This window comes from Harpia harpyja, chromosome 14 (genome assembly GCF_026419915.1).
Source record: "Harpia harpyja isolate bHarHar1 chromosome 14, bHarHar1 primary haplotype, whole genome shotgun sequence".
Lineage (NCBI taxonomy): Eukaryota > Metazoa > Chordata > Aves > Accipitriformes > Accipitridae > Harpia > Harpia harpyja.
Genome location: NC_068953.1, coordinates 11,939,329 through 12,175,949, shown reverse-complemented (window position 1 = coordinate 12,175,949; position 236,621 = coordinate 11,939,329). Strand labels below are relative to the sequence as shown.

General features: G+C 48.7%; 2 protein-coding genes across 4 annotated transcripts; one reads left to right on the top strand and one right to left on the bottom strand.

Moving 5' to 3' along the window:
• Positions 1–6,157: 6,157 nt before the first annotated feature.
• On the top strand, positions 6,158–114,524 carry NTN1 (netrin 1). 2 transcript variants are annotated; one of them, XM_052808747.1, is made up of 6 exons: positions 6,158–7,525; positions 60,893–61,081; positions 77,863–78,012; positions 81,218–81,271; positions 100,984–101,058; positions 110,537–114,524. In XM_052808747.1, the coding sequence occupies exons 1-6, from the start codon at positions 6,502–6,504 to the stop codon at positions 110,863–110,865; spliced, it is 1,821 nt and encodes a 606-aa protein (XP_052664707.1). In that variant the 5' UTR covers positions 6,158–6,501; the 3' UTR covers positions 110,866–114,524. The 2 variants fall into 2 exon arrangements, with proteins under 2 accessions (XP_052664707.1, XP_052664708.1); XM_052808748.1 differs by lacking the exon at positions 77,863–78,012.
• Positions 114,525–117,979: 3,455 nt separating this feature from the next.
• Positions 117,980–232,200, bottom strand: STX8 (syntaxin 8). 2 transcript variants are annotated; one of them, XM_052807207.1, is made up of 8 exons: positions 232,134–232,200; positions 231,506–231,605; positions 228,116–228,210; positions 226,295–226,405; positions 216,440–216,564; positions 214,867–214,959; positions 165,221–165,322; positions 117,980–119,044 (listed from the first exon to the last, which is right to left on the bottom strand). In XM_052807207.1, the coding sequence occupies exons 1-8, from the start codon at positions 232,148–232,150 to the stop codon at positions 118,977–118,979; spliced, it is 711 nt and encodes a 236-aa protein (XP_052663167.1). In that variant the 5' UTR covers positions 232,151–232,200; the 3' UTR covers positions 117,980–118,976. The 2 variants fall into 2 exon arrangements, with proteins under 2 accessions (XP_052663167.1, XP_052663169.1); XM_052807209.1 differs by lacking the exon at positions 117,980–119,044 and adding an exon at positions 185,177–185,303.
• Between the last annotated feature and the right edge of the window lie 4,421 nt (positions 232,201–236,621).

Below are 236,621 nucleotides of genomic sequence, written 5' to 3'. Positions count from 1 at the left end.
GACAAAACATTTTACTGAGTCAATCGGATGTCCTCATCCCTTTCTCCCCCCACAACTCCCCAGTGAAGTTTGTACAAGAATCTGCCTCCCCCAACCCAAAACCTGTTTTCTTCACCCCACAGCACCCTTATCTCAGCCTAGCAGCAGAGTCCTCCAGATCCATTAAATCAGGGTTACACCATCGATGCCCAGAAACATGCAGGGTTTATCTGCTCCATCAGGACAAGTGGTCCCCCCAAGCCTCCATCACCTGGTCGCAGTGAGGTTTCTTCAGCTGTGCCAGAGCGTTCCCAGTGGAACGAGCTCCCAATTCACTCCTGCTATTTTTTCCCCATTTAGCTCAGAACATTGTTGTAAGGTCACTGTGTTCCTCTTGTCTCACTCCCTGTAATATATTGCTCAGGAAGGTAATTTTACCCTGGAAATATTTTGAAAATGTAGGGTAGCCTTCTTTGGGATGCATGAGCAACTGAAGTCTGGAGGGTCTGGGCATGTTTATGGGCTATGCCATGTAACATCCACTCTTTCACCCTGATGATACCTCAGTGGTATGTCCAATGTATGGAATAAGGCAACATTTTCCAGGCTAAGCTGCATTATTTTGCATTAGCTGCATTATTTGTTCTGCTACATCTGCACCCATCCAAATTAAACCATTGTTTGTGCAGAGAAGCACACAAATAAATCACAGGGTTTAACAATTTTACCATCAAGGAGTGCCACTGTTTTCTTGGGTATATTTGGTACCCACGCTGCTGTAGCGCTCTGCAGTGGCTGAATCCACCTGCACGTCCCCAGGAGTGCCTGAGCCATTTGGGTACCAGTTTGGTACAGCTGGGAGCTCTCCTGCCTGTCAGGCTGGTCTCCTCAAAATAAATCAAATATTACACACAGACCTTTCTAGTCTGCCTGCCCTAAAGAAAACATTTTGCAAGAAAAAATATAGTATTCCGGAGGCTTATCTCACTTGGTGGCAATTCTGGGTGTATAATTGAAAACCGACTTGATCATTAGAGGTTCACAGAGATGCTGAATAGCCCAGTGTTCAGTGGTCTCTGCCAGCCACGGCCAATTTACATTAAAGGCTTGATTCCTTCTACAGCCCACTTCTCAGCCCCCTGGGAAATCTGTTCGTTGCTTATTCCTCGTTTGCAAGGACTGTCTAGTGTAAGGAAAAGTCTTGCCTAGCTCCGCTCTCACTGCTGCCAGCAGTTCTGTCTGTGGTTTCGGCAGGCTGAACCGGGATGTCACTGGCCATGTGCATTTGCTGCAGAAGATTCAGCATCAGCCACATGCCCACATCTCCCCCAACCAAAAATTGATAGGCAGGCTCTACCCACCACTCCCTAAACAATTTTTGCATAAAATTTGTGCATTTTTTTGCATAAACGAGACGAGCCAGAGGTGTGCTTTCCCAAGAACTGAAGAGGAAACTGGATTACAGGCCGGGGATCTACAAAGCGATAGGGGGTTATGCGCAAATTACACTTGCGTGGGAGCAAAGTGTAAATATTAGAGCAACAAAAATAACAGTAACTGCCTGCCGAGAGCCAAAGAGCTTTAGGGTGGGGGATTAAATGTCATGTGCAAATGTTGTGATCTGCGCTGGCAGAGAGACTTCAGTCCGGGAAGAGCCAGCGGTGCCTTCTTGCCTGATTCCCTTGGGACATCTTGGGGGACCGGCCAGTCTTTCTCCCCTTTCTCCGCAGTGGTTTTTTCACCCCCTAAGGCAGGCAATGCGAGCCGTGCCAGGTATGCCTGTGCTCGGGGAAGTCATGGACCAGCATCCCTGCACACACCCACTCCCTCGCCCTCCTCCTTCCCCCTCTCATCGCAAACACCACCGGCCCGCAAGGAGCGACCGGTCGATCCCTTTTTGCATCCCCGAGGCGGCCCTTTGGAGCTCAGGGAATCATGAAATCCCCCGGGCTCCCTCCGCGGCGGCCCAGCTGATGGCAAAGGGCCGCGGCAGGCGTGGGGAGAGCCCGGCCGGGGTGAGCCGGGCTGCTCCCTCCTCCGCCCCGGCGGCCGGCGGGCGGGGAGCGGCGAGCCCCGCCGGGAGCGCCCGGAGGGCTCCGGCCGGACCCCTGAGCGTCCGAGCGGGGACGAGCGGCTCAGGCTCCGGCTCCGGCTCAGCCCTGCCCGGAGACCCCCGTGGCCCGCCGGCCCCGGCGCTCCTCGCCCGACCGGAGGGTAAGAGATGCGGCAGCCGGCGGGGCCATGCCGGAGCCGGCGAGGGAGAAGCCGGAGAGAGACCCCGCGGGGTGTCCTCGCCCGTTCCGCCCGGCCGGGGCCGTTCCAGCCGTCGCTGCTCCCCGTACCTGAGGAGTGAAGCTGGGGACGGGGGGGGCACCCCGGGCCGCCCCCGGTGCCCGGGTTTAAAAGATCGCGGAGATATTTTCACACCTCAGACCGCCGCCCCCCCCCGGCTCCCCTCCAGCCCCCATCGCCTTGATTTAGCCCTTGGTAATTAATTTGGCATTTCAGAATAGCTACTGGGCTGGATAATGGCCTCATTCATCTCCCCAGCCTAATCTGAACAGAATCTGGAAGAAAAGCTTTCAGAAAGACAGAAACTGCCATTCGGCAACTGCTCAAAAGAACTGTCACTCCAGGGGAATAAATCGCTCCTGATTATTTCAACCCGGGTCTTCTCTGCTTTTCCAGCCGCTCCCGGTCCCCGCCGAGGGGACGGCCCCCAGATATTTGAGGAGGGGAAGATCTGGTTGGGTTTTCCCCCTCCCTTCTCCAAAACCCAAGGCCGGGCGATGGCAGGGGGAGGTGGGCCAGGGGCAGCGCATTGTTCCCGGGGAGGTGGACGAGCTCCGGCATCCGAAGCGATTTGACTTTTAAAACAGGCTCTGAGCTCCGGGGCCGCCTTTCCCGGCTGCCCCTGGTGGGGCTGAAGTAACCCCCATCTCCCTCCTGCTTCATCGGGGCTTCTCCCAGCCGAACTCGGGGGGAAAGGAGCCCTCCGCTTTGCCCTGGACCGGACCGGCCGTGCCCCGCGGCCGCTCAGCCCGTGTGCCGGGTCTTTCGGACTGTCCCGGTCCCGGTGCAGGTACCGGAGATACCGGCGATGCTCCGGTCCCGGTGTAAGTACCGGCCATACTCCGGTCCCGGCGCTGGTACCGGCGATGCTCTGGTCCCGGCGATGATAGTCCGCTCCCAGTGCAGGTACCGGCGATGCTCCGGCCCCGGTGGGAGCGAGAGCGCAGCGGGGTCGCACCGGGGCTGGAGCCGGCGAGCGTCCGTCCCCCCCAGCCAGGGCAGGGCCGGGGCTAGCTGGTGCTTAATGATAGGAAAATCAAGTCCCAAGTGGGGGGCGAGCCGGGGTGGGGGGCACGGCCTGGTGCCCCGAGCATCCCCCCTACTCCGTCCTCCCGGGACGGCCCCAGCCCCCCTGGCCCGGAGGGGGCTGGCAGACTCGGGACCGGGCCTCGGGGAGCTGCGCCTCGGTCCCCGCGGAGCTGCTTACATGCATTTAATAGCTCGAGGACGAGGTAATTAGAGGAAAGCCTCAGTAAATCACGTTAATGACCGCAAGAGCCATTACATTCGGGGGTTGTGAAACACCGAATAAACCCAGCGCGAAGGGCAGGAGGGAGGCGAGAGCCGCAACCTGCGTCCCGGCCGCCGGGCAGCACCGTCCCCCCGTGCTCAGCAGCGCCGGATGGTTGTTAAATTAACACCCTGCTAATGGGATTAAGCAGCACCTCAGGTTTGCGGGGGAGTTTAGCGTGGGTCAGGTTTTCTTAGACACCCCCCCCCCATATTTGCTGCGAGAAGGTAAAGACCAGTGTGGGCTGGAGGAGCCGGGGCGGGGGGCTTTAAATACCCTCCCGGATTTTAACGAAACGCCAAAATTCCAGCCCTGCCCCTGCGCCCGGGGCCGGCGAGAGGGTCGCGCGGGGTCGGGGGCAGCCGGAGCCAAACCCGCAGCTTCCCCCGGGGGAAACGCCGGTCCTCGCAGCGGCACCTGCTGCTTTCCGAGCCGGCCCCCGCCTGTCCCTCCCCCCCGGGCACAGGAGCCCCGCACACGGCGGCGCTGGGCGGCCCGGACACGGGTGGACGGAACCCCCGCGGGGAAGGGCCGGTCTCGGACACGCGTAGCCGGAGGAGAAGCACCGGGCGGGCAGAGCGGGGCCTCAGACATGACGAGCGGGGATGGTGGTAGCAGGCGCCCGGGGGGGTTTCACGGGTCCGGATTTGGGGCGCCTGGCTGGGCAAAGCGGACCTCGGGTCCCCGGGGGCCCGCCAGCTGCACCGGCCACGGTGGTACCTCCGGCGGGTGTCACCTGCGCAGGCTCGGGAGGGCATAGCCGGGCCGAGCCGGAGAGAGCCCGTATGGGGTGGCTGTGTTCCCGGGGGGCTCCCGCAGCAGCTCCCCCGGCCTGTCCCCCACGGCCCGGGACAGTTTGGTCTGAATTCTCCCCTCGCTCCTTAGAGCTCCTCCACAGCTGGACGGTATCACCGGGACCACCCCCCACCCCGCCATCCTGCAAATCGGGCTGCAATCCAAGAGCGGGGCGGAGCGGGGCGGGGAGGGGGGGGGAATCTCTCCGGGGCTGGGATACGCTGGGACTGTGCGTGTGCGTGTGCGTGTGCGTGTCCCGGGTGTGCCGGGCTGCGTCCCTGGGCGGCTCGGGTGGGACCAGCAGGACTAGGACCCCCCTCCGGTCCCGGGCCGACCGCATCCCCGTACACACACACCCCTCTTCCTCCGGCGAAGGAGCAGCAAGGGCCTCGGGAGCAGGACGGAGGGGCTGTTTCCCGGGGAAGAGTTAACAAATCCCGGCAGCGGCGGGGCTGGGGGGGCGGAGGGGGGGGGGTCCGGGGGGAGCGATGGGGGCAGGGAGGCTGCGGAGCCCCGCTGCCCTGCAGGGAAGGCGGTTGCATTGCCAAAGACGCCCCGCTGGGCTAGCAGGCCCGGGAGCAGATTAATCAGGCACTAATTCAATTTACAACAACCACTTTTATTCAGCTCGGTGGCAAGGAATTCAAAGCGGGGAGAGGGGCGGGCGGAGGGGAGGGGGCGGAGGCCGGCCTGGGGCTCGTCGCTGCCCGGGTAGCCCCCGTCCCCTCGAGCCGCCCCGTCGGGGCTGGCCGGGGAGGGGACCGTGCCGCCGTGCCAGGGCCCGGCCTCTTGAGTGACACGGCGTGGGCAGCGCTCCGAGAGAGGGCACCTCCGTTGGAAAAATAAAAGTGCCCTTTTAATCAAGGAGGGAGGGAAGGGGGGGCGGGCAGGGCGGCCGGGATCCGCGGGAGGGAAACCTCGGGACACTCTCTCCGGGATCTCGGTACCGTCCCCCGGGGCCAGCACGTCGGGGCAGCGGGCTGCCCCCGGCCGGGATCACCGGGGGAAGAGCCCAGCCGGAGCTGGTCTCCGGTGGGAGACAAGTGCCGCCCTTTAACCCCTTCCTCGCTCTAAGGGGAGAGCCGACAAGCTGCACAGCGAGGGGGAGCGGCGAAAGACGCCGCGCAGCCCCCGTCCCCGTGGCCGTGCAGGGGAAACCGCCCCTTCACCAACATCAGCGCCCTAAAACAACGTGCCGGGGGGCGCCAGGCCCCTTAGTTCCTGTGTCCTGCCCAAGGACTCGAGATTTCCCCCCGTTTAAACTTCCCCGGCATCGGGTTTTCTTTCCCGGGGGCGAAGACTCCGGGCCGAGACCCGCCGGGAGCCCCCTCGGAGCGGGCCGGTGCCCAGGCGGGCTCCGGGCCCCGGGCTCCTGCACTGGACTGTGGCTTGGCCCCAGCCCCCCCCCTCCCAGTCCAGCTGCGGGGGTCAGGTCCTGTCTGGCCTGGTAGGGAAGGGGAGGCCAGCAGCCACCAGCTGGGAGAGGGCCCGATCCTGTCCCTCTCGGCGTCCCCACAGGTAGGCGGGGGGGCTCCGCCCGGCCGCTCCCCCCCTCTCCCCGCCCCATGCCCACGGAGCATCCCCAGCTGCTGGGGCGCGGGCAGCCCCGGCCTTCCAGCCCCGCCGGGGACACAGAGGGACGGGGGGGGGGGGGGTGGAACAGAAGGAGGGCCCATCCCCGGCTCCTCGGGGAGGCTCGGGAGCCCCGCGGCGGCGCCGGCGCCCATCGCCGCGGTGTCGGGCCGGGCTCCGTCCCTCTCCCATCCCCCCCCCCCCCCCTCCCCGAGGCCTGTGCGTGTCTCTGGCTGAGCCGCCAGTGGATGTCGTTGTTCTGTTCCTTGAGCGCGATGTCACTCCTTTAGCATGACCTCAAACGCGGCGGGGGCTGGGACCGCCAGTCATTCTCCGTGCGAGAGCCGGGGCGGGAGGCAGGCGGGACCCAGCCCCGCCGCCAGCCGCACTTTTGTGGTGCCGCCGCCGCCGCGGTCTCCCCTTTCTCGGCGGGGCTGGCCGCGGGGCGGGCGATGCTCCGGGCTCCCTGAGCCGCTGCACCGCGTCCGTCGGCCAAGTCGCCCCGCGGAGCTGCGCGCTAGAGCGGCGGCTCCCCTCCCTCGTCGCCCCGCGCCGCGCGGAGGTTGCGCAGGATGCCGCGGAGGGGCGCGGAGGCGCCGCTGGCCCTGCTGCTGGCGGCGGCGTGGCTGGCGCAGCCCCTGCGTGGCGGCTACCACGGCGTGAGCATGTTCGCCGTGCAGACGGCTCAGCCCGACCCCTGCTACGACGAGCACGGGCTGCCCCGCCGCTGCATCCCCGACTTCGTCAACTCGGCCTTCGGGAAGGAGGTGAAGGTGTCGAGCACCTGCGGGAAGCCGCCGTCGCGGTACTGCGTGGTGACGGAGAAGGGCGAGGAGCAGGTCCGCTCCTGCCACCTCTGCAACGCCTCCGACCCCAAGCGCGCCCACCCGCCCTCCTTCCTCACCGACCTCAACAACCCGCACAACCTGACCTGCTGGCAGTCCGACAGCTACGTCCAGTACCCCCACAACGTCACCCTCACCCTCTCCCTGGGCAAGAAATTCGAGGTGACCTACGTCAGCCTGCAGTTCTGCTCGCCGCGCCCCGAGTCCATGGCCATCCACAAGTCCATGGACTACGGCAAGACCTGGGTGCCCTTCCAGTTCTACTCCACGCAGTGCCGCAAGATGTACAACAAGCCCAGCCGCGCCGCCATCACCAAGCAGAACGAGCAGGAGGCGGTCTGCACCGACTCGCACACCGACGTGCGGCCCCTCTCCGGCGGCCTCATCGCCTTCAGCACCCTGGACGGCCGCCCCACCGCCCACGACTTCGACAACTCGCCCGTCCTGCAGGACTGGGTGACGGCCACCGACATCAGGGTGACCTTCAGCCGCCTCCACACCTTCGGCGACGAGAGCGAGGATGACTCCGAGCTGGCCCGCGATTCCTACTTCTACGCCGTCTCCGACTTGCAGGTCGGCGGGCGATGCAAGTGCAACGGCCACGCGTCGCGCTGCGTCCGGGACCGCGACGACAGCTTGGTGTGCGACTGCAAGCACAACACGGCCGGCCCCGAGTGCGACCGCTGCAAGCCCTTCCACTACGACCGGCCCTGGCAGAGAGCGACGGCCCGGGAGGCCAACGAGTGCGTGGGTGAGTCCCACGCCGCGGGCACGGACACTCCGGCAGACGCGGGGGGGATAGGACGGGGAAAGGGCGCTGAGGTCCCCGGAAGGGCAGGGAAAGGGAGGGGAGAGCGGAGGAGCCGGCAGGGGACGGGGAGCGAGAGGCAGGGGGACATCCAGGACCCGGCAAGGGACCTTCAGGGACGGGGAGGGAAAGGTAGGGGGACATCCAGGATCCGTCAGGGAACGGGGAGGGAAAGTAAGGGGGACATCCAGGACCCGGCAAGGAACCTGCAGGGACGGGGAGTGAGAGGCAGGGGCACATCCAGGACCCGGCAAGGGAACGGGGAGCGAAAGGCAGGGGGACATCCAGGACCCGGCAAGGGACCTTCAGGGACAGGGAGTGAGAGGCAGGGGGACATCCAGGACCCGGCAAGGGACCTTCAGGGATGGGGAGGGAGAGGCAGGGGCACATCCAGGGACACGGCGAGCGAGAGGCAGGGGGACATCCAGGACCTTGCAAGGGAACGGGGACCGAAAGTCAGAGGGACATCCAGGGACACGGCGAGCAGCGCGGGGACGTCCAGGGACACGGGGAGCGGGACAGGGACACGCAGGGAGATGGAGAGCAGGGCACTGAGGCACCCGGGAGCGTACGGCAAAGGAGGGGACACCGAGGCACCCAGAAGCGCGGAGCAGGGGAAGGCAATCGGAAGCGCAGGGGATGGGACACTGTGGCGCCCGGCAGCGCAAGGCGGGGGACACTGAGGCACCCGGGAGCGTATGGCAAAGGAGGGGACACCCAGGCACCCAGAAGCGCGGAGCAGGGGAAGGCAATCAGAAGCGCAGGGGATGGGACACCGAGGCGCCCGGCAGCGCAAGGGGGGGGACACTGAGGCACCCGGGAGCGCACTGGTGACAACATCGAGGGACGCCGAGGTGCAGAGCGGGGGGCACGGGGAACTGGGGATCACCGGGCGGGGGACGGCGAGGCACAGGAATTTGGGACAGGGGATACAGAGACCCCCGGAGGCGTGGGGCGGGGGACACTGGAGGCACCCGGGAGACCAAGGCAGGGGACAGCGGCAGACTGGGAAGGGAGGGGCAGGGGACACTAAGGAGCTCAGGAGAGGGGAGAAGGGACACTCAGGAGACCGGGAAAACACCGTTCGCGTTCGGAGAAGCGCTGAGGAGCCCCGTCTGGCTGGGAAGGGTCTCCCGTCCCGGGCTGCTCCCAGCCGGGGGTCCCGCAGTCCAGGGAGCGGGGTCTGGTCCGGGCGTCCCGGAGCTCGCCGGCAGCCCTGCTCCCTTCCCCGGGACACCGGCTCCGAGCCCCACCGCAAAGCCTCCAGCTCGCCCGAGAGGCTCCGCGCCCGGACGGGACGGGGACGGGCTCCGGTCCTCCCCGGAGAGAAAAGGCGGCCGGGCGCTGGGGAGGGCAGGTCGGCAGAGCCTGCGGCTTCCGTCGCTGCGTCCTCAGGGGGTGCGGGTGGCCCCGGGGGACGATGGCGGGGCGGCAGGGACTCGGAACGAGCCCCAAGGCCGAATGAGAACCGGGGAGCAGCCGGTTCGCTCCGTCTCGGGTCGAGAAACCCGCGCCGTCCTGGCTGTAAGCGAGCCCCAGCCTCCGGGCTGTCCCCGAGGGGAGACGGGGCGTCCCTCGCCTCTGCCCGGGGGGGGGCAAGGGCGAAGGGTTTAGGGTGCTCTTCCCCTTGAGTCCCCGCACATCCCGCAGACGGCTGCCCCCGATCTCCCAACCCCCTGCGCTCCGGCGGGATCCCCGTGCGCTGCCGCTCCCCTCCTCGCCGCCGTTTAGGGGGCCGGTGCCAGCCCCCGGGATCAGCCGTGTGCCGGTGGCTAGGGGTGACCCAGCCCCGGGGTCTGGGGTGCGCCCCGGGCTGGGCTCGGGTCTCCGCGCCGGGACCCCCGGCCCCCGGAGCGCGTCCCCGGCACCCGCCGCCCGCCCGCCGCCGCCGCCTTGTTTACACGGAAAACACGGCCCCGTCTTCCAAAATATTTGCAGCTCCGACGATAGGAAAAAAAACCTCGGCGAGCGGCCGGGGTTGGGCTTTTTTTTTTTTTTTTTTCCCCCTTCTCCTCCTTTTTTTTTTTTTCTTCCCAAATCACAATCAGATGTCTCCCTTGCAGCGAGCGCAATTTCTTCCCCTCCGCCTTCAACACCGAGGCACGGCCAAGCCTGGGTTATCTGGCGGGGAGAGCGGGGCCCGGTCCTGCAGCCCGGTGACACCGGGACACACGCAGTGGCGGCGCCGGGGGAAGGTGCGGGGGGCCCGGCAGCGGGCGGCGGTGCCTCTGCCCCGGTCCGGAGCCTCCGCTCCCCGCCGGGCTGCGGCTCAGGTCGGGGCGGAGCGGGGGCGGCCCCGGGGCGGTGGCAGCGCGGGGGGAAGCGGCGGGGAGATGCCGTTTCCCGGAGGAGAAGGCGGAGGGTGCCGCTCGGATGTGCCAACAGCACCGGGCCGGGCTTTATCTCCGGGTTTGCTTTGCTTCTGTGCCGGCAGCGCTCGGGGATGGGACTCTACGTCTTGATTATTTCCCACCGCCGCCCCAGCGCTGCCTCTTCCTCAGCAGCAGGTCCAGGGGGGCAGGAGGGGCTCAGCTCCCCCCAGGCCTCCGTCCCGTCCCACAGACAGGGACCGGTTCCCCGCCTGCAGAGAGTTACCGCTGTCAGCAATGACATAAAATGTGGTGCGATCTCAGGGTGCTGTTGGACCCTTGGTCTAGTCTGCAGGGTCCTGAAGTGCTCCTGAAAATGCTCAGTTACTATGCTGGCCCCGTGCACTTACCATCCTTCTCCCTTCCAATTTGCTTCCAATAAAAAGGATACAAGTTCCCAGTTTCCAGTAAAATGTGTGACTTTTGTGCCAGGCTTTGCATTTCAGACCATGCACAGTCCTAGCCACGGCAGACTTCTGCAAACGAAAATCAGTCAGTTTTTTCCTTTTCCGCCAGCTTTGCTGGGAAGTGAATGTTTTGCAAGGATGAAGCTACCGTAAAATAATTTTCCCCGGCCCGTTTCTGCTGCACATTCCCTGGGGCCATACCTATCAGTCTGCAAAACCAACCATGGCCAAACAACTGCATTGCCCTGCCAAGCCCACACTGCCTGGAATAATCCCCCTAGATAAAGATCACAATAACCCTATTCAGCTCCCACCCACTTGCTCCTGACCATCGGCCCACCCTGGTTTCTCTCCTAAATCCTGAGAGAAAGTCAGGCTTTGCGGTCACCCGAGGGCTACGGACCCAGCCTTCGCTGGGCAGAGGCAGGGGATGAGCGGTGAGTTGGTGGTGATGTTGCCGGCTGCATGCTGGAGGGATCTTCAACCGCTTGAGAGGGAAACCAGAGGAGGCCAGACCCTCCTGAGCAGCAGTGGTGAGGGGGTAGGTGAATTAGCCAAATTAACTGAATTTACCCCAGGCAGTGGTGTAAGAACTGATTACATTTTTTTCACTGAATTTGCTCTTTTTTCTGGAAAATTGTTTTTTTCAACCAGGGAGAAAAATGATAGAATGTGTCTGCTTTGCTTAAAAATTTGGGTGTTTTCTTTGGTAAGCCCATTCCCCCTGCCAAAACCGAATCTTTGTTCCTATTCATGCTTATTTGGGGCTGAAAAAGAAACGCGCTGGAGTTTCTGACAAAAAGTCAAAATTTCCCACGGGAACGTTTTTCGCCAGCCAGATCTAATTTTTCTTTATCACTTCTTGTTGCCTGCAAGAGCCCAGGCACCGCACACGGAGAGGACAGGGCCTGGCCCAAGGAGATGTTCTCCAGGGACCTGCTCCTGCAGAAGGATCCCGGCCAGCAGAGCTTTTCACAGATTCAGGTTCCCATCAACTTTACCTGGCAAATAACTCATCCACGTAGAGCTTGGCCTTATAGTCCGGCTTTGGCCGGGCGCCTGGGAGCTAACATGCTCCAGGGAAGACACAGCTTGGAGACAAGCTTGGAGGTCTGTTCTCCATCCTCCCTCTCTCCAGCACCGTTGGGCTGGCTCCATTTGCTCAGCATTGGGCCAGCCCAAGCCCCATGTCTCCAACCCAGTTTGTCCTGATGAAGCTTCCAGCTCCCCTGTGAGAGGAGACTGCAGCTGGAAAAGGCCTGAGCTAAATGTTGTCAGAGCTCAACTGCTGGTGAGCTTGTGTGGACACATGAAAATGCAGGCAGGGGCTTCGACCTGATTTAGTGACATCAATAAAATGCAGTCGACACCATTCCACAATTTCTCATGAACCACGGTGTTATTTTGAGTGCTGGCAATGAACACGCACAAGCACTGCTTTTGAATACTCCCTTTAGTTTGCATAAAATACCTTTGCATTTGCCTTGGCCAGAGAAAGCGCTACTAGACAAACCCAGGCTGCAGCCCACTGACAGGCACTTTGAGAACAACCTCCAGACTCCGTTCCCAGTGCCGGCTCTGGTGCTTTGCAGCCCTCTCCCCGCGGGGCCGGGAGATGCACCCGGCACCTGCACGTGTGTCTGACGTCAATGGTGTTCGCAGGTGCTGGGCGCCTCTCGGCTTTTGGCCCTATGTGATGCCTAGAGAGTGTTTAACAATAACAAGGGCGATTGCAGTGGGAGAAAGGAAACATATTGTGTTTTCAGATACAGGATTTGGCACAAGCCGCACGCGAAGCCTGGTGTTAGACAGGCTCTGCTCCGCCGTGTGCACTGCAGTAGGGTTCCCAGGCTGGGATGTGTCTCATGTCAGAGCAATTTGCGAGCAAATCTCTCCTCCAGCTAAAAGGAAACTTCATCTCAGACACAGAGGGGACCAGGAACTACCAGAGAGAACAGCCTGCCAAACACTCCCAATGAAAAACTTCCTTCCAGACAAACCTGGGGCTTTAGCATCTCAGTGGCAGTCCAGGGAGGTCTTTGCAAGGCAGTGCTTACTAAAACAGCTGGTGGGCTCCCCTCCATCCTCATCACAACCAGGGAAATCACATTCCTCCACAACAGCGAGCTCTTCTTGCTCTGGTCCTGCAGAGGGATGTAAGGACTGTAGGATTTCCTCACAGGGAGTTCCTGATGTCCCTTATTAAATTTAGGTGATCCCATTTCTTTAGCCTGCATTTATCATCTCCACTTAAAAAAACCCTCCACGGTTCTCATCCCATCTGTAACCGTTTTCCTCAGGGTTGGCACAGCAGGGTGTTGGGTAGTCCTATGAGATGCTTCCTTCTCATTCCCCTTGGCCTCCAAATGGGACAAGGAGTCAAGGTGGTGGTTACTGATGGCTTTGGGCCTGCCGGAGCATGCCTGCAGCCGTTGCTTGGCTGGTCGAGCAGCCCCCAATGCCTGTCTGCAGGGTCAAGGCACCCCGGGACCGCGCAGTGGAGCAGGGAGACAGGGCAAGTCCTGGGGCCAGTGATGGGTGACAGTGGTTCATGGTGGCTGAGACCACCCATCAAGCCAGGAAGGACTGGGCTGGTAGGAGATGTCCTTTCTGCTGTCTTCTCCTCTCTCGTGGTGTTTCAGGGCTTTGCAAATGGTCCGTCTCAGAGGGGGACATAGAAAGAGAGGGGTCTGTCTGTGGCAGAGTGGGAAGTGGAGTGGGAGGTAGGGCCAGCAGAGCTGGCAGAGACCTGGTTGGGCAGGGGCACATGCATTGATTGCACCCTCTTCCCCTTCGGTTCCTGGCACCATGGTGGGATGGGAGTCAGACAGAGGACTTAAGTGGCTTTGTAAATCCCTCTGTGAGGAGAAGGGGGGGTCTGAGTGTCCCTGGCATTCACCCTGCTTACCTCTTCCAGAGGGATGGGGAAGGTTGCAAGCATCCCTTCATCACCTTGTAAAGCAGCGCTATCTCTGTCCGACCAAAGAGGCTCTGAGCACGATTTCCAAGGTGCCCATGCGGGATCCCCAGGGTGCCCATGCAGGATCCTCAGGGTGTAGCACCTTCCGCCCATCTGAGGCAGATGCTGCTGCCTGGGGCTGGGCAGCACAACACAACTATGTCCCCAGCTTAAGCCAGCCAGGCAAGGCTGAGAGGTGGATTTTGGAGCTGCTGTGTGCCGATATCAGCTGCTGCTGAAGATATTAGGATTAATAGTCATCATTTCTGATATCCAGGCTTGTCTTGTCCCCCTGTGCCTCAGTTTCCCCATTTATAGAGAGTAAAGTGGGGCTGTACAAAATGCTTTGGACTTGGCATAAGAAAGGCATGAAGCAGTATCACAGCACCCTTGTGTCTACGGAAACACTGCAACTGGGGTGGCTTCACCAGTGACATGGCACCAGCCAGCAACTGGAACAGACCCTGTGCAGGCTGGACCTCTCGTGGCACCCTGTGCCATCCATGGAGCTGCAGGTCCTTTGCAGCCCAGCCCTGGTTCAGCTACCAGCGGGTTGTTCTGCATGGGGAATTGCACAAGCTGTGGGTAACACTGTATTGCTGAGCAGATGGGTGCTGTAGCCATAGAAATATGGGCCCATAAGCTGCTGAGACTCCCATTGTAGCTTCCCAAGTGGGCCTTGCATGGGCAGAGCTTTCTCACAGGCTTTTATTCTCAGGAAGCTTAAAGTTAAACTGATTTCCAACAGAAAGGTTTTTACACCAACAAACAAACAAACAAAAAAGCGCAGTTAAGGCTAAAACAAAACCAGGCTTGGCACTCTGGGTTGGACACTTGCCTTCCCTTGAGCTTGTCCACGGCTAATCTCTGCCCTCATCTTTCTGGGCCAAAGCATGTCATCCTTATTCAGCCTACGCTGTCCTCACTTCGGCAAACTCCCCGTGACCGCCCGGGGGGACGTGCTGCCTCTCCCAGGATGGAGCAAGAAGCCCGTGAGAGTTCTTGAATCTCCACTGCCTGCAAGGATCCTGCTTGTACAAACACTCCAGGGGCTCTGGTTTTCATACCTGGCTGGTGAGGTGGGTCAGCTGGGATGCGTGAGCCCATCTTTGTGTTCTTAATGTATGTCCCCATCATCCTTGGGGATGGGGGACAGACTTTCTGACCATGGAGGGTTGCTGCTTTCTTTGGCCCTAAGTCTCTTCTGCCTCCCTTTTGGGATACCCTGCTTTTTGGTAGAGTATTTTTGGAGGATCTTGCACTTTTTACGGGCTGTTGTGTGCTGGGGTTGGGCTGTGCAAGCAGAGTTTTCCTGGGGATCTTTTGGAGGATTTTGGGGTGCTGTGATCTGTTTCTTCCCCAGCCAGTTTTGCCTTGGGGGACATGCAGGGTGAAGGAGATCTTGGATCAGAATGACTGGAACCAGCTGGTTACCCTCATAGCATTGCAGAGGTTGCACATAATTTTGCCCCGTGTTGCTGTCAAACAGCAGAAATAATCCCAAAACAGCCCCAGGACCCACCAAACACCACATCCAACCTTTCCTAGAAAGCACTGACACACAGGTCCTCACCACAGCAGGGTTGAGCCCTCAACATGTGGGGGGGATTCACAGCTCCCAGACTCGACCCCACCCGTATCATTTATTTGTGGTATGTTCACGGTTGCACCAAACAGGTCCCCCTGATTTTTCAGGCAGCAGCAGGGGAGGTAGAGGTTTTGCTGCCAGGATCAGCTCGCACAGACAGCTTCGACCCGGGGAAAGGGTTCGGCAGTGGCAGATCCCAGCAGTCACATCTGCTTCATCCCCAGGGTGTCTCCGGAGCGGTGGCTGCCGTTTGGCCTTTGCCACTGCAATCAGTGGGGGACATTTCCTTTGCATGACCCGAGCTCCCCTCCCCGAGCATCCCTGCCAGATCCCTGCTGCTTCCCGCAAGGCAGCGTGGCAGAGCCGGGGAGCCTGGCACGGCCGCGGGGCTCAGCCTGGCTCTGTAGTCTGGTGTTACGGGGGAGAGGGCTCTGTGCCTAAGCGGGAACCAAGGCACAGCTCATAAAAAAACAGGCCAGATCCTCAACTGGTGCAAACCCAGCTCTGTGTGGTGGCAGTGTCTCACCTCCGCTAACCATGCTCCAAAAAATCCCCTGACGGCTGGGATGGGGCTGCCTGGCTGAAGTGACGGGCAGGCTTTTAAAAAGATATCTGTATAATAGCCTTCATTTATAGGGGGATTAGGATGCCCTGGGGACTGATAAGGAGCCAGGGAGGCTTTTCCTGCTCTGAGCCGGTGCAGCCGTGGAGGCTGTTGCGGGGAGCAGAGCAGGGGGCTCGGCTGCTCTCGCTCCGTCCCAGGCGGGAGCAGCCCGTGTTTGCAGCAGAGATCAGTGGCACGAAGGGGCTCAGCCACATGCCGGCTGTGAGCTTGCATTACGCTCAGCAGAAGGCAGGGGATTAACTGGTGGGGAGGAAAAAATCTTGGGGTTTTTCTGGTAGATACTAAAGAAAGAGGTGCTGACCTGGGAGAGCACAGGCACCCATGTTGGCAGTGGGCTGGGGATGGAGGAGACACGCAGCTCAGCTGGGAGCTTGATTTATGGATTTATTTTGAACAGCACTGGCTTTAGGGGAGACCAGAGTTTAAAAACTGCTGGAGTGGTATGGCCAGAGAGACTGCTTCGTCCTGGGGCTCAGCGGGGATGGTGCTGGGTGCCCTGAGGTCTCAGCTGGCACTGGAGGGACTGCTGCATCGACAGCACCAACCAGGCACAAAATTGCTGCTGCTCACAATATGCATCTCCTGTACAAAGTGACTGCTGCAATGCTGGGGAGTGCAGCAAGCAAAGAAAACAATAGATAGGGAAAAAGCCCAGTTCCATGTCCCACACACAGCTGTGAGAGCAGGGAGGGTGCAGGCAGGAGTTTTCCTTTCAAACCTTTTCAAAGTGTCTTGTGAATGATGGGAGGGTTGAACATTGTATCTGCATCTCCCTCCTTGACAGAGGGTTGGAGGCTGGGGAAGGAAAAAAACCTCTATTTCACTCTCTCCTGGAAGCGCAGCGCCTTTCTAAATTATTTCACGGAAGGTTATGGGCTGGAAGGGACCTCTGGCTTTCCCCACCAGCTGTTGTAACCCAGATTATGGGATCACCTGGAGAGGGATCCCCTCTTGCGCTGAGCCCGGCGCAGGGACAGGGTGCCCCGGGGTGCTGCATGGGGAGCAGCAGCCCCCAGCCCCACTCCTGTGATGTGCCCCTGGGGATGGTAGAGCTGGTAACAGTAAAGGATGAGCCCAGGAGACCTTTGCCATCTTCTGCCAAAAATGAGCAGCGAGAAGGAGATAGTGTGGGCAGGCGAGTGGGAATGCCAGCGCGGGTGGGGGCGAGCAGCCTTGGGACTCCTGGCTTGAGGGTCAAAGCTGCTGCATCTCCCCTGTTGAGGGAGAGGAGAGTGGAAAGCCAGGAGCCTACACCTAGCACCGCCAAATTCACCTAGAAAAGGGCAAAAATGATGTGAGGGGCAGGAGCAGCTGGGGCACTGATGCAGGCTGTGAGCAGCTGGGCTCTGTGGGTTTGTTTTACAGCAAATTTATTCTTTTTGACCTGTTGCGGGGAGCTGCTGGGATGGGAAACACTTTCTGATGGCGGAGAAGTAGACACAGATTTGACAATGGTGTATGATGGAGCGGGAAGAGTGCTCCCCAATTTCTCAGGGTGCTAGGGAGTGGAGGGATTTCTTTCCCCACACTGTCCCAGGTAGGAATTAGAGAAGAAACGCAGGAGGAGAGCTGCTGGCTCCGCAGTCCCCACTCCGAGTGCCCACTCTCCAGGCTGCGTGCTATATCTGTGCTGGGTCTGTGAGCTCCCAGCTTGTGCGAGGCGAAGCCCAGCCGTTCTGTCCCCGATCACCGTCTTTATACATGACTCTGTACTTCAAGTTCACAGATTTGGGTGAAAAGATGGATGAGGAGTCCATGTCACCTTCTCCATGGTATTTCAGAGCCATCCATCACCCAGATCCCTACCAGGCTGCACTCTGCAGCACCACATGGATCACCGTGATCTGTACTTCATTTTGACCGAGTGTGACTATTTTCATGGCAGCTCCATGGGGCGAATTAATGTCCCTTAATGTCAGCCATCTGGGTATTCAGGATCCAGTCTTAGGCAGTCAGACCATAGTGGATGGAGAGAGCAAGGACAGAGCATCTGATCAGAAAAAGGGGGTTTTTTACACCCACTGGGGAGTGCCCAGTGCATGGCAGCCCAGTGCAGCACCTTGGTTTGCTCTCACAGCCCCAGAAGTACTTTCCTTCAGGGTCTAGGGAAGGGCTGAGCCACATGTGCAGCGAGGTGGGAAGGGGTGAGGAAGACCACGTGGGCAGGTGAGACGTGAATCTCCCTGTTCTCAGCCTCTTCTTCTTCATACTAGACCTTCCCTAGACCCCTCTCCCCATCCAGGGAGGCCCCAGCTCTTCCTGGACCACTGGCCACTGCAGCATGTATTATTGCATAACCAGAAGGAGCCTGTCCCAGAAGCAAATCCTGTCCTGGGGGATGTGCTAGAAGTATCAGGACGCTGTAAATGGAACAGGGAAGGAGGAAGGTAAATGATGGGTAGAACTATGGATGGGACAAAAAGGTCTGGTTTTAAAATCAGCTGTCACGGTGCATGAGATGAGCAGAGCAGCCCATAGAGCATCCTCGGGATGGCCAAAGCCGGCTGGTCCCTCCTGGTGCTGGCAAGAGGCCGTTGTTTTCCAGCCTCATCTGATAAGCAGCGCAGAACCAGGCAGGCAGCTGTCGTGCATTTTGCCTTCCTCCAGCATTGCAGGCTGTCCCAAGGCAGGCTGTTTACTCGATCGTCTGCCCGCCCTTTTGCAATAGGGAGTCAGTTCTGGTTAATGTTGAAGATTGTAACGTGATTACCGAAAGTCTCATGAAATTAAATCACTTTGCTTCAAAGCGGCTGGGGAGGGGGAGCGTCTCTCTGGCAGCAGGGATGGCCGAGCGGATATTGAAAGCAGACTGGTAGCCAGTATTGCATCGCACACAATTGAGCTCTGACAGTGTGAAGGCAAATACAAACAGCAGCTTGTGTTTGCACACAAAGGCTCTGTGCACCAGTATCCCCGGCCCTGTACTTTACACCCTCGGCTCTTGGGCAAAAAGTCCTGGGAGGGTGGGAGGGAGGGAAACTCCACTGAATATTTAGAAATTAATTGAACTGTGCAAACATGCCATTGGGAAGCTCTCAGTGTAACACTTTGGATCAGCTACCCGCCGGGGCTGGAACACAACTGCTGGACTTGAAAGGGCGACTTTCACGCTGAAGCAAAACTGGACAAAAGAAGATAAATGAAATGGGCTCCCGGCGGGGTTTGGTTTGTTTGTTTTTGTAACTCGGCTAATATTCCCGCATTGTTCAGCCCAGTGGCCCAGTGTCTGTCCTTCACACGCTGCTCGTAAATCGGGGCTAAGCAGGCAGCGCAGGCAGCAGGCAGTGCGGGGCAGGGAGGGGATGAGCTCCTCCGGCCTGGGGCCCTGGGGACCGTGAGGTTGTCCTCCGCGGCCGTCGTGGTGCAGGGACTTGGATGCTCTGCGCCTACGCGGTTGCGATCACACCGCGCCGTGCTGGGAAGGTCTGACCCAGAGCGGTGATGCACAGCCCTGTTAATTCCCAGGTGAACCTGGATTTAGCCCGTGGCATTTTTGGGCACAGTGCATCGTCTAGCTTAGCAGAGGGAGGATCAAGGGGGTCTGTGGACCAACACAGCTTTGTTATCCATTCATTCTGCAGCTAAGCGTGGCACGTCCTAATGATTTTCATGGAGCTGGCAGCAAATCTGCTGAGATTTGCCCAAGTGGGAACCTCCCAGACAAACTGCAGGTACTTGCGGTGATGTGTTGACCGTCTCCATCCTGCGGTCCAGTAGCAGAGCGAGGAGCAGTGCTCGTCCTTGCTGCACCCTGTGCGTGCCCGGGGACGTGTCTCTGTTGAGCTCAGAGCCTGCCCGGGGCTGGGGCGATGCTGCTTGCGTGGGACGGACCATGCGTGCAGGATCAGGGCATTGCAGGGTCCTGAAACCAGACCTGGTGGACACAGCCAGGTTAACACAGGCATTCATATGATTTTAAGGCAAAAAGATCCCCAAACACAAGCCTCTTGAAAATTCACTTGCCCCCAGGATTTTAGGCAAAGCAGCAGGTCTAGTACTGCAATATTTCTCTAGTTAGCACTGAGTGAGCAAAAGCTTAATAATCAGCTGCATAACTGTTCTGATCAAATCAAACAGCAAAAATAGCGATGCCTTTAAAACATTAAATAATGTTTAATATGCTCTGTAGCATTTGCTTTTCACAAGCCTCTGCGAAACCACCAAATGTTCACAAAAATTTGGCAAACTGATTTCTCCAGATATCCTGCCCCCCAAACGAGCTATTTGTTAGTTTCCACTTCACAAAGTTTCACCCAATCAAAAAAAAAAAAAATCCCGACAAAACCCCAGACAGCACATCACGTGCTTGGGGCGACCAAAGAAATCCCCTGATTTGGGTGACCAATGAACTTCCCCAGTAATGAAAAGCGAACAATTTGTCGGCAGCCCATGCACTTGAAAACGAATGATCCAAATTATTCAGCAAGTCTCCCTGGATAGTGAATCCATTGAAAGGGGATCGAGATGAAGTCATAAATTATTCATTACCCAAAAGAGAATTAAATGCATATAATCATAACAATAATAATAACAACAACAATCGCAACACTAATAATAGCAACAAGAATTCAGCCAGCTCTGCTGACAGAACCAGGGAGGCATGAAAGCTCACAGACTTTATTTTCCCTTTATTCTAGCACCCCTTTAGAGCAGCTGTGTTAAATAAGGGAATGTAAAGTGGGTTGACATTTGGAATAAATGTATTTATTGCCAATAATTTGGCTCGCTTGCCTCAACTAGGGGTGATGTAGTTTGTACTCTGGTCCTTGGCAGCAAGAAGGTCCATGGACTCGCACGCATCACTGTTAATTGCTTAATATAATGAATTTCTCAGGGTCCTGGACTACTTTTAAGGAGTCTGTGGAAGTGGCTGCAGCGAAGGCATGTACTGTACCACTGTCCCTGGAAAATTTATAGGTGTCCATGTACTGAAAGAGGAGTGGAAAGTGCTGGCCTAACACATATCCCTGGGATTCGACTCTTCCTGGCTTGAATGGGACCTTGATTGCAGAGTCACCCGGGACCCATTGAGGCAGTAAGAGAGCTAAGGAGAGGCCACAACACTTGTCACACAGCCCGCGAGTTTCCTGTTGTCGCTGGCACGCACGGTTTTGGCTGGGAAAACTCTGCCGCAGATACGCTGTGTGCCTGAATTTGGTGCATTTGAGCTCTCCATCATTTTGGTGCCCTTTGGACCCGAGGTTTCATTTGGGCATCTTTTATTTGGGACGCTCTTCCACCAACACCCCTGGAGGGATTTTCTGCAAGGGGAGCGCGCTGCTGGGCGGTGGTCAAGCGATATTGAAGATTCAAATACATTTACATGCTTGCACCGTGTTGTAAAGCGCCCGACTACAACTTTGGCATGCAAATGAATTCCCGTTTGCAGCAAAGGGGCTCAGCCGTGGCACTCAGCCATCTCCCAACGGTTTCCCACAGGTTGCCCCGTGTTTGCAAGGGGGGGTTGGAAGGGCTGTAGGGTCCCTTCGCTGCTGTTGGGCTTCCTCAGAGCTTTCTCCACCTGCTGCTCTCAGCAAGGAGAGGGGAGGTGTCCTGCTGCTTCATGCGTGCAGGAAAAAAATGGCATTTTTAAGGCTAGGAAGCGGCAGATTGGGCTAGGAAGGAGCAAAGCTCTTACCCCGTATGGCTCCATCAGCTTCAGGTGCTGTGGAGGGTGCTCAGCACCCACATGGTTTGGGTTGAATGAGTTAATGCTGGAGCAAATTGGGGCAGGTTCGGCACGACAGAGTCAGCCCATGGCGGGTATTTTGGAGACCGGTGTGACGAAATACATAGTCATAGAGCCTGATTTTTGTTTGTTTGCTGAAATAATCTGCAAGTCAGGCTCAGCCCTGCTTAGGTGGGGGAAGGTGTGAGAGGATGGGGGAGATGGGGGGGAGGCAGAGGAGGGTCCAGGGCTGGCGGGGGGCTGGCAGGGGCACGGCGGGGTGCCTGTCTGCTGAGCCTGGTGCCAGTGATTGTCGGGGTTTCGTGGCGTGGTGGTGCCTCCCCCGTGGCCACGGCAGGAGAGCCAAGCTCGTAGATCCTCTGCTGACGGGCAGCTGTAACGCAAGTAGGAGAAGAAAGAGTTCCTGCTGGCATTTTTGTTGGAAGTCGACTGTGTATTAAGTGGAGCACGGTTTTCATTACCAGCTCCTTTTTGGTACAATAAATCACGAACTAGAAAACACACTTTTGGCCTAGATTCTGCCCTCAGTTATGAGTGGCAGTAACCAGAGGCAAAATCCAGCTTCGGCTTCAGCATTGCAGCCCATATGTTCACCTTTTGGAATTAATTTCTTCGGGTAATTTCTGTGTAATTATACAGCATTGAAGGCTGATTATATGCTTCCTCTCATGGGCAATTAATATTGCTGATCTAGTGCCAAGGGTGCACTTTGCACTGTACAAACCCATGAAGGAAGACAAGCTCAGCCTCCAGTGCCTGCTGCAAGGTGACAATCTGGACCCTGTTACCTTCAGCGAGGGGACTCTGGACCCCCCCCCCCCAGAGTCCTTGGAGGAGATGGGGCCACCAGCTAGCAATTTAGCACAGACCAAGCACTTGCTGTTCATCCGTAGAAAGAACATGGAGTGTTTGTGCGAGCTCCAGCTGCTGTTGAAATATTTGGGAGGTCATTTCTGCCGAGCAGCCTGGAAGAACCTGTAATTGAAACAGATGCTATCCGATAGCGGCAGCCCTGTGGGTGAGCAGAGCAGCTCATCTCCCCAGAGGAATAATCTAATTTATATCTCATAAGACAGTTTTATTTTTCTGAATTACCAATGCCTTTTCCTGCCAGAGAGCTGGCAGATCTGTGCAAACTCCCCAGGGGCTTTGGCCGCAGCCCTTGCTCCTGCTTGAGACAGGGGGAGTGGAGAGTCGTAAAAGAAACTTCTCGCATCGGGTTATGGTGCCTATAAAATTAGTCCCGTTAGAAGTTGGCTGCCCATTTAAACAAGCAATTTAAATGGATAACAAAGGCATCCCCTTGCCCCCCACAGCAGCTTCTGTAAAAAAACCTGAGTTTAACTAGATGGAAAGGAGAACAGCAATGGGTTTGCTTGAGTCAGGCTTCTGCGTGGCTCGGATGCTGCTGCTGCAGTATTTGGATTTGTTTGCTGCTTTCTGCATGCAAACAGCTTCAGTTCCAATGAGATGGAGAGAAAAAGCGAGTGGGAGGAGGAGAAATCATTTTTAGTTTCACCACTGGTTTCCGTGGGCTTTGGATGAAGCCCTGCTCTCCCTCTGTGCAATTTGTTCTCCCCGCCTGCGTTTGGGCAGAAGGTCAGGCTTGGCTGCATGTGGGCTTTGCTCGCACTGACGAATTCGCTCCTGTTCTGCCAGATGCAACAACATAACCCCGAACGGGAGAGTCTGAAACCAAACAGGGAAGGTGCTGCCTCCAGGAGTTTGGCTGCCCTGACTGCCGGGGCGTGGGGTTGTCCTTGCAACCCCACCTTGCAGCAGGAGGGCTCCCTGAAAAGCAGCCCACAGCATTTTGCAGGGCGGTGGGGCATGGGCCACGCAGCCACCAGCTCCCCTGCGGCTCCAGCTGCTTTCTCAGGGTCCTTGAATGGGACAAGCAGGAATTTTGCCTCCCTTGCCAATGCCTGGGGCCAGCTCTGTGTCCCAGGCTGCAGGGAGACAAAGACAGTGGTGCCCTTTCTGCTCGTGCCCCGGTACACTCCCCCAGCTCTGAGATTCACTGTCAGGGGAAAATTAGTAGAAAAAATGTGAAAAAAGAGCTGCACCTCCCATGAATCCAGCAAAGAGCAGCTCAGAGAATCAGATTTGCTCGGTCAGGGTAGCACAGCCTCGTCGTATGCCCAGTTCCACCTCTGTGGGAAGTCCTTTGTATGTCACTCCATCACATCTGTGCTTGGGAACTTAAAATAAATCCTCATGCTCTGTCCCAGCTTGAGACCTAAGGCAGCAAAATGCTACCCGAGCCACAAGTCATTGTTAGGTTTCAGAGTGAACGCTCCCTCACAAAGGTGAGAGCAGCTTGTCCCTACTAGCTTGTGCCACCCATTAGCTGTGACAACATTGTCTGTTCTTAGACAGCTTTCACCCCCCTCCCCAAGCCTCAGCTCCCAGGTTCACGGGCTCACATTTTCCCTTACTCCTTCCTCTCACAGCAGCAGAGAGAACCCGGGAAAAGTAGACGCTGAAACCCACATACAGCAAACAGAAAAAATGCCCAAACCATCTCGTAGGAGAGAAAACCAGCTGGTTTTGCCCCACACCAGGACCATGCAGCCGGGTGCTAAGGCTGTGCATAGATCTGAGTGCTTTTGGGGGCAACGAAGGGACAGTCCGAGGTCTGTCCCTGCCCCAGGGCAGACACTGGGGAAGCAGCCGCAGCCGCTGAGCGTCTCTCCAGGCTCCCAGCCTCTGAGACAGCCTCCTGAGAGTTTAATTTTTGGGAAGCTTTAACATCCCCAGCTTACCAACCGCTGAAAGAAAGGTCAGCTAATCCTTCACAACGTCTGAATGAATTCAGGCCCAGAAGTGAGATTACTAAACAGGGGAGCGGGAGGCCGGGCAAGCTGCATGGATACAGGGACCCTTCCCATAGTCAGGCCTGGCTTTCTAAAGAAATGGACCTTTTATTTCAGTTCTCATCCCGCGGGAGGAGGGGAGGGGAGTGGGCAGACATGGCCGAAGCACCCAACTCCCCTCCCCCAGCAGCAGCCCTGCAATTGCAAGTGCCGGCAGGGCTTGGACGAGGGGAGCCCCGAAAGAGAGCTGACCAAGGGTCTCTGTCTGCGGGATGGACAGCCGGGGCAGCCGGGGTGTCCTGTGGACACTGAGCAGCACCCATACCCCAAGCATCCTCACTGGATACCCTGCTCTGGGTCTCAGCTCAAGTGTTCGGGAAGAAACCCCCCAAAAACAGGATCCCCATGTGCCTCCTGGCTACTTCAGTGGCTTTTGACCCATGTCTCTGAAGGCACCAAGGTCCCAGCACTCCCTTTGCCCAGGTACCAGGCACCGAAACGCTCCCGTGCGCACGGTGATGCTGACCAAACCCATGAATTTAAGGCAAAATGACCATTTCTGTGTCCTCACCACATGCCACCATGCTTCAGGTGCCCTTTGTGGGATGTGCAAAGAGGCCACCCAGGGGACTGAGCTGTGTCCGAGCTTGGCTCAGCAGGGTGAGGTGGGTGCCCAGCCGCCCCTGGGTGCAGCACCCCTTCCCAGGGAGGGGACCAGGCACCATGCCCATAGGCAGCCGGTCTCCGGGCCAGGCTGGGGGCTGCGGGACAGCACAGGCAGCCCCTTTCTGGGCTGCACCCACACTCCTTTGTGAAGCCCGGGGCGATGACATGACAGGACCACTAAGGACTTGCTTTTCTTCTGCAAATCAACTGTCCTTCTCAATGCTGGAAGAGAGGAGCCCATTGAATGCAGGGAAGAAGCAGACCCCCAGGGTGTGGATGCACTGCGGATGAGCCATGGTAACCTGGCTACAAGTGTGACAGCGCAGACACCCAGACCCCGAGCCTCCCTGCCAGGCTCCTGAGTCTCCCCAGATTGGGTATTCAGGCCACAGGGTTTTCTCTATTGACCTCGAAACACTGTTCTGCATGGGAGAATTTTCTTTCTTCCTCTCTTGGTAACTGCAGAATCAAGTCTTTGCAGTTGGAAACTTTTGCTACCACAACGGCAAGCTGGTAATTCAGCTGGGACCCGCTTGCCCAGTGGTGGGCCTTCATTCTCAAGGTCCAGGGGCCAGCGAGGAGAAAATGGAGAGGATGCTTTTTTTTGGGCACTTCTGTGATGACTCCAGCAAGGTGGGATGCTCCATCACCATGAGCAGAGCACCAAGTACCATCACATCATGCAGAGCTGCCAGGTCCTGCTGGGGCAGGCAGTCCTCTGTCTTCCGTGCAAAGCACTGGGTGCCCTTCCCCAACTCGCTGGGGGTGTCTGATGGAAAAAGCCCATCCAGCCAATGGAGCTCCAAGTGAACAGCCCTGAGGTCAGACCTTCTCCATAGCTTGGTTTTTCTTGCAGGAGTCCTGTAAAAGGCTGTAGCAGTGGCTGAAATGCTGTCTGGTTGTGCGATCCCATCAGCGCTGGGTGAAGTGTGTGGGTGCTGCAGGTTTGCAGGACCCATGGAAAACTCAGCACTTCCCAGCTACTCCAGGAAAAAGAGCACTGGGAGACTGATGGCTCAGCCCTGCTCAGCACTCTCTGGGACTGCACGGTGCTCCCTCACTCCTAGTAGATCCCTCCTGCAGGAAATAAACTCCTCCTGGTGCTGGGGAAGAAGGGTCTGTGTGATGTTTTAATAACAGCTATGGGCACTGCCATACAGATCTGTTCTAGATGCATCATCTGTGATGCTGTGAAATGCAATGTTTAATTACACGGTGACTTGGATTCTGAGACTCCTGGACAGCAAATGCCCAAATTACAGCTAGGAAATACTTAAACTCAGGCCCCAAAGGTGGCATTCACTGGCAGGATCATGGCAGCGGCGTGAAGGTGCCCTGCAGGGCTCTGGGGTGTGCTGGAGCTGCCTGGCAGGAGCAGCTTTCCCTCAGGTGTGATACCTGTCACAGGCAATAAAGACAGCCTGGTGCCACCAGAAACATCTTTGAGAACAACCTGCTGGGATTAGCACATACAGGCAGAAGGCAGGGGCTCACACAGACGCAGAAAGGTGTGGGGCAATCATGAGCGCTAGGGTTAAAACTAGCCCCATGTGTCTTTTGGGGAGAGGTTTGTCACTCAATTTGTGAGGAAGCTTCCAACTGCAGCCCTGATTAAAAAACAAATTCATGCTAGGGTATCTGAGCATGATATCTGGTGTGACATTGCACTGCACATACGGTACCTGCCCCGGGGAAACTGAGGCACAGGTGGGTGAACTGACAATTAGAAATGCAGTGGCAACCAGAGGAGCTCCCTGGTCCTAATTCTCTCTTTCTTTCCCCTATCCTGTGCTGGTGTTACTCCAATTCTTGATTTACTGGAAGGCAAGAGAGAGGAGACTCATCCTCACTGTGCCGGGGAGCATTAATGTGAAGTTTGAGGTACACAGCATTTTGGGGGGTTTATATTTAGCTCAGCCTGATCTCAGACTGGACTGATTTCAGGTGTATCTGAAAATTTCCATCTGCCTCTTGCTGTGCCTAAGCAGCTATAAATGTTAACCACAGGCGTCTATGGGAGATGCACAGCAAGTCCCTTATCCCGAGAGGAGGGCAAAAGGTGGCGAGAGGATTGCCAGGGGAAGAGTAGAAGAGGATAGCTTGGTCTTCAGCATGATCAGAGGGTCCAGCCCCTGCCCATGCCCAGGGTGAGCGTCCCCTCCTGTCCAAGCCCAGTTCCCGCTGTGAGCTCCCCGTCAATCCCCTATGCAGCTACCGCGTCCTCTGCAGACGTTGCCCCCAGCTATTCAACCGCTCTCCGGATCATTAAACATATTGAGCAACACCAGTCCTGTGACTGGTTAATTAGTAAAGAGTTGACTAATTAGTTAATCATGTTTACTGAGTGCTTTGAAAGTGCTCAATGTTATTATTTTTAATTATGACTGCACCCCAGGCACTGTTCACCTCCCCACATGCCAAGCCTTGCAGGGTTCAAACTCTTTGTCTCTGCTACCCGAGGCTGGTTTTAAGATGGGAATTTGCCTCTTATCCTCTGGTTACCAGGTTTCCTTAACAGCCTCTTGTGTGGGATTTTAGAAAAGCCCCTCACAAAGTCTTCATATACCCTGGCACACTTAACTCGCTCTTTCAAAGCTGTCTTATCCATTAAGGAGCCAGGATTGGCTCTTGCAAAGCCATACACAGTAGTGCCTTTGTGCACACCTCATCCTGCATCCCTCTCCTGACCTTAATAAAAGATCAATCAATATCCAGACTCGCTCTCCCATCCCAGCCTGGGAGCGTCCCATCCTATGTGAGAGAAGCCAAAGTTTCCCACCAAAGGGAAAGCAAGAGTATTTCTGCATCTGACTTCAGGCTGGTCAGGAGAGGACAATTTTGGTGGAGGGCAGGAAGAGAAACTGTCCTTCAAAGATTTCATCTACTGAGAGGAATGCATATGGGGTTTGTTAGTCAGGGGAGAGTCTTGGCATCTCTGAAGAATCAACAAGTCTAATCATCTTGGGACTTTCTTCATTCATAAAAATGTCATCAGCTCATTAAGCAATGTCATAAAGAGCCCCAGTCACCTCTTATCACTGTGCAATCTGAAGAGGAGTCTTCTGGCACCAGCTGCAGAAATAAGGCCCACCTCCACATAGCACTGAGGCAGAAGAAAATCTGGTGCTCGAGCAGACAATAAGCTATAAAAGTCACACAGGAGCAGAGTTTGGGAACATTTCCATCCCCATGAGTTGATCAGGAGGGCACATGGCCAGCCAAAGCAATTGTATGGACACTACTACAGGACGTGGCTGCTTAGTACTGCCGTCTTCACCCAGGAACCTGCAGTCCTCAGGTTGTAGTTGGGAGCACTTAGCTTATGCTCTTCTAGAAAGCTCTTAGCGGTGTATTGTCAGGGCTTACTATCTCCAGGTAACACTCACCTGACTGCTGCCATCCTTGACCTGTGCTTATGATGATGCTGTTGCAGAATCATGGATATGTTGGTTGGAAGTGGGAGATACTTCCCCTTGTACTCTGAATTTCCTTCTTGGAAATCCTCCCTCCCTTCATGGCTACCAATGAAGGCCAGAGCAGTCAGGTGGCTAAAATGGGCATCATTTAAAATGCCAGCAATAAGTGGGGATGAATCCCAGCCTCAGGCTCTGTAACTGGCTCTTAGACTGGCCATACTGGTGAGAAGAAAGGACCTGTTGATGCAGGATCCTGTTTCCAACCTGAGCAACACCAGACTCTCTGGGAGGTGTTCGAGTATGGGGCAACCATGTGGCAATAGCTGGCTGGTGTATTCTCTGTAATTTAGGGGGTTCTGAACCAAAGATGGCATCCCTGTAATTAGTTTTAGTAGCATATTAATAGTAATAGCAGTTCTATGGCTTTTGCTTCTACGGATCACACATCTGGGACATTTTCAAGTTCTTTATATGAATTAACTGGTGTTGGATAGGGGCTTATGAGTGGTTGGGACCATTTGGAGTCCAAAAACTTGATCCTCAGTTGTGCTGCATTTTGTCTACCCTTTCATAAAGGTCAGAAGGCTATAAGGTCCCCTACACTCCATTTAGGCTATGGGCCCAGCATGTTATCTCCCTTAAGAATGAGTTATCTCCCTTAAGGGCTGTGCAGCAGAGACTGGATTAGTGGTTGTATAGGGTGCATGCAGGAAGGGTAGAAGCACTGGCGCTCAGTTTAGTGTCTTGCCACAATATCAGCTTTCCACCTTGTCTGATCTTCTCCCCACTATCCTCCTCTCACAACCTGTTTCTCTGCTCCATGAAGCTCTTCTTGGAGCCAGTGAGCACCAGGAAACCTTCCCCATCCTCCCTACTGCTTCAGTGCTGGGATAGGGAAAACTCATTTTCTCTGGAGCCCTCCTGGGGCAAGGCAGGATCTCCAGTCCTGCTCTTTGGCCTGGCCAGTTGATGGGGTGGCTGGAGTGCGACAGAGAGCCATCTGCCCCGGGTTTCAGAGCAGTCCCTCTGGCCCATCCCAGCTGTTGCTTCAACATTTCCATCCATGAGGAGAGCCTGCTAAATCTCTTTCTCTTCAAAAAGAGAGAGAAGCCAAGGAAGTCTGGAAGGGAAGGGAGACAAACACATCTGCACCTGGGAAATGTCATGTTTGGTTTTTCAACTCAAAATGGGCAGTGACAGCAGCTCCGTGGGGGCGTAAGTAGGGGGAGCAGTGCAGATTTATAGCTGTGGGTCACGCTTGAGCTGAGCCAAATATTCTGCCTAGCATCAGTTTTATGAACAAGATGAAGTGCAGAACCTCAAGTGCAGGCACTCTATTAGAGGAGAAACACTGGGAGAGCAGGAACAGGGAGTGCACTGCAAGAGGCCATCCTGCCCCTCACCCTGCTCTGGTCTGGATCTCTCCTTTCAAGGCTGGATTTGGGCAGGTTGGGGATTGCAATGACCAAGTGTGACCAGGCCTCGGCAGGTCCTGGGTTTGGTGCCACAATTCCGTAGAAGTCATGCGCCATAAGCCATGAGCAAAGCAGCTGGAGGCTGAAGCAAACGGCAGTCAAAACCAGCCCTCTTTCAAAACAAAATAAAATTCACAGCAATTCCCAACCCTGCAGGAGGGAGTAATGCTAGACAGAGAACTGAAACCTCCTAGAAAACTCCAAGTTCAACACCCTGTTGGGCATTGAAATTACCAGTCCAAGGAGATGCTGTAGAGATTGTCACAGCACTGCAGAACATAAGGACCCAGACGATGCCAGGGTTTCCCTTTCTGGCCAGATACCCAGACTGAATCTCTTGTAAATTCAGAACCTCATATAAAAGATTAAGCAAAATTACCAGAGGCTCCCAGTTCTCACTGAGATAAATGTGGTGCAGACCTTTTTCATAGATGTGGGTGAGATTGTCACTTCATCACGGTCTCATACTGAAAGCTGTGTTTCAGCTGGGCTTTGACAAATAATTGATGAATGATGCAATGGTGCATTGTGACTGTAATGCCCCCAAATTGTCTTCTTTGGCAATGCCTTTTGATGTACCTCTTCAAAGAAGTGCGGCAAATCCTGCCCTTTCCCATATGAAGTGGTGACCAGGAAAGTCTTTGCAAATATGTAGAGAGTGCCTCTAGTGTTGCGGCTGCTGCTTCTTCATCCAAAGTCTTTAAACTGAGGCAGGTGATGTTTTTTAACTGGTACTTTTGTGGTGGCTCCATTAGACCTTGTGGGGTTGATGTAGAAATTGTGGTGGGGGACTCTGCCTTTTGATTTAGTCCTAGAGTCCACTTTGGTGTTTAACAGTCTGTGAATCTATGCAAAAGGCCCCAGTAGTTAGAAAGGACAAGACTTAGCAGGGTTAGGCCAGTGTGGCACTTGCTCCAATTCTATGTTTTGGTAGCTGGTTCAGAAGTTTCTGCCAGAAGAGCAGTATCTTGGTGCTGCTGCCAGAAGAGCAGTATCTTGGTGCTGCCACCAGATACAACACTAGAGCTCAATTATTCACTCTAAAATAGCTAGAGAAGAATCAAATATCTTGGTTTAGAAATGGAAACAGGAATAATTCTGTATGCTGAATACCTGTGCAAAGCACAGGATATGTGGAGTTTCCACAGAAAGCTGAAAGCACCCCCTAAATTATCAGCAGTCATAGCAAGGACACTCACTCAAGGACCCCAGCATGGTGTGGTCAAGAAGCTGCCAACGGTATTTGTCAGCTCCCAGTGACTTTTGGGGGTCTTTGTTTCCTCCGGCCCCCACTTGGGTATCTGTTTTTCTGCTCTGCTAGCTGTGTTTGTTCTTGGTTTGTATTTGGTGAGGTTGGTTTGGTTGGCATAATTGGTCTGTGAGAAATGGTGACTGTTTCTACTGGAGTTGGAGGAAAGCACTGGTGGCAAGGGCAGGAGGAGACAATCTCATCGGCATCGTTGTGTGTCAGTCCATAACAGGGTGACATGGCTGTGGTGTTTCCTACCCCTGCCTGGACAGGTGAGCCCCATGGCTACATCCCTCCAAGGGAAGCAAACTCCAGCCCAGCTGAAAGCACCTCTCAGTGCAGCGTCTGTCAGTGCATCTGTCAGCTCCGTCCATGCCGCAGATGCTGGGCAGAGGCCAGGAGCGCCTCTTGTTCATTAGCTCCCTCCCTCCCTCCCTTTGTTTTGAGGCTCTCCTGTTCCCAGCACTGCTCCTTTCACAGGGTGTTTCCTCAGCCCTTCTCTTTACTGCTCTATATCTCTTTGTGTGGCCTTGCCCCAGCAGGAACCCACAGCTCCCTATAGAGATATATATATTCTTACAGATAGAGGCTTACCCCTGTATGTTGGCATTCCCAACGTCTCCCTATAGCAGTTCTTCACCTGGCCAGCCTTGGATCCAAGAGCTGCCTGGGGCTCTGCATCCTGAACACCTCAGCATGCACGAGGGGGCCAAGCTGGGCATTGAAGCTGCCTCAGAGTGAATTTTTCTATAGGTGCCACATAAGCCTGTGCCCTGGACAGGACTGAAGCTTCCCTGCAAACAGTGGCTCATCTCTGAAAGGACAAAGATGGGTTCCCTTCTGTGTGGTCTCATCACGGGGGTTACCCACACCTTCCCACATGCAGAAGTGGCATCTCACCGTGTAAAGTTGGGGGAGGATCAGTTTAGCTGTTTGCCATTAAGCGCTCGATACCCATGCAATATGCTGGGCAAATGAAGGGCACAGCACATCGGTTGTTAATGAGTTAAAAATCCTACCAGCTTTGAAGCAAAACAATATGAAAATGCCGTTATTTATTTATGGGCTTCTAAGGGCTTGTTCTGTGCTGGATAAAGCTGATGGGAGAGCTGGAGTTCTCTGGAGTTAATTGAATCATCCCCATTGATCACAGTGAGAGCAGGGCAGAGACCTGAAGGGAAAATGCCAGCACTGGGTTACCTGCGCTGCTCCCACCATGCCAAGGATAAAGAGAGCGACGTGTCCAAGCAGCGCCTGCTGTACAAACTGCAAAGGCCACAGCTCTCCAGGTGGCCCACGGAGGTTTCCAAGCCAGCTGAGACTCGACAGAGTGGTTTTATTTTCCGAGGAAGCCTCAGTCAGAGCTCAGTTCCCTCCAGCTTTAGTTTTAGCTTTTACTCTCCGTACCGCCATGGCACCTTGTCAGCACCGCTAACCTTCTGGCTTGGCAAGGCCGGCAAGGACCTTCATTCAGAGCCTGCCAAGGTGCTCTGGGGCCAGCCAAGGAGGGCGGTGATGTTTCTCCAGCCCAGCCAGGGTGGGTGGTGGTGCTCCTCCTGCCCAGCCAGGAAGGACAGTGATGCTCCTCCAGCCAAGCCGAGGAGGGTGGCAATACTCCTCCAGCCTGACCAAAGTGGGTTGTGATGCTCTTCCAGCATGGCCAATGTGGGTAGTGATGCTTCTCCAGCCCAAGCCAACACAGGTGGTGATACTCCTCCAGCCAGCCAAGGCAGGTGATGATGCTCCTCCAGCCTGGCCGACGCAGGTGGTGAAGCTCCTCTGGCCGCTATGGTGGAGGCTCAGGAGCAGCCGCTTGTCCTGCCCCTGCAGCAGGATTTGAACCTGGCTGTGATTCACAGGGGTTTCACAGCCCCTGAACCCACTTGGCAAAGCCTGACCTGTGCAGCAAATGGGGCAGGGAGAGTCTGTGTGGCTGGGGAGCTGGGGAGTTCATTTCACTTAGAGTGGGACACAGGGATGGGTGGATGCTGATGGGGCAGCATGCTCTGTGGTAATGTGTGGGACTTCACGCAGGAGGGGATGAATAAAGTCAGTAGGATCTTGATCCAAGTCAAACAGAAGGAGATCATTCCTCCAGCACTGTGGACAAGCTATGGAGCTCCTCACCGTTGGATGCAGTGGATGATGGGGTGTTGTATCCTCAAGGCAAGACTGTGGGGAAAAGGGTGGGTTTAGATGCTCTGTTGACGTCTAAGGCTAGCTTGACTCCCTCATTGTATTTGTGCTGTTAGGAGAAAATTGAGCATTGTCTGCACACCTTGGGATTGGGGAAGGGGCTGGCCAGCTCAGCCTTATTCCTCGGGAGCAAAGCCCAAAGAGGACCGTTAAGCAGAGGAAAGCCATGTCAAAGGGGGGATATAATGGCAGATTACAGGGAGTTCCTGGGGTGGCATTGAGCTGCCCAGCCCTGGTCAGCTCAGGCATTAGCATGCATTGTGCTGCCCATTTCCCCCAGCCTCTGCCTCACAGGAAAACCTGAGCTGCCCCTTCCCCATAACCTCAGCGTTTGTGCCGGCATGGAGTCATTGACAGGTTGCCCTTTTATTCACACGATCAGCTCCCCAGGAATCTTTCCATAGGCATTTTGATGCCACAGCATGTCAATGGTGGCCCGGAAAGGGATGGACCCTGCCCTGGGGTGCCCGAGGTCTGGGGGAGCTGAAGGTCTATTCAGCAGAAGAATACCCTGAGCCAGCAGGTGGGACACGGGAATCCTTAATCCCAAATCATCTTTCTTGCTGGCATCCTTTTTTTGTTTTGAATTATTATTATTATGGCCAGCAGTGAGGCGTGGGCTTGCCGCCTGGGAGAGCGATATTATTCGCCTCCTTTTGTGCTTGGTACCATGTTTGAATTGAGAAACAAAGCCGAGCAGCTTGTGCCTCCTGTTGGAAGCCTTCCTATCCCGCTGGGGATCCAGGACCTTTTCATCTCAGCCCATACACTCCATAGGCTTCCGCTTCTTCCCGTCTTTAAGTCTTTAGTAAATATCATAAAAGAGAAAATAAAGGCAATCCCCAGGGCTCAGGAGTCTTACCTTCCCTACGTTAAAAAGAGGAAAAAAAGAGAAAGCAGAGATTTAGCCTTATTTTATCATTTTTCATGCAGAGCTTGCAGAGAGTAAATAGTATTTAGCCCCATTTTGCAGACTGGAGGCACTTTGGAACAGGGTCTATTTTACTCTCTGTATATGTACCCAGATTTGGGGGGGGATCCAGACCCTGAGCCAGGCTCCTGTGCCTGTGGCAGCGGTCGTCAGATGCAGCTGTGAGAAGGAAAGCAAAGCACTGCCAGGTGAATACCAGCTTGGGTGCCCCTGACCCAGCAATACTGAGGCCGCAGGCAGGGTGGGCAGGGAAAGGGGGTGCTCAGCCCCCCTGGAAACCTGCTGGAGACAATTCAGCTTCAAATCGGGCACCCTAAAACTAATCCACCCAGTAGCGGAATTACGGCAGGCAAAGCAGGGGAGGTTGTGTCCTGGTGCTGGTGGGAAGGAAGTTACATTGCTGCTAATAAGGGAGCTGTTTAAAAACATTAAACTTCTTTTAATTTACTGTTTCAAATTGGATGTGAATCTTTGGAGGAAACTCTTCCTTTTCCACGAAGCTTTTGATTATCTGATGGAAGGCAATTCAAAACTGGACAGAAATATTTCCCTTTTTTGTTTTAAATCCAAACTTTTGGCTTGGCTTGGCTTTCAAAACCCCAAATGAAACCATTTCAATCTGAAATAACCCCAAAAATGTTTCTACTACATTTAGATGTTTTTCATTTGAAAAACAAAAATGCATCCTCCAAGAGTCTACAACAAAAGGGTCACCCCTGTGATTTCTGTCAGAAGCACATATACTGTGTAACCAGTTCTAGGTTTGACACCCAGGCAGGTTGGCAAAAACCATAACTCAACTTCCCAGCTCTGGTTGTATGCTCTGACAACAACTGCAGTTGCACAATTTCTTGTTATTTCCTATGCAGAGGGACTTCATGGCAGTAAATTTCTTGGCACAGATTTGGGGGATGGCACTTCTTTGTATGAATAATGATGTTCACATGTGGTTGTTGTTCATTCTTTACTCTTTAAAACTTCCTTTTCCTTCAAAGACATTTCCAGGCCAGGTTTTCAATTACGTTTGTCTCGGATGGAGGAAGAGTCTGTCTGCAGAGCAGTTATTGCCCCTGATTCTGCTGTGCCTGGAGGGTAATAGAAGTGCTGGGTGGCTCCAGGGTGTCTCAAGGGACCTTTTGAGGGTCCCTCACCCACAATGCCATGTCCCCTCTGCAGAGCTGCCACCTAAGAGATATTCATCTCCTCTCCAGCGATGTCAGCAAGGTGGGGACTGGTCCCCAGCTCCAGGACAGGCTTCTGCAGGAGATGTGGGGGAGGTTAGGGATGGAGTACCAGGCACAGACTGCACCAAGAGCTTCTCCTGCCAGCATTGGAGCAGGCGGAGAGACATGGCAGCTGGCGGACGTCACGGTCCCACACCTCACCCATATCCAGGCCTTGAAGCAGGCACACAGGGCACAACACAGAAGCCAAAATTTGTCCATCCAAATAGGTGTATAATTAGGAGCTCACAGAAAAATAGCCCATTCCCAAGAAAACCCTGAGGAGGAGAAGGGCTTAAACTCCCCATGAGTCTCATTTTCAGTACCTCATTCAGCTGGCATAAGCCCAGGTCTCCACTGCTGCAAATACAACTGGAAAAGAAATGAGTTTGCTGCCCTGATTGCTTAGAAAAGTTGCAAGAAAACACATCTTGGTCTATAAGAGCATGGGAGGAAATCAATGCTCGCTCTCTCCTGTTATCTGGCTCTTGCTACGGCGAGTGACAGACACGGTCAGCAGCACTATCCTGCAGGAGATCTACAATGTGCGGTGTTGCTAATAACAAAAGAAGCTGTGGTTGCTTTAACTTTAAAAGTTTGCCTGGTATAGTTGGGCTGATTTAAAGCTTTTCACTCAGGGTGTGTGGGCGAGGGTTCGTGTGTGCGTGTTTACCAGTCCAGCGAGGAATGTAGTTTGAATGGCTTCTCTGAAGGTTTGGATACAGCTCACTAGAGCTCTGCAGGTTCCCCGAGGACGCTAATAATTGGTACATTTGGTTTGCTTTTCCTCATTATTTCTAAGTTTTCCAGCTCTAACGCCAAAGGAGCCTGTATTCTATGTAATTATTACTCAAAACTTTGAAAACATTGAGTAGGAAAAATAGGCCATTAAACAACTAAGAAGCAAAGTAACAAGTGTGAATTATGGCTCTGCCTTGTGGTTTGACTGTGATGGGTTTGTTCCACCCATGGAGAGATCTTGGAGAAGGGTAGGTTGAGTGGGTTGTTTTGCTTAATCTCTCTGCTGTCAGAGTTGCAGTCCCCAGAGAACGCAAGATCTATAGAGAAATGTGCCTACCCTTTGAAACGCAGTGCACATGCCCAGCTCCCAGCAAAGGACTTTTGTTCTGCTCTGATTTATACAGTTCTCTGGGGCAAAGAGAAGTGGCTGTCATGGTTGCAAGGATTACTCGCTACTGGAGGGAAGGGTGGACTATGCAAGAATAATTTGTTCTCTTGATTGGGCGTGGAAATCCCGCTCCCCCTTCCCTAGTCTCCATCCCCCTGCCTCCTGTCCCTCACCCACAAGGGGATGCTGAGTCCCAAGACCCTGCACGCTGCAGCGTTGCCCCGAGGCTGGCCAGAGCTGGCTCTGCTCCCTGTGCCAGAGGGTCGGGAAATGCCTGACACAGGGTGATTCCCCTTCCCCTTGTGCTGCCGGCCACAGCAAATGTTACCCAGGGGACACTCCTGCCTTTGCCCAGGGCTGAAAGTGGGATATCGAGTCCAAGCATCTCACCCGGAACGGTGGAGAACGGCTACTGCAGACAGCAGCTCACTGCACCCTCTTAGACCTGCCCGAGGGTGAGGTGCACCACCCCAGAGGTGCCTGCTTCTCCCCCATGACTCTGAAAGGGAATTCAGAGTCCCTAGCTCAGACATAACCCACACAGCTACCAAAACACAGCCTGTAAGGCATGTGGGCTTTCACTGCATCCCCAGTTTGCTTATCCACTTAGTGCACTTTGTCTGTAAGCTCTCCATGATGAGCATCATCTTCTCAATATACACACAGTGCTTAGCCCAGTGTGGCCCAGCTTGGGCTGAGGTTTCTAAGTGCTACTTCAATGCAAGGAAAGCCTGTGGGCCTGCTCCTGGTGTAGGGATATTCCAGGGGGCTCCTGGAGCAGCTGAGCCGCTGTGGCTATGGTGGTGGGCCCGTGCCCACCCCACAAAGCAGAGATGCCTCACAGGGCTCAGTTTATCCATCCGAGGGTCATTTGCCAACAACGGCAACTCACTAGTTCCAGCAAAGGACGTGACTTTACTTATCTGCTCCTGGGATTTTTCTGCTTGTTTGTTTTGTTTTCATCCTCCGAGGAGGAGGAGGGTGGTGCCTCCACACGCACAGGGCCAGCCACCTCTGAACCCCAGCACCAGAAGCCCTTTTCACGCTCTATAAATTTTATTGGAAAATCTGTTTCGCTTTGGGGGGGTGTGTGTTTGTATTTTTTTTCTCCCCCAGTAACGCACCATGAAAAGGCTCATTAAAAAGTGAGCTCCTTGTTCTGATTAATCCTTCCAAGCAGGCAGAGGTGACACATGCTAATGACATTTCCAGCCGGGCTTGTCCCCTGAGACGCCTGCTGCTATTGCAGGCCGAGTACTGCCGAAGGAGACAGTGTGTTGGACGTCGGAAAGGTTGCTTTTGGCTGCAGACTTCATTTGTAGTGGAGAAATGCCTGCAGGAGCCAGGCAATTGCTGTCTCTCCGGCAGGCCTAGGAGACTTTGTTCTCCAGATGCATCTTGCAGACTGTCCTCCTGCGGACATAGGCTGTTCCCAGCCTCCGGAAGGGCTTGGGAAGATGAGGAATGGACATCCTTGGCGTCTGCACAGATCCCCACGGCACGTACTGAGCTGCTGACTGAGGACTTCTCCAAGCCACTGGAGTGCCTGTCTACACCAGGTTGTTTTGTTAACCTCAGACTGCTGCTTGGCCCCTGCCAAAGCTCTGATGTTCTTGGAAAATGACGGGCTGATGAGATGCCTTTCCAAATCAACAGCTGACTTTTAACTAACCAGCTGGCCATTGGCTTAGCAGGCACCAAACCCCAGAAAGCAGGAGCGAGGTGGATCTTCTTGGATCTCACGTCATTTGCCTGGGTTTGGCGATGGAGAGGTCTACCTTTACCCCAACCCCTTCTCCACTGCTTTTCTTACCAGCTGAACCTGACTTCTTGTGAAGGTCCTGGGATACAGGTTCAGTTTTAATGTTGTTGGGACACAAAGCTGAAATCTTATTCTCCCCTTCCTGTTGGAAACCAAAATCCCTGTCCAGCTGGAGAAAGGAAGAACCAGGGATGTTCCCAGGCTGGGTCAGGGATGTGCCTGGGACCACCCCAGGTGTGCTGGATGGAGGGCAGACCCCGCTCAGGAGATGCCGAACAGCCTGAGGTGTGCTGACATTTCTCTGCTTGGACCCAGCTACACAGTGACACAAGGCAGAAAGCTGTCAGAAGAAAGCCCTCACATCCTGCCAGCTTCCCCTGCCCTTAGCAAACATCCAGTCCTTAATGTGCTGCGTGTTTCACATAAGCCTTGACATGTACCAGCAAGATGTACCCGGCGCTGACTCTGAACTGCTTTGCTTTTCTCAGAGGGTCTTGGCCATTGTGGCCAAGAAACATAAGGGCTCTGTAATGCTTTGTTGGGCCAGGAATAAAGTGAATTTGTTGAAAGAAGGTTACCATGTTATATAAGTAAGAAAAGGGGAGTTGTATTTAAACTGGCACAGGGCAGTTGTTTTCACTTAAACAGAGCTATGCACAGAACATAGCTCATGGCTTCTTCTTCGGTGAGGTCTTGTTCATTTTGGCCCAAGCAGCTCTGGGTCAGGGAGTCAAAGCTGCAGTCCATCCATGGGGGAGGCAGGGGAAGGGGAGAGATGCAAAGGGCAGGACAGAGCAGTCCATGTTGCTGAAGTCGGGAACTCATCTGGTGTGAGTAGGCATGGCCCCTTGCTGGCTCCCAAGCTGCCAATGCAGGGTCCAGCCAGGGCCAATGCAGGGCAGTCCCAGCCAACACTGAGTCCAGTGGCTGCCCTGATCTTCTCCCTCCCAATCCTAGTCAGTCCCAGCTCGGTAGCTCAAAGGACATCTTGCAGGCAAGCCAAGCTGGAGCATTCCCAGCACTGCCCTGGTATGAGTTTGAGCCGAATTCAGGCCCCAGCACGGAGAGGATGCTCTGGAGCCAGTTTTACAACATCAGGGCTTTCACCAATTGAAGGGGTTAGAAATGAGTAGGAGCTGGACATGGAGGTGTCGGAGCATCCCTGGCTTGGCTGCTTAGCACGGTGAGGCCTCCTAAGCATGGCTGGGTGAGCAGGCATGAGGGCTGCTGCCGCCGCAGGCAGGGGGCCACACTGCCCAGGGTCATGGGCAGCAAGAAGGATCACCCCTAACACAGCAAGAAGGATCACCCCTAACACAGAGACATGCTAGAAGGGTACATATAGCTCTTTTTTGGCTGCCACGCTGAGGAGTTTCTATACAAGCAGGGCAGCTGAATGCAGTAGGAGTTGGATTTGGTGGGTGTGTGGCCACTTCCATACTCAGCATCTCCTTTCTTCAAGGCAGCTGGCGTGCAGCTCTCGGGGCTGGGGCTTAGCTCTGCCTGTTCTGCCTCTGCATCCTCTGCTCACGCTGGGAGCAGTGCAGCCTCTCAGCCTCGGGGCAGCAGTCTTGTCTGCTGAGAGGCCTTCGGTCATGTCAGGGGTCTTGGGAAGGTGCGAAGCAGCGGATCCACAAACCAGAAGGACCAGTGAAGGATTATTGAGAGTTTGCTGTCTAAAATCTTTGTAGGAAACCTGAACTGAAGAAACAAGGCATAAATGTGATGCTTGGCATAGAGAATATATTGCATTCACTGCTGAGCGAACTATTTCAAAAGGCTCTCCCTTTACCTTGAAATTGCAGAGACGTGCTGTCTCGGCAGGTCAGTCGAGCTCAGAGCCATGGACCGACATCTTTCAGAGGAAGCCTACAAGGTGGCTCCCATTTATAGCCACGGAGATGCACTACTGTCCTAAAGGGAGATTTTATAGTTAAATGGGGAATGTAACTAAGGCTGGAGAAAAAAATCGGATTGAACTTTGCCAAAAAAAAGTGGTGAAAGGCACCAGTTGTGAGAGGGGATGGGACAGGAGACTTTTTTCCTTGATGTAGTTGAAAAAGGGTGGCAAGAGGACCAGCAGCTTTGCAGACAAACCCCCCAGGACCATGGGGGGGTCTGGTGGACCTTTCCTACCTCTTCCTTTGGGGTCCCGGCACAGCGAGCTGTGAGATCCTTGTCTGCTTTATCTTGGGTGGCTGAACCAGCCTGTGTTAAAAGGAGATGAACATAATACAATAGAGTTCAACTTTGTTTCTGTGCCATGCAGTTCATTCAGAGGGATTACAGACGCTTTTCAGCCTGTTACCACCTGGAGAGGCAAATACAAGGGAGCGCTGGTTCGAATAGGCTACCCACCGAGCAGCCTTAGTTATGCCAGAGCCAAAGTTGCAGAAGGTTAAAAATGATCCGGGCAGGATCTGGGCTGAACAATCACCCAGAGCAGGGGGACGTGTTGGGCGCACGGGGACACCGGCCAGCACTGCCCAGGTTTGTTAGCAAGGGGTTTGGAGTCGTCAGCTGCAGACAGTCAAGGGGGCAACTCACTGCAGCAAGGCCCTGAGTGGGATGCAGGCATGAAACCAAGCCTAAGACCCCTCTAAAGGAAACCATCTCTTGAATTTTTTAAGGAAAAGAGAATTGCACAAAAAGTAAGGTTGATGGAGCTGAGTTAAAGACCTGTATGGTCAGGGGAATAAAACCCTCCGCCCCTGTTTCCTGATGTGGGTATTATTATGGCTGAAGGGATAAATGCTGGAGGGCATCAGGGTAGGGCCAGGTGTTACGGACTGTGTCTCTTCTCCATGCTGATGTGTCCCCAGCTGCAGTGTCTTCATGTCCTACAAGGCAGGATGGAGTTACGCCGAGAACCTCGGGGTGGGGGGGCAGGCAGTGCTCCTCCATTCTCTGTGTTGCTGGAGCCGATGGAGAGCATCCCAGAGGGCCGTCACAGGGTGGAAACTTGAAGCCCCCTCTCTCATAGACCAGCTGAACATCCCAGACCCATGGCCATCCTTCTCACCTCCAGCCATTCTGAAAGTAATGTTTTTTCCATCCAGGTGGAGCTTCAGTTTGAATAATGCTTATTTGGGGATGTTTTGCCTGAAAGAGTAGGCTTTCTAGTTTATTAAAAATATGAGCTGAGTGGCAGCAAATTCAAAGATTGTTTTCGAGGGTTTATTGTTGATGAAGCCTCACTAGAAGTGTGCATCTTATGTCCTTAGGGTGATACGCTTGTAATGTCCTTGCAGCTCTGCTGCTGAAGGCAAATGAGATGGGAAGCAGGGCAAGCAACACCACCTCTCCCCTGGGGCTGATGCTCCTTAGTCCTCAATCCTTCCACAGGGCTCCCAAAGAAAATGACCCATTTGGGGCAACATCTATTGCTCAAGTCTGGCATTGTGCGGGTGATGATGAAGGGCAGCCACCTGCCTGCAGCAGAAGGAGGCTCGTGCTCCCCTCCTTAGCCAGGACTGCACAGGCTGCGGTTTCACAGTCCCGGTGCCATTTCTCCTGCCCACGTGCTGCCGGCCACAGCCACACAGTCAATAGATCCAGGACTGGAACCAGTGATAAATGACCCCCCAAAAAAGAAACTAAAATCTTGTTTCTCAGATGGGGTGCTGTCCATGCAGCTGTCCAAACAGAGGGGAAAGTACCTGCCTGTGTCCATGCTGCTGCTGACGAAATACTTTTCAGTGACAGCCTCCAACACCAAGGGACTCAGATCCCTCCCCATCACCCAGGCATCAGGGGCATGGGCAGGACTTCTGCCCGGTCTCCAGTGTGCCATGAGGGTGCTCTATCCCCGGGACACTCGGGGTACTCCAGCCCCTCTGCCTACAGTGCTAGCACCATGCTGCACCCACAGATGTCTGGTCTGTCTGCAGGAGCAGCTCCTGGGATGAGCTGTGTGGCTGGAGAGGTCTGCTGCATGCCATCAGTTTTAATCCAGGGAAAATTGTGCCCCAGAGACCAGCAGTTTGGGAGCCTGCCCAAGCAGCAGCCAGCAGTGAGTAGCTGTGCTGCAGCACTCCCAGCCACCCACTGCTGGTCCCTGGGCAGAAACATCCCCATCCCATTCTTGAGGAAGGGCTCTGAAGTTTCATTTGAAACATCATTTGAAAAAACTCAGGTTTTATGTCTCCCCTTCGCTGGCAATCACAGCTCAAAGGACCTCACGCGTGCTGCCAGCTCCAGTGCTGCTCACCCTGTGTGCCGGCCGGAGGGAGGCGGGGAAGCATCCCGGGAAGGGCTGGACATGCGGCGAGGCTGAGCTGGACCCGGAGCCCAGCCGATGGCACCAGTTCAGCTCTCACCCACAGACATCTCAGTGCAAGGCTGCAGTAGATACTCCGATTTCAGATTACAAGTGTCAGTTTAGTTTAGCTTGTCAACAAAAGCAATAAATAAATCCCTCGCACTTGCACTCCCCAAAATGGTGCAGCTGGAATGAATCTGCTTTGCTGCTTTCAAAGGGAGAAGATGGGTTTTCTCCCTTGGGGGGAATGTGCTTGGCCATAGGTGAAGAAGACTTGAGCTCCTGGGGAGTTACATCAGAGAGAGCATCAGGCTGACTGTCCAAGCCTGATTTTAAAAGAAGCAATGTTTGTCCTGGTGAAGATAAGTTTGTTTCTCTGCTTGTGATTGGAGGTTCCCAGGTCTTTCAGGTGAAAACACATCTGTTTCCCAAGTGGAGTCAGCAACCATCCCACTGTTAACTGCCAGGACCTCAGTCCAACACCCCTTATGGCAGCCAGAAAATGCTAAGGGCCAAATTCAAGCCCGTAAGAACTTAAAGGAGCTTCAGCCCCTAATACAGGGCTGAAAGCCACGTCTCCTTTGCATCTCAGCCTCTCCTTGCTGTACCCCCCTTGCTAGGCTGGCATTTGCTCCTGGTCGCTCCTGCTCCTCTGGGTCTGACAGCAAGGTGATACTTTGGTGGGTGCCACGGGTTCATTTTCCTTGTCTCATCCCCGGAGTCCCTGTTTTTGTGGGTTTTGAAGGCATTGTTTCCTAATGTAGGAACATCCCTTTAGGCCCTGAGCGTTCCCTGACATCAGCACGAGCACGGCACAGCCCATCGGTTTACAAACATCTGGGTTCCTAGGAAATGCCGCGTATTCCTGCCGGTACTCTGCTGTCTGTTAATGCTTATAAAATTATGTTTATTTCCTGCCGTGGGGATCAGGCTTCAGCTCAGGGTTATTTCCAGGGCTGTGGTGAGCTTTGTGCCAGAGATACAAACCGTGGCAAACAAGCACTTAAAAGCCTCGTGTTCAGCAATGGGCAAACCACAGACACTTCAGAGGTTTGGCTTGGGAAACCGATCACCCGAAGGAAGGCAAGAGAAACCGATGTGCGCAGGAGCGCCCTGAGCTGCTCTGGGGCTGGGTGCAGGGTGGGGATGGTTGTCCCGCTTGGCTCTGAGGCTGTGGCCAGTGGGACAGTGACACCCATCACCCTTGGGGACGTGGCTGGTCTTCCCCATGGAGGTGGCTGGTGGTCCATATAGCAGCTGGCCCAGAAACCCAGCCAAAAAACCTCCGCAGGAGGGATTTTGCACATCAGCCCTTGCTGCAGTCAGGCTTTTTGGAGCTAATATGTGCCTGGTTCTCCCCATGACCTCCAGGTTTGCTTTGGGGTGAGCAAAGGCAGAGGCAGTGGTTTGCTTCAGGCAGCTCTGGCTCATCTGCCTGGAGTGGGAAGGGTGGGTTTTGGGTGGTCATCTCCGGTCTGGAGGGATCTCCCATCCCAGGGCATAGATGTGCAGCCCCGCACGCCTGGGGAGGGGAGCCGAGAGTGGGCGAGTGCCTGTGGCTCAGGCCAAGCTGGGAACAGCAAAAGCTTTTCTGTCCGGAGGTGGGCTTGAGCTCAAGCTTGTTTCCTTTTTCTTGCCAAAGCATCTGCTGTCCTGCACACTTCCCTTCCCCCCTTCCCTCCAGGATTTCAGGCCATAGAAATGTTTTATCTGATCCCCCACCCCAAAACTCCCTTTGGTTTGATTGTCTGTGGCTTGATTTCCCTCCTCGGGTTGCCTTGAGGTGACCTTGGCTTTGCAGTACACTTTCACAGCGGAAAACCAAAATGCTGCATTTCAAAAATGCCCAGATGGGTATTTCCAATGACCTAACAGGAAAATCAACATTTCTTTACAGCTCAATCACCATGACTTTGTGAGCAGCTCCAGCTGGTCCCAAGCTGCTTTAATCAATTGATAATTTGTTTGGCTGGAAAACACCCTCTGGCCAGGTTGGGATCCCGCAGTCTTGGGCCTGTGGGTCTGGGTCCTGTGACAATCGCTGTGGTCCAGCTGCACAGGACTGCAAATTTGAAAATTGGGCTATAACAGCTGTGAACGTCCAATGCCCGGTGAGGAGCCTGTTAACCAGGAGAACTCGCGAGGCTGATGGGGCTGAGCAAGTCTGGCTGCTTCAGGGGCATAGCAGATTTTTTACCTAGCCAAGGGCAGGAGCAGATGTGCCACCACAGGAGGTGGCTGTGAGATGCATCATCTCACCCATCCCCAGCCAGCCGATGCTGTGATGGCCCCATCACCATTACACGGTGTTTTCTGTTGAAGTCAGGGATGGAAATGGAAGACAACCCCAAAATGCCCACTTCCCGGGTCAGGCCTGGGTTTAGGTGCTGGTCTGCATGTGCACTAGTACTTATAAACCTCTGTCACCGTGTAGCCTTGGGCTGCAGGTGGCATAGCTTGCTGCATGGTGGGGGACACATCCACTCTTGGGGGTGGCACTGGAGGGCTTCAGGCTCCCCTTCCCTTTGTCACCTCACCGTAAACACTACTTGACCTGCATGGTTCATCAGCAAGACATCTGGGAGGTCTCTCCTCCTGCTCATGCCATGTACAGCTGGCTGAGGCCACAAGGAGCCCATCGCCCACACCAGAAATGCTCCTCAGCCCAAACTGCTCACAGGGGCTTCGGGACAAAGGACAAGCAGGGATGTCCTCAGGGATGGAGACTTTGGGGAAAGAAGGAGCAGCTGAAGTAGAAACACCAGATAAATCACTGGCACAGCAGCACCACGGCCCCAGCGCTTGGGGTCTGCTCCTGAGGCACTCAGCATCCTCAGCCCCTAGGGAAGCCAAGGCAGATCCCATCTGCCAGGATCAGGCCCTTCACTAACTATGTATTGTTATGGAAAGCCTCTTGCCGGGCCCAGTGAAGTCATTCTGACTCGTTTTGTGGCCATGCTGGAATGCACTAACCAGGAGTTGTTTTGAGGTCAGAAAGGAATAAGTCTTTTGCAGACAATTGATGTTGTTATAAAAACATCCACGAGAGAGAGGAGGGGGGAGGGAGGTCCTCTTTCCTGTTTGGGAAATAGTTTCTCACTGCATCCATCAAGCAAAAGAATTCTGTATGAAAAATTAATTTAAAAAAAAGTTTCTGGGGCACACGCGCCTGAAAATGAACCACAGCAGGATCAGAGGTTTGGCTCAGAGCAACATTCAAGACTCAAAAGCAGAGGCCAGATTAAAATACAGGACTCCTCGCTCCCAGCCAGTTGCTGTAACTGGAGGAAATGCAGTTTCCTTAAAAGAAATGCAATCTCCTCTCTGCAACACTTGGGCAAAATTCATGAACCTCAGCTGAAGCCTGGAGCAGGTCTCCCACTGAGACAGACTCACTCTGAGTCTAGCACAGCAGCTGGGACTGCAGGAAAGTGGGGATCGCTTCAAAAAGGGAAGAAAAAAAAAAACCAAGATGAAGGGATTAGGTCTGTCACCCTGCCCTCCACATCATTAATCTTCCAGCGCAGAGCAAGCAGCTTTTCCAACCCTGTCCCACAGCAGTACGATGTTACCCCAGGTGTGAACCAAGAAGCAGCCACATCACACGGCACCATCACACTGCGGCCACCCTCTCGCCATGAGATCTAAGCCTGGCTTTCCACACCATTAGCATGATGTGGTCCCTGGCACAGGGTTCTGGACCAGATTTCCCCGAGTTTCTGGACACAATGTGGGGTGATACATGCAGAGACCCTTCCCACAGGGCACTTGTGATAGAGAAAAGGCAGGAGTGAGGGCAGTCTGGACATGAGCTGAGAAGCGTCTCTGACAGGTTAGGTTTATGATATAGGCATAATTTCAGGGTATTTTTGGATGGGAATATGTTAATGGCTGGCTTCAGGATTTATGGGGACATAACTCAATTCCTGCCTGTGGCCAGCCTGCCCCATGTCCACATAAGCACCTGATCATGCTCCTTCCTTGCTGTCCATGACCACAAGGCAGAATCCAGGACAGAATGAATCCTTCTCTTGAGGTGGTGGGATGGGCAATTTCATGGCCAAAATGGCCCATCCCTTGGCTCAAATGGTACAAGCCTGTCTCAGAGCATCCTCTTTGCCATTGCCAGGGTCACCACTCTGCCCCGTGGTTTCCCCGGGATGTCTACACATCTGCAGCTCTCATTTGAAACGATCCAGATCTGCAGACTGTGCCAGGGGCAGTCTGAGCTGTGGAGCTAATTGCCCATGATAAGCTAATTAAAGGGTTCTGATAAAATCTTCCTGGCAGTTGCAGGAGCATGTGGTGACCCCAGTCTCCCCGAGGCCAGGGGAGAAGGCGGCTGCTGGGACACCTGGAGCTCCATTATACCCCCTGCACTGACCCCCCTCCTCCTCCCCTGCCCTCAAGAGGTTGTCAACACCTTTGCTTGGGCCTGGGCTGTCTCGTCGTCATTGCTCAGTCCCTTCCCTGCCCTGGAGTGGTTTTTGGCAATGACCCTGGGGTTATGGATGTGAGCACTGGATGCTGGCAGGGGCTTCATAGTGACAGCCCAGTGGAGAGCAGGGAGCTTGGAAAATGCGGGTGATGTGATCTTAGGAAAGGGGGGATCCCAGCATCCTCCTCCTACTGCCAGGGAACCCACCCCGGGCACATCCATTCCTCAAGTCTTGGCTAAAATGAAAAGCAAAGAGTTTCCACAGCTGAAAACAGCCTTTTCTGCCCCCAAACATGTGCAGCTTTATGTGTTCTGGTGTTCATGTCAAGCTCTTCTCCAAAGACCTGCCCAGTTGCCATGAATGCTGTCACATCTGGGGATTAACCATTCTATTCAAACAGTTCTGGTCTGTCCTGGCCCCCCTGCCTGGGTGAAAGGAGCAGCGAGGGCCAGGCTCACCAAGGCAGTGTCCCAGGGCCATGGCACGCATGGGAGGTTCACACCAGCAGAAAAGCTGGGAAATCCCTGTGTTTGCCTAGCTTTGATCTGGATTAAATCCCTCAGACAGAAACAGAGGAACAGCCCCAGCAAGGCTGGGACTCTGTGTTTTGACTTTATGCCATCAAAGTTTGCCCTAAGCGATCCTTAAAAGCGTGCAGGTAGCCGCAGGCTCTGGGCTGGGCAGTGAAGTGCTCCTGCACTTCCAGGTGCATCGTCCTTGCCCGAGGGGGGCTGTAGGGCCAGATTTTGTGGCTTTGCTTCAGGATTGAGTAGATGTCTGCCTGCTTCGTCCTTGGTGATGCTGGGTCAGTAGGATCACTCGCAGCCCCACACCACCTCAGGGCTGGGCTGAGCTGGGCAGAGCTGGGAGCTGAGCATCCTTCATGGGGCATCCTCTGATGCTGGCAGAGTGTGTCCATACCCACCCATTCCCCTTGTTCTGCACTGCCAAGCGTTTTTGGCATCCATGCCCTCAGGTCTATGCTTAAGCACTGGCTTAAGGTAGAGGAGTCTTGGCTTGAAGTCCCTGCCCTACTTTGCCCAATAGGTCCCATGACCCCTTCTACAAGGACCCTAACACCTCTACGATCCCACACTATAACCTTTCCGTGCCTTGGTTTCACCATTTATAAAAGTAGATAATAGTTGCTTGTGAGGATGAGCACACGCAGACCATGAGGCTCTTCGAGATGTTAGGCATCTAAGGAGCACCAGGGCTGCTGAATGACCAGGTAATAGCCCATCACTTACAGCAGCCCAGACCTGTCCCTGGGGTGAGCTTTCAGCCAGCACAGCCTGTCACTAGTCAGCTGCGAAGCAGGCGAAAGGAAAAATAACGTATCCCATGGCAATCAGAGGGAAAGTGAGAAGGTGAAATACCATGTTCCAGATGGACCTGTGTGTGGGACACCCGAGCTGACAGCTGTTCCCTTGCAGAGGGTGGGATATGACCTTTTAATGTTCACAGGTGCTGGGTCTTGATGTTAAACATTGCAGGGCAGTGCAGGACGGTCCCGTTCATGTGTGGGACCTCAGTGCTGCCTTCTGCAGAGGCCTCCGCAGCGGGCAGAGGATGCTGTGTTCATCTGTTTTGGCTGCCCACCCTCCCTGACCTACTCAAGCCCAGGCAGCAATCAACATTTTTGCCCAGAGCCTGTTACAGAAAACCATTAACAGTAGCACTGCTCCCCTGATAAGGTGGGATAAGCCTGTCAGCTTTTGATAAACCCACTGTCTCCAGAAAAACAAAATACACCAGTGCCTTGCAGGGGAGTCCCAGGACTGCCCAGCCTGGCTGCCCATCCCACAGTGGTGGGGGTAGCAGGGCAGACAAGCTTGTCCCAACACCTCTGCAAAATACTTTCATGTCCTTGCCTATGATAACACTGATTGGGAGGTCAGGCACATAAGCTGGAGTTTTCCTTCTTTCTCAGATCCCCCGATAACGTCCCAGTGATAAGATAGCTCTGTTTACCCGGGCTCAGCCATGTCTACAAAGGAGAGCTTTGTCCACAGCCCCAAAGGTGTGAATATCGCTGAGCAAACACAGGCATCCTCGGCTCTTCACACCTGCATGGCATTTCGAAAGCCAGCCCAGAGCCGGTACAGGGTCCAGGTTAATGTGGGATGGGTGGTGGATGCTTGTCTCATCAACTGCTGGAATTCATGTTCAGGACTGTGTGGTTGCAGCATTAGCTCAGGTTTTGGCCAAATTTGGGGGTGTTTGTAGAGCAGAAACAAGGGCAGAGCAGAGGGAACAAACACATGTGCCAGTGATCACTTTCCTCCAGCCACACATGGGGGGATGGATGGCCCCTGTTTTCATAGTCACTGTAGGACTGATTGAACAGGGATTAATTTGCAGCAATCTACTGCATTTTATTAGCATAACAGGGAGGCATTGTGTTGGTGCCTAGCCCTAGGCTCCTGGAATGATGTTTCCCATGTACACACCTGCCTCAGCAGAGGACTTTGCAGATTTCCAGGGGTTCAGGCCCTTTTCAGGGTTGTTTGCTGGTGAACTGAACCAGCCCAAAGTGATTAGGGAACTTCATTGCCAGAAAAACAGAGAGACACCTACCATGCAGGGAAGATCAAGAGTTATTTTGGACCAGTGGTGCTTGATCTCTGCTTCTGAAGACAGTGGTTCTTCACTGCACAACAGCTGATGCAAGAAACCAGTCCTACAAAGCACTCATCTCTTTTGAAATGTATTAATAAATATAACAGGGTTGGAAAATATTTTCAAAAAATGGGTGACTCTCAATCTCAGCTCCAGCAGCTTAGAGTGGCTCAAGGCTTTGGTCTCTTGTCTGGACCTGTGTGTCCTTTTTAACATAGTCAGGGCTTTGCGGTTGTGGATGGCACAGGCAGAGATGAGTTTTTCTGCCCCTCCTGGTCTGACCTCTGTGCTGGGAAGGAGCACTGTGCTGGGGACCATCTCCTCACCAGGGACAGTGCTGTCGAGCAAAAGTGGCTGAGTCCAGGCTGTGTTGCACAGAGCGGGGACAGCCCGCGTAGCCAGCCTTTCTGCAGCAGCACAGATGCTCAGCCTTGCTCTGCTGCATGGAAGCAAATGTGCTGAGCTGCCAACTGTTCCCCTGCGCCGGCTCGGCCTCGGAGAGAAACCAAAACCCTTCCCAAGAGCCATCATCTGTCAAGCTTGTGTTACTGTCTGGCACGTCAAGTGGCCAAGCTGAGGTCTGTAGTTCACGGGGAAGGGGAGGAGGCCACGGCGAGTGCTCCTGAAGCCACCTCGTGCTTCATCTTCCAGCGCGAGGCAAGGGCTGGAGCAGCATCTGCAGGCACAGGCAGGACCATCTCCCAAACAGGCCCACAATGTGGGACAAAACAGAGGGGACCATCCCCTTGGAAAGTCCCTCTCCCTGGGGCTTTTGTCCATGCTGTAAGACAGCAGCTCCACGAGTCACTCATGGGAGCTGCCTGCAGGGTAGCATCCTTTCCAGGCTCCAAGAAGGATGCTGTCTTCTGGGCAGGGGTCCCCTTTTCCTTGCTGGTACAGGAGTACAGGGGTCTCTAGGGGTGTAAATACACAGATGCAGCCACTGGCACTGCCTGGGATGACGAGGCAATGTGATCCTGGCAGAGAGGAGGGAAGGCAGCATCAAACTTATGGCTGGGGAAGGACAAAAGGGTCATTCAAGGGAGAAAGTGGTTCCAACTCAGCTTCCAGAGGGAAATCCTGCAAAAGCCGGTCTTCAGAGAGGTGTTTCTGGTACAGCAGCACAGGGACCCGGACTCCATGTCACCTCAGAGGGGATGGCGCTGGGTTTGCGGGCAGATGACCAGCCACAGATTACGCACGGCTTCGTGACAGGCTGTCGGCAGCCCGTAGCTCCCAGCCGCAGGGTCCCTTCAGTAGCGGGTCTGGCTGGGGCTGGTTTAACAATTCCCCTGGCCTTGCTCCAGACAAGATTGGGAAATGATCTAGGGTTAAAAAAACACAACATGTTCCTGAACACGCTTTGTTTGTTTTTAAACTACAGCCCAGCACAGCCCAACCTCACAGGCGGTTGAATTAGCACAACTGGAGAGGCTGTGACTGGGCACATGAGTGGCATCATTTTAAGCTGGGTCTGCCCTGAAGGAATCAGAGCCCAAGCTAGTTTAAAACTGCTTTGCATTGCTTTCACCCCTTGGCTGTCCAGGAACCATGGCCAAGTTTCCTGGCTCCTTGGGGCAGTGATGGAAGCAGAGCTAAGGCTGTTTGTATCCCTGGTCCTTTTAGGCTGAGCAGTTTTAACACAGATTTTTAAATCTTCTGACTCTTGGCTGGGTTGGTTGCATTATCAGGCCTTTTGCATTTTGAGCAACCTTTGCTCTGAATGTGCAAATTCTTTCAATATCTGTTTCTGCTGTGAAATTAACCTTCAAGTGGCTGATATATTCCTGCATCAGAAATGTAGGAAAACATACAGGGAAATGTCTCGGGCTGGGGCAGTGATGGCCCATGCACTGGGTGTGCTGGCTCCTGCCCCTTGGTCTGGGCTGGAGCATCACTTTGAGGTTTGCAGTGCTCAGATCCCTGTCACCACGTGCCCTCCTTTTGAGCTGCAGGGCTCTGATTTTACAGAAACGCAAAAGTATTGAGACCAAGCACTTGGGGACTGGGATGTCAATTCTGGCACCTTGAAAAACATCCACTCAACCTGCAGCAGTTCATAACTGCCCATTGAGGTCAGCAGACTGGACAGGTAGGAGGTAAGCACCACGGCGTGGGGTAGAGAGAGGAGAAAGGTCTTCTTCCAAAGTACCACAACCCCCACAGCAGTTGGAGGAAAGCTGCTGCTGAGGTCTGTACCAGATAAGAGCGAAACCACAAGGCCAGAGCCTAAGTGGATAAATTGTTCCCAAGTGGATTTCCTTTGGAGTCTAAATAAACATCAACACTTAACGAGCACCTTGGAGCTCAGCTGGGGTGGGCAGAGAGGGGGCTGGTGGCTGTGTGCTTTCTCTGATAACCCGTAGGTTGTTGGGTGAGCTCTCCCATTAGCTCCTGCCTTTGGATGGCATCTGGATGAATTGCAGGATGCAAACAATTCATTTTGAAGTATTTACAACCTCAGGAGGCTGGGTTTGGATGGTGCAATTAAACAAAGCAAGCTGATGACAGCCTGGTATCATCTCCCAGATTGAAATAAAGAGTTCATTTCTTGATTTTTCCTTTCTCAAAAAAATAAATTAAGCTTTTTCCAGGCTGAAGCTTATCTGCAAACTTCCTGCACAATAACTCATTTGCAGAGAAAATTTCCTACTCAAACCCCACAGCTACTGAAGAAACGGGAGCTCTTGCTAGATCACCTAGAATGTGCCTGCGAGTGCCATCACTTCACTGGCTGCGCTGGGACCTGAATGTGGGTGCAACATCTCAGTGCAGGACAGGAGAGCCTGGCACACTCTCTGCCCATGTCCTTCCCAGCCACTGATCAGCCCCCAGGTGAGGTCCACCTGGAGCTCTCATCCTACCCCTCAAAGATGATTCCTCCAGTCCTTGTTGAGGCAGGCTCAAGATGTAGACTACAAGGCTGGAGCCCTAATCTCCAGACAGCTTTCAGAGGTGCTGGATGGAAGAAGACTCCACTCAAGTCTCTGTTGAAGAGCAGCAGATGTTCCCTCCCAGCACATTCACTGGAGGAAGCAAGGGGAATTTGCAGCCCATTTCCAGGCTCTTTGAGTACAACCGTGTGTGCTTCACCAGGGATAGGCTTGCTTTGTGATTTGCATCCTGTATTGAGTAAGACTGCTTTTGTCTTTGGACAAAATGCCTTGGGTGAGAGGCTACCACAAATCTCAACATTTCAGTGCAACACAACAGGCCCACAGGTTTCTCATCCATCCTCATTGCCTGTTGATAGACAGTCAGCTGCCTGGTGGCTTTGAAGGAGCAATTGCAGGTCACTGTAGATGTCCCTGAGGGTTCAAGGCAGGAATACACAAATCAGTGAGACCTCGCTGGCTGTGAGCAGCTGTCTGCCACGTGTGCCTGCTAGCAATGGGAGATCTCCACTGCTCAGAGATTGTTAAAATCCAGCTCATAACCTGAACATCTCGGAGCTGTAAATCTCCCAGGAATAAGTCTTGCTCTTGCTCCCCTGATGCTTCCTGTGGAGCCAGAAATACCATGTGGACAGCCAGGAAATACCTGGTGAGATTTTGGTGCTCCAGTCTAGTCTGGAACTAATAAATGTGGAAGCAGTTATGAAAATATCTCCCTCCCTGAAATTAATAAAAACATGTATCAGACCACAGTCAGACAGGTTCACGTCACAGGTTAAGTCGCGAGTAGTGTCTGTCGCTGTTGGAACCGGCTCCCATGGCATGGGCAGCTGGAGGGGCGGACAGACAGCTACCATGCCTGGTTTGCAGCAGCTGCCAGATGCTCTCCAAAGGGATCTTGTGCTATTGGGAAGAGCTTTGGTCTCACAGCACTGGCAAAAAGTTGATAATTGTGAGCATTGACAAAGTAACCCTCAGTAGCTGATCTGATGGGACTTGTTCTTTCCTCTTTTGGGTTTGATCTATGAGCACCTCTGGACTTTCTCCTTGTATCTGTTCTGAAAACCACATGCCAGAGACCACATACTGGTTGTTGGCTTTGCCAAGCTGTCTGCTGCCCAGTTTTTACAGCCAGTATTTGATCTGGCTACAGGTGCTGATGGACAACTGGTTTACCATGGATGTGCCTGGTTTACCCCTACTGTCTGCTGGGGTGAGGGCAATCCCCAAAACACATTCATGGGTTAAATCCCGTAAGCTCTGCTGTTTAGCATTTGCTTCTCGTACCCACGCCCTAGCATCTGCTGAAGGTTCACCCTTCCTGCTGACGGGCCTGCCGATGACCATCGCTGTTGGGGAGGTCTGATGTACGGAGGTGAATCTTGTACTGATGGTAGGAGGGAGCACTGTGGATTGGCACTGCCATGCTCAGCACCTGAGAGTCTACCAAGCATCTACTGCCCCATCTCTACAGGGTTGGTTTTCAGCTTGGTTTGGCCAGTGAAAATAAGATCTTCAGGGACTTTAGCTGCAAAACTCCATCAACTTCGGCCAAACATGTCCCTCATTTTTCAGTGACTTAGAAACTCAGCCAAGCTTGAGCAGTTCTCCTTAGAGACAGCAAAAGACACATCCCTACCAGGGAGCAATGTTTTTCTTTTTAAGTCTTGGCTTCAAATATAAGGGCAATAGATTTTTCTTTAAGGAAAGAAATCCCCAAATTTGTTAGCATTGGCACAACACTGTATTTTTCACTAGCCTTGTTTCTCATTAACAGCTGAATCATTTTAGCAGGAACTTTTCCAGAAATATTCAGCCTGAGTCAGACACCCGGTCTCAAATGTTTCGGCCCAATCAGTGAGTTTGGCATTTCTTTACGTAAAAGAAAATGAGGGTCTTATCATTGGATATCTCAGGCAGGCATAAACGTCGTTGTTACCAACTTGGACTTCAGTATTGTAGAGCGTTGTTATACTTAGCAGAACCAACATTGACAGGGGGACATCTCCAGGGCCTCCTGGTCCCTGGGGCACATAGGGGTTTGGGAACTGGGCAAAGTGGGAATTGAAGAGCACTTGAGGTGTCCAGCATCCCCAGGGAGGTCCTGGGTCACTCTGATGCCACCTTGTCTAGAGCTTTTCTGCAGAATTGCCATTCCTCAGGTTTTTCATGCATGGAAAAGTCTTCTGTTCCCCAACCCCTTTTTGTGCCACCAGGAAGATTTTCTCAGCGTGTTTCTCCCCAGAACCCTCTCTCTTGCTTCACCTACATTTGCAGTTTGGCCTTTCCTTGCTTTCAGGGGTGTTTCTCATGGGTGGAAAGTGGCGAGAGGCATTTGGCCTCATGGGGAGCAGGCTGGAGTGCAAGGGGCTGCCCAGAAAGCCTTCAGCCCCAACAGTGGGGGGGTCTCTGGGATGCATCAGCAAGGATGGAGCTTTCCTTCCCCCACCACCAGTGCACACTTGCTTTTTCTGCAAGCCAGGTTTGTGGCTCCGGTTTCGTGGGCGATGCCAACCACAGTTGCATATTTTGTGGTGAGTCCACACACTTTCCTCCATCTTTTTGCTCTGACTGTCAGGAAAACCTGGGGTCTGGCGCAGACCCTGAGTCTCCCTCTTGCAGCCACAACACCCCAATGGATTTCCCCTCTGGTGGATTAGCTCAAGCAAACCAAACCAATTTCCGATCCTCCTCCTTACTCAGACTTAACAGAGCACGCAAATGAATTTTCCCGAGCAAACATTTTTGTTTAGTGTCGGCCAACTGGGTCTGTGGTGGGTGGCACCAAGCCACACGGGAGGGCGCGGGGCCGCCTGCCCTGCAAGCAGAGCTGGATCCAGCTGCTCAGTCCCGACAGCTCCAAGCTCCCGGGGCCACGCGCGGTGGCTGTACTGTGCAGGACTTCACTGCCGCCACGGCTGGTGTTCATCCATGCTTTGCCATTTTGCTGCAGCAAGCATGGACAGAAACCCCCTCCCCAGCTGGGGCAGTGTCTGTGCCCCTCAGGGGACAGCCTGCAGGGCCATACCACCCGGGATCACTCACCAGGCACAGCCCCGGCAGCCCAATGCACTGCAGCCTGTGCTGGACCAGAGGGGTCTGGCGGCATGCAGCAGTGCAGGAACTTGTCCAGCAGCTCCAGGTTCATGCCCAGCTGCTCCAAAACCTCAAACCAGCCAGCAGCAGGCTTGAAGGGACGCGGTGCTGTAGGGGACCAGGGACACCCTCCTACTGAATCCACAGGGCCTTTCTCTTTACCTCCCAGTCCAGCAAGCAGACGGGTCTCCGCTGACTCTGGCTGCTGCTCCATCTCTGTTGTCCCCTCTCTGTGATTTAAGGGTGGCTGTTTCCTTGACCAATATGGCCCTCAAAAATAATATCCCTGAAGATATCTCCAGGGGTCCCCTGGGAGCGAAGGCCCTCCCCAGATGGGCACGGGCAGGGTGCCTCTCTCAGCAGCTGGGACGATGCACGCGAGGCTTGCTCCTGCAAAAGAGAAATAATGGCTCAGGCTGAGTTAGCAATTTTCTGGCAAAAAAACTTATCTGGGGAAAGGACAATTTTAAGGAGAATGAGACTATTCATAAATTCAACTCAAATTTAGAGATTACTTTCAGCCCCTGGCTTCTTCTATCCTCCCCTTTCCCTTCCCCCCTCCCCCGAATTATTGTTTGCAAAAATTAAAACAAAATGTTTTGGGGTTTTTGTTTGTTTAAAAAGCAATTTGCATTTTGAAAATTGCCAAAATATAAGTTTTGGAAGGGTGGGGTCTTTTGAAAGGGCAGCATTGTCATTGCTGAATGAAAACCACGGAGAGGAATGCATCCTGGGAGACACAGGGCGCTGGGACGCGGAGCCTGGGGGACACGGCGGCGGCACAAAAGACCACGACCACAGCTCCCACCGCATAGCTCCAGCCTGTGCCTCCCATTCACGTATCTCCTTTCATTCTCCCAAATGAAAAATCTTGCCCACCTTGACCTTCTTCGACAGATTCATTTGACCAAGTCACTGTTTTTAATGCAGAGATGCTTCTGCTGTAGTTTCTGCACCCGGCTCCAAACCACAGCTTTCCTCTTTTCCGCTCTGACCTTCTCCAGGTTTCTGAACATCTGCATTTAAGTGATAGCTGGTTATTCATATCAGAGCCTGGCGGCCCAGGTAGAAAGTGTTTGATGAAGCTCTGTACATCTGTGTGCAATAAAGTCAGCTAACAAAAGGCTTGTGAGGTCCTTGGCAAAATAAGAGAAAGAAGAAAGCAGGAGACAGCAGCACTGAGCTTAGTCCAGCCACTGGAGCCAAAATCTTTCCTTGGAGAGGTCTCAGCACCTGGCACATGTTTTGCTCATAACTGGGTCTGTGCTGGGTCTGCAGCCTGTGCAGGGGTGTCTTCTCCACTGGGTGAAAAGCAAAGCATGGGGACCGTAGGTGGTGCCAATATTGGGAGGTGATTTTTATTACAACTGGCGATGGTGTTCATAGAAAGAAAAGATGGGTTGCTAAAGAGCCACTTACTGTGGCAGGGAAATTCAAACCAAGAAGCGCTAGCTGGAAATTAAAGCCAGCCCAACTCATGTTAGGAACAAGGCAAAATGCTTTAGCACAGCAGGGGATTAACCATTGGGCCGAGGGAGAGGGTGGGCGGGAGCCGTGTTTCCTGAACGCCTCTGTCCAGGGAAAATGTGGCCAGGCGAGCCGCACGCCCTGCCTGCGGCACCCGGGGACCGCACACAGATTCAGAGCTGGGATCCAAAAGCATCATGACCTGCTGCTGGGTCCCTGTCGGTCCTAATGGCCGGCTCCCAGTGATAGCGGTGTGCCCAGGCATTGCCCTCGCTCAGCATCCCCAGGTCCCTACCACCGGTCTTCTCCGAGGCTGTAGCACCAGCGTCATGGATCCCATCACGACGTGTCCCAGCCTCGTCCCCAGCAAGGACTTTCTGATGCCTAGATGGGTCATTTATTGCATTAATTCTTCCGTCCCTATGCACTATTGTCAGGAAAAAACAGGATGGCTATGTTCCTTCAGTTGGACCAAGCCTCTCCCATTGGGCACCTGCAAACACATCAGGCTGCAGACAGAGCTGCCAGCTAGCCCAGCAGTGCATAGCACTGGCCATTCAGGACCCATGCACTCAGGATGAGCACAGAAGACAGTAATTTCAATTAAAACCACTCTCTTTGGGTCAGTTTGGTCCCTTCTGTCTGCACAAGCAGGTGGATCAGGAGGGGGTGGATGATGGAAAAGCACCTATGTGCATGGGGTTAGGAGGCAATCAGTGCCCAGCGGATGTCCTTGGTGCCCTGGGAGTGCAGGTGGAAGGAGGGGACAGAGCCAAGGCTGAGCCGATGGAGCCAAAAAAAGGTGAGAAGTCACGGTGGAGGGGTGGCCGTTGCTCCCTGGCTGTTACAGTGCTTCCAGGGAGCTCGCAGGGAGGCCAAGTGCAGGGACGCTGGGCATGGAGAGGGGCTCAACTAGCACACACCTTCTCCCAGCTCATTCACTCCCTCCTGGGAGGGTTTATACCCTGGGGCATACACAATCTTTAGGTCCTTTGCTCTGTATGAGGACAGGGATGGCTGTTTTGGGGAGCTCCTTGCAGTTTCTTGTGAGGTTCAGCTTCTTCCCTTCTCCAGACACTGGATTTTCCCATCCCTGGAAGATCAATGTAAAATTGATCCCAGGAGCAGGGCTGCGAGCAGCTCTGCACACTCCACTTATTCCTCCACATTCCCGTGCAGCTCTGCCCTGGTGGGACCAGCTGAAATATTTGCAAAGATCTTGAGAAAAATCCCAGGAGTTCTGGTTTTCTGGCTTTGCAAAAACATTTCTGCTTATCAAGCAACCCAAATAAATGCAAAAATTTTTACTCACTCTTCAGGTGGGCTCAGCTTTGAATTTTAAAAAGGGATTTGCCAATGCAGTCTTGCAAAATACTCGAGTACCAAGTCCAGCTCTCCTAAAATAAAAGTTTTAGGAGGAGATGAGCTTTCATGCTCTTCGGAAAACACACATTTCTGCCAGATTCAAGGAAGAACTAGGTATTCTGTGAGGCCATGCCACCCCCTGGAGAAATGTCTCCTCATGTTGGTCAACAGGGACTAAATCCTGTGGTTTGTAGCACCAAAGGCAGAGCTGCTAGTGCATCTCAAGGCTTTGAACAATGGAGATGTGCCTGCAACATCACAGGCTACACTAGGGATGACAGACTCTCAGACTGAGGGACTTAAATCTTTTTTTTTCTCTGCTTGAGCTGAGTCCTGAGGCCATGACATTGATACAGGTGTTGCTTTGGTAGTTAGCTATAGCCAAGAGGTCATCCTTCAGCTTGCAGCCCTGGTGTGCCTTTCAGCTGGTCCATGCCTGGGGCAAGGCTCTGCCCTGCGCGGAGGAACCAGCCCTCAGCCCTGTGCCTCCTGCATGCCCGGCAAAAAAGTTTAATCTCAGCATCTCAGTCGCCTCTCTGTAAAACAAGGATTGGGACTTTAAAAATGCCACCTCCTTCCCGAAAGCTTAGCTCATGCATTCTGCAGGGCAAGAATCACCTCTAATCCCGTATTTGTACAAGCGCTGACTGCGGCGGAGCCATCGTGGTGGCAGGGGCTGCTCGGCACGCCATGAGAAAAGGAGAATACCATAGCTGAGCAGCTGCTGGGGCGCTCCTAGCAAAGTACAAAGTGCTCCTCCTGAGATTAAGATGGAAGGGGAAAAACCTACAAGGGGGATGCAGAAAGTGCCTGGTGTGAGCTCCCGTGCTTCTTTTAGATGCAAACAGGCTGTTTAAGTGTACTTGCAGCATCAGCAAATGTGTCTGTGGGACCGGCCGGATCTAAAAAACAGCAATTCCCTCTGCATGCAGGAGCTGCCTCTCCAGTCTCCTTGATGGTCGTCTCCTGTTTTGGGAGATGACAAATGCACCCGCAGGCTGGTGGGCTCATCTAAGGAGAGGCAAACCGCAGTTCAAAGTCGTGGCCCCACTCGGTGTCAGAAATCTCACTCTCTCACGGCTGGCAAACCACTCTTGGGCCGCTTTTCTCACCACTAGCACGTTGGTGGCTGCTTCTCCTACTCTGCCAGCGTTTGGTGGGGACGTGAGGTTGGGCCTCACCACGCCAGCCAGAGGAATTCAGATGATTGCAAAGCATGGAGAAAGCAGTCTCCATCCCACTGGTCGGACGTGTCCAGAGGATTTTGCTCTCCGCTTTGCTTTCACGTTGTGAGTTAGCTGGGGATTGTTCCTGATAAATAATCTGGAACTGCACTGTAATTTTCTGGGCTGAAATTTGATAATTAAGCAAATATAGCATGTCTTTGTCTTGGGCAAGCACCATAAGGTAAACAGGAAGGAATGAGGGATTAAGATGTCTCTGCTCTAAAGGAAGGTGACAAGCCCAGAGCCGTGACACCTTCGTGCCGAGCCGAGAGGCCCAGCTGTGGGTTGGCATTGCACAGATGCATTGTTCAGGGGTGAAGAGCAAATAAAAGCAAAGGGAAAAGAAAACAAGCTATAAAATTCTCAGCAAAGCACAGAGCCCCAGCAACTGCCTCTTGATGTTCCCATGACAGCTCTGGGGAGAGGCAGGCGAGGGGTCGAGCTTTGAAGTCCTTAAGTTGTCCTTTGCAAAGGCCCCCTGTTAAAATAGTCCCTGTGTTGACATTAGGCTGCATATGGTGGAGAAATTGGACATCTCCCGGCAGGTTCAGTCACAGCACATGCAATCAAAGCAGAGGGGGACTTTTTGGTATTTGACTAACTGGGCGCCAGGCCGGCCCTGTCCCAGCAGCGGGATGAGGGATGCGGAGGCAGAGGTGAGGTTTTACCGGCATGTTCAGGGCTGCAGGTGCAGAACAGAGACTTGTGCTACGGGTTCCAAGCACGGGAAGGAAAGCCAGGGAAGAAGGTAGCTAGGAAGGTCTTGATATTTGGAGCTCAAACACACATGTGTCGGGACTGGTGAGAGTGGGAATACTGGGAAGGTCGGGCAGGTGATGTTGGAAATGCCCTTTCCCCTGGGGGCAGACAGAGAGGGCTCCCAGGGTGTTGGGAAGCAGGGGGTTTCACAGCAGTTTGGGGGGGCTTTGTACCGAGCAGCAGCACAATATGAAGCACCACAGTGCGAGAGCAGATGGGAAAGGAGACGAGCAGTGCCTGCATGGGGCAAAGCAGTTGCGACAAAGCTGGGGGAGGAGCTGGGGGGTTGTGTGTTGCCGTTTCCTAACCACGGGTGAGCTGCCTGCCCTCGCAGACCTGCCTGCACCCAGCTTTTAATTCACATTAAGAGTGGGGAGACACAAAAGGCCTATTTGTTGCAAGTCACAATGGTGAAACGGGGTCTTAGTGACCTCAACTTCCCCTCCAAAAAGCTGGACTCACCGCATAGCACTGGTCAAGGACGAACGTGGGTTAGCAGTTGGTTTCCCATAGCCGGAGGTGCCACCAGAGCATCCCAGCCTGTGACACCCCCGCTGCGGCAGGGCTCCCTGGGCAGCACCTCGAGGGTGCCCAACCCCATGCACACAGGTTCCCCCCCCGGGTTGGCACCTCCGTGAGCAGGCACAGATGCTGATGGTCTCCGCTCTTTCCCTCTCGCAGCTTGCAACTGCAACCTCCATGCCCGGCGGTGCCGCTTCAACATGGAGCTCTACAAGCTGTCGGGGCGCAAGAGCGGTGGCGTCTGCCTGAACTGCCGGCACAACACTGCTGGGCGGCACTGCCACTACTGCAAGGAGGGCTTCTACCGGGACCTCAGCAAGCCCATCTCCCACCGCAAGGCCTGCAAAGGTACCGGCTCAGGGGTGGGGTGGCCGGGACCGTACGGCTCTTTCTCCTCCGACTCCTTCCTGCTGCTCCTGCTTCCACAGTTCTTGATCTTGCCATACCCCTCCTGCTCCTCCCTCTCCCAAACCAAGCCCTTGAAATAACTTTTCTTGCCCCCACATTCCCTGCCATCACTTCTCCCTGGTCTCCCCAGCCTCCTGGTGAGGACGAGGCCACCGAAATACAAAAAGTCCTCACTGCTGAGGATGACTTTAAATTATTTCAGGTTTTATCACTTAGAAATCATGCTTCACCTGCTCCGATAACCACAGCTAATTTGGTCATCACACATGTAAGGGCAGAGTTGCACAAAACGGGGTTAGATGTAGCGTCTGTAAATCAGCCTCCTCCAAATGCCCGTCTCCTGCTCCCACCCTCAGCGCTGCCAGGGGCACAGGCAGCATTTAACCCACGCACAGAACATTTCACTCCTCGGGACAAGGTGAGAACAGTAAAATGGGAAACAATTTTATTTTGAGCTCAGCAAGCGGAGTTTTTTGAGGTTTCCTCTTCTGCGGTGAACGTGAAGGCAAGCGGGGCTTCAGCTGGGGTGGGAGCAGCAATAAGAGCAAATCCTGCAAATGAACTTTTTTAACTCTCAGCTCTCTGCTGGAAGAGATATAAATCCTGAACCTGAGACACAGCTAAAGGAATCAAGCAAACATTCAAAAGCCAGATTAGAAGATGCTGGGGTTTCCCGCAGAAAGTTTCAGCTCTTTTCTCTCTAAAGACTCATTTCAACAAGAAACGGAAAGCTTTTTGGCCCAAGCTGTGTATTTTTGGCTGGAAAGCTCTGGGTCTTCAGCATTTTCAATTTTTTTAATGAAAACGCTTCTTCATGTGTTTTTTTTTTTTTCCACTGAAAACAGACACTCTTTGCCAAAGCAAAAAAAGAAATTGCTTCTTTAGACAGCCCTACTCCCCCTTTTTTCACCTTGTAAAAACTATTTCAACGAGACATTTTCGACCTGCCCTGTGCTGAGGCTGCTAACAAGCTACAGCTTCAGCCAATGCACAGGCTGGTGGGATGTGAACCCAACTTGTGGCTCTGGGAGGGGAGAGGAGCTGCCGTTTTGGGGTCTGAGGAGCCAGAAGGCAGGGGTGCAGGGGGACTGAGTCACTTCCACACCAGCCTCAACACCCAGCACCGCAGCCGGACCCCTGCTCCAGCAGCGAGCTGCCTGCCGCGCGCGGCCGCGCCTTGCCCCCCGGTCCCGAGCGGATATGTGTCGTAATAAAGTTCATATTTCTGCTTTCACGGCCGGGTCGCAGCTGAAGTAACAGCACGTTAGGTTGAGGCAAACAAAGGGAAATTGTGAAGGCGTAGGCTCTCCTCGAGCGGGGCCAGGCAGCGATGCAGGCGGGCATCCACCACCCCCGGGCAGCGGCATGCTTGCAGAGGGGTTTGCTGATGTCCAGAGCCTGATTCTCATTTACCTTCCTGCTCCTCAGAAAGGGTTTTGGGGTGCTGGGGTGGTGGGGTGATTTCTCACCCCTCCCCAAGCACGGTTAACTCCTTCCCAGGGCTCTGGTTTATCCCGGCTGCCTCCCCAGCATGGGGGCTCCTGGGGATATGGTGGGATTTGGGGGAGAGGAGAGCTCTTTCCCAGCCACGGGGTCACTGTGCATCCATAGGCATTCCAGTCCTCTGGGATCAGCACAGGGAGCACAGAGCAGGGAGGGGATGCTCGGCCAGAGGGTAGGGCGGATGCCGTCCCCTGTCCATCCCCAACTTTTCCATCCTGGGAAAAGGCAGTCCCTGCCCTGTGTTGGCAGCAATGTCCATGCTTAAGCCTCTCTGTCTCATTGACTCTGGCATTTCCCAGGACCTTCCTCGCTCCTGCTTTTCCCAGCTCTCCTTCCTGGCCAGGCAGCCTGCTCCCCCTCTCCTGCCCATTTACCCTTGCTGTCCCCTGGCCCCTCACTCTTGCTAACCTCTCTGTGGCAGATGATAGCACAGTGGTCTTTTACCCAAAAAGCACAGCTGGGTGGTGGGTGGTACCTGCGGGTGGGAAACCTCAGAGCCATGCTGTGCCTCAGTTTCCCCAAGCGAGCACCCAGGAGGATGTGTACTGGCCTTCACGAGGCACTCCACAATGTTTTAAGGCTGAATTTCCCAGTCACCGGGTCATTCGTTCTATTAAATGCTCTTTGCAATTGTCCTTTTCTCATCCCCCTGCCTTGTCAAACCGCTCCTGCTCTTGAAATTTGAGATCACCAAATTTAAATACTTCTCCAACCCCCCACAGTTTGTAACAAAAATGCGGCTATTGGAGCTAGCAGATACAAAGGTATGTAATAAATATGCTGGTGCATGAACAGCTCCCTGACTCGCAGGCTATTAGCACAATTTCACAGTGGTTGGAATGGTTTATTGTTGGCGTAATCCATCGTCCTATACAAAAGCAGGCGAAATGAAGTTTCCTACAGCAAAGGCATTCCTTTGTAAACTCGTTTTCCTGAGCCCTGTTTATGACATGGGATATTTTATGTTCCCTCTGTTTTTCTTCCCTGATTCAGGGACTTTTCTGAAATAATTGTTGAAAACAGGCATTTTTAAAAACCAAACCCTACCATCTAACAACTTCAGCCATTTTCCCATTGATAACAATATTAATTTATCATCTCACCAAGCCATCTGCCGAGAGGCAAAGCTCTCCCAGAGTCTCATCTCAACCGAATGTGTTTAGAATTAAGGAATTAACCATCCTGTAGCATCTGCCATCTCACTCACAACTGCCTGACGTCTCATCCCACCCAGTATATTGTGTTTTCTCTATAAGACTTGATTCTTTCAACCATCGCATTGCTCCGTTCATGTCCTACACGTAACACGTTTAAACAAATGCATATAATAGAGCACCAGTGCCTTGTGAGCAGATCAAGAGCTGCCAAGGAAGCATGCAGCACACTTAACCCCCCTGGCAAGACTGCATGAGCTCGGGCGAACTCACAGCAAATGTTCCATGAAAGAGCTGCTGAAGAGATTTTTGTATTAATTCAACTTCATTAATTCAGCCTAACAGACACATCCAGCTAAACTGCCTTTCCTCTCACTTGTGTTTCTCATCTCTCACTCCATCCTATGCACTAGGTTATGTGCCTCAATTCATAACGCATCTAACGCCAGAAATTTATAGATGCATGAGTTACATTATTTGAAATGGTTGGGTTTGGTATTTATGCAAAAAATATCACACTGCAGAAATGTTTGAACAATGTCTACTTTTTTTAACTTGGAGAAAAAGAAAATGCCACAAACTTTTGCACATGTTGCAGGGCATGGTGTGAGGCTCAGGCAGCAAAAGGTGAGCAGAAAGTGGAGCTGGGCAGTGCCCTCCTGCCCAGGCGGAGGGCTGGTTGGTTTTCTAATAGCCAAACCTATAATAATTTTTAATTAAAAGATTTTTTTAATGATTTGAATTTGTCTTAGCAGCACAGGTGAAGGCATAAGGAGTTGGGCTTTAAGGATTACTTTTACCCTGATGGTTAAAAGTGATGCAGCCATGCCATGTTCCTCGCCTATGCATTTGCTTCCAGTTGTTTTCTTGCAAAAAATGATAGAAAGAAAAAATTGTCAGTGATCAGAGATGCCCTGTCACAGAGCCACGCAACAGGCAGAGCATGGCATGAAGTCTGCAAACCGCATGCAAAGGAATTGATGACAGATGGAGCAGGGATATTGCATGAAGTGGCAACGTTGGGTGCATGCCAGAGCCTGCCAGGCTGGAGCTGGGAGCTGAAGGAGGACTGGGACTGCTGTGGGTGGGTGGTCAGGCAAAGCCGGGGACACCAGTTACTCAAGCAAGGGCTCAGGCTCCCCTGGCGTTTTGAGGTCAGACCGCACAACTGATCTCTGCGTGGCCCCGGACAGGGACTCTCAGGCTGGAGCAGTCCAGTGGTAGTGCCGGTCCTCTGCCGTGGGGGATGGATGGGCTCACCCCAGCGGGTGCCGGAGTAGAATGCCCTTTGCTTTGGCAGATACATCAAAACCCTGGTCCTGCACACACCCGTTAGGTGTGGGGGCTGTCCCGAGAAACAACGAAGCCCCAGATATAAGAAATTTCACATGATCATCTTTTAAAACTCAGAACAAAGGCGAGTTGTTCCTCTTTTCTCACCAATATTTGTGAGAGCATGAAGAGCTCCCAAAATGCTGAAGCCCTGCTTCCCATTCCTTCTGCTTTCCCTCTGCTCCAAATGATGTTGCAAGTGAAATTCCACATCTGGGTCCTGCAAACCTCCGTCTGCTCCACTCTGTCATGGGCCACTGTAAATCAGGGCCCTGGTGTTAGTTCTTTTGATTAAATTCACTCCTGATATTTGCCAGATTATTGGCACTAATGTAATTCTATTGGAACAGAGACTCTGCAGGATTTTATAGCCTGGCTGTAAAACAGCTCTGCACTTCGGGGAAAGGATTTACACACTTTTTGATGAAAAGATGACAAATGATACGCATTATGAATGCACTTGTGCTGAGGCTGCCAGTGTAAACCCCTTGTGGAGGGGCAGGATTTGGCACCTGGAGAGGTCACATTCATTAGGACTCAATGTTTTGGTAAAAAATGGGATCGCCGGCCTCCCCCGCGCCGTTGCAGCCCCACGCCCGTGCTGAGCCTGGCAGACTTTTCCATCTGCGTTGGAGGATTATTTAATGGCTTGTGAAAAAAAAAAAAAAGGCACTCCCAGCCTACCTGCCCATCCTGCTTCATACCTGCAAAGGCTCAAGACTTTGATGTTTGTTTTTTGGAGACAGTTTCGGTTCAAGCAGAGAGAGGGTGCTTGCCATCCCCATGGGCTCAGCCTCTGGTCCTTGATTTCACGGATGCTGTTGCAGGTTTTCTTCCCACCCAGATGCAGGCATTTAGGAGGGGGGACACTAATGCAGGGGATCCCTTTTGGCTCCTTGTGCTGCCTGGAGAGGAAGGCAGAGCCCCTGGTGACAGGGACAGTGGGACGAGTCCCCCCCCTTCCCCCGTCTCTCTCCACTGACTATAGAGGGAGCTGCGTGACCAGCTTAGAGCAGAGAGCTCATTTCCACAAGGCTGAAGCCAGTGAAGATGTAACCTCTTCTTGCTGCATGGAGCCCCGCTGAGAAGTTCGGGTGCAGGAGGCGGTCGGGGTAAAACCCACATTAGATGGCAGAGTCTGAGGACGGGCTCGCTGCCACCAGCGTCCTAGTGTCCCACCGTTGGTGTCCCACGGGCCACGTCCCAATATAGGACAGGAAGATCAGCCTGTCCATGGTGCACCTCTGCAGGTTTCAGTTGTGGTCAGCATCCTTTCAGCCTTGGAGATGTCCCCTGCCACCACAGTCCCCAATCCACAGCTAGGTGGGGGGTAGGCAAGCTCACAGCTAACACATCCCAAAGACACGGGGGTGGCCTGGCTGAAACCCCTCAACCAGGGCTCTCTGGGACAGCAGGGCCACCAGTGGTGGCTCCTGGCAGAGCTCCTGCCCCCAGCCTTTCCTTGTCTGCAGCGAGTACCAGCTCCCACAGGCTCCCTCCTGTCACTGCAGGGCATCAGTGCAGGAGATCTACCCTTGGTGTCCACCTTAGGAGGAGGTGAAGTGCTTCCTAAGAGAGATGCTCCTCTCCCCACAGCAATCTCATTTTGATGCCCATCTCTAGTCCAGCTCATTTGTGGTTTCACAAGGCAAAGTCCAAGGCAATACTTTCTATGAATTCCCCCCAGGGAGTTGTCCTTAATTATCAAACTTCCTTCCCTTCCTTTTCTCCTTTTCTTCCTCTTTGAAGACCAGCTGGAGCTACCGTTTAGATGAAAGATGAGCCAACTCATAGTGCTGGCAGGGCTTGGATCAAGTTCTTGTATCAAGGCTTGGTCACCTCTGAGAAATCACATCACTGGAGAAAGTCCAAACTTTCAAGGCATTGATCTGCCAAGCACAGACTTTATTTTCTCCATAGGGCATGCTTTTCCACTGCTGCAAGAACAATTTTCTAGCTGTATTTCTATACTGCATTTGTTAGTGGCTATGCCTTAGTCACCCCTTTCCCCAAGGCCCCATAATTCTTTATATCGATATTATTCCAAGTGCTGAGCACTGATTTACGGTTTCTACATCTAAAACTTGTCATCAGCAACCCCCAGGCACACACAAACCAGTCAGAGAAAGTTTATAGAAATGCAGCTTTAAGCCGTTCCATGCACAGGGGTCGCTGCATGGAAGTGTCCTGGGGCAGCGCAGGAGGCTTGAGAGCCACTGCCACCAAGTGCCACCACCTCCATGGCACATCCAGGACCCAGGGTAGAGCTGCACCATTTACCCGCTTGACCTGGAAGGGTTCCAAAGCAAAGAAGGGACATGATTATTACAGAAACTCTTAAACTGTTTTGAGTTTGTAGTGTGAAAACATGGAAAAGGAGTGATTTTTTTTTTTTTTTTAATGAAGACTTGAGCTCAACGCAAGACATCTACCTGGCCATGCCAGCTTTTAAACATCCACAATTTTAATGACATATGAGCAGCTACGTCAAATTAAGCAGCCGCTTCTTTGCGAGCCAGAGCAGGAAAAGTTTGCTGCGTCGCAGCAGTGGAATATTCCTGCGGCAAACCCAGCAACTGAGACACTTTCTAATTGTTTCAAGCCAGATGGGGCTCCATGTGCCAACCTTCATCCTGCTCTGCCTTTCACGCGTGCGTTCCAGTTCCAAGGACTTTCTAATTAAGTCTGATCTATGTGAGCCATCGACAAGGAACAACCCAAATGTCAGAGCCATGCACAGCCCTTTCCCCCAACCCAGGGCAGCTCCAGCATCTCCACACAGTGCATGGGGATGATGCCACGCACTGGGGCACAAGTTTAGGGACCACAGATATCACGTTCCAGTTTCATGTTTGTAGCCACTGGTGATCTGAAGCAGTCATACTTTTTGCTCCTCTATGTATCTGCCCCTGGAAGTGCTCCAGTATTGGGGTTGGTTCTCCATTTTGGTGCAAATTAACTGGAACGAGGGTAAAATCCTCCTGTCTGGTCTTCCCAGAAACTCATCGCAGACTCCCTCCTCTCTCTAGCTTATGATCAGGGCCACCTCCCACAATACAGCAGCATTTAAACAGATATTTGCTTTCAGTGGTATATATTTTAGGCAGTCTGGGATTGAAACCTGGATGCTCAGAGACACCACAGAGCACTGGTAGGGCACCCCACCCTGGGGGCTGGCAGAGCACAAAGGGGCATCACCATGGGCAAGGAGGTTCTGCCATCCACATCCCAGATGAAGTGCACTTGCTGGGGGTCTCTGGTCTGCTACAGTCTCCAGAAGTTAGCTTAGAAGTCATTAACACCCCCCCCCAAAAAAAAAAATTTAAAAAGAGGGGAAAAAGAAGAAAGATAGAGAGCTTTGTCTGTGCCTGGTGATAAGATCACAGCAAATCACCTCCATGCCAAAAATTTCCTTAAGCTGCAGCTGTCTTCAAGCTCTGGGGAAGTCAATAATTTTACATATTGCTCCCACCCAGGCTCATTTTGCTGCCCCTGCACACCCAGACTCTTGGGGCTGCTGGGCTGGGCAGATGCTGTGTACCCCAGCCCCGCGGCAGTGATGAGGGAGGTGGGCTCCTTCTTAGCCTGGGCCCCCCATTCTCCTCCAAAAAACCACATCAGCACTCCCAGAGCCCTTTTTGGCAAAGCTCCCCTCTCTTCTAGGACCGTCTTTTGGACTTTGCTGAATCAGTAGAGACTAACTTGCATTTAAAGGCAAATTCGAAACAGACCCAGTTTAGGGAAGAAGAGGTGAGGAAGGGGCTTTTGACATATCTTCAAATGGGCTGGGAAGACATCTGGACATAAACAAGACAGCACCTTGCCGGGCAGAGGCCTGACCTGCAGTACAAACCCCAGAGCACGGCTCTGATGTGTCCACTTGGCATCCTCAGGCCAGCCAGGAGCACCCGCTCCCGCGGGAGATGCACCCAGGGCCCTGGGGGTGCCCCAAGTGTCACGCTCCCACAGACACTCTCCCACAAAAGCACCCACCAGTTGCTTCTTCCACCCAAATGAGTAGAACCAGGACCCAAAGCACCACCTCCCAGAAGGACAACACCAGGTGAGCCAGTTTAGAGATGTGTCTCCACTGCAACAGGACACCTTCATCACTTTTAGCACAGGAGGGAGGAACAGCCCCATGAATGGATGAGCTGAAAAAGCATGCAGAAAGGGTAAAAGCCACGACAGAAACTGCCAGCACTGTGTGGGGCTCGCAGAGGTCAGGGTGAGATGTTCTGTTGACTCCAGGGAGCCAAAGACATGGGATGGAGGAGGCTCAGCCAAAGACCCTCTGAAGAACATTGAGCTCTACATTGCAGTGTGGAAACCTGCCCCCCCAGTGCCTTCAGAGGGGAGATCTAGCTCACAGCTGAGTCCCAAATCCATGGATGATCCAGCGTATTAGGAAAATTTAGATTGTTGATTCCCTGACAGGAGCTCTGCATTTCTGAAAAATCATGTCCTTGCAATGGTTAAATTTGGGGCTGACCACCTTCAAAACTGTGTTTGGGGTTTGATTTTTCAGCAGAAACACATCCATAAGCAATCCTGAAGGGCAGGTTTGGACTGTGGTTTTTCAGAAGTGGCAGGGTGCAACACAATAGAGGGGAATTTGCACCCTATTAAAAAAAAAAACCAGACTAAACCCCAGTTCTCCATCACAAGTCTCAGACTAAGAACAAAAGTTACTAAATTCCTTTGCATAGTCAGACCTTTGCATATCTCCAAGACAGAGGAAAGAAAAGGAATAACTTGCCTTCCCTATAAATATTTTCAAACTGTTGAGATAATTTCCTGCTTCAGATCAGTTCTCAAGAGTGAAAAGTCCTCCAGGCTCTCAGGCCCTGAACATTAAAACAAAGGTCAGTCCTGCTCATCCACATGCCCTGTTCTGATTTTAAGCATATTAAAATGAAAAGGCTTTTTTCTGATAGAAAAAGAGATATTTTTCAGTTAAACATACACTTCTCAGAGCATCACAGATCAGTGGCCTGGATTTGTGCCCCAGGAGCTCTCATTGCAATTTTTCACAGGCACTTGGGGTGTTAGGGGGGCTCTCCCCACTGTGGATGCTTTAGTGTCTGATAAGGGCTGTGCACACCGAAGGGATCCCCCTCTGCTGAACTTTTTCTAGAGTTTCTCTCTCATCTACCCAACTGCCTCATTTAATGAGGTTTGTGGCAACCTCATTATCTCTGAGACTTTTGCTCTGCTGCCAGATTTGATTGAAATATTATTAGTGGGAGAATACACTTGTAGGAACCTAATTTCCTCAGGAACCAGGCTAAAAACACATCAGGAGAAGAAAATGTTTGCCTTTTTTTTTTTTCCCCTCAATAAAAGTATTTTCCAACCCACATTTTCTCATGCAATATCTCCCATGAGAGCAGGTTGAGCCTTACTTTGCTTTAGAGGCATGAGGACACCACATGCCCAGGGACTGTGCCCAACTAAGCTGCTCTCTGCGTGGCCAGTGCAGCCCCCAGGGGTCTTTGACAAGACTTGACATTTTTCAATGGAAAAATAAAAGGGATGACATCCTCCATGACAAAACCCAAGTCCTGCCAGCAAAGCAGGGAGAAGGAAGCCCCAATGCTTCATCCCTGGGCATCTCAGCATCCCCACCACTCTCTCTGGCAGCTTCTCCGTCTCCACTGCAATCACCCAAAAGGTGGAGCTCCAAGACGACAGGGGAATTTTTAACAATTTTCCAACAAGAGGATTTTCGAGCATTTTGGAAAGTGCTGCCATAATTGTCTTATTGTCTGTATCACTAATGCCTGCCCATAGTGCGCCTGCCCAAAAAGTGGATTTATTACCGTGGTTCAAAGCCCCCTCCGGATTAGCGGCGACTCTTGCTCAGTGGAGGCATTGTGGGCCCCGTCTGTTACTTGTTATGGAGAAGACAAAGACAAGGTCTAATCTGTGAAATTTGGCCCAAACCATAGGGCGCCAAAGCCCTTGGCTTCCCCGAGTGCCAGTTCAGGAGGAAGAAATGGGAGAGCCCTGAGAAGCAGCGCAGGAGGAGGGACACTGTGAAACGCCAAGAGATTATTTGGCTTTGCCTGATAAAAGAGGGAATTCATTTTCTGCTGGCAAGAAACCTTTAAATCTCCAAGAGAATGTGCTGAGGGACATTGTGCATGAACATGATCCTTTGGAGAACTAAATCCAGTTCACAATATCGCAGACAAGCTGACGATCTCATTGCAAAGCAGTTAACAGTTAATATTTAAAGCCATTATTAGTATTCAGAGTTAACACAGAGACATTTCAACCTCTGCTTCTGGTTAGCAAACTAGCTGGGGCCAGACTGGGTGGGTACACACTAAATACCACAGTTTCTTTTCCTCGTGACATAAATCTGTGGGATTTGCAGAACGTGCCACCCATGGTGGAGATGCTCTGCCATTAAATATGGTTTCACCCATCCCCGCAGGATCCCGTCCCCAGAGCCAGCATAAACCTTTCCACATCACTCAGGTGCACAGATTTCAGATTCTAACTCTCCTCGCCCACAGACAAATAACCAGGGTAGGTCTCCAAAGGAAGGAGCGCTGCTTGTTTTGATTTGTTTCCCCAAAGACAGGAGCCAAAGCAAATCTGCTAAAAAAAGCCTGCTCAGGTCAGGTCTTTGGGACAGCTTCAAAGCTGGGGTCACCTTTGAGATGGATTACAGCTACAGGGGGACAACTGAACCCACCCCAGGAGTTTCTCACACCTTGCATTCCCCAGGGCAGATGTGTTCATTGGAACTAGGATTTAAAGTACCTGAGTTACTAAAGACAGTGGAACAGGAAAAAAATAACTGTAATAATAATATCTGAATCATACCTCTAAATACTAAAACATAAGACTAAGTGAAATATGTTTACTGCATCAGAATGACGCGGGCTGCGTTATTGAAGCAACAGGCAAATTTAAGTTGAGTTGTTTTGACATTTTGCTGTTTAAAATATTGTCAGAATCAAAGCATTCACACAAGAAGCTTGATTTTGGTGCATTTTCTTCCAGCAGAAAGCTTCTGTAGCCACATTTTTTACTCCAGTTGGAGTCTTTGGAGGAAAGAAAGCAAGCAACCAAAGGGAGGCAATTTTGGCCATGATTCTGGAAAAGCATTTAAAAGCATGGTTAAATATAAACGTGTACCTAAGGCATATTTGCTACGTGGGACTTAAAATCTTACTTAAAACTGAGTGTGATTTCCTGAAGAAGGTTCTTTCTCAATACAGGAACCTTCATCAATGACTATTGCAAATTAAGGTGCTTTTTCCAGTTTAATGAATTGCTGTTTTACTGCTTAGAGCACGGTGTAACGTAAAGCAGTCACGCTTTGGGCTTTTAAATCTGGAAGCCCTACGACGTATGTTATCATTGCAGATACAGTGTGACAAGAGGAAATCTGGACACCCCGTGAAATCAAGCCTTTTTCTGTTGTTCAGTCAAATGGATTTTTCATCATTCTGAAAACCTCCTAAGGAAACAGCTTCCCTGAAAACAGGAAGATGATAATTCTCCAAAAATGCAGGTCCTTTCAGGTACCTTCTCAAAAAAGGTTACACTTGAAGAGAGCTAAGCCTGGAGATTTATCCCTCTGTTTACCTTTGAACACAAGTGTGTGGGTAGATTAACAGCTGGGAATACCTCCGACCAAAATTCAGAGGTGGAAAAATATTTGCATTTTTGTCATGCTATTCGTCAAAAGTTGGTGGGCCAGACACATCCCAGCAAGTTCAGCCACTTTTCCAGGGCACTTTGCATCCTTTCATGCATGGTCCTAAGATTTGCTTTCAGGTATTTTTTAGTCCCAAACCAACCAAATCTCAGCTGAAGCACAGAAATGCATCGTTGCCTGTGCTCAAGCGGACGATGGTCTGCCTCAGCAGATTCGTGCATATAATAGTGGCTTGTCTTGGAAGCTTCAGACAGAGATATAAAACTCTATGACAGACAGTTTTGCAATAGCATGCCCCCGGGGGAAATCTCTTCCTAACTGCAGGCAGTTAGTAGCTGGCTTGGAGTGCTTATATCCGTATATATATTAATCCCAGCTAATGTAACTACAGATGTTCTCATTCATAGGCCTATCTAATCCTGTTGGGCCTTTGCCATGGTGTCTCGTAGCATGAGTTCTACGAGTTAATTACGTGCAGTGCAAAGAAGCATTTCCTTTTATCATTGAAAAAGGTTGCCTTTTAAATGCATTGAATGTCCCTTTGTTCCTGTATTTTAAGGACCAGTGAAGAGGAGCACCTGTCTGACCTTCTCGGCGCTGTGCATTACTTGGCATCCCTCCATCGTCTCTTGGCAAGGCATTTCTAATCTTTTCCATCACCCTCAGATGGGTGCCTCTCCGTGCCTTTCACTCCAGTTTCCCAGCTGAGGACATACTATTGATTTCTATAGTGTCATGATATTATATTCAGCGTTACTCTACCCCTTTCATAATACAACCTACTATCTTGTTGCTCTTCTGAGCTCCGTTGCAATCAGCCAGATGTTTCATTGACTCCTAGATCTTTTCCTGGAGTGGTTGCAGTTAATTGGGACCCTTCAGCGTGTATGAGCCATCCTGTTCTCTCCTTCCAATTATGCCTCCTTCTGCGCGCTGGTTTTTGTCTGCTATCCCCTCACCCATTCGGCCAGTTTGGGTCGGTCTTGCAGAAGACCTACGTGGTCTCCTCATGTCTGGACTAGCCAAGCTGAAGGTGGTCACCTAGAAATGCTGTTAGCTCCCTGCTTTCCAGGTCATGGTTATTATATAAGAAAAATCAGCTTTTGTGGGCAGAGGCAGCCCCATTGCTACCCTCATTCCCCATTAAAACCTCACCATGTATTCCTGCTCCTTGTTTTCTCCTCCACAGCCAGGTTTTTAAGCAGGAAATAACTTCATTTTTCATTAGTAATTCCAGGTTATCTCTGCCACAGACACTTATCAAAGATTTTTCTTAAAGACTTTCTGAAAGAACTAAATCATGACAGTTATTTCCCTTCCCCCTGATGCTGTGTGAACTAACAGACTAAAGACATACTGTTTTCTTGCACCAACATCATTCCTGTTTACTCCTCTCACATCACACTCGCTGCGCCATTGCATCCTCCTCTATGGGGTGATCCTTTCAAGCAAGGCATGAGGATACAGAGGATAAATCAGCTGTTATACCCCTAATTATCTCAAAGGATGTCCCAGGCCCTCTCCTTTCCTGATCAGTGAGGTTTTCTCAGCTCTGGTGCCTCAAGGTCTCTGCTCTGCTCAGTGCAGGGGACTGCTGATGTTCTGCATCACGGTAGGGGATGGACAAACGCTTGCACCCAGGGAAGTCCAGGCATGAAAATGTGTTTTGTGAATCAGAAAGGCAGTGAGAATGCCAGAGGGGTGTTTGCACCAATCGCACCCCGTTTGCGACTCCAGTGCAATCTTTCCTCAATTTGGGGTTACAACCCAAAGGAATTTGAACTGTACTGGAAAAATCAGCATTAACCACCAGCAGCCCAGCTACTTCATGGCTGGGGAAGGAGAAGAGCCTGTAATTGCTGGCTGCAAGTGTTTGCACTGGCCAGGGAACTGCAAATTGCCTTTAATTGCTCCTAATTGCTGGCACTGGTTCAGTTCCTCCGGGACAGGGACTGCAAATGTACATCTGCAGACACTGCTTAGACCACCTCCTGCCTCCCTGCGCCAGGAGGGTTGACTTGCTGCTGATTTGGAGAGTTTTCTGGAAGATAGAAAAGTCAAAATGGGGTCAGGCATTCAAGGAGCAGGAGTGCTGCTGCCCAAGCCAGTCGTCCCAGACACGCGAGGTCCCGTGCTGCAACAAAGAGGTGGGGACCAGTGGCAGAAAGCACATCCCTACACCCAGAGGGGATTTACCCCACAGTGTGTCAGAGGGAGCTGTCAGCGATCAGCCAGGGATTTCTCCTGGTGAGGTCCTGGACCGAGGGCTGGTGATTCCCAGCTCCTCCGCCACTTGTCTACTCTGCAACCTTGGGCACATCCTGCGTGCCCCTGGGGACACAGCTAACACCCGTGCTGCAGAGCCCTCACAGGAGCCCAGCTTGGGGAAAGAGTAGACAACCTCAGACAGATATGGCTGTAAAAATAACCACGGCAGCTTTGGACAAGTTGTGCTGAGGCATTACCTCATGAGGGAAAGAAGCAGCGGCATCGCTATTTATTTATGTGGTGTCCAAAAAGAGCGCTCTGTGCTCTGCAGCCCTTCCTCCAAGAGCCTGATTCTGTAAATCTTACTCATCACGAAGGCTTTTTTCCCTTTTTTTTTTCCTCTTTTTTTTTTTTCCCCCTCTCTCTTCCAAGCGGTCCCACTGAAATCAGTGCAATCCGTTCACATGGGGGAGGATTACTCACAGGATGGGGGTTTGCAGGCAATGCCTGAAACCAGCACTCGCAGCCCCAGAGGGGACGCCTGAAACATGAGGCATGTTCCTCCCCATCCTCCTGCCCTTTGCCTCTTCTTGTGTAACCCTTCCCCGATTTGCTTATTTTTGTATTAACTCCTGCCTCTCTGCTCTTCTTTAACTCTTTTCTCTCCTGTTCCTTCTTTAGGCTCTTGCTTAATGTATTTTTATTTCCTCTCCCCCAGCAATATTGAAGCCATCCCTTGGGGCTGCAGCATGCAGGTTTTCCCACCTAAACGTCACCCTGCTCTCTGCGCTCATCACCAGCCACACTGATTTAATGCTAAAACTTTTCCAATCAAAACTGGGTTTCATAGAAAAGCAAGTTTTCCACTACGGGCAGGCGGCTGGTTCCCAGAGGCAGCTCAAGGGAAGGGGGGAGAGTAGGACATTTAATCAAAAACCCCAAATCAGAAGTGTTAGGGAAGGAGAAGAAAAGAAGCAAAAGCTTTGTTGTTTGGGGTTTTTTCCCTCCCATGTGAAAAATCATCAGGTTTTGGCAAGGCTCAGTCTCTTCCTGTCCAGCACTGGTGGAGCCGAGGGACGGCGGCAGTTTTCTTGTGCTCTGGGGTGGGCTGCATGGGGACGGGACGCCCCGTGCAGGGACAGTGGGACATCCCAGGGCGGGGGACTCCAGGCACCATGCAAACCCTGCTGGGAGGGGACTAGCCTGGGAGCTGCTGTCCCGTAAAGGTCAAACTGGGGGCTGCTGGTGCAGGGAGCAGGAGCAGGATGATGCTGGGGCGGGTTGGAGGGAAGCTCCAGCCAAGCGCCAAAACTTGGACACCCAACACGAATGCGGGATGTGATCTGCCGTCTCCAAACGAGGCAGATTTAGTGTGTCCCAGAGCCAGGGAGGTGCAAGACAAACCAAGAAGCATTGTAGGGTCCAGCACAAACCCTCATGGGAGTGACATGCTCAGTTTGAGGGATTTGGGGGTGTTTGAAAGCCAAGCCCAGCTGCTGGAGCCCATTGAGACACTCGCACTGGTCCTGACCCACAGAGCAGATCCCTCCAGGTTTTGGGCAGCAGGGCAGGTTTTCCCCAAACCCTCTTTTTGGCAGGCAGCTCCCCTGAGGGGCTGAAGGAGAGCAGGATCAGTGCTCCCCAGGGAGGGTTTTGGCTGGCTCCTTCCCGAGGATGCTGCACAAGAAAAGGAAAGCTTTCCTGCCTTTCCCTGCCACCACTCAGCAGGGGCAGACCACAGTCTGGCACGGCGCTTGCAGCTCTTAGAAATCAGGGCTGTTAACAAATGTGCGAGGCCATAATCCTTTTGAGGCAGTGATGATAACAAGCCCTGATGCCTTTTTTTTTTTTTTTGTCTTTTTTTTTTTTTTTTTTAACCAACAGCTGCGCCGGTAAGTCCCACTGTGGGAAATGAGATGGTGAATGATTTCAAGTGCAGTATTTACATCTCCTGCCAAACCCTTCACATCTGCCCAGCTCTGCAGTCAAGCCTCTATCCATCTGGCCAGGAACAGCAGGTCCTCCAGCCTGCCTGCATCCCACAAGGGCATTTCCTTCCTGCGCCCGCAGTGCCAGCTGCCAGGGATGCTGCTCAGCGGGGAAGGGCTCAAGCAAAAGCACTGAAAGGAGGGTGGTTTGGTTTGGTTTTGTTTTTTTTTTTTTGTAGCACACGTGAAATGAATTCCCAACATCTCTGAAAGCAATTGCTTCCTGCCTGAGATCTGGTGTGCTGAAGGGGTGATGAAACGCTCCTTGATTTTGCACCTCTTCCTTACAGCCCTGCCGCAGCTCCAGAGAGCCCAAGGGAGTTTGAAGCCGGCTGGGGTGGGGGCAGCGGGTGCTGTGGCTCCTGGAGTCCTCCAGCAGTGCTGCCTTGCCTGCTCCTCTCCCCTTCAAGTCCTGCAAACTCTTGATCTCAGCACCCATGGGATGAGGCAGTTGCAGTGTTCACGGGTGGGGATCCTTGAGCGGGGACACCCCACGCTGCCTCCCTGGATCTGTAGAGCACTCCTTGCCCTGGGCAAGACAGCCTGGCTGCAGTTCCATCTGCACGGTGGGACCAGCTGTGGCCGGGCCACCCCTTCTCTGGTGCTATCCCCTCTGCGCCCAAGCGACGGCCACGTGCCCCCTCTCTGCCAAATGCCACCTCTGTTTCAGGTCAGTGTGGTCGCTGGCTGGACGGGTCGTTGGCCGGAGGTCCAGCGCCAGCTGCGGAGAAGGTGGAGCTGTGCCACGAGAGCTGCCGGCAGCCCGCGGCGCTCGCCCCACTCCCCGCCAACGCCGCAACACCACCTGCGCCCGCTCTCCTCTCCCCCTGACCCTCTTGTTGTGTGTTCCCCCCACAGAGTGTGATTGCCATCCCGTGGGCGCCGCCGGCCAAACCTGTAACCAAACCACGGGCCAATGTCCCTGTAAAGACGGTGTCACCGGCATCACGTGCAATCGATGCGCCAAAGGCTACCAGCAAAGCCGGTCTCCCATTGCCCCCTGCATAAGTAGGTGGATCGCTCTTTCAATGTCTGTAGATTAGAGATATTAACCTTTATAAACCCACAGGAGCCACTCCCCAGGCTGGGCGGCTACTAACCCCACCACATATATGCCAAAGGGCAGTGCTCAGGTACCCCTGCCAGCCACACTGCCCACAGTAGGGCATACAGTCCAAAATTCACCCCTAACTTCCAGCTAGCTTGTCTGTCTTGTTGGGTGGGTTTTGTGAGTGCATCTACAGCCTAATTTGCTGGTAATTTGATACTGCTTCACAGTGCAAAGGTGCCCTGAGAGCACATTTGTTTTGGGGTACTACAACAGGTCTGGATGCTAAGGCAGATGGCTACAAACTGGTTTTTCTCTCCAAAATCAGGCTGTGCTGCACTGGCACAGAGCTCAAATCAGAGGAGCTGCTGGTTTGATGGAGTTGCCATCACAGTAACACAGCCGATAGCACCTAGATTGCTAAAGGGGATCTTACACTCACACAACCCACCCAGAAACATGGGCTGCTTTACTGTTTGCTTCCTTGAGTTTGCTTTTTAGTGTGCCTTCCCAAGGCTGCTCTCATCCTCTGCTTCAAAAACAACAGCAGCAAGCACCAGGTACAGCTCCCAAAGTCTCTCCGTTGCAGCATTTGCTCTGCAAACATCCACATCCCCACTCAGTCCCTGTTGAGCGCTCGCTGCCCAGATAAGGTGTGCTTTAGTCCAGTGCTCCTCTCTGCTGCCTGTTGGTTTTGCTGTTGTTGGATCATTCAGTAGCTCATGCACCTTGCACGAGGCATCTCCACCTGCCCTAATGAAACGAAGCATCAAAATCACGGTGCCTAGGATGGGCTGGGAAGCAGGGGCTGCTCCCCTTGAGGTTGACTCCCTGCTGCTAAAAGGGGGAAAAAAGCCCAATGGGAAAAGAAAAGTGAGGGTTGAAAGAATCAAGTCTTTGTTGGGAACCCACAGTCTGCTCCCGCACTGTCCCCTCGCAGCATCTGCCTCTCAGGAATGCCATTGCCAAATTATGGGGCAGATACCCTTTCTCCACCTTCTCCTGCTGAAGAAAACATACATTCCAGGGTGGTTTTTGGTCACTTGAGATTCATTTTTCCCCGTGTCGCAATGGGACGGCAAGAGCTCAGACCAGATGCTTGTTTCCCCAAGACGTTACAGTCATGGCTCCAGTATGCTTTGCAGCAAGTATGCGCAAAGGTTTATCATTAATTATTCCCCAGGGCCATGGTAAATCAGAGAGTAAATTGTTCCTTGCATCACTTCCCTTGGGATTCATTGCACTAAATAAAGACAGACACAGAATTTCAACACGATCCAACCAGGCGTTGGGAGCCGGGCTGTGCTCATGCCAGCTGCTGAACTGGTGTGCTCAAGGCTGCCTGCTGGCGTGAGCCTGGCAGGGCTGCCTTGCCCTGGCTCTGCAACCTGGCCACCATCCTGGCGCCTGCGAGAGCCCCTTACTTCTGTGTCACTGCAAAACATCCTTTCCAAGGGGCCAAAACTTTTGTTCACATGTGTTTCAAGCAACACTCTGGCCTGGCTATCAAGCCGCTGTGCAGTTTGGGGGAGTTTGATCTGCACATACGATGCTAAAGCAATTAAAGTGAGGATATGAGCAACTCGCAATTCTCTTATCTTAGAAAAACCCAAACCAGCACATTTTCATCCTTGAAAAATGTCAGTGTGTGTCTGTGTGCAAGTAGTTCACACATACTTTATACACGTGTAGTGGAGGACACTTGCTCTCCATCCCTAGCCACACTCCTCTCCCATCTGGCATGGGAGGGCACAAGAACACTGCAGCTAGCAAGGGGCTGTCCACCTTGTCTGCAAGAGCACAGTTACTCTCTGATTTACCACTGCTTATATTTTCCTTGTCCCAAAGACTTATAGTAATGCAAAAATCACCTTGTGGGGAATGAACAAGACACCAGTGGGGTCTGTCTGCACCACAGCCCACGCTGGCAGGCACAAGCACCCATCCAGCTGCCAGCTTTGGGATGGCTGTGCTGGCTGTTCATGTACTGCCTGACTATGCACCATGTGTTTCACATGGGCTTGTGCCTGTGTTTAATTGCATGAGGGTGAATGATTCAAAAAGTCATCTAATTGGGCTGCACCCCTATGAGCTGCCGTCACTGGAATGCAGACAGACCCCAGCAAACCTGCCTCTGTGGCCAGGCAGGTTCCCGAGAGCAAAAGTAGAAGGAGGCAGATGCTGACCCCTAGCTCATGCCTAAATTCCACTTTCAAAATGGACTGGTAGGGTGTTCCCCCACCAGGATTCCCAGGGATGCACAGAAATTGCAGCACTGTGCCCTAAATGTACAAAAGATGTCAGTGATGAGGTCTGCATATGTGCACTGGGGAAAAGAGATCATCTTGCCAAAGTTGGGACCATATAATGCGCTCCATCTGCAGTCCATCCTTTTTAACATCAACAAACACAGTCAGACTTGGGCCATGAAGATCCAGAACATTATGTGGTTTCAGCTATGCAAAGCCAGCCCCAAATCAAAACCAGGGACCGTTGCATTGGCACCAGCTATGTTTGTGTTTCCTTTAAATGTGTGAGATAACACTTGAATTCCAGCAGATAGATGCAATGCTTTACCTGCATCTTATCTCACATAAGAGGAGTGGTAGCACTGCCTCAGACATGGAGGGAACCAGCAGCTGGAAGGAACAACCCAGGGACAGGGAGACGCAGCAATGCTCCCATTGCCTGCTGGGGCTGGGCACCGCGCAGCAGGCAGCCACACCACCCTGGCCGGCTTATGCACTCTCCGAGCCCCTGCAAGAGCACCCTTCACCCTGGGGTCCAAACTGGGACCTAGCAATTGCAGCAGGTTGTGTCTGGGCAGCATAGCAATTGCTGGCTGTGGCACCCTATCAATTATCTGGCTGGCTGTATCTTCTTTTATTTTTAGCCACAAGCCAAAATTTTTTGTTTAAAAAACCCTTTCCCACACCCTCTTGGGAGGTCCAGTTCCCCAGTGGGTATGGTCCTGGTGTGCTGGTTTCTGGGGCTCTTGCAAGGCTCCTTGCTGGAGGACATAGTTGGGAAACACCCCTTGCTGGTAGACATGGTTGGGAACAGAAAATGCAGTGTGTGCAGGGACCAGGCTCTTTGGGATTTGGAGTAATACCGCCTTCTTTTATCTCCTCACCTTTCCTGTCTGCTTCTCGCTGTACTGCACAGAGATCCCCGCCGCTCCCCCCACCACTGCCGCCAGCAGCACGGAGGAGCCTGCAGGTATGTTGTCTCTTCTTTTAAAGCACCTTGGTGGTAAATGGCTTTTGAGCAATTGTCTGCCTGAGATGAAATTGCATTAAATTAATACATAAATTCTGTTTTTCGTACTGGGACAAGTGGTTTCCTTTTATGCCCCAAATGTCCGAGTGTTTGAAACAAGTGTGCTGCATCCCGAGAGATGGGTGGTTCTAGGAGCATGTGGGAGTGTAGAGAAGATGCAGAAAGATTTTCCCAGAGGTGCTAAATCTATAAGCACACAGAGGTTACCCAATGTGGAAGCAATGCTTGATGAAAAAGAGGTAAGGACTCAAGACCACCACCGGATGATTATTAAAGTTTAGTTGTTACCTTCTCAAGAGGCTCAGAGAACAGTTCTGCCACATTTTTCTGGTGGAGAAGGATTAGAGAACCAAAAATCCACTAGAAGAGAACAAAAACCTAAGTGTTGTTTACTGCTGCATATGACCATTTCCTTTATTTGCCTAGATCTGTGTGTTTCTTGTGCTAAGCAATCTTAGGTGCTGATGTGACCTGTGTATGTTATAGCAATGTGTCCGGCTTTGTGAGTCCTCAGGGTGGGACACCGCTGTGGTTAGTAGCATTGCTGGGGCCAGTTGTGCTCAGAGGTGTCTCAAGGCCAGTGACTGTAAGAGCAGGGGAAGCATCTTAGCTTGGAGCAATGGACTTGGATCACCATATTTATGCAAGCTGCAATACAGAGGATCATCCTGAGAAAGCTTTGGCATGTCACGGTGTGTGTATCCTCCTGTTTCCCCTCCCCTTGTCCTTGTGTCAAATACAACCCATGCAATGCTGACCCGGGGCTCAACACGTCTCTTTGTATGCCCCATCTCCACCACCACACCTGCACCAACACCCCACCAACCTCCCCTCCTGATTTACACCCCTAGAGGGGCCGACACCTGCCCCCACCATGCCACTGGGGGACATTCCTGTCCCCAGCTCCCTCGGGTCAGATGGGTCTGAGGTGGGGATGACAGCAGGAGCCAGAGCGCCCTGGGAAAGCGTGACTTATCCCACCCTGCTGCCTGCGGGTTCCTGGGGTATTTGAACAGCGCCGCGGCTGTGAAGGACACAAGGTGTAAAGGCTGTTTACTTTTGTCTCACCAGTATAGGAGGATTCATAAATTAAGGATTTTGTACTAAAAGTGAAGGACGTCACCTTGAATTGAACTTTGAGCCAAGGCTCGTCCCGTGGCAGGGCTTTTCATGCAGGCTGTGCATGTCGCTGTATGCTCAGGAATTCTTCCCGGGATGGGAAACCCAGGGAGCAAAGGGACAACAAGGTCTTCAGTCCCCAGCATCACAGGAAGGTAAAGCTCAGGGTTTTCTGTAGGACTGATTTAAAGGACAAGTTCTACCACCTGTAAACACAGTAGCAGCAACTCCGTGTTTCAGTGTCTTCCCTTAGGCTGGTATGAACAAGAAATATCTCGGAGCCTTGGGTTTGTGCCTATTGCTTCACATGTGCTTCTTAAAGCATCTCCACTGACCTGAAGGGCTGAAAGGAGCATGAAGACACACCAAAAACCTGGCCCAGCCAGCATGCTTCCAGCTCAGGTGCTGGTGATCAGCCCTTTTGCTTCTTTGCCTTATAAACTGGGTGCTGACGTGAGATGTGTGGTTTGGTGAGTCCATCACAATGAAGTATAGGGCTATTGGGAACACAGACCATCCCACCTAACCTGAAGCCAAGCAGGAGCAAGTCTTCTCTTTCTTACAGCACTGTTTGCTGACAATACCAGCCTCTGTTACCCACTTCCATCAGGAGAAATATTCTTCCCCAACTCCTCAGGAGCTTAATTACATGCCATAGTGCATCCCACCATCTTCTTTCAGCCAGAGAGACCTCCTCCTCAAAGCTCCCATTAAACCTTCCATCTTGTCCTCGCTGCAAGAGGACTCAGTGTGGGGATGTCCCCCACCTTGGCCAAGCCCCTGGGACTGGCAGGCACACCTCGAGTCTTCCCATGAGCTTCGTGAGAGCTGGCAGCTCCTGCAGCCTCTGCAACTCTTTCATTTATCCCAACACCGCACTTCGGTGCAATGTTGTAGGTGCATCCCAGCAATGCCAGCTAAATGTGCTGGACACATGGAGCAGAGTAGGCTTCCTTCTCCCCATCTCATCCTGTGAGAGAGAAATTTATGTCTGCAACTCCCTGTTTCACCCCTTGCTATAAAAGAAGACCACAGTCTAGCTGAGACTTTTAGATGCTTGAGGGTAGGTTTTTCCCATCCACAGGGACTGTGCTGCTGATATATGGAAGATTTATAGGTAGATAGAGAATATCAGCTAGCGGTTAAAGGATCCAGTGGGACAATTGACATCACAATTTCCAAACTGAGTGTGTTGAGTGGGGAGTCGAGCACTACTCGGCCCTTGCAGCCCTGCAGGGTGGTGCTTTCACCCTCCATCAGGTAATAATAAACCCAAGCAATGTTTAAATACAAAAAGCTCAACAGGTGAAATACCAGATTTCTCACAGGCTCCTGCTATTTAGCAGGGACTTGCAGACTAAATGTTCTGTCTCATGGCCTGGGAACACTGAGATTTTGTGCTCCACACCAGGATCTGTCTGTTCCTCACCCCACAGCCTCTCAAGCCTGCTCTGTTCCCACCCTGCTGCAGGGATGGCAGAGCAGACCTCTTGCACCACAATGCCACGGGGCTCATCACAGGCTCTGTTTGGCAGCTGAGGAGATGCAGAGATGTCTTCTCACAGCCCTTTCTGCAAGGAGCTTGGCTCCTGAGATGAAGTCCTTGTGTGCGGAGCTATAGCATCTCCATGCTGGGATCTCCTCGCACCATCGCTGACCCAGGGAGCAGAAGCAGCCCCAGCACTCACACCGGGGACCTCCCAGCGAGAACTTTGAATGCTTGGTGGAGTCTCCTTTCCTTGGGCTCCTTAATTCCAGGGGCCAGAGCATGTTCCACTCAGTGCAGCTGCCCCAGCCCTTTCCTAAGGCAAGACCTGGCTCGTGCCATCCCCTCCCCTGCTCAAGATCAGCTTGCAGGGCACGGGAGCATTTCTGAGTGAGTAAACTGCTTTGCCCATCACCATGGTGTGAAGCATCCCTCAGGTCAGTTTTGCACGCAGCTTGCCCTGCTAAGCCTTCTATCAGTCCTGGAGCTGGTGGCAAGAAGTGACACTTGAGCAGTGTCCCTGAATTTGAACTGGCCACAGAGGTCTCTCAATGTCTTTTTGCTGCTGTTAGGAGCTCATTTATCTGGGCACATTCCTATTCATGAGTCCAAAGGGGCCTTTCTGAGGACATTCTCTATTTTTCACAGTCTTTCCCTGCCAGTCCCCACGTCCTCTCGCATCTTTCCAGAGCGTGACCACAAGAGGGGCTGAATGCAGGCGAGGGCTTGGAGGAAGCAGCGTTTATCCACATCCATCAGCCAACATCCTGGCTTGAAAGGAAAGAGCTGCCAAAGCCCCAGTCCCGCTGCCCCCACGGGTGGGGACTGGTTCGGGGGTGACACATCTCCCACCTGTGTGCTCCATGCAGATAGCAACACAGCTGGGGAAACAGCTCCTTTCCGTGAACTCCCTGCACTGTCCTGGGCAAATGCCAACTGGGGCAGCTGCATTCGGCCATCCCAAATTCCACGTGCCACCTCAATTGGCCACAGCCCTCCTCAGCGCCTGCCCTGAGCTGATGTGCTGTGGCAGTGTGACTCACAGCAGCCCCAGGCTGCTGCGAGTCACAGCCACTAGCTCAGCACCGGGCACTGTGCCGGGTGGACTGGGGTTAGGGCTGGGGCTGGGGCTGGGGCCAGTTCCCCCTTGGCCCCTTGGCTAGCCAGCAAGCAGAGCCAGGGTGAGCAAGGGAAAAGCATAGACCCTGCAGCAATAGGACCCTTGAGCAGGACAAGGGGGTGCACAGCCTCTTTTAAAGCACCAAATGTGGACACTGTGGTGAAGAGCAGGTCCCTGTGCACCCAGTGGGGAGAGATAGGTGCTTTCTGCCATGCATGCATCTCCCTGGGTGGGTGCCAATAGGGATGGCTGCAGGGATCTGAGGTGTGTCGGTCAGGACGTGCCCCTCACCTCTGACCAAGGCTTTGGGTAGGTGTCTGCAACATTTTCCAGCCTTGCTATGAAGGGACCATCTCACCCTGGTGCTGCTGGCAAAGTTACAGCCTCCAGTCCCAAGCCCCTGCTGATCCTGGGAGCAAACAGCCCCATTGGGGAAGGAGTGAGTCCCATAACTATGCATCCTTGTCATGGAGAGAAGGGTTATTTAGGGATCTGCCCAAGCCCAACTGAGTTTGCATAAAGCCAGTAATTGAGAACATCTCAGCAGGGTTAGAGATGTCCCTTCAGCAAAGGAACTCCTCGCCGGAGGCTAGGAGAGGATTATCCACGGGCTGGGAGCGAGTCAGGCATCCTGACAGCCTGCGAGCCATGAGAAATCACTCGACAGCGTCTCTTGGATCCCCGTGTCCCTGGAGGGCTGGATCTCTCCACTCTCTGCCTGGAGGGGTGACTGGGGACCAATCTGTCTTGCCAGGAGCTGCTCGCGCTGCCTCCTCGTGAAAGCCCAGCAGAGGCTGAGCCAAGCTGAGCAATCTGATGGGCTCAGTGTCCAATCATAATTCTTCTCGCTGTGATTTTTATTGGACTTTTTAAGCACCGTTTTGTCCAGGGAGCTTGAACCCTCCATATTTCATCCCTTCCCCTCTGCAGGGAGCAGCAGGCAGCCCTGGGTCTCAGCATCGCTCAGCCCCCACCACCACCCTGAAGCATCCTGCCGAAATTCGTGGTGTTTTCTTGACAAATGCTTAAATTGGTGTGTCTGTGAGCCAGAGCTCCTAAGGTATGGGATCAAAGGGGTTATAGAGGTGGAGAAAGAAACTAGTGGGAGACTTTGGGTGCAGCTGGTTCTGGGAGAGATGTTGCTTTATTTCCTTTGCTCGTAGCTACGCAGGGCAGAAAGTGCCTTCCTCCCCAAAAGCTGAGTTAGCATCACCACCACTCTGAGTCAACGAGGGGTAAATGGCAAAAAAGCACAGGACAAAGCTGGCCTTGGTACAAGGGGTGGAACAATGTTGACTTTGGCGTGCGGGGGGGTCCTGCCTGGCTCCGCTTAGCTCTCAGAGTTCCGAATCAATCTGGGGAAAAAAGTGAATTGTTTAGATGAAATGCATTCATGCTCTCCCATGCCAGGAGATTGGAGGATGAGGAGGGGATGCTTCACATTTTTGTGGCCAGGTGAGGAAAGCTCTTGCTACCACCCCGTCCTTTTCTGGTCCCATTCAGAGATGCAGAAGGGGCCAAAGTGAAAGGGCAAAAAAAAAATAACAGTGGGGGAAAAAAGTTTACAAACCTCCCAGTCAGTCATTGTCTTATCTGAATTGAATCCAGATTGGCTTGGAAATGATTATCTTAGGTGGATGATTTCAGCTAGTGGGCTTAAATAAAACCAGGTGATTGGATTGGTGCAACTTTGCATGGTTTTCTCCTGGAATTCAGCCTCTGCAGTTTCAAAACCAGATCTGGACTTTCCAAAAGTCATTTGGGCTCAAGGTGTTGCCTGGGCCCTTTTGTTCCTGGCTGGTGAGGAAGAGGCTGGATTTAAGTAAGTGCAGAAAAGGGAAAAAATCCCACTCACAGTGATCCCTGGGGTTCCCTCAGATGTGCACAGACCAGAAGCAGCTTGGCTGCAGGTTGCAGCTTTCCCAGAGTGCAGAGGCAACCCAGCACAGAGGTGGATGCATGCTGTGGTATGAGAGGATGATTAATACCTTCCGGAAGCAGCTCGGAGAAGGGAGATGGGCAGTCAGGTCTCTGATCTGGAACAATATGGAATAGTCCTAAGGAAAAACAAAAAAAAAAACCAACAAAAAAAACCCAAATCCCATGAGCTGTCTGAGCCTTTCAAGACTGTTCCTGCTTCTGTGTCTCACTTCTTAGAAAAAACACACGCAAAGGTTATGGCTTCAGTCCGGGAAAATAGAAACTTTGTAGGAAATAGTAGAAAACATTCACCTGAAAACATTCGCTCCCCGGGCAAGAACTCTCCATCCACCTCGCACAGCTGGGCAGTCCCCTGTGCCATCACAGTGCCAAGCCCCCACCGGCATGCCACGCATCGTCAGGAGCATTTGGGACAAGCCACTGCCCCCATGCCACCCACTCCTTCCTTGTGTACCATGAGTGTACCTGCATACTCATACCCCACGCTAACCTCCCCCTGCCACCTCCATGGTGCTCTCTGGACCCCTCACCACCCTGTACCCATGTCCCAGATTTGGGACGCCCAGATGCCTTCCCATCCCATCCCATGGCAGAGCTGGAGGCCCTGCATCCTTCTCAGGCTGCAGCTGGCTTTTCACTACTTACAGGCTTAGGCTTTGGGATGAAATTTCCAAATTTTAGCCAGAATCCTCCACCAAGAGCCAGGAACGGGGGAAATTGGCCTCTCTGATGAGTTGGTACTCCTGTTTCAGCATCATTTGCCGGTAGTCCAAGTAGTCCTGCCCTAAACAAGGGTTGTTTTTCTTTGTCTGAAGGTCAAATGCTTTAATTTTTGCCTGCCCATGTCCCTTGCGAATCGAGGCGATGCAAGGCCACCCTCAGAGAGTCCCCTGCTCCCAGGTACATGCCATCACCCCTGGGGCAATCATGGGGGTGAGCAGCAGGAACAGGGTTCATCCGTCCCACAGCAGAAGGGCAAAATGCAGATTTCAGAGGGCAGCCACAGGTTCACAGCCATCTTTGTAGATGGACGTGGAAGAAAAGGGGTCCCTCAGGTCTGCTGCCACCACCACTTGCATCACCCCAGCAAAACCTCACCAGGCGCTGTTAGAAGATGAGTTAAATCACTTGCTCCCACTGCTAGTATGGGGGCTGTGCTTGAATTTCATGGCTTGGGCAGCCACCTCCTTATTTCCAGCCTCCGGGCCAGCTTGTACCCATGCATCCCCATGGGAACGTGGTCTTTTTGGCTCAACAGCTCCATTCCCAAGCAGAGGCTGTGGACCACTGTCCCCCCTGCTTACGGTCACATAAACACTGTGATCATCACTGCAGCAACAGCTTCAAGGGAAAAGTGACATTAGGAAAGGATTAAATGTGCTGTAGCTCGTTTTAATGAGCTGCAGCAGCTGGAAACAAGGAGTCAACGCCATGTGAGCCGCCAGCTGCCTCCACAACATCTGTGTGGGGTGCGAGGCTTGCTTGGAAAATGACAGCGTGGGGACGGGCCACTGGCATTGCGCAGCACCTCCAGTCAGGATGGGACGTGAGGCCAAACTGCTGCTCCCCAACTCCTTCCCAAATGCTTATCTAAACCGCTGCACCAGCTCCATCCCAGGGTGAAGTCAGTGGCAAATCTCTCCCCGGTGTTGTACCCACAGGGGCAAATGCAATGGGTGCCGTTGGCTTGGCAAGAGAGGACCTGGCTCATCACTCTGTGCTTGGGCACTGGCATGTGAACACAGCTCTTGGGTGGGCTCTTGGAGAGCTGGAGGAAGAAAGTCCCACACCACGCTGAAGTTCACGTCTTCCCTCCTTGGGGCAGGGTTGCACCATGGTCATTGTGTTTGGATGGTGGCACTTGCCCATGGCATCTCACTGACATAGGCTCGGAGGCTGTGTCAGAGGGGCCGGGGAGATGTCCCTTGAACTCCATCTCTCCCTGCTTCCCATGGTCTTGGCCTCCCATGGGGTGATGGTTGAGTTGGAGTCTCTCCCTGTGCCGTGGTTTTGTCTCAGAGGTGGCCCCAAACCAACGCTGCCAACCTGTGTTGAACATTGCAACCCTCCCAAATCTCACATGGGCAGCCCCAAGCACAGTCACCTCAGCAGGTCCAGGTCTCTGCTCAGGCTGGGCTGGCTGGCTACGAGCCTCAGCTGCTGGGCACAGCACAGCCACCCAACCTCCTCCAGCCTCCTGCCAGCCCCTGGGGTTGCTGGTCTGTCCGGGTGCTGTGCTCCCCAGGGAGCTGCACTGCCATAGGCACGCTGGCCGGTGCAAGGAGGGATGCTCTCCACCGAGCAGAGGGAGCACAGGCTCCTGTGGGAGGCTGATCCCTGGGGACATCTTTATCAGATGCAAATTGAAAAAAATAGACCAAAAAACCCAACTTACGTAGCACCTTGTAAATTTAACACGAAAGGGACTATCAAAAGACATTGTGTTGACATGTATTGAGAAGGAAAAGCCTGAGGAGGTTTTGTCTCCAGACCAACAAAGGAAATCACAAAGTCTTAACTCTGCAGAATTGCAAGCAGTGTACTGGCTAGCCTTAGTTTTCTTCGGATTTGAAGTAGCGACATGTCTTCGTTATCACCGGGCTCTGATATCCAATGAAAAGGAGGGGTTTTATGAGTATGTGCACTCGTGTTAATGCTCGTACATCTGGAGGGGATCAGCAGCACAAGGGACCAGCCGGAGCTGGGGGCAGGGCTCAGCACCACTGCCTCCTGCCCAAAGGGTTCCCGGCTGCCTGCCGGGCTGGGGAGGAGCTGCCAGGCTGCAGGCACAGCCCATACCCGCTGAGTCTGGGTGAGGATGCTCCCAGATCTGGGGATGGGGTATGGCCAGGGCAGGACTTTGCACTGGTAGAGAAAAAAATCACAGCTCTTTGCTCCGAGAAAGCACTAAGAGTGAGCAGGAGTTCTGCAGAGAGCTGGGAGCATCCCACAGGCTAGGAATAAAGGTCTGCACAGCTGCCTGCAGTACAATCAGGAGGCAAAATCCTCATTTCAGTCACCCTGGTGTAAATCTGGGCTCAGTGTGGGGGTCTCCAGCTTTGTACCCATCCAAATGAGTAATTAATTCAGGCCTGCATGGGTATTCTCTCACTTGTCTCAGGCTGTAAGCAAGGTGATGGATTGACTGCGTGATTGACTGATTGATTGATTGATCGGCCGCAGCATCCAGCTCCCTCCTGAAAAGAGGTTTGTCATGGTGATCTGCAGTGAATGGCTGTGAGCACAATAGGGGTGAGGGGCTTCCAGTGAGGAAACTTCTGGTCACTTCAAAATATTTCAGAAAGTCTGTGAAAAAAAACCCACAAAACAAACCACCACAAAACTTCTGCTGAAATGCAGAAAAGCTTCACGCACAGCTCCATCGTGCTCTTATAATCCCATTGTGGGGCTTTCTGCATCCCCCCATTCCTTCATCCCTCCATCCACAAATCCCTCCATTCCTCCATCCCCACATCTCTGCAACCCTGCATCCCTCCATCCCCACCTCCCTCCGTTCCTCCATCCCTGCATCCCTCCATCCCCACATCCCCAGCTCTGGGACACTGCCACCTCAGGGACCATCCTTCTGACATTGAGGGGACCTGGGTGCCCCCAAGTCCTGGGCACCATAGCCAAGCCACGAGCTTCAGAGCAAGGACTTGCTAGCCCAGCATCACTGGGCATCCATCTTAAAAAAAAAAAAAAAAAATTCTGAAGTGAAATGAACTGATTCTCTCCCCATTCTGGGACATTTCCAGATGCTGATTCCCCTTGGTGAAACAAAGCACTTGTCCCCAGCGCCAGCTCTCTGTTGCTGTGTTTTCCCCAGAGTGGAAAGTCTGATTTGCCCCAGTTCTGGTTACGTCCTGCCCTCGCATCCCGCACAGCACCCACTCAGCCAGGGAGCTGCTGTCAGGCTGGGAATTTATAGGGTGGCCAACGCTCCCGAAGACAGATGGTTTCCTATTAATGTATTTAATCATGTCGACTGCGGCTCTCGGCAGGGCTGTGTCCCCGGGGGCACTGGGAGCGGCAGCCCTGGAGTTCATCAGCAGTCAGCGGCTGGGGACACGTTTGCAGTGGGGAAGTGCCGGGTGGGGATGAAGCACTGTCAGGGCCGGCACCCCACGTCCCCCATGTATCCTGGGGTTCAGTGCTGGGTTTGCTCCTGCAGGGAGGTGGTAGGAAACGTGCTGTTGGCTGCTCCCAGGAGAGGGGCGAGGTGGGTGCAGAGGCAGGGCTGGATGAGCCACGAAGCTCCTGTGTTTGTGTGGTGTTTTCCAATGCATTAGTGTCTGGCACAGCTGGGCTGTCACCGGTGTGTCTACTCACTCCCTTTATATCTGGGAAAAATTGGGATGCTGATGAGGCCACAGTGCTATGGGCACCCATGTCCCAAAACACCAAAAATTGCTCAGGACCATTCCATCCCATCCCAAAACTGGCAGCAGACAGCTAAAGAAGCAGGGAGCAAAATCACTCCGACCCACAGCAGGGCTCAGATGGTGTCTGGGGGTGGTTTCCCCCTCTGAAAGCAGCGGCCGGGGTCCGAGGGCCAGACCAAACAGGCAGGGCTACGCGTGTGCCCTGGCAGCGTCTGAACCATGCCCAGACCCAGCTGCCGCTGTGCTGCATCGGGCCACAGCTTGAAATGCGGTGGCCGACCATGACCGGCCCTGGCAAAGGCTGCTCCCCAGAGGTGGTGGGCAGCCCTGGCCGCATCCTGCAGGGTGCTGGTGGTCCCACCGGAGGGGTCGGTGCCAGCCAAACCACCCCCCCCAGCCATGCTGGATGCTGTGGAAGTGGGAAGGGGGCTGCAGGCTCCTGCGAAGCGCCCACCACCGCTTTCCACTCGGTCCAGGCAAGGGGCTTTAATCTAATTACATGCTTTATTTGTGCCAATTTGTTTTTCAATCAATCTTGTTCAGCCAGAAGAAAGGAGGCTACTGTGGACTCATTTGCACCTTCTTGTTCCAAGGGAGAGGTTAACGGCAGTTATCCTCCCTGGAGATGCCTGCGGGTCTGCAGACCTGGCTCTCCCTTCGCAGGGGGCTGCCTGGCCTGGTGCACAGCCCGGCTTTAGCCATCTTTTCCCTCAGCACCATGCAACAAGTCCCCAGTTCAGGCACAGAGCAGCCTGGTCGCTGCCTGAGGATATCTTTGAAACACGCTGTCTCGTGAGGATCCTCTGTAGCCAGAGAGCTGCCGGTGGCCCAGGCCGTGGCATGCAACATGGGGGCAGGCAGGGCTGCAGGCGGGGGTCAGGATACTCCTGCCAGGTGGTCCCAGGGAGCCCGGGCGCTGTCCTGCAGGAAAGACTTTGTGTTTCTAGTGCCAGGGGTTTCAATAGGGTCCCAGGGAAATGGTAGGGTCTACAAATCACCAAAAAAGTGGAAACACCACCACACTTCCCCTGCCCAGATGGGGCTGGTGCAGCTGGCTGCCGCAGCGGCTGTGCTCCTCACAGGCAGGGCTGGCCTCAGCACCCCACACACACGTGTGCTGGTGCAAAGCGTTCCTGAGCCCGCTTTGGAGACCAGAAGAGGCTCCAGTGCCTGAGCAGGTGCCTCTGCCTTTACACGTAGCACAGACTGGCCACAGACCCTCTCTGAGGCTGCCCCAGTCACCGATGGGGCTGGGCCTCAGCTGGTGGAACAAATCCCCGCCAGCTCCTTTTCCTGGGGTGTGCTGTGGGGACTGCTGCTCTGAGGCCAACAGCTTCGGAGGTGACCAAGGACAGACAACAAAGTCACACAGCCACATGGTTAAATGCAACCCCATGCCAGAGGCTTGCTTTGCACCAGGACTTTGCACAGACGCTCTGAGAACAGACCCAGGCCCTCAGGATCCCCATCCACAGGCTAAGGAAGGGACTGTTTCAAGCCTGGGGACCATTTTGCAGATCACATAATGTGCATGACTCAAGCAGCCCAGTCCCAGCTCACCCCAGGTCCAAGGCTTACAAATTATGTGCCTCCTCATACCAGCTCCCGGCCACGCTCAAGAGATGGCCAAGGCCACCCAGCCAGAGGCACCGGCTGTCCTGCAGCTGGCCCCAAAATGAAGAGCACTAATTTGCACATTATATTTGCAAAGGGCATCATGCATGATAGCTGGGTCATTACCAGGCGTGGGGAAGAAGAGCCAATTTAGCTGTAACAGACCCCCCTGCTCTGTTCAGTGGCCAGGCCAGGGAAGGGGGGCTTGCTGAGGGTGCAGCAGAGCACAGGAGAAGCGATCCCACTGCTAAAGTGAATGACCTGGGAGGGACTGCCTGCCTTAAGTTTGCTTTTATACTGAAGAGGCCTGCTCCAAGACCAAGAGTCCCACTGGTGTCCAGCCCAAATTAAATTACAGCATCGATCCTTCACAGTCAGTGTGCACTCTGCAAGCCAGATACATTGCAGCCCCTGCCGCTCATCCCACAGCCCATCCATGCTCCCTGTGCAAGGAGAGGGCTACTCCAGAGCATCCCCTTCCTCAGGACACGCAGTCAGCAAAGGCCAAGAGCTAGAAGCTTGGAGAAAGCATGTTTGGCCAGCAGAGCTGGCACTCTCCAAAATGACTCTAACAGTCATTCACTGAGACCAATGGAGGAGATGTTAAAATAATTCTTCGGGATGGAAGCAAGGGGCAGCTTCAGTGCTGTTGGAAGCAAAACAGGATTTCATGGTCATCTGGGGAAATGTCTGGAAGTCCAAGAGCCAAAGGTATCTCTGCCATAACTGCTGCAGGCCAACGCTGGCATGGGGTCATCATCTCCTGTCCTGGTGCTGGGCAGTGGTAAATTGCATATTATCCCATGTCAGCTGGGAGCATGGCTTCCAACTGCCTTTGGGATGTTCTGAGATGGTTTACAGAACTGTTTTAATGCCCAGTTTGGGCACATCAAGCACCCAGCCAAGCCCCTGCTCAACCACAGAGCAGAGACCCATTGTTTCTGCCCCTGCCCTCCCCAAAGGCTGGCTCCCCCCATGCACACCCCTTCATCTCCATGTGCTTTTCCTCCATGCTCCCAGCCACAAGCTGAAGATGCTGGGTGGCTGCCTGTAAAGGGGTTGGAGACTTATTTCCACAGCCTGAACAGCTTGGAGGAGTGCTCAGTCCTGTGGGGATGGGGCAGCATGAAGCTCTGCAGACCCATGGAGTTGTAGGCTGTTGTACACGTTGTCCTGTACATCCCACAGGACTACAGGCTGTAGCAGATTTGGAACACCTGGAATAGTTCTGTGGTTGTTGGATGGGCTCAGGGAACATCTTGATGCAGACAGCACCCACATCAGGGCTTTGGTTGAAAGCACTGTTGGCCCAGCTGTGAGGTCTGGGCAAGGACTGCAGCCAAGAGCTGGATTCCCCAACTCCTGGTGAAGGGAGGGTTTGCTTGGGTCCATCTTCAGCATCGTTGCGATACTGAGCTCACAAAAATGCAGCAGCAAGACATTCACCTTCCTCCCCATGGGTACTCATGCTGGTTTTGCAGCGCCGAGCCAAAAGCCACATCCCTTGAGTGGGGGCAGAGCCCTCCCTGCAATTTCAGGAGCTGTTAGAAAGCCAGAAGGAGCAGCAATGCAAGTGCTGGAGCACAGGTTTGGAGATGCCTGCAGAGGAGAGGTTTAGCTGTTCTGCACAGGAGCTGGCATTTCCAAGCACAGATTTGCCCAGAGCCTGTGGGGACCTGCATGCTACCATGTTCCCCCACAATCACCGCTGCTCAGTCCCACAGCCCCATCGCAAGGGGCAGCTCGTGCACCGGCTCCATGAAGGGATGCTGCAGCCCACCAGCAGCACTCGATGGAGGACTTCTGACCAGTAATGCTGGGGAAGAAGAGAAAAAGGAAGGGAGGTGAAAGCTGTTCATCACCATGATCTCCTTGCATTAAAGCAAAGCCAGCCCTATTGATCTGAACTGGTCAGTTCTGGGGATATCTGAGACCCCAAGCAGACCCCCACTCCCATTTTCTCAGTCCCACTCTCTCCAGTGATGGGCTTACAGATTTAGGATTTGCCATTTGGACCTGCACCTTCATTTTGCAGCTCAGTCTGGTTGCACATCCCACCCAGTGCAAACAGGAGATGGGGACACCCAGGCCCCCACCTGCAGAGCCCCAGCAAGAAGCACGACCCCTCAGGAGCACACAGAGAGAAAGCGGGCAAGCACCCTTCAACCCCCTGAAATGCTGAGGCCAAACTGTCAAGGCTGGGTCTCCCCTTCTAAGCCACGACACCTCCATGTTGGATCTCAGCCCGCAAAGGTATTTAGGGCCCTACCTAGGGGAAATCAATAGGAATTTAGCTGCATAAATTGGGATTAGAAATCTGAATCCCCTTGGGGATCTAAGCCTTATATCTGCATTTTGAGTTAGGTACCCAGGCCAAGAAATGTGGCTTTAATCGTTCTATCATGTCAGAATCAAGGGGCCTTTAATTTCCGTTACCGACATGTGGCTTTTGCAGAGGCTTAAAGCTCATTTCGGAACTGCAAGCGCAGCAAGACGCTGTCTCGTGTAGCGTCTTCTCGGGAACGTTGCTCAGCACCCTGAGCTCTGGCTGCTGGCACCTCCGTCCTGCCCAGCCCCAAAAGCATCAGCACTTTGGCGGCAGTGGGGTGCATTAGCAAAGGGTGGGGTGACCAGGGGCCCCAGCTTCCCACTGCTTTCAGTCTCATGCCAGCAGCCCCAGCCCTGCTCAAACAACCCCCCAATATGAAGAAATTAAAAAAAAAAAAAATTAAAATGCAACTTTTGCAAAAAAAAAAAAAATAAGCAAAACAAAGAAGGTGTTTAGCTGTGAAAACTCTTTGCTCAGCCAGAGAATTAGTTATATCAAGGGGATGGGCTGAGCTGCAAAGCTGCTGAATGCTATGCTGACACATTTTACTAAGCTGCGATGGACACGAAACAGCCGCCCACCACCTGCTCCCAGCCCTCTGCGAACAAGTAGCGCCAACTGCCTCTTCCCAGATCCCCTCCTGCTCTGTTTATCCGGGAAACGCAGAAAGTTTGTGCTTTCCCGCAGGGAAGCAGCCGGTCGCTCCTAGCCCGGGGGACCTGGCAGGGAGGTGTAGGACGTCCCCCCTGCGGGTCATGGCGTGTTAGGATGCGGTGATAAAAAAAAAAAAAGCACTAGGGTCTGGTTGTACTTTGGGTTTGAATCTCTGAAATGGGGATTTGCACTGAAATATTTGTGCAGCTGAGCAAACTTGAAGAGGAAAGTGCTGGGAGCAGGGGGAGGAGGGTGTTCGGATATCACCACTTGATTTCTCCCGTACCATGGTGCTGTAGCCAGGGGTGTTTGAGTCCTTCAGAAGGGGGATGGCCAGGGCAAATGCAGGCTAGGAGGGACTTGGAGAGGTTTCAGGGTCTGTTGAGGGCAGGCAAGCCCTGCCCGGGACCAGGCAGGCTAAGAGCCTGGGAGGAGGAGCATGGCAGGACAGCACCAAGGTGAGGACTAACCCTTGTTCTGCACCCCCATGTGCAGGGGACATCTGTGTACAACATGACAGGCCAAAGAGCTGGGGCTGACCCCATCCCCAGTCCTGTAGGGCAGAGCCAAGTACCCCATCATGCATGTAGGACCTGGGTGGACAGGACCTGGACACTTACCAGCCCATGCTTCAGGTACCAGGTTGTTCCCCATCCCAAAGGGGACTTCACTTCTTCAGGCAGCCTCCTTTTATTCTCAGCCTGGCCTTTTGGTTGGACTCTGGCATCACCTTCCAAGGGCAGGTTACCCCAGGCTGATCCTCTGCCACCTCACGGAGATGGGGAAGAGGGACCTGCAGGACAGGGAGCCTCTCATGCAGCCAGGACAAGCAACACATGCCTTGGGACTCTGTACATTTCTGTACATATGCACAAGTTACTGAAACAGCATTTAGAGCACTCAGGCTCCAAATCAATCCTCTCCTCCCATTTCAGCCTGCTGCCCCTTCCTCCCATCCCTTCCCCAGCCTTTGAGCTTGGCTCTGCTATCACCTTCCATCAGGGGACTGGCAGCTCAGCAAACCTTCCCCCAGAGCCTAAACTGCTGAAACGTCACTTGATGGACAAGAGCAGGGTCTTTCCCAGGCATAAGGCAGCATTGAAATAATATCCTATAGTATCCCCTCCACACGCTTTCCCTAAGCAAGCAGTGATCTTGCAGCATCACCCCACATATGTAGCACTACTTACCAGCAAAAGCAAACTCAATGCTTTGCTCTGAAAAATTTCATTTGCCCTCCCAAAGAGGCCCCAGAGGACCTCCAAGTTACCCAGGAGGCAGGAGAGCTCTCCACGTACGAGACAAAGGAAATGAACTGGGGCAAATCCCCCACCCATATACATCGGCCCTGGCATCTAGTGATTTACACTGATTTACACCAGCTGGCTCTGGCCACATCAAATTCAATTTAAACCAGCTGAGGCTCTAGCATAGCCTGTGGGGTTGGGAGAAAAAGAAAGAAAAAGGGAAGGCAGAACAAGGGTTGTGTTAGTAAAAGTAGTGTCAGACCTGGGCTGTAGCTGAGTATCTTGAGCTGCAAACCTGGTCCTAGGTTTGCACCCTGGGAGCAAGCAGAAACTGTGGGGATGGGGTGCTGTTCTGCAGGGCTTGGGGGGCAGCTGGGTGGTGCCTCATCACCTGCCAGCCTCCCTGGCTAGGAAACAGTGCTGGGATGGGTTTCTAGCAGGTCTGTAATCTCAGGCAGAGTGGAAATGTTATGGTAGTAAAGGATTGGGAAGCTCAGATGTGGTTAGGGATGTTTCTGTGGGGAGAGGTTGCTGAAGTGACTTGGGGTTTTTCTTGTGAGTGGTCTGGACTGAAGTCCAGAGCAATGGTTTCTATCTGATCGCTATTTCTTGGGGCTGGATCCTAGAAGCAGTGCTGTGGGGCTGGAAGAGTTTCTGCTCTCAGTGGGCTCTGCTAGCCTGGCTGGTGGAGACCCCCTTGTAGATCCTGGGACTGAGCCATGGGGTATGCAGGTGGGAGCTGCTGTCCACCCCTGCCCATCACTAGTGCTCCGAGCCAGCTGCTTGCCAGCATCTGTTTGACTTAGATTTGGCCAGGAGAGGGGAGATCTGCAGCCAGAGCTCCCAAGCGTTGTCCCTGCTCAGTTGCTTGCTCCCTGCCTGCCCTTGGGTCAGCCTCTTCTGCAGATCAGCTACTGCATAGGGGCTGAGATGTAATAGCAATGAAAAATATCTATAGAGCTCCAGGATTTTTGTGCCAGAGAACCATCATCAAGTTTATCATAACCACATTAGTGTCCAGAAAACATCAGCAATCTGCAGCTGAGCAGAATCATGCCAGCTGCCTGGTGAAGCGGTGTAATGGCCTGTCTCTTGTTAGTCCCCTGCTCCACTGAGAAGGGGAGGGAAAGCATCCCTGGGCTGTTAGGTTGCTGCATGCACATTTATTTCCCTTATAGACTTTTCCTTCAATGTTCATGGCCAGGAACATCTTACCGGTGAGTTGGATCAGGAATATTTCTGTTCCCTGGGCTCAGTGACACCAGGCAGCCACATCCCTCTGCATGGTGGCATCCTGCCATATAGGCATGGCTGGGACTTTGCTAGCGAATCTCCGTCATCTGAACTACAGTTTTCATGGAATATCCACTCTTTTCTCAGTGCATTTCAAGTTTTACTTGATGTTCAGGGTCGTGTTAGATGAGAAAAGCAAAGAGGAGGTATTGGCTGCTGGAACCCCTCAGCTCCTGGTTTTCTAAGGCTGGGTTGTAGCTGGGCAGAGATCTCAGCTGGGACTCTTGGAGTAGGAAGGTGCCCCACTTCATATCATAGTTTTTGCCTTTGGCCCTGGCTAGGTCATACTGAAAGAGCGTGAAGCCATGTATTACTGTGGGTGCTCTCCAGAGGAATGGGAGCAGCAGGCAGCAATGGGGCAGGAGGATGGTGCTGAGATGAGGTCACTCTGCCTGGCCATGTTGAGAGGGACTGGGGCACGCATGGAACAGAGGTGTTGGCACTGAGGTGGTATCTGATGATCTTGGGATGTGTGGGTGTTCAGCTCTCTGGGTTTCCTTCTCTTGTTGGTTCTTCTTCTGAAGCTGAAAAACAAGCTGCTGCTTGGCTTAGGCTGGGTTTGGCTCTGCTGCCAATGGGGAGGGTTGGATATGGGGTCCATGAGACCTCCTGGAGCACCTCCTCTGCACCTGAGGAAGTCTGCCATGTTTCTGAACCCACCTCCCGTTCTGGGGACACCTCCTGTACTGAGGTTGGTGAGCTGAGAGAATGCAGGGCACCCAGTGCACTTTGTCTGCAGACTTCGGTGCCCTCCTTGCCCAGGCTCTGAGCATCCGCCACTGGAGACCACCTCCTCCAACACAGCCCTGTCCCAAAGCTGACTTCATACCACGGCCCCTGTGTATGCAGCAGAGCTGCAAACAAACAGTGCTATCACCAGGAAATGCTGCAGCTGCTGTAGCTGTGCAGCCACCTCCCAGCTTTGTGCCTCAGTTTCCCCTCCCAGCCTGCTTAGTGTCAGCTTCTCTAGGAAAGAACTGCTTCTTGCAAGGGCTCTTTCAGTACATAAGAAATGGGAACTCAAGTCCTGCTGAAGCTGTGGCACATGCCACCCTGGTGTGTGACACAGCTGTGCTAGAGGGAGATGCTGCACAGCTTCTCCCCAAGGTTTCAGGTTATGGAGAGCAGGGTGTTGCATGGGCAAGTGTGGTTCTGGTCTGGCACTGCCCACGTGGCCTGGGGCAGGATATGGGCACCCCATATCTGATGGCCATGGGGTGCCAGTAGCGTCCCCCACCTTCCCAGCATCCCACCCTGCTCGCAGAGCCCTGGGGCCCCGCTGCGGCATTTCAGCAGATTTTCACACCTGGTCTCCAACAGTGGCTGCGGAGGAACGGTGGGCAGTTGGGAGAGGGGGAGATGTCCAAAGACTATCACTGTGCCAAGGCCTCCTGCTCCAGCCAGATGTGTCCCATTTTCCCTAAAATATGGGGTTTCTGTGGTGCTGTGGGCCTCTCTCTAGCACCCATGGGTGGTGAGGAGACATGGGATGTGCATGGACAGCATGTCCATGAGCCAGCCCAAATCCTGGGAGCGGGCGTGGGGTGGCACATCTCCAGCCACTGTGGCGTTGCCTGGCCATGGTGCCACTGGGATGTTCCCAGCAGTGGGAACAGCGGTTCTCAGACGGCACGATACCATCTGCCCGCGTGATGCCATCCGGCTGCATTCCGTGCCGGAGCAGATCCCCGGGGAGCAGCAGCTACCGGAGCAGGGCTCGGCATCCCCGCAGCCGCCCGGGACCGTGGCCCGGCACCAGCCCCGGCAGCGCTGCCAGGCTGCCGTGCCGGCGCTGCCAGGCTGCGGTGCCAGCGCTCCCGCCTGCCCGCCGCGCCGGCCGCTGCGCCGCCCGAGCGAAGCCAGCGTGTCCCAGCAGTGGGGGCCCATTAGAAATGAAATGTTCCTACTGGGGTATTTTATTTGCACACTTCAGTAGAGTGGACACCAAAAGGCTTTGCTAATGCTTCATGGGCTGCTAATTTCCTCTCTGACCCGCATTGTCGGAGGGTGACCCCAGCCCGAATCTCTCGGCAATGAATGCCAAAGGCTGACACCGGCCCGGGTTAGGGGTGACAATGGGGCCTCTGTGGGCTCCGGGCAGGCTCCAGTTGGGAGCTGGAGAACAGGGGGAATTTGTGTGGCTCTCAAAAGCTCTGGGTGGCACAATAAGGGAGGCCCCTGGGGTCTCCCAGGAAGACAGAGGCGGCCCAGGGAAGCTGGGCTGGGGGAGGCGGGCGGGAGGATGGTTTCCTTTGTGAAAAGCTTTCTTTAGAAAGGAAGGTTTTTCTGAATGCCCCCTTAGACGACCCAATCGGGGCCTGGCAGATGGATATCACAGGCACGCTGCTTATTCATGGCAGGCTGCAGCTTTGAGCCGTCCTCCCCCTTCCCCCAGCCTTTTATTCATTTTAAGGCTAATTTGTTTTGTTAATGTTTTCTTGCCCTCCCCCTCTCTCCTGTGCAGATTGTGACTCATACTGCAAAGCTTCCAAGGGGAAACTGAAGATCAACATGAAGAAGTACTGTAAGAAAGATTATGGTGAGTCGCCCCTCTCGGCTGCTGCTTCCCAGGGATGAGTGAGCAGTTGCAAAGGGATGCAGAGCAGGAGCATCTCCCTCCCGGGGTGTCCCCAGGCCCACCCAGCCCAGGGGCAGGTTGCCAGCTGGGTCTCAACCACAGCCGGGACCAGGGAGCCCGGCTCTTCATCGTGGCACAGCTGCCTGTGCTGGGATGTGTGCAATTTGGGGTATGGTTTTTGCCATGTTTGGGGAGGAAGCCCTGCGTAGCGATGCTTGGTGGAGCAGTGATGCAATATGTTACTTGGAAAATACTGGTCCTGCTGCAGATGCTTGAGACAACCCCCATATCAGGGTCCATAGTGGCCTCATCCCACAGTGTCTTCTGGGTTATGATGACACCGTGTCCTCTCTCTTCTCACTGTGCTGTTACGTGCAGCAGCTTTTAAAAATTGTGCTTTGCTGTGAGGACAAGCAGTAGATGGTTCCCCATCATCTGGATCCATCCCCCCTGTAATTCCCAGGCAAGTTCAGAGGGTGGTGCAGCCCTGGGACAAGCCGGGGAGGCTGTGGGATCCCCATCCTTGCTGGTACTCGAGGTCCTGAGCATCCTTCTGCAGGTCTGGCTTGGAGCAGACACATCCCGAGCTCCCATCCCACCTCTCTGCTCCTGGGATTATTTTTAATGTGGCTCCATTCCCAACATGGTCACCAGTGGATCCATGCAGGAGGTGTCCAGGGTGACCCCAGGAGGGGATTTTTCTTCAGGCCACACCAAGAAACCCTTGAAGCCCTCCCTGGGGCTCAGCAGCCCCTCTCCACCCTGGCTCGGCCATTGCCTGCTGGCACTGAGCCGCTCGGGCACAGGCAGGTGGGGAGGGATGGCTCCGCTTCGGTCCCGCCTGCCCAGAGGCTCTCCCTCCTTCGCCAGCCATGCCAACGCTGTTGGGATGAGCCGAGTGTCAGGAATGGGACCCACCTTGAAAAATCAGGTAGTGCTGGATAAATACAGACGGTCTGTGCTGGGGGATGTTTAGAAATGCTGCTAAACATACGTAGGGGCTGGAAATTATCTCACACCCCCATAGACTGTAGTGGGGGGAAACGAAGTGTCTGCAGGAGGGACTGAACATTAGTGTCTGGGTTTGACCCAGGGATGGGGAGTGGGCTGCGCATGGGTGAGCCTGGCTTTGAGCTGAGCCTTCAAATGGGGTGAGCAGCCAGGGAATTATGAAGTGCTGTGGGACAGGGTTTAGCATCCGCTGTGACTGCAGTTGCCCCAGTGTCTGCCAGCCCTTCCCCTCCACAGTAGAGGAATACATAAAATATATACATACATGTGCATATGCATGCATATATATGTATCTCTCTGTGTGTTTACATATATAAGTATATATATTTTTGCCAAACTACCAAGGAAAAAAACTCCCATCCCATTTGCATCAAAACAGCTAGGAGTAGAGATACCTCCTCCCTCCTTCGAACACACTCACTGCAGCAGCTCAGCATGTCTGGGAAGTGTTGGCAAGAGCCGAACGAACTCCCATTTAACAGCCCATCCCTGGACAAGGTGCTTCCTGGCAGGGTCGGCCGAGGGATTCTCCATGCTGGCTTTGGGCTCTGGCACCTCCCCGCGAACTCAGGGGAAGGAAGAGGGCTTGCAGGCAAATGTTTTATTTGCATTCCCATTTATTCTTCCATTACCCATGTGGCAAAATGGATGTGGAGAGCATCCCTTGGGAAGGATGAGCTGCCAGGGCCGGGGCACGCTTGTGGTCCCCATCCAGCAAGGCCGCGCTGAGATCTGGCCATGCTTGGAGGAGCTGCTTCAGGTTCATCAGATGTTGGAAAAGTCCAAAGAATGCCTTTTCCCTTAGAGAAAAGGGTTTAATTGCATGTGAGAAAGTCACTGCTAGAGCATGAGGTTATTGAAGATGGGTGTGGGGCTGAGCACCAGGCTATTAAAGCCATGGGGTTTCTCGTGGGTGGATTCTCTGCTGGCTAATAAGGTATAAACGTATTTCCCGTACGTAGCACATGCATCCCTTCATTTTCCCACCTGGCTTCTCCAGCATCTCCTAAGGGCTGAGCTCACACTGGAGCATTTGCCCTCTGAAGAGGGGAGAAAGCAGCCACTTGGTTGCAGGAAACTTGGACCTGTTGTGACCCAAATTGTCCCTGGGGGTTTGGAGGATGGTAGGGAGGAAGAAAAGGCACGTGCATCCCCTTGAAGCACACTCCCAGCCGAGCAGAGTTATCTTTCCCTGCAGCTCTCGGGGGAAAGCGTTGTGACGTTTTGGTGGTGGCAGTACTTGGGCTTTGCTCGAAGGGCAGCCCCAGCATGGTTTCTCTCCTTGGCTTGTCCAATCTCGCCAGGAAATGTTTCTTGGGGGTTTGGGTGAAAGCTCACACTTGGTTTTGTTTGAGGCTGTAACATGGGCTTGCAGGCTTCAACAGACCTTGGGGAGATGAGGGCAGCTCAAGAACTGTCTTGGGCAGGATATACCCCTGGAGCAACAAATAGGGGTGCTGGAAAGAGCTTTTCTTTTCACTTTTATGATGCAGCATCACTTCTGCAAAAGCACAAATGAGCTAAAGTCGTTTACCAGGGCTGGTTCAGGGCGAGCGGGTGCAGGCTGTCCCAGCAGGGGAACTGGGGTGCTCCCACCCGAGCCCTCCTGGTCCTGGGAGGGGGGTCCCCAATCAGCCCCACAGCCCCAACCGGCGCCGCAGCTGCGGCAAATCTGCTTTTTCAAGGGCAAACCAGCCTGGCGAGGCAGCAGGGTAAGCGATGCCGCAGCACAGCCCGGCCGTGCCGGGGCAGCCCAGGCTTTCGACAAGGCCAGGGAAGGAAGAAAGGGTTGAAAAGGTGCAGGGAGGGATAATAAAGACTTTGGGACTGACACCCCAGCAGGAAGCCAATTAGGAGGCTCTTTTCCTCACCGTTACGCCGGCATCGCTGGGCTGAATGTCCTAAAAGGCCCTAATTAGCTTGAACAGAGTTACTTCTCCCGCGGGCTCAATCGGGAAGCTATCATCCGCCCCGCGCTTCTCAATGGGGCTTTTTAGCTCCCCGTTTCATTCAGCGATTCAAAGGGGATATTTTCCCTTATTTATTTTTCTTATCTGTTTGTTTTTGTTGGGTTTGTGGGGTTTTTTTCTTTTTATTTTAAATTGGGCTCTTTCCCGCGAGATGGGTTTTGGTACAAATATTTGGAGTGAAACAGGGCGCGGGGAGGGGTGGCTGGGAGATTTGGGCGGGGGCGGCAGGGGCAGGCAAGAACAGAAGCAGAAAAGCTTTTTCTGGGTTTATTTTGGCTGCCTGGTGGAATGCAGGGGTTGCTTGGCTCCCAGAAAACCAGGGGTAAGAGGAGGGGATTCGCTGGGTTTGAGGCAGTTAAAATTAGCCTGGGGAAGAAGGGGAGGGATCCCTGCTGAGCCCCGCTGAGGATGGAGATTCCCGCATGGCCCAAAAGGAGAGGGGATTATTTTATTAGAGCAGGTGGCGCTGGTCCAGGTGATGCAGGAGCATCCCTCACTTGCTCTGGTGCCGCAGTTTCAGCCAGATCTTTGGGGCTTTTCCCACTGTCTGTGTGGTTCATCCAAGTGGGATGGGTGGCTGCTGTAAAGGAAACCTGGAGCTTTTTAATCTCCATTTTCCCCCGACCCTGAGCTCCCTGCACTGCAGTGGGGCCCGATCCTGCACAGATGATGCCGCAGCGTTTTGCTGGGTACTGGCACTGTGGTCCCAGCCATTGCCCCAACGCCCTCCCTGTGTCCCCGGTGCAGCATCGGGGAGGGGATGGGGGGCGAGGAGCAGGATCCTCGCCTGAAAGGTGAGATCATCTGCTCACTTTGCCCCTTTCTTGGAAAAAAAAGTAAAAAAAAAAATCCTTCCTTTCGCTGAGACTTCACTTAGTCACCCCCTTTGTAGAGAGGAGCTTTGGCAGGGGCTGGTGGAAAAAAGCAAAATGTGTTTTCAAAAGGCAGCTTGAAAAGAGAGGGAGGGGGGTTAGAAAAAACCCTGAATCCACATAAAAACCCAAGGCAGAGGGGAAGCACCATCCCCAGCTTGTCCCCGGCTTGCAGCCCCTTCCACCATCCTGGAAGGTGGAGAAATCCTGTTCCCTGAGTGGGGAAGTGCTGAGCAATCCCTCCCAGTAACTGTGTCCTGAGGGAGCCAGCCAGGGCAGCGAGGGGTCCCCCGGCACTGCGGGGAGAGACTGTGCCCAGCCAGGGCACACCTAGGCTGGCCGGGATTAGGCGTCATAAATCTCCACTATTAAACCGGTAGGAAATTGGCAACCGGAGGCAGGCAAAGCCACCGCCAAATAAATTAAAAAAAAAAAAAAAAAAAGGCGGGGGGAAAATCCCATTTTAACCCTTTGCTCCAGTGAGGAGCCAGCCCTTTCCATTCCCAAACCCTAATGGTGTCAGGGTCACCTTTTGCTGCTGGCTGGAGTAAAATCCACATGGGCTCCACTCTGCTTGTGTGCAAGAAGAGACCCAAGCCTTCGGAAAGCCCCGGCTCAGGCTGGGATGCCTGCATCTGCAGCCGCTGTCCCAAGCACCCGTTTCCATCTGTCCATATTAAAGACCCTCTTGTCTCTCCCAGCAAACTGCTCTGCTCCTGCTGCCTCCCCCATGGCCCCGTGGGATCTTTCCCCAGAGCCAGGGCAGCGATGCTCCCCTTTGCTGGAAACTCCACAAAGCTCCAGCTCCCACAGTCAGGTTAGCACATAGGATGCATAGGTTTGCCCATGTAGTCCACTCCTAGGTCAGCTTTGGCAGGGGAAACCTTGAAATCAGGAGATTTATCACAAACCCCAAAAGTAAATTAAAAAAAATTTTTTTTTTTTCCAGCCTCACTCTTTTCATGGCAATCTCATGATTTCTGGGTCCCTGACTCATGGTCTCTGAATGCTGTGAGGCGCTGCTTTTATTTAAGCCTTTACACGACTGCCCTCAAACATGTTGTTTTGAGGGTTTGGGGTTGGTTTTTGTTTTTATTAACATCACATCATCCACTCCTCTGCTTTCATCTGCAACATCAAGCCTTCAGGTCTTTCTTGTGGCTGGAGGCTCCCAGCCAAGCCTCAAGGAGCCAGGCAGCATCACAGGCCCCAGAGCTGAATGCCGGAGGTAGCACTGCCCAGCACCCTGTGCCAGGGGATGCAGGAGGGGACCAGGGACCCCCCCCATCTCCTCCCGCAGCCTGGGGACCACTCAGCCACCTTTTCCTTAGAAAGAAGCATTACATGGCAAGACACTTGAATGCATCACCTGGGCTGGTGTGACTTGTAAGGCACTATCCAGGCAGGATTTGTGGTTCAGCAGCTTCAGTGTCAGGTGGGATGCGGTTAATGGGGCAGCCCCATGCACTCACCAGGACCGAGCATCTTTCCCTCGGCCCCTGAGCCCCCATCCCACAGCTCTCCATGCCCATTTGGTTGACTGAGGGCTCCCTTGGGGCTGACAGGGAGCAGAGCAGGACACAGAATAGCAAACCTGGAGAAAAATCCCCAGTGCTATGGGGGTCCCGGGGGGGTGCAGCCAGCCCCAGATTACCCGCAGGGCTCGGCTGCCCACCGTTTGCAAAGCACAGGGAGGAGCAGGCACAAGCCAGAGGCAGCCCCAAGGCACTGCCAGGATTGGGACCTGGACTGGACCCCATCCTCACTGGAAACCGGTGTCACCGGCCCTGGCTGGAGTGGCAGCGCCATGAAAGCTGCAGTTCATTTGATTTTGTCCTCCTCCTCCGGGTCACCATCCACTCCTGGGGGACCACAGCCAGGGGAGCATCATCTCTGCTGCTCACTGGAATAACCATCATCCCCTATTACATCCTTTCATCTGGTTGCCCCATAGACACTTTTAGGGCTGTTTTTCCGGGGATGCAGTGATGGACAGTCCTGAGCACAGCTCAGCCTCGGTGCAGGGGTTCAGTGGGTGCGTCAGCAAAGTGAGAGTAGTTCACCACAGCACAGACAAAGCCAAGCTTTGCCCTAGGAAACAGCAGGTAAAGGACAACACCAAGCACCAAAACCAGCTTTGGAGTCGTGGGGCACAGCTGAGCCTCCCCCCCCACCCCAAACCATGAAGGAACTGAAACCTTCTCTTCCACGAGAAATGAGTACCTAAATCCCTGGGGATTCACCCAGGGGAGCCAGCTTAGGTGCTCCCAAAAATTCCTCCTGACACCTCTCTGCATCTCTACACATCTCGTGTCCCTTGGGAGATGCTGGAGACCCCACCCCACCACCAGCAGACCCAGGCAAGTCATCGCTAAACTTGGGCTCTGAAACCAGGCTCAGGGGAAACCGCGTGTCCGGGATGCAAAGTTATGGGCAGAAAACTCGCTGTCAGTGAAGGCAGCTGCGGCTGTGCCAGCCAAGCCTTCACCGAAGTTTTCACTCCTTCCACTTCATTAATAAAAGGGGAAAAAAAAAAAAAAGAGACGGGGGCCTTGACATCAAAAAAATACAGACTGTGTATTTTAGAGCGGAGTTTCCTGTAACCACCTCTCTCCAGTTCCTTTTCATTCATTTTCTCCATTTTGTCAGTGTGGACCCAGGCAGGTCAAAGGTTTAAGCTTTTTTGGAAAGATTTGTTTCCAAAAAATAAAAATTGGCCAATCTTCACATTTTGTTACCTTCACACCAGACTGGGAAATACATGGTCAGAGCTTAGGGTTGTTTTTTTTCTTTTTTTTTTTTTAATGAAAGCATCTGGCGTCCATGACATGCTCTGAAAGAAAAAAAAAACAAACCACCATATATTTTGCAACGTGTTAAAAAGCCTTGCTGGGCTGCAGAGCCCCGCTTCCTTCCATAGCTTGAAATCAGTTTGCACATTGTGGTTTTAAAGAGAGGGTGATGCTCCTCCACCACTAATCTGGGGGGTAGAATTGGGTTGTTACAAGGCAAATGGGAGAGTTTTGCCTGGGGGTTTTTTTTGAGGTTTCTTCTCCCTCTGTTAATTTATACAAGCAAGACTGGACCTGCTGAGGACTGGCCAGATGGCTGAGACTGGCAGGTGGACGGGCAGGGGGTTAAAGCTCACAGAGCATGGAGGGGAAGGGGCAGGGAAGGGAAAAGCTCAAAGATTTGGTCAAAAAGCACTTTGTGGTTGGACTGGACCAGCCTGCATGGAGCCACTGGCCCTTGCCTGCTCTCCCGGACAGGGCTGGCTTCACCACCCGGGTTTTTTCCTCTGTCTCTGCCGGTGGGGACTCCTCATCCCACAGTCAGCAAACAAACCCAGGAGGGCTGGGTAGTCACTGCCTGGTGGAGATATTTTCCTGGAAGCTGATTTTTAGCGAGGAGGAATGTGTTCAAGCTCCCTGGAGGATCTCTGCTGACTGCTGCTCCCGTCCTCCGCTGCCATCCCTGCAGCATGATGGACTGCTGTCAGGAAGAAGCTCACCGGCGTGGCAGGAGCTGCCTCCAGGCTTGTATGTCATCTTCCTCTCCATGCTGTGGGGCCAAACACTCCCTTTCCCACATGGGTCTCCATCCTTCCCTGTGGTCTGAACCCAAGTCTACAGATGTCACCTGGGAGGGGCACAGCAGCGCCCGCTGTAGGGATGGCCAGGAGACACGGATGTGGTCCAGCACTGACGGGGTGCCCAAGGAAGCAGCCGCATGGAGGAGGAGAAGGAGGAGGACAACTGGCAGTGGTCACCATTGCCTGCTCAGGGCCACCTGGGCTGCAGTCCAGGGCTGCCCCACAGGACAAAACCATGGTGGCTCCAAGGGCTTCTGAAATCAGCTGTGAGCAAAGCCTTCCCATTGAGCATGCTGGTGTCCATCACCATCCCAGCTCTGCAGCACCTTTGGGGACAACCTTGCAGAGAGTTCTCTCCCATCCAGATCATGATGCCAAGCCACCCTTTCTCTCTGGCCCTACGGGACCATGGGCTGCTGCTCCTGCACGGATGCTGGTGGGTGCAGGGATAATGTAATGTATGAACCCTGTTTCAGGAAAGAGCAAGGGGTGGAGTGGTGGAGGGCTGAGTCCTCACCAGGTTTTCTCAGTCCATATGGTTACAGATGGACTACACAACATCAGCCACAGGCTTGTAAAACATCATCATCTTGCTTATGGATCACAGTTGTCCTCCCATCTCAGTCTTGCGTTAGGAGCTTGTTATCTTTCCGTTATCTGCCAGGATACCTGGCTTGCCAGGCTGCTGCCTACCAAGATAGATATCCCCCTTGAAGCCTGATGTTGCTATTCAGTATTTACAGAGATGCTCAAGTGAGTCCACCACACCCAGAAGTCAGGTTGGATGCTGCCACTGACCTCTCCTTATGATCACTGAGCCCTACCCTCAGTCCTTCACCTGTGCTTTTTACCAGCAATATTTTCTTCCACAGCAAGCAATGAACCACCTTGACTCAGGAACATCTCCTAGAAACATGTGAACAGCGAACCTCCCTATTTCCAAATCCTTTCATAGGTTTGAACCCCTTCAGTGTCCTGCTCCAAGGCTGGGTGCTCAAGGAGAGCTGTCTCCTTGCACTGGCCCCAGGCAGACGTGCTGGAGACCCTGACAGGTCTTTCCTACCTCCAGATGCCAAGTGCTTGGAGATATGGGCCAGTCCCAGTGTTTTGCTCCAGATTCGGGCTTATCTTCTTTTAAAAGCTGGGGTTGCCTTAGGGTCCTGGTGCAGATGCACCAAGTTGCCCATCCAGCGGGGAAGGGAGAGCAGAGGGGCTGGAGGGCTGGCCCATGCAGAAACCCATCCTCTGGATGAAGCATGTGCTGCTCTCTGGACACATGGGTCAGGAAGAAAGCTCATCCCAGGTCCTACAGTGCAGCCTGGGGTTTTGGCACTGCCGAGAGGGACAGGCACCTCCCTGCCCTGCCCACTGCAACGCATGCCTTGTGTGCCTGGGCTCAGGCCACCACCTGGGGCTGGAGGCACAAGCTGTCTCTGAGTTTGTCAATTTTCTCTGTGCTTGCTTCACAACCATGTCCTGGGAGATGATGGTCCTCCCCAGGACACAGGTAGGATAATGAGGCAACCTGCTCTCCACCACTGCTCTGGGTAGCCCTGTGTCATTCCCAGGACTCCCAGCACAAGGAGTGCCATGGTTCCTCGTGTACAGCCGCTCCCACCCTCCCCTCCTGGGAGTCCTGCAGCCCCCGTGGTCCTTGGGTAACCATGCCCATGATCACTGGGGACCCAGAGGGCCATCTTGGTGGTAGCAGAGCTGGAGAGCATCTCCTAAGCCTATGGTGGTCTTTTAGTACGTTTGCTGAGACCCTCTGCTGCCAGCACTGGCTACTCTTGCATGTGGCAGATGGCCGGGGGACAGAGGTAGTTTTTGTGCAACCACCACCCTTGGTTGCTGTCCCCCAGCCTGGGCTCAGGAGGCAAAATCCCTTTTCCTCACTCAGGCTATTAGGTAAGACTTGAAATTCATTTTCTTCTTGCCAGCTCAAATCATAACATCTTTTCCTCTCTTGCCTCCTGTTTTTTTTTTTTTTCCAGCTGTCCAGATCCACATCCTGAAAGCGGAAAAAAATGCCGACTGGTGGAAGTTCACGGTCAACATCATCTCCGTCTACAAACAAGGGAGCAACCGGATACGGCGAGGAGACCAGACCCTGTGGATCCACTCCAAGGACATAGCGTGCAAGTGCCCCAAAATCAAGCCCATGAAGAAGTATTTGCTGCTGGGCAACAACGAGGACTCTCCCGACCAGAGTGGCATCATTGCAGACAAAACCAGCCTGGTGATACAGTGGCGGGATACGTGGGCTCGGCGGCTCAGGAAGTTCCAGCAGCGGGAGAAGAAGGGGAAGTGTAAGAAAGCCTAAAGGAGGAGAAGGCAACGGAGCGCGCGAGAGGGAGAGACTGACTGTGCATGCTGCTTTGTGTAGAGCTGGGGCGGGCAGGGACCGGCGATGGGGATGGCGGGAGGAAAGTCACGCTGTTGGGGCGGGCTGGGAGGGATGGGAGGGACAGCAATCATGGCTGTGGGGCTGTCAGGTTTGCACCTCGTATCCTGGGAGAAAACAAAACAAAACACAACAAAAAAAAATCGCACATGTGGATATAAAAGGAGTGTGGGTGCAGGCGTGTGGCACCCGGTGCCCCCCAGCTTCCTTCTGCCCCGTTGGTTGAAGAAATCAGAGACACCAAACTGCCTTCCAGCTGCTAACATCTGCTGCTTCCAAAGCACGGCACGGGAACATCAAACCTGAAAGAAACTAATCAACAACAATGCTGGAAATTAACTCCCCATCCCCCAAAATACGTATTCTCAGCTTAGGTTGAACAAGACAGTTATTGTAGAGGGAACTAAACAGAGACTTATGGCTGAGGACAGATCTGAGAATCGACTAATGGGTTATTTGAAGACTGTTTGGTATCCAATAGCCGTAACGATTACCCGCTGTACGGTACCTAGGAGCGGCTGAGGTCTCCAGCCGTGGTGATGCTCTAATCCCAGGTTAGGCACAGCAAAGAGGCAACCACATTAGTGGGCCACTTCCACGTGGGCATAACTCGGGGAGTGACTCCTTGCTCCGGCCCCCATGCCCTGAGGAGTGCTGCCCCCCCCCCCCCCCCGCCAAAGGAGCATGAGCCACAGGATGCCCTGGCCCCCTCCCAGCCACCGATTCACAGTCAAGGAGTTAATAACCAGGATCCCCAAGGAAACATCCAGACTTTGCAAAAAAATAAGTTGGCATCCAGTTCCCATAGGTGCCCTGGACAATCTCGCCCATCGTAGTCCCTGGGTCTCCACCGCGGCCACCCCTGAGACCTCCTTCATGGGCTTGGTCCTCTCTGCTGCTGTCAGCAGACTGATGAACTCTCAGATGATAGAAAAGCTGTGCAGATGACATCAAGGTCCTGGCTGGCCACTGGTTTCACTCCCAAACTCAGCCAGCTCTCCCAAACGCACACCACCTCTGCCCTCACCCCCTCTGGTGCTGCAGCTCCCTGGCATCCCTGCATAAGGTGGCCAGCCCGCTTGGGACACAAAAAGGAGGTGGGACAGCGAGTGCCAAGGGACTGTCCCCATGGGAAGCAGGGCCAGTGCAGAACTCTAAGGCTTGGCCAAGTTACAACGAATGCAGGGCAGAGACCTGCCTAAGGGAAGGGGTCTCAGCCAGGGACTGGATGAGCAAGGTGTGACCCACATGGAGCTCCCCAAATTACTCTCCTACTTCTGCTGGGGGTGAAAAACAGCAAATCTAAATTTCCCAATCTATAATCACTAATGCACTAAGCAAGGTAGCGGCTGCCTCACCTCCGTCTCAAACTCCACACCCCAGCCTGAGGGCTGGAGCATCTTTCCCCAGGGCACTCTATGGGCAGGACTGGCTGTGGTAGTGTTTGTCACCCAGACGTTGCTTCCCCATGCCAGGCTGCTCCCCTGCCACACTGGCCCACGAGGAATAGGGATATCTGAGTTCACCTAATCGATGGAGACAGGCAATAGCCAGGGTGGAAAAGCAGGGAGGGCAGGACGGGTACCTGGAGGAGAAGCAAACATTAGTCGCTACGAAAAGCAAAACCTCCCTGATATTTTTCCTTTTAGGAAACTTGGAAACATCTATTTTATGACATTTTCCAGTGGTTTTGCCTTGTTTTATAGCAATTGACAATATTTATATAATGACATAAACCACCATAAAGCAATGCAGCCATGTAAATAGGTGTAAAGTGGAGGGCTCCCAGGGAAGCACCAGCCAGCACTGGGCTGCTGGAGACACCACCCAGAGGGAGCAAGCTCTGCTGAGCCTTCCCCTGCAACCGCAAGGCCCCTCCAAAATTAGTTTGGGTATTAGGAGAGAAATCCCACACTGGACATCAAGGAACCCCCCCCCCCCAAGTCCGTGTTTTCTCCCCTTACCCAGAGCAGACTTAGTTTTCCTTACTTCAGAGCTCAAGGAGAGCCAACGGTTTTGCAGTCAAGGGAACCCAAGCCACCAAGTTTTGAAGGATAAAATCTGACCTCAAGTGTCTAAATGGAGGCTTAAAGCCCCAAAGCGGGGGTTGGATGCTTTCCTGCAGCTAGCATCAGCAGATACCAGGGACACCCCGCACCAGCTGGAGACAGCTTGTCCTCAGTTAGCTGGGATGCCCTTGAACCGCGGGAGCTCTTCAAATGGCCTAAAAGCAACCGGATCCAACCCAAAGCCAGTTCTCCACTTGGAGAGCTGGAAGGCAAGGCCAGGGGATGTGGGGACTTGGGAACTGCCCACTGAGCACACCTGGGCACCCAGCGCTCACTCCCATTTTCCAACCCTGGCAAGTGCAGCCATCCTCCCCAGCACAGCCTTGACACCCCCAAACCGACCCAGGGACAAGCCCCAGCCCCTTCCCCTATCCCACAGGTTTGGGAGGCCGCAGAAGAAACACCACCCACTCCGTCCCATGGCCGGACCCCTCCAGGCACCGACACAACCTGGGAAATCAGAAGGAAACAGAGTTTGCACAAGATGAAACAACTCGGAGCCCGCCACAGCCAGAGTGACCTGCAGAAGTGAAGTGCCCCACCCTTGTCTCACCAGGACCCCATACCTTGATCCCTGCTGGAGTTCTGCGCTTTCCAACCACACTAGAGAAGCCCCTTCACTCCATCCATGGTCCCCCAGTGCCCCTCGTGTGCTCCCAGTAACCTTGACCTGCAGGAGCTGCTGGTGTAGCTGGTACACAGCCCTCCTCCTCTGGAGAAGGCAGAGCAGCCCCGGTTTTGGGGTGTCCGGGGGTGCAACTCTTCCCTGCAGCCACCCCTGCTCCAGGACATGTCCTGGGGGGACACCTCTGTCCGGTCACCCAAAGAGGGACAAGATGTCACCCCTAATCATCAACCTCCATGGCCAGGGGTGCAGCTCTGTTGGGGTACCAACCGCATTACGACCAGTGAGGAACACAGGCGCCCACCCATCGCCCTGGGGCAGGACCAAGGTCCTCGGTAGGGCAGAGGGGGGGGCCAGGCAGGGGGCTGCGGTGTCTTCAGCGTGGCTTCGGAGAGCAGCTGAAATGCCAAAACAATCATCACTCGACGGTAGCACCCGACAAAAGTTGTTTTGTCTCGTTTCTGTTCGTTTCGTCGTGTCCGTGCCCTCTCCCTGCACACCCGCCTCCTCTCCCCTCACAAAACCTGTGTTCGTTTTGGGGTTGTTTTTTTTTTTTTTTTTTTATTATTTCTGTTAATATCTTGAACTGTAAATGTTGTTTAGTTATGACCATTGCATACTGCTTTGGGCGATGTTTCTTTACAATGCATACTAATATATTATGGTTATTATATATGAATATATTTAATGACACGTGAAAAAGTTGTGGATTTTCTTATTGTTTTTCCAAGTCGTTTCTTTTTTTTTCTTTTTTTTTTTTTTCTCTTTGTTTGTTTCATTAGATTGGCTGTAATTGAACCCGAAGGAGCTTGTAACTGTTCAGCACCCACTCGGTAGAACTAAAGTCAGAAACCAGTTGAATAAACTCTTGTAAACTGTAAAAATCTCCAAGGATCTCTGCTTCCTCCCACGCCGCCGGCCAGCAAGCCCAAGAGATGGGGACCTGGGCAGGGAAGTGATGGTGTCCCCTCCACTTCCCTAGGTCTCTGCCAACATCCCCTTGGCAGGGTCCAAGGTGGTGCACAGCTATTTTTGACCGTCAGTCCCAGCCACACGTCCCACCAGCATCCTCCCAGCAGCACTCCCCGCCAGCAGCCACATGCCCTTGGGGACAGCGGGGTCTCTGTGGGCTCACGGTGGGTGGGATGGGGGGTCCCCACTGGCACCTCTGGGCTCTCTGCGATTGCTGTGAGCTCTGGACCCGGGTGCGTCCTGCTGGGCTCCCCATCCTTCCTCTGCTGCTGGAGGGGACTGTGCCCTGCAGTGGGACAGAGCCAGGGCACGCCAAAACCTGTGAGACCCGGCACGGAGGAGGTGGACAGGCATGGGGACAGGGGACAGCCAGAGCCTGGGGTCAGGGGAGCTGCCAAGCCCGCTCCAGACCCATTTTCTACCCCCATGCACAGGCTGCTTGCCAGTGCCATCCCTTTCTGCCCATCCACTGCAGGGGGTCTGGGCTCCACCACCCATCTCCCACAGGGCATCAGTGGTGCCAGACGCTACTGAGGCAGCTGGCACTCGAGACCAGGCAAGGGCTGGTGGTACAGACAAGCTAGAAAGCTGGAGGTAGGGGGAACTTAGGCAGCAAAACACTTCCAGAGATTAAAATATAGGCAAAAGGTCCTGCAAACTGCTGCGGGGTCAGCCTGCCTGACCCACACCCTTAGCGTCGCTGGTAATTTATGAATTGGAAAACATCTCAGAGGTCAGAAATCTCAGATCTTTATTGCGGAGACAAATGGGTCACAAGTGCCACCACCTCTGCTCCAGGGCTGTCACCTACAGCTCTGCAGAGAAGCAAATGGGTTTCCCAGATCACTCTGGCTCCGTGTCCTCCTGGCTGGTGGCCTAATGTCCAAAGAAGACACGGTGGCTCTGAAAAGAGGGGGAAGAGCCTATTCCCACTGAGGGCCAGAGCTGGAGCGGTTGTTCTCAGCCTGGTCCCACCAGGCAGCGCGGGAGAGCAGCTGTCCACTGCGCTGAGCTCAGCACTGAGCTCACACCCAACCTCCAGAAATAAGGGTGTGTGAAAATGCCCAGCAGCCTTTCAAGATCATCTTTATCCTCACATAGGAGCTAGGGACTTCTTATCAAGGGCACTTGGACATGCAAGTGCCTCTAACATGTACCAGGCCTTCCCTCAGCACTTGTATTTTTGATGAAATAACAACTGGAAGCAGCTAAACTCCCAAGCACGTCCTCCAAGAGAGAAATGAAGGCAATGCAAGGGAAGGTGAAGCCTGGGATGTGTCTCCAGGCACATTCCAGGGCAACAGGGAAGACCTTTGCTTGGAGAAGCCATCACAGGTATGTGACTCCAGCAGCCCCATGGCACAGATTCGGTGAGCAGCTTGAGTATCCTTTGCCCCATGCCTGGAAATCAGAGCAGCCAGCAGCACGGTGAAACTGCACCAGACCCCAGCAAGCTGGGCTCTCCAACCCCGCCTGCTCAGAGCCAAAAACCAGTGGCTCTGATATTTTAACCTTCCTTTTTCTTTGGTGGGGCAGGGAGACAGAAAAGCTTTCCACAACATAGCAGAAGGCTGCCAAGTCCACTTCTTTTTAATAAAACTCCTCACCCACACGACACATTAAATGTTACCTAAAGGGCAAGTCTGAGAACCCCTTTGTTAGACATTTCAGCAGAGCAAAGCCTCACGTTTCTACCTTTCCCGGGTGCTAACAGAAAAAATGTGTCTGAGGACCCAACAGGTCAGAAAACATCTTTTTAAAGCCTCTATCAGAACAAAGTCACTGTCACATTGATCAGGATGAATTACGCATCCATCCTGCGCGTCCTGGGAATTCAAACAAAACCTTAATTCCCTCCGTAAACGACAGTTTTAATTAGAAACCCAAGTCTGTAGTGTCCTCTCAATAAACCACATTATTCTCCTGCTGTCACCGAAGATCCGTAGGGCTGCACTGGAGCCGTGCGTGAAATCCCACTGCAGGGCTTGGGCACAGACTGCTGATGAGAAACAACTCCAGGAGAGTTTCCAGTGTTGGTCCCTCCACAGAACTGCGGGAATCCACAAGTTTTAAACACGTCTCCAAAGCTGCCCCTTATTTGTTTCCAGCTGGAGCAGCCTTGCTTAAAGCTCCATTTCTAATCTGAGATCAAGCAAGAAACTAATCAAAAACCTGTTGTGTCCTCTTGAAAACCACGAGAACATACAAGTATTTTTTTTTTTTTCACTCCCCTCCTTTGAAGGCTGTAAGATGAAGCATCTCTCCAAGGAAAAGCAAGCAAACAGGCACAACCTGGACTGAACATTTAAAGGCTTTGAGGATTTTCTCCAGCAAAGCACATGGAGATGTGCGGAAGACTCTGCTCCACCCCAGCCATCGGCATCGTTTTGTGTCCTTTGCCAGCAGAACATGGTATCTAGTCAGCCACCACAAAGCACAAGCCTGGATTTTCCAACTTTGGTAAACACCAGACGAGGATGCCGAAGCCAGCAAAGCACAGTCTGCCTTGCCCCAAGATTTTGAATCCCTCTGGAGGAGCTGGTCTGTCCTCCAGCTCCGACCTTCGGTGCCAAGCATCAGAAGATAGGTTGGGCACCGGCACAGAGCCCCATTTGAAGCCCAGTGCCCAGCGCCACAATGCACAGCTGTATCTACCGGGCTTTTTCTCCACCAGGAGCACACAGACAGGGCAGTGGTGCTCTTCAGCTCCAGGGAACAGTTCCTAACATCATCAGTGATAGGTATGTATTTGGTGGGGTACTCAACAGCTCCCTGCCTCTGTTTCCTGCAAAATCCCATTTTCTCTGTCATGGCCAGCTCTGTTGTTCCCACTTAAGATCCTGGAGAGACTGAGTCAAAGCCTCAGCCCCAGCGAACACCTGCATGCTGCAAGGAGAAGAGCAGTTTTGCACTCCGATCTGCAGATTGCCAAGCACTTAACGAAGGGGCCAGTGCCCAAGTCCCAACAGGTAGTTGGGAAACAGCCCAGAAGAGCAAAATGGCTTTGTGTCACTCAAGAGGGGATGCAGCACCAGGACACCCTGGTTTCCCACCTCCCAGACCAGCGCTAGACCTGCTAGACATGCCACCACCCCAGCTGTGCGGGTGGAGAGCAGGGAGAGGGAAACGAGTGCCAAGAACCCGTTAAGAGCTGTGAAAGGAGACACTCCACCACCATAGGTGAGGACTAGCCCAGGGCTGGCAAGTGTTACGGATCTGCCAGGAAATGTACGTCATGATACACAGGAAGTCTGACAGGAATTGCTTTTTTCCTTCTCCAAATCAGCTCTCAGGAAATGGAAGAGTTGGAGAATCATTCAAGTGGAACACGAGACGGTAGGAAACAATAAAAACTGAGGCAGATAAGTTGTATATAAATGGATCGGCTTTTATTCAATATTTATTGCTTGCTCTATCAATTCTGAAATCAAACTGGTATGTATAACAAAATAATTATTTTTTGGCCAGTTGTGTCAAGCGAACGTTGAAACAAACATTCAATACTTCTTTTTCATTAGTTTTTAAATAGGTAATCCTTCCTCTCAGTTTTAACAGCATGTGAAAAGTTATAAAAGAAAGAGGCAGACCTCGATTGCCGAGATTAGTACATTAATGCCAGCGCATCTCCTGCGTTCAGCCTGGCAGAGCACGGCAGAGCATGTGGAGAGCGCACCTTTCTCATGAGCACGTGTTGGACAAGGCTTTCCACTCTTACGCACCTGGTTTGAGACCTGTTGCTGTTTACATTTCTACCCATGGAGATCAACAGCGATAATTCTCCCCGACAGGCCAAGGACTGACTCACTCGCCAGAGTTTCTGTGCAGCTCATGGGGGTCCTGCGTCTCCCCGCAGGGCTCCGCGTGCTCTTGCTTCCCAGATGCAGTCATTCCCCAAAACATCTATTCCTTGAAAAATGCAAGCATTTTCATTCCAAAGGAAGGTATCAGAAAGCAGAGGAGCGCTACCGCTGTACTCAAAACCCACACCTTTATTTTAGTATTTTAAAGCCCTCGGGACAACTGACTGCTCAGCAGAAGTGGCAGCGGGCTGGGCAGGCAGCACCCCGACACCAGCGCGTGCTCAGACACAGATGCACTGAGAAGTGAATCTATTGTACAGCCAGCTGCAGCCTCCTGAACGCCAAATGAAGGTAGGAAGAGAGTCCTTTTCAAGTTCAAACCCTCCATGCAGCACTCTTCAGCTGTGCACTGAAGGAAGAACGGATGTCTGTCGGACACAGCTTCATTCTCATACTGTTGAGTTTATTTAAAACACAGAAGGTCTTTGCACAAAGTCGGTCTCTTCTGTGGAGTCCTCCATGCTCAGCTGTTGAGCAGCAGCTCCGACGGGCCCCATATCCGCATTACTGTGTCGGCCAGACAGCAACCACAGCAATCGCAATCAGCAGCAACACAATCACCACCAGCATTCCTGGAAAAGATGAAACGACGTTAACGTTGCTGCCTTCATCTTTTACAATTGGTCTTTTGCAATTAAATTCTTCCTCTGAGTCCTGCTCCTCCTCCCAGCTGAGACAGATTTTCCCCCGTGCTCACCCCATGCAAGTCCCTCACCAGATCCCTGCATGCTGATGACCTGAACAGCAACATGGACACAAACCCCACATTGGTAGAGCAGCTCTTTCTCTTTCTGACCCTTCAAATTAAATTTTTTTTAACTGTGCCTGCAGGTTATCTTCCTACTTAAACATCTGCCTTGCAAAGATTAAGGGATATGTTTAACTCATGGCAAGGCCAGTTAAGCTTTTCTAGAATCCCTCTGTACCATCCCATTGGGGCAAAGGATTATTCAGAAGGAAATCCAAATTGCATCAGGAAATTGTTTCCAATATAAAGTACTCCTGCTTTCAGACAAAACTATTTGCAGAGCAAAAGCAGGGCTTTCAGGTATGTTCCTGACTTGGGAAAATGAAGATCAACCAGCATGAAAGAGAGTGTAACAGTGCTCTGCCCAACCGTGCAGCACACGGGCTCCGTGTGCTCCATCCTGCCCAAAACCGTACCGGTTGCTACCGGTTGCAGAAGTTAATGACTAATATGATCTTACAAAACTTCACGACTACTTTTTAGTTCAGGCACACCATGCTGCTCTGAAGAAGGACAGTGTTAAAAAAGTCTAAGTTATGGATCGTTTTGAAGACTGATCCAGAAAACCAGCAAAGCAGATTTTTTCTCTCTTGACTAAACAACAGCAATAAGGTGACACAGCTGTCAGATGCCTGCTAGAGGAAACTAATTCTCCTTAGTTCCCCCTTTCTTAGGGGGAACTCTCCCCTTTCTCTCCCCTTTCTTAGAGAGGAAGAAATGCTTTACTGAAAATGGACTGGATCCCTGCAGTCCACCCCATCATCTCCCTCAGCAGCCCCAACACGTGAACTCCTCACACAGCCGGCTGGACCACTGCCCGCTTCAGGCACTGGCATCACACACACAGGCATCCCCTGGGGTTAAACGATCTTTTAATTAGGAGGCTTTTGTTTTGGTTTAGTATCTGCTCCACGCTATCCCCCTGTCAGAGCTGTGGGAATATGTTAGGGCTCCAAAAGCGGAAAAAATGTCCCTTCATTTGGTCTGCTCACAGATGACTATTACTCAACCACTTACAATATTTACAAGTCCAGCTCATGGCAATTAAAAAAGGATGTATTAAAATAAACTCCTCTTTCCAAGCTGGAAAAGGATATTAGACATTGCTTTTTGTAAATAGTGTCATGTTTTCTGTGCAGAAACTGTTTCTCTGCCAGGGGTCCAGGATTTTTTTCCAGGGAAATAAGAGTTGCCACCAACAGTATTTTTTTCTTTTATGCTCAGTTAAAACCATTTGTTATCTGAAGTGAGCTTGAGCAGCGCTTCACTGCACTGGCTCAAGCAGGTCTCAGATATTGAGCCTTTCTTTTCCTTGTAGGAACAGCTGACTGCAGAGACGGCAGCAGCTCCGTACACTCCACCTGGGATGCCCAAGTACTGCGGCAGGACTCGGCACTGCGGTGGGGTGTGGGGACAAGCTCTTTGGCTAGGCAGGGACAAGTCCTTTAAGCTGAGTGGTGTATAGTTACTGCATGCTTTGGGGTAGGATGATTTGGGGGGGGGGGGATTTTTTTAGAGCTTCAGGCTAAACCTGGACGAAACTGCTTATTAATCACATTAAGCAGAATAAACTAGTAAAAAAGCATCTGTCTGTTCCTGCCACTCTCTTTGCACCCCTAGCAAGGGCTTGAGTTTGGCTCTGACACCAGAAGCCACCAGGACTGTGCTGCACAACGCTGCCTTTTCAGCTAACGACCGCCGTGCTTGCACCCAGCCCCGGCAGGCGCGGGGCAGCCAGGGTCCGTGCCAGGGCACCCAGGAAACCAGGTTTGTCCCAGAGGATGCTCCCACTGCTGGGCTCCTGCAGAACCTAGCCGAGCTCCAGATCCTCATCCCAGGTCAATGTCTATCAACCATATTTGATGCAGCTGGATCTCGGACCATACACAGGCTACTTGCTCTGACCCACTGGAATGGGTGAGAGAGGGGTATTGTTCAGTTTTCAACCTCAGCCAACCACCCCACATCATCCAGCAACACAAACTGTTAGATTAATCCATTGGGAACACGATCTATACTTCTACCATCTTTCTAGTCTTGCGCTTTTTACATCTTAATATGCATTTTGTAGTCTTCAACAGAGCCAGAAGAAAATAATTAGCTTAAATTGGGAAGAAATAAGATTTGATAAAGCTGCCGCATTCAGATTCTCTGTTATGTTTCACACTGGAGGGAGAAGTTTTAGAGGGTGCAAATCCTTAGCACAGTTTCAGTGTAACAGAGTTTATGGACTTCAGCAATTAAGAGACAACAGAGATCAGTTGCTTGGAAAATACTCTATAGGCGTGAATTAGTAATGATACAAAGTGGAGTTAATGGGGCGTAATTATTCTTTGACAACTCCCAAGAAAAACTGCACATAAACCTAGAATTATGACACAGCAGGAAGAGGGGAAGGTGGGGGACTAATAAAGTATTGCTAACGGGCAATAGCAGAATGAATAGGAAACTTTAGAGGACTTTCAGGGCAACAAGAGTGGGACAGCAAAATGAAATAAACTTCATTTTATCCCTGGAAAGAGACTGGTATTAAAAACCTGGAGCCACTTTCCTGTTTCCAAAAGCAGTGGTCAAGTACTGACTCCCCATGTGAGAGACAGAGAAGCAGAGATGGCACGTGTCGGTGCAATATAAATCAGCAATCCACCAGTATTAAAGGCTTATCTGATCCGTGCGATATGCGCAAAAAGAACAGGACGACATAAATTGGCAATAGCACACAAATTTCAAAGTACCTCTTGCATGATAGAGACCAGATGTTACGCACATTTCCCCCCCCCCATACTACAGAATAGCAGATTAGAAGGATCTGAAGCTTTTAAACCTGGGTGTTTTACAGAGTACAACATGCTTTCCTAACAAAAACTATGGATAGGATCTGACAGTAATTATGCACTCTAGATTCCCTGCCTGCTTTGCCTTTTTTTGCTCAAGTCCTATGAAATATAAATATTCCCCTCGACAAGAACTCCTCAAAGAGAAGTTCAGGAATCAAAGCCACTAACAAAGTAAACAGGATTCAGAGAAGAAAAAATAAAAGATTCCTGCACAAAAGAAAACAGGGACAGGAATACAAATTTGAAATGCATTTCTCAGGGAAAGGTAGGAAGTGAAAGCAGAAGTCTATGTGCAATTATCAACCAATTAATTAAGGCAGGTTGGAGAAAGTGCAATGCTTTTGAAACTCCATCTGCTAAAGAGTCTGAGATGGTGCTGCTGTTCCAGCTCGGAGGAGCAGTGCAGAAATGCAGAGGGCACGTTCTCAGCTTACGCCGAGTTTCAGGGCATGGCGTGCTGGCAGGACACGGGGTGTCCCTGCCATTCCCAGGAGCACTGGCACTCACCCTGCTTTGCTGGGTTTTCATCTTACGGCTGAGATCAGCCGTGCCTCTGCTCATCACTGATCCTGACCCCGCCCCGTCCCTGGGCAGCAGGGGGGTTCAATACTCCAAACCTAGCAAAGCCTTTTCCAAAAAAAAAAGTTCAAGATCAAATTTTCATATATAAGATGGAAAGAAAAGGTTACAACATACATCACTTATCTCTAGATTAAGATCGCTCTTCAGTCTGTCTCACCCACTCTCTGTCCAGCCGTGAGACCAGAGGACCTGGGGCTCACACCATAACCCAACTTCCTCGGGTCACTGGGGGCAGCCCTTCTCCAAGCCCCAAATCTATTCCCTCTCCCCAGGATTTATCAGCTTTGAGGGTCAAGGGTTTGGGGTTCATCACAGACACCCTTCCCACCGTAGCTGACTTACTCCTACACAAACAACTTCCCAGCTGGGGTTCACATGGAAATGCAAATAATTCCTCCAGGTCTGAATCTCCCTGAAGTGGTTTGGGCATCTAGAAGATGATCCTCCACCCTCAGTTCGCACCTCAGGTTAATGATCTATGTAAATACAGGTGACGGCTGAGGACTCTTATTGCCTTGCGCCTCTTCAGCCAGAGAGTAACTACCCTTGCCTGGTTGGGACTGTGTAACTCGAGGGTGTAAGTTCTCATTAGAAATAAGGTCCCACTTAAAGCCCACTCTCTGGTGCACTGCCAGCTGTCCTCAGTGATGACAAACACCAGTCACACAGCTGACAAGTCCAATAAATCATTTCATTTCCCTCTCTTCATCCCAACCTTTGCTATTTTCCCATTGCAGAGACCCCAGACGTGGCTTGGAGCCGCACCACGCTGAGCACCGTGCAAACCCAGGATACAGCACATCCCTGCCCTCAAGAGCATTCCTCTCCTCTCCGTACAGAGCCCACGCTACAGGCGCTGCACGCGTGTTACAGCCTACACTGCACTGCCGAAATCCTGGATGTGCTGCAGAGCTGTGAGAGGACAGAGAATAATTAACATTTCTGGTTTGTAACTTCACGCAAGTGCAGGGTGCCATGTACTAAATAAGCTTATTTGCCTCAAATAACTGTTATGAATCACAAATAATGCTGATGAATTGGTTTCCTCAGAGAAGAGCGGATACCTACCGTCAGCCAGCAGCCGGCTTTTGTGTTTGTGATTAATCATCAAGACTTTCCAATTCCTTCTGCTGACTGTTCAGATGGAGACAGCTGAGACTCAATGATCTGCTCTTTTCTTTAAAGCATTTTAAATTCCTAATGCTAACGACGGCTGGAGCCCGGCAGAAATTTCTGTTCACAAGCCCCGCCGCCGATGGATAGACGAGCCCTCGCAGCACCCATACAAAGTGGCCAATTGTTGCTTGTCAACTGGGCGCTTATGCCAGCTTTCTGACAAGGCAATATTTACTGTGAAATATCCACTTATTGTGCTGAATATAACTCCTGGGAATCTGAGTGTGTTTAGGATCTGGCAGGGGTTCAAGTGCCTTTGAACAGGCAGCCAGGAACTTGGTCATAAATACATCGTGTTTTGACAAGTCCCTCTTGAATAAGTGTCAAAAGATTTCTGGTCTGCTTCTATCAGACTATTGATTTACCATTAAAATCGCGCTGTAGCCATGGAGTGCTGGCCATTGAGATTTAATGTCGTATCAATTAGAGCATGCAGGTTCCTACAAGGTGTCTTGTGCTACAACTTCACACGGGGAAGCCCCTGCAGAGGAGACAGTTGCACCTTCCTCCTGGGCAACCCCTGCTCCAGTAACAAGATCCTGGTTTCATTTTTATAAATGCTCACTGGCAAGGTATATTGCAGGGACTGAGGATACCCTTCTTTAATGACACAATGTCAGCAACGCTGCAGCTCTTCTCTTTCAGCCCCCTGGCAGCCAGGCACTCCTACACACAAGGAGCAGGCACTTGATGTTGCTTCATACACTGCCCAGCATCCCAGGCTAGTGCAACAGGTAGGTTATCACCAACATGCTCCAGCCACAACCCTGAAATTCAAGAGCGATGCCTACACTCACCCCAGCACACCCCCATCCACTGATGGTAGGGATGTGAAAGGAGCAAGTAGTGGCTGGTACAGCCGGGGCTTTGCAGGTCACGTTAAAGGTCTCCAGTGGCAATGTTGATCTGTCCTTCTGCCTTGGAGGCATCTTCCAGTTCAACACCAGGTCCACTCTACCACTCTTTGTTCAACCCCAAGCCCATCAGTAAGGACACAAGATATCCACATCAAGATACTCACCCACTGCTGTCTCTCTGAGCATCAGCCCAGCTTGGGCTGCCACTGGAAATATCCAGTCACTGGGGTGAACATCCCAAATGCTTTCAAAGCATGCTAGGAGGGTTTATGAAAGCAAGTGCAGAGGGAATTTGCTGAGGTCTGGACTCAATGAGCAAGGAAATCTCTTCCAGTCCCCGCTGCTATAATTAGTGCACAGAATATTGGATGGTCCTTAAAAATAGGATAAGTAAATACAAGCATATGCTAAGGGGTGATGTCTCCTTTTCATGGGGGTGCATAGCCATGGTTTCTCTGTCAGGTTCAAAGCAGACTGCTCTGGCAGCAGGGCAGTCCGTCCCAGCCAGGGACCAGCAACAGGCTTTTGGACACAGACTTGACCAATGCGATCCCCATCTGTCATCCCCAGATCTGCGTCAGCTGGAAACCTGGAGATTTGGGAAGCAGCTGTCCTTTGGGTGAGCTGTATGGTATTGTGGGCTCAGTGCTCTTTCTGAATATTGAGCATATTCAGAAAGCAAACATAACCACGCATTGGCTGCCTGCTGGTTTCTGGATGGTGGAGTAAATACTGATTTCAGCCCATTACAAAAAAAATTTCTAAGGCATGTGTGTGTGTGTGTGTCCCCAAGTCATCTGCCCTGACTTCAAAAGCTGAAACATTACATCCAAGCCTGTTTCAAGAACTAACTTGCAGCTGGAAAATCCCACCCCAAAAATGAGACATGCCTATTTGTGATCTCCCCCCAGTGCTTGCTGTCTGCAGAGAGGAGGCACAGGGAAAGCAGCCCTGCAGCAAGCCCTGAGCATCCCTCAACACCTTGTTGGGGTTTTCCCCATCTTTTCTGCTGATTTGGGTATAGTGCCATTCTCAATAATGCTGAAGGTTCAGCATTGGTGTCTTTTATACATTATAAAATAATAATACATAGCATGCTATGACTTTAAAAAGCCTGGTATAGCATTACATTATCTGGAAAAAGCGGCTTGTTTTATGCCAAGAAAGTTATATTCCCACAGAACTGTCTATCCAGAAATTTATGAATAAGTCTTCTTTTATAAGTGACACGGAGCGCTAACTTATAAACACATAATAGTTGTTTTATAGGGTAGGAGAGAAGCAGGGAAAAGATGGGAGTTTCAACAAGAGGCTGTACACTCATGGCTGCTTTCTTTAAGGACTTCTTTTTAATGTCACAGTTTAAAAAAAAACAAACTCTATCTGCTTTTTCAGTAAGTTAATTTTAAGTCCGTGTTGCCAGATATATGGCAGAAACCCTGCCCAAATCTGTTCAAACCCCTGATTTTCAAGGCAGCAAAGAACCAACTTGGAAGGCTGGCTCCAAATCTGATGCACATACCTAAAGCACTAGTTTAACATGGCAAGCACCCGAAGAAATCCATCTTGCTGTCCTTTACGTTCCCTAAAAAAAGCCAAACACTTTCTCCCCCAAAAGCTGTAAAAAAATCTTTCCTTCTAACATTTTCCTCGTTTCGAGCGAGACGGGGTATTCAATTTGTATTGCATTAAGAACCACTTTAGCATAAATCCCACGCTATTAAGCTGGCTTGTATGTAAATACACTCCCCGATTCCTACACCTGCATCATTGAAACCATCTCTCCGGAGGCTTGTTCTTTATTAGTTTTGTGACAGCCAAACTTTTTCTTGGGCGATACGTCTGTGTAAAACGCTGTGATCGCACATTATCCTACGCCCCCGCCCGCCCAGAGGAACCTGGACGTTATTGCTTTTGACCTTCCTTTTCAACTGGTCTGACTTGAGAAATTTAACACTACAGTTGTACCTCTCAACTCTGACATCAAAATCATTGGCAATTCTCAAAGAAATCAAGAACAGGCTCTGCGAACAGTTATTAAAGGCTCCAAACGCCCATGTGTTTCACTGGGTCTAGAGGAGAAAAAAAAAAGACACTTCTCAAAAAAGCTGAGCTCTTTGGAAACAACAACTATTGCATTATTAATTCCTTATTTGGAAGAAAGAAAAACCTAGGTCATTCCTATGGAAGATGAAAAAACTCTTATTTTATGAGTTATTCACATTTGGAGCTATTCATGCAACGCTAGATTAACCTGAAGAAACGATTTATCTGAGTCAAAGGTATAGACTTTGTTTATACACATTAACTCCTCAGTCAACATTATTTCACATATTAAAAAATTGCATTTTTGTGGATTTTTGTCATGTCAAGTTGGAGCTACGCTTCCCTCTCAGGCACACAGATGAATTTGCTGTTAATACAAGCCTTTGATCAGGGCATGAAGATACCTTACATTACTGACAGCAAGACCTGTTGGCAAACAAAGTGTGGCTAAGTAACAGCAAGATAAAAAACACCACTATCGGAAAACAAATGTCAGACTCAGTCCCAGAAGCAGCATGGAGTGAGTTTACATCCAAAACGTTTATTGCTTCAGCAATCGAATAATCCCGAGCGTTTGGGTCCCAAACCACATGCGCAGCCCGGCTGAATGAAAGGAAGTGAGATAAGTGTTTCTCTTAATCCATTATTGTTATACTTCAATTTGCTTCTTTTTTAATCTATTTTTCAAATTACAAGTGTTCGCCAGATAGTATATTGAACTACTTCCAAGCACAATTGCAAAGAAATCCCATATTCTTTCAAAAAGCGATATACACTGTACAAACCCAACCTCACATGAACCACAACAGTCAGAGGAATAGCTCAAATCAATTTGGTCTCAGCCTTCAACCGCTGCTCACGTTTCAACATCTCTGATGCTTAGCTGGTCTGTGTGAAGGTAATCTCCTGCCTTTGGCAGTTGTTGGAAGGTTTCAATCCAACAGTTTAAGATGCCACATATATATACATTTGACTCTATGTCTATAAGTCTACACAATTCATTAACCTCTTGCATTGACCTGAGAACCAGACAAGAAGAAGGGCAGTTGAAAGACAGGAAGGTTTCCTAAGGAAATTAAGAAATACAAATAATTCTACCTTCTAAGCCACCAGAAGTGAAGCTCAGAGACAGGCAAGACATTTGTTTGGATTTGAAGACAAGTCAAGAGCACAGCAAGAACTAAACTGTCACAAGTTTTAACTTTCAGAGAAGTCTGCGGGAAAGGGAACACTTTGAGCTAAATTTGTATCTACTTTAAATAGCAGAAGGTAGTTCACAAAGGACAACCTAGGAGAAATGGTTCGATGTACCTCTGAGATACAATTACTGAACCACAGAGCTTTAAAGCAATTTACACACATACCTGAATAATAACTTTCTGCAAAAATACTCAGTAATAAAATCATTTACTGGACTCATCATTGCACAAAGAGCAGATATAAGAGGCAACAGCTTACCCAGGTTACTTCCCACCCCCAAAAAACCAACATTAACTGGACCCTTTATACTCACTGGTATACCAAAGAAAAGACCAGATGTATTTAACGAGCAATAATAACTCTGCAGCAATTTCTCTCTAACTTTGCGGACAATGCTAAAGGCAAGCTAAAAGAAAGTCCCTACGGAGCACAAGCTGTCTTTTGGGGTAAATGCGTGCAGGACCTTGCACCCATGCCCAGCCAAAGTTGACAATTTAAGACTGCACATCTCCCCGAGAGTCACCTTTTGGTGTTTTCCCACATACCATCTCTTTTACTTCAGCTCAAATCTAGCAACCTCTACTCATCTCTCTCTGATGCCCTTTTCTGATGGGTGTGCTGGGGCAGCACCAGGCACAGATGTCCAGAGTTGTGCAGGAGGTCACCCAGCTCCCAGCAAGCCAGAAACTGGAAACATTCTCATGTTTTTTCCTTTTGTTCTTCTAGAGTGACTTCACAGAATTTCCTTGCTCGTCCCCACACTGCTATTATCAAACTATTTCCAACCCCAAAGGTCATCGGCAAACATGGTTACTGGATTTTTTTGCATGTGGCTTATTTTTCTCCCCCCCCCCCTTTTTTTTTATTAAATAAGCATGCACACTTTCCAATTTTCCCTTCTCCAAACTCTCTAGCATCCTTTCCCTTACATAAGCGATGCCAAGAAACAAGATCAGTCAAGCAATGTGCTGCATTTCTGAACAACTGTGTTACAACTTGGAATGGGACTTGTGAAAGTTTCAAAAAACCTCAATGTGCACTAAAGGTTTCCCAGAAGAAAGGAAACAAAACAAGCCCAAACAAGATCACAAAGGTTCTACAAATCCCTGTCTTTCAGTTGAGGTTCACCCAAGTGAGCCCAACCAAGCCATAGGTGTCACCTGAACCCTTTTGTTCTGGTGTAAGCTCAGCAAAAATCAGCAGGAAAGGGTGAGAAAGCGCAGGTTTAACTGGGACATCCCTCTCTCTAGGCTTACCAGCAGCTATCCTCCCCCTGCCATTGAGGGCAATGAGCAATGAGGAACAGAAGAAGCGTTTGGCATGGACCCCAGCCTCATGAAACGTGGTGGAGAGAACAGCCAGGAGCTAAAGGGTGTGAAGGAGAGCCAGGTGAAGCTTTCCTTGCAAGAAGACAATGACCTAAGAAAATCCAGCGGTTACCTACCAACAGGTGGTCCTTCAGCAGCACAAGTCACAAGTCACTAAAGAGACCTCTCATTGCATTTGAAACGTTGGAGATTTACCAGCCAGATGCAGCACTGGCTGCAAGGAGACACCAACCTGGGGCCAAGGTGAGTTAAATCCCAGAGATGAGGCATTCGCTGCCTCCTGCAGTGCCCTGAAGGCTGGTGTTCCCCCTCACACGCATACATCCATGCACCTTCTCCAGCTCAGCTTCACTCACCAGCCTCTACTCTAGCAAGGGATGCAGAAGCTACAGCCCAGCTGGCAAACTCAAAATGGTTTTCCTGAAAGAAAGGGTCTGCCAGGCAGCAGCGTACCCCAGAGCCGGTACCTGCAGCAAGCAGGGAAAAGGCAGAAGACATGACAGATGATCTCCGCGGGGGACTGTTGTTCCTCCACTACTTTCTCCAGTAAAAACAAATGGGAAAAAAAAAAGTAATAAAATGAAAGGACAGCTCCGCTGGCCTGGTGCAGACGGGGACATCTGCCCGCGTCCATCTGCCATCAGCCTGACACCCTGGCCTTTGTTTTTGGTAGGGTCAGTTTTCTACCATTATAGATCCCTGAACTGCCTCACCAGGACACCAGTGCCAGTACAAGGAAAAAGATGGGAACTTGGGGAGAGGGAGCAGGTAACCACTAGCTCTCCTTAGTAAATTGTCCCATAAGGCTCTTAAATCACTTAAGAAAGTACTATCTTTTGCCTCTTCCTTTGTTTTTCACTCGAACAAATGCTGGGATTACTCACTCCCTAGTTAGATGGAAATATTACAGCACCAGAATGCTTCTGAAATGTTTAAAGCACCAACAACTAAAGTTACACATGAAAAAAATGAAATAAAAATAATCACAGCTCAGTCAACCGAGTGGAATAAGCTGTAGTAACAAAATTACAGTTTTACTGGTCTATCTGAACCCGCAAGAGGAACTTCACTAGTAAGACATTGATGAAGGAGAAAAAAGTTACAGCAGAAAAAAAATCATATAGTGTTCATACCAAGTCATTTAAGGTCAGATTAAGTGTTCTTGAAGTCTGGTCCATGTGTCTTCTATTTAAAAAAGTGCCCTGCTTGCACAGGAATTGTAAGAACTTTTGAAAATGGGATGCTGGCTCCTAAGTCCCTTGGATACTTGACCGCGTGGTCAGGAGGGTTGAGATTTACATATAAATTGCAAAGCTTCTAAATGGCTTCCTCAGAGCAAAAAACGGGGGTGGAAACGAGAGAATATTTAATGATTAGTTCCTTATGGCTCTGACATTCTTGAAGCATATTTCTTGCAGTCCCTGGAACACTCCTGCATTCTTGATTGCAAAATGGCAATAAGTGATTTCCTTTAAAAGCCTTGTCTTTTATTGGAATACTAAAAATACCCCACTAGCCCCACTCCACTCCACTCTCTCTCTTTCCTGGACAGGCACCATCAACCCTGATGTATTCTATTTTGAAGACGGCAATAAACATTTCAGCATGGGCTGTTCAATCCACTTCATAATAGATCCTGCATTTCCCGTGGAGCCCCTACTAGCACCATAAATCATCTTTACACAGACTTAAGTATGAGAAACTCCAGCTCAAAAGCAGCATGGATTTTTTTTTCCTTTTTAAAATTAAAAATGGGTACAAAACAGTCAAGAATTAAATGACTGGCAATTTTAAATGTGAAACTACCGGGATGACCCTGTAAAACAGGGCTGTTGCGATGGTTAGAGCCATGCTGTGCGGCACTGCTCCAGTCAATTCACTTGACGTAAACCTACCTGGAAGACAATGCCTGGTGGGGTGAAGTTCAGAAAAAATTGTCTACCCATCCATTATATCTGAACAAACACGGGTTTTAAATCTGGGATACCCTGCCTGTTGCTGATTTTAAAAGCCACAGATGAAGATTAATTACATATTACATCTGAACTGGTTACACACATCTAATACTCCATTGTTTTTCCAGTCTATATGGACTTGAAGTCTGAACTGTTCTCCCCACTGCTTTGCTCATTATGTCTCTCTCCATCTGCTACAGACCTTGGAGAATAGCTCAAAGAGATAATTTCAGGTACATGACGAGGAGGCTACTGCATAAGCCACAATTTTATCATTAATGTTCTTGGCTGAGTCGAGGAGCTTCTCCAGTAAAAGTGGTTGTGCAATCACATTCAAGAACTAAGACCAGCTAAGTGCAAGATACAGCCAGCCTTCCTCAGCCCTAAACGTCAAAGTCTTCATGTAGTCAAGAGCCAGAAGGGACATAATTCAGAGCTCCAGCGCAGGCTCCACAGTCCAGCGGTGGACGATGAGAAGGTTTCCTGAGTATCGATCTGTCTGTTCGGAGGTTTGGCTGGACAAGGTGACCAAGTGGCTCCTGAGCCAACCCAGCGGTGTCGGCCCCAGCACAATTACTTCTTTCCACATTAAGGGAGTCTGCTGGGAAATCTGACCTCACTAAACAAATCTGCTGGTCACATCATAAGTGTTACACCAATTGCCCTTGAGCCACTCCACAAACTACATGCAGCTCAGCAGCCCCAGGCTAACGCCCCATGTTTTGGATGAAATACAAGCCATAGCTTTCACTTGGAACATAAGCCTAATAAAGGCGGGAGATGCTTATTTTTCTACATTTGAAGTCCCATAGGGAACTGAACCTAACTTTGCCTGTTGGCAAACTAGTTTTTGATCACGCTTGTGGCTGGACAGTCTCATTACTTGCCTACTGCTGTCACACGGATGGTAGGCTCTCTGCTCCATGGGACACAGTTAGCAACAGGCTTTGCTTAGCATCAGCTTCTCTTTCTTGGATAAACCACACTTCACTGAGCCCTTCCCCACCTGCAGCAGGTCTCAAACAGGAGGGTCTGCATAAGGAAACTGCACTTATTTTTGGTTGACTCATTCCATGAATTTGATCTGGGTGAATCTAGTACTCCAACAGCAAGATCTGGTGACCACAGAAAGGAGATGCTCTTCTGGCTCTGAAGACAGACAACTGGAGTCATAAATCATAAAACCATCAGGTGGAAAGGTACCATGGTAGGTTCTAGTGGAAGTTACTGCTCCAAGCAGGGTCAAGTTAGGGAGCTGGACTCGATGATCGTTATGGGTCCCTTCCAACCTGAGATATTCTATGATTCCATGATTCTAAGACCAGACTCAGGCCAGCTTGCTCAGGGCTTTGTCAATTTGAGTCTTGAAAACTTTTAAGGATGCTCAACTGTTCAGGGAGCACACATGCTGGATCCTCCCCGGATGAAAGCAAACCAGAAGATCTGCTAATTTTCACAAACAGGCAGTGCTACTCTGCAAAAGGCATTTACTAACCCACTAAAACTACTTCAGGAAGAACAGCACAGTATGGACAACCCAAAAAGGTAACACTGAATCAGACAAGTGCTTATTATCTCAAATACAATGCTGAGAAAAAGGAAAAAAACCTTGACATCTTTCAGTCTGGCTCTTTGAAGATTCAAGAAGATCCTTAGATGAGACTTCATTGATTTTAAAGTCAATACCAATTTGGACAAATAAAGTGTTCCACCTTAGTTTCTGCAGAAGTGTATCAGCCTGCACATGAAATTTTTCACACAGATATAGCTGGTTTTTTGAGAATAGTGTTTTCACAATTCAAAGAACAATTCTTCTTTTAGAAACTTGCTCAACCTTTGGCAATCCAGCCTAATCAGCATACAAAACTGCAGAAACCAGCAACCAAATACTTCTTATTAATACCATTTACAGCTGCTAACAACTATAAGAACCTTCTAAAAATGCCAAGGGAAACAGGGTGTGTGAAACAATCCCTCACAAACAACTGAGCCAATAAATACAGAACTGTGATAAGAAATTAGGTTTGACTTGCATAATCACTTTTAAAAGTTTTTGGAAAATGGAGTCTGAAGAGCAGGAGGCTGATAAAATAACATAGTCCAGTAGCAATGTGAAAGTTTCATGCCGATGAAGTAGGGAATTCAATCCTTGCTGAATTCTTGAAATCATTTAGATGTTAACAGAAGTTTCTTCTCCAAAAAAAGAAGGCAAGGCATCTCTTAAAGCCCACACACAGATCTTTGACTCCTATCTGCTGGTGTACTACACAAAACTATTTTGGTTTTGGAAGACTGCATTGTTTCATGTGTCAGGATGGCTATTTTATTTTATTTTTTAACTTCTGACTTGAGCAGAGCCAAACCTGTACAATTTATGCACATGCAGTACAAGAGGTCCCCTCTCATTTTGTATTTAGAAAAAAAAAAGAGAGAAAGGAGGAGGAAAAACCACAATATCATTTCATCTCAGTACCTTCCTAAAACTTGAGAAGTTTATAAGCTCGTAACTCCAGTTCTCTTCTTTTGCCTTCCCACATGACAACTACAAGCTGCCACAGCAGCTGCACAACAAACGTCTTCAAAGGAAATAAAGAAATAATTGCTCTCAGAACAAAGTGCAGGGGGAAAAACTGGCCTGGGTGACATGAGCAATGCAGGGCTGAGCAGGCTGCACCCAGGGGAGCGAACGCGGTATGTGTTACAGCTACAAGCAACCTCTCCGCATACTCACTCACCAGTGGAGACTTTTGTTTGTAAGGGAGAAAGGCAGCAAAACCAGAAAAGCACTGGGAGAACCTGCAGAAGGCAGGATGTTTTGGAAAACCATCTTCATATATTTTGCATCATATTCTCCTGTTGGAGAACATTTCCCTTTTTCAGCTCCTTAAGGTTATTACTAGATACGTGCGGGGGTTGACAAGAGAACAAAAAATAAAATATATAAAACTAAGAAAAAAAAGGTCTGTGTAAGGAATGCAGCCTGTTATGAAACAAACAACAAGGATAAAAATACTTGGGACCAAAAAGAAGTTGCCTGATTTACTAAATAGTTTTTTTTCCTTAAATCTAATCCCATGGTTAAATCTACAGAGCTTATTTCACTCACACTTCTAGGGGGAGAAAAAACCCACACTGCAAAGAGGCATATAAATGGCCCTGGATCATTTGTCTGAATCCTGCTCCTGCCCCAAAAGAGGGATGCGCCATATGCTTTTGCAATAGCTCTGTTTTGATAGTATTACCAGGAGTGTCCCTTATTAATCATGTTGCCACTAAAAGTCTCTCTGGAGTATTTGCTTATTCTATATTTTTCCAAACTGTTCCAGTTTCCCCTTAATTTATTAAAAGCTTGCTGAAGATGACCACAGTTAAAGCTAACCTCTGCTACTACAAAACTGGAAGGTAAAAAAGGGGGAAGAGGGGGAAAATCACCTTTAACCATGAATTTTCCTCTATTCCCCAGAAGAAACTCTCCCTCAAACATGCTGTTTCAGTCTTCGTTACATTTCTCTGACCAATTCAAGTTGTGAAGCCTGAGATACTGCTATTTAAGGTAGCATTAACATTCAAGAAACACTTTCCTGGATGTTACTATTTGAGTCGGGATCATTGGAAGAAATTTAGTATTGGCTCAATCCTTCAGTGCCCTGAAATCAACGAGCTTATTTCAGCCTGCAAAGTGTTCTTAAAGACATGCTTAAGTGCTTTGCTGGATGAAGAACAAAGCACTTGGCACCCCGCAGAACTGAACCCTGCTGAGGTGCGAGGCATTTCCAAACATTTCTAATTAACTAAAAGAATCCACAATTAAGAAAGTCCCAGTCACTTGGTTGACAGAATAAAGGCAATGTTTTGCAAAGCATCCTGTGTTCCCCACTCCGGCAACACGCACCCCTTCACAATACCAGCCACGGGAAAGACAAACGTGTTCAATAGTAGGTGGGCCATAAAGAGCCAACGAATATCTTGGGGGTCCTTTGGCAATTCGGCAGCGGTGCTGAAAACCAGATCCACGCCTGGGCTTCACAAGGTCCCTGCTTCCAGGCCAGGAGTACTAAGGAGACGGAGTTTGCTTGAGCTGAGCACTAGGCCCTGTCCCGCTCCCGTGCATCTTGGCTTCGTTGATGCCACGGACCAGCTAGTCCCGCCTGCTCGCTTCAAGTGCCGGCAGTCCCCATCTTCTTATCTTAGATCTAAAGATGGGCCTAAAAGGAACAAAAACCGGTCTCCGCAGTGCAGAAGAAAATGTTAGGTATGAAAGCTTCAGATTGAGCACACGTGGCCTCCGGCCTTGTATAGATGATCGGGAAGATCCCCATTTACCCCCTAGATTTTACATTGTTTTGAGGACTCCCCTGTCTGCAAAACATTAACTCAAACCAAGTGGTACAATTCTGCTAAAATTACACTTTTAAGCCAACTACATCTTTCTGAGTCAGAAAGCAAATAGGCCTTTCAATGCACTTTTATAATTGCAACATGTATTGCATTCTTATTTTCATCCTGCTTATACAAAGATTAGATAAATTATTTTTATGTTTATCTTTCCCCATGAAAAACACAAATCACCTTGGTGCTATGCTAACAAAAGCTTGACTTATCTAGGCACAGGACATCAGGGAGAGGCCCCTTGCTCTCCAGGCCCTGATCCTGCAGACAGATAGGCAGCAGCTGACCCTGCAGCCTAGGCAGCATCCATCTGTGGTCAGATGGACTCCGCATGGATGTAGTCATTCCCAGTGGGAACTGGAGGCAAAGCCCTGAAGACCTGTGAAATCTGTGTAGAGGATCAGACCACCTCCAGCTGGAGAACTCACTAGGGACTTTCCACCTGTGGTCCACGGCTACGTCTAAGGAGCCTGAGGGCAGCAGCCAGAAGTGAAGCTACTCCAACCAGGGTCTGAGTTCAACTGGGGCGTCTATGTGTTGTCCAGCACAAGAACAGAAGTAACAAATCAAAAATAGGCTGGAAACCAGAAAAACCAAGCTAGCTCAATGTTAAGAAGAGGGGGCTGAACCTCAACATCTACATCAACCTTTGTGGCAGCCCTGAATTGGAGACTAGAGTGTAGCTTAGAGAGACAGATGGTGATGTAAAAGTGCTTGCTGCTCTGCATGCGCGTGAAGCTCTCCGAGATATGATCTCACCTCCCAACCGATGAGGGGAAAGCCTACACCATGACTCCTGCATAGTGTCACCAGGTAGAGCCATGCATGAACAACTCTAAAATAACGTTAATTTTTTTTTTAAGGTTTCATCAAATCCTGCCTCAATCACTCCAAAAGTTTCAGACTGCACACGCAGCATTATAGCAGAAATAAGGTCATCTGCAAATGGTTAATGTAATGCATATTAGGTGCAAACCACCGGGACTGCAGTAAGATGCTTGGCAGTGTTTGATTTCAAGCAAGCCACAGAACATGACAGTAATTTAAATAAAACCCGTACAGTTTATCCAGAGCTTCCCATCCCTTTGCTCCCAACACAGTGTCTCTTTCTGTCTCCTCTGTCCTGGGTGCAAGCTAGCACAAGCTGACCATGTATCATGGAGCCTATCTCAAAGCAGGAATTTTATTCACAACATTTGGCTTTAAGAGGAGGCAAATTAAAAACAGAGATGAAGGGATGCTTATCCTTTTATTTTTAGCACAACGAAGGTTTGGTGTGAGGGGTTCCTAATAAAATTTTAAAGTCAACACTTCTGATGGAGCATCCTTAGTTTCTTTTAAAATGAAAATGTGGATGCAGTGATTAGTTTTTGCTTGCTAGCAACTTTTTTTTTTTTTATTTAAACATTGTCCACTGTGGTTTTAATGGTTTTGAGGGGAGATTTTTAGTATGATCAGCTGCCAAAAAACATCTCCCAGTTAGGTGCTTTGGTCATCAGTCAGTAGCTGCCATTAGCACAGCAGTTTCTATCTGCAAATCCAATAATCCTAGAACTACCAAATGCAATTTCCCCCCAAGATTAGTTTTGGTGGAGAAAAACATCCTCTGAAAGGCAAAACACTTTTTTTTTTTTTTTTTAGCATTTTAGCTATCAAAACACATGGTGCAGCCTAGAATAGTACTCCCCATAAAAACCGTTCTCCAGCTCTGCTCCTCACCCAGACTGCCAGTGAACATGGGAAACCATTAACTCAAGCTGCTACAATTAACTCCCAGCATCTTCTTCAAAGACTCAGACAATCCCGAGCTACTTGTCATGCAAACAACCTGTGAGATTCATTCTCCTGGCAAGGCAAAAGGAGGGTAAATTACTGAGTTAAGTAGATTACTGGGGAAGGAGTCACACTCAGCAGCCTTATGAGATGATTAGACCCTGGGAAATTCATATGCCAAATCCCCAGGCCCTGATAGTGCACATTCATTAGCAGTTTCAGGATCAACCGCAATCAAGAACCTTCTCTGGCAGCATTAAATATTCTTTTCCCAATGAACTTTCATTCAGTTTTCCCCAAAAAAGGAAGATCACGTTTAAAATTTTACAGGGGAAAAAGTTGCAGCAGCGTTTAGCAACTCAGCAGTTCACCACTAAGATGACTCTTTTTTTTCAGAGAAGCATCAGCATTTTTGAAGCAACGATGCTACCAGCACCATCATCAACATGAGCGTTAAAAAACTTAATGCCATTGTTCTGTGGGTGTATGTCCACAGCACTGCCAACAGCAGCACCCAAGGACTGCAGAGGGGTGTCTGCAAGTAAGACAGAGAGCAGCAGTTATCTGTCATGTGCATTTAATAAATCCAACGTAGCAGAGCAGCTTTTGCAATCCAAAAGAGGAAAAAAAAATCAGATTTGTGGTAAGAGAGCCAGCTGCTGTAACAGCGATGGGAAACGGCCTGTGCCTTCTGCAGGAAGCTGCAGGAGCGAGTTAAGACTACGAGATCCCCAATTAGGGTCTGTTTGCCCTCACGGTAGATGGGCGATGCCTATCTATGTATTTCACCATGATCTGCCAGAGTAGGTGGACTGAGGTTGGGAAATTAATTGCCCGGAGTTCTGGGTAAACGGGCAGCAATCATTATTTTTTCCCCACTAATGACACTTTGTGAGGAGAACTGCTGGTAGTGGCAGGTTCTGGGAGAGGCTGTTCCACAGAGGCTTCAGACATGGCTTTATAACATTTTCTTTTTAAAAGACTCCTAGTTTAACATGAGTCTATAGAGTGTTATTCAGCAACCCTCCATTATCTAAGGAATTACAAATTCCCTATTGATCTATATAAAGTAAAGGGCGTAACCCCATCATGCTGGAGAAGGTGAGTGTGCTGAGAGTTCTCCCTCCTACCTGAGGTATTTTTATCTAAGAGATGTCTTTAAAAATATCTCTCAGAGAAAGTCTCTTATGCAAGAAGTTAGACAGCTGAGGACTACTGAAGTGCAGTCTAGTTCTATCAAAGGAAACTCCACCACAAGGGACTATTTCACGCCCTGGTATCTCCATGTAGGCTTTGATAAACTGCAGAAAACCAGATGATCAACCTGATGAGAAGGGCTAATCTTCTCAGAAAGCTTGAGAGGTATGAAGAAGAAAAGTATAAGGATCTAACAGTGGTGATGGGGGCACTTGGGAACCACCTTGAAAAATGCTGGGTTTACCAAGCCACCAGATGAAGTGGCTAAGACGTATTTCATCACCGCAAAGGGCAGTTGAAGTCATCTCGGCAAAGTAACAAAGGAAGGAGCCCACTAGCAGGCTCTACTAAGTAGGGAAGCCACGATCTCCTGAGCATCAGCCACGTCCACACATCTGTGGATGAACTTCAACTGTTAATGCATCAGCTTACCAACCCCAAAGTGATGCCTGCCGACCTGCAGCAGCAAAGGGTTGGTAAACACCAGGTCCCCAAGGAACAGCTTCTCCAGTCATCCTCAGCCCACCTGCCTCCCCCATGCTCCCAACCTGCAGGATCCCCTTGTCTGGACCTGCTGCCACTCCACGCGGAGGGCTACAAGCAACAGCCAAAAGGGTTTTTTGATCTCAGACTCTACATGTGACAAAAGCAGCAGAGACAAGGGGCTGTTCTTGCCCGCTGCATCTGTGCCTTGACCTAAAGTGGCATTAAGAGTAAGTGTCTTGGTCTGTGTTAGCGAACCAAGAAGAAACACCCAAGCAGCCACTTCTGCAGAGCAGTGGCTGGGAAGGACAGACAGGTTACCTTGCAGGGTGCTGTGAAGCAATTCACAGCTCATCTGAGCAAAGCATGACAAATTCTGGATCGCATCCCCGAAATCCGATGGCTTAACTCTAATTCTTCTAGCACCTCAAAGTCAGAGCTGCACTGAGATGGCTGGAGAGGAGGCTGACAGTGACAGAGGACCTGGACACAGCCAAGCCACAGGCACCCAAATGGGGACAACAGCACTGCCTTGTTCCACAAAGGACAATATATATGTTAAGGAGATACTACGACAGGTCAACCACCGCAGGAAAGAGCCGGTGATGGCATGGCAGCAAAGGAGAGCAATTCCTCACAGCAGTTGCTCCGCTGTTACTCCCAGTTCCTCTCTTCATCCCTTATGGCCACAAGGTCTTTTTTAGCACTCACCTTCCAAGAACCTTGGCAGAAGAGTACAAACCCTACAGGGAAGGCACAACCAGCCACACGAGCCCACAAAGATGGGAAGCCTGCCTAGGAATAACACATTTCCTGCCTTTCTGACGCCCCATTTCTTTCTTGACTAATGCTGAATGAAAGCTTTAAAAGGAGCCGGGGGTCCTCCGCACTATCTCGGAGTGATGGAGCCAACTTGGTGTCTCAGGTGAGCTAGACCACCACTAAAACCAGCCACTGAGCAGAACAGAGCCAAAACTACCCCTTACCTCACGCTCGGCTCTCCTGCGAACCTTGCCAAATTAAGCAAGGAAGCAGACGACTGGAGCTCGTACGTTGTAAAACTTGTTCAGTCATAACCCATAAAAATACCTGAATGCCCACCTACAGACACGCCACGGTCACCAACGCAGAACGCCTCCCTTTTGGGTGCTACCACATCAGTCAGGCTACAACCAGCTCAACTTATTAAAGCCATTTAACATCTAAATACTCCCCAATTCCAAGCCCTTTGATGACTTAACCACCTACTCATTGCCAGAATTAGCAGGACAAAAGATGACCACCAAAGAGCCATCAGCACCCCTTGACCTTCTCATTTACACAGCAGCAAATGAAAATCAGGTCTACTCTTCCTTCCTTGGAAGATGATCTCTAGTGTTTGGTTCCTCTGGCAGGCAAAAGAAAGCACACATCTTTGCAAAGGGAGCAAGCCACCTGGACATCCCAAGAGAAAATTCAGTATTTCACGCAATTACCAAGTACTAGAATTCAACCTTCCTTATCTCAACAGGGCTTATACAGCATGCCACAGAGCAAGCCTCCAAATTCACCAACTCTTTATTTCAAGTAGACTTTAAAGACCTAAAGCATGACTCTCCTCCTGCATGGACTACACCACCTCCAGCCTTCAGAGTAGCTCCACGTTACAGCAGCTCAGCGGATACAGTCCGGGCTGGAGCAAATCCAGTTGCAGAGAAGTCTCAGTGGAGGATCCCAGCACAGGAACAGCTTTTCATCAGTGGGCAAGGCTGACTGATCTAAACTCAAGATAGTCCTTTTCAAGAAAGTTTATCTCATAGACCATTAACTGCTAATATGCATGCACAAATATGATATGAATGCTTAAATGCAGACAGCTAAGTACACAGGAGAACAGAACTTATTCTGCATTCATCTACATAATTGCATTCAGCTATCCAAGCAATGAGCATCTTTGAAATACCAAAGGTGATGGTAAACAAGCATAAAACACTTACTATGTAGGAAGTAGTATAGAGGACATGGCAAAGTAGCCATATGTCCAATGGAAATATTAATAATGTTGTTATTACCAAAGTAACCAGTAAAGCAGAAGCAGCAACACTGTGAAAGATGTGCAGAAATTAAAGAATTTTAATTTCAGCAAAGTGCTGAGGTGCAACATGAAGTCTGAAAATCCACTTCTCCACCTCATCTCCTATCCAAGCCTGAAGCTCTAACAAAAACTGGAGATAACTTTAAACAAACATTTACCCAGCTCCCAAGCTATTTGAGTATCTTGTCAAATAAGGTGTTGCTGAATCAGAAAGCACAGAATGCAAAATTCACAAGAAGAAATCAAATCCTCTCATCTCAGGAAACTGGAAATGTTACTGTTTATAACGCTGCGTTCCCCCTAAAAGCATGCTGTAAAACACTCAGTATGAATCATTTGGCACTGCTAGTGTTTTTGTAGAAGGCCTAAACATTGGGCTTTTTTCCCTCACTTTAGAGTCTATAATTCAATATAAAGGTGGGAAATTAATATTTTTGCATTTTATTTAAATGCCAGAAAAACATTTCCTGCTTCTCTAGCAGGAATGAGTCACTTTGGCTCTAGTAAGGTGCTTTTCTGAAACTTTTTAGCAGTACTGTCGCCTTGCTAATGCTCTAGAGCTAAATACAAAACGTTGTCTGCTGGGATCCCCAAAGACATTATAAACAGTGCAGTAGTAAGAAACCACGCAACCCTGCAGGAGCTGGAAATCTTACAGTGCTAAATAAAATCACCAAGCGCAGGGAGAAGCAATAAAGCCATGAATCTCTTCAGTTCTGGAGAGTTTACACTTTCCAAATTCCTTGAACTTCATAGATTTGGGAGAGTTATGCAAATATGCCTATCGTTAAAAATCTAACCCTCATGATATGGCATCATGTTGTATAATATACTCCTCTTTTCTCATGGGCAACCAGAAGCAAGCGACAAAGCAAAGTGGCAGAGGTACAAATACCAGTATAAACTACAAATTTGCTCTGCTCCTGCCTATGCTGAAGCACAGGGGAGGGGGGCAAGAGAAAGCAGTTATCACCTACATATATGGAACCACTTCACAGGACATATATCACATCTGAATTATAGCCACGATCCTGGAATTCCTCAGCTGAGGAATTAGAACAAGTTTACAGAAATTACTTATAGGTGAATGCTATCCCCATTCTACTCTTTCTCATACACTACCCCCAAATCACAGCTGGCAAGTCATCATCCCCAACTACCTCTGCCAAGCCGTGACAGCCTACGCTGGGTGCTCTTCAACAGGCATAAAAAGTTCCTTAGTCTCGACATCCATCACAAACTACTGTCCGGGTTCTGCATCTCCAGGCAGCCCAACCATCTCCCTCTCCCACCCCAAATTGGTACCAAGGCATCTCCTTGCGTTAATTTGAAGTCTTCCAAAAAAGTAACAGAGCAACATGATGAAGACCAAGTGTTTCAGTTTGGATCTGGAGACACGAGGCTTCATGGCCACCTTCAGCCACTGCACCAAGAGTACTTGGCCACTGGGCTGGGACCAAAGGCCATGCTACGTCTTTGGGAGTTGATGGCTGTAGAGCCTGCAGCCCCAATTAACCACGAGGCTTGGAGACACACCTTGAACTGGAGTGGAAGAAACACTTCACTAGACACTTGTTAAGCCCCGCAAAAATGCAAAGACTATAAAAAAATTAATTTTAGTAGTCCTGCATTTTCTGCCTCAGGTGAGCATATTTTGCTCCTCATTTTTGAACCTTAGCAGCTGACTCTGTTGGTGCAGAGAGCCTAACCTGACTCCAGCCTGGTCACTGCTCTGTGTGTGCCAGCATTAAAGTCTTCTCTCTGGCTGTCAGCTACAAGGAAATCAAATCAGCGTTGACCATCATGCTCAAGAGATCTGAAGATGATGAATACCACAAAGGACTGTGGCATTTATTTGCAACCACTCTGGGCAACCAGGGTGCTGGTGGCAATGGCAGGCACAAACCTGAAAACAAGCCCGTTACTTTGGGTAGCTTCAATACTTTTAGGTGATTTCCAAGGCCATTAGTATCACCCGCTGCTCAAGCCATCCCTCCAACCGCTACTCGTCCAGCCAACCCGTGAAATTTCAAAGCTAACATTCCTCCCTGTGTAAATTCACACACAGGCATCAGCTACTTAAGAAATAGCATTTGCCCTTTTTTGTTGTAACCTCTGACCCTCCATTAGGACCGAATAAGGATACTGTGGGACATGTACAAAACCCTTCCTACCCCCCACGAATTATTTTTGTTTCCTCGTACAGGCAGCACAGGAAGGTTGGTTGGCTCTGGGTCTCTAAGAAAGGCTTTCTGTGGCGGGAGGTGGGTTCACTGCCGCACACAAGGGATGACCTCTGGTAATGCCCAGCTCGCACTTGCTACTGTCTTCAGTTTGGCAACACGGCACAAAAGCGGTGTGCATGTGTGTACCCCCTCCCGCCCCAGCCCCTCTTCACGGGGGGCTGGAGCCTCACACGTTAACGGGCCTCCTCGAGACAAAGCCCGTGAGTTTCTTAATTAAGTCGAAGTGAAAGACGGCCTAAAAGCATCCCACTTACATCCTCGGAGTACCTTCAGTCTGGACTTCAAACACAGGCAGTGCACTGCCCGTCAAACCGTGGCCTTAATAGCCGGTCGATGATTTTTCTCTTGTAAATGGGGAATGCCATGCCTTCAGCCCAGCCTCTTCAGCCTCCTCTCATCTTCCCTCCAATTTTAGACATGTCTCTGGGTTATAGAGGAGGAAACAAAGGGACTGCTTGTCTGTCAGAAGCCCTCCAGAGGGTCTGCGTTTCAGTCCACCCTTCTCCAAAGCAGGGCAGTGTCTGGAGAGCTCTTCGGCAGTTTTTGTCTCATTAACATTTCCATGAGGGATCAAAGAATATATTAAAAAAATATCTAAGTACAATTCCTGTTATGGAACGAGAATATATAAAAAATCTGCTCAGACGCCTTTTCCTGATCCATTGCATTATTATTAGATAATTATCTCTTCATGAAACCAGCTTTTATTCCCACTGAACCCCGCAAAAGTATCCACAGATCCGTCCCACCAAGCCCCCGCTCCCCTGTACTTTTTCCATCATCAGAGCCGGGTTGCTCTATGTTCCTCCCAAACAGAACCCAATTATTCCCTGGCAGTAAGTCACCAGGAGCAGGAATTGCTTTAATTTTGTCCCTTTGAGCAGCTGCTCAGGGTGGGCTGAGAGATGGCTGCGGCCACGGAGCTGGGATGAATACTAAAGAAGCACTGAGGCATCACGTCCCGCGCGGGGGGTGACGGGGTAGGATTTTCTCCTTGGAGGAAGCAAATCAGTGAGCTTTACGTGTCCAAAATGAGCCTTTTTCTTCCCCCTCCTTGGGTATTTGCATGCCCAAACCCTGCCAGCGTGCGAGCTGCAACGCACCTGAGCACCTTGTAACAGCTTCACCATCGGTGCTGGAAGCAGGGAACAGTGCCCACCACCCCGGCCCCCATCGCTGCAATTCTTCCCCTTCTCATTAGAAATGCCCAGCAACATCCCAGAGACAAAGCCACTGCAAACAAAGTGCGGGAGAAGGGGGGAAGGGGAGAGAAGAGGATTTTTTTTTTTTTCTTTTTTTTTTAAAGAAAGGAGTACGGAGGAATTCTTCATTCACTGATCTGTAGAATACATTAATATCCCGAAGTGTTGGCACAGCCTCCAATGCTCGGGGGACCAACAATGCAAGCAATGACTCCGAGTCTGGGATCTTCAAATAAACCACCCCTGCTGTCATGGCCACCGGGAAAGAGAATAACAGCAATATTAGCTGACCTTCATTTTGTTGTTTCTCCAGACCTGACTGCTAGACCTCTGTTTGCCTGTTACTAGGATTTCTTGGCTGAAAAATGTGAGCATTTCCTAGACGATACAAGAGGCAGTTTATTAGGTAAATAAACCAGGCCCTAAGCAGTCGCTTCTGCTTGATAATGAGGAGGGAAGGAAAGGAACAGACCTCCCCGCACCACCTAAAATAACCCCAATCAAGGCTCTATAACTACCACCACACGCATATTTTTCAACAGACAGTTAATGAACAAGAGAAGGTCATTTTAGCCTAGCCAACTTGTGAGCAAAACCATTTGCTCAGAAAACTATAGGCCATAAAAATCACAGCAGGCACTGTCTGTATCATATAAAACTGTCCATCTATGGTAATAGAAAGAAGTTTAAAATAAGCGTATTCTTTCAGGCTTCTGACAAAAGAAAGCATCAAGGGGAAAATGTTTATAGAGGAGTCTTCCAAGGAGGGCTGGGAAGGAGAGCGCATGGGACACCTTACACCGCTCCCTTCTTAGCTGATCTCCAGGAACCACAGTGATAAACATGATTAAATTATCAGGCAGACAACGACCCAGGGACAACAATTAAAGACGATTTGCAAGCCTACAGCACCTCCTGCAAAAGGCTACTGCAGCAAGTTAGAGGCAAGTTTTACAACATTTCCCAACACATCTCACAGATAAATGTAATAACCAGACGGTTTTAGAAAGCATGGCTTGGAAAATGAAGTTTCCACTGAAACAGAGCTAGTGGCACTGTTTTCCTTGCCAAAAGGGCAATGTTCTGGTGTGTTTTTTTTAATATATAGGAGATAAGTATTACACAGTAGCTACTGTGTGTTACAATCCAAGTGGGGATGTGGTACAAGACAATCATAATGCATTCAAAGCCACACAAGGCACAACCTCACACATGCAACTCATCTGCAAATCCCAGTACTCACTAGAATTTCACAGCAAAGTCACTAGCACAAGCTGATCATCCTGCAGCAGAAACAAACCCCTTCCCTCCCTCCACCCCAAAGCGAAAAATTATTTCTGAAGCAGACAGATTGTATATTGAAACAGTCAATCCCACTTTACTGCTGCAGATCTGTGCACAGGAAAGTGTTCCTGCTACCAACATCCAGCTTGGTTTGCAGATAAGTGTGACGCTCTAGTGACACAACTCAGCTTTCACCGCAAAGGTTTAGAAGTCACTGCAAACCCTAGATCCAACACTGGTATGACAGCATCAATGTGAGCCCTGTGTGTATCACCTCTGTGTGACATCCAGCAGCGTGATGCTGAGCAAAGAATGCAAAACCTACCTGAAGCCTTGGGCAAGCAGACAGCTAGCCCACGCTAAAGCTACCTTAAAGGCTACCTTCCCCAGGGCTGCACTCACACCTTCAAGCCACGTTAGAGTGATGCCAAAGTCATAGATGTAATCTGCAAAAACTACATTTAAATATAGCGTTAAAACTGGGGCTGGTTTATTAAGCTCATGACTTAAAACCCCACTTCTCATGGTTGTGACTTTGGAGAAGTAAATGAGGCTGTGATTGCACGTTCCACCAAAAGGATGGTGGTGAAGCACCTTCCAGAGGCAGCACACACTCTTGGACCAGCTCATGGCAGTAAGTCCAACCCAACTCATCATTACCAGACATGAAACTGCCCTTTCCTTAGCTGCACAATCTTTTATGAGCTTAAGTCAGTGAAGAAGCTTTTCCCCTGGAGTCCTAGCAGGACGTTAGGTGGCAGACTGCACCTTGCTCTCTGCTAGGAGGTAAGTATCAAAGGGGATGGTCCCATTTAACCCACCACCCTCCGCTGCGCTGGGTCTGGCAATCCCACAGCAATAACACAAGTTGCTCTTGCAGACTGATCCAGTGGAAACCTCCATCTGCTCCGCTGCTCGCCCTCGGGACACGAGTGTGAGGTCCCACTCGGGGCAGGCAGCAGGACAGTACCTGCCAGCAACTGCAGCTGCACCCCACTGTGTGAAGCAGCACCCTTCAGCACCCTCCAGCACCTGCACACCAGCCCAAACCTGGCTCCTTGCTGGTGCTTCTGAAAATCTCCATGGGGCTTTTCCCATGCAAGCCCCGCAGCCCCAGCACAAGGCTGAGCTGCTTTCAGCAGCACCAAACCCGGCGCTGGAGCACAAACACTCTCCGGTTATGACTGTTCTTGCAGACGCAGCTTGCTGGCATGACCGAACGCATGGCTCCCATATGCTTTCCCAATACAAAACCACCAATCCCAGATGTGCGACATGGTTTAGTTAACACTCCTGCTGGAAGCGTAACTCCTGCCATTTGAATGCTTCAAGACAAACACTGCATGAACATATTTGATTTTCACCTTAAGAAAATACTTTTTTTTAAAATAACACCAGAGATTTTGGCCATGGCCCATTAGACCTGACAAGCCACCCCCTCAAGGGCAGGGGCTTCATATTGCTCTTCCCATTTGCCTGAGAACAGTTTCCCTCCAGCCAGAGTTAGCACGATTGCAGGAATCCTACTGTATTTTTGCAACACAAGAAATATTTGAGATCACAGCTCCTGTTGATTTATATGCCCAATTTCTGGTGGGATCAACATCCTCTATGCATCTCAGAAAGCCCTGAAGAGACAGCATAACCACTTGGTCCCTAGCAAACTAATTTCTCCATTGACCACATCCTCCATGTATTGTTGTGTCCCTTGAGCGCCCGGGGCTTGTGAAGCAGGATTCCAGATGCTGGACCCTCTCTCTGCCCAGGCACTGTGTTTGCAGCAGCATTGTGCTCAGGACAGCATCTTTGGCTGGGGAGGATTTAGGGTGACAAGACCAAGAGAGGCTAGAAATGGCTTGCTTGGGTATTTGGGAGCCAAAGATTAAGGCAGAATTTCAAAGTTGTAAGAATTAATACAAACAGTTAACGCAGATAATTTCCCCCCCTAATTTAGTTTTAACATGGCACGAAATCTCCAAGCCAGAACACCGTTGTATTTCAACTCCAGTTTGGGTAGAGCAATTATTTTGTCATTGAGCATGTTAGAAAAGAAAAGGCAGAAGGAGGCAAGTTTGAGCCTCTTTGGTAATGTACGAATTAACACATTTCAGCACCATTTTCAGAAATATAAATTAATGATTTAATTCTGCAACATGTATCCTTGGAAACCAAGCTGTAAGCAGTCGCCCTTGGATGTTTCACACAATTCCAATTTTTTTCAATATTCAAATACAACTAATTGCTTGCCCTTTTTGAGTGATGGACAGCTTGGGTGAGCAGGGTGCCCAGGGGCTTATTTTACCACCAGATTTGTACAATCCCACTACATGGGTTGACAACAGCTGCTCTAAATCTCCTGATAGGTATGAACAAGCATTGATGAAGTTCAGTCTGTTTGAACAGCTGCATATGCAAATGTAATTAAGAAGATGTCTACTGCCTTTTGCTCTCCTATCCATGCCCCCCCCCCCCTTCTCCCTCTCCCTTTACTCTGTCTCTTAGTGGGGAGGGATGCCATTTCATAGCTTCAGACTTGAACCCATGCCTGATTTATGTCTCACAACCGAGTCCCAGAAATGCCACTCTCCAGCCCTCTCCACCTTCATTTGGGGTGTCCTTAAATTTAGGGCTCAGCTACTGAACAGCTGATTATTTTGCAACGTCGATGCCCACCCATCAACACTGTCACTTGAAAAGCAAACCCCTTGTCAGTATATCGCAGCAAAGTAATTTTTCCCCACCTCATTTTACGCTCATCACTTTGTGACTGCCCTTTATCCCTTATTTATACTACATGTGCTGCGCAACCTTAAGTGAACCATTTCACTTGTGTCTCTATCTCCAAAAGTTATCCAGGGAGACATGCTGGGGGTCACCGCAGCCAGAAAAAGGCACGTGGGAAGAGGTGGCACAGGTACAGAAGACCCAGACAAGTGATCACTGGTTGAATCCACCAAGCCAGGGCTTGGTGGGAGGACGGAGAAGGCTGCAGTGGTTCTAGAGGGTCTCAGTGGCACAGGGTGAACTGTCATTAAACGAAGCAAGCTGGTTAATGAAGCCAGGAGGACTGATGCGCACAGAGCTCCAGGTCTTTCCCTTCAAACTGAATGTTTTCTGGGATATGTATCCCAAAACTAGGTGGACTGAGCTGCAGCTGCCTGTCCAGTACCAGAAAGGAACCACAGCATCCACACAACCACACCGCAGAAGGGAAAAAGTGATGTGAGCAGCCACAAGCCCGTCCGATTAACCTCAGCAGGATGGAGGCTCTCCAGCAAACTGAAGAAAGACTAATTAGAACATGAAACTAAATGGTAAACAGGGTAGAAAACAATGGGACTGTACTGAAGGGAAATCAGATCAAACAGAGCTAATCAGGTTAGCCTGATAAAATAATGAATTTTCTAGACAAAGGAAGTGTGATAGATCCCATCCACGCAGACTTCAGCAAAGCATGTGATACAGTGCCATGTGGGAAATTATTAAATGAAAAAGATGGGGATTAGCAGAACTGTAAGGCCAGGAAACTGGTGAAAGGCGAAGCAGCGTTGAAAGAAGGATCAGAATGGATGGAGGTCACCAGCAGAGCTCCTCAAGGAATGGTCAGGAGGCTGATCTTATTAAATATTTTTATTAATGACCTTGGCACAAATTGTAAGTGTGCTAATGAAATTTGCTGATGACACAAAGTTGGAAAGCAGCATCAGCACAGAGGAAAGCTGGGACAGCATATAGGAAAAAAATGGGTAACTCTGAAGATGAATGGAGGAAGGTTGAAATTCTGTGGGATGAAAGAGGAAGCCACGCACTTGGGACAAACAATGGTTTTTGCTACGAGTTGGAAAGAAAATGAACTCAGGTGGAAAATGTTCAAGAGTGAGAAAGGCCCAAGCAAACAGCTTAAAACAAAACTGACTGAGGCACCAACATGCTGTAATTGAAATATTTCCAGCAGCCAGAGAAGTGCTAGAGCCGGTGGGCAAGCCATCATGAGAAGGCTCCGGGGATGCTGCGGTTGGTTCTCATGGTTAAAAAACCAAAAAGTTTAAGTAGGAAGAAGTGTAAAAAAGGGCTTATCAGAAAACAGAGAGATTAATTTAGGAGATTAAAATGTACAGACGCTTGTTCAGCCCCACAAAACAAAAGCTGGGAGGGAACACTGAGTGATCTCTCAGACACCCACATTTGGGGGAGTAAAATAAAAAAGGGGAAAGAACTATTCAAGACACCAGAACAAGGGTTGCACGTGGGCAACATGAAGTATCCCTGACAAGTCTAGGCTGGAAATAAGTTTATGACCATTGCAGCCTTCCAATAGGAGTAATGGGGGGGAAAAAACAAGCTTGTTCTCAGAAATTTATCTTGAAGGGATCCTATGACCCAGAAGGCTCTTCCAGTCCTTTCCTGCTAAACACACACAGTGCTGACACCACCAGTAAACGCCCTGCTCCTCACCTGGAAAGAAATTCATAAAGCAACTCCAAACCACCTTTTTTTTAAAAAAAATTGTTTATGACTGCTTAGGTCCATCCTCTTTCATCAGTTGAATCCTTTTCAACATCTCAGCATGAGCAATTTTAAGCCAAATACTTAAGCTGTGAATACAGAATGTGTGAGGAGGAGAAGGCACGGAGAGGCCACGAGCTGGCTAGAGGGTACAAAGGCACTGAGGCAGCGAGGACCAGGCTGCTGGGCACACACCACCAAGCAAAGGCATTGTCTCAGGACCATGACTGACCTTCTTTCAGTGTATTTGCTGAATTGGAAAGCACCCTTTGGGATGTTTCTTCACACCGTTAGTCATCCCATGAGCTCCTCACCTGCTCCTCAGGGGCTCAGAGCTAACAAAGCCAAGGGAAAGTGTTTCATATTATAGGGTAACAAGATGGCAAGACAACAAATGAACCAGAAGTCTTAGATTAGCAACGTGCTGAAATTACTGGACCAGTTAGTTTCAAAGTTGTTCTATTAACATAATTAATGAAGCCACACTTCCTGCTATGTCTCTAAGCTAATCTGCTTTGAGGCTTCTCTGGTGTCTAATGAGACTTGAGCTCACCCTGTCTTTCCCCCCTCAATGGAGCCCTTAATTGGGTCTCTCTAATGAGGATAGATGCCCAAGTAAGCTTGTAGTAACTTCTTATCTTTGCAACCTCTATCTCCTACTAACTGCAGCTTCAATTAGCTAGCAGGTTCAGAACTCAGTGGGGCAAGGTGGGAGGAAGAGGATGGCCGCACACGTGCAATGGGGCTGCAAACCCATCAGTTCTTCCCAAAACCAGGCTCACCTCCGGCAGACCTCCGCTTTCCCTGGGTGCAGCTAACCTGTGCTCTCACATGGAAGGAAAATGAGTTGTATAAGAGGAAGAAAACACTTCAGGGAGCTCAGACAAGACCTACAGCACAAGGGAGGATGATGCACAAGGTAGCAAGACTAGTGGAAAGCTAAATCCTGCAGCAAGATCTGTTGGACTCCTGGTATTCCCCAGCAGGCTGGCTGGCAGCAAGCGAGGACTGCAGGAGAAGGGAACAAGGAGACAGAAAAGCCCAGATGAAACTCCACCTTCTGTTCAATCACCGACAGCTGCCCCTCAGCCACTTCCCTGGGCTGTTCTGCTCCTGGGAGGATGGAAGTGTCAGCGCATTTAAGACACCGGTGATCAGTGGAGACACCAGCGTCGAGCCCGATTTAACCAACAGATGCATCATTCTTCTGCTGAAGTTTCTTTTCAAAACTTTCTTGCAGGGGTAACAGCTCAGAACAAACTTTTCAACAAGTAATTGCTTAAAATGGAAGAAACTGAAGGAAGGAAAAAAAAAATAAAAAAATCAGGAAAATATGTAACTTGCCAGACCAAGAAAACTCATCCCGTAGAAGCACGGACAGGTGACTCAGAGCCAGTGCAGTTGTCAGAGCAGCGCTGGGGAGGAATATCGGTGTAACTTCTCCAAGAGTCAGATTGCAGGAAAGGTTGATTTAATGGCACACTACACCAGCTTCTCCACTCCACTGAGAAAAAATAAATGGATGGGGACTTGCTCATCTAAACACACAGCATACGTCAGAGGAACAAACCTGAGTAACTGCCATCCATAATTTATACAACAAATTAAATCCATGGCAAAAATAACCATAACTTAGAACAGAGCGATCGTAGAATCTGGCAGAAAAAGGCCCCAGCCTGCATGAATCATTATTTTCTAGAGGAAACCTTATATAATCCAAGCTACTCCATTTTAAAACAAATTAAACCTTCCAAAAACTCCAATTAATAGGTTTGGCAAAGCTCTGTCTTCAATTCAGGTATTTTGGCAATTTGCTAAGATTAAAAAAACCTACCTGGTACCGACTAACTTCACAGTAGTCTACACCCTGCTTTCGGCATCTCCAAAAACCTCCATCAGAAGGCAAAGGGGAGATGAGAGCATCTACCTGGGGCCGGAGGAAGGCGATTAGATTGCAATGCCATCTTGTGGAATAGAGGAAAACGAAAGATGGAAAAAAAATTGCTCAGCCGCCACTTTGCAATTGTATATTATTTTACAGGACACAGCTATTGGCCCAGCAGGGTATATTCAGTGGTTGCTTCTCGTTGTCCTCATTTATCTGAAAGGTTAGAGGGAGGCACGCAGTGATAACTGCAAAGCCATGGTCTGCTTGTCTAGCTGTGTTTGGAAGGAGATGGATAAGTCTGTCAGAACTAAGAGTTTGCTCTTTTTTGCTTGTTTTTACTATGACAAAGTAATAATCTTTTATGTTGCTTCCCTAGGAAACCAGCCTTTCTCCTCGGCTATGGGAGAGCCACCAAAAAGAGTGACTTGGGTAGGATCAGGAGTAGGACCACACTAATCCCCCAGATCCCCTCCCCAACTCATGGTCTAGTTTAGCAGGACCCAAAGAACATTTCTGACTCCAAGCATCAGCTTGGCTGCAACCACTTCCACATACATCGCATCTGATAATTAGGCTCCCAGCTGTGTCCTGTGTTACTAAAATCCCAGTACCTCATTCAGATGCAAACACTTCAGGATGCTCTTACCACAAAAAAAGCCTGGTTTAACCATCTTCTCTGCAGGGAGCTGCCTACTTACATCTTCAGGTAAAAAAAATATAATCTACAAAACTCAAGGATGGAGGGAAAGTTACCAAAAAGCACCATCCAGGTAAGCTAGGATGTAGCTGTGAACGACAACAGAGTTTCTCTTCTGTGATGAGGCCAACTGCAACCCATAGTCAGGGAGAAAGAACCATGGACTCTTTGCAGACTCCTGACTAATACTAAATGCTTGAGCCTGATGATGAACCGAAATAAAACCAACCCACACAGCTGCATATTGTGCTGAGCGTCTGTGTTTCGGGACCCCGGCAAAACCTGCACCCACTTACTTGAAATGCCCCAAAGCGAGTAACTGTACCCCGAGCCCTTGGAGACCTGACGCAGTGGGACAGCCTGTGCTCGAGCTGCTGAAGCCGGCAGGCTGTTCTCAGGATGGGTGCCAAGGACACCAAGGGATGAGCTGATGCTGGAGCCCACTCAGAGCAAGAGAGGATTAAAAACCACACGGGAGCTGCGCAGTGAACCCAAACAACAAGGCTGCTGAGAGTTTGACAGCACCACTCATTTCAGGGCAGTCATTTTCCTTTAAAATTTTTTTTTTTTTCAAAATTGGAAATTTTGAAAATTTTTGGAAAATGTGCAAATTTTTTCCAGTTGGAATTGGAATGGATGGGATCACAGTTAGGCTATCTCTACCCAGGAAAATGAAAAATACTGAAGGAATCCCGAGTATTGCATCATTAAGGTATTATGGCATTTGCCATATCATCAGGTTCTTCCAGCTCAAGGGTTTATTTGGGGCAAATTTGTTTCTCCCCCTGTGCTGGTTTTGGCTGGGATAGAGTTAATTTTCTTCACAGTAGCTAGTATGGGGCTGTGTTTTGGATTTGTGCTGGAAATGGTGTTGATAACACAGGGATATTTTCATTATTGCTGAGCAATGCTTACACAGAGTCAAGGCCTTTTCTGCTTCCCACCCCACTAGCGAGCAGGCTGGGGGGGCACAAGAAGTTGGGAGGGGACACAGCTGGGACAGCTGACCCCAACTGACCCAAGGGATATTCCATACTGTATGATGTCATACTCAGCAATAAAACTCGGGGGAAAGTTGTCCTGGGGGCTGCTGCTCAGGGACTGGCTGGGCATCAGTCAGTTGGTGGTGAGCAATTGTTTTCATTTGCATCACTTGTCTTGGGTTTTATTTCTCTCTGTTATTGTCCTTTTCATTATTATTATTATTATTATTATTACTACTACTACTACTACTACTACTACTACTACTATTATTTTTCAATTATTAAACTGTTCTTATCTCAACACACAAGCTTTCTCACTTTTATCCTTCCAATTCTCTTCCCCCCATCCTGCTGGGGGGGCAGTGAGTGAGCAGCTGGGTGGTGCTCCGTTGCCGGCTGGGGTTAAACCACGACAGTCCTTTTTGGTGCCTAACATGGGGCTCAAAGAGTTTGAGATAGTAACAGATCGACTAGAGTGTATTAGAAGGGATTTATATCTGTTAATAGTTGCGGGTCATGATATTGATTCATCTGTTCTCGATGTCAGTTTATTTGATCTGTGCCATGCTCTTTTTTTTTGCTGTCCGTGTTAAAAATTGGTGCTGGCTTTTGCAGTTTGCTGTGCTCTGTAGTGACTAGTGATGTTTTGCCTGGGAGATCTGTTGTTAAAACACCGACCTTGAGCTTAATCTGGTATTTGGGCTCTGTACCAAAGCCATTACTGTACTTCAGGTACCATCTCATGGAGACAATTAACAATTATACTTCTTCCTCTGAGAGGTTTTTTGTGGAGGGAATACAGAATGGCACCTTTGCTACCTTCTTCTGTGATGTTTTCTCCCTCACTACAATGATTTCTCAGTAACTTGAACATCCTTGCATAGTTAAAATACTTCTATCGTTATTTCTTAGGAATATTGCTTCAGTTTTGTCTAAGGTTAACACGCAATTTAGGAATATGACCCAGGCTCCACAAGAGTATGGTCATGGGTGGCACAGCATGTGGGAGAGTATGGGCAGGTATCTAGAGAACTTCTCACCTCCAACAGTCTGGAACTTCACTCCCAAACAACTACAGGACACTGACAAAGTGATAGAATGCTTGAAAAAAAAATGCCATGGCTATTCCAAAGAGGCACAACTTGCCACACTGTGCTGGGCCCTGGCCAGCATCAACCAAACACTGCCTGATATTATGCAGCACCCTCAGAGAAGAGAGGGAAAACATACCAACAGGCACTATGGCTAAACCAGACACTATTATCAGTCACCCCTATAACTAAAAAGAAATGATGGAATCGCAAGTCAGCTCGTTTAGAAACAGATGAAGAAGCTTCTCCTAAGAGGGAGCAGGAGAAAGAATCAGAAGAGTCAGCCTGTTCTGCAGCACAGCAGTCACAAGAACAGGAGGAGGAAGAGGCTGAAACCATAAATGAGACAGAAATCACCCAATCCCTATTCCTAAGTGAGCTATGAGATATGTGAAAAGATTTTAGCTGTCAACCAGGTGAGCTAATTCTTAGCTGGTTACTCCGATGCTGGGATATTGGGGCCAGTAGTCAGAAATGGGAGGGTAAGGAAGCCCAGCAGCTGGGATCCCTTGCTAAGGATAAGGCCATTGACAAAGGGATTGGAAAAAAGGCAGGAGTCCTCAGTCTTTGGCAGCGACTCCTGTCAAGTGTGAAGGACAGGTATCCCTTCCAGGCAGAACTTGCAAATTCCCGAAGGAAATGGACCAACATTGAGGGAGGTATCCAGCATCTGAGGGAATTAGCCATGTTGGAGGTGATCTATAACAACCTGGATGACAACCAGGCATCCAAAGACCCGGATGAAATCCGGTGCACGTGGTCCATGTGGCAAAAGTGTGTATGAAATGCACCGACACCACACACTCACACCCTGGCAATAATGAGCTGGGCAGAGACGAAGGCACCAACTATAGATGAACTGGCCAGACAACTCCGAGAATATGAAGATAATCTCGCTTCCTCCATGTGTGCCTGTGTCTCAGCTGTGGGCAGACTGACCCAAAAAATGTCCGAGCAAGCCGAGAAGGCTAGGTCTTCCTCACGCACTCCAACCAAGGCCTCAGCTATTAAGAGTCAGCCTTTTTCTGTTCAAGGGAGAGGGTACCGGTGGTGCACACCACTGTGGTTCTTCCTGCGTGACCAGGGGGAGGACGTGAGGAAGTGGGATGGTGAACCTACCTGGAGACTAGAAGCTCGGGTACAGGAACTGCAAAGAAAAACAACAGCCAAAAAGCATCCAGGAAAATTACTGCTCCAGTGTCTGTTGGGCAGAGCAGAAGGGCTGATCGTACTTTTGACTCTGATAAAAGGACTTCTGTTTGGCAGTTACAAAAATGAAGTAATGAAGACGCCGACCAGGATCAGAGGGGCCCTGCCATCAGCTAGGAGGAAGAAAGGGACAACCAGGTTTAATGGCCTGTGTGGATTTGATGGCCTGGCACATCAGCCCCACAGGAGCATAAAGCTCTAGTGGACACCAGTGCACAGCGTACTCTTAATACCATCAGATTACAAAGGGGCAGAATCCATCTGTATTTCTGCAGTGACGGGAGGTTGCCAAGAACTGTCTGTGTTGGAGGCTGAGGTAAGCCTAACTGGGGATGAGTGGCAAAAGCATCCTCTTGTGACTGGTCCAAAGGCTCCCTGTATCCTTGGCATAGACTACCACAGGACAGGGTACTTCAAAGACCCAAATTGGTACCGGTGGGCTTTTGGTATAGCTGCCTTGAGTACAGAGAAGATTAAACAGCTGTCTAGCTTGCCTGGTCTCTCAGAGGATCCGTCTGTGGTGGGGTTGCTGTGGGTTAAAGAACAGCAGGTGCCAATTGCTACCATGAGAATGCACCAGTGACACTATCACACCAGTCAAGACTCCCTGGTTCCCACCCGTAAGTCGATCCGGTGACTGGAGTGATCAGCAAGACTCACTCACCCTTTAACAGTGCCATACGGCCAGACCAAAAATCTAACAGAAAGTGGAGACTAACAGTGGACTATCAAGGCCTGAACAAAGTCACCCTGCCGCTGAGTGCTGCTATGCCAGACATGCTAGAACTCCAGTAGGAACTGGAGTCAAAGGTCACCAAATAGTATGCAACAATTGATATCACCAGTGCATTTTTCTCGATCCATCTGGCAGCAGAGTGCAGCCCACAGTTTGCTTTCACATGGAAGGGTATCCACTACACCCGGAATCGACTGCCCCAGGGGTGGAAACGCAGTCCTACCATGTGTCACGGATTGATGCAGACTGCACTGGAACAAGGTGAAGCTCCCGAACACCTGCAGTATATTGATGACATCATTGTGTGGGGCAACACAGCAGAGGAAGTGTTTGAGAAGGGAAGAAGAACAGTCCAGATTCTTTTGAAAGCTGGTTTTGCTATAAAAAAAGCAAGGTCAAAGGACCTGCACAGGAAATCCAGCTTTTAGGAATAAAATGGCAAGATGGATGTTGTCATATCCCAATGGATGTGATCAATAAAATAACAGCTATATCTCCACCAACTAGCAAAAAAGAAACACAAGCTTTCTTAGGTGTCGTGAGTTTTTCAAGAATGCATATTCCAGGTTATAGTCTGATCGTAAGCTCTCTCTATTGAGTGAAGTTCCCACTGACTGGAAATGGGGAAGCATAACACCCATTTTTAAAAAGGCAAAAAAGGAAGACCTGGAAAACTACAGGCCAGTCAGTCTCACCTCCGTGCCTGGCAAGATCATGGAGCAGATCCTCCTGGAAACTATGCTAAGGCACATGGGAAATAAGGAGGTGACTGGTGACAGCCAACATGGCTTCACTAAGGGCAAATCATGCCTGACAAATTTGGTGGCCTTCTACAATGGGGTTACAGCATTGGTGGATAAGGGAAGACAGCTGACGTCATCTACCTGGACTTGTGCAAAGCATCTGACACTGTCCCCCACGACATTCTTGTCTCTAAATTGGAGAGACATGGATTTGACAGATGGACCCCTCAGTGGATAAGGAATTGGCTGGATGGTCGCACTCAAAGAGCTGCACTCCACAGCTCGATGTCCAAGTGGAGAGCAGTGATGAGTGGCGTTCCTCAGGGGTCATCGGTCTTGGGACTGGCACTGTTTAACATCTTTGTCGGCGACATGGACAGCGGGATTGAGTGCACCCTCACCAAGTTTGCCGACAACACCAAGCTGTGTGGTGCGGTCAACATGCTGGAGGGAAGGGATGCCATCCAGAGGGACCCTGACAGGCTTGAGAGGTGGGCCTGCACAAACCTCAGGAAGGTCAACAAGGCCAAGTGCAAGGTCCTGCACGTGGGCCGGGGCAATCCCAAGCACAAATACAGGCTGGGCTATGAGTGGATTGAGAGCAGCCCTGAGGAGAAGGACCTAGGGGTGTCGGTTGATGAGAAGCTCCACATGACCCGCTAGTGTGTGCTCACAGCCCAGAAAGCCAACCGTATCCTGGGCTGCATCAAAAGAAGCGTGACCAGCAGGTCGAGGGAGGGGATTCTCCCCCTCTACTCTGCTCTCGTGAGACCCCACCTGCAGTACTGCGTTCAGCTCTGGGCCCCCAACATAAGAAGGACATGGACCTGTTGGAGCGAGTCCAGAGGAGGGCCACGAAGATGATCAGAGGGCTGGAGCACCTCTCCTATGAAGACAGGTTGAGAGAGTTGGGGTTTTTCAGCCTGGAGAAGAGAAGGCTCCGGAGAGACCTTATAGCGGCCTTCCAGTACCTAAAGGGGGCCTACAAGAAAGCTGGAGAGGGACTTTTTACAAGGGCATGTCGTAATAGGACAAGGGGTAATGGCTTTAAACTGAAAGAGGGTAGATTTAGATTAGATGTAAGGAAGAAGTTCTTCACTGTGAGGGTGGTGAGACACTAGAACAGGTTGCCCAGACATATTGTGGTTGCCCCATCCCTGGAACTGTTCAAGGCCAGGCTGGATGGGGCTTCGAGCAACCTGGTCTAGTGGAAGGTGTCTCTGCCCATGGCAGGGGGGTTGGAACCAGATGATCTTTAAGATCTCTTCCAACCCAAACCATTCTAGGATTCTATGACTGACCCAGAAGAAGAATGACTTTGAATGGGGCCCTGAGCAGCAGCAAGCCTTTGAACAAATTAAATGGGAGATAGTTCGTGCAGTAGCACTTGGGCCAGTCCAGACAGGATGAGACGTGAAAAACGTGCTTTACACCTCAGCAAGGGATAATGGCCCCACCTGGAGCCTCTCGCAGAAAGCACCTGGAGAAACTTGAGGTTGATCTCTAGGGTTTTGGAGCCAGGGATATAGGGGATCTGAAGCCCGTTACACTCCAACTGAAAAAGAAATATTAGCAGCATATGAAGGAATCCAAGCCGCCTCAGAAGTAGTTGATACTGAAGCACAGCTCGTCTTGGCACCTTGATTGCCTGTGCTAGGCTGGATGTTCAAAGGGAGGGTCCCCTCTATGCATCATGCAACTGACGCTACATGGAGTAAGTGGGTCGCACTGATAACGTAACAGGCTCGAATGGGAAACCCCGACCACCTGGGAATCCTGGAAGGGATCATGTCTGGCCAGATGGCTGACCCTTCAGAGTGTCGCCAGAGGAGGTGACTCGTGCTGAAGAGGCCTCTCTGTATAATAAATTACCAGAAAATGAAAAGGAGTATGCTCTGTTTACAGATGGATCCTGTTGTATTGTGGGAAAACATTGAAGGTGGAAGGCTGCTGTAGAGTCCTACACAAGTCGCAGAAACTGCTGAAGGACAAGGTGAATCAAGTCAGTTTGCAGAGGTGAAAGCCATCCAGCTGGCTTTAGATATTGCTGAACGAGAAAAATGGCCAGTGCTCTATCTCTATACTGACTCATGGATGGTGGCAAATGCCCTGTAGGGGTGGCTACAGCAGAGCAACTGGCAGTGCAGAGGGAAACCCATCTGGGCTGCTGAATTATGGCAAGATATCGCTGCTTGAGGAGAACCCAGTTGTAAAAGTACGTCACGTAGATGCTCACATACCCAAGAGTGAATGCACTGAAGAACATCGAAACAATGAGCAGGTGGACCAGGCTGCTAGAATTGAAGTGGCTCAGGTGGATCTGGACTGGAAACATAAGGGTGAGCTATTTATAGCTCGATGGGCCCATGACACGTAAGGACATTTAGGAAGGGAAGCAACATACAAATGGGCTTGTGATCAAGGGGTGGACTTGACTATTGATGCCATTGCACAGGTTATCCATGAACATCAAACATGTGCCATAATCAAACAAGCCAAGTGGCTAAAGCCTTTTTGGTATAGAGGACGATGGCTGAAGCATCAATATGAGGAAGCCTGGCAGATTGATGACATCACACTACCATGAACCCACCACTGCAAGCACCATGTGCTTACAATGGTGGAAGCAATTACTGGATGGTTGGAAACATACCCTGTGACCCATGCCAGTGCCCGGAATACTATCTTGGGCCTTGAAAAGCAAATTTTATGGCGACACAGCACCCCTGAAAGAATCAAATCAGACAACGGGACTCATTTCCAAAACAACTCATAGACACCTGGGCCAAGGAGAATGGCACTGAGTGGGTGTATCACATCTCCTACCATGCACCAGCCTCCAGGAAAACTGAACAATACAATGGACTGTTAAAAACTACACTGAGAGCAATGGGTGCTGGGACATTCAAGCATTGGGATACACATTTAGCAGAAGCCACTTGGCTAGTTAACACTAGAGGATCTGCCAGTCTGCACTGTGGAAGGAGTCAAGATCCCCATAGTACATACACGGAACTTGTTGGGAAAAACAGTCTGGGTTGTTCCTTCCTCAGGAAAGGGTAAACCTATTCATGGGATTGTTTTTGCTCAAGGACCCGGGTGCACTTGGTGGGTATTGCAGAAGTATGGAGGAGTCCAATGTGTACCTCAAGCTGATTTAATCCTGGGTGAAAATACTCCATGATTTCAGTTGCATGTTATGGGAATTACTATAGCAGGAACCGCTTGTTGCTAGCCAGGCTAGGAGCAAGGGGAGGAGTTCATTGCAAATGTTAATCCCTATAACCTGGCCCAAAGGGACCAAGGGTGGAGACTGTACTGGATCTACCTTTAAATTGCTATAACCTATAATTTGAGTTGCATGTTATAGGAATTACTATAGCAGGAACCACCTGACCCAATGGAGGACAAGCCTTACAAGAAGCAGTGCAAGCGCAGCAACGACCCGACCAGAGCTGGCTTTGGGGCCCAGTAATTCCATGGAACACACCACCTCTCCTGTCCTGAGTGACCACCATAACAGAAGTCATGGACTAAATGAACTCAGTGGACATTTTGTGGACGTTTTACAGACATTTCACAGGGTTGGTCCATAGACTAAGGAAATGGTATCTGTGTATTATATCAAAGGATGGGAAGAGGGGTGGCAGTTAATGAGGATGTATTGGATAGTGTGGGATCTGAGCATGACATAAATGGTATGGAAGTAGGGGTGGAGAATGTGCTGGTTTTGGCTCGGATAGAGTTAATTTTCTTCACAGTAGCTAGTATGGGGCTGTGTTTTGGATTTGTGCTGGAAATGGTGTTGATAACACAGGGATATTTTCATTATTGTTGAGCAATGCTTACACAGAGTCAAGGCCTTTTCTGCTTCCCACCCCACCAGTGAGCAGGCTGGAGGGGGCACAAGAACTTAGGAGGGGACACAGCCGGGACAGCTGACCCCAACTGACCCAAGGGATATTCCATGCCATATGATGTCATACTCGGCAACAAAACTCGGGGGAAGGTTGGCCTGGGGGCCGCTGCTCGGGGACTGGCTGGGCATCAGTCAGTTGGTGGTGAGCAATTGTTTTCATTTGCACCACTTGTCTTTCTTGGATTTTATTTCTCTCTCTTTGTTATTTTGCTTTTCATTACAATTTTATTATTATTATATTTCAATTATTAAGCTGTTCTTGTCTCAACGCATGAGTTTTCTCACTTTTACCCTTCCAATTCTCTTCCCCCGATCCTGCTGGTGAGGGGAGTGAGCAAGCAGCTGTGTGGTGCTCAGTTGCCAGCTAGGGTTAAACCATGACACCCCGCTCAGCATCTCACCCTTAATTATACTGTCATTTCTTTACTTGTTTTTAAATGGAGGTCTTAAGAGGACATTCTGAGGGTTAAAGCTTCTAATAAAAAAGTTAGTGAGAAATGGTTAATGAGTGTTACTCTGCACAACCCTCCCCCAAAGGTATGCAAACTGGGAGAGAGTGGGGACAAACAAACCCAAGAGAACCAGGGGTAAAACTGAAAAGTCAGGATTGTGTGCACAGGCATTCCTGTAGCAAATTTGGTAAAGGCAGCCTAATGTGATTAATGATTTGCATGTACATTTTGGTGAAAGCTCAATGCAAATTTCTGAAGTCTAAGAAATATATATGTCCTAACATGTCTCCTAAATGCCCAGCATATGCTGAAAAGAAATAAAACAATGCCAAGCAGCGTGCAAACATTTGCCTGCAGATGACTGATGATTTTCAACAATAATTTCATAAATGCGGCAGACTTGAGTATATCCCACGACTATTCTTCCGCTGCAATCCCTGGGAGTTCCCACTGACACCAGTGTGGGGCTGCCCAGGGCCACCAAGGGAGATGGGCTCCAACCGGGGCAGCCTTCATTGGGCAGAAGCAAGGGATAGGATTGTCAACAGCTCTTGAGTCAGCAAGAGAAATGGCACTGAAAGTAAGCTGCAAATGAAACAACCCACCCAAAACAACCTGAAAGTTTCTGCCAGGATTGAGTACAGCCAGAGGTGCAGACACTGCTCTCTGCAATGCTTCTGCACCCAGCAATGCTTGTGCAGAGCAGGTAGCACCGAGGGACAGACAGCCGTGGCATAAATCACACCGGTTGCTGGAGACAACTTCCAAAGCTTGAAACGATGTTTGCATGAGAACAAGATGTTGAAATATTGATTAAAGTTGGATTTCATCAGCAATACTTTGATTTTATTATTATACTGGCTGCTAACAAAGACACACCCATTAATGCGTTACATTCTTGCTCGTAAAAGGGTGATTATTCCACTATTCACGCCAGGCTGCTCCGCTTGTATCCACAGCCAGTGGCTCCAGTACAGGCACTCATCAGAAAAATAAAAAGACATCATGATTTCAAAAAATGAGGCAAAAACACGGAAACAGGCACATGCTGGAATAGTGCAGAGACTGGGTCCAAGCAAACGTCTGCATCCCAGGGAAGGAAGGGGTGGACAAGGGGAAAGACTGAGCACTTCACCCCAGTTTAAATCCAAAGTAACATGCCGCAACCAAAGAGTTACTCATTTTATCAATTTAAATGAAATGTTGGAGGGGGAAAAAAAGCACTTTGAAAAAATTACCTAGCAGGTGCCAGTTTTCCCGCTGCTTGGCTCTGTTCAAGGAATAATCGTACGTTCACGGAGAGTTTTTCTGATATTATTATGCTAGTTAATTTTCAGTGCCAGGGATAAGGGTGGAAAAGGGATGGGAAGAATGCCATTAAAGCCTGTGTCTTCCAGCATTATTGTTCTAAAACTCATGCTTAGGCAGAATAAAACAGCTATCTGAGGCAATATAGTGTTTACATATGCCCAAATTGTTATGCAAACACAGGAAGACCTATTGGAGCAGAGGGAACAGGCACCGAGAGGCAGCACTTCTCACCACCCCTTGCAGAAAAATGTTTTTCAATGTGGAAAGGGTGAGAGAGGTCACCCCCAAGGAATCCAGCCCAGGATCCTCCCAGCCTTCGCCTCTCCCATCCTCCTCCTCCTCCTCTCAAATTCCCCAGCACAGCCAGCACGGGTTTCAGAGTTAAAGAGACAGGCTCATTATCCAGCAACATTGTCTGGGGGCTGCATTCGCATGAGGAACCTAAAAAGCGGGGAGAAAGGAGGGAGAAGCTGTCCTGTATGGAATGGGATTCACTGCCTGCCCTGCGCAGGCATTTCATGTCACGCTTCCCTGTAGGCCTGCAGAAAATGAAGCCACAGAAATTAAGGGGAGACTTCAAAGAGCACACAGGAGTACTCGGCATCATTCAAGTGCAATTATTTTTAGATTAAATCCATCTTGTGTCAACATTAAATACCTAAACTAAAAAAAAATCAGTCATGAACTCTGGAGTCACACCTTTAATTCTGTCTGTAGTTGGTACACGAGAAATCGTAGACAAATGTCTGACGAGTCAACTTTAACCTCCAGAAGAAGCCAGAGACTTTCACCAACCTACATCAACCAAGCTTTCAAAAAGTCATCGCTGATGGAGAGCTAAATCAATCCCTGAAATATATCCTCAGTGCTTGAAAAATGTCTCATTGCCAGTCTGAGCTCTGTCACTTTTGCTGCTAGAACATCACTCTACAGAATAAAAGCTCCCCACCAGCCAGAAACCTCCTCTCCACCCAGATATGTGACCAAGTCACCTCTCAACTTCTCTTTACTAAACTACATAAGCCAAATTTCATTAACTTCTGGCTATAAGTCAAATTTCTACAGAGCATATATTATCGTTAGCATTTTGAGTCCTCTAGTGTGCTGAAAACAAATCACAGACACCAAAAGCGGAGATGCCATTTCCAGAAGAGTCTCACTACCGCCACCTCCCCATGGACATCCTCCCCCAGTCACTCCTCAGTGTCACTCATCCTCCCAAGATAAAGACATTTGCTGCCATCACCCACAGCATCCTCCTAAAGTCATTGCTATCAAAAACCCCAGGTCTTCATCCTATAGAGGAAACCTGCATTCACTCTCTTGAGATGTATAACCTTGCTTTGGCGATATGAAAAGAGTACAATTCAGCTTTAGCAGCCTGCACGTAGCTTGAAGACTCACCAGCAAGGATTTCGTGTCTGGCAGCCTGTGAATGCCACTTGGTTGAGAACACATTCCTGCAGGACACCACCAGAAATGTCCCTGCGGCATCACTCCCCGCTGTGACCAGTTTGTGAGAGCTGGTAGCCAGCAAGTTTTTTAAACCTAATTAACACGTACCAAACTGATTTCATACAGTTCTACAATTTCCAATCAGAATATTGTGCAATGCTGGAGTCAAATGGCTTAAGGAAGTTAACTATATCAACACACAGCATGCGCAGGGAGTCAAACCTGCAACAGCAGCTAAGGTCATGCTTGAGTTTGGAGAGATGAGGGTTTTTAGCTTTTAAAAAAAGCTATCCTTGGGAGGAGCACATTGCACACAGCTTCTGAGTGCTAGACTGGTTTCTCATCATTTAATAACAGGATTGTGCTCAAGCCATTTCCTACCACAGGACGTTGATTTCTTATCCACCAACTTCACATGCCGCGTCTGGTTGCGAAGCTTGTCATCTGTGTTTTCAACCAGGTTAGTGAGGTCGTCGATGATCTCTGGGGAAAGAGAAACATGAGCATTAATCTCCAAGCCCCACAGCATCACTGCTCAACATGCACGCTCCTGCTGGAGGCTCCAAAATGGAAACCAGCTGCACCCTTTTATTTTCCAGTATGACAGACCAGGGATCCACATGCACTGAAAGGTCCAGATCCTGGGAAGCACTACACAAGAGACTTTGACTTCAGATTCAGTGCACTCCTCCACTGCAAGAGTGGAGGAAAAAAATACAGCCTGAAACAGCAGGATCAGTCTAGGTAGCCATGAAGTATAAGATGATGGCAGCCACCATACACTAGCCAAAGTAAGAGGATTAATGCATATGCTATAGGAAATCTGAAATTTCAGTCCCTGGAACAGAGCATCTCAACACTTGGCCATTACATAGTCATTAAAACACATCCAGAATCACCATCTTCATTAAGTGCTTTTGAGAGCATTTGGTGCGGTCCCAACCAAGCGACCATGGAGGATACAGTCAAAGTTCCGCCTTGGTTCAATTACTGAGATGTACGGCTGGCAGTTCTGCTTGCAGCCCAGACGATCCTCTGGGAAAAGGAAAGTGAGCAAAATTTCTCCTACATCTATTTTTAATAGAAGGGAAAGGAAAATTTGAAGCCAACCCACCTTCAACCTCATGCAACTGATGACTTTAATTTTGTCATGGAAATCAGACCAGGTACAAGGCCTACACCAAGAGTGGTTGATGGGTTGGGGTTTTTTAACACTGAAAATTAAAAGCCACATTCAGACACCAAATTTCCTTCTTGCTGACTGTTATGCTCTAATTTTCTTGAAATACACAGCCAGTGCTTCTTGCTGGGTGTATGAATACATCGCGTTTGAGTGGCTTTCTACTCTGCAGGTAGGAATGGCTTTTTTTGTGCATGATAAACCAGGAGGAGGACACCAGCCAAAACCTGAATGCTATTGCAAAGCATCTTGCTCTGGTTACACTTCTAGCACTTTCCCCACTATTGATCACTGTCTTAATAAATCTAGCCTGCCTTTTGAGATCAGGTCGGGGACAGAGCCGTGCCAGCTGGCGGCTGCTGTGCTCTCAACTCATTTGTACTCTGGCAGATCCTAGCACTGCATCTCTGCACTGCAGCGCTTCTGAAACATCCGGGTTTAATGGACTGTAAGCAAAAGCAGAAGTTAGAGCACACAGTGTTCAGTTTGCAAGATATACTAATATACTGTTCATTTTTATGCATCATAACCCTGTATTCCTTCAAACAAGAGATTTCCCAAGTATCTCTACTAGAAACAAGGGGATGACACTAAAGAGAGCATTCCTTGTACTTCCAAAAATTCCCTGTGACACTAGAATAAAACCTTGAGCTTGCAAGGTGGTGCCAATATGTGACATTAGTTCTTGCAGCTTCTCAAGAACACCTGTACACCTCTGCTGGCCATCACTTTTATACCAGCACTTGAAAGGGAACAGTTTCCTCTAAAATTAACCTTCCTGCAGCAAAAGATGTAAACTATGCAGGGTGCCTATGTCCTCAAATCTTACCAAGTAACAAGCATTGCTCTAGATACAGAGATAAAACCAGTTTGATTATACATACAGAAAACAAATATAAAATAATCAAAGTTCTGAAGACACAAAGGAAATTTTCAAAGGCATATATAGCACGGAGGTTTTACTCTCCTGGAGAGCTGGGAGATTTAAGCATCATCCTTCTAATGCATGCTTTTTAAGTCTGTCCCACAAGCACTCTACCATCTCCAGCAAATCCCTATGTAAAATGATATCAGCATCTCAAAAATCTTGTACTTTGAAAATATACATCTTTCTTAAAACATGAGCTCCTGATTCATGTCCTGCAGCCTAAACCATCTAAGTATTCACATGAAGGGAGGGCAGAGGGCAAACATGAACTGCTTCTCTGTCTGTGCAGCCTCCATTTTATCCTATATATCTAAACCATTCACCACTCCCGTGGTTAAGGAGCATCACCCCACCAATACTGCTCTATTCCAGACACAAACTCTCTGTATTTGTGAAGTTGTTTATAATACTCAAGATTTTACTATTCCTCCTACACCAAAACACATTTTCCCAAGTGATGGCAGGTTCTTTATTTGAACTTCAAGATTTGTTCAGTTCGTAGTTCAGATATTAATTCTCCCCCTCCCACCCAACCTTCCCAGGTCTAACATCTGCAAAGCCAACAACATTTTGGGGAAACTTTATCTGTCTTGTGTGATTCAGCATACAGGAAAACCAGCACAATGCTGCCTGCAAAGGCGGGCTTTCTCATGTTTGCCTCTAAATGAAAAAAAGTGCCGAAAGTTCCCATCGTTGTCAAGGACAAAGTGATAAGCATGCTTGGGAAATAAGAGACCTTCCTTTGCCAACACTGACCAGACCCTCCTTGAAAAACATCCTGGTGAACAAGCTGTAGCTAAATGAGAACAAATGCAAGCAGGAAAATTTTTTGTCATCATTTCAAAGCCCAAGGCATTGCAGTTGGGATTATGTCTAGAGCCTCTGCTTTCCCATCCCCCTGCACAAGCCATTCCCCTCTCAGACCAACCAGCAGGAGCCATTTCTGAACCAGAGAACTGGACTGTACAGCTTAGGAGAAGCGTTTCTCCATATCTATATGTCTCTTGATACGGCCAAGTTTCAGGGGAGCAGGCCACTTCACCGAGCACATAGCCCAAAGCTCAAAAAGCAACCAGTCCTTTGTTGTAACATGCAGTTAAGACCAGAAATGTTGGGGTGTTCATGGCACAACCAGGAGGTCTGAGCAGGGTCTTCCCCTCCGCGGCTGTGCTGGGGTTGGCGTGGGGAGAAAGCACAGGGAGGTTCTTACCCCATCACCAGTTGAATCAGGATTCCAGCCCAGCAGGTTCCCCAGACCACAGTGCGCTTGCAACCACCAACACCCTGCAGAGAAACATCCACCCCTCTACCCCCACCAGCATGCTGTCGTGGTGACACTCAGGTTCAGAGCAGCTCTCAACCTTCATGTACATTAAAGCATTTCTTCCCCACTCTAATGCAAAGGAAACACAACGGAAATACATGCTGTATAAGGCAGAACTGAAAACTAGTAATTAATTTCTAAGGTAGGCAGAGCTGCTGCCAGAGAAAACTAACTCCACAGCTAAGAAAGCCTTTAGAGCACTGACAATCCTACATTAACTCTCAGTAGGCTCCCGAGGACCACATCTTCTGACAGATGACCCACCTGCAACCCCCTCTGCCCTTCAAGCCGGCTATTACATTCGGAATGAAAAATTTTCTATCACCTCCCATTTACCTGACTAGCCAAGGAGTAAGTTTAAAAAAACAGAGAGAAACCTGAAAAAGGGGAAGCAGCGAGGTTCCCCCCTTGGGAGGGAGCAGATGGGGAAAAGCAGGCTGCTGAAGGGCTGCCAGTGACCTTACAAAGGACATTACTGTAACACTGCACTGCAAACCACATTTAAACCGGTAACACAAATTTAGCCAAGGTCTTCTTTCAGTGAAGGAGTATCTTGAGGCAGAAGATAAAACCTACTGCACAACCCTAGTATCAAAATCTGAGTAATTTAAGCCCAGCTGAAGTGGGAGAAGTTTGAAGGCTGCTCATCTGTTGGAGATGAGCTCGGACAGGACCTCCTGTATCAGCAGGGACTTCTGCTTGAAAACCGGTGTCGCAGCCCTGCTCGTCCCTGCACATGTGTCCCTTTGCTAGGGTCGCAGCCATCAACCAGGGAGGTACATTGGCTTTTGAGCTCACCAGCAGCCAAGGCAGCCAAACATGCCAGCACAAAAGTGGCAGGTTTCTATAAGAAGGCAGAGGCAGGTGCACGGGTATTACCAATTCTCCTCACCTCGTCCCTGCGAGGCTGCAGCAGTGAAACACAAAACCACCTCTACAAATCTTGATGCTTTTTCTGGTGATCAAAGCTATAACATTTGGGCTGGAGCCCTCAAAAGGGCAGGATTTCTTCAGAAGCCTGGTATATATCAGACAGCAAAAATAATGGTGGGCTTTACAGATTTCAGATCAATATATATACACCTTAAACCAGGACAAAAGTCATGGGAGGTCTTAATTTTGTGGACACAAGCCCATTTTCAGTCCTGCCCTTGCTCCTCCAGCTATGGGACCAGCAATGGAGAGGGCACGGGCAGCCCTTCAGGGCATTGGGATGAATTGCACACAGGGGATTTACAAGCAAAAAAAATGCGCAATGAGGAAACAGCAAAGCAAGCAGATGACAGGAGAAAATGCAGGTTGATATATTCCAAAATATTTGACTTTTTTCTGTTAAAAAGCCCACAGAAGCAGTTTTTGATCTTAGGCAACATGTTTTGGAGCAATGCAGAGCAGCCAGGCTGAGCGCGGGTCCAGGTTGGAAGAGTTGGAAGAAGCATCCCTGTGGAAGAGGCAGGAGAGGCTGGAAACAGCAGCTGTACAGTCAGTCAGCCTCTCCAGTTCCAACATTATTTCTACCTCCTGGGGAGGAGAGGGGTGTTTACTGGAGAAAGTGTGAGCAAAGTGAGGAAAAGTTCCTTCTGTTTATTTTTTAAAAAAACAAACACCAAACTGATTTTGGTTTTAATATTTTGCATTAAACTTAAAACATATTTTTGGCCATATAAACAAATACAAAAATCATTTAATCAGATCTGAACTTGTCACTGCATCAGCTATCACAGCCAGAAAATTAAAGCTTCTGAGCTGCAGCTGAACACAAAGCACTTAAAAAAAATTGCTCATTGAATTGCTTCACTGGTCACAGCAAGCTGAAGCACTATCAATGCCTACGGTCAACTTTTAAAAGATCAAGAATCCATTGATTGACCCAGATCAACAGAAGACTTACAGAGATGTGAGAACGTAGAGTGTTAAATATTCCTTTTCAAAGTTTTGTTGAAATGGGAAATGGAAAATGAAAAGTGAAGCAACTGGTCTGAACCCTGGATCACAAGCACTTTCCACTTTGCTCTATCATGCTTGGCTTCACAATCTCAAATGATACCTTAAAGGTTGAGAAAGATGATCTTTAGAATAACTCTAAATTAAATGGTTGCATTGTAAGTCACACTAGCATCACATTTTCCTGCTACAGATTTCTGGGGTCCATCCTTTTCCACGTGTGTGCGTTCAGAAGGACTGTGCTAAAAGTGACTACCAGAACATAAAAACCTTTCCTGAAATCGCAGTGGAACAACAACCTGACAGCAGTGGTAAGGGTGTATTTATATACATCTTTAAAATCACATCTGCTAATAGCTAGAAAAATAAAGATTTATGCAAAGGACATGAATAGAAGACAGATGATAAAAAAATTGAGCAGAAGAAATTATATGTAATCCTAGGAATTTCTCAGAAAAAAAGTTCATTCTTCATACCCTTTTTCCTTCGAAGACTTTGCGGCTGCCATGAAAATCAAAAACATTGTTTTATTTCCTAAAAACACTGGTGCTTTCTGTAAAAACCTGGTTCTGCTTCTCTCCAGCCACAGCATGGATAATTTCAGAGTGTCCCATGAGATGGGAATCCCACCCGTTAGAGCCATAAGTCATCTCTCCGGGAAACTGCCATACATCATGCTACAGCTGGTCTCTTGCACTAAGGGCTCGCGCAGGATGGGAAAGCAAACCCTGAGCTGAACCCAAGCCAGGTGCTGGAGCAGTCTGCTGTGTCCAAACGGATCCTTTTGCTTTTTTCCTTTATTCCTCCTAAAAAAGGCTGCAAGCTTCAGGCACTGGATTTGCCCGCAGTCCTGTTGAGCAGCACAACACAGAGACCACAGGTCCTCCATCACGACCACCATCTGCCTTTCCCATATTCCCAACTTCTCTATTGACATTTCTAACAATGCTTCCTATGGGTTTGAAATTGGACTTCTCTGGCAGCCCCATCTTCTGTGTCAACTCAGCCATCAAGTCTTTCTACAGCTGGTCAGAAGTTTTCCAAGGGAACAGTTTCCACTGGAAAACCATTTGACAAATGATAAAAACAGTACATCCCAGAGCGCTCTGCACGCCTGGACCTTCAGTGTTTTACCTCCTTGATGATGCCCTTTATGCTGAAACACGTCCCTGATCAGCTTGAAGCAAATAACCAGCTTTCAGCTTGCAAATGAAATTCTCAGTTTTGACAACAAAACAAGAAGCCCAAACATCTCCAGAGCACAAAAGCCCCTTTTCCAGCCCACTCAGCCACTCCACCTTTCCTCCCTTTCCAACCCCAGTGCCAAGACCCCATCAGTGCCTGGCCAGCCCCGCTCTGCTCCAGCAACACTGAAGACAGAGGAGCAAGTCAACTGTTAGGTCATGAGATCATACTAAAGACACAAAATTAATATTGCATCTTTCTCTGCAGGGACTAAACAGCAGCAAGCTATGCCAGAGTTATGGCGTGTGCATCAACGCTGCATGTTTTAATCAAGAAAGGTGTAACTTACGAGATTACAAGTCACAATGAGACATGGAGACACAATTGCACACAGACATGGAGGAGATGATCCTATGCAACAGCTATGGATGCTGTTGCTCTCATCACCAGGGCACCATGAACCAAGCCATCAAACACCGGAGTCCTCCTCGCTGTTTCTCCCATGAAGGAGCTCATGAGAAAGCAAGCCAACTCATTATGCAGAAGTGTGAAGCAGTCCATTAAAGGAGTGAAAGCCAGGCAGTGGCAGAGCCAGAGAGCTAGGCCGTTTTGAGGAACAATATGTTTTATTTTGCAGGAAACCATGTGGGTTTTTTCCTACTCTTTCACCACAAAAGAGCAGGAAAATGATCTGGTTGCCTTTCCATCCGATGTCTCCCTGTTTCTACCCATGTCCCACATAGGTGCACCATCTTTCTAAAGGCATGGAATTTTTTTTTTTTTTAATCATTCTCCTTAACTCATGGAGTCCCTAGGAAAGACGGCCATCTCTTTCCATGAAGTAGAACAGGCTCTTGCACAGCCAGAGTTCTGCTTTCATACATGACTCTACCCTAATCAATTTTTTTGTTGTTTTATTTAAAACGTGTAAAAAGCCTCACTTGGTTTTGGCAACTTCATCTTTGAGTCACCCTCATTCTGTCTGTAGAGTAAGAAACCCAAAAGCCAAGTGAAAATGGCCACATGAAATACAGCACAAGCAGAGAGAAGCAAATCTGGGATTTGGTCACAGTTTAGCAGAACAGCATTGCTGACCAAACATTTCCTTGGAATTGTTTGGATTTTCCGTGGATTTAAATTTACAGATCACTCGATAGTATTTATCGATGAGTAATGCATCTCCACAGTATACCCCACTGTGAGTCATGGAAGACTGCAGCCAGCTTTAAGAAAAACATATAGAGAACTAAAATCCATAATGTTTTATGCTACGCAAAAAAATTACAATAAGGCTGGAATTTAGTGGAGAAGCCAAGCAGGCTTTCTCTCCCTCCTTCAGGTCTCCGGTGCCTCAGGAGAAGAGCTAGATACCAAAGAAATGAATCATATACTGAATGCCAACCTCTATATGTCCAAACCCCATAATTACATGTTAATAAGAAAGCAAGCATTGTTCAAAATGCCAGTGGTATGAAATGAAGATTGCAACTAATGTAAGTACATCAGAAACCTAAAGAACCTTAGCACGATGTGCCAGCTGTAATGTCAAGGCAGAGTGAAAAGAAAAAAACACAGTAAAAAATACAAAGCCAAGAATCTTAATTTCTCTCCTTCACTGCTAACCATGCCTGGTTTTTGCAAGCTCTCTGACATGTGCAGCTCTCCATGCCACAAGCAATTTTTTAGTACAGTCATGGGCTTCTCCTCACTGTTCAACTCCAAGGTAATACTCAAAATCCCACTGGTGTTCATGCTGATCCAAGCTCTGTGCCGCTCAGGACGCCGGGATACTGACACTTTCTGCTGTGACGAGTTTTGCATTTCAAGCAAAGACCAAGATTCCTCCTCCCACCTTCCCAAATTTAACTGATGACATTTAATCTCTTCTTTGGCAGAACTTCATGTAAGTATTAAAAAAACCAAAAATACTAACTTCTCTGAGGGAGCAAACCTACTTGTTCCTCTGTGTTTCTGCTGTCTCACTCTTTGGCTCCTTTAATTCATGGGGGCTTGATGGTCCTTGGAGAAAATCAGGTTGAGAAGACCTCTTGTGGCCTCCTGCTGAGAATGTGTTTTACGACATGCCACATGTACGTAGCAGTCCCAGTGCTACAGGGAGGCAAGAGGGGATCTCACCTCCCGCTGCTTCCCCTGCAGCTCTGCTGGGGTCCCGGTGGCACAAAGACGTCACTCGCCCTTCCCTGTGTCCGCACTGCCAAGCAGTGGCTCTGCTGACAAAGAGAAGGGCAGCTGGGCGGCAGGATCTCCAGGCAGAGTAGGGCAGGAGCTGGCAGACTTGGTTTGTGTCCAGGAGAGCAGGCGGGGAAGGACAGCTCTTCTCCCCCACGCAGCCAGTGACCAGCTCCAGCCTGCCCTCCATGCTCAGGTTAGTAGCTTGAGGCACTAGATGCATCAGCTATTGCAGCAGAAGGTCCTCCTTCCCCCAACATACCCTGTGGACTCCAGGCCATGCCAGCTCTCCGCCCTGAGGAATCCTTGCAGGGGAACAACTCGTTCAGGACCAGGATTGCTCCTGGTTCCCTGAGTTCCTGGTAACAGTGGAAAATGCACAGACTGAAAAGAACAAACTGCTCCAGAGTCCTACAACCTCTGCCTGGCCTTTGGGAAGGGAAGAGCAGCCTGAGCGCCCAGCTCAGAAGGCCGAGGGCCAGCACATGCCTCCAGCGTAACCCTTTCCCACTGCTTCACCAAACCTTCAGCACCTTCAAGGCTAACACTTGCTGAAAGAAGAGAAAGCTATTTGTTCTGCTACAGAAAACTTTGCCATCTGCTCCAGGGACTAAGAGGACAGGATCACCGTTTCCACCACACACCACCCTTCACACTGCAGCCAAGCAGCCTCACTCATCCATTCCAAAATATACAAGATTATATTTGGGTCAAACTTTGATACCCCCGAGCAACACAGAGCACTTCATCCTCTCGAAATCAGGTCCAGAGGCAGCAGACGGTGGTTTGAAAATACATGGCGGTGACAAAGAACCATCCCAGGCCATCAGCTGTGGTAGCCCTCATCAGATCATTCACAGCTAAAGAGCAACACTGAGAAAACAAACAGCAGTATCGATTCCAGCAAACACAGTTATTAGTTAGAGTTGTTATTTTAAAAGCACATACTGAGAAGTTTTCCCTTTTCCAGCTGCTTATTTTGTTTTATTCGAACAAAACCCATGGACATTAATTTTAGCTGTACTTAATTGAATAATTTCTCTGGGGAATAGTTCAGGGCGAGTTTTAAAGCTGCCTGTTTCCAAGAGCCATTACTAATTGGCATATACCACAGTGTCAGTGTGCCAACCAAAATAGTACGCTTTAATGTTACTGGAACTACTCTCAGTCCAGATGTGTTGAGAACTCCCAGTGATATAAGGCAGGCAATAACCATATTCACATGATATGGTATTTTGAGTATCCTTCCCCAGCTATCTGGAAGGAGATAATAGTCTCCTTCACCAGAAATATTCAAGTGTAAAGCCAGGTCATTTGTTCCTCCCCTTTACTCCCAACAAGTGACCTTTCCTTTTATTTACCGTGTTTAAAGCAGACCAGCACAGTTACCTGGTTATCAAATGCACATTAATATTAAAAAAAAAAAAAAAAAAAAAAAAGAAAACAACAAACCCTCTTGCAAGAATTATAAAAGGTTGCCTCTGATTTACAGCATTCACTGAAGTCAACATTGCCATACACCCAGTGCACTGTTCAGTATGTGGCACACCAAGCCCACAGCAAGCGCTGGCTCCTTGTACTTGTAGTCATCTCTTATTTTTATTCAAATCCAAAATCTGAGTGCTCTAGCAACAAAACCAGAGATTTTTAGGCCAGACTATCAAAACTTCCAGCAAAATCTTCGCGTTATAGGGACAATGTCGTTAAACTATTTTTCTACAGACTCACTTTGAGAGAAAGCAAGGAAATACTGCTAACAGATAAAATAATCATAAATTCTGCATCTCTAGGAAAGCCTGGAGCACTAAGAGACTGGAAGCCTACTTACATTCATATAACAAAACCCTGCCAATCAAAACACTTTTCCTGTTACGATATGTTTGTTTTCTGCAAACTTATAGCACAAAATGAAAGGGCAGAAGCTAATTCAGACTCTGTATTTGTTTATTTTCCCTTTATCCAAAATCTAAGGAAGATTTTTAAAATACTGCCTTCAGAAATTCTTCATAATATTCACCCCTACATTCTTTTGGTAACTCTAATTTATCCCAAGTTTGTACACCATTGCAATACTTTTCCACAGATGTCAATAGCTTTAATTACAAACATGCATCAGTTGCCATAATTACACTAGGGTAGAAGGTATAGCAATTCCCCATAAAACACCACTAAAACCTGGTTTTTAGTTTAGGTTTCTGGTCCATTTCTCAAAAAAAAAAAAAAAAAAAAAATCACTTAAGTTATACTCCATGCAGCTGTTGTCACTTTAAGATCTACTTGACAATTACTACTTCCACACTTCTTAAACTGTGGACCCATCACAGTAATGTAATGTAATGTAATCCTTGTGGATACCAAAGAACCAGGCCTTAGTCCCACTGAAAAAAAAAACAAAAAAAAAACCAACAACAAAAAAAACCCCACAGTGAGACAGCATCTCATCTACTTGGGTCACAGCCACCTCAACCCCGATATACACCTTTCTTCCATGAGATAAAAATCAATTCTCATCCATTTTCTCAACTCTGAGAGTAACTGTAGTTAATGCATCTACGGGAGGACTCTCTTAAAAGCCAGCACGTTGCCTGCTAAGGGTTTACTCACAAGAGGTGCTCCCCATAAATCCACCCTCGCCTTGCATGCCATCCGTCAGCCCAACAATACATCACGACTGCCCGACCCCGGGCCGGCCAGTGAGACAGGGCTGTGAACGTCTCTTTGATGAACTGGGGCTGTGAAAGATGCCGCAGCACGCTGATGGATAACCCTCCGAGGCCGGCTCCTTCCTCCCGGACAAAGGGCCCGTCACTTGGGAGTCCCGGCAGAAGTTTCCCAAGCACCTTTGAAAGAAAAAAACCTCATTTCTCAAAACCTGCCTACGAGACAGCTCCAGCTCTAAGGCGATTTAAAGCGATGATTATAAATGGCTAATGTCATTTTGTCCCCACGAGAAAAATCACTAAATTGTTTGGCTTTGCTGGGAGCGAGGTTGAGCGGAATCACCCCGCTCTGTGGCAAGTGCCTTCAAAGAAAGAAATACTGAAATTCCTGACATGTCTAGCAGGCTGCGCAGGATGTATAAACTCATTCCTACTCAAATTAAAGAAAACTCAATCCAAAAAGCAGGACCGATCCATTCCCAAAGTGTTAACTGTAACACTATTTCCAACCCACGAGAGCGTCCCACATTTTTTACATTAAAAACCTTAAAAGTTAGTGAAACACTTCATTGCTGCCACGGTCCCTACAACTGAGAATAATTCAACAACTGGAGATTAAGTGCTCTCGGTTTCAAAGCAGATTAAGGAAGATTGGAAAAAATGACCAGCAGTGCTCTTGCACAGCTAGAGACCAAAAATATATTACATGGACTGCAGTTTGAGGAGCAAAAAGGGAATATAACTCAACGTGCTGATGTGATGCTGACTTTAGTGATTCAAGCTTAAGTGGTGCATTCCTTTCCTTCCAGTTTCAGTCATTTAATGAACAGGCAGTGCCACTCTCAGGTGGTAGACACACAGACCAGTGACCTGCCACATGCCGGAGGGTTTCTCAGGGTGACTGACACAGTATAGAGCTCATCCCCTGCCATTAACCCTTACCCTCCAAAGGAAGATGGGGTTTGTTGGGGTTTTTTGTTTGGGTTTTTTTTTTAAATGAAAAGGCACTTTAGAAATTTGATGAACACCCTTCCCCCAGACAGGCCAATCTAACCCTACAGTCTGTCTCTGAAGGAGTGGCTCAAACACCATAAGCTCCTCATCAATAACCTCTGCAGCACCCCAACATCACACAGCAGCAGATGCAAAATTTAGTTTAAAAAAATTCCACTGGTCAAGTCCTGGCCCCTGATTATGGGAAGGCGTCAGATGGGGCTAGGAGCTCACACAATCTTTTGAATGATCTTAATGTATAGCCCTAAGGAAGATGCCCTTCAGCGTGCCCATACCGAAGTGATGGAGATCAGTGACAGCATGTGGAACACACCAGAAGGGGTCATGAGGCCAGGTGGAAAGATCTTCCTCACCAGCCCATCCCTTATACCCATAGGAGCTGACAAGAACTCCAGGAAAGTTCACCAAAACCACACTCAAAACAACCAACCACCTCTGCCAACTGCTAAAAGCTTATTTCTACCAGCCAACAGGTACTGCCAGTCTCCTCCGCTCTATACATCCGCAGTCAAACCTCTTCTAAAATAACTTAGTCTCACTGGAGCATTAAGAGACTTGTTCAATTCTGCTCAAGGTATTTAGAGAAGAGGAAAATGCAGAACCATGTATTAGTGAGTTGTCAAGCCTGCAAAACACAACTGCCATTTTAATAAACATTCAGGTTGGTAATAAGCCAAGAGAGCATCACAGTATTCACCACAAGAGCATCATGCTGTGGACAGCTGCATGGCATTATCCTCTTGGATCACAAACGAGGAGGAAAGCCACTTTAGAATTGGTCTACCAATCACGGGAGGAACCAGAAAACTTGCAAGTGCTTCATGGTTACAGTATTGAAAGCAGCTGATAAAGCTAAGGTCAACCCAGGCACCTGGGACTGATCTCCAGCTGCCATACTTCATCAAGCTCTACTGGAATCAATGGTAAATTGACTAAATTAGCAAGAGGAATACATCATCTAACAACATGTTCAGAGCTGAGCAAATACCAGGAATCAGATGCACTGCAGTGAAGGCCCTCCTCTGATATTGCTGGAATTATTTGCGTCCTACCTGCCCAGTCGTCTGCCCAGAAGTCTGAAACAGACCAAAAGCAGAAAAAGACATCACTTGAGTTGGTGGCTCAGAAATATTCCATTCCAAGTCTGCAGTCATGGAAAAAGTTCAGATTACTCAGAGAAGCGGTTAAAACAACAGAAAGGGTGGAAGAAGAACTTCCACAGATAAGACGACCTCAAGTCTATGAATCCTGGTTAGCCTTAGCTAATGATTTTCTTTCTTCCCACTTCCTTCCACCAAAAGTTGTGCCAACTTTCCACATGCCCTCCCATGGATTTTCTGCAGATGTGGCTGAACACTTACTGTTTAGCGTGGCTCTGTGCCCATGGATTTTTGCAGAGCAAGGAAAGGCTCTTATACAGAGGGAGCCCTTATACAGCTGCTCCACTCCTCTATGATTTTCTCCTTTCTACAGTTCATTTGTTGGAAGGACAAAAAGTGATTAATTGGCAAAAGCTGCACAAAGCTGAGGGTTTAGTGCCACTAAGCAACATGTCTGTAAGACACTTCAGAAGACCGTGGCTAAATACTGGTTTGATCTCGATGCACGAGTTCTGAATTCCTGTGTGATGAACTCCAGCACAGGAAGGAAACCTTAAGCCTCCACTTTATCAAGCTACACAAATACACAGTTTATCAAACTGAGGAGATTACTAGTGCTTATTGTGCTTCTCCTGCAACTGTTTGCAGAAGCTGACCGTTTGATCGCTCTCAGATGTATGGGAACAAATCAGCACACTACCTTACTGCAGCAGCCGCAAGAGTACATACCTCAAACATTCTCTCTAGCCAAACTACTTTGTTTCAAAAAAAAACCAAAACAACAACCCAAAACCAAAACCCAAAACCAAAACAAACAAAAAAAGGGAAAGAATGTGAATACATACAGGACAAAAAATTAACTCCTAGCTCTGTGTGTGCATTCTCAAAGTCATTATTTCCAATTACTCAACTTACAACATCCCACTTAAAATACACTGATACTACAAAAGGCACTTTTAGCCTAGGGTTATTTTTTTCCTAATTTTTAACTAGGAAAAATGTAAGCCATTTTTGTCATTTGTTAAACCCTTTTCTTAGCATACTTGTACTAATCTGTTGTTCCACAACATGGTAAAAAGACAGAGATCTTTCTGACAACAACAAATATCAACTGGATATACAAAATGTGCCTCTTCTACTTGCAAAATCACTGGTCTACAGAGGCTTCCTAAATCTGATCAGAAGAGAACACCAATCAGATTATTAGTGCCAAATAAAAAGCCACAAGCTTTTTACTTTACAACCCCAGTTTCAATAAATCACAATGCAAAGCTCTGCCATCTCTACCCCATTATATTTCTCAAGGCAATTTGAGAAAGACCTGCCCTATAAGATCTGCCCTTTTTAACTTGTGAGGCTAGGAGTTCAATTTTAAGACATCTGGTAGTACAGGCTCCTAATGTCTGCTCTTTCCATATGGGCTGGGAGAAAGTTATAGATGTTTTCATCTTTTCTTTGAAAGGACAATGAACTCTTGCTGCATCATTTCCAACCCAAATAATTCTGAAACCCAAACGGATATTAATTGATAGATGCATTGTACAAATCTTCACGAGCACAAAGGATCAGATTCAATGGCTTGGCTGAGGCCATTATGTTTCTCTCTAAAAAAATGTTTTGGACATTAAACACCACTATTATACCCTTTTCCAATTCAGTCATGCTTTAGAGAATCCCCGTACTCCGGTCAGACCCTTCACCCCGCAATGGGGACGATGGTGAACAGCCGCTGCAGCAGACCCACACCACCTGGGCCTTCCTCCACGCACCCTGAAAACAAGGATAATCCTATTTATAAGCCCCCTCATGAAACAAATCGTAAAGCATGAGCTACTGTCTTTACTTATGAATATTGGGGAAACACTGTCATTTCCAAGTAAGCACCCACAGTTGTCCCCCCATCACTACACATCTTTTAGCAGAAGCAATACCCCAACCATTCTTTAACCTGCACAAATTGCATGAAGATGCATAATTTGATTATTTGATATTTTGTAAAATCTTATGAAGCTTTTGATACGGGCAGTAACAGGTACACTGAAAGCCGAAGGGTACCTGCAGCCTAGCCAAAGATGACACACTTTCAAATCTCTGGATTTTGAAGTTTCACACCACCAGCTAACAGCAGTATTTCAAGACTTCAGATGTTCGGTTCTGGGCCTCAATCTTAAATTATTTTTTCAAATGCTCTTAAAACACATTTAATCCTTTGTTTTCTTTCCGAGGAGAAAGGTTTCACATCTGGACTGTCAACCTGCATTCCAAAGCATTAGCCTGGCAAATTAAAGCAGCTGAGCTGTAAATCTCCAAGAAGAGGACTTGTCATGGAAATCGCAACTCAGCATTAACTACGAGCCCAGTTCAGCAAGAAAGCCAACATAAAAAGCCCAAACAATGCAGGCGGCCTCAAGACAACTTTGAAAATGAATTCTACTGTCTGATAGAGCAAGCTAACCTAACTTAACCAACCCAGACTTGTAGCAGCATCTTTGTACCTGGCTTTAATCTGAAACAGTCACATAAGAGCCCATCAGTTACGTAGCTGAATTATGCAGATCGTTTTCTACAACCAGCACCCCAATTTGATGAGAAGACTGCAGTTTTCAAATGTGCCTTGTGAAAGTTGAATGCTCAGTCCCCATTAACTCCAAGAGAGCTGAAGTTCTCGTTCCCTTGGACTGCCACCTCTAATGGCTCTCTTCTAGGTATGAATTACACAAGCAGTAAGATAGAAAGCAACCAGACGAGTTCCAAAGAATTAAATTCTTCCAGCCAGACTTCAATGGAAATCCAAACGCCAGCAACGCTGATGCAAAGTGGAACCAGCAGCAAAAGGGTGCAGAACGGTAAAAATGAAAAATAGAAAAATCGTGATCTCCCCAGTGCCCCAGGATAATGGCATGTTACTGAAGTGTCTCAGCTAATGTAATAAAAAAGTGTTAATGTAACATTTTTTGATCATTGCACCATTTATTTATTCAGATTTTCACATTTATAAGTTAGCTGCTAAAAAGAATTCCATTTTTGCTATTAATTTTTTTTTTCCTTTAGAGGGAAAGCAGTTTTGGAAAAAAACAACTTAAAGCTTAAATCAGCTCTAGAGCAGCTTGGAAGAAAGGACTGGCTGATCCACAGAAGACATCTGAGGAACAATGGTCTGGTTGGTTAACTCTTCTGTCAGCACTCACTTCACAAAACACTCTGCAGTCTAACTCAATTACTTTTTATATTTTATACTAAAGTACTTTATTAAATCTCTCTTCCTACCAAACATACAATGCAGAGCTTTGTGTGTTGGGGTCTTAAGATTTTTTCATTCTTTCAGCTCTAGTTCCCTGCCTGCGTCTCTACTGACCTATGCCACACCAGGTGTGAGTTCATCTCTTCACCTTCACTGCTGAACACCACGGCCTCTTACTTTTTCCAAAAACTGGACAAACACTCTACATGATCAATTCAAAACAGTTCTTCTGTTGAATTAACAGTGTTACCGCAACGCTCTGCTGCCGCATGAAGTCTGCCAAAAAATACCCTTATCCTATAACGACCGTAACTGTTACGTAGCCAGCTTGCAAACATATACAGTTACTAGAACCACATTGAGTCTTTCCTGTCTGGTTCCTGAATGAACAAGAAAACACACAGAAGTTTTGCCCCAAACTAAGACGAGTAGTATGATACAAGTACTATGATGCCTGTACCTTGATACCTAAAGGAAAAACATTGTGTAGAACCACGTTATTATCTACCCCACATCACTGCTATCAGCATCCTGGGCCACCAGAACAGCTTCCTCTACTATTTTTGTGATATTACCTACCAACTTTTCCCACTCTGCCCCCCATCTTGTACCCTCCACCTCCTGTCCACCAACTCGGTAAGCTCCAGGCTAAACGTACATGCATATCCATGTCCGATTGCTCCCAAGGGCATCAGAAGCGCGAGGTCAGGGGGAAGAGACAACACAGGTTGCACCTGACTCCTGCCTTCCCCGGAGGTGATCCTGCCGTGACAACGCTGTGTACATCCCTTCTCTGGGAGGTGCTGGAGGATTACCCTGTGTCTTCTATCTGCAGACCTTTCAACAAAAGACACTATTATAAGATTAAAACCCAGCTGAAGTAATTGTGTATGGAAATTCCTTTTATTAGGGCTGTGGATCGAGTCTTATCAGGTTTCACGGCTCAGAGAGCGGACTCTGGCAGCCAGGCATGTTTGTTAATAGCTATTCCAGCTGTGGCCGACTATTTTTGCTCACCTGTTTTTTGTCATGCTGAAACAAGACACACCACCATGTTCTGTGACAGATATTTTCGTTAGAGTAACACATTTCTCCTTCATCACTTAATATCAAGTGCTCAGCATAATTAAACCAGTTACCACAACACCTCTGCCATCCAGCATGCGGATACCCCATTCACTGCTCACGACACCGGAGAGCTGTAGCTTACTCCTGGCACAGGTCTCAAAATGGAAAAAAAGCCGGATAAGCCACTAGAAGAGCGTCCGCTCCAGCCTACAGTCCAGAAGCAGCTGTCCAAAAGTTCAAGTTAATGCTTGAAACAGGGTGAAAAGCATTACAACAGGCAAAGGACAGTAAACAACAGGCAAGAATTTGACCAAACAGTGCAAATGTCATCATGGGGTTATGTTCCTATATCCACTATAGAGCACTGCACCACTGCAACCAAGAGTCAAAGGAACTTCGAGGAAGCCCTCCAGGTCAGGAGCTTCAGGCAGTCTAGGACATTTATCCCAGGAATGACCACCTTTGTGGTGGTATTCAGCACCCAGCTTAAAAACTTGTCATCGCCAAGGTCTAACACTTACTGTACTACATAGGTGAGCCACCAGGTACCAGCTGGTAGGTATATGTAACATGCCACCAGACAGACAGCAAAGGGATAGCAAACAGCAATAGAAACACAGAAAAAAAACACAGAAGAGAGGGTTGAGGAGAGCAAATATGCTGGCAGAAAGAAAAGGGATGGCCTGGCAAGCTGGCATGTTCCCTGACCTCAAACTTGACCACCCAGATTGGTTCAGACATTTTGATTTTCTACCTCAAGCTGTGATCACTAGGCATCAGTTCCTTCTCAAGGAGGCTTAAACAGAGCACTGAAAACCCACCTGTCAAAGCCTGACATCCTTCTCCCACCAGCAACTGAACACACGGCCGGCCTGAAACACATTCCTCCTAGGTAATACCCAATGCATTTTGAAATCTCAGCTGAGCAAAACCTTCAGCTCACCAGCTTCCCTTTCCTCTCCTACTAGCTCCTATTTTCCAAACTCTGAATGTCCTGGAGATGCTACTTACAAGAGAAGACACACAGAAAACAGGCTGTCTGCTCTGCTGTAAAGTGTTATTATGTGCAATATGGAAAAGTAAGAGAGCACAGCTCAAGCCAGACAGAAGATGCTGCTTTTATCAGGGCGCTTCAGCAGCATCCAAGAGAAGACTTCTTTGAGAATAACTTTGGAGAAGGACACAAATTTCTCTTATTTCTTTTCTTGTCCTGGGCACACTTATAAAAAGTCCAGTCTGGCTTCTCAGATGCCATTTTCACCATCAAGTGTGGAGTTCAGCCACTTTAAATGCCTTTTAAAGTTGGTTGTTCTCATTCCAGCAAGTTCCTCACCCTTTACTGCAGCTGAAATTTTAAGACGCTGGGAGGAACAGCACATATAACCTCACATAACCCAGTGGGATTTAGCGCTTAACATCCTTGTAGAAGAGGAAGGCAACACAAGACCATGTAACAATCCTAGAGCTCATCCTGCAGAAGCTCCTACAGCCAAACCAAACCTGCCTGGTCCCAGGTTAGTACTACAGCAGGATGAAATTCGCAGTATTGGCTGAAATCACCGTCGGCATCACATCAGAAGGGTCACTGTCACTGACATACGCTGTGCACCACCAAATCAGGCCCCGGAGCATCACACACACACCCACACGGAGCTGCATCCACCCCAAGCAGTGCTGATGAAACTGGATGCACCAAGTTTCCGTGTTTCAAGCCCACTAACACAAGCTTGGGCACCTCCACTCCATCCAGCCCCAAATAACCAGATATATGCCCTCAAAGGTCTTTGAAACTTCATTCTTATAAGTTTAGGGCTGCAGATGTTTAAACAATTAGAAAAATATCATCCATGCTCTAAGCATCCTTCTTGCTTCAAGTTTTCTTCTTTCTCCTGGCCAGAGGAGAATGATGCGTGCACCTGTGGATGCAGGGAGCAGATTAAAGCCCCAAATCAGCAACCGAGTTAGCTCAGCACACCAGCCATCTCCCAGGCATCTCCTCCTGTACGGATCGATAGCGCTACTCGTACTGGCCTGTCATAATTCTGGACTAAATGAAAACCAAACACCAAAACGAGCACTCATTTTCTGATGTTTATTGGCTGAGGTAATGGGTCTGAGCAAAAAACGTTGCTTTCACAGGGCAGAACACACTGTTTATAATGCAAGCTTTTGAAGTCCAGCACGAAAAAAAATAAAGAGGGTTTTGTTGTTTTGTGTGCGGGGTTTTTTCCCCCCTTCTTTTTTTGAACGATGTGATACAAACCAGCTTGATACACAAATTAGAGGTGATCTCATCAGTCCATTAGCCCAACTAAAGCAAGACCATCACTTGCGAGGGGATGTGCTGGCTAGATACTACTGATTGGCCTGTGAGTAGCATTAATATGGGGGTACAAATGCAGCCTTCATTACACAGGCAAGGCATGGCTCCCAGCTTTCAATCTGCTGCAAACAGTTTCGCTGTATTGAAAAGTGGGATTTTAGAGTAGCGTCTCACACTTACCGCTCTAGTATTTAGGCAGAGACTATGGCTAGTCTTGCCACCTCTCTTGATAGAAGGAAATGACCTACAGACATCATATGCATCGCTGATTCACACGAAACAGATGCCTTGTACAGAGTGTCAGCCCCTGAAAGGAGGGGAGGAAAAGCACTTGAAAATTCAGTAAGAATAGTAAAATGTGGTTTAGAAGCTTTCGCCTTTCATTTCTCATAAACTAGAACTCCATCACATCTTTCCACCAAGTTTCTTTTGATTTCTTTGTTGTAGAACGAACAATGCTTGAATGCTAAGAAAGTCTCATTTCTAAGATGTTTCTGTTTTCAATCGAGCAGCAGAACTATTTATTTTCCTAGCCAGTGATGGAATTAAACAATTTGTCTTTGAAAACTCTATAAGCCTTCACCCTGACAAACCCCCCATCTGCTTTTCAGATTAAGGTACTTTGATTTTTACCAGCTAAAGGTTTATGAACTGCTGTATAAACCCAATTACTCTCATAGTAAATTATTTAAAGCTTACATGTTATTTTTTAAATTTTTCCCCATGGAGTACTCTGGAGATTCGGAAAAGAAAAGGCTCACTAGGGCATTTTGAATTAAAAATGCGTAACAGGGAAAACCATGGAGCTTCCAGAAACTCGGAATAAAAAAACCCTCAACATAGTTAAGTGAGGATGAGACACACCCCAGGAGAGACTTTTCAGGGTAGGACTGTTAAAAAAAGAAAAAAAAAAAAGCTCAATCTCAGTGCGAGGAAGTTTTTTAAAAACAGATTAAGTTTCATCTGAGGTAGTATTTATTCCTTAGCTGGTCTCTGCCTCATTTCCTGATTGAAAACAGGGATAGTAGAGATCTTTGTGTACTCGCTTTGGATGTCATCAGCAGAAAACACACCGTGGACAGTGTTTCATTTAAAAGGAAAGCTGCCTTTCGTGCTCGTTGTCTCTGTTTTAGCTGTGTCCACAAAGGCACAGAGCATCCCAGGAGCAAAGAAGGCAGGCTGGAGTCCCAGCTGGGATAACGAGGGAGGCCACATGGAGCATGCGACAAGAAGAACTGAGCCCACTACTGCTTCTCTGAACTAGGACTGATCTAGAAGAAAAAACCCACCAGTCCTTGGCAATAATCACAATATAATGCTAGCAGAAGCTAATTCATTTTCTGATCACCACTTCTGGGACAATTTTCATTGCCCAGAGAAAGGGTCAGGGCAGGCAGCGTTGCTGCCCCAACAGCAGCTTTCACTATAGATCAATTCCTGAGCCCAAATCCTCCATTCTCTGGAGCAACTCTTCTCCACTGGGGCACAGAAATAAGCACAAAATCTCTCATTTGAAGTCACAGTGCTTTAGCAAGACTACTGCAGGGATGGTATTTGCTTGGCTACGGTATGATACAGTATTATTTGGAGACCACTAGCAATGCACCTTTATCTTCTGCTATACATCAAAAGCTAAGGAAAGATCCCCAAATTTAATTATGACATTCTTAGTTTTAGGACAGTGAGTAACCATTCCCATAAATTAATATTTGTCACGTGCAAACTGTTAAAGAAAGTTATAGCCCTAGGCAAGTTAACAAGAGTAACCAGAAGCTTACGAGAAGTGTCCCTTCAGGATGTACCCAAACCAGGGCACACAAAGGGAAGGCAGGGGAACACCCCACTTTTAAAGAGCTGGCATTCACAGCAATTTGTTCTGCGCAGTTCTTTTCCTGGTACGTTTTGTCATTTATGCACTCAAGCACAAAAAAAAGTGTGTTAAAACAGCATCTCAGCAACACTGAGCGATTCACTTGAGATGTCTGGTCTGCATGTGCCTGTAGTGCAAAAGACTGACTTACGTGACCAGAAGCACTGATTTCCAGCATCCCAGCCTATCAGTTACTCTCCCTTCTGCCACCCATACAGCACAGCTAAGCAGCAGCCAGGTGAAATGACTTAGTTATTTAGATTAATTAATCAGGGAAGAGCAGGCAACAGCACTAAATCCCACAAGCATAATACAGCTAAATCAAACTGATGCTTTCCTTCAGAGCTGGTGACTTCCCTGAAGCTTAGCAGGGCTGAGTCCAGAGGTTCAGTGCCATGTCCCACATGGCATTAGCAGAATGCCAGGGAAACCATGCAGCTCGGACAGCACAGGGACTAGACCTCCAGCAGCAGAATGATAAATAGTTTCCCAAGAGCTCCTTGCTGCAAGACTGGCCCCTGCTGTCAGACCAGCACTAACAGATTTCAATTGGGGGTGGTTACCCACCAACTGGCCCCTGGACAAGGAAGACCAAGGTGCTGAGTTCTACAGCTGCAGCTCGTTCAGGGAAAGGCAGCAGTGCCTGCCAGCGCAGTCAGTCTGTGCCACCCAGCCAAGCCCTGCAGAGCTGCCTCTGGGGGGATGAGGACCCCCCCTGCCTCCAAAGATGCATCCTTGGTGCCCATCTGCAAGGCAAAACAAGAAGGAATTTTCAAAGTTGTCAGTTTTCTAACGTAAAGCACTGGTATCCAGCTATAAAAGACTAGGTAGAGGGGAGTTGCAGCTAAGAGGGAGGTCTGAACAGCGGTTGGAAGACAGCAAGGAGCTGCAAGCCACAGAGATGCACTCCATCGCATTGAGATGGCATCAAAGGCAGGCAGCTTCCAACCCTCTAGAGCTCCCCGTGAGAAATGTTCAAAGGAAGAGAGCAGAGCTCACTTTGCATCTTGTCTTTATGGTAACCACCTACCACAAACCAGACATGCTGCACAGCACCTTGCTTTTCCAGGGGGGTGTCTAGAGAATGATAAAAAAAATAGGAGGAAGTTTAAAAGGCCTCAAGAGCACAAGAAACCCAAAGGAGCACCAGAGCTCGCCGCACCTTGGCTGCACTGTGCCCTCCCACCAGCCACAGCTTCTCCACCATTTGGGTCCCTCCCTTGCTGCCTCCAGATGCACCAAACCTCAGCTCAGCTGCTGCGAGGACACAGCCCCAGCCACTTTTACCACCTAAATTCTGGGGTTCATCCGAGTGAAACTGAGCCCATCATTCCAAACTGATAAATCTTTTTTCCTCTCTTAACAAGACTTTTGTTTGTTTGTTTTTGAAAAATGGAATATTTTGGTATACTTGGTACACTTTCTCCTGCAATTCATCTACACCTACTATATATCCCTTTGGCTCAGATCTCCCATCGCTAAGTGGGAGTCAAGCCCCATGAATTTAGGACACTAACAGAACTTAGCAGTTGTCCAGGCCAGGAAAGGACTTGATGGCACTTTACCCTCTGACCCCAGCACAGATCCACTCAAGATTAAATTGGTTTTGTTGCCTGGATTACCTTCTGACTCCTAATCTTACTGAGGCCAAGGACATTGATGCTGATACTGGGTCACATACTTTTAGGACTGATGCATCTGTGTCAGCTTTCAAAATTTCTGCAGCACACTGTGCGTGCTTATCACACTTTTAATAAAAACCATGATGTAATACATTTCCCAGAGCAGTTGCAGACCTCCTGCCAGGGCCCCGCAGAGAACCAGTGCTCTGCCTATGCTTGCGCCATTTAAATTCCATTAATCTTGTACTTTCAGCAATACTAAGTTCACAAGAGATCATATCATTAGGTTTTTCCCCAGCTATGATTATCACTGAAGTCCTTGAAACTCTGAACAAATAGAAGCCCATCTCCTGGTCTGGTTCATTAGTATTTCTTCTATGTAAAAATGCTGACAATCTGCATAGTATAAGGGTTTTGTTTGTTTGTTTGTTTTTAATTAAAGACTGAAATGGCCATTGGTTACACTTCTACCAGCCACTCAGGATTCAAGGGATTTATCAGCCTCTCCTGCACTCTGCAAAACAGGGCTGTGTGCCAGAGACACTGCAGGTTTGCATTGAGCCCTGCAGCTCCCCAGGCTGGGTAGAGCTATCGCTTGCGCTCTTGCACACCAGCACCGAATATTGCCCTACGTTCAACCACTTCAGAGGTTTCTTTTCACTTCAGGATCTACTGCTAAAGTCTCCATCTTTTTTAAGGCTCCTCCCAACGTAGCTTACAGTCCCAGTATTCTCTCCCCTCTTCCATTAACATTCCTCTGTCTTGTACTACAGTTTGCTATAGGGAAAAAGTATACTAAGTATTCAAAAGTATATTTTGCAATACAAAGTTCAATTATACAAGCATCTCTCTATTACACAAGCATCATGTTCTTGATGCCAAATACGTCTCTCTAGTTTCTAGCATCTGCAATGACCAAGTTTGGCCCCTCTATCAACTGAACCTCCTCTCAAACCCCCAGGTAGTTACAGGAGGTCCTGCCCATGCCTCCCTTTTGTCTGCTCTGCTCACAGGAGCATTTTAGGAAGTCTGAAAAAATCACCGCCATGGCAGCATCAAGTTGTCAACAGAACCACAAGCCTACTCTGTTTATGAAAGGCATACGCTGTGAAATAGCCTCTGCAACCAGATGTCGCACTGCAGAGCACGGCTCTCTGTACAGCCCAGGACACAGCGCTTCTCAGGAACTTATTAGGAGAACTGAAAATAGCAATTCTTGATTATAAAGACAAGTTCACCCATCAGCAGTCAGTATTCAAAAAACTGATACAGGCTATGAGGAAGAAAAAACACTCCAAAGTGTTCTGAAAAAGGAAATAAAAAGCTTTTGAGCTCATAACTTAGGGGACATTTGAGAATTGGAATACGTACAACAGTTTGGTTTAGCCACCTAATAATCTTAACAAAACATTTTAAATAAGCTCTATTTTAGCTAGGAAGGGTATGACCACCATAGTGAACATTTAGCTATTGTGGGCTCAAGGTACCTCACAAAAAAGCCAACTCTTCCGTGATGCTGCTCAGAAGCTATGGGAGCGGTCACAGCACCTCCACACCTCCCTGCCCACGGGCCAGACAGAGGCACCGACATGGAGAAGGACCACACATACGAGGACCACGCAGACACTCTGCTCCAGGCACAACACAAACCCACTAGAACAGACATGCTTGAAAAAATTAAAATATTAAGAATAAAGCAAGAGGAAACATATAATAAAAGTATTAGAGAAATGGCAAATTGAGAGGAGTCTCCCTCTTCTTTTTTTCTTTTTTTTTTTTTTTTTTTAAAGTTTTTTCCTCTTTGGAAAAGAGCAGAAAAGTCATTCTCTTATGCAAGATGTTTTAATTCACATTGCCACTCTGACATCTCATTCATGGGCCCACCAAAACAACCCAGGGAAAAGGTCAGACACTGTGTAATAGCTATACATTAAGCAGCAATGAAAAACAAGAAACATCCCACACTGAGGACACGCTAATGGCTCTTTCCAGTCAACACATACCTAATTCACTTTTTAAGACTTTAAGTTGCAAATTTTTATTCAGCTTTCACAGCACAAATAGCCACAAGAAAGCTACCCAAAACCCCAATTTGCCAAGTCAGGATTATTTGATATGAAGGTCACTTCCTCCAGCCCCAGGCAAACTGCTTTAAACCCTTTAACAGACAGAGGTAAAAAGTACAAGGAATACTTTTATTGATCTTAGGATACAAGACACAGGTCAAAGACTGAGTGCACAAAAATAATTCACTCTTCTAGAGGAACATAAAAACACTAACTACTCAGAAATGCCCTGTGCTGGCATCAGTGGGGTGCAACAGTTAATTTGTTAAGGCAGATTAATGCACCCACAAAACCTACAGTGTTAAGGCAATTTTGACCTCTCCAGATTGGCTGCCAATATGATATAGGTCCAAAAGAAATTACCCTTTTCTGCTACGACAGAACAATAAATTGACTTCCTCAAATACAGTGGTTAAAGAATCCAAGTTCCTGACCTGGAATGTTTTACTAGTAGTATGCTGTGCTGTAGGGAACAATCAGGATGACATTTGCTGAAATGTGTGGGATTTATGATATAATAGGTTGCACATATGTGCCAAAAGAGAAAAAAACCCTCTTAAATCCAAGCAAATCAAGATTAATTAGCTATTAAAATAGCTAAGAGAACACAGTGCAGTACAGGTGGTACAACAAACCAACTTACTTTCTGTACACGGTGACTAAAGTTATTTCTGAGGTCACATCGTACGTGTATCTTCGATCGCACTCTCACTGGGAAAAGCAAAAATTGCTGCTCCTTTGTAAACTCCTGCTCTTTGTAATTCTGTAGGTTTGCACTTTCATAAACAAACATTACGCAGTCCTTTTATAGGAAGTCCCAGTAAGTCCACAGGAAAATCCCATATTGTCTGGCTTTGATCATCAAGACAGATTGAAAATTAACTCTGGTATTTTTACAATGATCCTCATATTAAGGGAGAGGACATGCCGCACACATTCACCTCTCCACTTTATCAGTTAGATTCACTCTAATTTTTTCCCCCTTTCATCCAGTTCAGTGACTTCTTGTTTTATTGCTGCTAATTACAATTACAGGTGTTCAGAAATCAACAGCCTGACAGATGCCTCATACCTTAAATGCCATCCCTGCAGCCCAGCGCTTTGCTGTGGACCATGTCTCTCCAGCAGCACCGAGCAGGCTTCGGCATCACAAAGCAAACATTCTTCTGAAATCATAGCAGCCTGACTTCTTTTTTTCTTCCTACTGCCCCAGGAATGCAACCAAGTTGTTAATACCCTGCAATCTGCTCGGTTTCCCTCTTAATCCTCATTTTAACCAAGCCTCTCCTTGCAGGAGATCATATCAATATGTCCCTAGCAGTCAAACAATGCGGAAAAGAGCCAATGTTATTGTGAGCCTGAGGTGGAGCGACTCTATTCCCAGCAGGAGATCAATTTGTACAAGGAAGCAGCGAGTTCTTCTCTTGCAGGGGTAACCACTTCAAATGAGCCAGACTCCCTGCGACAACAAATATCCTTGCTGGGATACAGTCAGCTAGCAAAAGCTCACATGCAAATGCTGCCGTTCCCTTTCCACAGGTCAGGAGACCAAGGCACGCACATCTCCTTTCCTCCTGTGCAGGTCTTCAACAAAGACAACTTTATACAGCTTTTCAAGTCCTGCAGGCATCTCTCAACTCTGATCAGGGACCACATCATGGGAAAAGATGTCTTGCGGCTGTGGTCTTTGTCCACATTAACACACAGCCTGGAAATGTGAACCACATCCCTCCTTCCAGGTACCTTCGCTCTAAGTTCGTTATTCTGCAACATGGTAAACTACCCATTAAGTTTATTTTCACACAATTTTCAGCAGCTCTCAGTTCCCCACAGACTACACAGTTAAATTCAAAGACATTTCCAGCATCAATGGGAACACTTCCCCAGGGCTGCATACCCTTTGGTTTGTTGCACACAGCCCAACTGCAGTATTCAAGGAAACCAACAGAGACCAAGTTACTGACTTTGTTTGCTATAGTACCCTTTTGTTACATTACCCCATCCTGGGAAAACTTAAGTTATTGACAGATAAAATAAACATGAAAATAATTATAGAGCAGACGGACTTGTTGGAGAAGCAAGGAGGACCAGCTGATGCAGGGCCACTTGGGTACCAAATCAGTAAAACGTGAGCAGGAGAAAGTCCCTCCTCTCCAGGCTTTCGGAAGTCTCCTTTAATACTTACTTAAATCTTTTCATTCAGCTGTTTACAGGATATTTGAGCTATTTGTTAAAGTCTCAACATCTTCCGCCACTTAGCCAGAAAGTGGAAAAACTGCTTTATCCGCTCTCGTAGGTACCAAAGTACCACCCTCAGCAAACTAGGACTTGATTTACATGGGGAAATAGCTGCTCAGCAAAAGCCTCCCACATGAACACCCTGATCCCAGCTAAGAATACTGACAGATAAAATTAGCAAGGAAAAGCTTTAAATCCTCACCAAAACTGATTTCTGTAAAGGCTTCCCTGTTTAGGGAAATGTGAAAGGGATGCAGTCAAATCAAATACCACTTCACCACCTGAATATTTTCAAAACACATTCTCATTGCTTTTCATTTTCCAAAAATACAACAAAAAAAGCGACGGAGAATTCCTCATTACTCAGTGTGACTGTTGAAGAGACTGATGTAGAACAGCGATGCGGCGGTACCTATACACTGGGATTACGACGTTGTTACTCTCAGAATTGATGGACATATTAATTGGAGACAGCTGCAAGGAAAAATATCCTAACGACATGATTCATTAGTTTTCATAGATAATTACATCTGCTCATGGCCTCACAGTGAATCATTCATTTAGGGAATTTTTTGGAGTATTAAATTTAAATGCTGTAATCAGATTTGTTAATCTGTGAGACAAGGCAAACCAAACAAAATTTTATTCAGGGAATTGTTTATACTTTCAACATTGACATTAATTCAGCAGCAGGAAAAAATTAGCAGCATAATGCATGCTCACGTAGGTTAAAAATTATTAATGGTAATCTCCTTCACTCCCCCCAGCGCTTGTAATGAGACTGTACAGATTTCTTCAAGGCTGCCTGGACTGCAATATTTTTCCCTGGATGCATCTTCATGCATTACACAATCCAGTGGCCTTTAAAAAAAATTTTTTTTTTTTTTGAGAGAGAATGAAAGAATTAAAACAATTGATACTTGGTTTTGCCACTCTTATAGACTCAAAACGCAGCTGGTTTTTCAGTGTTAGTATATTATACATTTTAAAAAATTGTGTAAAACATGATTTAGCTGGTTTTGTTACTTTGAAGTAGTAGCACATATTCTCAGATAGAAACCCTAAAAAAAACTTGCAGATCCAGGCCAGTTCCCTTCCTATCAAGTCACATAAAACTCTTCAGTGAACTGAACTCCACCTTAAAAATAGGTAATTTTTTGCCCATTTTTTCTCCTGAAAGCCACTCTGGAATTTCCTATCTCTCAGTTTAAAAAAAAAAAAAAAAAAAAAAAATTCTTGTCTGTAGTACTTATGGTCAATTTATTCCCATTTTTTCTTGAACCAATATTCCTCTTCAGCTTCAACAGTCTTTTTTCCCCTCCCTGATATTTTACTGCCAAAACACAAATGGAAAGCAAACCGTATCTCCTATTCATCCACATCTGGCCAGACTACACAACCGAAACATCAGAGCCTCTCTCCGTGCTATAAGCTTTCCATTGCCCTCCACAGCCTTCACTTCTTCTCTGAGCCTATTTCTCATCAAATCCATTCTTCTGGAACAAGAATCTGAAATTTAAAAGAAATTTTTTCACAAAGCTGTATCCAGGTCCAGTGACTCCAACTGCCATAGTAGCCCCAAGCACACTTGTCACCTGCTCCACATTACACTGATTCTTTTCCCATCAAACCAGCAAATATTTGGGTGGATCTGGGACAAGCTGAGGACACAGTTAGTCAATTGCTGCAGTTCACCAGACCAAAAATAAACTCAGGGCTTCATCCTCACAACCACATTTAGGAACTCCACAATCATCAGACGATGATCTGAACTACGCTGAAGAAAATAGGAAGGATCAGGCAAGAGGTATCTCATGGCATATCAAAGAATCCCACAGACTTTTAGCAAACTAACTCCATGCAACTTTCAAAGAACAGCTAAGGTTCACAAGCACCATAATAGGGGAAACACCTTTTTTGGGGGTCAAGAAACAAAGAGAAAGGTTGAGCACCCTGCCCAAAGACATCAGGTGAGTCCTTGGGCAAGCCAAAAATGAAAGTCCCAAGTTCCAACCACCAGACCACAACTATGCAATAGCAGCCACAGACGGAGCTGTTCCTAGGTGTATTAGAGAGCGCACCTTTGATACCACAGCTTGGATTTCTCTAAATCCATGTGCTACTGCTGAGAATCAGAAATTAATGTGCAACTTGATATCTCCTGCTTTGGTGAAGCTGCACCTACGCAGTCATATTTTTCCTTGTTGAGGTTTTTGGGACAGGCGGTTGCTCCAAGGAAGCTGGAACAAATTAATATTTCCCTGAGAATTATTATTTTAAGAGAAAGAACTAGCAGAAGTTAAAAGGTAAGCCAACATCTTCTATTTTCTTTTAGTTAAGTGTCTGACAACACACAGTATATTTTATTCCAGATTTAGGCCCAAACACTATATAGCGATAAGCTCCTCATTAGGCACACACTGTTACTGGAAAGCATCCCAGGCTCCGCAATAACATCCCAATTTTTGCAATACATACAAGCTTAACGCCCATGTCACAGCCGTGACTTCGAGAAAGACCTTTCCCAAAGTACGGCATTTGAGGTCTCCGCTCACCTCTCCCGAAAACATGCTGTTCAGCTTTAGCTAGTACAGCACCACTTGTTTGTGTAACTGGAGAAGTGTCAAGCCCTCTCATCCAGTGATTTAAACTCCTCCAGTGTTAGAAGGAAAACAAAGAACAAAGATGCTGAAATATCCATCATCTCGCACAGTGCCCATGGGGAATAGCTGGAGGAATGCAGCATGCCGTGATCCGCTGGCCTCGCTTCCAGGTTACCTCCTGCTCGGCACATGCAGACTCCCTTTCCTGTGCATACAGCGAGGACTCAGGAAAGAATTCACCTCGACGGCTCTTCCAGACCATCCAGGGCTCAGCATTCCCAGGAAAAGCTGCCTGACCTGAAGGCATCATGGACTGCTTGATGCTGGTACCACACCTGGTGCCGTACGACCACAGCAGATTCCTGGACCCTCAGCTTGCAGACTGCACGGGCAACTCATGCTTCTGCAGAGAAGGCAGAGGCATGCCTGTATCATTCTTGAAACAAATTCAACAACTTGAAAACAGCAAACCCAAGAGCCAGAGCTGTTTCCTAGGAAGGGCTTTGGTTACTACATGCAGAAACCTACACGAGACATTGTTCTCTCATTCTCCAAATCTGGAGATCATATACACATATTTTATTAATACCACCAACTACACAAATGCCAAGAAGGGAACTCCTTTCCAGTGAAAATTAAGATACCAACTTCCCTCTCACTTACTGAGAAAAGGAAGTACAAGCAGGGAGATAACTAAAATAAATTAGATAAATTCAAGAGAAACAGGGTAGTAAGCACACTAAGCGAAGCCAGACGGGGTCAAACATTATCCTTAGTAACCTCAGCACAAAAGGGCCATGCTAAGCACAGAAACAGTTTCAGGATGGCTACTGCAAGAAAATGCAGGCACAACCACCCGCTGCTCAGTGTCCCTGTCTGAAAGGGGCAGGGAACAACTACACATCTCTTGGCCAACGACTCTTATTTCTCATCAGTAGAGTCACACTGAGCTGAGAGCAGTTTAAATGAGAAGACATGGATGCGCAACATTAATCCTTCCCTTATCCACTTTATTGCACTTTCTCATTGGAGAAGAATTCATCAGTGACAGTCATAAGTCAACTTAAGGCAATAAAAATAAACCACTCAGAGCTGTTTTCAGGAGCAAGAGAATCAAATGAGCAGAGTCACGCTTCTGGAGGAGCTGAGCCACAGTGCTAGGGAGAGACATGAGCATTACAGCAATGCCAAAACTTTGGCTCAGTGCCTTGCAAAACACACCCAAGGTGCACTAAGTGCATCTCATCACTGGGATGGAGAAGGAGACCCAGAAGATGGGTACCCTGCTCCCAGGATAAGACCAGAGGCAAGAGATTCTTCACTACTGAGTAGCTGGGTGTCCTCAACCTGCTGGGGCTTCTCTGCTGTACAGCGCTGCGGATGGGAAGGAACACTTTCATCTCCTCCTCCTCTCCAGACAGCACTTTTTTTTTTTAAACAGTTGGGCAATTGTTTTAAGGAGAAGTCTAGGAGGGGAAAAAAACCACATTCCTCTGAAACAGCATCACTGCCAGGCACCGAACTGCAGGAGCATCAAACCTGTAGCCACTTGCTGACCCCATGCTTAAAAAGCACCTCGGAAATAACACATACGCGTTATTTCAGACAATATTAAAAGCAAAAAGAAAAGCGGTGCCTTCTTTTTACAAGGCATAAAATATACCCCTTGATTTCTAACTCTCCTCTTTAAATGGTTTATTCTGTGCTTCTCTCCCACATGGAAAGGATGAAGAATTATTGGGGAGGGTAGTGGTTCAGGACAGTTTAAGTGTGCATGAAACGGCTGTTCACTCTCAGCACACCACTTGTGCTCTAGCAAGATCACCACAAACCCATGACACTGCTCATTTGTTCAACAAAGTTTCATGAATTCCAGCTGGAGACTCCTTTTTTCTTCCCCCAGGGCCAAAGGGAAACTTACTGATATTTTTCATGTTTAGGATGTGGGGAAAGACACACAGGAACATAGAAATGTATTAAATAGTTAGATTTCTCTTTCCCCACTCCCCCCCTTTTTTCCAGAAGAAGGGAGTCTTCCAATCCCTAAAACAGATCAAAAAAGCAGACTGCATGTGAATAGCATCAGCAAGCACTGCATTCATTTACACCTCTGAAACCCCATTCACCATATAGAAGCTACCATACACTCACAGCAGCAACCACCAGCTCAACTCCCAACTCCTTCAGCTGGCATTAAAAAAAGATTTAGTTTGGGGGTACAAGAACAAGAGCATCCTCTGTGGGAAGAAACACAAAACCAGACTGACACACCAGTGATAACTACAGCACTCATGACAGTTTTAGGCTGTATTAGCAGCTAATCGGTTTTCAGCTTTGGGCAGGAAAAAAAAGGAGTGTCTGACAGCCACTGCCAGTAGTGATACGCCTTCCTAATTTACCTAGGATCTTCTGAGCAAAGCTAAATTTGGGAATTTCAGTGGTTACCACCACCCCTTTGATCCGGAAAGGATCTGATGGGAACTTCAGAGGAGCAGCGATGAACAACCCGAGTTATCAAGGATGGTTGGGCAGGACTACAACTGTGCAGTGTCTGCAGCTTATTTTCATATAACTGTTAGCGAGAACTATTGCAAAGCTTCCCCCCTTTCAAAACACAAATCTCTCGCTAAAGTCAACAGTGCCAGTCAGTTTACAAAACGTTTTTATCCCAGAACTGAAGAATGGCTTTTCTGCTGCGTTTGTGTTTTGGTGACGTCAGTACACTCAGATGACTTTAGCCAGACAATATCTGCTGCTTTTAATGCCCAGCTGCTCTATTTAATCCCTGTTAAAACTGGTTTTCCCCTTCAAATTTCTTTACACACTGTATTGGAAGACTTGTTTAAAACATACTCCTTATAAATGCTCCTGGCAACTCTGAAATGAGTGCATTTTTCTTCAATCTTCCTACTAACTTCAGAGGATAAACTGTTCAGCTATCACAATTTAACAGCATGGACAATGTTAATGAGTTGGATGAGAAGCCAGGCCACAAAACTCCCGAGGTCCCACAGCAGTTCCCTCCATCTTTATTCAAACAAGGTCTACTGATGTGCTCTGACAGACCAAGAGTCACTGAGTCCTGCAGAACAGACGAGCACCTTCAGCCCAATAGACAGCCAGCAAATATTTACTAATTCATATCTACTAATTAAGTTCCTCTTAACCAGGTAGATGATGTTAGCAAATGTCCACTGGGACTTGTACAGTAGAACAGAAAACGGTTCCTGGGCATTTTGTCCACAAAACTATTTACCTTCTGTGCTGGTTTTGGCTGGGGCAGTTATTTTCTTCACAATAGCTGGTATGGGGCTGTGTTTTGGATTTGTGCTGGAAACAGTGTTGATAATTCAGGGATATTTTCGTTATTGCTGAGCAGAGCTTACCCAGAGCCAAGACCTTTTCTGCTTCTCACCTCACCAGCGAGCAGGCTGGGGGGGCACAAGAAGTTGGGAGGGGACACAGCTGGGACAGCTGACCCCAACTGACCCAAGGGATATTCCAGACCATATGACATCATGCTCACCATACAAAGCCGGGGGAAGAAAAAGAAAGGGGGGGGACACTGGCATTTTGTCTTTCCAAGTCACCATTACACATGTTGGAACCCTGCTTTCCTGGAGGTGGCTGAACACCTGCCTGCCGATGGGAAGCACTGAATGAATTCCTTGTTCTGCTTTGCTTGCGTGCGTGGCTTTTGCTTAACCTATTAAACTGTCTGTACCTCAACCCATAATTTTTCTCACTTTTACCCTTCCAATTCTCTTCCCCATCCCACCAGGGGGGAGTGAGCGAGCGGCTGTGTGAGGCTTAGTTGCCGGCTGGGGTTAAACCATGACATCTTCCTAGAGACATGATTTTCTGCGGTTGTCTGACAATTAGGGTCAGGTTCATGCCTGCATTTTGCCTGTGTAGATAAGAATGTTGATTATCTCTCAATTCAGTTTCACATCAAATACATAAAGATTTTTATGATAAGAAAAATAAACATAACCGACTTTAAAAAATATCAAACAGGCGAAACTCCACACACATCCTAAATGATATAATCCAGCTTCTTATCACACACAAGTTGAAAACAGCATGAAGCAGAACAAGCCTGGCATATGCTGTCTTTAAAAGGCTCCCTGGCCCCCGTACTAAAGTTTTTTTCTCCATTATTCACAAAAAATCTGAAAGCTTCTCTTTCAGCAGGGACTCAGGAACAATTATTACCTTCAGAATGAAACCATATAGAGACACAGATATTCAGAATAGCTGTTGGCTGTCACTGATCTGTAGCCTGAGCACCACACTAAGAGCAACAGAAGACAGGAAAGTTGAGAAACACTGAGCTGAGGCTGGGCAACAACGTATGTCCTACTGAAAACAGTGAATTAGCACAGCCGTTTTGAGAATGGATAATTTGAGTTTCTAATGGGTTGGCACATCACTTTTCCTACAAGGACAGCCTATTACAAGGAAATCACTCTGCCTTGAAAATTTTGTTTGAAATGCCATCATAGCTGCACTGTGACTACTCAACAGAAAGCAGAGTGAGAAATTGGCCTTATGCTTATAATAAAGCTATAAGATTTCTTTTAAGTCAGCTTTGATTATTATGTTTTCAGTTTGTTTGCTTCTGAGGGGTGCAACCTTCCACCATTCAACAAAACCTCTCTTGCCATTCTCTTCCACCATGAATTCCAGCTTGATACAGAGCCAGTTAGGAAGCATACAGCAGATTTGGGTTTTATTTCCATTTCAAAAAGTTTCCTTATGCTAGGAAGTGAAACAGAAACGTGCCTCTTCAACATCTAACTGCAATGTGGGGAGACAGATCACAAGGTATTCCCCATCCTGAACACTGACACGGGTAGGTGCAAAAGCAGACTAAATACACCGGTTTTCTTTCTCTGGCACCTTGAAAGATGAAATCTGTTTCAAGTGTTAAGGGAAGGTGGAATGAGTCCCCGACTCAGATGTTAGTCTCTCTCATTTGCCTTCTGGTTTTCAGAATAGCCTTCCAGGTCAGAAGGTGATGCAGCATTATAAAAACTGACCCCCAAATTCTCCAAGACTGTTATGGTACTGCCAAGCAGCAAAGCTGTAGTTAGCAGGATTCAGTGGTCACTTGCTGTTCACCAGCCAGAAGCAGCAATGCCACACGTGCAACTCTCATGCTTTAACTATTATTACCACTGCTAAAAAGCCATACTAGAACTTGTAAGTAAAAACATTCACAAAATGAGATGAGAAAGGGTAACAGAAGCCCAAACTGCCATCGCCCCCACCCTGCCCCCCCCCCCCCAACATTCCTAATCATACTTTTTGGAAAATACAAAGAAGGAAGATACAGCATTAAGTAGCCCCTTTCCCAGAGAAGGCTGGAGACCCCAGAAGAGGGGACCAAAGACAATGCGTACAAACAACAGCATCCTTGCACACCTTCAGCTCCGCTTCCCTGTGGGTGATTAAGGGTTCTTTGTGCCCCATCACACCAGTGGCTCCATGGTGAGGAAGAGGAGCTTATTTTCTGTCAGTAGCACCCCAGAGGCACAGCAAGCCCAACAGGTTGTCAAGTGCTGTGCTAGGAGAAGTCCCAGCAAGCTTCTCTTTGCCACCAGCCAAGATACAACAAGCAGCACCAGACCACCTTTCCTAACAGACGTTACCGTGCACCTTAAAAGCCACCCACCCCACCTTAGTCCTGCCACATCTACACATAGGCAGGCTTAGATTTCAATGAACAGGTGCTGCATAAAGACCCTACAATTGCCCGGCCTGCCCTGGAGGGAAGCAATAAAGAGCTCAGTATGGAAAACCAATGATTAGTTTAAATCTGTTGTCTCTAGTTCTGGTCTAGCACAAGAAAACTTTGAAAACAAGTTTCAGAAAGCGGAGAACAGAACTGGAGGGGAAGGATTAGAGGAGTCTCTGGAATGACAACGAACTCAGGGAAGAACAGGGGGTTACTAAGAGTCATTTACTAAAAGTCATTTTCAGTCAACACAACACCCAGATGTGAAGAACCTCTCCTATCAGTGCTTTTCTACCTCCTCCATGCTCAACATCACTGAATATTCAACCTCTCTGCTTTAAGAGTAAGCACTAACCACTGTGGACGAAGGCGTAGCCCTGTAAGAAAAAGAGGAATACATTGATTTTTACACACAAACCTTCAGACCTTCCCTTACAAAAGTCCTGCTGTCTCCAACTATGAAAGTCATTTTCCTTTCATTGAAAACACACCACCCACATTACCCATAAGCAAAACTATTATAGTTCCTATTGTAACAAAGCATCAAATGAAGTTTTTCGTAAGAAGTGAAGTCACAACAGCTTAACTAGTGGAAAGTACCACACTTAAGTGAAATAGGCTCTATTCAAGTTTAAGCACCGCTACAATTACCTATGATTAGTGAAGTACCATAAAACAGTGGGAAAAACCCAACTGGTCAACACTGACTCCAGCTGCCACCCAGATGCACCAGTACCAGCAAATGCATAATCCTGCCCAAATTCTCACAAGCTCTTTCATCATTAGCACATGAATGTGTACCATGCTACAGTGTTCTCTCTCTATCCACAGGCTGGTGCTCTGAGGTAGCTTGGTCCCAATAATAATTTCCAAATGAAAATACTTATTTATAATGGGAACTATTACAGAAAACATAGTCTATGTCCTAAGCTCAACCAGAAGGAAGCTTTCCTCCCAGCTTATCTGATTTTCTATTCATTTAAAATATCATGTTTCGGAAGGCCACTTTAGAGTTCAATTCACACTGCTAATTTTCTTTGGCAAAAACCCACGTTATCTACAAACATTGGCTGAAAACCCTATTACTGTAATGTGATACCCACACCCTGTTGCATAGCAACTGGATAACACGGGGATACAGAAAATGTTGATATTCCAAAATAGCAGCAGGTAACAGGGCTACTTAACTGCAAGCAGAGCTCTATCAGTAAGATGCCCAGGTGGGATGCAGGAGTTCAAGAGGCAAGGAACACCAAAATTAAGAGGTGCCACCCCAGTCCCTCAGCTTGCCTGCCTGGCACAATCCCTCCCTGTGACACTGTCCTGGCTCACAGCTCATTCCTGCCAAACGCCGCAGTGCCAACAGGCATCTCCTGCTTGCTCTCCACCAGCTCCACGCTACCCCAACTCTGAACCCAGGAGTTCATCAACTGGCTTTGTCAATGGTAGTTGGTTGTCTTGTGTCACTGTTCTCTCTAGTTTCCACATGGCACCATAAACACAAAGGTCAGAGTTATATAGAAAAAACATTTTGCAAGTTTATGCCAAATGTTACCTTATTTTTACACAGGGTCTGCCCAAAACAGACCAAAACCAACCTTCTGAAACCTCTAGTAGTACTTGAAACCAATATTCCTTGCAGCATTTCTGCTAACACCAAGAGGAGACTGATGCAGCAGGTTCAGCTGAGCGGCCATGGGGAACCCTGGAGTCTCTGGTCCCCAGGTCAATCCATCAGCCATCCTGCTTCAGAACTCGGAACCCCGTGGCCTCACTATCCCAGGGCCAAATTCATCACTTTATCACAGACAAAGGTATCTCTTGAATTCCCACCTTGAGCTTGGAAAAAGGCCGTCAGGCGCAGATGTTTCAGACTAAAGCCTCTGGACTCAAACCAGCATTTTTCAGCAAAACTTGGTTCTATAAAAAATTTCCAACAAAATTTTGAGATCAAACACCACTGGAGTTATTTCAGAACAATGCGATCTAGTGCCCCTGCACTTTGATGCCAGCCGGTTCATATTATGGTATCTTTTTCCAAGTATGTGATTTACTCCCTTCATGCTAAAGTGTTTCTTACAAAACTGTTGGGAGAGAGTGAAGAGGAATTTTGTCTGCTTCCATGTCCAAGACCTGTACTACTGTCATACTGGAGGATTATTCTAGTTCTTAACATCTAACAACAAAAGCAGTTCACTAGGGGCAACAAGTACATCACATCCACACCCAGGGGTCATCGGGGCAATAGAAAAGGACTTTAGTCAGGTAGCAAGGCAGAATATTTTTCACAATACATGGCACAAACAGGATAATACCTGTATAATCTTATTTGTTTTGGGACATATAGGGATAAAACACATTTTAATACACCAGCAATTAAAAAATAAAAAAGGTTATGCTCATAAGACTTATTCCACCCAAGTTTGCAAGGGAGTTACTTTATTATTTTTTTTTATTTATAATAATAATTATAGCACAATTATTTTATCTGTTTGTAAATGAGCTCAGGATGCTTTAAGGTATCAACTTCACCATTTTAAAAGAATCCCATGTTTATGTCACATTAATTATGTTTATGACTGAAACGCAGCTTTGAGCAAGCAACTGTTCCCAGCACTCTTATTTCTGCTTCCATCTAGTTGCGATGAACTGTGTACATGCATCCTACAAACGGGTAGCCACAGGGCTGATTTCAATGTCTGAGCATAGCCAAGTATTACCTGTCATTTCCAGGCTGGATCTAACAGCAGATTTTACAAATATCTAAGCAGTATTTAAACAAGCAAGCAAGCCACATTTCCCATTCAAATACTGCACAATAGAGATCCATCTGCATGCAAGCACTTACAGCAACCAGCTTTATCCTGCTTTCTGTTCTTTCTATGGTCAGAGTATTGCAAGATGTTGCATTTCATTTTCTGGTTCTGAGAGGTGCTGATTACCAAAGCTGTTCCATATGTTACATTTATTTATTGCAGAACAGATCAGTAAAGAACGGAAACTGCCTGGCGACTGATAAATGTGATAGGGTCTATCAATTTTCAATAGAGATGCCACAAGTAGATCTGTGTTTCAGGACTGCTCAAGTAAGAGAGCAGCGCTGGAGCAGCCTCAGCACCAGTCTGGAAGGGATTTTGCCCAGCACTGCTGGGAGTTGATGGTATCAGCCTCCTCGCTGCATCCATCCAGGCTCTCACCTGCTGCTGCACACACCTCGAACATTTCACTATACATCAAGCCTGGAGGCTGCAAGAAGGGATGCCCTGATCTCAACCCACCCCCAACTCAAAACCTGAGCTCTGATAATTAACACTATATCCTGCTCTACCACCTCACCTCAAAACTCCATACCACTGTATACAAACTCCTTTTCACACTATATTCACCTGGCATTAAAGCAAAAGGTCTAACACAGAAGAGGCTAAAATCCCTCCACAAGAAACCAGCTCCCACAAACCCTATAGGCAAAACACTGGCACTTAAACTTTCTTTAAAACCCAACATCCAGCACTTAAAAATTGCATGCATAAAAATCCGCCCACAGTGCTGCACCTATGAATTGTTTCTGTTGTCTCACTCCAACTTCTTTGGGAGCAACAAATGCTGCTTGTGTTTTGAGTTGTGTTGGACACCAGTCTAACGTTGAACAAGTCAGCACCAGTGATTTTGGGCACAATAAGCCATAATCACCAGAGATCTCGACAACATAAGCATCAGAGAAGCAATATATTCTACTCAGAGTCTAGGAGAACAGGAGAGATAGGATAGTTTCTCCATGCAAAGACAGGAAAAGAGATGAGCTGGAAGCACACTTGGAGGTAATGGGAAAACCAGGACAATCTGCTAGAGAGCGCTCAGCAACCCGCTCGGTGGTGAGTAAATCCAGTTCAAAGCACTCTTCGGATTCCAGCAATACCTCACGATAACAACATGCCCAGAAACATGGTTTTCTTATTCTCTCCTGTGTCGTAACCATTCAGGTTTTGACCCTAAAAGTTTTCTGGGAAATCTATTAAAAGCCTCTTAAGCATCCAACAGCCCACTCACCGAAATCACCATGACGCAAGAGCATATGGTTCCTACCAAGCATGACTTTCTTTTAAGCCTGAATATTGCCTTCTTTCCTATAATGCCTAGGCAAGCAAGTTATCAAGTGATGCGGGACAGAGCAGTCACCTACTTCTCCCCCCCATAAGTCCTCAAAAAATCCTCTGAAAAGGGACAGAGGAAGCACTAAAGTTAGAGTCTTTTCAAGTATAAACTGAAATATAAACTCCCAAGCTGCATTTCATTGCCACAAATAGCAAATATTTAAAAATAAAACATTATTTTTAGCCTAAGTGGTGCTTAACGATTCAAGAATAAAATATTGCCCAGAGACAGCGATATGTCATCATTTGAAAATGCTGAAGCAGCCGCGTCCTGTTCACACTGAACACCAGCTTACGAGGAGCAAGCGAGAAAGCGTTTGGGGCCCTGCCTCTTACATGCAATTAAAACCTTCCCTGATTCAGTCAAAAAAGAGGGACAGTACTTAAGGAGAATGAGCCAGATATAATACCTGGGTATTATCTATGAGGGTAAGATAAATAAAATTATACAGAAACTCCCATAACAGCTTCCTAGATCTTCTAGCAAAGGCTGTTCTGCATGGGACAATTTATTTCCTGCCTTTCTTTTCTGCAAGCAGTGACTGTAAGGTCCGGATATATAATTTCAGCTGCTCACAGACAGGTATGCGATTTACCAAAAAGGGGCTGTAAAGGAGAACAGACTGGGTTTGTGCCTTTCTGCTTCTTTACGATGCATGACAGACAGCCACCCTAAGAAAGTAGGAAAGCAGGCTAAGAAAATAAATCCCCTCTCTATGGTCTCAATCTGAGATTTTTTGAACAGGGGGAAAAGCTAAATTAACACGGAAAAAAATCATCAGAGTGTTGAAATATCTACAATTACAGCTAGGTTTTGTTTTCTTTTTAAACAGTTTAAATCAAATGCCTGAAGAAGCAGATGGGAAACTTTCTTTTGCTAAAAGTTGAGGCTTATATCCCTGCTAGAGCTCTCCATAAGCCTTGCTAGAAAACTAAGGACAAGACTTAACAAACAAGATATTTAAGATCATAACTCTTATCAAAAAACCCTGAAAGCCTTAAAAAAAAGTTAGAAGCTCATTTTTCCTTGGCGGTAATTTCTGCAGCATTTCTGATCACCATGAAGACAGATGAAGGAAGACAGCTTCCCTCCTCCCCACCGCGGTGTGGGTGAGGTAGGGATTGACTAACTGTGGAAAAATCCACATAATTGAGAAGACAAATGTTGAACAGTTATTTTACGGCTTGAACTATTCAAGGAAAAACGCTAACTGTGCCAAGAGGCCAGACAGACTCATTGTGTGTGTGAGTATGTAGGAGCCCAGTCACATTTCAGAAGTGCAACGCTTTTATCCTCATCCAGGTTGTGCCTTGATGGTTTATCTGTTTCTGTGAAGTGCTGCATCAAGTTGTAAAAAAATACCGAAAGAAAAAGTATCATCTCCCAGTATTATGTGTATATAGAGTGTAACAAAAATATACACACAGGCTCAGTAGCATGACCCACTATTAAGGCCATTTGTTGTTTCCCATGAGAAGGCCTTATTTTTGGTTGCTTAAAATGATGAAAAACTTTAACGACTCAGGCTCAAGATTCCCAACTTGGATGTCTGCTTCCACATGAATTTAAAAAAAAAAAAATTTTTAAAGTTTCAGCCAAAATATCTCAGCCATTTCAGAACAATGCTGTTTTTTCCACGTTAAGACTCTCCAGTGGCCTCAGGAGCTACAGTACCCCTATGCTTTCACATTAAGACACACAGAAGTTACAGAGAGATGGAAAAGGACCCAAAAGGGGAACAAGTTGAGCAAGAATGCTGGAATACTGACGGGTGGTTTCAAAAGTAAGATTAGACATTCAGAAGGGGAGATTAAAGATCAACTCAATAGAAGCAGCAGAATTAGAAGTCTGAAGGAAGCCAAGCTGTAGAAGAGATAGGAAAGAAAGAGCTAGAGAGGGTCACAACAGAAAATAAGAAGTTGTCTAGTCCATCTCCTGCTCTAACTCAGCTCAAGCTGTCAGGAATAATACATGATCTTAAAGACGCCGCACGACAGGGACTTCCCAACCTCCTGACATGGGCCACTTCACTGCTGTTGGAAGGATTTTCCTGCTCCTTTTGACCTCAACTTAACCCTATTACCAAAAGCCTTCTCCCTCCCCTCTCGAACCGGCTTGTTCCACTCTTCAAGAACTTTGTGTTCCCATCTCAGCCTTCTCTTCTTTAAACTCAGCTACCCCAGCAGTTCATCCTTCCTGGTGGGTCACACCTCAGTGCTTTACATCATGCTTTTGCCTACCCTCTGGGCCCTCTCCCCAGGTCCACGTTACCTTGAAGAGTTCTGGCCCAACTTGCATGCTGTCTCTTTCTCAGCGCCAAGCATAATGAAGGATCGCATATTCTCCAGACAACACTGGCTGGTACAGAGCCTTTTCCACAGCATTATACTATTCATTCATGTTTAAGAGTTGACTCTATACACATCTTTAATTCGATTAAACCTTACAGAAGAGTCATCCTTTGCAGGTAGCCCGACTGATTATCACTCTAGTTTCTCAAGATCATTTGGAGGAGTTCTAGCAATTACTCCCAACTTAGCTGCAGTCTTTCCCACCTTTGTGTTAGACAGAAGTTGAGTAAGCACACTGTGTACTTCACCATCCATGTCCTTAACAACAATGCTGAACAGAACCAGACAGGCCCACACAGCCCAACTCAAGACATACTCCTATTCCAACTATGAACAGTCAGTTCCTAATTTCTGACTATCATTATCCAATCAATGACACATCTATTGGGATTATTCATTTGAACCCATGCTTCCATAGACTACTTACAAGGAAGTCTCATGAGACAGCATCAAAGCCATTCTTAAGTCAAAATGACACTTAATTCTTTTCCCCTACTCATAAGGCTCTTCGACAAAATAAGTCCAAACTCATTTCACACAACTGACTCTTAACAAGGACTTACACGAAAGCCACTGCAGACTTGTCATCTCATCAATACCTACAAATAGTTTGTTTTGCTGTACCAGAGTTCTCCCAGCAGAGTTTGACTGCTAGAAACCCATCCCACCAGAACCTGAAAGGGAGCACAAAGATGCTTACTCCTTATTCTTACCTCTGCTGTCAGCAACCATCCCTGAAGCCCACAGGCAAGACATCTCACACCTCTCTCATGCTGCTCCACATCATCCAACACCAGTAAAATTACCCTGTCAGCCTACGTTGCAGAGGTCCCTGTGTAGGTGTTCTCATCTGGCTGCTGACCCAGGCTTGGAGACAGATCCATATGGCAGTGGCTTCCCTGGTTTTTTCAGTTTTCTTTTTAAGAACACCAGGAAATTTTACAGATAAATAAACATTGGAAACACTGAAGCAGCAAAGTCATGTACTTAAAAGGTCAGGAAATGCTACAAATAATACTATTCTGTGTAGATACATTTTTTCAGTCCAATGCAAACCCAGTGTAACCTCAGTTTTCATGACACAGCTCCTTCAGTAGGCAGCACAGGCAGGGCTTCCTTCCTTGACAGATAACAAATATTTTATCCTCATCATCCAGCACAAGGCTGCATTCCTTATGGACTGCATACAACTCCAACTCTGCTCTGAAGAGTTAAAAGCTTCCTCCCAGACCTTCCAATGGTGGCCCTCCTGACAGTAAGTACAAGTGTATTTTGATTTTGACAGCCTCCTTGGGAGATGAAACACTATCATCCACAACTCAGAAGGAAACATAAGAAAATTAATAGTTAAGGTTTATTTTGGATGTTCAGTAAAAGAAGGTTTGAACCTCTTTTTAAAAAGCCACATATAAACCAAACCTTATCTATCCTTCCAAACAGTATTTAATATATTTTCATATATTTCAGGGACATGGTTCAGTGGTGGACTTGGCAGTGTTAGGTTCACGGTTGGACACAATGATGTTAAAGGTCTTTTACAACCTGAATGACTCTATGATTCTATATTCCCTAGTACTTCATGGGGGATGGACTAGATGATCCTTAAAGGTCCCTTCCAACCCAAACCATTCCATGATTCATTACACCCAAAGCACAGCCCACATCAATTTCTGTTAAGTGCCAGTGCTCAAAACCTCAGCAAACCAGACCCTACGATGCCAAGTCAGACACACAGAAGGGAATCACTTCTGAAAAAGCTTGGTTAAGATGGGTTAACCACCATCACATGGAGCTCCTGGGCAGGAGCAGAGTTTTATGCTCTAAGGCAACATCTATCTGCTGCTGCTGCCACAAAAACCTCTTACAACCCTTGCCTTACTCACTAAACATTTTCCCACACCTGGAAGAAATGAGGCAGAGACCTTAAAAAAAGTTTTTGTCACCATGTATACTCAATTCAAACCCAGAACAGATTTGAGTCCTATACACAAAACGAGGCAGGACCTGCAGAAAACAGCATGCAATTGTTTTAAGCCTAGAAATACAAGCAAGAAGTGCCACTGAACCTCAATTTTGGTATTCCCCAACTTCTGAGTGTTCATATTGAGACTAAGTATTCCACTATTTAGATCACTCATGACAAAAAGCAATGTTTTAACACAAGTGTTAATTTTTCCCCTAAGAAGGGTTAAATCCAACTAAACAGCATGCAATAGAGACAGAACATTTCCCCAATAAAACTGAAGTAATTTCTATTCTGTACAATAAGCTTGAGAAGCAAAATAAAAATCTATCTGCATAGTATGAGGTCAGTCAGGCTATGGATAGTTATTTTACATCTGAATATTAAAAACATATGCTTCTCTGTAGCGGTTTTTAGAAAACCCGAACCTGCTGTTGCTCAGCCTTTCTCAAGGAATGCTGAACACCTTCAAATCCCAGCGACCAGAGGACTGTAGCCATCTCAGAAGGGGGTCAAAGCATGCAGGATTGTAACTCTATATGATGAAAACATATATTGTTTAGACAAGATGGTGAACATTTTTTAAAATTTAATCTTTAATCATTTCTTATTTACAAACCAATCCTAACAATGATGTAATATATCCACAGCCCCATTGGTTTTAGTCTCATAATTCAAACATATTCCATACACAATGCTAATTAGTTTGTATTATAGCAAAAATGTTCTTAATAAACAGAAATGTGAAACAACTTCAGGCTTCCTTTTTGATTATGCAATAGCCATGTAAAATAATCTTTAGGAGAAGCATTTCACTCTACATATACCGACTGGTCTATCTGCACCAGAAGCGATAGACTTGTGGTTGAACACTGCCCTAGGAGAAATGAATCGCACCCCTGCTGTGCTATAATTTCTGATGCTGTTTTCAACAAGTCTCTGCATCACCAAGAATACTTTCAACTCACTTTCTTTGATTTTACAAGTATACTTCTCTATGTGCGTATACAGCAACAGCTAGAACAGGGCTTCAGTCTCAATTGGAGTCTCCAAATTGCATTTTGAGGGAAGCGTGTCAGGTTAACAAAAATCATATACCAGGCCAGTCACAGGCTTTGAGTATTGAACTGGCACCAAATGAAAGGCTGAGCTGAGTCCACCTGGGACAGTTGTGTGCCACCCACAATAACCAGAGGTGACAGAGCAGCCTTTATTTGCAAAGCTATTAAAAAAAAAAAAAAAAACCCAAACAATAAAATACATAATGCTTCAATTTTTGGTTGGTTTTAGAAATTTGATTTTTGACAAGAAATTAAAAGTGTTACATAACCATGTAATTAAAGCTTCATTATGAGAGATCATTTACTGGAAATGATCCATTTTGGTTAAGAACATCCTGGATATTCACTGTGTACAGAATTCTCTTGACCATTAAAAGGATGTAAACAGCGGTTTATGAACAAATTTATGCTCCAACATAAATTTCAAAGAAGCCAGCAGCAAAAGAATCCATCCTCAACGGTGTATACCAAATGGAGAGCGACATGGTAAAAATGCCAAACACGACAAATTTTGCAAGCTACCAATATTTACCATCCGTCACAGAGTACTATATTCTCACGCAAGCATGTCACAATGAGAAAACAACATCTCTATAAGGGTAAAACAAACAGCATTCAGAATTTCTGAAAGCATTCTTCCAAAATTATTGCACTAGATTAGATTGCCTCATCAACAGGGCCAGAGGCCATTTACACTATTTTCTTTTTTTTTTTTTTTATGTAACAGAAGAAAGGATTACAGAAAGTTTTCTGGGGCCAAATTTGGAACTAATGATGGGAAAATTCTTTTGCTAATCCCCCATCTCTCCCACTGTTAGCAAACTCCTGAGGCTGGAAAAAAACAACGTCTCCTGGTACCCTGCTTCTACTTTGCTCATCAGTGCAGAATACTACGCTCATGAGGTTTGAAAAGGACCATCAGCTTTGAGAAGAGGCATAAAATCTCAAGGACAGAGCTATACTGAAAATCTGAGTAAAGAACGACATGAGACTCCAATTAAAACTTGGACACATTTCAACAAAATCAAAGGATGGGACTCGTCTGCTCAGGGCAGATGTCTGCAAAGCAACCACCTCCATCCGAGCCCAGGCTCTCTTTACGATTTGGTGGGGAAAAACTGGCTTTTTCAGCACACGCTGTGCCCTGCTCCGAGGTGGACATGTCAGGCAGGCTGGAGGGATCACACCTGAGCAATCCCTGATGGTGTCTGCTGACTATGGAGGAAGCTCGGAGAGATCTGCTGAAAGACAAGCGTTGCAGGGACGTGGAGCTAAGCAAGGCTGGTGTCTCCCAGCCTGCCCAAGGAGAAGGACCGACTCTTCTGGAGAGCACAGCAACCACTGCAGCCTGGCCCATTTGCAGGATGCCCTCTTACAAACCTGAAACATTACTGCCCGTCACTGCCTCTCAGCCCACCAGTGAAGTAAAAATAGATACTGCCAAGTAACTACCCTTCGAAAAGCAAAGTTTAATCATTTTTCAGTCATTTAACAAACACAAAAGAATTTACATGTACCAACTCTACTCAAGAAGTAAACTTTGCATAATTAATCAGGATGCCTCCAATACTTGTGCATCTGCAAATGCACAGCTACACCAACTGGCACTCAAGGGAAAATGCCTCAGGCTACCTCGAAGAGCTGGGCAGTGCAAATATCTCAACTGAACAGAGAACTTGAGCTACTAGGGAAGAAAAAAAGCAGGCCTGAATAAGTTGTCCGGAAAATAAGTACAGTTGCCCAGCTCCCTAACGTCTGTTTCATTAACTATCAGACATTATCAGCTACTTCTGAATTAAGCCACATTTTATCATAACGCCAGAACAAGCTAAAGGCACCTAATTAGTTGCAGAAGGTGGGAATGTCCAAAGCAGGTCAGGGAAGTGGAACTCAAACTTCCCACAGAAACAGGCAATTTGATGGAAAATTTGACTCGAATAAAAAGAAATATTGATGCAGCACTTAATGCAGATTAACTTCTCCTGCCTCCCCACAATACAGACGATGCCATTATCACTCAGCACTAGGAAGGAAAGAGATTCCAAGTAAGGGGAAATTACAGGGCAGTTATCCTCATCAACCTGACCATGTAACAGTGACAAGAGATTGGCAGAGTGCCTGAGAAAAGTCTGTAAATAGTTAAGCACAGGGCATGAAATCAGATGTACAAAGGAAAAGTAGCCCCTGGAAAATATTGCTAGGGATTTCAGCTTTTCCAGTGTGCCAGTGGCAACGAAATGTCCAACCATATACCCCTGTATCCACAAAAATAAAAAAAAGGGGGGGGGGGGGATTGCATAATGTCAGAGAAAACACGGGAGTCCCACTTGCTTGGTAGTGATGAAGCTAAGTGCTGAGTAATCTGGTCCTCTGTCTGTAAGAGCCAGACTATTTCCCACCTTTTTCAGACTGCTTAAAGATCGACAAACGATGCACTCTACATGGCTGGCAGATTTTATTCTTGTGGTGCTAGGACAGTGAAAAGCAGAGGCAACTCAGGCGTTTTCTATTCCCCCAGGATCTGGCCTGCAGTCAGCAACAGGCAATTCTCACCACTTTTTACTCTGAGCACTCGGGAAAGCTTCCATCTTTTGAGAAAGAGTTGCCTGTAGCTCAAAAAATAGCTCACATGAAAACACTAAGAATTTTGCTTTAGGCTTTGTAACTATCGGTAAGACAAACAAAACTGGCATGATTTGCAAAAAGGAGGGTTAAATGCATTCCCAATTTCACAGATGTTTCAAGGCTTCCCTGCTAGAAAAGTCTGGCATGGTCATGCAGAAATGCGATGGTACAATACACTTTACCTTCAGGGTCCCAAAAACATAAGGATTTAGGGAACCTTCCCCTACTCCCAACAAAGGGAAATGGGACACAGAACTTGTATTTTCCTGATGAGAAACCAAGGTCTCACAGAGAATTAGTAAACATGCTCATGCTTCCCCCGTTTTCTATTTAGAGCAAAAAAAGCAATTAATATGACTTTTTAAACAACAGTTAATAGAAGAAACTTATAAAACAGATTTCTAATTGAAAATGTCTTTGCTCACATGAGGCAGAGGATCAAAATATGACAAGACCACTAAGCATAGTTTCTCCCAGCTGCACAAACCATTTCTTAACAACCTTAGGATTAATAAACAAAGACATATTCTAGACATTTCATACCCCTCCTGGATTTAGCCATGTATGCAAGGTAAACATGAGAAAGCCGTCCCCCTTACTTCACTCTCAGTTGGAACGGAGTTCCCAAGTAGTACTTCGTGTTACGTGATTGTTAATATGGGAACCCCCTCACTCTGAGCAGACATGCAGAGAAATACAAGGGGAAAAAAAATATAGGTCCAGGAAGAAGCAGATTTAAGCATATCATTTATTAGCAAGTAAAAGGACATTTACCTTCTCAGTGGTTAAGTACAACAGAACCCAAGGATAAACCATATGGCTCAAGCCTTTGTGCAAGGGAGAAAGCTGGCAGGGTTCCAAGGCTTTAATTGAACTATTACCATATTGTAAGAGATGAAAAAGTCAGAAAGACTGGAGGATCTGCTCTCCTAGGGACAGTTTATGTCACACGAACAATTAAGTGAGTAACAAAGCATATTTAACAGGAGAGCAATTCCATCATTTGGGTACTGGTTAATTTTAAAGAAAACAGGTACTCTTCTAGTTCAATATTGCACTTAATTTGATCCTACATTCAATGCCATGAAACCTTCAAAATCCAAATCATTTGTAGCAAACAATACAATGCTTCTCCTTTAATTGCTGGCTCAAGACTTTTCCATTTAGTTAATAAGGAAAGACACAGAATAAGAATGCTCAAGTGAAACCCAGCAACACATAAAAGCTTACCATAAAAACTGTCATAAAACTGAAAAATGCAAAAGATTGAGTACAAAATTAATTTTGTACTTTGTACAAAATTAATCACCAATCTTTTCTTTCAAAAGGCAGGCTTGACAAAAATATACCAAGTGTTATACATTGTACATGCTCAACAGGTTATGTAGTGAAACACAATAAAACAACCAGGTCATGAACAGATAGAATCTGTAGTGGTTGTTCGTACATAAACATTTACAGTACTGTCTTGTTACTTTGTGGGCAAAAAGCAGTGCAGTTGTATGAAGAGTGAAAAAAAATAAATCACAATCTTACATAAAAATGAGGCAAAATGAGTCTCTATGAGTCTTGTTCTTACCATTCTGTTCATCCAGCTCATTCCCAATTTCCTGACCCATTTGCTTTTGCCGGGATATGATTGAAGAAAGAGCATCAAGTCCAGCATCTTGCTCTGCAACAGAAAAATATATAAAGTTACATGAAAAAAATTGCTGATATGCCAGGCTATGTATCATAAAAGATGTAGAAGTGAAGAAAAAGATGTACTGTGTGCTTAAAGAGTTAAAATGTATTAAGAAAAATACATCAGCACAACATGAAAATGAATCCTTGTGGCAACAACACTCTCAAAATAATATGAATGATGGGTAATTAATTTGTCTGCTCTAGCTGGGACATTTAGCTGAGGGTCGCCCCCCCAGGCCCCCCGAAAAAATGTCCAAGAATTCAACATTCAGCTGTTACTCAATCATAAATGCAGGAGATTTTCTGGCACACACATAGAGATCTCTGATTAGCCTTTTTAAATTTTTCAAGAAACTTTTAACATGAATAAAAGACAAACAGGTGACGCAAACACCAAAGAATTCAGATAGATTTTTAAAGCTGCAAGAGGATATGGAGTGCATGGAAGAGAGCCTGAGACAGAGGGCACATGAGGGGGCTGCTAAAGTTTGATGTGCTCCCACCAGCTCTGCAGACACTCCTTTATTAAGATCCATATCACCTCTGCTATTCCAGTTTGCAGGTACCACGCAGTCCTTAGTAAGCAGCTTAACCAAAATGGGCAGCTCTCCTTGCCCAAAGTCATCAAGTAGAATGAAAAGAGATGCTGGAGGCTGGACTGTCAGTGGTCTGAAACTGCAAGAGCAGCGATGTTGCACAGAGCAAGACTGCCAGCCGGCTGCAGTCCAGCAGCCAGAAATTGTACAGGATGACCAGAACCCCCCGCCCTTCAATGGGATGAAGGTCTGGCACCCAATACCTCTTTCAGCCTGCCCATGGGATACCTATGGTGTCAACAAAAACTGGAGCTTGAGGTTTCACCTGGGCCATCCAAACAAAGTTTGTGCCATTCTCCTGAACCGTAACTATAAATGCTGTTTCACATGCAGACTGAAGCAGGCCTTATCTGGAGACTGATTTCATTTGATCACTGCCAATACTTCAATGGTATAGAAATTACCTCATTAACCACCTGACATACTCAGGCTGAGGTTTTCCAACACTTCCAAAGTTAGAGATTCCTTACGGATGCTGAGGGCCAAAATCTAAAGACCCTTTTTAGATTAGTTAATTCTTACCTTGTTCCAATTTAACAATACATCTAATGCACCCCAGCCTGAAGCACAGCAGTAATACAACACTCAGTGCAACTAATGAGATCTCCACTGCAAACCAAAACCATGAATATGGTCAAAATCAGGGATGCCCTGTAAGGTCTTTGAAAATTTGATTTAAGAAGATGCTTCCAGTTAAGAATACTGCAAACACAATACTGCTCCTGCAAATACGGAAAACAACAGCCTGAAACTATTACGTTTGACATCTCCAGATAATAAAACTTCAGCACAGGTTATTGTATTGACTTTCTATAAGGGTTCCTCTCAGAGTCCTAGCAATGCTTATAAATAACAGAAAAACTCTTGTACCTTCTATGATCCTTCGCTGCTGCTGCCTGAGATCACCAAAGCCAAGCCCTCTGGTTTCCTCAGATTCTTCCAAGAGCCATGGGTTGGTTACACCTCGTTTGACCCCTCCTGTCATTAGGCTAGATCTGAAAATAATTTCAGCAAATAATTTTCAACACAAAACCCACTCGTATAATTTGCACTTGCAAGACTGACTGACAGAGATGGAAGTGTATGTATTTGTTGCACTCCGTGTGATTCTCTGCAATCAGAGAAGAAATTAACCAAAAAGAATCCGACAATCTCCAATAACAAATACATTTTGCAGGCTCCACAACACTGCCTAGAAGTGGTAAAGCAGGGAGAGAATTAATTTTGCAGTGAACAATTAAGCTACAAGGTGAAACACATACCATACATTGTATAATATGTTCATATTAAATATAGTTTGCATGTAGAACACACAGCATTCAAAACTGCTAGAAAAAGAATAGGGTTTCTGAGAATACACATATTATTCATGTATCTGCTATGTGATCAAAACACAAACTTATAAAAACACTGAGGTACATCCTGAAAGCTTCCAACAGTAAAAGTATCAACACATTAATACAGATGCAAATCAGATGAGACTACTAATTTTCTGCAATCCTGACCAAACCTAAAAGGGAACATATCTGCATTTCAAAAAATGTAGATGGAAGTCACACAGTTACTCTCCTGCATTTCCTAGTCTGGCATCAACATGAACAAGAAGCCAGGCACACACCCTCTTAAATGAAAGAGTAATCAAGTTATGGGTTTTCTTTTAAAAGAATTATGACTTCAGGTTGTTTGCATTATAGACACTTCCCTGCTTACAACAGAAAACAAGTTTTTCATGTCCAGGGCAAATAAATTCAAGTAGTAAAATGAAATGCCACTTAAATATTTTTCTCAATAGCAGATTCCTGGTTTCTGTCTTTCAGCTTTTCATTGGCTTCTCCTACAAGAAAAACATATGACAGATGTGAGCCACTTGAACCCAAAACTGCAACTCAGATTTGGGTAAGAGTCATCATAAGATCGGTTCCTCAATAGCAGTACTAGAAGTAAGAGTTTTTGCTTTCTGCTTTGCTTTTTTTAAACTCTGTATTTTATTCTCATTTTACCTTTGCCCTGTTCTTTCCCAAAGCACTTCCACAAACAAAACAAGAACAGTGAGCATTTTTAAGTTCTCTCAAATTCTCAAAACATTTTAATTACACCAAGACCTAAATTTTTTTAATTGTTTTTTTGTTTGTTTGTTTTTTAATTGAGTCCAGATCCCTTCTCTGTGAGATATGCTGAAATGCTGTATGGTACACACATATATACTCGAAACCATTTTGTGGTTAAAATCCTGTATCAAAAGAAGTTAACTCTGCACAATATTAGTGGAGCTAGGAGGAGTTCACGCACCCTGCCAATACGGGGTTCAGCTTTGTGGAAGGATGACTGAAGTCTTACAGCAAGGGTATTCAAGCAAAATCCAGAACTTGTGCCTAGGAGTTCCTTGACGAATTATGGTGAACTAGAGACATCTCCTGGCCATGAGATGAATTAACACTGCTGAAATATAATTCATCACCACATGAGTTTTGGGCCATCCATAAATTACAGGCACACACTTCCTCATCTGTGTACAGTGCACTACACACTTCATATTGCATTCACAGCCACTTAAATTCAAGAACAGTTAACCTCACTTAAAATTTTAACATGTTCACTCAACTTCATCTCAAGGTAATGGATTTGTCAGAATCAAAGAAAATTTTTTTTTTTTTTTGCTACAGGAGTCAAAAGCGCTTATTGTAAATCACAACATCTCACTTAACCATCCTGACAATGCTGGAACACCACTCCAGAGTGGAACCCAGACGGCCCCGCTGTGCCAATGGACCAGCTGGCCATCACGGCCAATATCTGAAAACGAGGAGCTGGGATTCTTCTGTCTGCCAGTCCTTTGCACCTCCATCAAAACTTAACACGTATTTATCGAGGTAGGGAACCGGGCTTGATTAGACAAAAATACACACACCTGAACTACAGTTTTACACATTACCTAGCTTTCTTCATTGCTTTGAGGGATTAAACACACTCTCATATTTCCTAGCCCCACAACGACTGCTACCAGGTTTACAAACCTAAACACAATGGAAGCGTTACACTTCCGAAGATGCAAAGATCATTACAGTTCACCCAGTTCAGCAGTTCAATTAGCAAGCACACAAAATCTAGGCTTAACAACATCTGACAAAATTACTTAAATAAAGCAAATGGAACATAAAGCTCTTCGTTTGCTAAAAAGACCACAACTATTTCTGCCTGTTAAAAAAAAAAAGCCAAGGCAAGCAAATTTGAAATAATTTGCACCCCTCCCTCCCCCCTAATAATCTGCCCTATTCTTGTAGGTTGGGTCATGACAACTGGTCTGCTCGTTACAATAATCTTTTTGACATGTTTGGTAACTACCTTCCCACACAACACAGCATAACTTCCTATTTCCTCTGATCTTACCATGTTTCTCTTTGGTGGTGTGAAGATTAAAGCTTATCCAATTAGCCACCCACTGTCTCCGCCAAGTTAATCACGTAAATCTTTGAAACCGTCACAGAGCAGTGGAGTGTGCGGATAGCTTTTGATTATAGGAGAGATTTAACTAATTATGAGGCTTAGCAATGCGCCCAAGTATAAAAGATGATGGGGTTTAAAATCAGGGAGCTATGTCACTGCTTAACAAGGGAGGGCTTATCTTCCAGAAGGCATTGTTTCACTGATAATTCTTATAAAACTTTCCAAGTAACTTAGATTAGTCAACCAGCACTTACTTTAGACCACGGCCACACATCAAGGCTTACGGCTTTAGAAGACTGATCAGCAAGACTGAATTTTAAACAAAACCTGGGTCATATGACAATTGGTTGGATGATCACTTGAACATTCCCTTAACGATACAGTTATACAGTGGGGCTCTTTGAAGTGCCCAGGGCACCTCAGCTTGCTTCACAGGTCAATCTCCACAGCAATGGCGAAGAAGCAGGGGTATTCTCTCACTTACAATTTAACTGCTCACACTGGCAGGCAGTGCATTTTAGGAAGCTCCAAGCTAGTAAATAAAACAAGTATAATTTTACCATACAAAACAAAAGCTCTCTCCCCCTCCAAAAACCCCAGGAGAAGCCACATGAGCACAAGCACTTCAAATCCCCTTCAGGTACCTTCCCAGGTGGAGACTTCCCCACAAGAACTGCTCCCAACAGGAAGCCTACAGAAGGGGCAGCATTCCGTGCAGCTGGCAGAGGACTTCCCTAGCTCTACCAGCACAAGAACCAAGAGCAGCACATCTCATGTTCAAGGAAATGCCATGTTGCTCTTGACACCATTTACCTATGGTTCGGTTAACTGGTCCCCACTGGCTTCAATGACTGGAAGCTGCACAAGCCAGCTGCCACACAGGATGCCGGAGAGCTGATTTGCAGAACACAGCTACTTTGCGGCACCTCCAGGACCACTAAAACCTGTCCACAACATAGGCACAGCAGCTTCGCACCACAAAACAAGCAGCTCCCAACCACCTTGTGCTTGTACAGGACAGCAGGTGCCCGTGGAGCAGCAGCACAAGGCAAGCAACAAGCTGGAAGTGTGTTTGCACAGTTGTACAGGTGCACTTGGAATAACACATCCATTCGAAATGCTGAGTGTCTGAGTGGAGGCGTTGTGGCAAGAAACTACACAGAGGAGGTACCCCTACACCAGGGTAAGCATCCCCAGGGAAGGTTATCTTTATAACAACATTTACACTCACATTTTATTTCATAGCAGTCTCACTTTCCTATGCAAACCCTCAAAATATACACACAATAAACATTTCCGTCAGAGATTAATCTTGCTGTCAAATATTACCATCTTCTTTCTACACCATCCCTTATGTTCTATGCAAGATTGGACATAGCACAATACTAAATATATTATAAAACAGCTTATATAGTCCTCATCGAAACAGTCTCACCTCTACAGCCCACTTGCACTCCTCAGGAGTGAGAGAATTACAAAAGAGAATTCTTTCTAGAAAGAAGCTGCATCTTGTATAATTTCATCCAGAGAAAAGGTGAAGGGACAAATCTACTCCGGTGAGACTATCTGTCCTGTTCACAAAATGATCAACAACTCCATCACCTGCAACTCGCATCTCTGCACCCGAGGCAATGGACTCCCCCCTCAGTGCCATTCAGAGGACTACTTTCGGGACAAGACGCAGTACTAAGTTCACACCTGAACCTTTGCTCTCTGTGTGGCAGCTGAATTTTGCGTGACCACAAGCAACAGGAACATGAGCCTCCAAGCAGGTCTCAGCTTGGTATCTAGTCTCACTACAGACCCAGCATGCCCTTACGGAACCTCTGGTATGCTCTGAAAGAAGAGAGACACAAACTGTCCCTTGAACACAGACCAGAGACTTCACTATCTTACTGGAATTTTTCTTAAATTTGGGGTGGGCTCAACAACCCTTGGGTTTTGTGGTAAGCCAAACAGGCGCTGTACCTGCTGCCTGCATGAGGACACACTCACGTCTGCACATGCTGTAACCTACAGAGTGCTTCCAGGTGACAAGTGGTACGACGGGAGATGATCCACATACAGAGACACACTTTAGTGGATGAGGAGGGTGTTGAGACAATTATGACCATGTTGGCTCATGACTACACAGCCAAAGGCACATTAACCCTGGAAAAATCCTGCCCCGGCCCCTAGATTTGATCTTATGACTCAAGCCTCAGACATTCTCAAGCATGGGTTTCTGGATGGACAATTTACCTCTTTTTCCACCCTTTCCATCGATCTCCTAGACACAAGGCTAATTGCATCCCATGTCAGAACGCTGTAGCTGCAGCTGGGAGGGCTTCCGACACTAACTGGTAGGGAGGAAGGAAATCAGGAAGGAGTTTTAAAGGCACCTAAACAACTATTTTTAATCTTGTTTTCCAAAGAGCATTTGCTTTTCCATAAACAAAAGCCAGGTTCACATAAGCATTTAAGCACCTAATGGCTTATTGATTAAAGTTGGGCACTCAATGCCTATTTGGCATTAGGCAAAATGCCTGTTTGGAATAAGACCTAAATGTCCTACATCTGACAGAAAAGTATTTAAGCAGAAAAAATGGCAACCCACATTAAAAAAAAAAAAAATATGGACTCTTCTAAAAGTTATCCAGGGTAGCTATTACTTAAGGTATTTTGTGTCCCACAGCTATCAAAAGTTTTCTATATTTTTGAGAAATTAAAAGAGAAACCAAGAAAGGCATGTTAAAGTACACACAATTTATTTATTCACTGGTGATCAACATATACTTCTACATACTGACTACCTGGTCAGGCAAGAGGAGGAATATTCTTGATCCCTTTGCCTCCACAAATGTTTAAAGACTCACAAAACTTTGATACTGTGATTTCCAGAAAGTCAACGTTTCTAGTTGTTTTTTTCACTTCTTGCTTTCAAATAGCGTGAAACCATAGGGACTTCTACTCCATTAAAGCCTCTGATAGAATAACCTGCACAGATCTCTTTCCAAGGAGAAAAGAGGGGAGAAGATACTGAAATTGCCTATTGAAAACCAATTAAAGAAAATTTAACTGACCCTAGTCAAGCAGTCACATAAACAGCACAACCTTTCCCCTGGAAAATTCCAGTTGCATCTTAATTAAGGCCGACAACGCCGGAAAGTAAACTAATGCTATACCAAAGTAACGTAGCGTCCTGCCCTGTGTTCTGGCCCAAGTTGTCAGTTAGGATAAATACTAAGAGCATTAAGGCCACTGTACTTCACAATCAGAAATAGCTTTACAGCAGTTTTCAAAGGATGTAAAAATCACTGAATGGTGACCAAATACAAACGAAGATTAATTCTAGTGAAACCCTCACAGTTATAGGCCATGGGGAAAATAAATATGTGATCAGTGGTGCAAGAAGGTTAATGAAAGGAATGACTGCTGGAAAGAAAAAGACTTCTGAAAATGTGTGCTGTCACATCAGGGATGGATTAGATATGGAAAACCAATACAAAACCAGAGAAAAGTGTCACTGCTAGAACTTAATCAAACAACATGTGCTGATTTTTCTAATGCAGTGGGAAAAGCTGACTTTCAGACTTCAGACACACTGAAGAGAGGTTTTTGCCACCTACTGAAATGCAAAGCAGCCTGTTCCAGAAGTCTGCAACAATTTTAGAGAAACCCAGTGCTGTAAATAGCAGCTTAACCCTACCAGAACCTGTCATCTTCTGTTCCTACAAGCAGTATGGCAGGCTGGGGAGACAAGATCCTTCCCTACCAACCAACATGGAGGCCAGGCTCAGGCAAGAGAGAAAGGTTTGACTTACTGGAACAAGATTCAGGCCCTGGCTATGTCTCTGCCCGCAGCACTGAAAACAAGACCTACAAGGGAGAGTATGGAAGGGGTGTGAATTCACCAGGCAGAGAATAGTTGGCATAGTTTTATCCATTTTTAATTAAAGAAGTTAAAAGAGAACTATAAAACTTCAAGCCTTGCAACACTAGCAAATAAATACTGTCTCTGATGTTATCTTGTGCTGGAAAATACTGGTTTCCCTGGTCATTTCTAAGGGAGCTTGAAATTATCATGGGATTTTGGTATTTTCCTCCCATCTGCCTCGACACCTTTATGCCAGGGCAGCTCTAAGTTGAATCCTTGCCCTCTGTCTGCTCCACAGCAGTAGCATGCCAATGCTGCCCTGCCACAGCAGGGATGGCCATGCTTCAGAACGTCAGATCAGTTTATGGACTGCTCAGAGCAGGTGACACACAAGAGCTTTCTCACATCATCAGTTCCCATAGACATTTTGCCTACTTGCTATTTTACATGCTTCGGTTGACTCAGCGATAGATGTAAAAGCCAGCACCAATGCATCAACTGGATTTGCACTGCGCTCTGGAGAATGGCAAACCTAGAACAATTAGTGGATTCGATCAAAATCTACAGTTTTACTATCTGCAGCAGGTGTTGCATTGACAACATCTAGTGACGCGAAGATGAGAAACCATAAAGTGAAACATGTGCTATGGCTGTACCAAACACTGCACCGGAGAACAAAAGCAAGCAGAAACCAACCTCTACACCATGTTACTGAACAGACCCCCACAAAACACGAATATACATGTGAACACAGAAAACTATCAGTTAAACCTTGAGTAACTCTTGTATCTGCTCCAAGATACACAAAATAAACAAGCCAGAAAAAAAAAAAAAAAATATCTTATTTTCAACAGCTATGGTAGGACACAACGCTCACATTGGTACCCAATTTTTTACTATACAATAGCTTCAAAACTGTCTCTGCCTTTTTCAAGGGCACAGTGCTGAGAAGGGACTGGTTCTCAAAGAACATCAGCAAAAACGCTCACCTATTTCTTCAAAAGTGTGAGGAGTTAAAAGTACACAAAGTTTTGTTCTGTTCTAAGACTGAGGGCTGACATACTGCAAAAAGGTGAGAAACTTTCTCAGGAGGGCTCTAACTCTCTCCCTCCCACAAGTAACCTTACATGTGCATGTATAAAATACAACACTGTGTATTTGCTACAGAAAAGGTCCAGTGAACATAGTGCATTAGAAAACATCTGCCACTTAGAAGCACAAGTTAAAAATTTTTTAAAATATGTATTTCTATCACATGTCCATATTGGAGAAGTACAGTTGCACTCTTCAGAGGCAGACCTTGCTACACCACGGGTCAGCAGAGGTGCTCAGCCACATCGTATGACCCAGACCACACATGCAGCATTGTGCAGTGCTTAGAGGGCAGAGCACAGCCCCTTGCATGACCCACAACCAGCCTAAGAAGTCTGTGCCTGCTGCATTAAAGCTTCCCACACATCAACAAAATAGGTGCTGGGCCCAACAGACATGATTCATATGGAACTTCCGATAATCTGTGTTCACTTCTTTAAAAATATGAGGCTTTAAACCAAAGTTTTACCAATTACAGTCTACACTTGAGAGTCATTTCATTGACTGTGGAAATACAGCAAGCTCTGTAGACTGAGAGACTGCAGCTCTGCTTCTCTTCTGCACTATTTTGCAGGACAGAAGATTACCTGAATCTGCAAAGGTAAAATTAGGAAGAGCAAATGCAATTACCTGCACTGGAATTTAGCCAAAATGGTAACTCTTACACAGAACAGTATTTAGTGACCTGTGTGGGGTCAGGGGACGGGTAATTCATACTTTCTGACAGAGGGGCTTTTCATTTTTTGTATGAATGTTGGCCTAGGGCTAATAGAGATCAAAGCATATCACCTAGTGAATCATAAGGATGGTTCCAAAGTTGTCCCTCAACACATGCCACTTCAATTCTGACATCCACGGCCCTAATCCTGTGCTAAGACAGTAGACCTACTACCCGTTTGCTTGCAGAGGAAGGAGGAAATGACAGCCTGGCTACCAGCTTAGGAACAAGGCTTATTTATTGCTACCCCTTTTCTCCTCTCTCTCCTCCAGCAATTTGTTCACTGGGCAGTTTAAGCACACTGGAAGAAAAAGGAGTCTCAAAGAAAAAACAACTTTTACAACACAGATGAAGAGGCTGAAGAGACAGAACCTCATTAGCAGAGCCTTTAGACCTTCTATAGCACATGTAGAGCTCCAGGCTGGACCCAGGATACACTCTCATGACCAGTGGGGATGTCGCTGAAAATACACTGGGAAAGAGGAGGAACAAGGAGAAAAGTGAGGGTGGGTTATGCTATTTGAACTGAGAACGGAAAGAGAAGTGTAACAAATTCACAGGAATCTCTCAATTCTGCTGCTCAGCAAGCATTTTTAATTTGGTATTTTAGTGAGACATAAAAGCTTCTGGATGTAAAGTAGCTGCAAGGAGTTCCTCAGCAAGATGCATGCTTGTGCAGAAACTGAAGCTACCAAAAACTGAGGCACAGCCAAGGGGAGCAAATACTCGCGAGTGGAATTCCATAGGCAAAAGCTGGTGCTGACCTAACCAGAAACAGATAAAATTCAAAAGGCTGTTAACAAAGCACTAGGAACAACCCATCCTTCATTATTGCACTGCACATTGAGTTTGCAGGACTGCAACATCTGCAGTAAGAGTTGTCTTCTTATATAGTTATACCAAGTCTATGCCCAACATGGTTCATATGTTATGGACACAGCACCTGTGTGACTCCCACCAAACCAAACTTATGCACTACTAATAATTTATTAACTCGGGCTAGAGGCCTGAATTTCACACTTCAAGAAAAGGCTCTACCTTTCTTCCTGATCAGACAGAGACCACCAGGGATCAACTCTTTCCGAGAACCTATTAGAGATGACAGATACAACTCCTTCCACTAGAAAGGGGCTATACGAGAACTGCATAAGGAGAGCACAACTTGAAGGCTATTAACCATAATTATTTTTCCCAGCTGTGAAGGACACACCAAAATGGAAATTAAAATGTAGTTCATCTGAAGGCCCCCACTGACTGCTACACAATATGATCACTGGGGACTGTTTGAAGCTTAAGCCTCATCTTGACAGTTTTTCTTTCCAACAATTCATGCAGACCTTGTATGGTGGCACCCACCAGTCCAACTCAGTGACTGACTCTACTGGGTCACTTAGTCAGCTACTACCTCTTCCAAGCAACTCCCCATTCCCTCGTCCTCCCCAGCTTTGTAGACATACATGATACTGTCCCTAAAGAAAGCATGTGATTTCTAAGCAAATGAAACTGCAGTTTGCTACATGTAGAGGTACATGAGTTCAATGGATGCATTTAACATTATCTTCAGACACACTCAAAGCACAAACCACATTGTTCATTCAAGGTGACAGCGCCATACCTTATCACATCTGGTTCTGTGCCTTCATTCTTGTAAGATGCCTGAAGTTGTTTCTGTCGTGTGAGAAGGTCATCCACCAAATTCTGCCTCCTGTCTCCCTCCAGCTGTGTGCTGATGATACTTGGTTAAGGACCAAACTTAAAAACACTGAAAAACTTTAATTTTAGTGAATAAAATAATACCTGTTATACATTCTTAAAATAAATCAGACCTCCTGATCATCAAAATTAACTAGAGTAACTATTTTAACTCAAGGAAAGGCTGTAACACCTAAGAGAACAGGTCACAGATTTCTGAATGAAATCTGCTGTTATTCTAAATGTGTTTCTGAAGTTTACATATCTCAAAGAAAAAGCTTCATACGGTGACCACAGAGCGACCTTCAGGTCATCATCTCAAAGTAATAAGAGAACTGGAAGGCTATTTACTGCCAAATTAGCATAAGTATTAAGAATAGCATTTCCCTCTCCAAAATCCAACATAATTCTTCTTTCATTTATTACTAAGAAGTCCTACACAGTTGATCTCTTCTGTAACACTGACAATGTACAACAGTACTGCACGGGTTAAGTTCAGGGAAAGATGAGTCTTTAAAAGAGCTCCAACTTATACTGTTGTGATATAAATGGGGCAAGTCCAAGCAGAATAGAGCTTTTAAAATCAGCAGGGTACTTCACATCTTATTTCACTGGAGTGTCATAACACTGACCAGGTGAGTACCTCCCAGCCAAGTGATGGGCAAACAACCAAAAATTTATTTTGAGCATGTTTCCGTTTGCAATTCATCAGCAGAACACCCCGACAGCCACTGACGCAGCACAAAAACAATTCACACAGTATCTCTGAAGGACAAGATGCCCTGAAGTGCTGAGGCATTGACAGGGGACATGTGTTTGCTTTTTTTAATTAATCTTTGTGACACTTTGAAGGACTACTAACTCTCTTCCAAGTACTGTTCAGTAGATTATGCAATAGCTAAACTGATTTGTGTATGTCTTCTGCCACAGTTGTAGCATTCATCTGCTCTCAAGCACTCACTGGACAGGGAAGTTTTACCCCTGGCCTTCAGCACAGCACTCAGGAGGCCCATGCTTCGAAGGGATTTCTGCTATAGTAAGCTTGAAATTAAACATTCATTCATTAAATCAGATTGCTGCTGGATATCTTCAGGGAGACGGACGTACTTGACTCCTTAAGCCTGACTATCCCAGCATATGGAAGGAACAGCAAATTCAAGCCAGGCCACAGGGTAATGTTCCTAGAAGAAAACCTGTGATTTTTTTTCTAAGGCATATTTTAAAGCGTTTTGACATCATTCTGAAGATGCAGTTCCATTGCTGCTTAAGTCAGTCCAAGTCAGAGCTGCCACATTCCTGCCCACACCCTGAACACAGCTTCATCCTTCCTTTTTGCAAGCACTGGCGCTCCTGCAGCCAGCAACTGAGCCAAGAGAAAATAACAGATTAGCGAGTTCTCTGCCAGATGAGCGATCTTAGCTCACAAACCAACCACTCAATCAGTACTGTCAGCACAGTGCACAGGCAAGACAATGGCAGCTCTGAGATTATTCAGACCATCTTGTTAAGCTTCTCTACGATCCAAACGTAACCAAAGCCCACCATACCAGAGATGCCCAGGCTCCCAAATCTTCCTACACTACAGCTGGAATGAAAATATTAAACAGCAGGACGGACAAAGTTCTAGTGACAAAGTCTTCTAAAAATGGAACGAGGGAAAAACCCTAACTGCCTGGCAGAGCAATTATAGCATATTTTTCCACCCTCTCCCACAATACAGAAAGGTTGATGTTTACACAGATACATTTGGTGTGTTGACACAGCCCGAAGCAGTAAGTCCTTCAGCTGATCAATCTTCTCTCTGAGATTCTGTAACAATGATCTGATAATCACATTGAGCTGAAGGGGAAGAAAGAGATTTTTTTTTTTTTTGGTCTGAGTTATATTTGCATAAAATTTAATACTACTACATGCAGGTGACAATATATTTAACTTCAGCTATACTGGTGTGAAGGATTCCATTCTAAAGCAAGAAAGCCTGCCTCAGAACCACAAAGGGAACAATACACTTAACTGGTTTGGACTGCTTACAAAATAATGAGATAAATAGTACTAGTTTTGCAAACACAATTCTATTGCATTAATGCTGTTTAACATGGAGAGCTTTCTTTCGAGTCTTTATAAACACACTCCTTTATATGAGCAAAACATTTCAGCACATTTTAATATTTTCCAGTTAGTTTTCCAGTTCTTTCCTCTGATCTTTAATACAAATACTGGCGCCAGCTTCTTCTGCCACCAGGTTTCTTTCCCAGCTCCCAGGATTAGAGGGAAGGTTGCTACAGGTTCAGACATTCCCTCCACTGAACTCCTCCAGACTTTAAACTAAAGATCCCAGAGAAATTCAGATTTCCTCCATTTCCCTTCTCAGTGGCACCTATGATTCCCGACCCTTTCTCACAACTGAGCTGCCCAAGATTCAAATGTGTCTGTTCTTACTAAAAATGTAGTTAAGGCATTCACATTCTTCCCTGCTGAAAGCAAGCCCGAGGCCTGCGTGAATCCTCCTCTATCCCCACCCCTTCCCAAGTTAGGCTGACATTATCCTCTGGGGTTTTCGTCCTTAAATGTTATTTCTTTTCATTCCAGTTATGTACAACATACTAGGAAAAAACACTGTAACTGCAATTAACTATGCAAGTTATGCTAATTAAGTCTTCATGTGCTTCTTGTTTAAAAGATACTAGCCCCGCTGTGGGTTATAATGATTAGCAACCTCAGATGCTCTGTGTGATGAACTAGTAACAGAGAAGGAATTATTTGCTTTGACTCTCATTCCTGCATTCTTGAAGACAGAGGTAGCAGCCAGACACCAACATCTCACTAGCAGTCACCGTGCTGCAAGGATCCTGCTTAGAGCTAAACTGCACTTGATATCTGCACCGGATGGAGAAGGAGTTCCCAAAAAATCCCCTGATAGCTTCAGAAGTTTAATTCTCTGACTCAGCGAAACTTGTTCTCAAACACTACCAAATACAACAACGGAAAGCAGATGCAACCACACTGAGGCAGCCTTGAGAGCATGCAGCCAAAATCCACCTTCAGACCCAAAGCCGCTGAACACTACGGCAACATTTCCAAAGCCAGGATGGGATATAAAGGCTTTTAGGAAAGTTCAAGCTGCTGCATATCCTCTAGCTCTGCAATCAGGTAATAAAAGGTCTTTTCATTTCACATGTACTCATGTGCAGGTGGAGTATGCTGCATTTAATTGACCCAGAACGGCAAAGTAACATAAAGGTATACACATCCAAGAAAGTCATCTAACATAGATACCCTCTGCTACTCTGGCTAGGAATTGCAGTGCTATAACAAACGATTTCACCTCCATTAGAGAAAAAAAAAAAAAAAAAAGAAAAAAAGAAGCCAATGGAAGTTTTAAGATCAGCTCAATAGAGTAGAGTTCACAGATGGTAAGTGCTGGCTTGAAATCTTTCCCTACAGGGTTGTTTTGGTTTTCTTTTTTTTTTCATTTTAAATTTTATGCTCTATTTTTTGCTCAGCAGTAAATTTTTTTAGCCATGCTAATGGCAAAATACTATAAAAATAAAAACTTGTTTACATTCTCCCTACCAGGCAAATATTGTACAAAGACTTTTTCCTCTGTTAAAATGTTCAGGAGTCACAGAATATATGACTGCTCAGCCGTGGATTTCTCAACATGCATTTCTGTTATGAAAACAACTCTCTCATTGTTGGAAACTTGTTTATAGTAGAATCAAACACTGCCAAATATTCATCTTTAACTGTTAATGGATTAAAGGGAAACTGTGCTTGGAAAACACAAGGCATGGAACAAATGATTTTATGAAGAAATAAGTCAACCATGTAATGTTTCCATAAAACACAACCTAGGAGAGTTACAGTACAAGAAAGGCTTCAAACAACACCAATACAACCATTTGTTGGGGTTTTTTGGAACACATCACAGATAGTGATGATGCAAATAGAGAACTTTGTCCTCGATAAATACAGATGGGTTAAGCAGCAATCTTTTTATAAGTCTGCTATTGCTTGAGCGTATCTGTACAATTTCTAACACTTCATCTTGAAAGCAGGGACTTTACTCACCACCTCTAAACACTCCTCTCAACTCTACAGCTAGAGAAAATATTTCTCTCAAATCCCACTTATTTGGGCCTTCTGAAACCTCTTTTCAATTCATGCCAAATTTGAGTCATTCATTAAAAAGCACTGATCACTGTACAAAGCCTACACAGTTTTCTTCAACATTTCTTCAAAGGAAACATTTGAAAAATGACATTTTATTTTAAAACCTATCAGCAAAGAGACTGGCAAAGAAGACTCAGTGATTGCACACCACATTACAACCCTGCTAGAAAGGAGCAGAGTCTACAAAATGAAACAGTGAGGTTTTAATTATGCAAATTATTATAAAGATTAACTCAAGGGCTTGCAGGCTTTTTCTTAACGTGGTCAAGGGAGAAGTTAATGGCATGATCCCTAGGGTGTGCTATCAAGCAGACTCCTACGCTTTTTTGAAGGAAAGGACAAGGCTTTTAGTCCTAAAAAAAGCAGCCTCCTGAGAAACTTTTTATTTTTTAAACAGGAAGTGTGAAAAGGTGGAGAACATAATACCCTGGGTAAGCTCTAACTTCTGCTTCTCATTCATATTTAACTCTGGTCTTGTATTTTGTTAGAAACGTAGCTAAAACAGGCTGCAAAATTCATTATTTCATCTGATCTACAGCCACTGCAGAAAGGAAGCCAGCCAGCCAGCCTCGTGGGGAAAAAATATCTACCCAATATCTACGCAGAAAGGAGCGCGCAGAAGCTGACGTGCAACCCAACAGCTCTTAGATTCAGGATCTCCGAAAGCAGTTCTGTTCCTGGCAGCGACAGCCCTGAGCAGCCAGCAGCGTGCGCCCAACACCCCCACGGCTTCTCCTTTTCTCTTTTTGTAAAGCCAGCGTTATTGCAGGCATAAAAGATTCCTTACTGTTAAATCCAAGGTTATTTCTGTGACACTGAAAAGCCACCGTCAATTTAGAAACCGTATTCTTCTTTTCTTTACGGGAATCTTAAAGAACAGTGATGTTTCGAACGCTTAAAAGCAAAACCTAGCCCCAGAAGTCCACACTCCCGAAGCCCGGAGCTGCCGGCAGAGAGGTACCTTGGCCGAACTCTCCCCGTTCCTTTGGCAGCGGTTACGCTCCTGGATTTTCTCCGCGATCTCCTGGGCGATCTGGCCGGCGGCACCGTACAGCGAGAGCCTGCGGGGGAGAGGCGCAGCTAGCCCCGCCGCCGCGCCCTGTCCCCGTCCCCCCCCGCCCCGCCGCCTCCCCCCGGCCCTTCCGACGGCAGCTCGGCCCCGCTTCGTCCCGGCTTGTGGGAAAACCAGCAGCGCGTAAACCACCGCTTTTTAGGATTACCCGAAAGTGGCTTTTGGGGGGGGGGGGGGGGGGCGGGGGGGGGTGGGGGGGGAAGGCGCTCTGTGGGGAAGGGGCGCCCCCCCCCGCCGCACGGCACGGAGGGAGGCCTGGCGGTGCGCGGCCCGGGGCTCCGCCGCTCGCCGCCGCAGGGCTGACGGGCCCGCAGAGGCCGCCGGTGAGCGCCGCTCCCCCCCCCGCCCCGCGCAGCGGGGCCGGACCCCGCCAGCGGCGGGCACCGGGGAGGATCGGGGCCGGCTCGCGGCGCCGGCGGACGGCCGAGCGCTCCGAGGGCGGCCCCGGGGGGAGCCGGCGGCCCCGCACCCTGCCCGGGGGAGCCGCGCCCATGAACCGGCCCGGCCCGGCGCTCACCAGGGGTCCAGAGCCATGGCCGCCGCCGCCGTCCGGAAGAGCCCCGCACTTCCGGCTCGGGTCAGCTGACGACGGCGCCCGCCGAGGCCCAAACCCCGCCGTGCGCAGGCGCCGGGCGGAGGGGAGGGGTGGGGTGAGCGGTGCATGGGTGCAGAGCGTATGGGTGTATGAGTGCAGGGGTGCATGTGTGCTGAGGTGCAAGGTGTATGGCTGCAGGGTGCATGTGTGCAGAGGTGCAAGGTGTATGGGTGCAGAGGTGCAGGGTGTATGGGTGCAGAGGTGCACGGTGCAGGGTGCAGATGTGCAGGGTGTACTGCACAGGCTGCAGAGGTCCATGGCTGCAAAGGTACTGGTTGTGCAGTACAAGGTGCAGAAGTGAGGATGCAGAGGTGCTGGGTGTGCAGTACAAGGTGCAGGGTGCACAGTGCAGGAGTGCAGAGGTGCATGGAGTGGCACCGCAGAGCTGCACAGTGCAGAGGTGCAGGAGTGTAGGATGCAGAGATGCACGGTGCAGAGGTGCAGGGCGCAGAGCTATGGCTGTCCCAGCTCTGCCGTGGCCCTCCCGCTGTGTCTGCAGAGTGGGGGCCTCGCCTAGCGGGGCCCTGGGCACCGGCGTTGCCCCACTGGGCTTTTCTTAGTGCTGCCAGACGTGGGAGCAGAGGTGGGGCTGCTGCCAGCCCCAAGCTGTCCGCTCAGCTGAGGGGCTGGGTTCGCCTGCCCACGCTGTAGCAGCCAGGCCATTAAGGAGGGGTAGAGCCCTCACAAGCATGGGGCAACTGAAATCCCTTGTTCCCTCATCCCCAGCCATCTCCCCCATTGGCCGTATCTCCATAGCATCACATTTAATCTGCAGCCAGGGCCCCCTTGGAAACCTTTGCAATCTCTTGGGGTGCTACTGGACCCCCAGAGTATTCGATGCTTTTCCTAACCCCCGGGGGGGATTTGGGATTTTTGCAGCGTGCACTCAGTGATGCTGCTGCACAGGGAGGGATGAAGGCTTGTGTGTCCGGCCAGGCCCAGGGTGTCACACACCTCCAGCCTTTGGTGCTGAGGAAGAAAGAAATCCTTTATATTTTCAATTTTGCATGTTGATGGCAAGCTTTGAACTCAGCAGCAGCTCCTCAGGGCACCAACGGTCTCTTGCATGCACCTTGCACCCAACTCAGGTGCCTTGATGCCAGCGGGGCACCTGTATATTGCTATTGCAGTAATAATATTGTGGTCTGGATTAAAATGTGCCGCTATAAGCATGGCAGCTTCAACCCAAACTGTGCCGGGGGAGCTTTGGTACAGCAGGTTGGAGAATAACTGGGACAGAGAAAACCAGGAGGCAGAGAAAGCGCGGGGACACAGCTGGCGTCCCCCAGGCCTGGGTATCCCCACGCCCTCAGGGACCTAAGAATGTCAGAAAGATGCTTGAGTCAGGAGCAAAACTGCATCCAAGCCTGTTGCTTCTTCCTGATTTTCCAGGAGCCCTTTTTCATCTTCCAGAGAAGCACAAAATACACTGGAAGATACAAAGACGCAGCCCAACAAAAGGTGCTCAGTACTTAGGCAATTTTGCCAGCCTCTGTAATTCTGTGAAAAAACAGCCCTGAGTGCCAGAGCAGTTTATTTCTGAGCAGCGAAGTCTGGAGGGACCAGACAAGTGCTGGGAAGCAGGAATCAATACTCTGCATCCCAACAGTGTTGTCCCTGTGTTATTGCACACCAGGATCTACTGCAGTGGTGTGCAAGTTAAGAAGGGAGTGGAGTCTTTTAAGGAAAAAGTTGGGTTTTTTTTTTTTTCAGGGTTTTTGCTCCAGCATTAAATACCAATGTAAGAGAAGAGGACAAGGAGCCTCCGCACCTGACACTGCTGGGGCCGAGCCCTGAGATGCACCATCCAGCACCACATGGGACGTGTCCTGGTGCTGCGTCTTCCCAGAGGGCTGTCTGCCCTGGTTAGCATCTCTCTGCAGCACACCCTCCTTCCTTCCCTCTGCCTTCCTCCCTTCCTCTTTTCCTCCTTCCGCCTTCCTTCCTCCCTCTTTCCTCCTTTCCTCCTTCCCTCCTTCCTCCTTCGCTCCTTCCTCCCTTCCTCCTCTCCTTCCTCCTTCCTTTCTTCTTCCTCCCTCCTTCCTCCCTCCATCCTTCCTGCTTCCTCTCTCCTTCCTTCCGTCCCTCCCTCCTTCCTCCCCTCCCCACCACCATGTGAACCCAAGGCCAAGCAGCGGGTCACCCTCTCCATTCCCCACCCTGGGCCGCGGCTCCTGATGTTCAAGGGTCCCTTTCAACCCCCCCGCAGTGCCACCCGCAGCACCCCGACCCTCCCCATGCCCAGCACGGGCTGTCCCCCCCAGGCAGGGCTGCTCCAGCCCCACGGGCTCCCTGCGGACTTTTCTCCCTGGCTCCTGCCTTTCCCTTCCTCAAGGCAGTGGCCGTTTCCCTGCTCCAAATCCTCAGCCCCATCCCCTTGCCCTGCCCATCTCCAGATGAGAGTTGCTGCCTCCCCCTGCCCTCCCCTGCCCATGCCAATGTCCCTGTCCCCCTCGTCCCTGTCCCCCTCATCCCTGTCCCCCTGCCAGCAGCAGCAGGCAGGGCCAGGCTGCTGGGAAGCCAGCATGATGCTGGACGGTGTTGACACTGTCAATATTTTGGCTGCAAAGGCTGCAAAGGGCTCTGCGGTAACTGGCCAGCAGGTGCAGGCCCTCGCTTTTGCAGCAGCCTCCATCCAAGCCCGAAAAGCCTTTCCCACAGCTGATCTGCCAGGATTTGGCCTCTCCTCTTTTTGTGGGGTGTGATTGGTGACACAAATCAATGCAGATACAAACATCAGTACGGGTGCCTGAAAAGCAGCAGCAAGGCACCGATAGCGATGTTTTATTGCCCTCATAACATGGGGCTGCTACCGCACTGCTGTGGCGTGCTGCGGTAATGAGCGCATCCTCGTCAGCCTATTTACAGGTGGCTGCAACGCCCGCTGTGCCCCCGGTGAGTGCTCGCACCCGGCGGCGAAGCCCGTTTGGCTGGGGTTGGGACTGGGGCGGCTTTCGAGAGAGGAGCAAGAGGAGCCACACGTGCAATGGGGAGCGAGTGCCGTCAGAGCAATGCCACCCCCGGGGCTGGTTTGGGGAGGTGCTGAGCACCCCCAGGCACCACCTCATTTCACGTCTGCTCTCCCGCAGCGGCCGGGCAGGGCTAGGGGACATGCTGGGGTGGGGAGCAGGGACACATCCCCCTCCTGCTGCGGGACAGGGCTGTTGCAGAGGGGCTGAGACCGATGCTTTCGAGACGGGCGCTCGGGACTGTGAAGCTGCAGCCGAGGAGGACCCATGAGCCAGAATTGTGCTGGGCACCAAGTGAAGCAGCGTGGGGCAGCTCTGGGAGCCCTGCCGGCCGTGGCAGCTCCCCGGTGCGGGGTCCGTCCCCAGAGCAAAGCTTTTCTCACCAGCCCTCTTTGCAAATCCGAGTTGGGCTGGCTGTTCTCGCAGGCAGTTAGCATGAAACATTGATGGCCTTCAGCTGCGTGGCTCATCCGGAGCCTGTGCGGCCTCTACATATTTAATTTTTTCACCATTAAAAACGCATGAAGCGATGATCCCTTTTGCACCGTCCCTAATTCACTTCCATCACCCATCTCGGTGTGGAGCGGAGCATCTGCTGGGGAGCAGGCAGGCGGATGGGGGGGCTGCCGGAGGTTTCAGAGCTGCTTCAGTCTGGCAGGGAGAGGCATCCAGTGTCCTAGAAAAAGCAAACGAGAAGATGGCCAACAGGGTCCTGGGGAAAAGCAGCAGGACCCACTACTGTAAGAGCCTGGGCAAAAGGCTTTGAGTTGGAGAGAGAATAAACAGCCCCTCAGCACTGGGAATGGGAGCAGGGTGCAGCATGGGGACCCCCAGCAGCCCCAGGAGCGGAGCTGAGGGCCATCACCTGCCCCTTCAGATGCAGCATGCAGAGCAGAGCCACCCATCCAGCGCACAGACCGGCTCTGGGTGCAGAGTAGGAGCCTCCCACTGGGAAACAGCCCCTCACCTCCCTCCCACCCAGCGCAGCACCCTGGGGGGCCTTTCACTGATGCAGCCCCTCGCCCCCACTCCCTCGGGCTCCCAGCTTGCCAGGAGCAAAGGGAGGAGAGGAATGACAGGACAGCCATGCCGCTCCCATCAGATTTTGGCGTATCATGGAGGAGGTGCTTCATCCAGAAAGGAGAGGGTCTGCAGAGGGACTGCTCTTTCTCGGCAGATGCCCCAAGATCAGCGGTGCTGGCAGATGCTCAGGGATGCGCTGCAGGTGCAGGCAGACCCCGCAGACCTGCAGGCAGGGAGGGAAGGCAGGAATGACCTGTAGTTGCTGTTATCACAAAGAAAAAATCAGATATTTTAAGGAAAAAAAGACCCTTAAAAATTTTAAGATGCCTGTAAAAATGCCCACTTTTAAGTGCAGCCTGAACCATGAGTTCTCCAGTTAGCAATGTCGGATCAGTGCAGTGCTGCTGGGAGCACCTCT

What these genes read in the sequence shown, in the direction of transcription:
- NTN1 (XM_052808747.1), top strand. Translation starts at nt 6,502, where the DNA reads ATGCCGCGGAGGGGCGCGGAGGCGCCGCTGGCCCTGCTGCTGGCGGCG. An exon ending in CAGCACGGAGGAGCCTGCAG is followed by an intron (nt 81,272 to 100,983) that starts GTATGTTGTCTC and finishes TCTCCTGTGCAG; the next exon opens with ATTGTGACTCATACTGCAAA. An exon ending in GTACTGTAAGAAAGATTATG is followed by an intron (nt 101,059 to 110,536) that starts GTGAGTCGCCCC and finishes TTTTTTTTCCAG; the next exon opens with CTGTCCAGATCCACATCCTG.
- STX8 (XM_052807207.1), bottom strand. An exon ending in ACGGGGAGAGTTCGGCCAAG is followed by an intron (nt 228,211 to 231,505) that starts GTACCTCTCTGC and finishes CTTCCCCTTCAG; the next exon opens with CTCAATGTGATTATCAGATC. An exon ending in TAAGAAATCAACGTCCTGTG is followed by an intron (nt 119,045 to 165,220) that starts GTAGGAAATGGC and finishes CATCTTTTCCAG; the next exon opens with GAATGCTGGTGGTGATTGTG.